Genomic DNA, 228,446 nt, shown 5'->3' on the forward strand with positions numbered 1-228,446 from the left:
TATGGCGTCATGTGGGCGAACACTTTGCTGATGTCAATGTTGTAAACGGATTTCCCCGTGGCGGTGGGGTAATGGAATGGGCAAACATAAGCTACTGACAATGAACACAATTGCATTTTATCGATGTCAATTTGTGTACATTTTTATCGATGTCAACATGTTTCAGTTCCCGAAAATATCCAGCTACTTTACACACAGCCATTGAAGAGGAGTGGGACAATGTTCCACAGGCCACAACAACAGCCCATGAGTAAGCATTTCACTCTTGGTGAACACCTGTTTTTTTAAGAAGCATGTGATAAATAAAATTTGATTTGATTTAAATATGATGAGGAAATTTGTACTTGCGCATTCAGCTATTTTTCTTGGAAATAAATTACATATTCTTGAGAACATATTTTTTACTATTTGCTTTCCCCTCCATTCTCTTTCATGCTTGGCTGAGTTTAGCAAGCACCTCAGCCACAAGCGACCCCACTGGCGGACTTACCATTAGGCAGAAAAGGCAATTGCCTTAGTCCTCACATCATCAACGGCCCTCATGAGCTGGGCATATAAAAACATGTTTATTTTTTTATGTGAAATAATTTCTCTACTTTAAGCCCCCCATGTTTCACTCAACAAAAAAATCCCAATCAAAACCCTCTTTTAAAGAGAGAGTTCGAGATTTTGGCTATGATGCCCTTTATCTACTTTCCCAGAGTCAGATGAATTAGTGGATACCATTCTTATGCCTCTGTGTCCAGTATTAAGGAAGTTAGAGTTAGTTAGAGCCAATGCTAATTAGCGTTAGCGCAATGACTAGAAATCTATGGGTAGCAGATATCCATTGACTTCCAGTCAAGCAATTGCGCTTCAAACTGAACACAGACATACAAATGAAGTAGATACAGTGAATTCGGACCCCTTCACTTTTTCCACATTTTGTTACTTTACAGCCTTATTCTAAAATTGATTAAATTGTTTGTTTTTCTCATCAATCAACACAAAATACACTATAATGACAAAGCAAAAACTGTTTTTTAGAAATGATTGCAAATGTATTAAAAATAGAAAACGTTATAACATTTACATAAGTATTCAAACCCTTTAGTACTTTGTTGAAGTACTTTTGGCAGAGATTACAGCCTTGAGTCTTTTTTGGGTATGACGCTACAATCTTGACAGACCTGTATTTGGGAGTTTCTTCCATTCTTCTCTGCAGATCTTCTCAAGCTCTGTCAGGTTGGATGGGGAGTGTCGCTACACAGCTATTTTCTCCAGAGATCAGGTTCAAGTCCAGGCTCTGGCTGGGCCACTCAAGAACAATCAGAGGTATGTCCCAAAGTCACTCCTGTGTTGTCTTGGCTGTGTGCTTAGGGTCATTGTCCTGTTTTTAAGATGAACCTTCAACCCAATCTGAGGTCCTGAGTGCTCTGGAGGAGATTTTCATGGAACATTGCCTGGTCACTTTTACCCCTACCAACATGTACATATTACCTCAACTACCTCACATTGACTCGGTTCCGGTACTTCTTGTATATTGTTATTTATTGTTCTACTATTTTTATTTGCAAATGTTCTTACTTTTTAACTCTGCATTGTTGGATTTGGCTTGTAAGTAAGCATTTCACGGTAAACTCTACACCTGTTGTATTTGGCGCATGTGACAAATAAAATGTGATATGATAGGAAATGCTTTCTTGATTGTTGTTTATATCATCACAGAAAAAGGGGGTATTGAGAAGATTACCTAATCTGTGGGTTTTCTCTAATCAATTCCAACATTGGAGTAAGGACAATAAAACAATGTTCATTACAATTCCGTTCTGTGCAAATTACCATTTATGGGAAAATCAATAAGGAATTATTATTTCTCATCCTCAGGAGAGGTGAGAGGTGGGCGGAATGTAAAGCTAGCTCGGGTCGATGGTCGTTGGCTGTAATAGACGCATTCAATGTCACCTGAACTAACAGAGAAGGAGTGAACTTCATTATCTTGTATCGAGGTGTATGTGCACACAATTTTAACACACCAAGCCATCATGGTAAAAAATTGATTGCAGAGCGCACAACCAATTCTCACAAAAGGTTATGTAAAGGAATCAACATTTGTATGCCATGTGAATGTCTAATGGATGTCTTGGCATTTAAATAACGAAAGTCCCTATATGGTAATGCTTCTGTGCATTACTTATGCAGAACATAACAAAATTACCATTCTTGCCACCTAACTAAAGCAGAAGAGAAAAGGATGAAAAAAGTTAATAAATTGAATAGGAAGAGAGAGAAAGAGAGAGACTGCTGAGGGGCTCCAATATAGGGATCTGCCACTCTTCTTCAAAGCTCAAATTCTTAATTGAAACAATAGCAAAGCAGTCACCCTGCCTGTGTTGTTGTAAAACGATGAGGGATGGGCCTGGAGAAATGTAATCACCCTCAAATTCATAGACAGCTATGGATGCAAGGACTGACCATCCATGATATGACAGTTTTAACCATGTTTTGAAGCTATACAATGTTTGTTTACATTTACATGGTTTAGAAACATAGTTAAACCAGCTTATATTTATGTGACAGTTGAACTAATGTAGTGGGGCATATTTATAAGTTATATTCTTCAAGAATCGATGGGTATATACAGTATATAATTAATTTATACGTCCAAAAATTGATGTAGCAACTAAGGATTCCAGCTGTAACCTTGTTTAATCTCCACATTTCTGCCGAAGAGCAGCGGTAACGAGAGAACTTTTATCTGTGCCAATGGAGGATCCCAGTGAGATGCCGCCATGAAAAAAAACGCGGGCATAAAATTAAACACAACAGATCCAGGTGCCTTGAGGATAGCCACCCTTCGACGCAACACAGAGAGCCTCAATAGTGGACCGTCAGGCATATTCCCAGTTTCCTCTTACTTTTAAGGATTATCCTCTAGGGGATTTGTGACACAAGCAGAAAGGTACAGAAACATCAACGGCACGATAAGTGGGTATTGGCATATCGCAATGATATTTAGCCCATTTTGTGGTGAATCACAACAGATCAAATAAAATTGCCTGACTGAAACAACATCTTTGCAACTGTTTATCTTCTGCAGACTTCAGCAATTAAAGCCCTCCTGTTTTGCGAAGGCTGCTCACCAAAACCCCAGCTGGTAGCACTTTGAATGCTACGGAGATATACAAACAAACAAGAGAAAATAGAATCTGTTTCCAGAGATGAAATCAAGATTCATTTGCCAGATGCTATAGAGACGGTTTTTCATCACATTTTAAGTGGGACAACCTTCTGTGTGTCTCGCTGTTTTAAACAAGCCTTTCTTCTGGGACTGTTGAGCATGTGCTCACTGCAACACAAGACGCGTCTTGCGTTACACTTGGTTAAACAAACTGTTCATAGCGAGGCCGTTTGTGCTGTTTCACATAATTGAGGGGTAATTCCTCCCTAGTGGGAGGCCTTGTTAACACATCTCTCTAGGGAAAGGAAACACTTGTTTTTCCCAGCTTTGTCAACTGTCTTCCTACTGTAGTTGAGCACAGGTTCATATGTTAGGGTTGTGAGATGTTAATCACTTTTACCGTAAAGGAACACATTCATGACGTCAAAGTAGTTTGACGAGGTATAATGGTTGCCTGTCCGAAGGTTCATAGAAAGGCTAAGCGGTTCTAGTGGCACTCATGAGAGAAATTTTTGTTTTCAGATGAGGCACTACTTTGAAGAACAATGCTGTGTACACGTGTAGTATGGTATACAGTGCATTCGGAAAGTATTCAGACCCCTTCTCTGGTCTGATGAAACCAAGACCGACCTTAATGCCAAGCATCACATCTGGAGGAAACCATCACCATCCCTACGGTGAAGCATGGTGGTGGCAGCATCATGCTGTGGGAATGTTTTTTGGTGGCAGGGATTAGGAGACTAGTCAGGATCGAGGGAAAGATGAACGGAGCAAAGTACAGAAAAATCCTTGATTAAAACCTGCTGCAGAGTGTTCCAGACCTCAGACTGGGACAAATGTTCACCTTCCAACAGGACAACGACCCTAAGCACATAGTCAAGACAATGCAGGAGTGGCTTCAGGACAAGTCTCTGAATGTAATTGATCGGCCCAGCCAAAGCCCGGACTTGAACCCGATCAAACATCTCTGGAGAGACCTGAAAATAGATGTGCAGCGATGCTCCCCATACAACCTGACAGAGCTTGAGAGGATCTGCAGTGAAGAGTGGGAGAATCTCCCCAAAAACAGGTGTGCCAAGCTTGTAGTGTCATACCCAAGAAGACTCGAGGCTGTAATCGCTGCCAAAGGTGCTTCAACAAAGTGCTGAGTAAAAGGTCTGAATAGTTAAGTAAATGTGATATTTCATTATTTTTTTTCGAAAAAGGCTGTAACGTAACAAATACTTTCTGAATGCACTATAAATGATTAATAAGAAAAGAGATGCCACTACCATGACATTGTATGGATAACTTTTTGACAATGTACTGATTATTCTAACTTTTAGACATCTTGTTTTGATGATGAATCACAACAAATTCAACCAAACATGGCTTTAGAGAAAGAAAATAACCCCATATTCGGATTTATTTAATGGCAGCATTTAAGTTATTCCCCAGCTCCAAGTGTATCCACTGCATGCCTCTGCTGCACCCTCCCCCTGCGAGGTCCATATGTAATGAGGCAGAAAACCAGGAGTGAAAGCGTCTGTGGAGGATCCGCGTCCGTGAATCCACAGCCTTGAGCTCTGGCAGCTCCAGTCCATGGGAAGCAAGCACTGAAAACTTAATTGGTGATGGAGGAGCGGAAGGAAGGCAGGAGGGGGGATGATGGGAGGGGATGGGTTAAGCAGGGGTGCGAAAAGACAGGACTGCTTTTTTTATAGGGAAAAACCTGAAAAGTCTTGATGTCTGCTAGTTTTAGAGGGTGTCAAAACCCACTGTGTGCATTGTGCAGCGGAGAGAGAAGACAATACATTGAGCGATACTGTACGCTCATGTTACATCTAAAACAAGAGATTACCATGAACTGAACTCTGGGTGAATGACTGAAGGCTTACCCAGTGGCAGTCTGAAGGAAGAGATGAATTTCCAGGCGAGAGGTTTCTCATGAGTTGAAGGAGATGTATTCTGTATGATCCCTTCTACCTCCGCCTCCCTTCCGCCCCCTTTCATCCTTCGGACATGCACTCCTGCATTCTGACACTTCACCTGTTCTCGGAACGCCAGTTCCAGTAGAAAAGGGATGCCTAGCCATGGAGTCTTCAGTGCCGTATAGGCAGGACTTGCTTCCAAGCCTCCCAGCACCCTCAAACTGTCACTTCTAAAAAATAAAAAAAAGGTCAAATAGGGGGTGCTTATATTTGTCCTGTTTCACACGTGTGCATGTGTGTAACTTGTAGTATTTTTTTGTATTATATCTTTAGTAGTAATGTACAGTACCAGTGAAAATTTTGGATACACCTACTCATTCAAGGGTTTTTATTTATTTTCACTCTTTTCTACATTGTAGAATAATAGTGATGACATCAACTATGAAATAACATATATGGAATCATGTAGTTAGTTGAGATTCTTCAAAGTAGCCACCCTTTGCCTTAAGACAGATTTGCACATTCTTGGCATTCTCTCAACCAGCTTAACCTGGAATGCTTTTCCTGCGGTCTTGGAGTTCGCACATGTTCTGAGCACTTGTTGGCTGCTTTTCCTTTACTCTGCAGGTCCAACTCCTGCGGTCCAACTTAAATAATGATAGACTGTTTCTCTTTGCTTATTTGATCTGTTCTTGCCATAATATGGACTTGGTCTTTTACCAAATAGGGCTGTCTTCTGTATACCACCCCTACCTTGTCACAACATAACTTATTGGCTCAAATGCATTAAGAAGGAAAGAAATTCCACAAATTAACTTTTGACAAGGCACACCTGTTAATTGAAATGCATTCCAGGTGGTTGAGTGAATGACAAGAGAGTGCAAAGCTGTCATCGAGGCAAAGGGTGGCTACTTTGAAGAATCTCAAATATAAAAGATATTTTGAGTTGTTTAACACTTTTTTGGTTATTACATGATTCCATATGTGTTATTTCATAGTTTTGAGGTCTTCACTATTATTCTACAATGTAGAAAATAGTAAAAAATATTTTTTTAACTTGAGTAGGTGTGTCCAAACTTTTGACTGGTACTGTATGTGTCAGTGGGGAAGTGTGAGAGTCAGAGCACAGATATAAACATGCAGCAGCAATGGCGGCATAGGGGATGGCTGCCGTTTTATAGGCTCCTTTCCAACTGTGCTATTTTGTTTGTTTGTTTTTTCGCATTTTGTAACTTATTTTGTACATAATGTTGCTGCTACTGTCTCTTATGACTGAAAATATCTTCTGGACATCAGAACAGCGATTACTCACCTTGGCCTAGATGAAGATTTTTTATTTCGCGAGTCTGATGCAAAGGATATACTGCCTTCTCGAGACCAGAACCAAATCCCTGTCATTTGCGTGAAGAAAATATGGAGAAAACGGGGGCGGAGGTCGGGGTGCCTTGTGAGAATTCGAAGGTGGGTGAGTAAACCTCCACTACCATCCGTACTATTGGCCAACTTCAATCTTTGGAAAATAAAGTGGACAATCTTCAATTGAGACTATCCTACCAACGGGACATTAAAAACTGTAAAACCTTATGTTTCACTGAGTCGTGGCTGAACGATGACACGGATAATATAGAGCTGGCTGGGTTTTCCGTGTATCAGCTACCGCTGGTAATACAAGGGGTGGTGGTCTGTGTCTATTGGTCAATAACAGCTGGAGTGTGACGTCTAATATTAAAGAAGTCTCGAGGTATTGCTCGACTGAGGTAGAGTGCCTCGTGATAAGCTGTAGACCACACAATCTACCAAGAGAGTTCTCATAGTATTTGTAGCCATCTATTTAACACCACAAACCGATGCTGGCACTAAGACCACACTCAACGAGCTGTATAAAGCCATAAGCAAACAAGAAAATGCTCATCCAGAAGCGGCACTCCTAGTGGCACGGGGACTTTAATGCAGGCGAACTGAAATCCGTTTGACCTCATTTCTACCAGCATGTAACATGTGCAACCAGAGGAAAATAAAACACCTTTACTCTACACACAGAGACGCATAAAAAGCTCTCCCTCGCCCTCCATCTGGCAAATCTGACCATAATTCTATACTCTTGATTCCTGCTTACAAACAAAAACTAAAGCAGGAAGTACCAGTGACTCGTTCAATACAGAAGTGGTCAGATGACACGGATACTACACTACAGGACTGCTTTGCTAGCACAGACTGGAATACGCTCCAGGATTCATCCAATGGCATTAAGGCTGATACCACCTCAGTCACTGGCTTCATCAATAAGTGCATCGACGACGTCATCCTCACAGTGACCATACGTACATATCCCAACCAGAAGCCATGGATTACAGACAACAACTGCACCGAGCTAAAGGCTAGAACTGCCGCTTTCAAGGAGTGGGACACGCCCTCAGACAAACCATCAAACAGGCAAAGCGTCAATACAGGACTAAGATTGAATCCTACTACACCAGCTCTGATGCTCGTCGGATGTGGCAGGGCCTGCAAACTATTACATAGTACAAAGAGAAACCCCCAAGCTGTCCAGTGACGAGAGCCTACCAGACGAGCTAAATGCCTTTTATGCTCGCTTCGAGGCAAGCAACACCTGAAGCATGCATGAAAGCACCAGCTGTTCCGGACGACTGTGTGATCACGCTCTCTGTAGTCGACGTGAGCAAGACCTTTAAACAGGTCAGCATTCACAAATCCATGAGGCCAGACAGATTACCAGGAAGTGTACTCAAAGCATGCGCTGACCAACTGGCAAGTGTCTTCACTGACATTTTCAACCTCTCCCTGACTGAGTCTGTAATACCTACATGTTTCAAGCAGACCACTGTGCCCACGATAGCGAAGGTAACCTGATTAAATGATTACTGCCCCATAGCACTCACGTTGGTAACCATGAAGTGCTTTGAAAGGCTGGTCATGGCTCGCATCAACACCATCATCCCAGAAACCCTAGACCCACTCGAATTTGCATACCACCCCAACAGATCCACAGATGAAGTAATCTCAATCGTACTCCACACTGCCCTTTTCCACCTGGACAAAAGGAACACCTATGTAAGAATGCTGTTCATTGACTTCAACTAAGCGTTCCTCACCATAGTGCCCACAAATCTAATCACTAAGCTGAGTACATTTACATTTACATTTAAGTCATTTAGCAGACGCTCTTATCCAGAGCGACTTACAAATTGGTGAATTCACCTTCTGACATCCATGGAACAGCCACTTTACAATAGTGCATCTAAGTCATTAAGGGGGGGGGTGGTGAGAAGGATTACTTATCTTATCCTAGGTATTCCTTGAAGAGGTGGGGTTTCAGGTGTCTCCGGAAGGTGGTGATTGACTCCGCTGTCCTGGCGTCGTGAGGGAGTTTGTTCCACCATTGGGGGGCCAGAGCAGCGAACAGTTTTGACTGGGCTGAGCGGGAACTGTACTTCCTCAATGGTAGGGAGGCGAGCAGGCCAGAGGTGGATGAACGCAGTGCCCTTGCTTGGGTGTAGGGCCTGATCAGAGCCTGGAGGTACTGCGGTGCCGTTCCCCTCACAGCTCCGTAGGCAAGCACCATGGTCTTGTAGCGGATGCGAGCTTCAACTGGAAGCCAGTGGAGAGAGCGGAGGAGCGGGGTGACGTGAGAGAACTTGGGAAGGTTGAACACCAGACGGGCTGCGGCGTTCTGGATGAGTTGTAGGGGTTTAATGGCACAGGCAGGGAGCCCAGCCAACAGCGAGTTGCAGTAATCCAGACGGGAGATGACAAGTGCCTGGATTAGGACCTGCGCCGCTTCCTGTGTGAGGCAGGGTCGTACTCTGCGGATGTTGTAGAGCATGAACCTACAGGAACGGGCCACCGCCATGATGTTGGTTGAGAACGACAGGGTGTTGTCCAGGATCACGCCAAGGTTCTTAGCGCTCTGGGAGGAGGACACAATGGAGTTGTCAACCGTGATGGCGAGATCATGGAACGGGCAGTCCTTGGAACGGGCAGTCCTTCCCTGGGACTAAACACATCCCTCTGCAACTGGATCCTGGATTCCTGATGGGCCACCCCCAGGTGGCAAGGGTAGGCAACACATCTGCCATGCTGATCCTCAACACTGGGGCCCCTCAGGGGTGCGTGCTTAGACCCCTCCTGTACTCCCTGTTCACCCACGACTGTGTGGCCAAACACGACTCCAACACCATCATTATGTTTGCTGACGACACAACCGTAATAGGCCTGATCACTGACAACAAAGAGACAGCCTATAGCAGGGGTGTCAAAGTCAAATGGACGGAGGGCCAAATAAAAAATTTAGCTACAAGCCGAGGGCCGGACTGTTCGAATGTTCATTGAAACATTTTTAAATGACGCATATAGTCTAGTGAACCTAATTGAACCTACTGAAAACCTAACAAATATATTCCAATATGATCAGATAAATAAAGCAATATTTTCTTATGGCTCTGTCAGTAATCTTTAATTTTCAACAGACACAAAAGACAAATTTCCTTTATATAAAAATCCCCATAACATGAACATTAAATAAAAGAAACCGGTATTCAAGGCACCATCAGTAGCCTATATTTTCTATTTTAGCAAAAGTGGGCTAAATTTACTTCAAAGAAAAAAACAATAATAGCAATTTTCTATCATCCACTCAACTGAAATATTTTTAAAATATAATTGGATTGAAATACAATAAAATAAAGTGCAAAAATCTATTAATCAAAAACAACACTTTGTTTAAGGAGAAGTAACATGCAGTGAAAACAAATAACAAAAACTCCTCTGTCACGCTTAGGCTGGAGTCCACTCCGCGGATGAAAATTGACAACTGGGCAATGTCAGAAATGTCGGTGCTCTCATCCACAGCCAAGGAATATGCAATGAAATCTTTTCCCTTTTTCACAAGCTGCTCTTTTAGATTGATGGACAACTGGTCTACTCTCTCGGCAATGGTGTTTCTGCTCAGACTCACATTTAAAAAGAGTTGCCTTTTTTCTGGGCAAACTTCGTCACAAACTTTAATCATGCAGTTTTTGATGAAATCCCCCTCCGTAAATGGCCGGGCTGATTTAGCGATCTCTTCTGCCAAAATAAAACTGGCCTTGACAGCAGCCTGGCCTTGTGATTTGGCTTTTTTGAACAGAGCCTGTCGAGATTTGAGGCCTCGTTTTAATTCCTCTGCCTTTTGTAGCCTTTGTTCCATGTCCATATTCTTGTTTTTGTCCGCGTGTTTCGTTTCATAATGTCGTCTCAGATTATACTCTTTCAGTACCGCCACACTTTCTCCACACAGAAGACACACAGGTTTTCCAGCTACCTCCGTGAACATATACTCCGACTCCCACCTTGTTTGAAACCCCGGTTCTCAGTGTCCACCTTCCGTTTTGCCATTTTTGATGGGTATCTGAAAGTTAATTTTACTGTGATGCTGACGACTGCTGTGCCAATAAATATTGAAATGAAGCAGCCTACTGCTCGGTGCGTCACCGTTGCATTGTGGGAAATGTAGTATTGGTGCGTGTAAAAGATCTGCGGGCTGCCGGCTTGCTGCGGTCTGCGGGCCGGTTCTAATAATAAATCAAGATCATCCCAGGGGCCGTAAAAAACCTTCTCGCGGGCCGGATGTGGCCCGCGGGCCTTGACTCTGACATATGTGGCCTATAGGGATGAGGTCAGAAACCTGGCAGTGTGGTGCCAGGACAACAACCTCTCCCTCAATGTGAGGAAGACAAAGGAGCTGACCGTGTACTACAGGAAAAAGGTGGGCCGAACAGGATCCCATTAACATCGACAGGGCTGTAGTAGAGCGGGTTGAGAGTTTCAAGTTTCTTGGTGTCTACATCACCAACAAACTATCATGGTCCAAGCACACTAAAACAGAGAAGAGGGCACGACAACACCTTTTCCCCCTCAGGAGACTGAAAAGATTTAGCATGGGTTTCCAACATCCTCAAAAATTTCTGCAGCTGCACCATTGAGAGCATCCTGACCGGTTGCATCACCACCTGGTATGGCAACTGCTCGGCATCTGACTGTAAGGCGCTACAGAGGGTAGTGCGTACGGCCTAGTACATCACTGGCCAAGCTTCCTGCCATCGATGACCTATATACCATATAGCCTCGTTATTTTTTTGTTACTTTTTTAAAATTGATTTTTTTACTTAAGTTTATTTTATAAATAATTTCTTGAACAGCATTGTTGGTTAAAGGCTTGTTATTAAGCATTTCACGGTAAGGTCTACAGTACACGTTGTACTCGGCGCATGTGATAAATAAAATTTGAGGAATCAATTTTCCAGTTGTCGTTTTGTAGATGGTGCTCTATTGCCATATGCTTGCGCTTATCCCTTGTAGAAAAACAAACATTGCCCATAATTATTCTAACCAAGGGGGCTGGAACCAGGGGGAAAGAAGTGGCTTACGCAGTTGGAGGATTTACTTTTGTTTGTCTTAGTGTGGATTTAATGTTTCAGAGGTAGTTTCTGGGAATGGAAAATAACTTGGATTAACTTTATATGGGAACTGAGGTAATACTTCCCTTAAGGGTTTTCTTTGCCTCATGACTCCAGGCAAAGCCAGTTAGCCCTCCCGTACACAGATTTTTACCTGTGATACCTGTCCCATTGGTAATAAGCATTTGCTTACACCGTGGCTGCATTGTGAGAAGCATTCCCAGCTCATTTGATGCTGAGGGCGTATCAGCCCAGCTTGCACATAATGGAATATTCACGACTTGCTTTCTGTTCTCCCAAGCTCCTTAAATACCTACGGTGATCCCGTCATCTGACAGATGTTTTTTTAGGAATGCAGGGGAAAACAAAATAATATCTCCATCTCAAAATGAAGGGAAATCGTCGGTGTGTAGAACTCGTTTAACCCCTGTGACCATGCAAAATATGTGTTTCTCTGCGCTGTAGTGACTGCTAGTGTCCTGTTACTGTGTGACTGTTTTAAATGAAATAACATTTTCATTCTCAATGTAAAGCAGTATGATATCTCAATAGCGGTGCACTTGAAAATGACCAAAGAGTTCAGGAAAAGCTCAATTAACTTTCACATTTTCATCCTATAATCTCCTTATTTAGATGTCACTAGTCACTCTGGAAGCTGTGGCATTATAAAAAAAAATCCCTTTTCTGTGAAGAGGGTGTGTGTGTGTGCATGTGTGTTCACGTGCTTGTGTGTGGGTCTGCATGTCCAAAAAGAGCTCCATTTTTTTCTGGAGTCAGAGTTCCGATATATACCTGGCTGGAGGGGAATCTCAAGCGGCTCCTTCCCCACCTTCTCCCCTCAACCGTCGTTTTACATTTCACGCACATGTGGTACTGGGGATGTTCATGGAATGTTAAAACAGCTCTGACATTCAAAAGCAAGGAATTGTGTATCACCTTCCCACACTGAAAAAAAGTGGTACTAGGTTGTACTGACTCAGTAATGCGAACACAATTGAGAATTATCCCTTTACCTAACAAAAATGGCCACCAATCCTCATAAACCAATTACCCTTTCACTAAGCCTAGAGTTATGAGCATAGCATGGCACTCATTGTGGGGTATTTCTAAGAAAATATTTCTGGGTTGAAGCATTCAGTGTGCTAGAAAAGTCATGCAGGCACACAGTTTCACAATTCGACTCTATGGCAGTCGGACATCAAGAGTATTTTTAGAGGTCAAGTACCAGGATATTTTATGTTTTAGTGTGTTCTCTCCACTAGTATTTGGGACACTTTCCCACTATGGGAACAAGCGTGGAGGAGCACATTTAATGGTGATGTGCCAGGGGAGGGCTGACTGATTTTTTTACTAAAGCCTAGACATAGGCCAACAAAGAAAATCGGAATATAACTGTTATAGAGCAGTATGAAGATCAAAACCATTTTCAGGTGGATTAGCAGTTGAGAAAATACAGTGTTTTTGCACTTAGCATAATCCTGAAAACAAAATCCAATTAAGATTACATTTACCTACCACCTCAACCTGGCAATCCTCATAGCATTCCTGTTGCATTCCTAATGTTCAGGTAACTACTGTATTAGCATAGAGTAGAAAGGAATGTGCACAGGTCTTTTTTAATTTAATGTTTTGTCAGCATGAGTACCTACTACTTATAATCAACATGGCAATTGTTAGCTAAAAGGATCTGATGATATGGTGACAAACACATTATTCAAAGTTTATTTTGAGGAGATTACCGCCACCTCACTCTTTTAAAACTTAAATGCATGGTACAAATGTGCAAGGCAGAGAATGGGCTGAGGAAAGTACCTATACACCAGTGGAGGCTGGTGGAAGGGCCTATAGGAGGAAGTGCTCATTGTATTGGCGGAAATTGAATAAATGGAATGGAGTCAAACGTGGTTTCCATATGTTTGGTACCATACCATTTATTCAATTTCAACCATTACTATGAGCCTGTCCTCCTATAGTTTCTCCCACCAGCCTCCACTGCTATAGACTCTTTCTCTAAAGCCCCTTCCAGATATGCCATTATATGGTTAGTTATTCAAAGCTCTCTCCCTTAGTGTTCATCCAGTGAGTACTGGGAGGTTTTTGTGTTGTACAATGCACCATAAAATATCACCTTAGCAACCATTTACAATTTTCAGACACCTTCTAGTTATCATTTAAAGAATGAGCAAAACATTTTTTTTCTGAGATTAACTTGGATGTAATCACAATGCACTTGATATTGGGTGCTTATCAATAGTACGTACAGGAGAATTGGCCATAGGTAGTTATATGGGGTGTAGGAGGGTGGGTGGGTGTGTGTTTGTGTTGGGTGGGGGTGCTTCGCTGACAGAGGTACCAGCAGTAACTAATGGGTCTGAGCATTGTCTGCCTTTCCCATTGCTTGGGTGGGGATCGCAGTTGAAGTGAAAGATTCCATAGTGATGCATTATTCCCATGTAGGATTGATTGGGCAAACCAGATTTAACAGCTGTGTGGTTGTGCAGTCTGAGGGAATTAGCCATGTTTCTAGCAGATTGATGAGGTTTTGCCTGCTGGTTCTCAAGCAGGAAATGTGTTGGGCTTCCAGTGCTGTGGAATTTATGTCCAATTTCTGCAGTCAATCTCACAGAGACTTGTGTAATTGGAGAAATTAAATCAGAATGCAAGTTTAAGGGAAGGGGTAATGCTTGGTTAATGCAAGAGATAAGTACTTAACGAGCTGAATGTCTAATTCTCTTCTCCGAAGTTGTATATAGTCTACCTTATTTTACTACATTTTAGTTCAGAATTCTCTTCAATGCAAAGGACGTGGATTGGCTTTAATCAGTGCTTGATTTAATTCCAGGTCATTGTGGTCTGGGTTAGGTAGATTAAGTAGGTTTCTTTCGTTTTGGGTAATATCTAGAGGCCCAATTTCTCTCTTGGATTTGTAGAGTTGACTTTCTTCTCAGAAAATTAGTTACAGGGCTCAAACTGGATTGTGTGAAACATCCTCTAAATGTCTCACAAATACCACTGATACCCAAATTAAGGTCTTCATTGTTGTTGGCATACAATACCCACACTGTAAATGTTAACGTCATACTAAAGTATCACCGTTCCTGATCTCGCCATATGTTACCATTGAGTATTCAGCCAGTACTTTAGCAATTGAGAGATTGTAATGATACGCTCTCCAGTGTTGCACATTTACAGGTAGATTGAACAATCGGCCTAGTGGATTCGCTGTTTTTCTTCAGGGTTAACACACAAGTAAATAGACCGCCTCATATTGCCTGAGGAGGTGACCTGTTTCAACATACCCCCCACCCCTCTCTCACTAAACCATGTAAACCAGGGGTGCGTTTAATTTGTTGTCAAAAACTACATTTCACACTCCAGCTCCTTTTTAATTTAACACTGTAGAGGGAGTTCCAGGTAGACAGATTGATGTCTAGAGACACTTCAAGCTATTATCTGTGCCTCACAAATGCCCACCTCAACAGACGGCTTGGGGCTTCGTGCTGTAAATGAAAGGCAGAAAACTGACTGCTGGGAAAGAGGGACACACAAGTTTACCCGTGCGGAGCAGAGGGAAGCCTCACCAGTCGTTCCTCTTAGCAAGCTTTTCAACATATTCCCCAGCAGTGTTTGAATTAAAAAGCCAATTAATATGCTACTTGCGTAAATTAAGCATTAAGTAATGGGAAAAAAAGGTTGAAACCCTGAGTAACAGATGTATTCTAGGGAGAAACAATTAGTTGCAAACCCTCCAAAATTCTATTGAAATGTTTGAATGCCACTAGCTAGGTTTCCATCCAATTTGCGACAGATTTTCAGGACAATATTCTCAAATCTGCATAAAACAATATGCTCATTTTCCTACCAGAGACGTTTCCATCAAACTGGCTTTTTGCAAATAAAAGGTTGTGCGCGATGACGTGGTGCACAGAAAAAGTACTTTGCGGTTAAATTCTCTTGTGCAGAATGAAAACTACAAGTTAGATGGGTTTCCACCATATTTTCAGCTCTACTGATGGTTTTGTCATAAAAACTGTTGCGTTAAATAGTGAATGTGCCCACTCTAGTCTTGGCACGTGCGCTCTCGCCAACAGCTGGCAGATACATGATGAGGTAAGAGCGATATTATTTGTATTTCTCAAACGGCAGCCAAGCATGTCACCAGAATATGACCCTCAGTATTGATTGGAAAGGAGCATCAAGCTCATCACCTTGCATGTTCGCCAGCATATTCACCACCCTGTAAAGGTCATCATAATTTATTTCATCTGTAGCCTAATAAACTGCTTCTCGAGTGGTAGTGGGAGGACCACTATGGAGCCAGATACCAAAAGATTGAACGTACGTATCGTTAGGATCGTAAGAAAAGACATGAATGAAACATAACTGTTAAATTAGATCTGTAAACATACAGATGTTGTTATGACTATGACATGTTCAATTCTTACTTTATGTCTCCCTTTAGTCGTTAGATATCTATTTTGTATGTACAAAGTTTTGTCAGGAATGTGGCATCTGCAAAGAACATGAACTGAGCATAGCTAGTTGAAGTTGGCTCGTCAATCAAGCAACTCTTGATGTTAGCGTTTCTTTGCAGCTTCCGGTTTCATTTCCAAAATAAAAGTCTAGAGTCTGTTTTAGAACGGCAATTGATAACGACTTTATAGCAGTAGATGGCGTATTATAGACTTGGGCCTTCAGCAACTGACTTGTGTGAGAATGATACTATAAAGACACAGAGGAGCCTTGTCTAGAATAAATGCAGAGCTGCAAAATAGAAAGTAATATGATTTAGGCTAGGCCTATACCACCATCTAAATATGTGATGCTGTTGTGTGTTATTTAATGGCCATATAATCACATTTATTTTTATGGCTGCGTGGGACTACTGTGGTGATCATGTAACCTAATAAATCACACTTTTTGCAGTATTTTTGAGCACGGACTGTAGGCCTTATATTAGGCCTTTTGACTGTTGTATTAGTGAATTCCACTCTGTATGTAGGCTTGCTATAGCCATTTGCATTGCACAACCACATCACGCAGAGGCTATATCCATATTAATAAATGAGACAAAACAAAATATGGATTCAGTCTTGGCTATAACCTGTCCTGAGCGAAATAGACAAGGAGTCCCAAATGGTCAATACTATCTACAGCCTATTCTTATTGACAGATCTGTTTTCCCTATCAGCCACTGCATGTGCTTCTTCAACTAGTTTGTTTAACATGCATTTAGAGGCCTGTGAGCTAGGGTCTCTTTTTTAAGGGGCCTTTAATAAAAACAGTTCTAAAACACAAATAGAGTTTTAAAATTATTCCGCAAGACACCAGTACCCAAAATGATAGCCTAAATTGCAATGCCTACAAGTTGAGGGACTATTTTTTTATTTGTATAGGCCTAAATTAAACACTGAATTATTAAAATGATTGGCTGAAGAACTTTGGAGAATTTAGATCATTTTGAATACACACATGGATTTAAATACACACTTGAGAGCATACTGACTGGTTGCATCACTGCCTGGTATGGCAACAGCTCGGCCTCCATCCACAAGGCACTACAGAGGGCAGTGCGTACGTCCCAGTAAATCACTGGGGTCAAGCTTCCTGCCATGCAGGACTTCTATATCAGACGGTGTCAGAGGAAGACCTTAAAAATTGTCAGACTCCAGCCCCTCTAGTCATAGACTGTTTTCTCTGCTATTGCACAGCAAGCAGTACCGTAGCACCAAGTCTAGGTCCAAAAGACTTCTTAACAGCTTCTACCCCCAAGCCATAAGACTCCTGAACAGCGTAATCAAATTGCTACCCAGAGTATTTGCATTGACAAATACTCCCCTCTTTTACCCTCCCCTCCCCACTTTTACTCTGCTGCTACTCTGTTTATATCTTTTTATTTATTACATATTACCTCAATTACCTCGACTAACCACATTGACTCTGTACCGGTACCCCTGTATATAGACTCACTATTGTTATTTTACTGCTGCTCTTTAATTATTTGTTTGTTTTATTTTTTTACTTTTTTACTTATCTATTTTTTACTTAACACTTATTTTTCTTAAAACTGGTATTGTTGGTTCAGGGCTTGTAAGTAAGCATTTCACTGAATTTGATTTGATGCTGTAGAGATACACTTAGCGGACTGAAACTTCACTGTTGAAGGCATAATACAGCTAGTGCTATCTTGACTTACGCTGGCAAACAAATCCATTCATTATATTAGCTTCCTAAATGTGAAGTAAACTCAACTGAGTAATAGAGAAATTAAATCAAATCCAATTTTTATTGGTCACATACACATATTTAGCAGATGTTATTGCAGGTGTAGCAAAAATGCTTGTGTTTCTAGCTCCAACATTGCAGTGGTATCTAACAGTTCACAACAATGCATACTAACTAAAAGTAAAAGAATAGAATTAAGAAATATATCAATATTAGATTGAGCAATGTCAGAGTGGCATTGACTAAAATACAGTAGAATAGAAATATATACATATGAGATGGGTAAAGCAGTATGCAAACATTATTTAAACATTATTAAAGTGACTAGTGTTCCATGATTTAAGTGGCCAGTGATTCCAAGTCAATGTATATAGGGCAGCAGCCACTGAGGTGCAGGGTTACGTAACCGGGTGGAAGCAAGTGATGGCTATTTAACAGTCTGATGGCCTTGAGATGGAAGCTCCTTTTTAGTCTCTTGGTCCCAGCTTTGATGCACCGGTACTGACCTCGCCTTCTGGATGATAGTGGGGTGAACAGGACGTAGCTCGGGTGGTTTATGTCCTTGATCTTTTTGACCTTCCAGTGACATCGGGTGCTGTAGGTGTCTTGGATGGCAGGTAGTTTGCCCCCGGTGATATCTTGGGCAGACCGCACCACCCTCTGGAGAGCCCTGCGGTTGCGGTTGGTGCAGTTGCCGTACCAGGCGGTGATATAGCCCGACAGGATGCTCTCAACTGTGCATCTGTAAAAGTTTGTGAGGGTTTTAGGGGCCAAGCCAAATTTCTTCACCCTCCTAATGTTTTATTTATCCGTTATTTTACCAGGTAAGTTGACTGAGAACACGTTCTCATTTGCAGCAACGACCTGGGGAATAGGTACAGGGGAGAGGAGGGGGATGAATGAGCCAATTGTAAACTGGGGATTATTAGGTGACCATGATGGTTTGAGGGTCAGATTGGGAATTTAGCCAGGACACCGGGGTTAACACCCTTACTCTTACGATAAGTGCCATAGGATCTTTAATGACCTCAGAGAGTCAGGACATCCCATCCGAAAGACGGCACCCTACACAGGGCAATGTCCCCAATCACTGCCCTGGGGCATTGGGATATATTTTTTTTAGACCAGAGGAAAGAGTGCATCCTACTGGCCCCCCAACACCACTTTCAGCAGCATCTGGTCTCCCTCTCCCATCCAGGGACAGACCAGGACCAACCCTGCTTAGCTTCAGAAGCAAGCCAGCAGTGGTATGCAGGGTGGTATGCTGCTAAAGCGCTGTTAAGCCTTCTTCAACACACTGTCTGTGTGAGTGGACCATTTCAGATCGTTAATGATGTGTACGCCGAGGAACTTGAAGCTTTCCACTAGTGATGCAGCGATATGACATTTTTGGCCAATACTGATATCCAATATTTTCTTTGCCATAAAAAACGATATTGATAACTGATATTTAACATTTTTGCGGCCTTTTAAGCATTCTAGTACAGTTAAATAGTTAACACACACACATGGACACAGAGGTCTAAGGCACTGCATCTCAGTACAAGAGGTGTCACTACAGTCCCTAGTTCGAATCCAGGCTGTATCACATCCGGCCGTGATTGGGAGTCTCATAGGGCGGCGCACAATTGGCCCAGTGTCGTTCGGGTTTGACAGGGGTAGGCCGTCATTGTAAATAATAATTTGTTCTTAAACTGACTTGCCTAGTTAAATAAAGGTTACACACACACATACACACTGACCAAAAAGTATTTTTTGGGGCATTTACGTATGTAACCATACCAGTGAAACATCATCAAAACCTATTTCTTTCACTTACTTGCTGTGCTGTTTCGTTGTTCATTTGTTCAGTCGTTTCATTCTCAACCAGGATTTCATCAGGCATGTCAAGCAGTGAAGTTTTAGCTCTCTGTCCGTGGCCTCTCTTCCTCGGTGTGCACTGTCCCTGTGTCCGTTTCCATCTTGTCCAGCTGTGTATGTATCATTTCACGTAAACCCTGTTTCTTGTCTGCATCGAAGTAGCGGTCCTTGTACATAGCATTGAGCATGGTAAAGAGATAATGCCACCAAATCGCTTGTTCACAGCCTGTGTCGACAGTTTTGTTGAGCAGGCATTTCCATGCCATGAGAGGGTATCATGTCTGCTGCAGGCACAGTAGAGCTTATTTCTTGAGTCAGTTGTTTGATTGGAGCTATCTCGTGTGTTCATGTTTCCAAGTTTCAAACATGTTCGCAAATGCCATTGAAATGGCAGCAGCGGTATGACAACCAGCATATTCATGAGCATGCAATACGACTTACGAAATCCTCGACGACCCACTGTGCTGTCAGACTCAGCATGCTCATGGGGCTGATATCGCTGGTCCAAATGTCAGTTGTGAAGCTAATAGCAGTGACGTGTGTAACTCAGGTAGGGCAACATCTGTAAAATAGCACACTTGGTAGTGTGTACCGGTGCCTGACCAGTCGGCGAAAGCCAACATCACCTATGGCAGAGAATGGTTGATTGTCAAGAGCAATGAATTCCATTATCTTGGTGTTAATGAATTTTGCCTTTGAGTTGTCTTGCTCTTTCAAATGTCTGCTAGACTTGTTGACTGCTCGATCCACACAGCAGACATTGTGGGCTTGGTTAAGAATGCTGTGTTGCACGTGTAAAATCTTACAAAATCTTACATGGCGTCATTATGTCATGTACCTACGTTATATAGGTATGCACGTCAGCTTTGACATGGGTTTTGCACATTGGCGTTAAACTAGACATCGGGACGATAACGATGTTTTCATTTTTAGCTAATATCGTCTGATTCTGATATGTTCACCGATATATTGTGCAACCCTACTTTCCACCTTCTCCACTGCGGTCCTGTCGATGTGGATAGGGGCGTGCTTCCTCTGATGTACCCTGAAGTCTGCAAACTTGACGATTGAGTTGGAGGCGTGCGTGGCCACGCAGTCATGGGCGAACATGAAGTACAGGAGGGGGCTGAGCACGCACCCTTGTGGGGCCCTGGTGTTGAGGATCAGCAAAGTGGAGGTGTTGTTTCATACCTTCACCACCTGGGGGCGGACCGTCCGGAAGTCCAGGACCCAGTTGCACAGGGCGGGATTCAAACTCAGGGCCCCAAGCTTAATGATGAGCTTGGAGGGTACTATGGTGGTAAATGCTGAGCTATAGTCAATTAACAGCATTCTTACATAGGTATTCCTCTTGTCCAGATGGGATCGGCAGTGTGCAGTGCCATGATAATTGCATCGTCTGTGGATCTATTGAGGCGGTAAGCTAATTGAAGTGGGTCTAGGGTGTCAGGTAAGATAGAGGTGATATGATCCTTAACTAGCCTCTCAAAGCACTTCATGATGACAGAAGTGAGTGCTACGAGGCGGTAGTCATTTAATTCAGTTATCTTTGCTTTCTTGGGTACAGGAACAATGGTTGACATCTTGAAGCAAGTGGGGACCACAGACTGGGATAGGGAGATAACACTCCAGCCAGCTGGTCTACGCATGCTCTGAGGACACGGCTAGGGATGCCGTCTGGGCTGGCAGCCTTGCGAGGGTTAACAGGCTTAAAATGTCTTACTCACAACGGCCACTGTGTTATCTTCAAAGCGGATGAAGAAGGTGTTTAGCTTGTCCAGAAGCAAGATGTTGGTGTCCATAACTGGAAGTCCAGTACCCAGTTGCACAGGGCGGGGTCGAGACCCAGGGTCTCGAGCTTGATGAGGAGCTTGGAGGGTACTATGGTGTTAATCATTAAACATACACCCCAGCCTTTCTTCTTCCCGGAGAGTTCTTTATTCCCGTCGGCGTGGTGTACTGAGAACCCAGCTGGCTGTATGGATGGGGACTGTATATCCCGAGAGAGCCATGTTTATGTGAAACAGAGTATGTTACAATCCCTGATGTCTCTCTGAAAGGAAATCCTCGGCCTGAGCTTGTCTACTTTATTATCCAGAGACTGAACATTAGTGAGTAATATACTCTGAAGTGGTGGATGGTGTGCACTCCTCCTGAGTTGGACTAGAAGTCCACTCTGAATACCTCTTCTCCACCGGCGGTGTTTTGGAGCAGCCTCTGGAAAAGTTAAATTGCCCTGGGGATACGAACAAAGGATCCAATTCGGGAAAGTCGTATTCCTGGTTGTAATGCTGGCTAGTTACAGCTACTCTGATATCCAAAAGTTCTTTCGGGCTGTATGTAATAACACAAAAAACAATTGTGGGCTAATAATGTAAGAAATAATACACACAAAAACAAAATACTGCAACAATTCTTAGGAGCTAGAAGCAGAGCTGCCATATCTGTTGATGCCATCTTTTAACTTGAAAACTTGAAAACGTGCAGGATACCTATTTCCAGTTTCCCTGACTTCCGATTTTTTTTATACTGTGTTATGCTTGTTAGTGTTTCACTCGTCACAGGCCGTTTGGTGTATGTTTTTTGTTTGTTGGTGAGATGAAACTGCTAAAACTCTGAAAGGTATTATTGTACGTCAGAATTGCAACAACAAGATTGGTTCAAGCCTAAAATGTTAGTCTGTAATCGTAACATGGTGTTTGTATGTTTACAGATCAAATTTCACGTTTACATTTCATGTTTTATGCAGGGATTTTCTTACAATCCTAAGGATATGTACATTAAACCTTTTGGCAGCTATCTGGCTCCATATACCACGCATCATATAATCACGTGACTCCACGTTTACTTTGATATGATGGTTATTAGGCTAGATCAATATTTGCACATAAAGGCGTTTCCACCGTAATTTCTCGCATAATTAATTTAACTTCCATAAAAATATCTCACTATGTCAAACAAGCAAATTGTCTATCAGCATTTATACAATTCTACCGGGATTTAATGTTTCCATCAGCCAGGAAAATAATTCATCTGCATGAAATGACTGGATGGAAACGTGGTTAGTGACAGAACTTTTTAACACTTCTTGGTTGATTGTGTTTGGAAATTATAAAGCTGAAAAATAAACACTTGTAAAAATAAGTGTTTGAAGGTTTTTGTTAAATGTATTTTATTCCCAGTAATCCCACAGGAGGCCTATATAAACCAAACAACCCTCTTCTCTAGCCTCTGACAATGTTACGGTAGTATCAGTAAGCTATTCTGGTTAATGACATTGGTTAAAAAATGTTTTTGAAATCATGCCAATTGGTGGGCCAATATTCTTCTAGTGAAATGTCAAGAGTTCATTCAGTAAGCCTATCTGTTTTATCTACACAGGGTTTTTAATTGGTGCTGGTATTGACTGGTAGTAATTAACATAGTCTGAATATTTGATTTTCTGGAATGTTTGTTTACAGCGCCTTGTCTTTGCATTCATTCAGTACCATAAATCCTTGTTTTGAGCACCATGATATTAACAGTTCAAGAACGCCTCACAAAGCAATCCACATAAATATGTGTTGCTTCTCATAACCAAATTACAGTCACATAGATGATAGTGCTGCTAGATATTTTTCACCATTTCCATAAAATGGAGGCCTTTAAAATATTAAAATATGTGCATCAAGTCTATTGCTGATATACAATGACTATGTCTATTTCATAATGTATTTCAACATAAACTTTGACTATAAAGGTCCAACTTCAAATCGTAATTGAAATTACATTGTAAGTGCACCTGTTATAGCCTACCTGGTGTGTTATATGTAATTATACACACATTGACACGCATGTATAGCTATATCAAAATCAGTTCCATAGGATGCGTTTAGATTGTGCTTTTATTTCAAGACACTCATAGCCCATGGACTCCAATTTGTGACTTGGCGGTAACAAATAAAAACAACTCAAAGGAACTGTTCAGGTTGATTCAGTGCAGTTTCCCAAAGTTAGTTTGGCCTCTCTCCAGCTGAGACTGTATTTTATCCTGGGTTTAAAAGCCGATTTACCATGGAGATTTATTTACCCATGTCCTCTGCGCGTGCCAAGTCATCCGACGCCTGCGCAATTCTGCTTTTTGGTCCAATCACTTGCTCACTCTCAGGAGTGTCACACCTCTTTTTGGACATTCATTAAAAAAATAGATCCTGAGCACGAGCTTTGATGCCGGGAGGCATTTGTGTAAATACATTTGGAATTGAGAGCAACAGTTTCAGGTTGATGTATTAAATGAATGCCACCCCAAATCTTTTTCACATAGGCTGTTTATTATACATCTGGTTAATGAGAGTTATTTAATGAGGTGGTTTCACTTTTTACTAAAGCTAGTAAGTAAAAAGGTGCAAGTTCGAAATAAACAAATGTTAGCATTGTTTTCATGTTGGCAACACGTAGGTGTCTTCATTTGCCAATAACCCTTCCAATACTCCCGCATCGCAACTGCTGTTCCGCTAGTGTTCTCCGAGGATGACAGTCCAGTGGTATCTCCGCCTTTCCATCGTGCACCCCCTCCCCTTCTCGTAGTCACACATTCTCAATGTAACTCCATCTGTAGATCACTGGTCATATAATCGTCAACAAAAGGAATAAAGGACCATACAGCAAAGAAAAAGGAAGAAGGAAATAAGGCAAGCGATGCTATCTTCTGACAATACCTCATTCTGTTTGAGAGCGCAGCAGGATGAATTTAATCTTCTCAAGATTATTGGCATACTTTTACTTTGGATTCCAAGTCATTCTACAGTTCTACATCGACCCTTGTCACCTCCATCCCCAGCCGTGTCACATTCTGGCGCAGATAGGAAACACCGTGCGCCTTGGTGCCCTTCTGCCCACCCGCCAGACGGCCAGGGTGCAGGCTGCCCTGAACCGCGCCCTCGCCGGTCTCGCTCAAACTGGGGACAACTTTCTACCTTTCAACCTGAGCCTGGAAGTGGTTCCCCAAGAGCCAGCAAAAGGAGACCCCGAGTCCCTTTTCAGGTGTGTTTGTCAGGCTATCGTTGTTCAGGGGGTCTCCGCTGTGCTCGCCTTCCCCCAGACCCAGGAAGAGATCGTACAAGTGGAATTTATGGCTTCATTTTTGGAAATACCTTTTATAAGCATCATTGAATACGGAGAGCCTCTGAAAACACAGGTAACGCATTTACATGCAGTTATGTCACAGATTAAGTTGTCTATACAGTGTTTGTTGTCAGGTAACTTTGGCAATTCATATGTCTATCTGTGCGTTATGTTGTGCCAGTGTGCGCAAAAAGTGTCACGCAGCATTCACCCCCCCCCAATCGAAAACTAGGGTAGTATGTGCAGTTAACATGGTTTTCTGGAGATCTAGCTTTATATAATACATGTGTGGATATATATATATATTATGAAAAGAGCACGTGAATACAGTTGCAGTAGTCTTATGCCGAGTAGCCACTATTTTGTCTCTCCAACTTGCCTTTTTCGATTTCTACCCCCAGTGTCATAGGTTTTGGTCCTTATAATATGACATTTTCCCTCTGAATCTGACATTTCGTTGTCAAGGGAGATTTTATTCAAAAGTATGTGCACTTGTTGAACTGATCACATACAAGGTCTGTCGCGGAAGAGCACTGTGCGAGAGGGCACTGGTTGTAATCCAAAAAGTATTTCCATCATAGGCTATACTTTCCATTCCGTCCTGAAGCCATTCGTTTCTCATTTATAAGTGAGCAGAATACATTGCCAATGTATATGTTTGCATTTGGGCCATAATGTGATTATGTGCTCATTGTGCTGTGTGAAATGCTGTTGTCCACCGCAGACTCACTAGTAATGGTTATTGATTCGCCCTATATGAATCTTCTTGGTGACATGGAATGAGCTACAGCTAATCAGCAACAGAAGAGGCGTCATCCGAAGGCAGAGTATTTGTTTGTTTTCTTCTAAAACCTAGATTATCCTTCTACATTTTTACATATGACAATTCATTTTTTATTTTAGCTTTATTTAACTAGGCAAGCCAGTTAAGAACACATTCTTATTTTCACAATGACTTGACAATGACTTTTTTTTACCTACCTACACACACTGCCATCTGCATATTATAGAACGTCTGAGACTTCGGAGCAATGTGAAGCAACGTGACTGTCATGGTAAAAAGGCTCCGCAATGATTTCCCTCAAAATGTTGCATATCGGTAACTTCTAGAGAGACCATGACATTGTTCATTCGCCTTGTTGATAAGGGACAAGGCCGTGTACTTGAGAGAATTTCACCATCTTTCATTCAAAATGTCTCTGAAAATATGTATGATTTCACAGTGTAAGTGGAGTTGGTATTGCTATTCCCCTTGGCATGCAAGGGAGAGGATTCGCACATACATCTTGCAAATGATACGATTCCTTTTGATCACTGCAAGCTCGGGAATTCTTGGGGAGAGCTTACCCTCAAATCTGAGAGAGAAAGCAGGGCAGGAGTTAGAGTTTGAGACACAAAACTGTGAAGTGCAGTTACAGTATGCCTACACGGATTGAAAGCTTGCACTCTTGTCTCATTTTGTATTCATTTTGCCATCAAAATCAAGATCACACCACAACAATGGCTAATGTTGCATCCTGCCCTGTCTTTCAGAGAGTTTGATCAGCACCGCATGAGATGACAGGGGGTTTGGCTGGGCTCTGGCAGTCTCTGTCTGACCCTGCAGGCCTGTCATGCTGTATCTAATGCACCTGTCCCAGGTTTAAGATACTCCTGAATAATGGTGACAGTTCCACACCACCAGCTGAGCCACCCCAGTCAGTCAGCCAGTCAGTCAGTCAGGCAGCCTGCCATAGCATGATTTCTCAGAGAGCTCACTCTGGCAGTTCCAGCAGGAGTCTCTAGCTGTGGCTCTCTTATGGTTGTTCTCTGTCTCTTTCTGTCTGTCGGGCCTGTCACCCTCTCATTGTCTCTCTCTGTCTCTCGGTTTCTCTCTCGTCAATGGGTGCTTCCCTTTTTTCCTTATCGGCACTAACATGAAAGAACTGGACAGCTGTCTACGCAAATGGGCAGTAAGTGTCCTCCATGTTGCTTCCACCTATCCTGCTTTTTCATATCAGTGTAGATAAAGGAGAGGAGGGAAAGCAACTTTATGAAACCCGCCTCTGTTTAACCTGCCTCTGTTTAGGTAAAAAGCTGAGGGATGGGCCTGTACCCTGTAACCACTCTCAAATTCATAGACAGCTATGGATGCAAGGACTGACCATCATTGATATCAACATTATAGTTTTAACCCTGTTTTGAGGCTAGATATTATTTGTTTACATTTATATTATTTGCAAACATTGGAGTAAAACAAGCTTTTATTTTGGGTTCTGATGGGGTACGACAGTTGAACTAAGCTCATGAGACATTTATATGAAGTTATATTCTTCAAGATGCAATGGGTATTTGCTTAATTTTAAGTCCCAAAGTGGATGTAGCAAATAAGGATTCTAGATAAAAGCACACCTTTAGCTGTATGTCTGTGCCTCCACCCTCCACTAGTCATAGACTGTTCTCTCTGCTACCGCATGGCAAGCGGTACTGGAGAGCCAAGTCTAGGTCCAAAGGGCTTCTTAACAGCTTCTACCTCCAAGCCATAAGACTCTTGAACAGCTAATTAAAGGGCTACACAGACCGCTCTTTTACCCTGCTGCTACTCGCTGTTTATTATCTATGCATAGTCACTTTAACTCTACCTACATGTACACTACCGTTCAAAAGTGTGGGGTCACTTAGAAATGTCCTTGTTTTTTAAAAGGAAAATCAAGTTTTTTGTCTGTTAAAATCGCATCAAATTGATCAGAAATACAGTGTAGACATTATTAATGTTGTAAATGACTACTGTAGCTGTAAAAGGTTGATTTTTTTAATGGAATATCTACATAAGCGTACAGAGGCCCATTATCAGCAACCATCACTCCTGTGATCCAATGGCACATTGTGTTAGCTAATCCAAGTTTATAATTTTAAAAGGATAATTGATCATTAGAAAACCCTTTTGCAATTATGTTAGCACAGCTGACAACTGTTGTTCTGATTAAAGAAGCAATAAAACTGGCCTTCTTTAGACTAGATGAGTATCTGGGGCATCAGCATTTGTGGGTTCGATTGCAGGCTCAAAATGGCCAGAAACAAAGACCTTTCTTCTGAAGCTCGTCAGTCTATAGTTGTTCTGAGAAATGAAGGCTAATTCCATGAGAGAAATTGCCAAGAAACTGAAGATCTCGTACAACGCTGTGTACTACTCCCTTCACAGAACAGCACAAACCGTCTCTAACCGGAATAGAAAGAGTGGGAGGCCCCGGTGCACAATTGAGCAAGAGGACAAGTACATTAGAGTGTCTAGTTTGAGAAACAGACGGCTCACAAGTCCTCAACTAGCAGCTTCATTAAATAGTACCCTCAAAACACCAGTCTCAATGTCAACAGTGAAGAGGCGACTCCGGGATGCTAGCCTTCTAGGCAGAGTTGCAAAGAAAAGGCCATATTTCAGACTGGCCAATAAAAAAAAAGATTGAGATGGGCAAAAGAACACAGACACTGGACAGAGGTCATTTACAACATTAACAATGTCTGCACTGTATTTCTGATCAATTTGATGCTATTTTATTGGACCAAAAAAATAGTTTTTCTTTTAAAAACAAGGACATTTCTAAGTGACCCCAAACTTTTGAACGTTAGTATACATATTACCTCAATTACCTCGACTAATCGGTACCCCCGCACCCTGTCACGTTCTGACCTTTATTTCCTTTGTTTTGTCTTTATTTAGTACGGTCAGGGTGTGAGTTGGGGTGGGCAGTCTATGTGTGTTTTTCTATGTTGAGGTTTTGAGTTCAACCTAGTATGGTTCTCAATCAGAGGCAGGTGTCGTTAGTTGTCTCTGATTGAGAATCATACTTAGGTAGCCTGGGTTTCACTTTTGAGTTGTGGGTGTTTGTTTCCGTGTGAGTGTTTGTTGCCACACGGTACTGTGCTTGTCTTTCAACTGTTGATGCTCCTATCCTGACATGTGCGTAGTTGCTCCGTCAGTGTGTCTTCATGTGCTGTACAGGCCTTACCAGTTTCAGACGGCTTAAATCACAAGGAAGGTACTCTAACATATTTAAAGGAAAAAAATCACACTAAATCTTAGAGTAGGGAGGGAAAAGAGCACACATTTGTCTTGTTTAATGTCTGCCCATTAAAATCGCTTTGGAGGGTTCCTTAACAGACTTTTAAATTATCACTTGACTGAATGGGGAAAGAGATGGAAGGTGGAACTCACACACAGTCCACCCACCTGGAGTGTTTAATACCAATTCACTAGATTCTGCCTCATAATGCTATGATCAGCAGGACATGAAACGTGTCAGAATCATTCATGACAACAATTTTACAATGTCATGACACACAGCAGTGGGCATTAATGGCCGCACCTTCATGGTTAGCCAACAAGTCAACTGCCCAGTAAATCCCTCTGTGTCATGACACACAGCAGTGGGCATTAATGGCCACACCTTCATGGTTAGCCAACAAGTCAACTGCCCAGTAAATCCCTCTGTGTCATGACACACAGCAGTGGGCATTAATGGCCACACCTTCATGGTTAGCCAACAAGTCAACTGCCCAGTAAATCCCTCTGTGTCATGACACACAGCAGTGAGCATTAATGGCCACACCTTCATGGTTAGCCAACAAGTCAACTGCCCAGTAAATCCCTCTGTGTCATGACAGTGTTCAGAAATGTGCCATGAAATTACATGAGTAGTATTGCAGGAGTCATGTCTAGAGCCCGACCAATATGTTTTTGGGGGTCCAATTCCGATTTTTTGGGGGGGGACAAAACTTACCAACACCGATATCTGCTAATGTACTGTTTTACGCATGGGAAATTAATACGTTACATTTTTCCACTCTGAATTCTAGTAAATTGCTATCCAAAAGAGCAATTGTCGAAGAAATACTGTATGCTTCAAGTGTTGATTTCTTACATCGTGAAATTAATGACATATCATGAGAATGGCTGCAAGTGTACAGATAAGTATGAGGTTCTCTTTTTTCATTCTATTGAATATCGATTACCGGTGGAATTATCATCCGATACCGATATGTAGAGTTTATCTAAGGCCCTGATGAGTCCATTAGCTCCACTCGGAGAGATATTTATAACTTCTCAGAAATGTACAGATCAACTAGCCCATGTCAGCTAACGTTGTTTAGCCAGGTTGTTTTGCCCATACATTTTGTTGTAATGCATGTTGGGAAGTGCAATAAAAGAAAATGTGTTGTCGCCCCGGACAAAGACACTTAGACACAAATAGAATCACATGTGCTTGTCCAGGGCTACAGCAACAAAAATGTGCTTTTGGGGGTACTGGAGGAGTTGGGAAACACTGATGGGTTAATGACATAGCCTTTGATGTCTTACTCTGCATCTAAAATGACTGAAAAAAAGGATGATCCCTGTGCCAAGATATAATTTATTCAATGTCTACATGTCATAGTTGTATGTAGGTCATATGCTATGTTCAGTATTGTATACATTGTGTTTCACACAATATAAAGGCGACACAAAGAGCCTTTCAATCCTGTAAAAAGTGTGATGCTGGTATGGGAATGGCATTACATGCATGGGGAAGAGCAGAGATGGGGATCTTAGACACAATAAAGTTCCTCTCCCTTGCCTTCTTCAGTCTGCCAATCAGTCTAAAAGCTCTCATTGGTCTGCACTGTGGCGCATGTTGTGTAACAAAAAATTGATGACAGTGAGTAATATAGAGGGCTTGTAGAACACAATGCCTTATTAGAAAGGGGGGATTGGCTGGCTTCCAGCTCCTTTGAGATGCATATTAGTGCCTAGAGCCGAGTCTACTTTAGATCAGACACTGAGATAGAACTATGGGCTCTGTGAGTGGATTAAGCTGAAAGATGGTCCCTGCTGTTCTGGTGAAATGTTTGCTTTAACAAGCATGGTGAGGTCTTGCAAACTGAGGTTGTCATACTTTGCTTTCCCCGGGGAGTTTGCCGACTGCACTTGTAATGCAAGCGTGCTTATAAATGAACCGATCATCACTTGAGATGTGAGGCGCAGCATGTTTCCAAGCTTTAAAAGTGAATCGCTATCAAAACCCTGTAATCTGTTTGAAGATTTGCTGTTGTTTGTGGCAAGCAGACATGATTGTGGCTGCTCTTAACTGTAGAGCTAAACCCCTAATTATTTGCTCAATGGAAATGGTCATAGTGAGAGTGACAGGCAATTAACGTTGCCAGTTTTATGTGTTGGTTATAAATGGTTTGTTAATATTGCACAATGATTAAGCTAATATCACAGTAGGTACCAAGTCCTTTTATTTTTTAAATTTAGCTTTTATTTAACTAGGCAAGTCAGTTAAGCACAAATTCTTATTTACAATGACCGCCTACCCCAGCCAAACCCGGACGACGCTGGGCCAATTGTGCGCTGCCCTATGGGACTCCCAATCACAGCCGGTTGTGATACCAAGCTGTGATGTACCTCTAATGCAAACAGCATTAACAGTAATCATGCCATGTTCTCATTTGAGAACTCCTGAGACATTAACTGTCATGGTGCCTTTTTCTGCTGCGGTTGGGCCAAGTGGATTGATTCTCAAAAATATTCAGCAATTTGCCCCCCTTTGCTTCATAATTCTAGAATCTCATTTAATCTTATTTCTCAGTGGTTCAGCACTAGGCATTTTCTCAGTAGGTCGTTACGCTTAATGAATCGTCTGCCCCAGAGAAATATTTACAGATGAGTTTGCAGAGAAACACATATTGGAGAGAAATGGATTTTGCCTGAGGGTTCAAATAAATATCTTGCTCCATCCCAATGATAGAGGGCAAAGGCACAACTTTCAGAGAGGTTAACTTTCCTCCTTATGCAACTTACTTGAGTGTAACATTTAATTGGGATTATCTTTAGTGAGATTCTTGACTGCTTTGTTAAATAAGGGGTAAAGCTCTGGTGTGAAAGCTCTTTTGTGTCAATGTGTTTCTTTACCGCCCAATCCGGGCTTTGCTGTCAACAGCAGAAGTTGGGCTTGCAGTGGTGGAAGTCAAGGCAGGCCAGTGCATTAGAGGAAAAAGGTCTGAGTCAGTAGACTCCTGAGCACCACAGATAGAGGCCTTCCTTTCATACCGCGGGTCCAGTTTCCGCTCAAGGGACAAAGGGCAGGGAGCAAGACGATTAAAACTCCCCCTTCCCCAAGACTTTGCCACAGCAGAACTAGAGGAGATGAGTCATCAAAGGGGATTTGGTTCACAAATGTCTAGCAAAGGTGATTAAAGAGAGCGGACCTGGTTTGACACCCCTGATTCTTCTATTCGTTTCAGAGGCGCATTCCTATTTGGGCAGCATCTGAACTTTGACCTATTTCTGTTTGCTATTTCCCCCACCAATAAGAGGCGTTGCTGTTCACACTAAGAGGCTTTAGCAGACCTCAGGGATGGGTGTTAGAAAACATGAGAAATGGGATTCAGAATATGCTGACATATATAGTAGCTCCATTTCCCTTTCCTCCAGGCAGAGTATGTGAGTGGAGTGGAGCTGGAATGGAGCTGGCGTGAGGAACGGAGCTGGAGCGAGGAGCGGAGCGTTCCCAATTTGGCTGGAGCGCAGAGTAAGATTCCTAAAAGCTGGAGCGGCCTTCTCGTCTGTACCAATTTGCTCCAGTGGCACTCACTCCACGAGCTCAGGACATGCCCGGCCCAGCATGCATTTGTATCCTACTTGTGTGCTGCTTTAGCCCCTTGCTTTAGCTACTGTCATGGAGTTCGCTGAATATTTTCATAAAGAAACTGATAAAACACACAGGTGCTATATCAAGGTGACTTACAAAGATGAGGACCAAGAGAGGGAGTGTGGTGATGTAGTGTCCACAACTAAATAATCATTGTTGAATCTGAAAAGACACATATCCCGAAAACATGTTAAAAGAAAGGAACGAGGTGGATAGATAACTAAATGCGTCATTGTAGCAAAGTATTCATAAACTAAAAATCTGATCTCTTAAACCTTTCATTCATTTTTGTTATATTATCTACACAATAGGCCTTAATTGATTTTGGCACAATAGGCCTGGTATATTCCCACGTTCAAGGAGCGTTCCGCTTTGATTAGGTTGTTTTGCCTAAAAACCTTTAGGCCTACCGTACCGATAGAAAAATAAATAAAAACTCTGCATCTCTGCCCAGTCTTGCAAGAGTGATCAAAAGGGTGTTTAGCATCCTCAGTGGCTATGCATGTGTGTAGAGGGTATTCTCCGCTGCTGTCCCGCGCTCCAGGCACCATCAAGCTTTAAAAAAACATTACAAATTCTTATTTACAATGACGGCCTACCACTAAGAAAAAGGCCTCCTGCGGGGACGGGGGCTGTGATTAAAAAGAAAAAGAAATGAAATACTAAATATAGGACAAAACACATCACTACAAGAGAGACAACACAACACTACACAAAGAGAGACCTAAGACAACAACACAGCATGGTAGCAACACAACATGACAACAACACGGTACTGTAGCAACACAACATGGCAGCAGCACAACATGGTAGCAGCACAAAACATGGTACAAACATTATTGGGCACAGCCAACAGCACAAAGGGCAAGAAGGTAGAGACAACAATACATCACTCAAAGCAGCCACAACTGTCAGTAAGAGTGTCCATGATTAAGTCTTTGAATGAAGAAATTGAGATAAAACTGTCCAGTTTGAGTGTTTCCAGTCGCTAGCTGCAGCGAACTGAAAAGACGAGCGACCCAGGTATATATGTGCTTTGGGGACCTTTAACAGAATGTGACTGGCAGAACGGGTGTTGTATGTGGAGGATGAGGGCTGCAGTAGGTATCTCAAATAGGGAGGAGTGAGGCCTAAGAGGGTTTTATAAATAAGCATCAACCAGTGGGTCTGGCGACGGGTATACAGAGATGACCAGTTTGCAGAAGTGATGTGATATGTCCTATAAGGAGCATTGGTGGAAAATATGATGGCCTAATGGAAAAGAACATCTAGCCGCTCGAGAGCACCCTTACCTATCTATCTATAAATTATGTCTCCGTAATCTAGCATGGGTAGGATGGTCATCTGAATCAGCGTTAGTTTGGCAGCTGGGGTGAAAGAGGAGCAATTACGACAGAGGAAACCAAGTCTAGATTTAACCTTAGCCTGCAGCTTTGATATGTGCTGAGAGAAAATCAGTGTTCAGTCTAGCCATACTCCCATGTACTTGTATGAGGTGACTACCTCAAGCTCTAAACCATCAGAGGTAGTAATCACACCTGTGGGGAGAGGGGCATTCTTCTTACCAAACCACATGACCTTTGTTTTGGAGGTGTTCCGAACAAGGTTAACCTCTTGAAACTCTGGGGGCGCTATTTCATTTTTGGATGAAAAATGTTCCCATTTTAAACAAGATATTTTGTCACAAAAAGATGCTCGACTATGCATATAATTGATAGCTTTGGAAAGAAAACACTCTGAATTTTCCAGAACTGCAAAGATATTGTCTGTGGGTGCCCTAGAACAGGAGCTACAGGCAAAACCAAGATGAAACTGCAACCAGGAAATGAGCAGGATTTTTGAGGCTCTGTTTTCCATTGTCTCCTTATATGGCTGTGAATGCGAGAGGAATGAGCCTGCCCTATCTATCGTTTCCCCAAGGTGTCTGCAGCATTGTGACGTATTTGTAGGCATATCATTGGAAGATTGACCATAAGAGACTACATTTACCAGGTGTCCACCCGGTGTCCTCCGTCAAAATTGGTGCGTCATTTTCAGCTGCTGGTATTTTTCCATGGGATTCTGAGACGAAAGCAGGCTTCCACGAACGGCATATCAATGAAGAGATATGTGAAAAAACACCTTGAGGATTGATTCTAAACAACGTTTGCCATGTTTCGGTCGATATTATGGAGTTAAACCTCTTGATACTACCCATCCCGGATCCGGGATCGTGAATACAGCCTCATGCTCATTAGCATAACGCAACGTTAACGATTTCTGAAAATCGCAAATGAAATGAAAATAATATGCCTGCTCTCAAGCTTAGCCTTTTCTTAACAACACTGTCATCTCAGATTTTCAAAATATGCTTTTGAACCATAGCAAATCAAGCATTTGTGTAAGAGTATTGCAAGCTAGCTTAGCATTTTGCGTAGCATTTAGCACGCAACATTGCCAAATGCAATTTTTGAGGTGGAATAACTCTGTAAGATCACGGTCGAACCAGGGGCTGAACCTGTTTTTTTCATTCTCATTTTCTTTATGGGGGCGTGTTTGTTAACAATACTACTGAAGATATAAAAAAAAGAAGGTCCAAGAGTCTTCGACAGAGGGGATCAAGCTGATTCTATACCAATTTACAGAGGCCAGGTCATGAAGGAAGGCTTGCTCATGAATGTTTATTAGCAAGTGTCTATGACAAATCAGGACAGGTCTTTCACTGAGTAGCCATTACGAACACCTGCTGTAAAACAGTGATCACTAAGGTCATTACAGAAAACACCAGACTGATATCTATCAGGTTTATTTTTGAGGATAACATCGAGGAGAGTAGCTTTTTCTGGGTGTTTTGAGTCATGCCTTGTGGGATTTGTAATAATCTGAGAAAGATTTAGGACTTGGTCAGGTGGATAAAGCATGTCCCAGTTTAGGTCACCTAGCAGGACGAATTCAGACTTAGTTTAAGGGACCAGGAAAAAGCTTAGGGCAGGTAGGGTACAGGCCGGTGCTGGTGGAGGATGATAGTGCCCAGCAACAGTCAACAAAGAGCTATTTGAAAGTTTAATGCTTAAAACCAGCAAATCAAATTGTTTGGGGACAGACTTGGTGAATTGGAGCTGTGAACCCACACTTCCAATTGATCGATTTAGGTAATAAACTTCTAGTGTTAACGTGCAGAAAACCCAGGCTTTTACGAGAGCAGATTTCAGTGAAACAGATATCAGAGCACAAATCAGAATTGAGGCAAGCAACATTAGCTGGGCCAGAGTGTACATGCACATTTCCAGATAAAAGCCTGAAGCCACAGACTGTCCAAACTCATGTTTCTAAAAATGAATTTTAAAAATGAATTCAAAGGCACTATTAAGTAATTTTTTGTTTAATTTGAATTTCATTCTAAGTTAGTCACAGCCTATGTGCTCAATTTATTGACTGCCGATTTAATACGATGAAATGTTGTTTAAATGCTGAGCTCTTTATGTCCCAACCAGCCTATTGTGTCGCACTCACAAATGCTTGTTTTTCTTTGTAGGCCATAGCCTTGAAATAATTGAAATTAAATAGCCTAAATCATTAATTTTAGGCTCCCTGTCTAGCTCCTGACTATTTAATGTTTACATGCTGTTTAATATGACTTGTAACCTATTGAGAGTGTTTATATACTGTTTAATATGACATGTAACCTATTTATAGTGTTTATATGCTGTTTAATATGACATGTAACCTATTTAGAGTGTTTATATGCTGTTTAATATGACATGTAACCTATTTATAGTGTTTATATGCTGTTTAATATGACATGTAACCTATTTATAGTGTTTATATGCTGTTTAATATGACATGTAACCTATTTATAGTGTTTATATGCTGTTTAATATGACATGTAACCTATTTATAGTGTTTACATGCTGTTTAATATGACATGTAGCCTATTTATAGTGTTTATATGCTGTTTAATATGACATGTAACCTATTTATAGTGTTTATATGCTGTTTAATATGACATGTAACCTATTTATAGTGTTTATATGCTGTTTAATATGACATGTGGCCTATTTAGAGTGTTTATATGCTGTTTAATATGACATGTAGCCTATTTATAGTGTTTATATGCTGTTTAATATGACATGTAGCCTATTTATAGTGTTTATATGCTGTTTAATATGACATGTAGCCTATTTATAGTGTTTATATGCTGTTTAATATGACATGTGGCCTATTTACAGTGTTTATATGCTGTTTAATATGACATGTAACCTATTGAGAGTGTTTACATGCTGTTTAATATGACATGTAACCTATTTAGAGTGTTTACATGCTGTTTAATATGACATGTGACCTATTTAGAGTGTTTACATGCTGTTTAATATGACATGTAACCTATTTAGAGTGTTTGCATGCTGTTTAATATGACATGTAACCTATTTATAGTGTTTATATGCTGTTTAATATGACATGTGGCCTATTTGAAATTGTGCGCTTCTTACATTCACATTTTCATGTTTATGCAAATACTTTTCATTCAAATCCATATGGTTTGGTTTCAATACTTCAAAACTAAATGGTAGGTCCAAGTCATCACAAAAATAGATGGGTGTTGGTTAATTAGAGATTTTAGTGAATGGAGCGATTTTATATTTCTTTCTGTGATATGCACACAAGCTGTGAGCACAGAGCAATTTTTAGCAGGGCGGTTGTAAAGGATGGAGCACCAGAGCAATACACAAGTTCTAATCGCTCAACTCTGCTCACATGCTGCTCACACTGGGGTGGCAGGGTAGCCTAGTGGTTAGAGCGTTGGACTTGTAACCGGAATGTTGCGAGTTCAAACTCCCGAGCTGACAAGGTACAAATCTGTTGTTCTGCCCCTGAACAGGCAGTTAACCCACTGTTCCCAGGCTGTCATTGAAAATAAGAATTTGTTCTTAACTGACTTGCCTGGTTAAATAAATTTAAAATTAAAAAAAAAAATGCTCTGCCTCCAGGAGAAAGCACATACATACACGTACTGTTCACCATATAAATCTTAGAAGTCACTTTCCTGTCTCTTCATTATGCAAACGCATATTCACCATAATGGCTGTCTGTTAGGGCTCAAACACACCAATTGCCATTGATGGCCAAGAGTACTTAGCACCAGTGTAATTTACGATGAGGGAGGATAATTTTGAGCATTCTTATTTCTTGAGCATGGCCTTATTTCTTTTACAGCAGCATATTTTATGACTGTCATTCATATTCCATTAAACCAGCTCAATGTAACATCGATAGGTTTAGGCTACGACTTGATACTCAAATGTTCCCTATAACCATCATGAGGTTGCTTCAACCTAGCCTACGAATGAAAGTTTACAGGTCAAGAGAAAATAATGGAGTAATCAAGGTGACAGACAGTGACACATTCATTACCGCCTTGCACACGCTAACACGTTGTAGTCAATATAGCTAGCTACTGGAAGGCTACTGTAGACCTTCATTGCAAAACAGTGTGTTTTAATCAATTATTTGGTGACGTGAATATATTTAGTGTAGTTTTATCTAAAAAAGGATAACCTTTTTATTGTTTCAATATTTTTTATTTCTTCTGAAATTCACTGAGGAGGATGGTCCGCCCAGGTTAGGGCGAGAAGAGGGACAGAAGCAACACTTACATTGACGCTGTTGACCCAGATCACTCAGTTGAGCTCTGCCCAGCTGCTGGGATTGCTGGGGTTGCTGCGGAGAAGGAAGAGGTCAAAGGGAGGTGAGTGGAACCAGTGTAAAGTGGCTAGCTAGTTTTCAATGCGCACGAGTAGTGTTTCAATCGGTGACATCACTCACTCTGAGACCTTGAAGTAGTTGGTTCCCATATGGCTTTTGTGGAGCGATAGGTATTTTTTTTTTTAAACAAGGCAAGTCAGTTAAGAACAAATTATTATTTACAAAGACAGCTTAGGAACAGTGGGTTAACTGCCTGGTTCAGGGGCAGAACGACAGATTTTTACCTTGTCAACTCAGGGATTCGATTCATCAACCTTTCAGTTACTGGCCCAACGCTCTAACCACTAGGCTGCCGGCCCAGGTAATGATGGTAATGATGCTTCGTGGAAGCAGTTGTTGATGTTTTCATAGGGTCTCTGATTCAAGCCCAGGTTGGGGCAGGGAGAGGTACAGAGGCAACACTGTTACACAAGCTGGAGGTGCAGACTGGACTAGGGGACCGTGTTGGTGACAAAAAGGTGTGTTTATTTTAAGATAATCTTGTAATGATACTGCTGTAAACCTAGGGTTGTTAATCATTGTTTGCCTTCCCCTCAACAGTCTGCCAGCAGTAGAGCTAACTGGATCTGTCCCGTCTTGGCATCAGGCTAGTGGCTCCATTTAACAATGACAGTGACGCATGAGTCCAGTAAGCAATGGACTGCCACTCTGATTTGGACCTGAAAAAACAAACACCCTTGGTCCAACATACAGTAACAGGCAAAAATTTGGGCACCTACTCATATGTGTCATTTCATAGTTTTGATGTCTTCACTATTATTGACGAAAGTACCAGTCAAAAGTTTGGACACACCTACTAATTCAACTTTTGACTGGTCCACTATTATTCCCTATTATTCTACAATATACACTACCAGTCAAAAGTTGGAGACCTACTCATATGTGTTATTTCATAGTTTTGATGTCTTCACTATTATTCTACAATGTAGAAAATTATCAAAATAAAGAAAAACCCTTGAATGAGTAGGTGTGTCCAAACTTTTGACTGGTACTGTTCGTCATCTGGGCGTTTCTGTGAATTGCTTTTTAAACCAACAAATTAACTGAGAGGGATAAGCGTACCTATATCAAATGATGTACTGTACACAATGCAATGTATGTCAGTGCTGAAAATGTATGTGTAGTAAGTAACTGGGATGGCTGAGAGACGTATTACATTTGATACACTGTAGTAGGAATATGAAAATACTGCACATAAAAGTTATGTTTGGCTTGTAAAAGCATATGTTGACACTGTGGCAAAACTTGAATTCATTTGAAATAACATGTCAGAGGAAGGGAAAATTCATTTTTCTATTGGAATCAGGGCTTTGAAATCAAGCCGAGTTGTGTAGTTTTGATACTGATCTAGATGGTATCAGCTGTTTCCAAAAAATCAATACTCCCATTTGTTGTTCTTAACGCTGCATTGATCTCAGATCTAACTAAAAAGAGATTCATATCAGTGGCTTAGCATGTAATTCATAGAATTTTCCAGGGACATTCTGGCACAACTACTGTTTGTTTTGGTTATTGCTCGAATTGCAGATATTATTTTTGTTGAGTGATTTATGATTATTTTTTACATTAGAGGCAGACTGTACTCAATCACGGTATTGTTTGGCTACTGTTGTTGCACATTTGCCAAGATAAACAACCTTAGATTATAACGCAGTCCCCAAAAAGTATTTCATTTGCCCATATTCCAATGTTCCCTCGGTGAATTTTTTTTCCATCACAGAGTATATCTGTATATATATATATCTGTATTTTCTATTAATTTCACAACTTTTTCGCAAGAACCCCTCAGTACCATTTCCACGACGACATAGATCACAAAGACGCTATTCGATTACAACCATATAAACAAGTGCAGGAAATAAAGGTGTCAGGTCAGACTGTGAAATGACCCCCAATATGGCTCAGTGAGTGAATATAATCAATACGATGTCACGCTGTCAGACCCCTCTGTGTTATTTCTGATTCACAGAGCATGGCTATAGATCTATCATTACTCTTAGAAGCCCTCCACTCTGCATCATTGCATATGAATTCAGCTGACTGTTTTTTTGTTGGATGAAGCAGCACAGCGAGAACGAGAGACCAGTCTAGCACCAGGGCTAGATGGAGTGTGCTGGCATCTCACTTCAGAGCTAATCCATTGTCTTCCCCTCTGACTGCAAACAGCGTTTTGGCAGGCACCGTCGCTCCCTGAATTCTGCATTCGGCTCGTTCGCCTGCCAAAGACTCTCCTGCAGCCTTGCCGCTGCGCCCTTGTTATTGTCCAACCTGTAGTTGTGTTAAGCTCTTCTTGTTAAGGTCGTGACCACAATTTTTTGGACTCAACCTCATTTGCCCTCCTCTATAATCTAAATAATCCCTCTTTGGTGAGTTTATTGCAGAATTTGCTCTGCAACAACCATCCATGCCAACCCTTGAATTAAACGTTGTCCAGACATTGCGAGGTCCAGAGGTCCAATTTTCCCCATCAATGCTAAAGTGGGGGTCTTTAAATAGACTAGGTACTTCAGCCAGGACCCTCTCCCCCTCAGAAATGTAAAATCTTTTGAAATAAATAGCTTCTACTTTTCAGTTTAATGAGAAGTCAATATTGATTATTGAATTGTAATTTTAGTTTACTTCCTGAATTGACTGCATTCAATTCGAATTGAGCCCAACCCGTTCTGCCCTTGAGCAAGGCAGTTAACCTCCTACAACAACTGCTCCCTGGGCGCTGATGACGATTACGGCAGCCCCCCGCACCTCTCTGATTCAGAGGGGTTGGGTTAAATGCGGAAGACACATTTTGGTTGAATCCAATCAGTTGTGCAACTGACTAGGTATCCCTTTTCCCTGGTGTTTATCCAGTCAATTGAGCTGATAGTTAAACAGATCTAAGAACAATCAAAGCCTACGGTATGGGGATATTAGCAGACCGCTTTCGTTTTCTGTCAATTCTAATCCTATGTAAACATTTTCGGCAATTGAAGCTATTGAAGCAATTGAAGCTATTATCCAGCTATTGAAGGGTGTACTACTACTGTAACTACCTGTGTCAGTCATCACCTTGTTCACGCTACGATTTAGCAATGGAGGAAACTATATTCTTATACAATACTTTCCTTTCACCAATCTGATTAATTATCTGATAAACCTAAAGTTCATCCAGCCATTTTGTGCCAGACAGTTCCCAATCTTGAGTGGCAATATAATTGAATGATATTTGACAGTCAGCGTATTAGGATACTCTTCTAATAGATTTCTGAAACATTTAATTTAGCAGATAAGGTATGATATAATCTTAAAAGAAGTTATTCCTAACATTAAGCTAACATTAAGAGTCTGCAAATGGTTTATAATTATTTCTTAACAATTAACTATACAGTAGGTTCATGCGAAATTGAATATTCAAAATTCTGATATAATCTGTTTTATTAATAATGCATGCTCTTACACAATGTTTAATTTAGTAATATATAGATCAAGCATGAGATTAAAAGGACTAATCATACCCTTAACGTTAACATTGTCACCTCTATGCTTCTGTTAATCAGTTGTACAAAACGTATTTTTTGTTTATTACCTCAATAATGATTGATGTTGACTTTGTCCTTCACTCCCCAAATAGTTTGAAATGGGAATGAGCTGAGTGAAGGTAATTCTCTCCACTGAAGGAACTGTAATATATTGTTAATGAAAGCATGCTACTGTACTATGCATATTTAAGCAACAAGGCATAAGGAGGTGTGGTGTATGGCCAATATACCACGGCTAAGGGCTGTTCTTAAGTATGACACAATGCGGAGTGCCTGGACACAGCCCTTAGCCATAATATATTGGCCATATACCACAAACCACAATAAGGTGCCTTATTACTATTATAAACTGGTTAATTATAGTCAAAGTAAATGTTTTGTCATACCCGTGGTATACGGTCTGATATACCACGGCTGTCAGCCAATCAGCATTCAGGGCTTGAACCACCCAGTTTATAATGTTAATGAAAGCTTGCTAATGCACTCTGCATATTAAGCCATAATAACTGGGTTGATGTGGAGGCGGGAGATGAGGAAGAGAAAAAAAGAAAGAAAAGCTCTGTACAATTGAACTAATCTCTTTGTAAGACTTTCAATTTCAGTCCCAATTTTCTTTTGAGCCCCTTATCATTGAAATGCATCTTACTCCTGCATGCCCATCGAAATAGAAGGGCTGGCCGACTGCAGAGAATGAAAGAAACAAAAAATAAACTTGAGAATAACAGGAACGTGTAAATTAGCAACAATCTTGTCTGTAATCCTGACATTGAATTGCATTCTACGTCGGGCAGAAATGAGCGTTTAAATCAGGAACATTTCCTGCCTATGCTGCTCATCCATATTTCATTTTACCTTTATTTTACTAGGCAAGTCAGTTAAGAACAAATTCTTATTTTCAATGATGGCCTAGGAACATTGGGTTAACTGCCTGTTCGGGGGCAGAACGACACCTTGTCAGCTCGGGGATTTGAACTTGCAACCTTCCGGTTGCTAGTCCAATGCTCTAACCACTAGGCTACCCTGCCGCCCCACAATTTATATTTATATATTTATATGTACATAATCTTATTCCTCCCTATAGATTTGTGTGTATTAGGTAGGTAGTTGTTGGGGAATTGTTAGATTACTTGTTAGATATTACTGCACTGTCGGAACTAGAAGCACAAGAATTTCGCTACACTCGTATTAACATCGGCTAACCCTGTGTATGTGACCATTAACATTTTTTTTAAATTAAAGGTTCCTGGAGTATCCTTTAGTGGTTGTTCAAATTGAAAATGTGGGGTAACCCCTATAAATTCTTCAAATAACCCCTTTTAATGGATCCTCAAATAACTTTTTGAAGAACCTTTTGGGGTTTATTTTTGAACTACCCCCTCCCCCACTATTGCTATTAATAATAATAATAATAATCATCATAACAATAACGAAAACAACACTATATTTTAGCTGTCAGTGTTTATTATGACTTTATTAGGAAATGGAAGACATACAAGACCACTGATAATCTCCCTCGATCTGGGGCTCCACGCAAGATCTCACCCCATGGGGTCAAAATGATCACAAGAACGGTGAGCAAAAATCCCAGAACCACACGGGGGGACCTAGTGAATGTCCTGCAGAGAGCTGGGACCAAAGTAACAAAGCCTACCAACAGTAACACACAACGCCGCCAGGGACTCAAATCCTGCAGTGCCAGACGTGTCCCCCTGCTTAAGCCAGTACATGTCCAGGCCCGTCTGAAGTTTGCTAGAGAGCATTTGGATGATCCAGAAGAAGATTGGGAGAATGTCATATGGTCAGATCAAACCAAAATAGAACTTTTTGTTAAAAACTCAACTCGTCGTGTTTGGAGGACAAAGAATGCTGAGTTGCATCCAAAGAACACCATGCGTACTGTGAAGCATGGGGGTGGAAACATTATGCTTTGGGGCTGTTATTCTGCAAAGGGACCAGGACGACTGATCCGTGGAAAAAGGAAAGAATGAATGGGGCCATGTATCGTGAGATTTTGAGTGAAAACCTCCTTCCATCAGCAAGGGCATTGAAGATGAAACGTGGCTGGGTCTTTCAGCATGGCAATGATCCTAAACACACCACCCGGGCCAACGAAGGAGTGGCTTCGTAAGAAGCATTTCAAGGTCCAGGAGTGGCCTAGCCAGTCTCCAGATTTCAACCCCATAGAAAATCTTTGGAGGGAGTTGAAAGTCCGTGTTGCCCAGCAACAGCCCCAAAACATCACTGCTCGAGAGGAGATCTGCATGGAGGAATGGGAAAAAATAGCAGCAACAGTGTGTGAAAACCTTGTGAAGACTTACAGAAAACGTTTGACCTCTGTCATTGCCAACAAAGAGTATATAACAAAGTATTGAGATAAACTTTTGTTATTAACCAAATACTTATTTTCCACCATAATTTGCAAATAAATTAAATTAAATTAAAAATCCTACAATGTGATTTTCTGGATTGCTTTTGTCTGTCATAGTTGAAGTGTACCTATGATGAAAATTACAGGCCTCTCTCATCTTTTTAAGTGGGAGAACTTGCACAATTGGTGGCTGACTAAATATTTTTTGCCCCACTGTATGAAATAGTATTCACTAAGTTGATGGGTTATATTTAGGATGCTTTATAGCTTTGTCACTCTGTTTTTCGTATTTAAATATCTCATTTTATGAATTTAGATGTTTTACATGTTCTGAAATGACCTAACATCCTTGAAGTTTTCCAAAATTCCGGTAGTGTACTGGTAAATTTAGAAAGTTACCGGTAACATTCCCCCCCTTTGCAACCCTAAACAAACCTGATCATTCCATCAGCAGCGACTTTTTTTTTTACACACTATCCAAAGAGAGTGGGTGACAAATGACTCACCTTAGAGTGGGTAAGGGACATGATGTATGGCATCTGATCTTGGTGCTGGGGTTTCAGTGTGGCAGGCCAGGCTAGATGCGATGGGTGTCAGGGAGGGGGAAAAAGCGATTGAATACCTGCACATAAATATCTTCATGAGGTCATAAATATCCTTGGCGCGACAGGGAACATTCTGCATCACCAAAGGCACAAACTCATTTGTTTTGACTTGAGCAGTTATATGCTGTTCTGCACTTTCAATGCTTCCAGCTACAGATATCCACTGTACTGTGTTCCATGTTAAAGAATGCATGATGAGGACACTTCAAGCAGACTTGCTGAGTCAGGTCCAAGTATCAAGAAGTTAATACTTTATCATGATACACGAACACAACTATAATTGGTTTTCAGATGCACTACATTACCAAAAGTATGTGGACACCCGTTTGTCGAACATCTCATTCCAAAATCATGGGCATTAATGTTGAGTTGGTCAACCCCTTTGCTGCTATAACAGCCTCCACTCTTTTGGGAAGGCTTTCCACTAGATGTTGGAACATTGTTGCGGGGACTTGCTTCCATTCAGTCTCAAGAGCATTAGTGAGGTCGGGAACTTATGTTGGGTGATTAGGCCTGGCTCACAGTCGGCGTTCCAATTCATCCCAAAGGTGTTCGATGGGGTTGAGGTCAGAGTTCTGTGCAGGCCAGTCCTTCCACACCAATCTTGACAAACCATTTCTGTTTGGGCCTCCCTTAAGTTAAATAGTCTTCCCCAAACTCTTGCCACGAAGTTGGAAGCACAGAATCATCTATTTCTCTTCACTGGAACTAAGGAGCCTAGCCCAAACCATGAAAAACAGCCCCAGACCATTACTCCTCCACCAAACGTTACAGTTGGCACTATACATTAGGGCAGGTGGCCAAATCCAGATTCGTCCGTCGGACTGCCAGAGGGTGACGTGTGATTCATCACTCCAGAGAACGCATTTCCACTGCTCCAGAGTCCAATCGCGGCAAGCTTTACACCACTCCAGCCCACATTTTGCATTGCGCATGGAGATATTAGGCTTGTGTATGGCTGCTCGGCAATGGAATCCCATTTCCTGAAGCTCCCGATGAACAGTTGTGAGTTGCTTCCAGAGATAGTTTGGAACTCGGTAGTGAGTGTTGTAACCAATGACAGATGATTTTTACGCGTTATGTGCTTCAACACTCGCCGGTCGTGTTCTGTGAGCTTGATTGGCCTACTACTTCATGGCTGAGCTGTTGTTGCTCCTAGATGTTTCCACTTCACAATAACAGCACTTACAGTTGACCGGGGCAGCTCTAGCAGTTCAGAAATTTGACAAACTGACTTCTTGGAAAGGTGGCATCCTATGATGGTGCCACGTTGAAAGTCACTGAGCTCCTCAGTAAGGCCATTCTACTGCCAATGTTTGTCTATGGAGATTACATGGCCATGTGCTCGGTTTTATACACCTGTCAGCAACGGGTGTGGCTGAAATAGCCAAATCCACAAATTTGAAGGGGTGGTCACATACGTTTGTCTATGTATTGAATGTTTCCCAAGCCTTTTATTTGGTTATGTTTAAAAGGACTTTAGCAAAGTGTTTTCTTAGTTACTACAGTAGATAGCTCAGCGTTTTCCTGTTTTCAGGGTTGGGGAGTAACAGTTTGTCAATATGTGTTTGATTGGAGGTTAATGAGTGTCATTCCCCACACCTACTCCACTCAGCCTCTATCATGCCTTCACTCCCCCATGCTCATCTAGCCTGTTGTAACAGTTGGCCAAAGTGTTATTCAAGGGAAACAATCAGCGTTTCCCTAAGAATGTGAAGTAAGTGCCGGGGGTTTCCCCCTTTGACTGGTAAAGATCTACAGTAGGGACTAGCTTAGAAGAATTCCAATGCAAGTTAGAATGTTGTAGATTTGATTATGAAGTTGGATATTTCACTAACATCTGTCGATCTGACTCATGTTGAGTTTCCTGTTTCCGGTGTTTTCTGTGATCAAAGAGTTGTGTTTTATCATGTTTAATTGTCTATGTGTCTTTTTACATTGCATTTTACCTTCGTAAATACCCATTTATTTCAGTAATAGATTTGACGGCCATGTGGGATAAATAAATTAAAGTAGTAAGTAGAATTCACAAAGGTTATACTTTTCTTTGCTTTTGGTGTCGTTTGTTTTTGTTTTGCCGGCCTGCCGGAACTACAGTGATGTAGGGATCTGTGGCAGTAGAGTGATTAAGACGAGGTCATTCAGGCGCAGGACCTTTAATGCCTGGTATTGAGCGCTTGTTGTTGTGTTTCATCGAGCATGGCAGCTGATTTATTCCTTTCTCACTCAGAGCAACCACTTGTTTAAAAGGACATGGAGGTAATTTACATGATTGAGCTTGACTGATAAGGATCAGGAGTGATTTGGAAGGAGCAGATTGAGAGAAAAAGGAACATCATCCGATTAAAGTTTGAGCTATTCAAAATGTATCAAATTTGACATGTTCTTATTTACTATTCAAACCCAATCCTGACTTTTTTAAAGGGGGGATTGAAGTTTTTTGTCTCGCTATATTTAATCTCATCCACAACATAATACTTGAAATATGTTTGTCTTCTATTCGTCAGCCCTTTTTTCTTCTGCAATGTTCTGATTTTCCACCTGCTACAGTTGGAAGCTGATACTGTTGTTTCTGAATCTGAAACAGATTGCACATTATATGGGTTGCAGCCTTGGTTCTATAAAATGGAGAAATAGCAAAGTGAGTCATGGCATAAATACCTGGACTAAGGGCTGGATTCAATCCGTATCACGGAAGTATCGTTGAAGACCCGTATTAAAATGTAAAGTTAATTTCCGATTAAGCTGACACATGCAGTGTTTACTTTGAATTTGCCTTGCGCTGTGGTTAATTAGCTAAGCAGAATGGATATTAGCTGGTTTACAGTCTGCATTGATTTATTCCAGATGAATCATATATCTTATACTATAATAGGTCATTTGGATGTCATTGGTATGCAGCAGAGGCATGAAAGAACTGGTCAAAGTCAGCTCAATGATGACATCAATTTTTTATCCATATACAGTAACATGTTCTCAGCCATCTCGTGATGTATTATTCTGTGGTTTTAGATCAGAGGTCTTAGTGCAGAATGAATTGCAGTTGACAGCTCCACACATTCTTGTTACTTATCAACCTCTTGAATGTCTCCCACCTGTTAGCCTTGCATTTGGATTGAAAGTGATTGCAGTCATTTTGGACCATAAATCAAATCAAATCTCATCCAAGTGCATTTAAACATCTCAATACACTTTACAGTAAAACCAACAATAAAAATATGGTCCATTTCCAGCCTTTTTGTCTACTCCTTTATTATCCAAAAATCATCTTCACTCTACAGATTTAAAAGCTTTGATGAAGACAAGTGTCAAAAGCATTATTAATCTGTCCTGGTTTCTCCCAAACGTAACGCATGGCATGATTTATGAGGAGCTGTGTCCTCTCTTATGGATGATCCATTTCCTCTTCAACACTAACACTGCTGGGAGGAAGTGTGCATCTCTCCATTCATCAAGCCCCTAGCACTGTCAATGTGGTGACACGAACGACCAACATGGTGACACCCAAACAATGAGCTTGCTAACTGCCTTCCAACACTAGAGTACTTTGTCATAGATTAATCGTTATGAAATATTGATAAACGTATCTGAGAACGTTCCTCTTCTTGGACCTGATGGCATATTGTTTACGGAGCCAGTCATCTTGTTCCAAAATGACCATTACCTCCTACCCACATTTGGGTTTGAAGAATATAACATTTCACCTAGCCTGTCGAAGGGCTGGGCAAGGTGGAGCTATTTCCATATTGCTACTGCCTATCTAATCCAATCAGATCTAAAACAAGGGGCTAGTGGTCATTTTTGTATTAAGCGATCTTGTATTTTGAGATGAGGTTTTTTCTGTACAAGATACCAAGGTCTTCTCTGGAAAAACTATTGCAAAGCAGTATCAGTTCCTGCTAAGATGCAAAGATATTTCAATCTCAGGCTCGTTGGTGAGCAGGACATGCATAGTGCAATCATGAGAGGGACAGGCTAATCGGAGAGAGCCCCAGAAAGTGTCATTTGTCTGATTGTAGCATCCCTCGAGTGCAACAACCCTCATTAAGTCTCTCAGAATTTGGACTGCATTTGTGCCCATCCTCCATTAAGGGCTTATGCCAGGGTTTCTTTGTGTATTTTTTTTACGCTGAAGCTCCGGATAACTACGAGATTAAATGGACACTGTTTCCACACAGAGCATTTTAGTATTATCTAGATTAAGCACCAAACTACAATGTTTAGTGCCCAGTATCCACTTACTTGTTTGCTACAGAATGTTCCTTTGGAATAAAGAATAGGCTACTTGTGGGAATTGTTAGCATAAATCTGAAATAGGTTTTTAGCATGAGATATTTATATTTTATATTTTACCTTTATTTAACGAGGCAAGTCAGTTAAGAACAAATTCTTATGTTCAATGACGGCCTAGGATATGATTTCAGTCTGAATGAAAATGTATTGGGCGGGTGGGGGAACATGCAAAGTAGTAAAAGGGACAATGCCAATGGGGCGGCATGTAGCCGAGTGGTTAGAGTTTTGTGCCAGTAAACGAAAGGTTGCTAGATCAAATCCCCTAGCTGACAAGGTAAAAATCGTTCTGCCCCTGAACAAGGCACTGTTCCTAGGCTGTCATTGTAAATATAAATTTGTTCTTAACTGACTTGCCTAGTTAAATAAATGCCTTTTGATGTGTTTAAGATCAGTTTAAATGCTTTTTCATTCGGCTGGCATCCTGTAGGACAGCGTACGGGCTAAGTCCTGCCTTTCCTTTCACAATTGCATTAGTAACTACTGCACATGGTTGCAGGTAGCGTAGTGATTAGAGAGACAAGCCAGCAATTGGATGGTTGCCCGTTCGAAACATGGGTTTGACTGGAAAAATCTGTCAGGAAGTGAACTGGCAATCATATGTTTTCTGGTATCAAATCCTAGATGCCTTTGTGCCCTTGAGAACGGCACTTAACCCCCCACAACAACAGCTTCCAGTGTGGCAGCCGTGAAAAAGGATTTGCTCCATTACAGATTTTCTCTATTTTTACGTATTTTTGATACCGAATGTTACCAGGTCTTCAACCAAAACCTGATATTATATAAAGGGAATCTGAGTTTACAAATAACATAATATGTTTTTTTGTAATAAATGTAATGAACAAAGTTATGCAACTCCCAATTTCCCAGTGTGAAAAGGTAATTGCCCCCTTACACTCAATAACTGGTTGTGCCACCTTAAGCTGCAATGACTGCAACCAAATGCTTCCTGTAGTTGTTGATCAGTCTCTCACGTCGCTGCCCACTCTTGCATGCAGAACTGCTTTAACTCAGCGACATTTGTGTGTTTTCAAGCATGTATTGCTTGTTTCAAGTCCTGCCGCAACATCTCAATTGGGATTAGGTCTGGACTTTGACTAGGTCATTTCAAAACTTCAAATGTGTTGCTTTTTAACCATTTTTGTGGACTTGATTGTGTGTTTTGGGTCATTGTCTTGCAGCTGCGCATAAGCTTCAGCTCAGATGGATGGCCTGACATTGTCCTGTATAATTCTGTGATACAAAGCAGAATTTATGGTTCCTTCTATTAAGGCAAGTCATCCAGGTTCTGAGGCAGCGAAGCATCCCCTAACCATCACACTACCACCATCATGCTTGACCGTTGGTATGAGGTTCTTACTGTGGTATGCAGTGTTTGATTTTCGCCAGACATAATGGAACCCATCTCATCCCAAAAGTTGAGTAAAGTTTGCCTAAATGCACCTGGAAGCACCTGGATGATCATCAAGACACTTGGAAGAATGTTCTATGGACAGATGAGTCAAAAGCATAACTTTTTGGATGACATCGGTCCCCATAAACTCAGGTTCCCTTTATCTAATATTAGGTTTTGGTTGAAGATCTGGTAACAATCAGTATCAAAAATCTGCAAAAATAAAGAACAACAGAAAGCGGGCAAGTACTTTTTCACGGCACATGAATGTATGTGTGTCTTTCAGAGGGGTTGGGTTAAATCAAATGTATTTATATAGCTCTTCTTACATCAGCTGATATATCAAAGTGCTGTACAGAAACCCAGACTAAAACCCCAAACAGCAAGCAATGCAGGTGTAGCAGCACGGTGGCTAGGAAAAACTCCCTAAAAAGGCTATGATGGGTGGCCAGTCCTCTTCTGGCTGTGCCGGGTGGAGATTATAATAGAACATGGCCAAGATGTTCAAATGTTCATAAATGACCAGTATTGTCAAATAATAATAATCACAGTAGTTGTTGAGGGTGCAACAAGGCACATCCAGTGAACAGGTCAGGGTTCCATAGCCGCAGGCAGAACAGTTGAAACTGGAGCAGCAGCATGGCCAGGTGGACTGGGGACAGCAAGGAAAAATCATTCCAGGTAGTCCTGAGGCATGGTCCTAGGGCTCAGGGCCTCTGAGAGAGAGAAAAAAAGAGAACGAGAGAATTAGAGAGAGCATACTTAAATTCACACAGGACACCGGATAAGACAGGAGAAATACTCCAGATTTAACAGACTGACCCTAGCCCCCCGACACATAAACTACTGCAGCATAAATACTGGAGGCTGAGACAGGAGTGGTCAGGAGACACTGTGGTCCCATCCGATGATACCCCTGGACAGGGCCAAACAGGCAGGATATAACCCCACCCACTTTGCCAAAGCACAGCCCCCACACCACTAGAGGGATATCTTCAACCACCAACTTACCATCCTGAGCCAAGGCCGAGTATAGCCCACAAAGATCTCTGCCACGGCACAACCCAAGGAAGGGCGCGAACCCAGACAGGAAGACCATGTCAGCAACTCAACCCACTCAAGTGACGCACCCTTCCTAGGGACGGCATGGAAGAGCACCAGTAAGCCAGTGACTCAGCCCCTGTAAACCTAAGGATGTGTAATGGCACTCGGAACAAGATCTAAATTGTGGTTTAATGGATTTAAATATAAAACTTAGTTATCAAGAAGCATTATATAATGCGAAACCATCATGTCCATGACACATTTAATGGGATACCCTTAAGTCATTCAAATTCAATGCCACACATGCAATAGTATTGTTGAATGATTTGATCCATCACAGTGCAGATTAACATTGTCAGCTCCTCCATGTCATATGGCGCATACAATCAATGTATATCTATGGTTAATCAACATGTCAGAAATAAGCTAATTTAGTGCAGCGAATCATTGTCGATTAGGAAGCATGTCTATCAATTTAGAAAACTGACCATATTGCCTTTCGTTTCTAAAGGAGTGTAGAATTTACGAGCAACGCACATGCACCGCCCACCTGAGGATCTGACTTTTTCAGCCATCTACAGTAGTTCCTGTGTTTGAGGGGTGCAACATCCACTTAAATCTCACTGGATTGATTGCTTTCCCTTTATATTCCAGCGACTCGTTCATACTCTTGCATGTGCCTGTCGTTTCTTCCCGTTAACGTTATGACTGCAGAAGTTTTTAAACTAATCTCTCAAACATACCCCGGTAATGGCTGAAATGGGCTCATTGGAATACATTATTTTACCGTTGAATCTATAAGAACGCTAAAGCTTTGTCAGGGATTTAATGCACCGTATTACATCACAAGAAAGAAACAAAGATAACTTTATTTTCATGGGCATTCAATTTTTGTGGAATGAAAAATCATTCCACAAAAAGTAATAATTTAATACATTTAATGTTTACAAATTCGATGAGCTGAAATGAAATCAACTTCCGAAAATAGACATTCTGATTATTGTGATATTATGTCTGATCGTACGAACAATGTAAAGTATGTTTAGATGAGTATAATCTTGAGCCAAGCATGTTGATTGTTTTGTCCGAGGGTATCCTGCTATTGACACACTTGTTGAATTATGCAACAGAACGTGACAACAACAGTAATAAATGAGGCAGTCCAGACAGCGCAGGTGAGTAGACAGAGCAAGTGTTTGGTGGTTCCAGTCCTTTATGGTAATGTGTTGATATATGCAAATACAGCCTGTGTGTTTATGCAAATTAGGCACATACAATTGTCTTTATTTTAACACAAAACTTTTTTAAATATCCGATACGGTAATAAAATGTATACTGGGCCTTCGGAAATATTCAGACCCCTTGACTTTTCCCACATTTTGTTTCGTTACAGCCTTATTCTACAATGGATTAAATAAATACAAATCCTCATCAATCTACACACAATACCCCATATTGACAAAGCAAAAACAGGTTTTTAGATATTTTAGAAAATTATTAAATTTAAAAAACGAAATACCTTATTTACATACAGTGGGGCAAAAAAGTATTTAGTCAGCCACCAAGTGTGCAAGTTCTCCTACTTAAAAATATGAGAGAGGCCTGTAATTTTCATCATAGGTACACTTCAACTATGACAGACAAAACTTGAAAAAAAAATACAGAAAATCACTGGATTTTTAATGAATTTATTTGCAAATTATGGTGGAATATAAGTATTTGGTCACCTACAAACAAGCAAGATTTTTGGCTCTCACAGACCTGTCCACAGGCTCCTCTGTCCTCCACTCATTACCTGTATTAATGGCACCTGTTTGAACTTGTTATCAGTATAAAAGACACCTGTCCACAACCTCAAACAGTCACACTCCAAACTCCACTATGGCCAAGACCAATGAGCTGTCAAAGGACACCAGAAACAAAATTGTAGACCTGCACCAAGCTGGGAAGACTGAATCTGCAATAGGTAAGCAGCTTGGTTTGAAGAAATCAACTGTGGGAGCAAAAATGGAAGTGGAAGACATACAAAACCACTGATAATCTCCCTCGATCTGGGGCTCCACACAAGATCTCACCCCGTGGGGTCAAAATGATCACAAGAACGGTGAGCAAAAATCCCAGAACCACACGGGGAGACCTAGTGAATGTCCTGCAGAGAGCTGGGACCAAAGTAACAAAGCCTACCATCAGTAACGCACTACGCCGCCAGGGACTCAAATCCTGCAGTGCCAGACGTGTCCCCCTGCTTAAGCCAGTACATGTCCAGGCCCGTCTGAAGTTTGCTAGAGAGCATTTGGATGATCCAGAAGAAGATTGGGAGAATGTCATAGGGTCAGATTAAACCAAAATATCACTTTTTTGTTAAAAATTCAATTCGTCGTGTTTGGAGGACAAAGAATGCTGAGTTGCATCCAAAGAACACCATACTTACTGTGAAGCATGGGGGTGGAAACATCATGCTTTGGGGCTGTTTTTCTGCAAAGGGACCAGGACGGCTGATCCGTGTAAAGGAAAGAATGAATGGGGCCATGTATCGTGAGATTGAGTGAAATCCTCCTTCCATCAGCAAGGGCATTGAAGATGAAACGTGGCTGGGTCTTTCAGCATGACAATGATCCCAAACACACCGCCCGGGCAACGAAGGAGTGGCTTCGTAAGAAGCATTTCAAGGTCCTGGAGTGGCCTAGCCAGTCTCCAGATCTCAACCCCATAGAAAATCTTTGGAGGGAGTTGAAAGTCCGTGTTGCCCAGCAAAAGCCCCAAAACATCACTGCTCTAGAGGAGATATGCACGGAGGAATGGGCCAAAATACCAGCAACAGTGTGTGAAAACCTTGTGAAGACTTACAGAAAATGTTTGACGTCTGTCATTGCCAACAAAGGGTATATAACAAAGTATTGAGATAAACTTTTGTTATTAACCAAATACTTATTTTCCACCATAATTTGCAAATAAATTCATTAATAATCCTACAATGTGATTTTCTGGATTTTTTTTCTCCTTTTGTCTGTCATAGTTGAAGTGTACCTATGATGAAAATTACAGGCCTCTCATCTTTTTAAGTGGGAGAACTTGCACAATTGGTGGCTGACTAAATACTTTTTTGCCCCACTGTAAGTATTCAGACCCTTTGCTACGATACTCGAAATTTAGCTCACGTGCATCCTGTTTCCATTGGTCGTCCTTGAGATGTTTCTACAACTTGATTGGAGTCCACCTGTGGTAAATTCAATTGACTGCACATGAATTGGAAAGGCACACACCTGTCTATGTAAGTTCCCATAGTTGACAGTGCATGTCAGACCCAAAACCAAGCCACGAGGTCGGAGGATTTGTCCATAGAGCTCTGAGACAGAGTTGTGTCGAGGCGCAGATCTGGGGAAGGGTACCAAAAATGTCTGCATCATTGGTCCCCAAGATCACAGTGGCCTCCATCATTCTTAAATTAAAGAAGTTTGGAACCACCAAGACTCTTCATAGAGCTGGTTGCCCGGCCAAACTGAGCAATCAGGGGAGAAGAGCCTTGGTCAGGGAGGTGACCAAGAACCTGATGGTCACTCTGAGAGAGCTCCTTAGTTCCTCTGTGGAGATGGGAGAACATTCCAGATGGACAACCATGTCTGCAGCACACAATCAGGCCTTTTTGGTAGAGTGGCCAGGCAGAAGCCATTCCTCAGTAAAAGGCACATGACAGCCCGCTTGGAGTTTTCCAAAAGGCACCTAAAGACTCTCAGACCATGAGAAATAGGATTCTCTGGTCTGATAATACCAGGATTGAACTCTTTGGCCTGAATGACTAGCGTCTCGTCTGGAGAAAACCGGGCACCATCCCTACGGTAAAGCATAGTGGTGGCAGCATCATGCTGTGGGGATGTTTTTGAGCGGCAGGGACTGGGAGACTCGTCAGGAACAATAGAATGATTAACGGAGCAATGTACAGAGAGATTCTTGATGAAAACCTGCTCCAGAGCACTCAGGACCTCAGACTGGGGCAAACGTTCACATTCCAAAAGGACAACAACCCTAAGCACACAGCCAAGACAACACAGGACTGGCTACGGGACAAGTCTCTGAATGTCCTTGAGTGTCCCTGCCAGAGCCTGGACTTGAACCTGATCAAACATCTCTGGAGAGACCTGAAAATAGCTGTGCAGCAACGCTCACAATCCAACCTGACAGAGCTTGGTGAGGATCTGCAGAGAAGAATGGGAGAAACTCCCAAATACAGGTGTGCCAAGCTTGTGGTGTCATACCCAAGAAGAAGGCTGTAATCGCTGCCAAAGTTGCTTCAGCAAAGTGCTGAGGAAAGGGTCTGAATACCTATGTAAATGTGTTATTTCCATAAAAAATTGTAATACATTTGAAACAAATTCTAAAAACCTGTTTTTACTTTGTCATTATAGGATTTTGTGTGTAGATTGATGAGAAAAAATATATTTAATCAATTATTAAATAAGGATGTAACGTAACAAAATTTGGAAAACGTCAAGGGGTCTGAATACTTTCCAAATGCATTGAGTTCATTCTAAGTTTTAAAAATATATATATACAAAAAAATGAAATTGTACAATAAACGGAATTCCTGAATTCCCACAAAAACCTCTGAACTCATTATTTGTCCACGCTAATAATTTATTTCTTGTGATAAAATTAAGTCAAAATCTGATGGATCCTAAAAATTCGGAGTATCTTCATCCATGTTCCAACTGCTGCATTTAGTAGAATTGTTTTAAAACCCCTTTTTTGGGGGGGGGAATTTTTACCCTGATTTCTCCACAATTTTTGTGGTATCCAATTGTTTAGTAGCTACTATCTTGTCTTATCGCTACAACTCCCGTACGGGCTCGGGAGAGATGAAGGTTGAAAGTCATGCATCCTCCTAAAACCCTTTTGACAATTTCAATGACCGTAGCTAAATGTACAGACTGGTAGCCATGTGCAATTGTAGCTAAGATAACATGACAAAAGCCTGCCTTTCTGATACCTTATCTGACCAATTTTAAACTGCACGGCAGCTCAGATGTGCGTATCATACTTTACTCACATAATCCAAACAAATAGTTGAGCTCTAGTAGGTCCATGGACACCCACACTTGACTAATAAACATGTAGTAGACCCACTCAGTGAGTAGTGAGGTAATGCTGGCAACCTTCTCAGTGTCCTTCCCCACTCCCTCAATCAAATGACGTTTGTGTGTGCACACGATAATTCCACTTGAAACAAATTAAAGATGAAGTGTCCCACTCACAGTTTTGGGATTTAATTGGTGGCATAAGTGGGATGGACTAGAGAGCATATGTTTGGGAGATGTGTCATCACCTCCAATACATAATATACAACCTGAGAGATATAAGCCTTGCAATGAGTTCCCTAACATATGCAGTTTTGGAAGTCTGAGACTGATTTATTAAGGTCATGTTGCCATTGTTTTTAGACCTTTCATTTCAAATAGCCTCAGACCGGTAGAGACACCATTTGCAGCAAGTTGAATTTGATACTATTGACAAATGACTTGGCCGTGCTAGTTGGTACATTGGGGTAAACAGAATCTCTTGTCAGTCCCCATTCCCACCTCCCCTTTCACTTCTTTGTTGCAAGAAGTTCTCCCTCTGTTCTGTGTGGACCAGACCCACCAAGACTGCCAGAGGAATAGTGTCGTCCTCACTGTCCACCAACCTCCTTCCCTCAAATCAAACATAGAGGGAACTTCAGGGCCATTCAACGGCTTTCTGGGAACATGGGGTGACAGAGTGAGTGTCTGAATGAGTGAGCACCAGATGACATTTGTCAGGAGTGTCTGTCGTGAGCCTGATAGACTGCCCTGGGTATCTTGCCTTTCACATCACACTCAGAGATGCCTCCGCTACCAATGATTCACTCACACCGTCCTAGGTGAACAGATAGAAGGAAGAGTTCTGCAGTCTGGAGAGAGACAATAGATTGTTTTTTATTCTATGCAGGGATCTGACTAAAGATTTTTGCTTGATTCATTTTGCATTGTGTTTGGCTTTGAGTTTGAGAACTAGCATTTGGAATCAAGCTTTTCTTAATCATTGGCAAGGCAGGTTTTTTCCACCTAATGTCCTTGACTTATTTTGGGGAAAGCAGAAAGAATATCAAAGGATATCTAAAGTATGTGCTTAGAAAAGTTGAACAAAGGGTGTGAAAGCTTTCACTAAATCTCTTTTATCTCTGAACGTTTCATTTTACAATCTTATGATGATAATGCTAAATCCCCTGCAACAGTACATCAGCTCTTTTATCTGTTAATGTTAAGGAATTTATTTACTAAATGTAATCTTTATTTTACCTCAAGTTTGACCTTTATGTATAGTTTGTAGTAGAGGTATTCCGATTAATCGGTTGACCTCTAGTTTGTAGTTCTGTTCATACTTTGATGCAATACAAGGGGCCAAATGAGATTAAAACTGCTGTCCAGATGTTCACAGAATGAGACAAAACAAGTTTATTGCCATGCTGCAAGAATGTATGTTTGAAAAGCCAATTAAGTCATTGAACATAATTTTGTTCTCATCTTTTCTTTTTTTTGCCAGGATACCAGTCAGTCAGTGTTTTAAGTAGAGCTCAGGTTTTGCTCATTTTAAAACATCAATCTAACGACTACAAAGGCTCTCAATCTGACACCTCTTTGAGAATACACTCTTAGAAAAAAAGGGTTCCAAAAGGATCCTTCGGCTGTCTCATAGAGGTCTTGCTCTCTGCCCAACAGTGGCCTGTCAGTGGAGAAAAGGAAAGCATGTCATTAGCCTGTCATTTAGAATGTGTGTCATTTAGAATGTATCCTTCAAGATAATAATAATGGTGTCAGAGGGGATGGCTGCCGTTTTACATGCTCCTAACCAACTGTGCTATTTTGTTTGTTTTTTCGCATGTAACTTATATTGTACATAACGTTGCTGCTACTGTCTCTTATGACTGAAAAGAGCGTTTGGACATCAGAGCAACGATTACTCACCTCGAACTGGACAATTATTTTTTCTTTAATGAGTCCGATGCAAAGGATATACAAGGTCGGAGTACCTTATGAGGATTCGTAGGCGAGTGAGTTAATCAGCACCACCATCGGTTTTATTGGCCAATGTGCAATCACTGGAAAACAAACTGGATCTACGGTCGAGACTATCCTACCATATCTTATTTTTCACCGAGTCGTGGCTGAATGACAACATGGCTAATATAGAGCTGGCTGGATTTTCCGTGCATCGGCAGGACAGACTAGCTACGTCTGGTAAGACGAGGAGCAGGGGTGTGTGTCTATTTGTCAATAACACCTTGTGTGTGATTTCTAATACAGTATTAAAGAAGTCTCGATGTATTGCTCTCCTGAGGTAGAGTATCTTATGATAAGCTGTAGACCACACGTTTTACCAAGTTCTTATCTATATTATTCGTAGCCATCTATTTACCTCTACAAAACAAAGCTGGCCCTAAGACCGCACTCATCAAGCTGTATGAGGCCATAAGCAAACAAGAAAATGCTCATCCAGCAGCGGCGCTCCTAGTGGCCGGGGCCTTTAATGCAGGCAAACTTAAATTCGGTTTACCTAATTTCTACCAGCATGTCACGTGCAACCAGAGGGAAAAAACTCTAGACAACCTTAACTTCACTCACAGAGACACATTAAAAGCTCTTTCCCACCCTCCATTTGGAAAATCTGACCACAATTCTATCCTCTTGATTCCTGCTTACAAGCAAAAACTAAAGCAAGAAGTACCAGTGACTCACTCAATATGGAAGTGGTCAGATGACACGGATGCTACGCAACAGGACAGTTTTGCTGTACTGGAATATGTTCTGTGATTCATCCAATGGTATTGAGGAGTATACTACCTCAGTCACCGGCGTCATCAATAAGTGCATCGATACGTACATATCCCAACCAGAAGCCATGGATTACAGGCAACATCCGCACCGAGCGAAAGGCTAGATCTGCCGCTTTCATGGAGCGGAACACTAATCCTGACGTTTATAAGAAATCCTGCTATGCCCTCAGATGAACCATTAAACAGGCAAAGCGTCTATACAGGACTAATAATTGTATCCTACCACACTGACTCTGATGTTTGTCGGATGTGGCAGGGCTTGCAAACTATTATGGACTGCAAAGGGAAACCCAGCCCCGAGCTGCTCAGGGATGCAAGCCTACCAGATGAGTGAAATACCTTTTATGCTCACTTCAAGGCAGCAACACTGAAGCATGCATGAGTTCACCAGATGTTCCGGACGACTGTGTGATCACGCTTTCCTTATCCGATGTGAGTAAGACCTTCACAAGACCATGGGGCACGACAAATGACCAGGGTGTGTACTCAGAGCATTCGCTGACCAACGGCAAGTGTCTTCACTGACATTTTCAATCTCTCCCTGGCCGAGTCTGCAATACCTACATGTTTCAAGCAGACCATCATAATCCCTGTGCCCAAGAATGCGAAGGGTAACCTGCATAAATGACTTACACCCCGTAGCACTCACATCGCTAGCAATGAAGTGCTTTGAAAGGCTGGTCATGGCTCACATCAACACCATCATCCCGGAAACCCTAGACCCACTCGAATTTGCATACCGCCCCAACAGATCCTCAGATGATGCAATCCACACTGCCCTTTCCCACCAAAACAAAAGGAACACCTATGTGAGAATGCTGTTCATTAGCTACAGCTCAGCGTTCAACACCATAGTGCCCACAAAGCTCATCACTAAGCTAAGGACACTGGGACTAAACACATCCTTCTGCAACTGGATCCTGGACTTCCTGACAGGCCACCCCAAGGTGGTAAAGGGTAGGCAACAACAGATCTGCCATGCTGATCATCAACACAGGGGCCCCTCGGATGCGTGCTTAGTCCCCTCCTGTACTTCCTGTTCACCCACGACTGCATGGCCAAGCATAACTCCAACACCATCATTTGGTTTGCTGACTACACAACAGTGGTAGGCCTGATCACCGACAACGATGAGACAGCCTATAGGGAGGAAGTCAGAGACCTGACAGTGTGGTGTTTAGACTGTTTAGAAATTTGTGGAGGGGTTGAAAATGACTCCAACCTAAGTGTATGTAAACTTCCGACTTCAACTGTATATACTAGGCATTGTCAGAGGAAGGCCCAAAAAATGGTCAACGACGCAAGTCACCCAAGGCTTAGACTGTTCTCACTGCTTCCGCACGGCAAGCGGTACCAGAGCGCCAAGTCTAGGTCCAAAAGTCTCCTTAACAGCTTCTACCCCCAAGCCATGATACTGCTGAACAATTAATTAACTGGCCAGCTGGAGTATTTACATTGAACTCCCCCCCCCCTTTGTGTTTACACAGCTGCTACTTGCTGTTTATTATGTATGCATAGTCACTTTACCCCTACCTACAGTGGGGAGAACAAGTATTTGATACACTGCCGATTTTATATCCAGAAAATCACATTGTATGATTTTTAAGTAATTAATTTGCATTTTATTGCATGACATAAGTATTTGAATAATCAGAAAAGCAGAACTTAATATTTAGTACAGAAACCTTTGTTTGCAATTACAGAGATCATACATTTCCTGTAGTTCTTGACCATGTTTCCACATACTGCAGCAGTGATTTTGGCCCACTCCCCCATACAGACCTTCTCCAGATCCTTCAGGTTTCCGGGCTGCCGCTCTCTCCAAAAACTTTCTATTGGGTTCAGGTCTGAAGACTGGCTAGGCCACTCCAGGACCTTGAGATGCTTCTTATGGAGCCACTCCTTAGTTGCCATGGCTGTGTGTTTCGGGTCGTTGTCATGCTGGAAGAGCCAGCCACGACCCATCTTCAATGGTCTTACTGAGGGAAGGAGGTTGTTGGCCAAGATCTCGTGATACATGGCCCCATCCATCCTCCCTTCAATACGGTGCAGTCGTCCTGTCCCCTTTGCAGAAAAGCATCCCCAAAGAATGATGTTTCCACCTCCATGCTTCACGGTTGGGCTGGTGTTCTTGGGGTTGTACTCATCCTTCTTCTTCCTCCAAACACGGCGAGTGGAGTTTAGACCAAAAAGCTCTATTTTTGTCTCATCAGACCACATGACCTTCTCCCATTCCTCCTCTGGATCATCCAGATGGTCATTGGCAAACTTCAGATGGGCCTGGACATGCGCTTGCTTGAGCAGGGGGACCTTGCGTGCGCTTCAGGTTTTTAATCTATGACGGCGTAGTGTGTTACTAATGGTTTTCTTTGAGACTGTGGTCACAGCTCTCTTCAGGTCATTGACCAGGTCCTGCCGTGTAGTTCTGGGCTGATCCCTCACCTTCCTCATGATCATTGATGCCCCACGAGGTGAGATCTTGCATGGAGCCCCAGACCGAGGGTAATTGACCGTCATCTTGAACTTCTTCCATTTTCTAATAATTGTGCCAACAGTTGCCTTCTCACCAAGCTGCTTGACTATTGTCCTGTAGCCCATCCCAGCCTTGTGCAGGTCTACAATTTTATCCCTGATGTCCTTACACAGCTCTCTGGTCTTGGCCATTGTGGAGAGGTTGGAGTCTGTTTGATTGAGTGTGTGGACCGGTGTCTTTTATACAGGTAACGAGTTCAAACAGGTGCAGTTAATACAGGAAATGATTGGAGAACAGGAGCGTTTCTTAAAGAAAAACTAACAGGTCTGTGAGAGCTGGAATTCTTACTGGTTGGTAGGTGATCAAATACTTATGTCATGCAATAAAATTCTAATGAATTACTTAAAAATCATACAATGTGATTTTCTGGATGTTTGTTTTAGATTCCGTCTCTCACAGTAGAAGTGTACCTATGATAAAAAACTTACAGACCTCTACATGCTTTGTAAGTAGGAAAACCTTCAAAATCGGCAGTGTATCAAATACTTGTTCTCCCCACTGTACATGTACAAATTACCTCGACTAACATGTAACCCCGCACATTGACTCAGTACCAGTGCACCCTGTATATAGCCTCATTATTGTTATGTAATCTTATTGTGTTACTTTAAAAAAAATACTTTAGTTTATTTAGGTAATATTTAGTTAATTATATTTCTTGAACTGCATTGTTGGTTATGGGCTTGTTAGTAAGCATGTAGCAACATTTGAAATTGGGTTTTTTACATTCTTAAAAAGTAGAGATTCAGAGCTAAAAAATGGTATATCATACACTGCATTTGTGAGGAACAAATGGAACGTATTTCTGCTTTGAAAGGTGATAAACTTCTAAACTCACTTTGAATATTTTGGTACCTACTGAAGAGCTCTCCTTTGTCTACACCTATTCAGCATTGTTCACACCCTCTTAAGCCAGCCCCACCCATCTCTTTAAGGATTCACATGTGAGGTTATGTGCTCAGCAGTGAATAGTGTATTAAAGATTAAGACTAAAAGTGGTAGTTGGCTACAATAAGGAAAAATTCCAGGTAAACTGAGCATGTCCAAATAAAAAATATTTGATAAATATAAGATGACGCTTACCCAGACACACTTGTCTAAATTGATGGGTCATGTGAACTAAATGCTATAATCCCCAGCCACATCCAGTGGTGGAAAAGTACTTCATTGTCATACTTGAGGAAATGTAAAGATACCTTAATAGAAAATGACTGAAGTAAAAGTCACCAAATATATTTTTATTTGATGTCTTTCCCAGTAAAGGCCCTATCTATGCGTTGCCTGTGTAGAGTGCTTAAGCATGGCTTCTCCGTTGAGGGACTGAATGTGATCTCCCATAAGGGTTGCTACAAGATGCACAAGTAATGCAAATGCAGTCACCCAGCTAATGCTTTTCAAATGACCAGACCAAGGTTAAGGGGGACCAATTAAAGGCTGACGATTGTGATGTAAGACCATGACTTCTTTCCCCCATGCTGGAGGGTTAATGGGAAACACAATGGAGGGAGAGAGATAGAGGCCTCTATTCTACCAGGGCTTTCTTTCACCCAGTGGTAATATTATCCCTGACTCTAACTCCACCGTGATTAGGAACCCTCCTCTCTTTTATATTCTACTCATCGCTCAGCGGTGATGGGCCGTCTTGATTTCGTGAGCTTTTGAAGTGTAGCAGTGTCTAATAGTCACAGGGGAATGATCTCACAGTGCAGTGGGACTGGTGTATGCCCCATGTTTGGGCACAGATCTGCCAGTATTAAGTCTATCTTTATAGAACAAGCGCTAATTCTAAGTAGGCATCCTTCCACCTCCTGATTTGAGATACACTGTAGATGGGAGTGTTTTCACCTCCCAGGTAATTGGTGCATGGTGCACATCAGCCACAGCAACCCACGATAACCTGGGGTCTCCTCGAAGATGAATTAATTTTAAGTTAGTTAATTATTAATTGGTAATTTATCATACTGCTGCAATAAATCCTCTGATAAATGACCTGCTATGAGTTATTAATAACAAATGACATCTATTTTTGGCCTGGCCCTAGAATTTCAGTGCTAGCAAATAAAGAAATAAACAGTGTAGCCTGTCATTGCAATCAACCAATCATTCAATAAAGTTAATGAACAATCAACCAATCAGTCAATTACGTTAATGAGCAATCAACCAATCAGTTAATAAAGTTAATGAGCAATCAACCAATCAGTCAATAACGCTAATGATCAATCAACCAATGATTACTTTTTTTTATCAAGATGTTAATAGTATATGAGATGCTGGGGATGGTTCTGGTTTGAGCCACCCGGTCTTGGCCCAAATGAACACCTGAAATGGAGTCAAATATTCAATATCTTCTATGCCTCCCGTTGTCCTTGCCGTGGATAGTTAAATGGATCAAATTACCCCCCTATCCCCTTAATGGTCCTTTTATTTCTATGTATTTACTTTTACAGACTCTGTCTGAATGGTGTGCATCAGCTTTTGCTGGAGGGGTGAATACATTTCCCTCAAATTGCTTTTTCACAGCAACTGGCTTTAACGGAAGTGAACGGGGCCCCTGGCAGTGTCTTCAAAGACTTGTTAAAGACATCGGTAAAAGTGTCATTTTATTATCGTGCCTCTTCAGCGTCGTGAAAGGAAGGGGGACTGACAGAGGGGTACAGCCTGGTACAGCCCGCCATTGTTTTGGCGAGCTGAGGAGGACCAGACTTATCGGGGGCCCAATTCCTGTCGTGTCAGGAGTTTCCACTCTGTCTCGAATGCAGATAGGATCCACAGCTGATACTCTTTGGTGACAAGAAAAGTGCTAATGATGCTAGCTACCTAGATTATGATTCCAACACACCTTCCTCTCTCTCTGTCTGTTTGACTACACTGAGGACTAGCAGAGCATCCTTTTCAAAAATACACAGTATTCTGTCCTAGGACCATCATAAGACATTGCTTATTTTTTATTACAATTCTAAGCAGGTATAAAACCCCTGAATTGAGAATGAGGACACACAATGGCTTGAAGTGCACAGGAACACCTAGCTAGCTGTGCTAATGCTAGTAAGCATTGGCTCGCAAAACTACCTCTAACTTCCTTCATACTGGACACAGGGCTTCATTGACAAAATGTTGAACTATCCCTTTAACACGTCTGGAGGTTTCTTGTCATAAAGGCTTCTCCCAGTTGCACACATGTCTGCTTCGATCTGAAGTGTATGATGGAACGAACATGTCAAGCCACTCAGAGAGAGAGACAGGCTGTAATGGCCTATGTGAAGAAACCAGAGAGGCCCTAAGTACATCGCCTGTCAGCAACAAATCAGCCACACTCCCTCCCCTGTTCCCAGGTCTCTTCCTTTGAGCTCCCTGTCTTCCCAGATAACCCCCCCCCCCACTGATGTATGGTCTTGGCAGTCCCCTACCCTCTGTTTCCAAATCCCAATAATCCATGTGTACTGGGATTTGGGCTTCGTGCAAAGCCAGCCTCCATTGGATCCCATGTGTGAAGTGTCACCATGGATAGGAGAGAGGGATATCTTATTTTCTCAAGACTTACCATGCCCATGGGCTTCATACGTACAGTTTTATAGCTACCTCCATTTTCCACCATTAAAGTTGTGGGCTTGGTAGCCTAGTGTTCAGTGCGAGTTAAGAACAGTGTTCATCTTGATACAGTAATTAACAGTTGATTCTGTGATCTCCCTGCTCTGTCGGGTGCCGGTATCAATTGAAATCCCACAACACCTCACAGTCGGTGGTGACAAAGGCTGTAAACACAGTTAAGTAGAAGGAGGTTATCTGGAGTGTGGGTCTTGAGTTGGGTTTACTCACCGCCTGTGTATCATATCTTTGATTCTATTCAAGTGAAAGAATTTAATATTTTCTTTTATTTTGGGAGGGATATAGGAGGGTCATTCCACCAACACATTTACCCATCTCAAGAGGTTAAATAAAACAATACTATAGTAAGTGCCTGTTAAGTGACAAATAAAGGGACAGGATTGACCGAAATAGGGTTGAGGATTTCCTCTTAAATCAGCCATGAATCTCCTTGTGACAGTGGGAATGGAAGCTTGTTGTGTGCTACAGGGAATGGAAGCTTGTTGTGTGTTACAGGGAATGGAAGCTTGTTGTGTGCTACAGGGAATGGAAGCTTGTTGTGTGCTACAGGGAATGGAAGCTTGTTGTGTGCTACAGGGAATGGAAGCTTGTTGTGTGCTACAGGGAATGGGAGCTTGTTGTGTGTTACAGGGAATGGAAGCTTGTTCTGTGTTACAGGGAATCGAAGCTTGTTGTGTGCTACCGGGAATGGAAGCTTGTTGTGTGCTACAGGGAATGGAAGCTTGTTGTGTGCTACAGGGAATGGAAGCTTGTTGTGTGCTACAGGGAATGGAAGCTTGTGTGCTACAGGGAGTGGCAATTGAATGCAAGCTTCACAAGTAATGAATCACTAATCAAATTAAATAAATAATTTTCAGAAATGTCTTTGTCAAAGTAACAAAATAACTAGGGCTTTACAATGATGGTAACTTTTGGAGAAATTTTGGAGTTAAGTGGGTTAAAATATTACTAGAATTCACTGAGGGTGCATTTTGGAACTTTGCCAAGTCTTTATTCATATAAAAAAATCTGATTTATAAAATGTTCCTTGTAGTCTATACTAAAGGCCCAGCGCATTCAACATTCTGTTTTTTTTATCATATTGTACAACAGCTGACTAACACTGTGAAAGTGTGAAAATGTGTGTTATTTCCTGATAGTTGATGGTTGAAAATACAATCTACACAGGACCTTCAAATCAGCAGGTAAGCATGGGCGAGAGTTTGAGCTTTCCATGGTCACATCACCTTGCAGTAAATTGGTTGATAGACCAATCAAAGAGAATTCCAAACCTCTCTGCCAATAACAGTGTCGTCATATGGAGGAGACCAAGGCGCAGCGTCGTAAGCGTACATACTTCTTTAATTAATAAAGAAAGAACACTGAACAAACTATACAAAACTAACCATGACGCTAATATGAGAAGTGTAGAACAGGCAACTAAACATAGAAAAGGAACCCACAAAATACCCAAGGAATATGGCTAGCTAAATATGGTCCCCAATCAGAGACAACGATAAACAGCTGCCTCTGATTGAGAACCAATCTAGGCAACCATAGACATATAAACACCTAGACTTACAAAAACCCATGACATACAAAAACCCCTAGACAATACAAAACTAAACAAACCACCCTCGTCACACCCTGACCTAACCAAAATAATAAAGAAAACAAAGATAACTAAGGTCAGGGCGTGACAAACAGCTAGTTTTTTTCAGTTTTCCCCGTCCCTCTCAGTAGGATATAATATCTATAGAAAAGACAGGAATGTCTACGGGGGAGGTGTTGCTGTATAAATTCAGAGCCATATTCCTGTAAAGCTCAGAGTAGATCTCATGACAAATGAAGTAGAACTGCTGTTGTTGCAGGTTCACCTGCCACATCTGAAGCCTCTTATTTTAGGGTGCAGCTATAAGCCACCAAGTGCAAACTGTCAGTATCTGGAAAATATGTGTGTGATGTTAGATAAGAGACAGGTATTTTCTTGGTGACCTGAACATTGACTGGTTGTCATGTAGTTGTCCTCTCAGGATGGCAGGTAGCCTATCCGTTAAGAGCATTGGGCCAGTTTTGAATCCCTGAGTGGGCAAGGTGGAAAAATCTGCTGTTGAGCATGGCAGTTAACCCCCAACAACAACTACTCCCTGGGCGCCGATGACATCGCTTAAGGCAGCTCCTGCACCCCTCAGATTCAGAAATGTACAAGAATGCATTCAGTTGTGCAACGGACTAGTTATCCCCCTTTCAAGAGGAAGCTTCTTACTGTGACGAATACCTGTAACATGACCCAGGTTATCCAACTATAGTGTAAACCAATAGTGTTGGATCTGTGACATCCACTTGTATTGATCATTTATTCACTAATGCTGCAGAGCTTTGCTCCAAAGCAATATCAGTTCCCATTGGCTTTCGTGACCATAATATTGTGGCAATAACAAGGAAAGCCAAAGTACCAAGGCAGGGCTTAAAGTTATCTATAAGAGATTGTACAAAATGTAATCTCAGGACAATTTTGTTGAATATTTAAAACATTTATGTTGGTCTGATATGTATAAGGAGGAAAATCCAGATGCAGCACTTTGTTGACATACATGCACCTGTTAAGAAACTAATTTAATAACTGCGTGGTTCAAAGAAATTATGCAAAAAAAGGTGGCAAACAAGTCAGGCTGTTCAGCTGATTGGTTGACATACTGTCAATTGAGACATTTGTGATTAAACCTAACAGAAAAAGAAGACATTATATTACCAAAACAAGATAAATGACAATATAAACAAGTGGAAAAGACTCTGGAGACCATAAATCATACTGTGGCAGAAAAGCCCATTCATCTCCTTTGTTCACTGAAGTTGATGGGTAATTTATAACAAAATCTTTTAATATAGCCAATCATTTCAATTACTATTTCAGTTGTAAATTGGACAAACTGAGAAATGAGATAACAGCATTAAACAGTGAACCATCATTTTTGTGTATTGAAGATCTAATAATGACAGTGAAGTATTGCTGTTTTGAATTTGGTCAAATTTGTATGAAAGAACAATTGTTATCCATCAATAATGATAAGCCAACAAGAATAGATAACCTAAAACCAAAGCCTAAAGGAGTGTGTCCACAGGTGTGTAAGGAAGCTAAAGTAATTCCTCTACCTAAAATTTTTAAAACACACTTTGCTGGCTCTAACAGCCAATCAATCAGTTTGCTGCAGTTCTTAGTAAACTGATGGAGAAAACTGTGTACGTATTTTTCAAAGAACAAGTTAACTACTGACTTTCAGCATGCATATAGAGAAGGGCACTCAACCTGTACTGCACTGACTCAGATGACTGATGATTGGCTAAAATAAATGGATAAGATTATATTTGGAGCTGCATTGTTAGATTTCAGTGCAGCCTTTGATGTTATTGATCATAATTTGTTATTGTTATGGCTTTACATCACCTGTTTGCACAGATATGTACAGTGTCATATCCGTCAGGACTGTGGCCTTGGGCCGTTATCATTGGCTTCTGGTTGGGATATGTACATATGGTCACTGTGGGGACGACGTCATCGATTATCAATGAAGTGACTGGTAATCTCGCCAATGCCGTCGGATGAAGACCCGGAGGACAGAGTTATGGTCAGATTTACCAAATGGAGGGCGAGGGAGAGTCTTTGTATGCGTCTCTGTGTGTGGAGCAAAGGTGGTCTAGAGTTTTCTCACCTCCAGTTGTACAGGTGACATGCTGGTAGAAATGAGGTAAAAAGGATTTAAGTTTTCCTGCATTAAAATCACCAGCCACTAGGAGCACCGGCTCTGGATGAGCATTTTCTTGTTTGCTTATGGCCCTATACAGCTCGTTGAGTGTGGTCTTAGTGCCAGCATCAGTTTGTGGTGGTACAGTTGAAGTCGGAAGTTTACATACACCTTAGCCAAATACATTTAAACTCAGTTTTTCACAATTCCTGACATTTAATCTGAGTAAAAAGTCCCTGTCTTAGGTCAGTTAGGATCACCACTTTATTTTAAGAATGTCAAATGTCAGAATAATAGTAGAGAGAAGGATTTATTTCAGCTTTTACTTCTTTCATCACATTCCCAGTGGGTCAGAAGTTTGCATACTCTCAATGAGTATGCACCTGTTCCCTCCAGCATCTTCACAAGGTCCTTTGCTGTTGTTCTGGGATTGATTTGCACTTTTCGCACCAAAGTACGTTAATCTCTCGGAGACGGCTGCGTGGTCCCATGGTGTTTATACTTACGTACTATTGTTTGACCAAATGAACGTGGTTCCTTCAGGCATTTGGAAATTTCTCCCAAGGATGAACCAGACTTGTGGAGGTCTATCATTTTTTTTCTGAGGTTTTGGGTGATTTCTTTAGGTTTTCCCATGATGTTGAGCAAAGAGGCACTGAGTTTGAAGGTAGGCCTTTAAATACATCAACAGGTACACCTCCAATTGACTCAAATTATGTCAATTGGCCTATCAGAAGCTTCTTAAGCCATTACATAATTTTCTGGAATTTTCCAAGCTGTTTAAAGGCACAGTCAACTTAGTGTATGTAAACTTCTGACCCACTGGAATTGGGATACAGTGAATTATAAGTGAAATAATCTGTCTGTAAACAATTGTTAGAAAAATTGTGTCAAACACAAGGTAGATGTCCTAACCGACTTGCCAAAACTATAGTTTGTTAACAAGACATTTGTTTAGTGGTTGAAAAACGAGTGTATGTAAACTTCCTACTTCAACTGTATGTACATGTAAGTAGAGTTAAAGTGACTATGCATGGATAATAAACAGAGAGTAGCAGCAGCATAAAAATGAGGGGTTGGGACAATGCAAATAGTCCAGGTAGCCATTTGATTAACTGTTCAAGAGTCTTATGGCTTGGGGGTAGAAGCTGTCTAGAACAGTCTTGGAGGTCTTGGATGGCAGGAAGCTTGGCCCCAGTGATGTACTTGGCGGTATGCACTACCATCTGTAGTGCCTTGCTGGTAAAAGGCCGAGCAGTTGCCATACCAGGCTGTGATGCAACGAATCAGGATGCTTTCAATGGTGCAGCTGTGGAACTTTTTGAGGATCTGAGGACCCATGCCAAATCTTTTCAGTCTCCCGAGGAGGAATAGGCATTGTTGTGCCACTACTGTCTTGATGTGTATGGGCCATGATAGTATGTTTGTGTGGACACCAAAGAACTTGAAGCTCTCAACCTGCTCTACTACAGCCCTGCCGATGAGAAAGGGGGCGTGCTCGGTCCTCCTTTTCCTGTAGGCCACAATCATCTCCTTTGTCTTGATCATGTTGAGGGAGAGGTTGTTATCCTGGCTCCACACTGCCAGGTCTCTGACCTCTTCCTTATAGGCTGTCTCATTGTTGTCAGTGATCAGGCCTACCATTGTTGTGTCTTTGGCAAACGTAATGATGGTGTTGGAGGCGTGCGTGGCCATGCAGTCATGGGTGAACAGGGAGTACAGGAGGGGACTAACTACACACCCCCGAGGGGCCCCTGTGTTGAGGATCAGTGTGGCAGATGTGTTGTTGCCTACCCTTACCACCTGGGGGCGGCCTGTCAGGAGGTCCAGGATCCAGTTGCAGAGGGAGGTGTTTAGTCCCAGGGTTCTTAGCTTAGCGATGAGCTTTGAGGGCACTATGGTGTTGAACGCTGAGCTGTAGTCAATGAATAGCACTCTCACGTAGGTGTTCCTTTTGTCCAGGTGGGAAAGGGCAGTGTGGAGTGCAATAGAGTTTGCATCATCTGTGAATCTGTTGGGGCGGTATGCAAATTGGAGTGGGTCTATGGTTTCTGGGATAATGGTGTTGATGTGAGCCATGACCATCCTTTCAAAGCACTTTATGGCTACCGACGTGTTTGCTACGGGTCGTTAGTCATTTAGGCAGGTTACCTTGGTGTTCTTGGGCACAGGGACTATGGTGGTCAGCTTGAAACATGTTGGTATTACAGACTTAGTCAGCAACAGGTTGAAAATGTCAGTGAAGATACTTGCCAGTTGGTCAGCGCATGCTCAGAGTAATGTCCTGTTAATCTGTTTGGCCCTGCGGCCTTGTAAATGTTGACCTGTTTAAAGGTCTTCCTCACATCGGCTACGGAGAGTGTGATCACACAGCCTTTTGGAACAGCTGATGTTCTCATACATGCTTCCGTGTTGCTTGCCTCGAGGTGAGCATATAAGTTATTTAGCTCGGTAGAGTGTTTTCTATCCAAAGCTGTCAATTATATGCATATTCCCGTTTAAAACAGGAACGTTTTTTTCAAAAATGAAAATACTGCCCCTAGAGTCGCAACAGTTTAATGTGCCGTTGGTAGGATATCCTTGATCGGAGCTCATCCATTTTGTTATCCAATGATTGCAATTTGGCTAATAGGACTGATGGTAGAGGGTGTTTACTCACTCTACTTCGAATTCTCAGTAGGCAGCATGACCTCCGCCCCGTCTTTCTCTGTCTTTTCTTCATGCAAATGATGGGGATTTGGGCCTGTTCCCCGAGAAAGCAGCGTCGGACTCGTTAAAGAAAAAATCTTTGTCCCGTTCAAGGTGAGTAATCGCTGTTCTAATGTCGAGAAGTTATTTTCAGTCATAAGTGACAGTAGCAGCAACATTATGTACAAAATAAGTGGAATTTTTTTTTTAACCCTAAAACAGTGAGCACTTGTTGCCCTCCCTAAAGGCTTGTGTCTATATTAGGTATTTTGCCCTCTTAAGTAGCCAAATTTAGTGTAGATTTAAGTGTATTTGGTCTCCATCATCAATAACATTTGGAATTCACCCCACAGTATGGACAGCTTTTTGTTAGCCCGTTTCTCTGACTAAAGAGCTTTCTCCCTCCTAGCTACTACGGTAATATATAAGGCAAATATCCTTAACTTCAGTTAAACATATTATTACCTTTGCCTTCCAGCTTGAACATTTCCATCACATATCTTACCAGCAGAACTGTAATGTGTGCAGTGTTGTGTGCTCTGAAGACACCATACAGCGACTGCAGTGAGGGGACAGGTTATTTACCAAAATGGATCAGTAATTGTGCATCCCTAAATAGCCTTCATATTCAAGCTTTATTTAATTAGCCCTTTGGGGCCATGGGAGTCTTTAATATTCATATAGCAGCCATATGTGAAGGCTCATTTTCCATATGAGTATTAGAGCAAATCGTTCACTCTCTCGAAGCTCCAGACAGCCATTATGGCTGTGTTATTGTAATGGATGCTGCTGCAGCGCTTTGCTAACCGCTTTTAACAGATCAACTCGGCTGCCTCGACTCCGCTGCTGTGTTGCTCTACTGATTGACTTGGGCCTTTTCCTGACTCATCCCCCACGGGACCCACCCATTAAACGTCTGGGGTCTCATTGTCCCACGCACTGAACATCAAGAGCAGCAAGCCGACGCTTTCCTTTAATTTGTATGGATCATCGCAAGTCTGATGGTGACAGGTCATTTCCACTGCAGCAGTCTTTTGAGATGAATTTTAGAGTCGGTGAGATTGGTTGGGGCATATTCAATGCTTCACACATTTGACACCCACATCTGTTATGTGTATACTCATGTTTTTTTTCTTTGGTTGTGATGCAAAGGTTTGTAAATGTGAGGTGACGCTAGAACAAGCGGTGACCCCAGAAGCACGGTCTCCCTGTCTGAACCCTGAGGCTGGGTATTTTCTTAATGTGGTGGAATAGAATCGAGTCTGGTCATGCTTCAGTGGTTCCAATCCTGGCCTGACTCAGCTAGCAAACTTACATTGAAACCACTAACAGTGGTCCATTGTCGGATTGCCCTCAGCTAGCCGTCGCATAGCTAGACCAGAACTTCCTGTTCTCATACACCAGGTCAAGGTAGCCCTGAGGCTTTTCTTTCAGTTCATTTTTTAAAATGTCACCTTTATTTAACCAGGTAGGCTAGTTGAGAACAAGTTCTCATTTACAACTGCGACCTGGCCAAGATAAAGCATAGCAGTGTGAACAGACAACAACACAGAGTTACACATGGAGTAAACAATTAACAAGTCAATAACACAGTAGAAAAAAAAGAGTCTATATACATTGTGTGCAAAAGGCATGAGGAGGTAGGCGAATAATTACAATTTAGCAGATTAACACTGGAGTGATGAATGATCAGATGGTCATGTACAGGTAGAGATACTGGTGTGCAAAAGAGCAGAAAAGTAAATAAATATAAATAGTCTGGGGATGAGGTAGGTAAATTGGATGGGCTATTTACCGATAGACTATGTACAGCTGCAGCGATCGGTTAGCTGCTCAGATAGCAGATGTTTGAAGTTGGTGAGGGAGATAAAAGTCTCCAACTTCAGCGATTTTTGCAATTCGTTCCAGTCACAGGCGGCAGAGAACTGGAACAAAAGGCGGCCAAATGAGGTGTTGGCTTTAGGGATGATCAGTGAGATACACCTGCTGGAGCGTGTGCTACGGGTGGGTGCTGCCATCGTGACCTGTGAACTGAGATAAGGCGGAGCTTTACCTAGCATGGACTTGTAGATGACCTGGAGCCAGTGAGTCTGGCGACGAATATGTAGCGAGGGCCAGCCGACTAGAGCATACAGGTCGCAGTGCTGGGTGGTATAAGTTGTTTTTGTAACAAAACGGATGGCACTGTGATAAACTGCATCCAGTTTGCTGAGTAGAGTATTGGAAGCTATTTTGTAGATGACATCGCCGAAGTCGAGGATCGGTAGGATAGTCAGTTTTACTAGGGTAAGTTTGGCGGTGTGAGTGAAGGAGGCTTTGTTGCAGAATAGAAAGCCGACTCTAGATTTGATTTTAGATTGGAGAAGTTTGATATGAGTCTGGAAGGAGAGTTAACAGTCTCACCAGACACCTAGGTACTTCTAGATGTCCACATATTCTATGTCGGAACCATCCAGGATGGTGATGCTAGTCGGGCGTGCGGGTGCAAGCAGCGAATGGTTGAAGAGCATGCATTTGGTTTTACTAGCGTTTAAGAGCAGTTGGAGGCCACGAAAGGAGTGTTGTATGGCATTGAAGCTCATTTGGAGGTTAGATAGCACAGTGTCCAAGGAAGGGCCAGAAGTATACAGAATGGTGTCGTCTGCGTAGAGGTGGATCAGGGAATCGCCCGCAGCAAGAGCAACATCATTGATATATACAGAGAAAAGAGTCGGCCCGAGAATTGAACCCTGTGGCACCCCCATAGAGACTGCCAGAGGACTGGACAACATGCCCTCCGTTTTGACACACTGAACTCTGTCTGCAAAGTAGTTGGTGAACCAGGCGAGGCAGTCATTAGAAAAACCGAGGCTACTGAGTCTGCCGATAAGAATATGGTGATTGACAGAGTCGAAAGCCTTGGCCAGGTCGATGAAGACGGCTGCACAGTACTGTCTTTTATCGATGGTGGTTATGATATCATTTAGTACCTTGAGCGTGGCTGAGGTGCACCCGTGACCGGCTCGGAAACCAGATTGCACAGCAGAGAAAGTACGGTGGGGTGGTCAGAGATGGTCAGTGATCTATTTGTTGACTTGGCTTTCGAAGACCTTAGATTGGCAGGGCAGGATGGATATAGGTCTATAACATCACTAAAGCACCTGAATGAACAAATGGGTTCAGTACAAATTGGTTCAGTGAAGACTGAATAATGTGATTTGGTGCAGGGGTGGAACCTGAAATCCTGTAACGCCACCTAATCATGTCACACATGTAAGTATCTATCTGCATCATCCAAATGCATATTCTATGTCCTGTGCATGATGGATGTGTATAACATTGGCTCTTTGATTTAGAAATTGCCTGTGATAAGTAGATTTCAATGGGATAGTGTTTTGAAGTATGTTGGCTCTTTTTGATGCCACTAAAAGCCATTCGGGGTCGTTCTTTGATGGCTGTATCATCTAGGCGTGAGAAGATTTGTTGGAACATATTTTACGTGTCAGCTCTGGGGATGACATGGATACTCCACTATCCCATTACTTTTCTCTGTGTTAAATGACTCGAGAAATTATGATCCTGCGACTATGACTGAATGAAATTTTACACAGCACTCAAGAGAAGTGATAAGCTGTTTCCACTTTGTTGAGAAAGAGGACATATTCAAATGTCTTACTTTTTTGCTAGTTTTTGAATACTTCCAATTATGAACTTGTTCACAACCTTACAGGGTGATTTGTGATATTTGCGTTGTACTGGCTTTGTGCTACTCTCTCTGCTGGAATGGCCTATTTCAGATATGATTAATAAATCTATTGTTTATACTTTATATTATATTGAGTGAGGTCGATATGGGAAATGCATGTGGAGCATAACACAGATTCAGTGAACCATGCTCGCGTGATGAGTAACCTTGGCTTGAGCTCAGAGGGCTAACAGTCTTGTGGCATCACTGGCACGTAGGAGACCAGAGTTCAAATCCAGTGGGTCACACATACATACCACTTCTGTATGAAAATGAATACGTTGAATAGCAATGTGACCCAGCAGGACCTGAATCCATAGACATTTAATATGAATCTGTACTACAGAGTGGAAGATTATCTACCACGGCCATGTTGGAATGTGTACCTTACAGGGGAGCATACCTCATGAATCATATAACATCGATGGCATTTAAATGGATATAGAGCTCCATTTTGCACACTGTGTCTGTACATGCTTGATGGGAACTGCCAGGGCTGGTTTTGAACTCCCGACTGCCGGTGTACTCTGCCGATCGGCCTGCCCTTTAAACTGGCAGTGACTGAGAGGAGGCGTCCCGGTGTCTCTGCTCCTTCCACTACATTAAATATGTACACAGACTAATGTCTTTTAAATCTGGCCTCGTCCACTCATCTGTCGTGTGTGATTACATTTAATGACAAAATACGAGTAGATGATGGTTATAATGTATTTTAATTTCTAATGATCGATGCGGGTTATAAATGTAGCCTTATTACATGCATAGGGACAACAGGAAACTAGAAATCTAGATTGATCTCTTTGTCATTTTTTGAACGTTGCAAAGCAGGAGGTTGTTATTATTGCCTGGTGGAATGAAAGTTGGGCTACAATTACTAGGCTTCGAAAGGTTGTGAGCAAAACTAAGCTTGTTTCGAGTTCAAAACAAAGGTACTGTGTTTTAGGGTGTATAAGTCACATATTACACTTTCCGGAGTTGACGTTTTAGCCTACCTACAGAGAGGAGCTGAACATCATAGACGTCAAAGATGAAGAGCTCGTGGACTGGCATTTCTGCCCCGGCTGTACAATCTATGCTCCCCGCACTCAAGCGACTGCCTATCCAAAACTGACTCAGCGTCCTATCATCTGAAGTTGTGGAAGCCAAGTGCCCAAGAATCTGCCAGATCCTTACATTTGTTTTTATGTTGTTGTTTTTTAAGTGACTAAGAGATTCTATTTGCAAGGAAAGCGCTATATAAAATAAAACAAATATTTTTATTAAGTCGGATTTGTGCGAGGTGCAAAGGCTGATTCAATGCTGTATAGAGTTGTTTAGAATGGAAATGCCACTTTAGCTATTACATGGATATACAGTACCTGATGAATGTAGAATTTTTAAAAGTCCCCCCCTATACTATACTTAAACCCCTAGAGAGAATAAAACACCCACCATTCACTATGATTCAGGTATTACATGTTGTGGTGTGAGTACAATACAAAGAAAGCCATTTGTTCTCTCTCTGAGGCACTCAGATACGCAAACACCCGTTTACCATTTGTGTTTGTGTGGGTCCCCGTTACATGCGGAAACTCACTGCTTGAAACACAGCAGATGTCGTTTGTCACATTAAGTCCTCTTCTTGTCTGGCCGTTTTCCTCTTTCTGCCATGTTTCATAACAACCGGCTCTACCCGTCACCCATTCTAAAATTGCTTGAGTAGCGGTTGAAAAGAAAGCATCAACTCTCACTTTCACAGAAATTCAAGCATGGTTGAACAAAGAGAGAATATACAGACCCTGATCAATATTTCATTCTGTGTGTCCTGAACAAGAGCAGAATTCCTTCATTCTGGGAGTTTATGACCTCAGGAGGACACAGGCAGGGCTGAGTTATCAGAGTGATTGAATCAGAGCTAAAAAGACTATAGCAGCCCCCCTTGGTCTGCGGGGCAATCAGCCTCAGACCACTCCTGGGAGAGGGTATCTCCCATCCCTGTCAGTCACCAACTATCACCAGTCCCTCCCACTGTCTCGCTCCCCTACCTCTTTCTCTCCCATGGTGCTCCCCTTACCTCTATGTTTGGGGTGGAAGCTAACATTACAGGTTTGAAACTTTAAACCTGAAGGCATGAACCTGAAATGGGTCAAACGTGCATTTTGAACAGAGAGTAGGAAGTAAGCATAGACAGTTGTGCCTCTATTGGTGGTTATGTATTGTATATTAGAAAGCCAGGACATTTGTTTAGCTTTGGGCTTCGATGTATGAGCTGTCTTAACAGTTACAAATGTTACAGTGACAATTGCTGAATGGATTGATGGAATAGCCTGTTGTTCCCATTTTCAATGTTCCTATTTACGGAGGCACATGTCTGTTTGGCTGGGACAGAGGTCACCCCATGCCAAAAGCATTATATCTATGATCCTCCGTGGGCGGATTGGGCTTGTGTATGATTCAATACCTGAATTCATCTCCCTATACAGGTGGGCTACTAGACCTTATCACAGTGTGCCAAGTGGTGTGCCAAGTGACAAATAGTAATTTGGCATAAGTAAGTTCCTCCATCGATCTTCCAGCTGCCAAGGCAAAAAACAACACAAATCAGACAGCCAGAGGCCTTCACTGCAGGCCTGATGCCATGCAGACGCTATAGCAGCATTCTATTATGAATTCTAACACAGTAGAGAGTGATAGCCTCATTATTGTTATTTTATTGTGTTACTTTTTATTTTATTTTTTACTTTAGTTTATTCAGTAAATATTTTCTTAACTCTATTTCTTGAACTGCATTGTTGTTGAGTGCTTCTAAGTAAGCATTTCACGGTATGGTCTAAGCCTGTTGTATTCGGCGAATGAGACAAATAAAATGTGATTTCATGTTTTAAATTGTGGTATTCATTGTGTGTTTGGCTTAGTCTCCGTCCATTTGGTGATGACAGGCAGAAGTCACACAAGCAAACATCAGGCCTTGAATGGCATTCCAACTTAAAGATGTTGTTCAGAATTTGACCTTAAACGGGTAATCAGCAAGTTGCTACATACATTTTTTGAAATTATACATTAATGATATGTACCCATTGATTGTTGAAGAATATAACTTATAAATGCCTTAAAGTTCCAAGATGGCGTAGCAGTAAGTCGTCCTGTCGTATCGTCTCTCTGTAAATATCGTCTCTTTTTCGTTTTAGATATTTTTTTTAGATATTTTTCTTCGCATATCTTTAAAAACATTTTTGCTCGCTTCCAAATACTCTCCTGCAACCCGCCTCACCCAATGTAGCTACTTTTCCTAAAGTATTTATATTTACTTCAGAACCGGAACCCCTCAACTGAAGCTAGCCAGCTAACCACCTAATATGCTAGCGGCCTTCAGCTAACCGGTCATCAGCTAACCCTTAGCTCGGAAAGCTCTCGCCAGTTCGAACAACGCGACGCTAACCAGAGCATAACGGACCTATTTATTTTTTTTAACCCCGGATTCCCACCGCAAACGGAACATCTTTCAGCTGGATCTTCACAACTAGCTATCGAGCTAAACCGCAACCCTGGTTGATTACTCCTGGCCAGCGTTTCCACCCACGTAGCTTGAAGCTAGCCCGGCCAGAGCTCCTGTGCTCATAGCATACTCCTGGGCTACTATACCCGGACCCACGACCGGTCTATCGATGTCACTGCATGAAGAGGAATAAACAGACACACCTCATCGCGACGTCCTCCAAAGGCTAACTCTCTAGCCCCCGCTATCTCCTTGCTTGCTAATTCGGCATGCTAACTGCTAGCTTGTTTAGCCCAGGTCCGCTAACTACTACCTTGTTTACCCCGGCCTGCTAATCTGTTAGCTTGTTAGCACAGGCCTGCTAATCTGTTAGCTTGTTAGCACAGGCCTGCTAACCGTCTGCATCTCCGCGTCCCAAACACGCAGTGGCCCATATGTACTTTCTATCTCTTCCCGATTTTTAAAAATGTGTTTATACCTTCCGGAAACCTGCCTCACCCAATGTGATACGGAATCGCTATTATTTTTAATTTTTAGAACACACTCAAGAACCTCCAGAAGCAAACCAGCTAACTAGCTACAAGCTATTTAGTCATTGTTAGTTTTTTAACCCGGATAACACTCGCCAGTCCAGCCCCCCTGCCCCCTGGACTCTGATCACTTGGCTACATAGCTGATGCACGCTAGACTGTCCATTAATAACGGTACTCCATTCTGCTTGTTTGTTTTATCTGTCGGCCCTGTTGCCTAGTCAATGCCATTATACCTGCTGTTGTTATGCTAGCTGATTAGCTGTTGTCTCACCCACTGTTTTAGCTAGCTTTCCCAGTTCAACACCTGTGATTACTGTATGCCTCGCTGTATGTCTCTCTCAATTGTCAATATGCCTTGTATACTGTTGCTCAGGTTAGTTATCATTGTTTTAGTTCACAATGGAGCCCCTTGTCCCACTCCTCATACCCCTGATACCTCCTTTGTCCCACCCCCCACATATGCGTTGACCTCACCCATTACAACCAGCATGTCCAGAGATAAAACCTCTCTCATCATCACCCAGTGCCTGGGCTTACCTCTGCCGTACCCGCACCCCACCATACCCCTGTCTGCGCATTATGCCCTGAATATATTCTACCATGCCCAGATACCTGCTCCTCTTATTCTCTGTCCCCAACGCTCTAGGCGACCAGTTTTGATAGCCTTTAGCCGCACCCTCATACTACTCCTTCTCTGTCCCCAGGCACCCTCATTTGTTGACTTCTGTGATCGAAAAAGCCTTGGTTTCATGCATGTCAACATCAGAAGCCTTCTCCCTAAGTTTGTTTTACTCACTGCTTTAGCACACTCTGCTAACCCTGATGTCCTTGCCTTGTCTGAATCCTGGCTCAGGAAGGCCACCAAAAATTCAGAGATTTCCATACCCAACTATAACATCTTCCGTCAAGATAGAACTGCCAAAGGGGGAGGAGTTGCAGTCTACTGCAGAGATAGCCTGCAAAGTAATGTCATACTTTCCAGGTCCATACCCAAACAGTTCGAACTACTAATTCTGAAAATTACTCTCTCCAGAAATAAGTCGCTCACTGTTGCCGCCTGCTACCGACCCCCCTCAGCTCCCAGCTGTGCCCTGGACACCATTTGTGAATTGATTGCCCCCCATCTAGCTTCAGAGTTTGTTCTGTTAGGTGATCTAAACTGGGATATGCTTAACACCCCGGCAGTCCTACAATCTAAGCTAGATGCCCTCAATCTCACACAAATCATCAAGGAACCCACCAGGTACAACCCTAACTCTGTAAGCAAGGGCACCCTCATAGACGTCATCCTGACCAACTGGCCCTCCAAATACACCTCCGCTGTCTTCAATCAGGATCTCAGCGACCACTGCCTCATTGCCTGCATCCGCTACGGTGCCGCAGTCAAACGACCACCCCTCATCACTGTCAAACGCTCCCTAAAACACTTCTGTGAGCAGGCCTTTCTAATCGACCTGGCCCGGGTACCCTGGAAGGACATTGACCTCATCCCGTCAGTTGAGGATGCCTGGTCATTCTTTAAGAGTAACTTCCTCAACATTTTAGATAAGCATGCTCCGTTCAAAAAATGCAGAACTAAGAACAGATACAGCCCTTGGTTCACTCCAGACCTGACTGCCCTCGACCAGCACAAAAACATCCTGTGGCGGACTGCAATAGCATCGAACAGTCCCCGCGATATGCAACTGTTCAGGGAAGTCAGGAACCAATACACGCAGTCAGTCAGGAAAGCTAAGGCCAGCTTCTTCAGGCAGAAGTTTGCATCCTGTAGCTCCAACTCCAAAAAATTCTGGGACACTGTGAAGTCCATGGAGAACAAGAGCACCTCCTCCCAGCTGCCCACTGCACTGAGGCTAGGGAACACGGTCACCACAAATCCATGATTATTGAAAACTTCAACAAGCATTTCTCAACAGCTGGCCATGCCTTCCGCCTGGCTACTCCAACCTCGGCCAACAGCTCCGGCCCCCCCGCAGCTCCTCGCCCAAGCCTCTCCAGGTTCTCCTTTACCCAAATCCAGATAGCAGATGTTCTGAAAGAGCTGCAAAACCTGGACCCATATAAATCAGCTGGGCTTGACAATCTGGACCCTCTATTTCTGAAACTATCCGCCGCCATTGTCGCAACCCCTATTACCAGCCTGTTCAACCTCTCTTTCATATCGTCTGAGATCCCCAAGGATTGGAAAGCTGCCGCAGTCATCCCCCTCTTCAAAGGGGGAGACACCCTGGACCCAAACTGTTACAGACCTATATCCATTCTGCCTTGCCTATCTAAGGTCTTCGAAAGCCAAGTCAACAAACAGGTCACTGACCATATCAAATCCCACCGTACCTTCTCCGCTATGCAATCTGGTTTCCGAGCCGGTCACGGGTGCACCTCAGCTACACTCAAGGTACTAAACGACATCATAACCGCCATCGATAAAAGACAGTACTGTGCAGCCGTCTTCATCGACCTTGCCAAGGCTTTCGACTCTGTCAATCACCATATTCTTATCGGCAGACTCAGTAGCCTCGGTTTTTCGGATGACTGCCTTGCCTGGTTCACCAATTACTTTGCAGACAGAGTTCAGTGTGTCAAATCGGAGGGCATGCTGTCCGGTCCTCTGGCAGTCTCTATGGGGGTGCCACAGGGTTCAATTCTCGGGCCGACTCTTTTCTCTGTATATATCAATGATGTTGCTCTTGCTGCGGGCGATTCCCTGATCCACCTCTATGCAGACGACACCATTCTATATACTTTCGGCCCGACATTGGACACTGTGCTATCTAACCTCCAAACGAGCTTCAATGCCATACAACACTCCTTCCGTGGCCTCCAACTGCTCTTAAAGTCTAGTAAAACCAAATGCCTGCTTTTCAACCGATCGCTGCCTGCACCCGCATGCCCGACTAGCATCACCACACTGGATGGTTCCGACCTTGAATATGTGGACACCTATAAGTACCTAGGTGTCTGGCTAGACTGCAAACTCTCCTTCCAGACCCATATCAAACATCTCCAATCGAAAATCAAATCAAGAGTCGGCTTTCTATTCCGTAACAAAGCCTCCTTCACTCACGCTGCCAAGCTTACCCTAGTAAAACTGACTATCCTACCGATCCTCGACTTCGGCGATGTCATCTACAAAATTGCTTCCAACACTCTTCTCAGCAAACTGGATGCAGTTTATCACAGTGCCATCCGTTTTGTCACTAAAGCACCTTATACTACCCACCACTGCGACTTGTATGCTCTAGTCGGCTGGCCCTCGCTACATATTCGTCGCAAGACCCACTGGCTCCAGGTCATCTACAAGGCCATGCTAGGTAAAGCTCCGCCTTATCTCAGTTCACTGGTCACGATGGCAACACCCATCCGTAGCACGCGCTCCAGCAGGTGTATCTCACTGATCATCCCTAAAGCCAACACCTCATTCGGCCGCCTTTCGTTCCAGTACTCTGCTGCCTGTGACTGGAACGAATTGCAAAAATCGCTGAAGTTGGAGACCTTTATCTCCCTCACCAACTTCAAACATCAGCTATCTGAGCAGCTAACCGATTGCTGCAGCTGTACATAATCTATTGGTAAATAGCCCACCCATTTTCACCTACCTCATCCCCACAGTTTTTATTTATTTACTTTTCTGCTCTTTTGCACACCAATATCTATACCTGTACATGATCATCTGATCATTTATCACTCCAGTGTTAATCTGCAATATTGTAATTATTCGCCTACCTCCTCATGCCTTTTGCACACATTGTATATAGACTCCCCTTTTTTTGTCTACTGTGTTATTGACTTGTTAATTGTTTACTCCATGTGTAACTCTGTGTTGTCTGTTCACACTGCTATGCTTTATCTTGGCCAGGTCGCAGTTGTAAATGAGAACTTGTTCTCAACTAGCCTACCTGGTTAAATAAAGGTGAAAAAAATAAATAAAAAAAAATAAATAAAAAAACTGTCGTACTCCATCAGAGTTGAAAATATTAACTTGTTTTACTCCAATGTTTCTAAACAATGTAACTGTAAACAATCACTGTACAGCCTAAAAACATGGTTAAAACGATTTAGTGTAGTTGTGTGGAATGTTTTAAATAAAATAGTGACTAAACATATCCAATATCCCCACAGTTACTTAAGATGGTTAACTAGATAGCTAAGGTTGTTTACAGTTTACAGGTTGTTTACTCTTTGACACACTTTGCTAGCAACCATAGAGCTCTCCTGTCAAACACCAGTCTCCAAAAATGACGAGGTCTCTCCAGTTGTGTTTATAGCAATTGTGACGCACCCTCTATGCTTATTTGTCTCTGATTGAGAACCATACTTAGGCAGCCTGATTTCCCACTATGGGTAGTTGTTTTCTGTTTTGTGTTGCTGCACCTGACAGGACTGTTTGGTTTTCGTTCATTCTCTTGTTATTTTGTTTTGTGTTCAGTTTAAATAAAAATAACATGAACAACTAACACGCTGCGCTTTGGTCCACACCTTCTTCATACGACGACCGTTACACTTACCCCCATCCTATTCCAGCCGTACTCCCATGCTAGTACCTCATTTATTAGCAGCATTCTGGGGCCAAGTGAAAAGCGTGTTTGAATTAAGTGTTTGCCCAGACTGTGCTGATAGGTTTGTTTAGCCATTGTGATTAGACTAACGTTGTTGAGTATTGACTATCTCTCCCAGTATGACCTCAGCCCTGCTTAGCACAATGAGATGGCCATGAGGTGTAAACATCAGGCTGATTGTGTTTGGGGTTTGGCCGTAAATAAGAAAGTGTTTACTGAAGACAGAAAAACCGCGCCAAGGATCAATTTTGGGGATCTTGTTTTACTCACAAGGGCCCATGAAGGAAAATATGCACCTTTAAGAATTAAAATTGACCAAACTCTGTAAAGACTGCAGGCATATTTTACTTTCTTTGCAAATGCTCAGTGCTTATGGCGTCACGTGTCCAGAGCTTCTTGTATTTTGCAGTGTAATGATTTTACGGATTCAAGTGTGACTGCTCTGCATGGGCTTCCAAGACCTTTGTAAAGTACCCCCATAACCTCAGGATTACCTGTTCATTACCTCGTCTCTGAACAGAGCATCTCGCTTAATATGGAGGCTGGATGGACATCCCTCTCCTGTTAATGTCCCAGTCTTCACTAATCCCCTATGGCAACCCATTTAAAATACACTGCCTTGATATTGCCTATGACTGTCTGTACCGGACAGATAAACACAGTCATTTACATGGACAACCATGGGCTCGCAGCTCCGTTCCATACCAGCTGCCAGACAGCTCTCTCAGTAAGCCCACAGTTCTCTGGAACTGCCAGATAATTGGAACTTATTTAATTTCGGGGGGGAAAATATGTAATTTTTGAAGAGAAACGTGTGCATGTGGCCAAAGCAGCATTTATTGTGGAAGTTATTTTACTGTCATGTTTGGGTATAACGGCAGTACAAGAAAAAACTGCTGAGTTTCTTTGCTCTTCCCTGACTAATCAAAACAAATCAAATGTATTTATAAAGCCCTTTTTACATCAGCTGATGTCACAAAGTGCTGTACAGAAACCCAGCCTAAAACCCCAAACAGCAAGCAATGCAGGTGTAGAAGCACGGTGGCTTGGAAAAACTCCCTAGAAAGGCCAGAACCTAGGAGGAAACCTAGAGAGGAACCAGGCTATGAGGGGTGGCCAGTCCTCTTCTGACTAGAAGAAATTCGGCTTGTCACCAAAAGCACTCACAAACTTCTACAGATGCACAATCGAGAGCATCCTGGCGGGCTGTATCACCGCCTGGTACGGCAACTGCTCCGCCCTCAACTGTAAGGCTCTCCAGAGGGTAGTGAGGTCTGCACAACGCATCACCGGGGGCAAACTACCTGCCCTCCAGGACACCTACACCACCCGATGTTACAGGAAGGCCATAAAGATCATCAAGGACATCAACCACCCGAGCCACTGCCTGTTCACCCCGCTATCATCCAGAAGGCGAGGTCAGTACAGGTGCATCAAAGCTGGGACCGAGAGACTGAAAAACAGCTTCTATCTCAAGGCCATCAGACTGTTAAACAGCCACCACTAACATTGAGTGGCTGCTGCCAACACACTGACACTGACTCAACTCCAGCCACTTTAATAATGGGAATTGATGGGAAATGATGTAAATATATCACTAGCCACTTCAAACAATGCTACCTTATATAATGTTACTTACCCTACATATTCATCTCATATGCATACGTATATACTGTACTCTATATCATCGACTGCATCCTTATGTAATACATGTATCACTAGCCACTTTAACTATGCCACTTTGTTTACATACTCATCTCATATGTATATACTGTACTTGATACCATCTACTGTATCTTGCCTATGCTGCTCTGTACCATCACTCATTCATATATCCTTATGTACATATTCTTATCCCCTTACACTGTGTATAAGACAGTAGTTTAGGAATTGTTAGTTAGATTACTTGTTGGTTATTACTGCATTGTCGGAACTAGAAGCACAAGCATTTCGCTACACTCGCATTAACATCTGCTAACCATGTGTATGTGACTGTTACGAATCCCTTTTGGCCCGACAGTCTAGGGGAGATGGTAATGAGACTCGTAACATAACTCATGCAAATTATTATTGTGACAAAGGAAAAGTGTGAACGAAATAAGCACGACAACTGAAATCTACCGTCAAACTCTAGGTTTATTTATAAACACACGGTAATGGGGGGAGCAGGAAAAGGGGCTGGGCTGGACCCAAGGAAAGAAACAATAAGTATTCAAAAACACCCCTAAGCTAGACTAGCCTACTTTAACAACAGCTAACTAACTAACCAAAAATACAGTGGGTGGTCCGCCCAGTTCTAACTAGTGTATTTAACAAAGTTCACCTACGGGTAGTGTATGCCCATGGGCGACTTGTCTTGGTTTCCCCCTTTTCCACCAGCAATCAAACACAAACACCATAACCAAAAACAATACTCACAGGTGATGACAAAGTGCTATGAGGTGCTTAAACAAAAGAGAGGTTACGACACAAAGCGAGAGTGAAACACAGAGACCTACAGACATGGCATTTACAGAGAGATTGAGCTGAGCTGGGCTGAGCTGAGCTGGGCTCCAGAACAAACAAATGATGGGGTTTTTAAACCATGGGGAAGGAACTGTGATAGGTCAGGAAATATGAGGAGGTGTGTCTTCTGATTGATGATTGATTGTTGACTGATTGGGGAGTGATGATTTTCACCTGTGAGGGGAGAAGGAGAGAAAAGAAACACACACACAGGATACACACACACACACAGGATAACTGTATCCGTAACACTCCCACCCTTAAAAGAGCAACCCTAGGGGTTGCGACTACAGTATTTCAATGAATACTCCCAACAAAGCAACAACCTTGCAAAACATGCAGAAATCATATTCACACACGAGACAAAGCATCTGCCAACACATTATCAGAACCCTTTTTGTGCCGGATCTCCAAGTTATAATTTTGTACAATCAGCGCCCAACGCATAAGGCGCTGGTTCTGGTTGTACATTCGGTGGAGAAAACTAAGGGGTTATGGTCAGTATATACAATCACGGGTAGGGCACTGGAACCAATATATACTTCAAAGTATTGCAGAGCCAACAACAAAGCAAGAGCTTCTTGTTCTATTGTCGCATAGTTTGTTTGACATTTATTAAATTTACGTGAAAAATAACAAACGGGATGGTCCACTCCACTCTTGTCCTGCTGCAGTAGAACAGCACCAGCACCTCTGGCACTAGCATCTACCTCAAGTTTGAACGGTTGTTCAAAATCAGGAGCAGCAAGTACAGGTGTACTACATAAGAGTGCTTTCGCTGATTCAAAAGCTCTCTTACAATCAGGGGACCACTCAAATGATCTAGCCGGACTAAGCAAATCGGTCAATGGAGCAACTACCGCAGAGAAATTTTTACAGAAGCTACGGTAGTAGCCAACCATCCCTAAAAAGCGGCGTAGCTCTCGTCTGGTGGTAGGTGCAGGGAATGCAGTTATAGCCAAGACCTTGGCATTAACAGGGCGCACCTGTCCATGGCCAACCTCTTTACCGAGATAGGTAACAGTAGCCTTCCCAAACTCGCACTTTGCCAAGTTCACGGTTAGAGAAGCAGCTGCCAACCGTTCACATACTACCCTTATCGAGTCAACATGATCTGACCACTCAGACGAATAAATCACTAGGTCATCAAGGTATGCACTACAATTAGGAACGCCAGCTAATACGGAGTTAACCAGTCGTTGGAAGGTGGCTGGTGCATTTCGCATCCCAAAAGCCATGACTGAGTACTGTAGGAAGTTGTCTGGGGTCACAAAGGCAGAAATCTCAGAAGCACGTGAAGTTAACGGAACCTGCCAGTAACCTTTTAAGAGGTCTAACTTAGTTACATACTTAGCAGCACCAATAGTGTCGATACAGTCGTCCAGTCGGGGTAACGGGAACGAATCTGGCATAGTGACAGAATTTACCTTTCGATAATCCGTACATAACCTGGACGTACCATCAGGTTTAGGAACCAAAATGCAAGGAGAACTCCAAGGGCTTGAACTTGGCTTAGCCAGGTCATTCTCCAACAAATATCTCACCTCATCCCTCATTATCTTCCTCTTGGAAGCGTTGATACGATATGGGTGTTGCTTGATAGGTGTAGCATTTCCAACATTAATGTCATGTTCCAACACATTTGTGCGAGTAGGAACGTCATTAAAGAGACATGGAAAACTGTGTAGTAGCCTCACAATATCATTGGCCTGTCCATCCGTTAAATGAACCAGACCGGATTGGATAGACAGCAGCATTTCTGAGTTGGGCAATCTAACACACTGCTGCTGAGTATTGCGCAACTCCAAGCCATCAACATCATCAATATGACAGTCCACTATCATAGCAGTAGTAGCAGAGGAGACAGCAGTACCTTCCTCTGTTTTTGAACTCTCTAACTGTGTGATGGGTCGGGTGTGGTAAGCTTTCAACATGTTAATGTGACACACACGAGATTGGCGTTGTCTATCAGGAGTTTGAAGCACATAGTCAGTTTCACTTATTTTCTTTTCAATTAAATAAGGACCCGAGAAACGAGCTGACAGTGAAGATCCTGGAACAGGTAATAACACCAGTACTTGGTCACCTGGCTGTAGTGGACGAGAAACAGCCTCTTTATCATATTGTCTTTTCATGCTCCTCTGTGAGGAAGACAGAGCTTCCTTTGCGAGAGCACAAGCTTGGTGTAGGCGCTCACGAAAGCGACTAACGTAGTCCAACACATTCTCATCTCTGGTACACAACTCTTGGGACAAGAACTGTTCTTTAAGGACTTTCATTGGTCCTCTCATTGTGTGACCAAACACCAGTTCAGCCGGGCTGAAACCTAGGGACTCCTGCACAGTTTCACGAGCAGCAAACAAAACTAGAGGAACTCCCTCATCCCAATCTTTCTCAGATTCCAAACAATATTTACGTAGCATAGACTTCAGTGTCTGATGCCATCTTTCAAGTGCACCCTGAGACTCTGGGTGATAGGCGCTTGACACACGGTGCGTAATTGACAAGGATTTTAACACCTGCCTGAAGAGCTTGGATAGGAAATTGGTACCTTGATCGCTTTGTACCACCCTAGGTAACCCGAATGTCGTGAAGAATTTTATTAAGGCTTTACTCACTACCGGGGCTGTAATCCTTCTCAGAGGAATGGCCTCGGGGTATCTTGTAGCCATACACATTATCGTTAACAAAAACTGGTTACCCGATTTTGTCTTCGGTAACGGTCCGACACAATCAACCACCACATGCTCGAATGGTTCACCTATGACAGGTATGGGACAAAGAGGAGCGGGAGGAATAACCTGATTTGGTTTTCCTATTATCTGACATGTGTGGCATGTCCGACAGAACTGAGCCACATCTTGTTTTAAACCCGGCCAAAAGAAATGTCGAAGGATCCGATCATAAGTTTTTGTGATTCCTAAATGACCAGACCACTGGTGATCATGAGCAAGGGATAACACATTTTGTCGAAAGGCTGTAGGAATTACTATTTGGTAAACAGCATTCCAATCTCCATCCGCGTCAACATGGGATTTCCATTTACGCATGAGGAGATTACCATCAATGAAGTAAGCCACGTTCTTCTTCTTTACATCTTCCAATGAGACAACACTAGAAAAACATTTAGCAAGCTTGTTGTCAACCTTTTGGTTAGCAATCAGCTGCTCACGAGTGACTGGTAACTGTATTGCATCAGCAATAAGTTCAACGTTCTTTGATTCTTTCCTAGGCTGTTTGTCAGAGGTGATCAGCTTCTCAGAGGTATCACACAATCCATCCTCTTGATCAACCTCTTTGAACAGAACAGTGTTCGACAAATCTATCTCATCACCCTCTTGTCGTGCCTGAGCACGAGTGACGGCACAAGCGGGGAACACATGTGGATAATTCTGTGCCAGCTCATTCGAGAGAGAGTGGTCACTTTTATCCAATACTTCCAATACGGGTACTACCTTTCCTCCGGCAATATCGTTACCCATTATGAAGGTCACACCTTTCACTGGCAACATAGGGCGTACCCCCACTCTGAATATTCCACTGATTAACTCAGAGTGTACTTTCACAAAGTGCAATGGCACTGGGACAAAACCCATTTCAATACCCTGCACTAACAGACTGGAACCACAGTATGTATCGTCAGATAAGGGCAACACATCAGACAATATAAACGACTGCGCCGCACCAGTATCTCTAAGGATTATAACCGGACGCTGAGACGCTTCGTCATTCGTTAGGGACACAAACCCCTCGAAAATGAATGGTTCATAACTGCGGTCGGGGACTGAGACTTTCAAACTACAGTTACCCTGAGGCACCTGTTTTGTTGCAGACCTCACAACCGTACGAATTAGAGCAACACCTGTTGGTGGCTTGACACGAAGAGGCATCCCTTGTTTGCGTTTAAGCAGGAAGCAATCATTAATCATATGTCCTACTTTATGACAATAGAAACATCGACGCTCATTCTTCTGGCGTGCTTGACATAATACCGCTGGACGACTAGGGCTAAAGGTAGGAAACTCAGTGGCTCTACTCTCAGTTTGAGCCGAAAACACACTCTTGTGCGTCAACACAAACTCGTCTGCCAACACAGACGCTTCTGCCAGGGAGGATACTTTCTGTTCGTTTAGGTAAACTACAATGCGTTCGGGTAAGCAATTTTTAAACTCTTCCAACAAGATTAACTCCCGGAGAGAGTTGAAATCAGTTACCTTACTAGCAGCATGCCATTTATCAAACAGATTTCCCTTGTCTCTAGCAAATTCCACATAAGTCTTACTAGAAGACTTTCTATGAGACCTAAATCTCTGTCGGTATGCCTCAGGCACAAGCTCATAGGCACGAAGAACAGTAGCTTTGACCACTTCATAATTCAAACTGTCCTCCAGAGGTAGCGCTGACAAAACCTCTTGGGCTTTACCAGTTAATTTACACTGAAGTAATAGGCACCAAACCTCTTCAGGCCATTTCAATGCTACGGCTATACGCTCAAATACACAAAAATAGGAGTCAACCTCTGACTCTCTGAACAAAGGTACTAAGGCAATCTGCCTACTAATGTCAAACGTGTTTGAGGACACAGCAGGTGAGGACGGCTCACAAACAGGCACAGTAGGACCGGAGGCTAGCCTCGCTGTCTCAAGTTCCATCTGGCGCATTTTGAACTCCAACTGCCTTTGTTCTCTGTCTGCCTCAATTTTACACATCTCCAAATGCCGTTGTTCTCGTTCTTTTTCTGCCTCTATTTTACACATCTCCAACTGGAGAGTCTCTCGCCTAATTTGGGCTCTCTCTTCCACCTCCAGTTGGAACTGTGCTAAACAGACATCCCTCCTGGCATCACCATTTGACAGTGGGGAGAGTGGATCAAAATGGGACAATGTGGCTGGTGTTTTAGCCTCTCCCTCATTATCAGACACCAATGGTCTTACAGGAGCAGCAACATCCGCTACAGGGGTAGTAGGCTCAGGCAGCGGTAACACAAGCACCTGCTCTTCCAACAATACATTTAATACTATCCGTTTCACCTCCGCCTTAACTAAACTCTGCGGAATCGATACTGAATAATGGTCAGCCAAGGTCATTAAATCAACTCTACGACATTTGTCAAAAACCTCCCACGAAGGGTTATCCAAAAAAAAATTCAAATCAAAAGTAGTCATTTTTACACTACTTCACAAGTGCCAAAGGAAATAGCAAACACTAATGCTACTTCAGCTATGACGCTCAACACTGAACTATACCACTACAACAATCTACATGAGCGGCATGGGTGTCAGTTATGACATATCCCGGATGAGGCTCCACTTATGTTACGAATCCCTTTTGGCCCGACAGTCTAGGGGAGATGGTAATGAGACTCGTAACATAACTCATGCAAATTATTATTGTGACAAAGGAAAAGTGTGAACGAAATAAGCACGACAACTGAAATCTACCGTCAAACTCTAGGTTTATTTATAAACACACGGTAATGGGGGGAGCAGGAAAAGGGGCTGGGCTGGACCCAAGGAAAGAAACAATAAGTATTCAAAAACACCCCTAAGCTAGACTAGCCTACTTTAACAACAGCTAACTAACTAACCAAAAATACAGTGGGTGGTCCGCCCAGTTCTAACTAGTGTATTTAACAAAGTTCACCTACGGGTAGTGTATGCCCATGGGCGACTTGTCTTGGTTTCCCCCTTTTCCACCAGCAATCAAACACAAACACCATAACCAAAAACAATACTCACAGGTGATGACAAAGTGCTATGAGGTGCTTAAACAAAAGAGAGGTTACGACACAAAGCGAGAGTGAAACACAGAGACCTACAGACATGGCATTTACAGAGAGATTGGGCTGAGCTGGGCTGAGCTGAGCTGGGCTCCAGAACAAACAAATGATGGGGTTTTTAAACCATGGGGAAGGAACTGTGATAGGTCAGGAAATATGAGGAGGTGTGTCTTCTGATTGATGATTGATTGTTGACTGATTGGGGAGTGATGATTTTCACCTGTGAGGGGAGAAGGAGAGAAAAGAAACACACACACAGGATACACACACACACACAGGATAACTGTATCCGCAACAGTGACAAATAAAATTTGATTTGATTTGATTAGAAATTACTCCTTCACCATCTCATATCAGATTCAAAAAAGATACTGTAATGCTGATTATAATCCCCGCTCAAATTTTCTCCCTCAGAATTAAGAAAATACAGTTGCCATGTCCCAGACTATGATTATTTTATTATTTTGATTGGCTTAATTCCAAGCGAATTGGTACACTACATGACCAGAAGTATGTGAACACCTTCTCGTTGATCATCTCATTCCAAAATCATGGGCATTAATGTCGAGATTGTCAGACCTTTGTCGCTATAACAGCCTCCACTCTTCTGGGAAGGCTTTCCACTAGATGTTGGAACATTACTGTGGGGACTTGTTTCCATTCAGCCACAAGAGCATTAGTGAAGTCGGGTACAGATGTTTGGCGATTAGGCCAGGCTCACAGCCGGCGTTCCAATTCATCCTAAAGGTGTTCGATGGGGTTGAGGTCAGGGCTCTGTGCAGGCCAGTCATGTTCTTCCACACCAATCTTGACAAACCATTTCTGTATGGACCTCGCTTTGTGCACATTGTCATGCTGAAAAAGTAAATGGCGTTCCCCAAATTGTTGCCACGAAGTTGGGAGCACAGAATCGTCTAGAATATTATTATTATTATATTAGAATGTCATTGTATGCAGTAGTGTTAAGATTTCCCTTTCTGGAGCTAAAGGGCCTAGCCAGAACCATGAAAAACAGCCCCAGACCATTATTCCTCCTCCACCAAACTTTACAGTTGACACTGCAGGTGTTCACACAGCTCAAGACACCAGCCGTTGGAGCTTAGTGCTTTACTGCTACATTAACACAAAAGCAGGTAGCGTTCTCCTGGCATCCGCCAAACCCAGATTCGTCCATAGGACTGCCAGATGGTGAAGCGTGATTCATCACTCCAGAGAACACATTTCCATTGCTCCAGTCCAATGGTGGCGAGCTTTACACCAATCCAGCCAAAGATTGGCATTGCACATGGTGATCTTACGCTTGTCTGATGCTGCTCGGCCATGAAAACCCATTTCGTGAAGCTCCCGACGAACAGTTATTGTGCTGATGTTGATCCTGAGGCAGTTTGGAACTCGGTAGTGAGTGTTGCAACCGAGGACAGACGATTTTTACACAAGATGCGCTTCAGCACTCTGGGATCCCGTTCTGTGAGCTTGTGTGGCCTACCACTTCGCGGCTGATCTGTTGTTGCTCCTAGACATCTCCACTTCAAAATTAATGCACTTACAGGAGCAGCTTTAGCAGGGCAAAAATGTTACGAACTGACTTGTTGGAAAGGTTGCATCCTATGACGCTGCCATGTTGAAAGTCACTGAGCTCTTCAGTAAGGCCATTCTACTACCAATGTTTGTCAATAGAGATTGCATGGTTGTGTGCTCTGTTTTATACACCTGAAAGCAACGGGTGTGGTTGAAATAGCCGAATCCACTAATTTCAAGTCCACATACTTTTGTATATATAGTGTATGTATTTGTTAAGATTTGGCTGCACATCATGCATGTTTGGAAATGAGTTGCATAAGCAAAGACAAAGGCAAAAAAGGATTGGAAAGACATTTCTCTCATATTGCATTGTATTTCTCACGCTATGGCCAGAAGGCTGAGCCAATGCAAGTTTCTGAGTCTGGCTCGAAAGGCTAGTGCATTCTCTGGACTTCCAATAGCGAGTAGGCTTGTTCCAATTATTTTTGTCAGTATATGAATCCAGTTCTCCGTCTGCTGTAAAAGGCTTACTGCAGTTTTCTTCCACTGTTCCACACAAGGTTTTCTCCTCTTATCATTATTGTCAATTTTTGTTTCCTGTCAGAGACATCAAAGTCCATCAGTTCTGCCTGTCTCCTCATTTGCCTACTCTCCAGTCAAGGTTGAACCTTCCCCCTGTCTCTCTGCTATTTCTCATTCACAGAAGACTACTGTACTGTTGCATGTAAAAGCAGTGATCTTTGAGAAGGTACCTTTGCTTTTTCTCACCACCTGTTGTTCATAAGGTTTGGCCTTAAAGTCACAGTACTCAGTCTAGCTCCACCCACATTGAGCCAATAACACTTTGTGAACAGAGGGGTGGTTCTTGGCGAATGTAACTGACACTGTTTGTTGAATTCTGTGGTAACCAATTGATTGATTGATTTGCTTATTCATTAATGGGTAAATGCCACCTCATCTGGGGGTGTGGCTTCTACAAGGTTTTACACAGATTTGCTAATCTTTTCAAAATAAGAATCTGGTTAAGCTCAGTAGTATTTCCAGTAAAGGTGATTTGTAGATCAAGAGTTTCTATGCAGCACCTGTATCAGGCCAACCCTTATTACCAGCACCTTCTACAGTTCTACAATTATTAGCTATCGACTTGTTTAAGAAATGCTCATCAATCTGCTAGTCTGTATGCCCGGGAGCAGTGGTATAAACGACTGAAGTAAAAATAATTGAAAGTACTACTTAAGTAGTTTTTGGGGTATCTGTACTTTACTATTTATATGTTTGACAACTTTTACTTTTACTTCACTACATTCCTAAAGAAAACGTTTTACTCCACATATTTTCCCTGACACCCAAAAGTACTTGAATGCTTAGCAAGACAGGACAATTGTCAAATTCACACACTTATCAAGAGAACATCCCTGGTCATCCCTACTGCCTCTGATCTGGCGGACTCACTAAACACATGCTTCATTTGTAAATGATGTCAAAGTTTTGGTGCGTGCCCCTGGCTATCTGTAAATAAATAAAAAACTACAAAATGGTGCCGTCTGGTTTGCTTAATATAAGGAATTTGAAATGATTTACACTTTTACTTTTGATACTTATGGATATTTTAACAATTACATTTACTTTTGATACTTAAGTATATTTAAAACCAAATACTTTTAGACTTTTACTCAAGTAGGATTTTACTGGGTGACTTTCACTTTTACTCGAGTCCTTTTAAAGGTATCTTTACTTTTACTGAAGTATGACAATTGCATCCTTTTCCCACCACTGTCCGGGAGTCTAACCTAGTCTGCACAATGCATTTCATACCAGAGAGATTACTTAAGAGTTTTCTCCACATTACACATGACTGGTTTTAAATCCCTGTTATGGATTTCTCCATTGATCAGAAAATCGTCAGATCAAGCTTTCTGGAATATCATTTTGACTGTGTCATTATTGTGTTATTACTACTCTAACACAATGAAACGCTGTATTTCTGATGATAAGCAATCTCTTCAGAAATAGCTTTTATAGTAACGATAACTTGATTGGCTGTAGTTTCAGAAAATTATTGTATGGAGTGGATTGATATTCTTATGCTATGGTAGCTGGCTAGATACCACACAAACGTGAAATTATAGGCCCACGTAGGCGCATTCCAACAGAGACATTACTCCAGTCTGAAAAAGGTTTTCCAGTGAACATTCACAAAGAAACCAATGAATATAGCCTAAACTGAGATGAGAACCAAAGAAATGAATAGATTCTAACACATTATGTCTCATCTCTACTGTTGCAAATTCCCAGTTTTTCATATTCAGGTCATGCTCACTTGGGTTTGAGTGATCTGTGGAGTACTGAGAAAGTTCTTAGCTAGCTATGGGCCTTAACTTCACAATGCACTTGACTATTGTAAGGCAGATAAACACTGTCACTTGAAATGTAGAATAAATTAAGATTTGTGCCGAGTAGAAGAGTCTGCATTAGACACAAAGCCTGCTGTCTATCAGAGCCTCTGTATGGGAGAAGATAAACGTAACAATTCAGAGATCAAACCGCCAGAGGAAGAATACGCAGCAGTCCCAATTTGTTTTGTTTACGTATGAATTCAAGTGCATAGGCAATGTTGATGTATAAATCTGTCACTTAGAGTTTGAGGTTTAGCACACGCCACTGTTTTGTTGCGTCTCAGTGGGTTTTTCAATCCCCGATTGTTTCTACCCCTGCAGAGTTTCAGCTTGCAAACCTTTCTGCTGTGCCGCGCCACAGCTAACTGCAGTCTACAGAGTCGTGTCTCTTGAGTTTTAGAAGTCAAACCTATTTGAAGGCAAACTCTAAACCATGGACAGAGTTCCAGAACGGGTCATTTGCTGCTTGCTCATTGGCTACATAATGTAGGCCTATGTCTTGCGTGTGAGTGCAGAGCGATCGGCATGAGGGATATGACATTGGTCAGATAGGCTCCAGGCAGAAAAACATACCGTAACACACAACTTGTCCTCTTGTGTAACAGGGCTGTGGGATCACCACAGAGCCGGGTGCAGGCAAACAGTCACGACTCCTTGCTCTGACAGCCAGCCTCTTGTAGCGAGCTCTTCCATTCAGTCTGTAATTGATAAGATCCTTGTCTTGCTCAGGAGGGACCTACTGTAGTCCTTCTGACATAGCGTTTTGCTTTCTTCCTCAACTCTCAACGAACTCCGCTTGTAACATTCCATCAAACATGAATAAATAAAAAATAAAAAAGGGATGGTATAAAAAAGGAAAGGGAGAGAGAATAAATAGGAAACCTTGGGTGTTCCACCTCACTCACCTCTATTCCATATCTGTCTGAACTCTGTCCTTCCCCTGGGGCTGGATTTACTCACTCTACACCAGTCCACAGTGACTGCCTGCAAGATTCCCAGTCCACAGTGACTGCCTGCTAGATTCCCAGTCCACAGTGACTGCCTGCTAGATTCCTAGTCCACAGTGACTGCCTGCTAGATTCCTAGTCCACAGTGACTGCCTGCTAGATTCCTAGTCCACAGTGACTGCCTGCTAGATTCCTAGTCCACAGTGACCTCTTGCTAGATTCCTAGTTTACAGTAGCTGCCTGCTAGATTCCAAGTCTACAGTAGCTGCCTGCTAGATTCCAAGTCTACAGTAGCTGCCTGCTAGATTCCAAGTCTACAGTAGCTGCCTGCTAGATTCCTAGTCTACAGTGACTGCCTGCTAGATTCCTAGTCTACAGTGACTGCCTGCTAGATTCCTAGTCTACAGTGACTGCCTGCTAGATTCCTAGTCTACAGTGACTGCCTGCTAGATTCCTAGTCTACAGTGACTGCCTGCTAGATTCCAAGTCTACAGTAGCTGCCTGCTAGATTCCAAGTTTACAGTAGCTGCCTGCTAGATTCCAAGTCTACAGTAGCTGCCTGCTAGATTCCAAGTCTACAGTAGCTGCCTGCTAGATTCCAAGTCTACAGTAGCTGCCTGCTAGATTCCTAGTCTACAGTGACTGCCTGCTAGATTCCTAGTCTACAGTGACTGCCTGCTAGATTCCTAGTCTACAGTGACTGCCTGCTAGGTTCCTAGTATTTAGTGACTGCCTGCAAGATTCGTGGTCCACAGTTGCTGCTTGCTAGATTGCTAGTCCACAGTAGCTGCCTGCTAGATTCCATATCCACAGTTGCTGTCTGCTAGATTCTATTCCAAAGGCTATAAAATATAAATAGAACCAAAGGTAAAATGAGGATTGGGAGACAGATAATATCTGAATGTAAAGTGTGAACAAAAGCAGGTTCATGGTTCTGTATATATTTGGAGGGTATAGAACAGAAGTGTTTCAACCAAAGGTATAACAAGGATTTTGGGAGAGGGATAAGATCTGAGGGGAAAGGGTAAATAAAGACAGTTTCATGGTTTTATCTTTTCCTTTTATTCCCGTCTGAAAAGAAGGGGAGCAAACTTTACATATGCGCAACGCTCACCAGTGTCCCCAAGTCCACCTCCATTCCCCAGATTCTCCCTCTGTCATCATCAGTATTATAATTAATTACACACAGAGTCATGGGGGGTGCTTTAGAAATGGAATGTGTATCTCTTATGGGGGTGCACACCTTTATATGCTTAAACTGACTGCCCGCTGTCTGTAAGTAAAGTGTTGGAGAAATCATTTTGGCTGCTGCTGTGTGGTAAAGGATTTGGGACGGAGACTTACATTTTCATTCCCTCAATTTTCCTTTTCTATTTATTTCTATTTCCAGGAGTAAGAAAGATTGGATTCTAAATGGAGCTGTCATTCTGTGGTTGCCCACTATATCCCTCTTCTCTTTTCTTCTCTCTCTCTCTTTTGTTCCAGGTTCCAATCAAACAGACTATCAGATAATGTCCTTGTCCCTTTGTCCTCCCTCAGGTTACTGGAGTCATTAGTTACAGTGCCTATAGAAAGTTTACACCCCCTTGACATTTTTTCACATTGTGGCGTTACAAAGTGGGATTGAAATTGTCACGACTTCTACCGAAGTCGTTGCCTCTCCTTGTTCGGGCGGTGCTCGGCGTTCGACGTCAACGGTCTTCTAGCCATCATTGATCCAGTTTTCATTTTCCATTGGTTTTGTCTTGTCTTCCCACACACCTGTTTTCAATCCCATTCATTACCTGTTGTGTATTTAACCCTCTGTTTCCCCTCATGTCTTTGTCAGAGATTGTTTAATTGTCAGTGTTGTTATTTTGTTGTGTTGGTGCGCGACGGGTCCTCGTACCCATGTTTTTCATGTCTGTACATTTTAGTGTTATGGAGCATGTTTCGTGGACATTTATTAAAAGACTCCATTTACACTTCATTTTGACTCTCCTGCGCCTGACTTCCCTGCCACCTATACACACGACGCTGACAGAAATAGATGTAATTGTATATTGTTTGCCATTGATCTACACAAAATAGTGCATAATGTCAAAGTGAAAAGGAAATTCTACACATTTTTACAAATTAATACAAATTACATAACTAAAATATAGTAGTTGCATAAGTATTCACCCCTTTGTTTAATTAAGCAAGCCTAAATTAGTTCAGATGTAAAATGTGGCTTAATACATCACATAATAACTTATATGGACTCACTCTGTGGGACAAAATAGTGCTTGACATGATTTCTGAATGACTAATCCTTCCTCTGTCCCCCATACATAAAACATCTGTAAGGTCCTTCAGTCAAGTATTCAATTTCAAGCACAGATTCAACTACAAAGACCAGAGAGCTTTTCGAAAGCTTCGTATAGTAGGGCAGTGATTGGTAGATGAGTAACTATAACTAATCAGACATTGAATATATTTTTAGTCCTTAAGAGTCTATTGATGCACCCATGCGTCAATCTATTGAACATAATGAAAAAATCCCCATCAAAATCTGTCAGTTTAAGCTTGAGATATCTTTTTTTGCATGGGCTGTGTCTCAATCCACCACATCCACCTATGTCACCCTTACACATCTGTGGTGGGTGGTGGCCGAGTCTCAATCCACCACATCCACCTATGTCACCCTTACACATCTGTGGTGGGAGGTGGCCGAGTCTCAATCCACCACATCCACCTATGTCACCCTTACACATCTGTGGTGGGAGGTGGCCGAGTCTCAATCCACCACATCCACCTATGTCACCCTTACACATCTGTGGTGGGTGGTGGCCGAGTCTCAATCCACCACATCCACCTATGTCACCCTTACACATCTGTGGTGGGTGGTGGCCGAGTCTCAATCCACCACATCCACCTATGTCACCCTTACACATCTGTGGTGGGTGGTGGCCGAGTCTCAATCCACCACATCCACCTATGTCACCCTTACACATCTGTGGTGGGAGGTGGCCGAGTCTCAATCCACCACATCCACCTATGTCACCCTTACACATCTGCGATGGAACGTGACAGAGCTACAGCTCTGTTTGTCAGAGCACAAGACATCCTGAAAATTGGTATTCTCACAAACACGTCTGTAGTGTTCGAATGGTTTGGCCTTCTAATATGACCACTCTATGGAAAGACGAGACTCACGAACACGATGGTGTTCCCTGTTTCGCACAAGCCCCACGGGACTCATCTGAAGGTAACCCACACAAATTAATAGAAGTATGGAGATAGTTTTATGCCAACAAAAATATGGGGTTAAATATATGTCCAAAAAACAAAAACAAAATCCTGAGCTTTCTTATATCTCCTTGACACTTTAAAACCTTATTCCTGATGATACATATTTTTATAACCTACATCACAAAGCCAAATCTACCCAGGGGTTGCTTACCACAGTGAATGTTCCTCAGTGGCCAAGATACAGTTTTGACTTAAATCTGTGCTGTGTAGCCATGATCCCCAACACCTTGACAGAGCTTGACTAATTTTGAAAAGAATATTGGGCAAATATTGCACAATACAGGTGTGCAAAGCACTGAGACTTACCCAAGAAGACACAGCTTTAATAGCTGCCAAAGGTATTTCTAACATGTACTGACTCAGGGGGGTGAATACTTATGTAATCAAGGTATATTTTTTATTTAAAAAAATATTTTTAAATGTTACAAATTTTCTTCCACTTTGACATTAACAGAGTATTTTGTGTAGACAAAAAAAATACAACTAAATCATTTTCAATTCCATTTTGTAACGTAACAAAATGTGGGGTGTAGACCTTCTATAGGCACTTATTGACCTCTAAGAATATGTAGGATCTTAATTTGAGCCATTGTTCTATAGCAGGAAAATAATATTGCAGGAATAGGAAATGTGAATTATTATGTGGATTATAGTTAATGGATTTTCTTGTAGGGGTTGATTGATTTATCGTATGAAAAAATCAAGTTGAAAATTCAAAGTGTAAAATAAACAATTTGAGAAGCCTTTTGAAACAGCAAATACACTAACAATACACTACAAGTTTTACAATTCCTGCATTGCATGAAAGTTCTTGTCACGCCTTGGTCTTAGTATTTTGTGTTTTCGTTAATTGGTTGGTCGGGCCAGGGTGTGACATGGGTTTATGTTGTTGTATTTCATAGTGGGGTTTTGTAGTATTTGGGATTGCGGCTGAGTAGGGGTGTTGTATAGGCTTCGCTGCCTGAGGCGGTTCTCAATCAGAGTCAGGTGATTCTCGTTGTCTCTGATTGGAAACCGTATTTAGGTAGCCAGGGTTTCACTTTGTATTTCGTGGGTGATTGTTCCTGTCTCTGTGTTAGTGTTCACCAGACAGGCTGTATAGGTTTTTCACGTTCCGTTTGTTGTTTTTGTATTTATAAGTTATTTAATGTATCGTCATTTGTTTCATTAAAGACATGAGTAACCAACACGCTGCATTTCGGTCCGACTTTCTTGCGACAAACGAAGAACGCCGTTACAGTTCTCCTGCAACAAAGTGATCAAATTAAGATCCTACATACAGTTGAAGTCGGAAGTTTACATACACCTTAGCCAAATACATTTAACCTCAGTTTTTCACAATTCCTGACATTTAAACCTAGTAAAAATTCCCTGTTTTAGGTCAGTTCGGATCACCACTTTATTTTAAGAATGTGAAATGTCAGAATAATAGTAGAGAGAACGATTTATTTCAGCTTTTCTTTCTTTCATCACATTCCCAGTGGGTCAGAAGTTTACATACACTCAATAAGTATTTGGTAGCATTGCCTTTAAATTGTTTTATTTGTGTCAAACATTTTGGGTAGCCTTCCACAAACTTCCCACAATAAGTTGGGTGAATTTTGACCCATTCCTCCTGACAGAGCTGGTGTAACTGAGGCAGGTTTGTAGGCCTCCTTGCTCGAAAACACCTTTTCAGTTCTGCCCACAAATTTTCTATAGGTTTGAGGTCAGGGCTTTGTGAAGGCTACTCCAATATCTTGACTTTGTTATCCTTAAGCCATTTTTCCACAACTTTGGAAGTATGCTTGGGGTCATTGTCCATTTGGAAGACCCATTTGCGACCAAGCTTAAACTTCCAGACTGATATCTTGAGATGTTGCTTCAATATATCCACATAATTTTCCATCCTCATGATGCCCTCTATTTTGTGAAGTGCACCAGTCCCTCCTGCAGCAAATCACCCCCATAACATGATGCTGCCACCCCGTGCTTCATGGTTGGGATGGTGGTCTTCGGCTAGCAAGCCTCCCCCTTTTTCCTCCAAACATAACGATGGTCATTATGGCCAAACAGTTCTATTTTTGTTTCATCAGACCAGAGGACATTTCTCCAAAAAGTATGATCTTTGTCCCCATGTGCAGTTGCAAACCATAGTCTGTTTTTTTTTATGGCAGTTTTGGAGTAGTGGCCTCTTCCTTGCTGAGCGGCCATTCAGGTTATGTCGATATAGGACTCGTTTTACTCTGGATATAAATACTTTTGTACCTATTTCCTCCAGCATCTTCACAAGGTCCTTTGCTGTTGTTATGGGATTGATTTGCACCTTTCACATCAAAGTATGTTCATCTCTAGGAGACAGAACGTGTCTGCGTGGTCCCATGGTGTTTATACTTGCATACTATTGTTTGTACAGATGAACGTGGTTCCTTCAGGCATTTGGAAATTGCTCCCAAGGATGAACCAGACTTGTGGAGGTCTATAATTATTTTTCTGTGGTTTTGGGTGATTTCTTTTGATTTTCCCATGATGTCAAGCAAAGAGGCACTGAGTTTGAAGGTAGGCCTTTAAATACATCAACAGGTACACCTCCAATTGACTCAAATTATGTCAATTGGTCTATCAGAAGCTTCTAAAGCCATTACATAATTTTCTGGAATTTTCCAAGCTGTTTAAAGGCACATTCAACTTAGTGTATGTAAACTTCTGACCCACTGGAATTGTGATACAGTGAATTATAAATGAAATAATCTGTCTGTAAACAATTGTTGGAAAAATTACTTTTGTCAAACACAAGGTAGATGTCCTAACCGACTTGCCAAAACTATAGTTTGTTAACAAGAAATTTGTGGAGTGGTTGAAAAACGAGTTTTAATGACTCCAACCTAAGTGTATGGTAACTTCTGACTTCGAATGTATGTTCCTCTATGATGTGAACTGTTGAATTCTATTTTGATACTGCTTTGCGAGACAGGAGTAACTCACACACAATATACTCCTGTGGTCTCAATGAGATGTTGTTGAAGGTTTTCTTTGAACTGATTTATGAGGGGTCAAATAAAATTGTATTTGTCACATGTGCCTAATACAACTGGTGTAGACTTTACCATGAAATGCTTACGAGCCCTTTCCAACGATGCAGAGTTAAACAATTATTATAAAAAGAAAAATAGTTACACAAGGAATAGAATACACAAGAATGGAGCTATATACATGGAGTACCAGATCAATGTGCAGGGTCACAAAGTATTTGAAGTAGATACTGTATGTACACATCGCCTGGAGTCAAAATCAGACTTTACCGAAAACTGGCACAAAAGCTACTTACAGTATGAGTATTCATACGAAGTAAGATACTTTGATGACAGGACTTTTGCTTATGTGCCATGTGTAAGTCATTGTCAAGCCCGACTCACTGACACCATGCCATCTGTTTATAGTAAGCAGTTATTGTGAGCTTCAGTACATTACAAAAGGGTCACAGTACACTTTGAAGTGAACTATAAACGCATTATGCCTTTTTGTTAATTTTGCTCAGTCTAGGGGGTTTCCAACCTCTGGTCTAGGCGGCAACATCAGTCTATTCTTCCTCTATGCCCAGGGAGGAGTTGACTCACTGGGTGCCACACTACAAAGCTCATTCTCCCTCAGTCCCAGGAGAAACCAAGCTTTGATCTCTTTATCTGGAGCAGAAGAATACTGCAACTTTTGATGAGCGTCATTGAAATGATTAATGGTTGCTGCCTGCAAACACACGTATCAAACATTCACCTTTCAACTTATCCTCTGATGCACCTGTCCCAGCAGCTGTTTGAGGTTGCAGGAGTCAGAGAGAGGCAAACACCAACACACATTGAGATACACACACACACACACACACACACACACACACACACACACACACACACACACACACACACACACACACACACACACACACACACACACACACACACACACACACACACACACACACACAAGGGGGAACCCAACATAGAGCATGAATTGCAATTTGTGCTTCCATCTCTCCTGTCTGTTTTCTGCAGCGAAGCGAATTAGCAACGTGTCAGGGAGGGTTACGGAAACGGGCACCCCAATTTTGAATGGGTATGTAGTGGTAATCAAACCAAGGCCTTTGAAACAGGCGGTTTGAAATCGTCCCTCTTATCCGGTGATATTGCTTTTTGAGTCAAAGAGTGGCTAGGGAGAGCATAAGCTTGAAGCTCACCACAGTTTTTGTTTCATGAAAAAAAAGGGATTTAAAAGATAACCACTTTTCTCCATCCTTTAACATACAGAGGGTGTTTGAATTTCAATCCGTGATTAGAGTTGCATTCTCCAGTGTTTCAAAAAGAAAAGCCTTCAGGGTGTCCATATGTCACTCGGTCATTTGTTTTGGTTCTGACTTTTTCTTTGTAATTATTTCGGAAATTAATGATTCATAATGCCTTTATAGGCCCTACATGCTTCACAACTTAATAACCACATTACATACTGTTCTAATTCTCAGAGTAAAAAGTCAACGGACATTATGGAAGCTTAAACAAGTTTATTCTACCCAGAGGGTCAATACAGCTGCATTCAGACAAAACATGTTTCCACCACCACAAGTACATGTATATATACTCCAATTTAGGCACTCCTCCTCCTCTCCAATCCTTACATCTATTATGGTTCGACAGGAAGAGGGTAAGAGGGTAATAAACCATCATTTCTCCCTTAAGAGGATCTGACCTGACCTCAAACCCTCATTTGCCTAACCCAGAGATGTCCATCCGTATCCCCTATAACAATCCTGTGACTTCCTCCCGTCCACCCAACACATTCCAAAGCCATCTAGCTCCTACAGATACGTAACCATTAACTTCTGATGTAAAAACTAGTCTCTTTCACTTCTCAGATACTATACTTCGGAGTATAACAATGTTCCAAATTTAACCCAGAATCTAACCATACTGAAGAGATTGTGAAGACCATATGTAGATTGCTTTGCCAAATGTAACCACTATGTCATATTCCAACAAAGTTGTGCTTTACAAAGGGTGAGCAATGCTATGTTTGATTACAGCAATTGTGAGACTCATGCTCCAGTTCTTTTCTTTGGATCTGACACGGTTTCTGATTCTTTCTCTCTCTCTCCTCCCAGAACCGCTTCCACCTACAGATGGTTACTCGGATCCCCCCGTCGGGCCTGTCGGAGCTGCTGCTGGCCGTCCTCCAGCGGAGCGGCCTGCAGGAGGGCATGGCCGTGCTGTGCCAGGGTTGGGAGGAGGATGGCCTGCTGGAACTACTGGACCTCCAGAGCCACCTGGGCTGTGGTGCAAACCGTTGGCAACTCCGCGCCCTCCTCAACCTCACCCGTACTGGCCCAGCAGAATCCCAAATCCAGGACTTCCTTTCAGAACACTTCCGGGGGCAGGGCCCAAGTCAGATCCCACCACCGGCCGCGGTGCTGCTGTTTGGGGGCGACCCAGAGTGTGCCGCGGCGGTGCTGCGGAGCGCCCAGGACTTGGGGCTGACGCTGCCCATGGTGCACTGGGTGCTGGGCTACCCACTGAGCCCCGATGCCCTGCACTCCATCGGCCTACCCCTGGGTCTGCTGGCCTACGGTGAAGTGGAGCGCAAGCCGCTGGACTTTTACATCCGCGACGCTCTCCAGCTGGTAGGCCGGGCAGTGTCAGCGGCCACAGTGGTGCGCCCAGACCTGGCGCTCATCCAGAACATGGTCAACTGCTACGACAAACCCAACAAGCACGAGGTGCCCTCCTCCGGACAGTACCTTGCCAGGTAAGGCTCTTTTACTTTGAACCTTTAACTCACAAAGTCTCTGGAGGTTTAAAAGAACAGTTTACATACATACACACAGTCAGGTCCAACATTATTGGCACCCTTGATAAAGATGAGCAAAAATCTTTACACCCCTTCATCTTTTCCATATTTTGGTGTGTTACATCCTGAATTTAAATGGACAAAATGTTGAGTTTGTGTTACTGTCCTACACACAATATCCCATAATGTCAAAGTGGAATTATGTTTTTAGAATGTTTTACAAATCAATTACAAATGAAAAGCTGAAATATCTTGAGTCAGTAAGTATTCAACCCCTTTGTTATGGCAAGCCTAAATAAGTTCAGGAGTAAAACTTTGCTTAACAAGTCACATACAATGGACTCTGTGTGCAATGGACTCTGTGTGCAATAATAGTGTTTAACATTATTTTGGAAAGACTACCTCATCTCTGTACCCCACACATACAATTATCTGTGAGGTCCCTCAGTAGAGCAGTGAATTTCAAACACAGATTTAACCACAAACACCAGGGAGGTTTTTCAATGTCTCGTAAAGAAGGACACCTCTTGGTAGACAGGTAAAAAAAACACCCAGTCACTACAAAGATACAGACATCCTTCCTCACTTAGTTGCCGGAGAGGAAGGAAACCGCTCAGGGATTTCACCATGAAGCCAATGTTGACTTTAAAGCAGTTAGAGTTTAATGGCTGTGATAGGAGAAAACTGAGTATGATTCAACAACATTGTAGTTACTCCACAATACTAACCTACATGACATTGTGAAAAGAAGGAAGCCTGTACAGAATACAAATATTTCAAAACATGCTTCCTGTTTGAAATAAAGTACTAAAGTAAAACTCCAAAAAATGTGGGAAAGAAATGCACTATTTGTCTTGAGTTAAAAGTGTTACGTTTGGAGCAAATCCAATACAACACATTACTGAGTACCACTCTTCGAAATTTCAAGCATGGTGATGCTGCATCATGTAATGGGTATGTTGTCATCAGCAAGGACTAGGCAGTTTTCTAGGATAAAAAGAAACAGAATACAGCTAAGCACAGACAAAATCCTAGAGGAAAAACTTTGTTCAGTCTGCTTTCCAACAGGCACTGGGAGACAAATTCACCTTTCAGCAGGACAATAACCTAACACAAGGCCAAATATACACTGGAGTTGCTTACCAAGACAACAGGGAATGTTGCCGAATTACAGTTTTGACATAAATCTGCTTACAAATGTTTGTGGAAATTCTTTCAAATGAGTGGATTTGGCTATTTTAGCAACACCCGTTGCTGACAGGTGTATAAAATTGAGTCCACAGCCATGCAATCTCCATAGACTAACATTGTCAGCAGAATGGCCCATACTGAAGAGCTCAGTGACTTTCAACGTGGCACTGATGCCACCTTTCCAACAAGTCATTTCGTCAAATGTCTGCCCTGCTAGTGCTGCCCTGGTCAACTGTAAGTGCTGTTACATTAGGAGCACCTTCCTAATATTGGGTTGACTCCAACACTTCCTTCAGTTGTGTCAAGTTGGTTGGATGTCCTTTGTGTGTTGGACCATTCTTGTTACACACAGGAAACTGTTGAGCTTGAAAAACCCAACAGTGTTGCAGTTCTTAACACAAACCGGTGCGTCTGGCACCTACTACCATACTCTGTTCAAAGGCACTTAAATATTTTGTCTTTCCCATTTACCCTCTGAATGGCACACACACATCCATGTCTTAATTATTTTTTGGCTTAAAAATCCCCTTAATTTACACTGATTGAAGTGGATTTTTAACAAGTGACATCAGTAAGGGATCATAGCTTTCAACTGGTTTCATCTGGTCAGTCTGTCATGGAAAGAGCAAGTGTTCTCAATGTTTTATATACTCAGTGTACATACACCCACACGCACGCACACGCACACACACACGCACGCATGCACGCACGCACGCACGCACGCACGCACGCACGCACACACACACACACACACACACACACACACACACACACACACACACACACACACACACACACACACACACACACACACACACACACACACACACACACATATACATCCTTACTGTTGTATTGCATCCTGTTGCATCTCCTTTTAGCCAAGTTGTGTCTGAATAGTGTTTTCAGGTCCATGTTATTATAACGAATTGGTTCGGTAAGTGCTGTAGACAGTTAAGTAGTGATTCTCTCCCAGTGTCAGTGTTCGCAGGAGACTGCAAATAGGCCTATCTCTTGCTGAGGTCAGACTTTTCGTCACCCCCAACCACAGAGCAGCTCTTCTAAACACAATGATAGATGCAGCCTCCAGTGTTTGGAGAGAGGCTGGAGTGTGTTTGTACACATACGTACACAGACTCTCTCTCACACACACACGCATGCATGAACACACACATGCACACACACACACGTGCACACACACACACACACACACACACACACACACACACACACAGACAGACAGACAGACAGACAGACAGACAGACAGACAGACAGACAGACAGACAGACAGACAGACAGACAGACAGACAGACAGACAGACAGACAGACAGACAGACAGACAGACAGACAGACAGACAGACAGACTCTTTCAAACACACACATATGCACACGCATGCACTCATCCAGCTGGAATACAAACATGAAGTGGAGGAGGGTAGAATTTTAAGCTTTATTCATGAGTTCCAGTCAGTTGCCTCCCCAACAGGGCAGCCAGGCTCCCTTATCAAAAGAGCCCACAGTCCTTTCTGTCTCTGCGTGGCTCAGAGCAGTGCAGAGCAACAGCAGCACACAGCTTTACAACTGCTGTATCTGCCACAGACCAGAGTAACAACAGCTGCGCAACCTAGCCATGCAGCCAGCGTCTCAGCACAAAAACACAGTAGAATGAGCTTCAATTGGACCAATTGTAACTAGGCTCAGCTATATCATGTTGGGAAAAACGATACACCAGAAATTAATAGCTTGTGGGTCTGGAATGCTAGAGCACCATGTTGTATTTATTAATTGGCTGAAAGAGGCAAGTCATTTTGAGCAGTAAGCAGTTAGCACTTCATTTCAGGAGTAGTGTTTGTTGCCTGGGGCGTCAAAGCAGAGGAGAATGATTACAAAATTTTGGAAAGCACCCCTTTATAACTATAATAAAACTATATTCAGTTCGACCAAGTCATTTAGGAGGGCCATCTAACTAATGGGATTGACTGGGTGCCTAGTGCAGAGTAAAGATCAACGATGTCGAGATAACAGCGATTTGCTCAAGAACAACCTCATGATAATCATAATGTCACCTAGACACATAATTACAGCTACATAACATAGCAACTATTAGAGAGAGAAGAGGGCTTCAGGGGAGGAAGGAATGGATCATGAGAGAAATGCATGAGGGTTGATGAGAGCGGTAGATAGAAACCCAAAGAGGTTGAGGTGGGGGAGGTGGATGCTTTTAAGTAATTGCAACCTGTGCCTACTGTTAAAGAGGAACACATAGCCTTTCAATGTAATGATATAATAGCATCCAGCTCCTTTTACCTTGTGTGGGGTTAAGAAGAAAGAGGGGAGGAGGGGGGATGTAGGCTGAGACAGAGAGAAATTAATGACCTAAAGGTTTGGAGACAAATTACCTTTTAATTTTCGATGAAAGAAGTTCAGCGGCGATCACATGGTGTCATCTCAGTTATTGATGGCTGCACACATTCATCCTGACACAACATGACTGTCACAGCTACCCTCAGCCAATGGGGCTGGATCTGTATTTCCTGAAGTGACCCCTTCGCTAAGCTAACCGCTAGCGCTAAGCTAAACCACCATGCCGTAATTCATTGAAGGGCTAACCGCTAGGGGCTAGCATTTCACCATGGATCCGAGGCAGAAATGTATGAACTGGGGCAGGTTTTCACATGGAAATTAACTACTCACTCGCTCAACTAAACAGAGCCTGGCTTTCAGAGTCTGGGGTGAGGCCAAAAAGGTGTCAGCCAGAAAGATAGCCAATCCTAGCCATGGGGAAATGACTAGCTGTCAATCAGGTGATGGTATACACTGTTGGCCTTGCTGCAGGTGCAGGATGGATTAGTTTGGCTTCAATAGATGCCAAACCTGCTTTTGACATGTTGTGCTACAGTAGCTAAGGTGCCTGTCTGGACTGTGCTGCAGGTCAGGTGTGGAGAGAAGAGGTGTAGGTGGTTACAATCAGATCACAGTTTGGAGTTCACTGTGCATTTCCTGAAGTGAGTTTGATACTGTACAGTTTGACTCACTATCCCTGTAGCCAGAAGTCCATGTTCCCCTCCCCCCGCCACCACACCAAAGAAATCATCTATAGGAAATGCAATATCTTGGGACTCAAATGCATGCACTAAATAGCCTGAAGGGTAATGAAGTACTGTAATCTAAGGTGATCTCCTCTGGCCTATAGGTTCCTGTCCAACACGTCGTTCTCAGGGCTGACGGGGCCGGTGTCGGTGCAGAGGAACCTATCCCGAGTTCTCACCTCTCAGCGATTCCACATCTGGAGCCTGCAGCGGGACGCGGTGGGCCAGCCCACCTGGGTGACAGTGGGCAGCTGGGAGGGGGGCCGCCTGGAGGTGGAGGACCAGGGCCTGTGGCAAGGGCACAATGGCAAGGGCCATGGCCGGGGAGAGGGCCAGGGGAGGCGGGGCGGGGGCCGGTGGCGAGCCGGCAGTCCTGTGGCAGGCAGCCGGGTGCGGGTAGTCACCCTAGTGGAGCATCCCTTCGTATTCACGCGGGAGGTGGATGAGGACGGGAACTGTCCGGCAGGACAGTATTGCCTGGACGCGGGGACAAACAGCTCGGACATGCTGGAGCGCTACTTCAGTGAGCGTGCCATGGGAAACTCTACCTTCCTGCCCACGGACTACGGCAAGTGTTGTTACGGATACTGCATAGACCTGCTGGAGAAAATGTCAGAGGACATGCGCTTCGAGTACGACCTGTACATCGTGGGCGACGGGAAGTACGGTGCATCGAAAAGCGGCCGCTGGACTGGGCTGGTGGGTGACCTGCTCAATGGCGTGGCCGACATGGCCGTCACCTCATTCAGCATTAACTCAGTACGTAGCCGTGTCATCGACTTCACCTCGCCCTTCTTCTCCACCTCGCTGGGCATCCTGGTGCGCAGCAAGGACACTGCGGCGCCCATCGGCGCCTTCATGTGGCCCCTGCACTGGTCTATGTGGGTGGGCATCTTTGTGGCGCTGCATATCACCGCCCTCTTCCTCACCCTCTATGAGTGGAAGAGCCCGTTTGGCATGACGCCACATGGACGCAACCGTCTGCGCGTCTTCTCCTACTCGTCTGCGCTCAACCTCTGCTACGCCATCTTGTTTGGCCGCACGGTCTCCAGCAAGACGCCCAAGTGCTGGACGGGTCGGTTTCTGATGAACCTGTGGGCCATCTTCTGCCTGCTGGTGCTGTCTAGCTACACAGCCAACCTGGCCGCCGTCATGGTCGGCGAGAAGACCTTCGAGGAGCTATCGGGGATCCACGACGCCAAGGTGAGTATTTGTTTACTCTTCTCTCCCGCCACAATCTCGTTCTCCCTCACCCTCTATCTCTCTAATCTTCCCTCTCTCTCCCTCCCTTCCACCTCTCCCTTCACCCCTTTCCCCTCTACCTTCTTCCCTTCCACCCCAGCTCCATCACCCATCCCATGGTTTCAGGTTTGGCACGGTGAGGGAGAGCAGCGCTGAGGAGTACATGAAGAAGAGTTTCCCAGAGATGCACGAGTACATGAGGCGCTACAATGAGCCCACTACACCCGATGGAGTGTCCACCCTCAAGTAAGAGATCACAACCCTACTTCTGGAGCGCTACAGGGTGTGTAAGCTTTTGTTCCAGCCCTACACTCACATACCCGATTCAGCTAATCAAGGTCCTAATGAGCAGCTGCTTAGTAGAATCAGGTGTGTTCGAGTGGGGCTAGGACAAAAAACCTGCACCTGCAGTATCACTCCTAGAGTAAGATGGCACCTCTGAGCTACATCCATAGAAATACTATTTAAAGGCACTTTAACCTACGTTTGATTGTATCCATGGGTGTTTATAAGTATTATTTAAGTTTTTTGGCCAGAGGTGGATCAAGTCAAGCACAGAGTAGATAGATACTTTCTCTGTCTGCTCTGTCTTCCTCTGGGAGAACTGTTTGTTGTGTTCCTCAAAGAAAGGTCTGTCATCAAGGAAGGCAGAAGAGAAAGGCAATGGAGAGGAGAGGCCAGTCGTATTGCTTCAAAACAAGATCAAATGGGACAGGGAGCACACACAAAAAAAACTGTCTCTCTACGCGTGTTGTCTGACTCTCTAGAGACACAAGGCTGCAAAGTTGATCCTCAGGTGGAAGGTTATAGTTCAATTTAGACCAAGAAAGAGAAGACAACTGTCATTTGAACTTGTGATTGTGTAGACTGTGGATCCTCCTATTTTATCTTAGTTTTGTAAAGATCTTTTGACAAGGTTAGCCAGTAGCCACATAGATATGTTTGAATATTATGTTACAAAATAACTTAGAAGGGTGTCGTGGGAGGCGGCTTCAGCCTGGCCTGAAGAGGGAGACATGAAAAGAGAGTGAGATTCGGTAGTTCGTGGGGAGCTGTAATCTATATGTCACCTTGTTGACCCTCTGGAGAACCTTGAACGGCCCCATAAACCAGGGGCTTCTTACAGGGCAGGCGAAGTGGGAGGTTCCTGGTGGAGATCCAGATGCAATCACTAGGGTGGAACACGGGAGCCTCACCTCACTTCTTCTGGTGGCGGATGGCACGCTGGAGCCTCACGTAGGCATCGTTCCAAACTTGTTCTGCCTGAACTACTCTTCCACCGCAGGAGCTTTAGTCTGGTTCGGGGTCCACGGAGCCAGGGCCGGCTGATAACCCAGAACACACTGGAAGGGAGTCAGCCCGGTGGAGGAGTGACGCAATGAATTCTTGGTGTAATCCGCCCAGTGAAGGAATCGGGCCCACTCCCCCTGACGGTCCTGGCAGTGACTCCTCAGGAAGCTCCCTAGCTCCTGGTTCATCATCTCCACCTGCCCATTAGACTGAGGCCGGTATCCGGAAGTATCCTCCAGCTTTTCCATTATGGTTTTCCATACCCGTGATGTGAATTTGGGGCCACGGTCAGAGACGACCTGGATATCCAGTGGCGAGGGATGTGTGTGCCCAGGTCAACAGCTGATCTCTCACCTCCGCAGGGACGTAGATGCGCTCTGGAGGGCAGGTGGTAGGAGCGGGTTCCCTCTCTAGAGCTAGGCAGATGTCCATATCTACGTCCCACAACACGGGGCCAACAATACGGGAGCAACGATTGATGGGCTAAAGGGCACTCAAGGAATCGACCTTGAACCACAGGGTGTGGGAAAGGAATCGACCTTGAACCACAGGGTGTGGGAAAGCAGTTCCTCCGACATCCTGGTCCTCAGGCAATGATTCTCATCTTAGACCAGGAGATGGTGGGTTTATGAAGTTGAAGCCATGGGAGGCCAAGGATGACTTTGTGCACAGGTGCAGAGGTGATGAGAAAGGGTAAGCTTTGAGGGTTCTGTGACGTGCGTAATAGTGCCGGGTTCCCACTGTCATTTATCCAGGGCTCGGACCAAACAAGAAGAGGAGAGCAGGTGCACGGCGATGTTGAGGGAGGAGACAAGGGCCTAGTGGATGAAAATCCCTGCAGCACCGGAGTCCACTAGAGCCTTAGAGACAACACCTGAGCGACAGCCAGCCAACGAAATAGAAACCAGGAAGGGTTTGGCGGAAGATGATGAAGGAATACGGATGATCACAGGGCTGTCCCTCTGCCCCAGTGGACTTCTGGTTAGGATGCACTGGACACAGCTGTAGCCGGTGCCCCTCCTGGCCACAATAGGGACACAACCCCAGCCGTCTCCGGTGACGTAGCTCTGCCGTGGAGAGATGTGATTCCTATCTCCATGGGTGTTCAGGCTCTGCCTCAGGAAGGCCGAAGGAGAAAGGCGAGGGAGGAGGGGACCACCGATGCTCCCGAAGAAGGTTTTCCAGACGATTTGCTATCGCGATGAGCACGTCCAGGGAAACGTTGTCGCCCCGACAAGCCAACTCCGTTTGGACATCCTTGCGCAGTCCTCTTCAGAATAGGGTGTGGAGTGCCGGCTCATTCCATCCACTGGGGGCTGCCACAGTCTGGAAGGTGAGGGCGTACTCCGCAACAGTCTGGGCACCCTTCCAGAGTTGGAGTAGTCACCCACCTCTCTCTTTGCCACCCGGTGGATGGTCAAAGACTGCCCCGAACAGAGCTATGAACCCCTCATAGGAACCCAGCTCCTCCTCTCCTCTCTCCCAGATGGCCGTAGCAAACTCCAACACCCACCCGGTCAGCAGGGAAATGACCGTGGCAACATTGGACCTCTCCTGGTGGGGGCTCCCGTCTGATGAGGAAATAGAAGGAGCACTGGAGTAGGAAGCCTCGGCATTTGGATGGAGTCCCGTCATATCTTCCCGGGAGGGGCAGTTGGGCATCGGTGACCTGGGCAGATTGCTGGGTAGGCTGGGAGACTGGTCCGCTGGGTTGACTCATGATAGAGGGCTCTGCTATTTGAAAGTAAATCCTCTCGTGTGGTGTCGAGGTGGTGGAGGATGCGAAGGACCTCAATCCGTAGTCGCATGCAGTTGGGCCAGCTGATCGTGGTGTTGGTGGAGTAGGTGTCTCTCATTTTTTCAGTTTTTGATTTGTTAAAAAAGTTTGAAATATCCAATAAATGTCATTCCACTTCATGATTGTGTCCCACTTGTTGTTGATTCTTCACAAAAAAATACAGTTTTATATCTTTATGTTTGAAGCCTGAAATGTGGCAAAATGTCGCAAAGTTCAAGGGGGCCGAATACTTTCGTAAGGCACTGTATATACAGTGGGGAGAACAAGTATTTGATATACAGGTAAAATATATATATTTTGATATACAGGTAACAAGTTCAAACAGGTGCAGTTAATACAGGTAATGAGTGGAGAACAGGAGGGCTTCTTACTGGTTGGTAGGTGATCAAATACTTATGTCATGCAATAAAATCCAAATTAATTACTTAAAAATCATACAATGTGATTTTCTGGATTTTTGTTTTAGATTCCGCCTCTCACAGTTGAAGTGTACGATGATTAAAAAAAATACAGACCTCTACATGCTTTGTAAGTAGGAAAACCTGCAAAATCAACAGTGTATCAAATACTTGTCCTCCCCACTGTAATTATCTATATATATATATTCTGCTGCTTCCATATTTTCGAGGTAGTATTCTGTAACGTAGACCCAGGGAGTCTGGAAGCAAGTGTAGTGTGATTTTAATGAAAACAACCATGGAACGAATACAAAACAAGAGCAGCATGTAACAAGGAAAACATAAACAATACTACCTGAAGCGGTGTGTGTAATGAGGGTTGCCAGGTGAGCATAATGATGGGTTGCCAGGACAGCATAATGATGGGTTGCCAGGACCAGTGGCTAGTAAACCGGCGACATTGAGCGCCAGGGAGGGGGAGCGGGAGTAGACGTGACAAGTTTATCCCTTCTGGAATAAGAGTCCACTCTGCTAAGTGGGTGGTTTGATGGATGGCTTGATTAAACAGCCAAAGTGCCAGAAAATTGCTGGTGATATCCACTGTTGATTTCTTACCCAAGAGGTCATCCCCTCCTTACAATTGAAGCTGAAGTTAGAGGACTCCAAAGCTGACACATTTGATAATGTGCAGTTTTGACATCTTGAACCTCAATTATGATAGTTCCCATGACCCATAATCCTCTCTGGTTCAGCTGATGTGCCTAGTCAGGAGTCAGCATCATAATGGAAGTTGAGTGCGTGATTTGGGCACTGTACTCTGTCTGCATTCATTCCGGTTTTGTTTAGTCAGACAGGCGATTAATATGTGACAATAAAACATATATCTAATGGCTTTGCTTTACCCTTCTCCTTCTGTCCAATTTCCCTGGAGGACTGATTCTGAGCCCCCCATTTACACTGAGACATGAAGTATAAACATGATGGTGACGAGGGCCATGTGCTGAATCTGGAATGACGGAGGACATAGCTTTTTGATGTGTGGTGCGTAGGATTGAGACATGGTCAATTTCAAACTTGGCCTTTCTGGTTTGTGGTTTACAACGATTAGGACGTGGCCTAGTTGGTGTGTTGTGATTGGGACGTGACCTAGTTGGTGTGTTGGGATTGGGACGTGGCCTAGTTGGTGTGTTGTGATTGGGACGTGTCCTATTTGTTGTGTTGTGATTGGGACGTGGCCTATTTGGTGTGTTGTGATTGGGACGTGGCCTAGTTGGTGTGTTGTGATTGGGACGTGGCCTATTTGTTGTGTTGTGATTGGGACGTGGCCTATTTGTTGTATTGTGATTGGGACGTGGCCTATTTGTTGTATTGTGATTGGGACGTGGCCTGTTTGTGGTGTTGTGATTGGGACGTGGCCTATTTGTTGTATTGTGATTGGGACGTGTCCTGTTTGTTGTGTTGTGATTGGGACGTGGCCTATTTGTTGTATTGTGATTGGGACGTGGCCTGTTTGTGGTGTTGTGATTGGGACGTGGCCTATTTGTTGTATTGTGATTGGGACGTGTCCTGTTTGTTGTGTTGTGATTGGGACGTGGCCTATTTGTTGTATTGTGATTGGGACGTGGCCTATTTGTTGTGTTGTGATTGGGACGTGACCTATTTGGTGTTTTATGATTGAGATTTGGCCTGTATGGTGTGTGGTGATTGGGATGTGTATAACCCCTTCTCCCTGTGTGTTGAAGGGTAGATCCCCCTCAGCTTGATGCCTTCATCATGGACAAGGCCCTGCTGGACTACGAGGTGTCCATCGACGCAGACTGCAAGCTGCTCACTGTGGGCAAGCCCTTCGCCATCGAAGGTAAGAAACCGCCCGTCCACCCTGACACTGTATTGTTTTGACAGCCCTCAGACTTGACGGCTCTAGAGTCATTGCCTGTCTGTCTGTGTCTATGCGTGTCTCTCTGTTTATGTGTATGTGTATGTGTGCGTCTGTGTGTGTGCGTGTGCGTGTGCGTGTGTGTGTGTGTGCGTGCGTGCGTGCGTGTGTGTGCTTTCTTAAGTGCCCTGGTATGTAGGTAGGCATGCACTTGCTTGAATGTGTGTTTGGATTCCCTGTCCTCTCCCTGTTTTCTAGTTAATCTCAAATTCACATTCTTTTCATTTGAATATGTATTATTCAAATATATTCATTGCTATTTTGTCTGAACCAACATCACACCCATGTTTCTGAGAGCCTGTGCAGGATTATGGGGAGTAAGTGGAAACAGCCTCCCGCGGTTTGCCTTTCTGTGTTTGTCTTTCTGCATTGCTGCTCCCACATTGTCAACGCATTAAGGTTCACTTTTCACTGTCAATCTTTTTTAGAGCAGTTACAGTAGGTGTTATGGGTTCTGGTGACCCACAGGGTGTGCAGGGAACAGTATGAAACAGGGACGTACTATCTAAACTTGTCCAATAAGAAACATGTTTTTATTTTCTGTTGCAAAACATCATGTGTTTGCCATAATAACACAACCCTAATTCAGTTCACCAAGAACATGATGAGTACTTGATAGCAGATGTATTGTGCAGGATAGAAGGACATGATGAGTACTTGATAGCAGAAGTATTGTGCAGGATAGAAGGACATGATGAGTACTTGATAGCAGAAGTATTGTGCAGGATAGAAGGACATGATGAGTACTTGATAGCAGATGTATTGTGCAGGATAGAAGGACACGATGAGTACTTGATAGCAGAAGTATTGTGCAGGATAGAAGAACATGATGAGTACTTGATAGCAGATGTATTGTGCAGGATAGAAGGACATGATGAGTACTTGATAGCAGAAGTATTGTGCAGGATAGAAGGACATGATGAGTACTTGATAGCAGAAGTATTGTGCAGGATAGAAGGACATGATGAGTACTTGATAGCAGATGTATTGTGCAGGATAGAAGGACACGATGAGTACTTGATAGCAGAAGTATTGTGCAGGATAGAAGAACATGATGAGTACTTGATAGCAGATGTATTGTGCAGGATAGAAGGACATGATGAGTACTTGATAGCAGATGTATTGTGCAGGATAGAAGGACATGATGAGTACTTGATAGCAGAAGTATTGTGCAGGATAGAAGGACATGATGAGTACTTGATAGCAGATGTATTGTGCAGGATAGAAGGACATGATTAGTACTTGATAGCAGATGTATTGTGCAGGATAGAAGGACATGATGAGTACTTGATAGCAGATGTATTGTGCAGGAATAGAAGGACTTGATGATTACTTGATAGCAAATGTATTGTGCAGGATAGAAGGACATGATGAGTACTCGATAACAGATGTATTCTCATCATGTTCTTCTATTCCTGCACAATACATCTGCTATCAAGTACTCATCATGTCCTTCTATCCTGCACAATACATCTGCTATCAAGTACTCATCATGTTCTTCTATTCCTGCACAATACATCTGCTATCAAGTACTCATCATGTTCTTCTATCCTGCAGGATAGAATTGTGCAGGATAGAAGGACAGACAGCACACCCTGTGGGTTTCTTGAACCAGGATTGAAAATAATTGTTTCAGAGAAGTATCCCTCCAGGCTAAAGTGGGGGCTGTTGAAATCAGTGAGGAGGCACAATTTTGGGGGGTTCTTACGTTGGAATTCTGCTTATATCACGCTATACCACAATAAACATAAAGTTCAAATTCAGAGACTCCAAGACCATTGAGTGCTTTTGAAGTGACAGGTTGCCACTAAAGCAAGGCCATTTGACAATTAATATAGGCTACAAGATAGATAGAGTAATTCACCTATTACAAACAGCCTATGTGAATGCAGCCGTACACACAGCGTCTTACCAAAATAATGCAAATTAAATGCTGAAACTAGTAGCCTAGTTACTCATGCAAAACAAAAATACTAAATAGCAATTTGGGTTAGAATATCGAGACAACTGCGAATGCAAATGAATGAATGTGAACAGAACAAATTAGCGGTAGGTGCACTATAGGCCTACAATCTAAATATCAGATCGATAAAGGCATGACACAATCTATATTTAGCCTATTTACGCTTCAAACATGGAAAATCATGCAGCTCATTAATTCAGCAACACGTTGCGATATGGCACAATAAACTTCTGTCGATCGAATTCAACCCACCCACGTAATCATTTAATCAATGCCGGCCTACTGTAAACATGTTTCCAATACGTACAGTTCCATTTACAACCAAGCAATGGACTACCATAAAAACACAATATAGACTATCTATTGCTATGATGAAACATACGAATATGTAGCTACACCCAGGGGCGTCATTTGGGTTATTGCATTGGAATTATATTGAATTCTGCTTATATCACACTATACTACTATAAACATAAGTTCAAATGCAGAGACCATTAAGTGCTTTTGACACATCTACTGGGTATTCCAGCCAATCTCTTCCTATGAACCAGTTGCTATTAAATTAAGGATTTTGGACAGAAAACCTGCAGCAAGGGTAGGATTCAATAGGCTAATCTGGGCTGGCTACTCTGTTCCAAAAATTGTCAGGGACAGTCGGAGGTGGAAGTGGCTGTGGAGCCATTATCCTGGCGGTGCTTGTGGAAGGGCTCTGCACTTGGTGCTAGCTGGAGTTCGGCAGCATCATCGCTGCTGGGCTTGGTGGTGGCCTCGGTGGTTTGATTTCTGATATCCATTGTGGCAGATTAGCTGGTTAGAGCTAAATAGGCTAATAACTAAGACCTTTTACAGCTAGTTAAGAAGCTAACTAAACTCTGTAGTGGTGGGGTGCTTTAACTGTGACCCCCTCCAGGCGGAGGTGTATCACATTATTCACGTAGCCTACCACAGATGAGCAGGGTTTTTCATGATTTTTATGGAAACCCAAAGGAGTCATACATAACCGCCCAGTGGCTTTCCCCTTATCACTCTGGCAGGCTCTCGGTCCATGGTGCTGATAAAGCGCAGCAAAGTGCATTTGGAAAGTATTCAGACCCCTTCACTTTTTCCACATTTTGTTACGTTACAACCTTATTCTAAATTGTATTAAATCTTTTTTACCCCCTCATCAATCTACACACAATACCCTATAATGATGAAGCAAAAACAAGTTTTTAGAAAATGTTGCAAATGTATTAAAAATAAAAAACTGAAATATCACATTTCCATAAGTATTCAGACCTTTTACTCAGTACTTTGTTGAAACACATTTGGCAGTGATTACAGTCTCAAGTCTTCTTGGATATGACCCTATGAGCTTGGCACACCTGTATTTGGGGAGTTTCTCCCATTCTTCTCTGCAGATCCTCCCAAGTTTGATCAGGTTAGATGAGGAGTGTCGCTGCACAGTTATTTTCAGGTCTCTCCAGAGATGTAAGACCGTGTTCAAGTCCGGGCTCTGACTGGGCCACTCAAGGACATTCAGAGACTTGACCAAAACCCACTCCTGCGTTGTCTTGGCTGTGTGTTTGGCTGTGGGGGAGAGGGGGAACGGTAATAGGAGGGATGAAGGAGAGGGGGAATGGTAATAGGAGGGATGAAGGAGAGGGGGAACGGTAATAGGAGGGATGAAGGAGAGGGGGAACGGTAATAGGAGGGATGAAGGAGAGGGGGAATGGTAATAGGAGGGATAACAGAGACAGGGAACGGTAATAGGAGGGATGAAGGAGACAGGGAACGGTAATAGGAGGGATGAAGGAGAGAGGGAACGGTAATAGGAGCGATAAAGGAGACAGGGAACGGTAATAGGAGGGATGAAGGAGACAAGGAACGGTAATAGGAGGGATGAAGGAGAGGGGGAACGGTAATAGGAGGGATGAAGGAGAGAGGGAATGGTAATAGGAGGGATGAAGGAGACAGGGAACGGTAATAGGAGGGATGAAGGAGACAGGGAACGGTAATAGGAGCGATAAAGGAGACAGGGAACGGTAATAGGAGGGATGAAGGAGAGGGGGAAGGGTAATAGGAGGGATGAAGGAGAGGGGGAACGGTAATAGGAGGGATGAAGGAGAGAGGGAATGGTAATAGGAGTGATAAAGGAGACAGGGAACGGTAATAGGAGGGATGAAGGAGAGGGGGAATGGTAATATGAGGGATAACGGAGACAGGGAACGGTAATAGGAGGGATGAAGGAGAGAGAGAACGGTAATAGGAGGGATGAAGGAGACAGGGAACGGTAATAGGAGCGATAAAGGAGACAGGGAACGGTAATAGGAGGGATGAAGGAGAGAGAACGGTAATAGGAGGGATGAAGGAGAGGGGGAATGGTAATAGGAGGGATAACGGAGACAGGGAACGGTAATAGGAGGGATGAAGGAGAGGGGGAACGGTAATAGGAGGGATGAAGGAGAGAGAGAACGGTAATAGGAGGGATGAAGGAGAGAGGGAACGGTAATAGGAGGGATGAAGGAGAGGGGGAACGGTAATAGGAGGGATGAAGGAGAGGGGGAACGGTAATAGGGGAGCGATAAAGGAGACAGGGAACGGTAATAGGAGGGATGAAGGAGAGAGGGAACGGTAATAGGAGGGATGAAGGAGAGGGGGAACGGTAATAGGAGGGATGAAGGAGAGGGGGAACGGTAATAGGAGCGATAAAGGAGACAGGGAACGGTAATAGGAGGGATGAAGGAGAGGGGGAACGGTAATAGGAGGGATGAAGGAGAGAGGGAATGGTAATAGGAGTTATAAAGGAGACAGGGAACGGTAATAGGAGCGATAAAGGAGAGAGGGAACGGTAATAGGCGGGATGAAGGAGAGAGAGAACGGTAATAGGAGGGATGAAGGAGACAGGGAACGGTAATAGGAGGGATGAAGGAGAGGGGGAATGGTAATAGGAGGGATAACGGAGACAGGGAACGGTAATAGGAGGGATGAAGGAGAGAGAGAACGGTAATAGGAGGGATGAAGGAGAGAGGGAACGGTAATAGGAGGGATGAAGGAGAGAGAGAACGGTAATAGGAGGGATGAAGGAGAGAGGGAACGGTAATAGGAGGGATGAAGGAGAGAGAGAACGGTAATAGGAGGGATGAAGGAGAGAGGGAACGGTGAAGGAGAGGAGAACGGTAATAGGAGGATGAAGGAGAGAGGGAAATAGGAGGGATGAAGGAGAGAGAGAACGGTAATAGGAGGGATAAAGGAGACAGGGAACGGTAATAGGAGCGATAAAGGAGACAGGGAACGGTAATAGGAGGGATGAAGGAGAGAGAGAACGGTAATAGGAGGGATGAAGGAGAGGGGGAATGGTAATAGGAGGGATAACGGAGACAGGGAACGGTAATAGGAGCGATAAAGGAGACAGGGAACGGTAATAGGAGGGATGAAGGAGAGAGAGAACGGTAATAGGAGGGATGAAGGAGAGAGAGAACGGTAATAGGAGGGATGAAGGAGAGGGGGAACGGTAATAGGAGGGATGAAGGAGAGGGGGAACGGTAATAGGAGGGATGAAGGAGAGAGGGAACGGTAATAGGAGGATTGAAGGAGAGAGGGAACGGTAATAGGAGGGATGAAAGAGAGAGAGAACGGTAATAGGAGGGATGAAGGAGAGGGGGAACGGTAATAGGAGGATGGGGGAGAGAGGGAACGGTAATAGGAGGGATGAAGGAGAGAGGGAACGGTAATAGGAGGATGGGGGAGAGAGGGAACGGTAATAGGAGGGATGAAGGAGAGGGGGAACGGTAAGAGGAGGGATGAAGGAGAGAGGGAACGGTAATAGGAGGGATAAAGGAGACAGGGAACGGTAATAGGAGGGATAAAGGAGACAGGGAATGGTAATAGGAGGATGGGGGAGAGAGGGAACGGTAATAGGAGGGATGAAGGAGAGAGGGAACGGTAATAGGAGGGATGAAGGAGAGAGGGAACGGTAATAGGAGGGATGAAGGAGAGAGGGAACGGTAATAGGAGGGATGAAGGAGAGAGGGAACGGTAATAGGAGGGATAAAGGAGACAGGGAACGGTAATAGGAGGGATGAAGGAGAGAGGGAACGGTAATAGGCGGGATGAAGGAGAGAGGGAACGGTAATAGGAGGGATAAAGGAGACAGGGAACGGTAATAGGAGGATGGGGGAGAGAGGGAACGGTAATAGGAGGGATGAAGGAGAGAGGGAAAGGAGAGGGTAATAGGAGGATGGGGGAGAGAGGGAACGGTAATAGGAGGGATGAAGGAGAGAGGGAACGGTAATAGGAGGATGGGGGAGAGAGGGAACGGTAATAGGAGGGATGAAGGAGAGAGGGAACGGTAATAGGAGGGATGAAGGAGAGAGGGAACGGTAATAGGAGGGATAAAGGAGAGAGGGAACGGTAATAGGAGGGATGAAGGAGAGAGGGAACGGTAATAGGAGGGATAAAGGAGACAGGGAACGGTAATAGGAGGGATGAAGGAGAGGGGGAACGGTAATAGGAGGGATGAAGGAGAGAGGGAACGGTAATAGGAGGGATGAAGGAGAGAGGGAACGGTAATAGGAGGGATGAAGGAGAGAGGGAACGGTAATAGGAGGGATAAAGGAGACAGGGAACGGTAATAGGAGGATGGGGGAGAGAGGGAACGGTAATAGGAGGGATGAAGGAGAGAGGGAACGGTAATAGGAGGATGGGGGAGAGAGGGAACGGTAATAGGAGGGATGAAGGAGAGAGGGAACGGTAATAGGAGGAATGAAGGAGAGAGGGAACGGTAATAGGAGGGATGAAAGAGAGAGAGAACGGTAATAGGAGGGATGGAGGAGAGAGGGAACGGTAATAGGAGTGATGAAGGAGAGAGGGAACGGTAATAGGAGGGATGAAGGAGAGAGGGAACGGTAATGAAAGAGTCTGTCATCTGGCTGCTGTTTCTATTAGCCTGAAAGGGCAGGCCTGCTGTGTTGGATGTGTAGAATGTCAGCTGACGCTGTGTTTTCAGATTCATCACTGGGCAGGACACACACATACAGTACACACACACCCATATGCAAACACACACACACACTCCCGTTTTTCCCTTTTCGTCCGGAAATTCTACAACTGTGGGATAGCTCGCACATACTATTTTCCTATTTTTGGTGGCATGAAAGTGTGTGTGTGTGTGTGTGTGTGTGTGTGTGTGTGTGTGTGTGTGTGTGTGTGTGTGTGTGTGTGTGTGTGTGTGTGTGTGTGTGTGTGTGTGTGTGTTGTGTGTGTGTGTGTGCCCTCTCATCTCATTTGCATATTTTATACTTGTGAACTTCATAGCTCACCAGCTTTGAAACGGCAACATTTTGTCTGCCAGATATCTTTCATGAGACTAAGTCACGCGCTCTGGACGGGCGATTGGGGGAGCAAATTCTATTTGAGTCAAGCTTTTTCACTTTTTTCCTGAAAATAATCCCCCCCTACTCTTCCTTTACATCACAATATTTCATGAAACAGACTTGTGAGAACTGCATTACTCAATCAACTGGTTGCTCCAGAGAGCTGATTTAGTGAGCAATTTCACCAGGGAAGAGGGATCTTTGTTTGAGTTTTTCTGAGTTTGGGGAGACAACTAAACCATGTGTGGAACAGGATCTACAGCTTCTCTTTTCACAGTAACTCCTGGAATATTATATTGCTCTTTTTTTGCCTGTGTTTTGAAGTGAGAAATGTTCCTCCGTTTTGGGCCCTGACCTCTAGACAGTCATTCATAATAAAGCAGTAATTGGGGTTTTGCTCAATTAGACCTCTCCTATCTCATCTCTCCTCTCCGTTAATTGCATTTTCTAGCCTTTCCCTCGCCTTCCCTTTCATTTCCATTGCTTTTCACTTCCCTCGCTATTCCCTCGCTCTTCCCTTTCACTTCCGTCGCTTTTCACTTCCCTCGCTCTTCCCTTTCACTTCCATTGCTTTTCACTTCCCTCGCTCTTCCCTCGCTCTTCCCTCGCTCTTCCCTTTCACTTCCGTTGCTTTTCACTTCCCTCGCTCTTCCCTTTCACTTCCGTTGCTTTTCACTTCCCTCGCTCTTCCCTTTCACTTCCGTTGCTTTTCACTTCCCTCGCTATTCCCTCGCTCTTCCCTTTCACTTCTGTTGCTTTTCACTTCCCTCGCTATTCCCTCGCCCTTCCCTTTCACTTCCGTTGCTTTTCACTTCCCTCGCTCTTCCCTTTCACTTCCATCGCTTTTCACTTCCCTCGCTATTCCCTCGCTCTTCCCTCGCTCTTCCCTTGCTCTTCCCATTTACTTCCCTCGCTCTTCCCTCGCTCTTCCCTTGCTCTTCCTTGCTCTTCCTTCCCTTCCTTCGCTTTTCCTTCGCTCTTCCCTCGCTCTTCCCTCACTCTGTCCTCGCTCTTCCCTCGCGCTTTCGCCGCTCTTCCTTCGCTCTTCCTTTGCTCTTCCCTCAAATCTTCCCTCGCTCTTCCCTCGCTCTTCCCTCGCTCTTCCTTCGCTCTTCCCTCACTCTGTCCTCGCTCTTCCCTCGCTCTCCGTCGCGCTTTCGCCGCTCTTCCTTCGCTCTTCCTTTGCTCTTCCCTCAAATCTACCCTTGCTCTTCCCTCGCTATTCCCTCGCTCTTCCTTCGCGCTTCCCTCGCTATTTCCTCCCTCTTCCCTCGCTCTTCTCTTGCTCTTCCCTCGCTATTCCCTCGCTCTTCCTTCGCGCTTCCCTCGCTCTTTCCTCGCTCTTCCTTCGTTCTTCCCTCGCTCTTCCCTCGCTCTTCTCTTGCTCTTCCTTCGCACTTCCCTCACCCTTCCCTTGTTCTTCCTCGCTCTTCCTCGCTCTTCCCTCGCTCTTCCCTCGAATCTTCCAATCGCCTCTTCCCTCGCTCTTCCTTCGCTCTTCCCTCACCCTTCCCTCGCTCTTCTCTTGCTCTTCCTTCGCTCTTCCCTCACCCTTCCCTTGTTCTTCCCTCGCTCTTCCCTCGCTCTTCCCTTGAATCTTCCCATCGCCTCTTCCCTCGCTCTTCCTTCGCTCTTCCCTCACTCTTCCTTCGCTCTTCCCTTGCTCTTCCCTTGCCCTTCCCTCTTTCTACCCTCGAATCTTCCCTCGCTCTTCCCTCACTCGTCGCTCGTTTTTCCCTCGAATCTTCTCTCGCTCTTCTCTTGCTCTTCCTTCGCTCTTCCCTTGCTCTTCCCTCGCTCTCCCCTCGAATCTTCCCTCGCCCTTCTCATCGCTCTTCCCTCGCTCTTCCTTCGCTCTTCCCTCACTCTTCCTTCGCTCTTCCCTCGCTCTTCCCTTGCTCTTCGCTCGTTCTTCCCTTGCACTTCCCTCACTCTTCCCTCACTCTTCCCTCACTCTAACCTCACTCTGCCATCGCAATTTCTATGTGTTTCTTTTCACTATTCATCACTCCATCCAGTTTTGTATCTCATACACACACTCATATGTACACACACACACACACACACACACACACACACACACACACACACACACACACACACACACACACACACACACACACACACACACACACACACACACACACACACACACACACACTCCTTGGTTGGCAGCTAGTCCTCTACTTACTAATTTACTAAAACAATCAAGCAACTCAAATACAGCTGTTGAACAGCTGTCTTTCCCTTAACACAGAGTCCCTTCTTTCCGAATGTCTGTCCCTGCCGCTTTAGGATTTCATTTGTCACTATCTTTTGGACTGAGTTGTAGTGGGCTACAGACAGTGTAACTGGAAGGTGCCAGGACTGTCAATTTGGTGATTAAAGCCAACCAGTATTTAATGATTGTGACTCAAAGCTACGAGCCCACGCTTTATTAAGAATAACATCCTCATCAACACTTGGCTACAGGGACATCTGTGCCAGTCTGTGCCAGTCTGTGCCAGTCTGTGCCAGTCTGTGCCAGTCTGTGCCAGCGCAGAGGGCCAACCCTGTTGGCTTTAAGTGAAACAAAGGGAACTTAATGGGATCTGAGATGCACTCCATTAAGAATGATAGACTGAAGCACACGCTTTACACTCCATAAGAGTTCAGCTGTTTCTGCATGAGCACACAGGCGACTGACCGACGGACAACAGTCACCCACGAAGCACCGTTACCCTTCGCTCCACAAAAGCCACGGGGCCAAGGGGAACCACTACTTCAAGGTCTCAGAGCAAGTGACGTCACCGATTGAAACGCTATTAGCGCGCACCACCACTAACTAGCTAGCCGTTTCACATCCGTTACACTCACCCCCCTTTTGGCCTCCTCCTTTTCTGCAGAAACCAGTGATCCGGGACAACAGCATCAATGTAACAGTACAACTTTAGACTGTCCCCTCGCCCATACCCGGGCGCGAACCAGGGACCCTCTGCACACATCAACAACAGCCACCCACGAAGCACCGTTACCCATCGCTCCACAAAAGCCACAGCCTTGCAGAGCAAGGGGAACCACTACTTCAAGGTCTCAGAGCAAGTGATGTCACCAATTGAAACACTATTAGCGCGTACCACCGCTAACTAGCTAGCCATTTCACATCCGTTACATGTGCTTGACTGTGTGTGTGTGTGTGTGCATGCTTAGGCATGTCTCGCTCTGATGAAACGTGTTAATGTCGTAGCTTGTCTATTATCTGTCATCTTGACTGGCCCGGGGGGGGGGGGGGGGATGATTGACATACATTAGCCATGAGACACAGAGAGATAGGTAGAGGTAAAACCCTTTCAGTGATTAAATAACATTTCTGCCAGTCCTCTTTTGAGATGGAGGGATACCAGAAGGGAGAAGAGGAGGAGGGGAGGAGAGAGTTGGGGTGAGGGAGAGATGGAGGGAGGAGAGAGTTGAGGTGAGGGAGAGATGGAGGGAGAGTTGGGAGAGATGTGTCTAAAGGATACAGGCTCTCATCCTCTGTTATCCCCAGCCCACCACAACTCATTATCTGCTGTCAGAGCCCACACCCACACACACACACGCACGCACGCACACACACACACACACACACACACACTTACACCACACACTCTCCTTGTCATTGTATAATGGATGCTCGGAACGTTCTTCACTTTTTCCTGTTTTTCCCATGTATTCCTCCATCCATCTTTCCTCCAGTTGCCACTGAAGACTACGAGATGGGGATTTGCCCTCTCCATCCTTCCACACACCACAGGAATCAGATATCACAAATCTCATTTACTAAATGTAATTTAAACATCAAAGGAGTTTAAAGTACAAGATCAGCAGTACAGGTAGAAGAGGAATTTGTTGAGGCTGAACTCTTTGGTTCATCTATAATATCCATAGCCTCATGTTCCCCTTCTGGAAGGGATGAAGGTAAGGTCATCTGATTTGGTTTAGTATTGATCCACTTCATCTCCTTGGGCGGACAGGATCCAGACACAGTCTGCCAGTTAACTCACTCTGCGTGAAGTTTGGAATGATACGCCTATAGACCCCTGTTCTCCACCAAACAATTTAGGACAATCTTTAAAGCATTTTGGGCATTTTATGTGGAACAGAGAAAAACAATGATTTTGTAAAAATGCCTTCTGTTTATTTTGCAGATATGAGACATCTGTGTCACTGTTTGTATCCAGGTTAATGATAGCACAGCCATGTGACTGGTGATATAGAAGGGGACGCACCACAATTATTTCCATGAATTTCTACCAACTACTATATCCATTGTGCTATGCTGACGGTAATAGTTTCTCTATCCCCCAGGCTATGGAATAGGCCTCCCACAGAACTCCCCTCTAACCAGCAACGTGTCAGAGTTCATCAGTCGCTACAAGTCAGACGGCTACATGGACATGCTGCATGACAAGTGGTACAAGGTGGTGCCTTGTGGGAAGAGGGTGTTCGCCGTCACCGAGGTGAGTTTTCCGTCCGTCTGTCTGTGTGTCCCGGTCCCAGACCGGTTTGGACTATGTTGTCAACTACTTCTACGGTGGTGTTTGACCATCGACGTCAGCTTGGGCCCAGATCCGTTTGTGCAGATAGGGACCAGGTTAGTGTGGCTGTGGTGGAGTGGCCGCCCTGTAGGCACACCACGTGGGTTGCAGACAGTTGATGGACATTGGGTTTGGCCATCCTAACACATCTGGACATATCAAACTGGATGTTTGGCTCTATTCCAATATCCACACTCGCATACCACTTGAATGAAGCAATGTATTGAGCATTCTAAGAGATATTTAAGTGTGGTTTGCAGACACTCCTCAGACAGTCTGGACTCCATCAGTGTCAGATGTTAAGGGAAAAATATTTATTCCTAGATTCAACCTCTGTGTGTCTATGATATCCTCTTAGGATTCTGTGTCATCCTGAGGTTATCCTTTAACACCAGGCACCCAGTTGGTCGAACTTCCTGCCCCAATGGACTGCTATCATAGACATACACTGAGTGGACAAAACATTAAGAACACCTTCCTAATATTGCGTTTTACCCCTCCTCTTTGGCTATCAAAGCGTTCCACAGGGATGCTGGCACATGTTGATTCCAATGCTTCCCACAGTTGTGTCAAGTTGGCTGGATGTCCTTTGAGTGGTGGACCATTCTTGATACAAACAGGAAACTGTTGAGCGAGAACCCAGCAGCGTTGCAGTTTTTTACACAAACCAGTGCACCTGGCACCTACTACAATACCCTGTTCAAAAGCACTTCAATATTTTGTCTTTCCCATTCACCCTCTGAATGGCACACAGACACAGACACAGTCTCAATTGTCTCAAGGCTTATCATAGCTTTCAACTGGATTCACCTGGTCAGTCTATGTCATGGAAAGATCAATTGTTATGTTTTGTATACTCATTACTAATTCATTAACTGGTTGTTATAATCATATTAAATAGTGTTATTATTGTTGATACCCTGTTACTGGGGCAATCATCTGGTCCCATCAGCATAACGATATGGGCTGTTTATCTTTTGGCTCCTAGTCCACCCAGACAGACAGACAGACAGACAGACAGACAGACAGACAGACAGACAGACAGACAGACACAGACAGACAGACAGACAGACAGACAGACAGACAGACAGACAGACAGACAGACAGACAGACAGACAGACAGACAGACAGACAGACAGACAGACACAGACAGACACAGACAGACAGACAGACAGACAGACAGACAGACAGGGCCTAGCAGCCGAGGACTCTGGGATTGCTTTTCTAATACCAACACCACATCAGCCTGCGCTGATTTGTGATCTTCACAGACCCAGCAAAGACAGAGTGTGTGTGTGTGTGTGTGTGTGTGTGCGTGCGTGCGTGTGCGTGTGCGCATGCCTGCTGGTATGCATTTTCCCGGATGGGGAAAATGGTGCGAGAGAGACAAGCAGTGATCCCAGCCATCTGTGCAGAAACATCAAAGTCATTCCCAGTCTTGTTATTACCTAATCATCAAATGATCACCTGATTGACGATGGTAGGACACTGATGCTTCCCACATGACAACATCTCTCGTTCACCTCGACGACACGACTAACAATAACATCTCTTCTTTCAGGTACGTCAAGGGAACAATTTTAGTTTGTTTTATTGATTTACTCCGGCTGCCACTCCTTTGAACTATGATGTCGTCATGTACCTGTCCACGACGACTCCTCAAAAGATCCTCAAATTCATATTTGGAAATGTAAAATAATATATGTTTTTGACAGAATCACATTCCAGCCTGTCATTTTCAAGCTGCCTTGGATCAATGTTAGAAACTCCAAGGAGTGTACATGCAGCGCATCTATCATCTATCAATCCAAAACTACCACATCCTACAAACCATATGTTTTTCACATTTGAATCTTTCCCAGTTTCCTCTATATGTTTCACACAGGAGCACCCGGATGACATTTCTACTTTACTCTAATTTGAAGGGCAGAATTACCTTGGCTTGCATTGAACAGATTATTCCTCATTTTCATTCCACATCCTTCTGCTCACATGGATTCGGAGGGGAAAGGCTGAGGGACAGGGGAAGGGAGGGGAACGGGGGGAGACGAGCTACCCCTCCCAGAAACAATATGGCGGAGGACGGGTCCACTCTTAAACACAGTCGACAGGCTAACATCATCCATACTGGGGGCCCTAAGTGCTAATAGGATGAGTTATTCCCCCTGCATACTGATCACTACTTGGTCATGGAGAGAGGGAGAGGGAGGGAGGGAGGGAGGGAGGGAGGGAGGGAGGGAGGGAGGGAGGGAGGGAGGGGTGAGAGTATGGAGGGAGAAGTTAGGATGGAGAGGAGGAGGGAGAGAGTAGGGTGGGGGAGAACAGGGGAAAGAAGGACAGATGGGGGGTGAAGTGGGTAAGAGGGAGAAGGGGAGAGGGAGGGAAGGTGTAGAGGAGAGGAGAAGGGAGAGAGATATAATGGTGAAGTGGAGGGAGGGAGGGAGGGAGGGAGGGAGGGAGGGAGGGAGGGAGGGAGGGAGGGAGGGAGGGAGGGAGGGAGGGAGGGAGGGAGAGGGAGGGAGGGAGGGAGGGAGGGAGGGAGGGAGGGAGGGAGGGAGGGAGGGAGGGAGGGAGGGAACAGAGTGGCAGAGTGAGGGAGAGAGCAGAGGCTGGCAGCTCCCTCTCTTGGCCGAGTCCCAGAATTAAATGGGAGGAGGGACTGGGTCTAGGATGGGAGGGTGGCAGGAGAGATGGGGAGGGCCTGTACTGCACCCCTGGGGTTCACTGTGTCAGCACTTCGGAAACAAGCCCGCCGTCCTCCACCACTCCCTCTCTCAAGTTTTTCTTCTCTCCCTCTTTCACATCTACGTCCAAACCTCTACAGATAAGATCAGAGGCGGCTTTCGGTTTAGAACATTTCCTCTGAAAAGTTCTCTCTCCTTTGCTGCAAAGTGTCAAACAGCTTTGAACAATGTGGCTGCCTATATATACAGCACATCTCCAACAACTCATGTTGTTAGACCTTGATAGGCTAGATTCCTATTTTATTGGAGGTGTACAGCACTATACAACTACTGTACTATACAACTACTGTACTATACAACTACTGTGCTGTATTGCTGGCAGACACTCAGACAGAGTTCTCACTGCTCGCACTGTGCTTCTCAAACACACTGTCGTTCTGACTTAGGCTAAATGTCCTCTAAGCACTGCTGGAATTCAAAAGGACATCTGTAGCAGCCCACAGGGTAGACACTAATCATACTGGTGTAGGCTGCTGTGGGGGGACAGCTCATAATAATGTCTGGAATGGAGTGAATGGAATGGTATTAAACGCATGTTTTTTATGTGTTTGATACCATTCCATTCACTCCATTCACTCCATTCCAGACATTATTATGAGCCGTCCTCCCCTCAGCAGCCTCCACTGAATCATATAGGCTAGAATAGAGTAGAGTAGAATAGAAGGGTAGGCTCAAAGGAATAGAATGAGAACTCATATCTCTGGGTAGAATAATCTAGAACCAAATAGAATACAACGCAACAAAATCAATAAAGCAGCCAATGGCAATGAGATCAGGATTGTGTTGGTTATTAGTCACAATGCTCAGGTCTCTAAAGCCCTGTTTATGCCTGACATGCGTCCTTTATCCTGATTTTGTCCACGTTCTGATTGTGCCCACATTTTTAGACAGGTGTAGATAATTAAAATATGCATGGTGATCTGATTATGATCATATCTTCCTAACTACCTCTGGAGGTAGTCAGGGATGCATTGTGTCTCTGGTGTAACGGATCTGAACAGTGAAACCATTTAAATCATCATTCTTCTGCCCTCTAAAATCATTGTGAGGTACCACTATTGACTTATGGCACCAATGTCTCTTAAAATAAATGAATAAATATTATTTAGAAAAATATCTGTCAAATAATTTACATTCATGTAAATCTGGTCACAATGCGGACACAGTGGACAGAAAACAGACACATTTGAATACCCTGTATAGATGCAATGGCTAATATGTGGGCACAATCAGAATGTGAACAAGATCAGGACAAAGGACACATGTTTTCACCAGGTATAAACAGGGCTTAATAGGAAACATTCTAAATAGTTCTCTTTGGCAGGACAGACAGATGCCTCCTGATGTCAAACTGTAACGGCCCGATTCAGACTTGGGAAATCCATTTATTTTCAACACTTTTTGGTAGTTTTGACTCTATACTGTCATTTGCACATGGCTACATAAATCTATAGCTTGGGCCTCCACATTTCATATCTGCAAGTTATAAGGCCAGCATTTCATAAATTTTACTGTGGAAAAGTTGATATGCTTCAGTTTGCTTTCATGTGACTGGTTTCTCATTTGTCTTCAGCAGTCATAAGGGAAAATAGATATAAAACAATTGTCACTTATATTCACAGTCCCCGTATCCAAATAGCTTACTCATTTACTCATTCTATGGACATATGTTGATCTCTGTCTGAATAGAAATTAGTAGAGACTGCCCCCTAGAGGTGAAAAGAGGGAGCGTCAGAAAAGATGAGAGACCTGAAATGATGCTCAGTATCCATTGGATAGAGATCTAATGACAAGGTTCTCAGGGACCAATCACCATCATCCCAAGGACTGATGTCGGTACATGGACCAGAGGTTGACAATTTACTACATTGTTAAACCCTTTGTTACAGGTGTTAACCCTACTCAAGTAACCCAACTGTCCCCTCCCTTTCCCTCCCCCTCCTCATACAGACTCTCCAGATGGGCATCCGTCACTTCTCAGGGCTGTTTGTGCTGCTGTGTGTGGGTGTGGCCACGTCACTGCTCACCCTGGCTGGGGAGCACGCCTTCTATCACATGGTGCTGCCACACATCCGACGACGACAGAAGTACAAGTACTGGCTCCACACCAGCCAGGTGAGATGGAGGGAGTGACTGTGTGAGTGAACCAAAGGAAAATGTAAGTGTGAGAGTGTGTATGTGTGTGCACATGTGTGTGTACAAGAAAGAACGAGAAAACAGAGAAAGTGTGATTGAACCAACCATTGTGTGTGTGTCAGAGAGAAAGAGAGAGGAGAATGTGTGAGAGAAAGAAACAGACAGATGCTGTGTGTGTGTGTGTGTGAGCGTTTGTGTGTCAATAAACTAACCTTCATAGTGAGCCTTTCTGCCTCAGGCTTCAGACTTTTTCATAGCTTCTTTCATTGGCCTTTTTAAAGTGCTCTTTTTTACTTGTAGACATTTGTGCCTTTCCCTGTCATGTTTTACGAACTCTATATCTAAAAGCAGTTACGCTTCACAAATCCTCCGGGTTTTAAATATGAACAAATATTGATTGCTTGTAAAAGGTTGTTTATGGTGTAGGTTTTTTACTCTCTTGGATAAACAGTCTTTAAAAAAAAATAGGACTGTTTATCACCTTGGCTGTCATTTGATAACATAAAGGCAACATTGCCATCTGCTGTTGACTTAGAGAACCACCATTTGGGGACCGTAGTTAAAGTGAAGTATTAAAAGCACTGAAAATTCAAATCTGCCTGGCTTAAGTCCCCAGAGGTCCTCTAAGCTCCTTCCCCAGTTGGAGGATTATTAACGTGAGGGGGAAAGTAATTACAATTTCTAAGATGGTGTTGATTCTGTTTTGAATAAATCAGTGTGGAGCTTTTCTCCCCCTCCCACCTCTTCCCCTGGCTCAGTGTAACTATGGCCCCATTTGTTATGTAGAAAATCCACCGAGCCCTGAACCAGACCTATGAGGATGTGAAGAAGAAGCAGGGCGCCAACACAGAAAAAAGGTGACAAAATGGCTGCTATTATGGAGACCTGTTTTAAATATGTGTTTACTGTCCTTGTCCTTTCCTCCATAAACACTGATCTGACAGGACCTGAGTAGAATCTCGAAGAAACAATATATAGTTGAAACCTTTCCAGTCCCTTTTACCAGTGGTAATGTCTCCAGGAGAAAGGAGACAAGGAGATGAAGCATTAGGGTTGGATTCAACCCTTATCGTGGAAGTATCCCCGTTAAAATGTAAAGGTACTTTCCAATTGAGTCGACATATGCAGTGTTTACCATGACTGCAGTGTTTACCATGACTGCAGTGTTTACCATGAATGCAGTGTTTACCCCGAACATGGGAACATTGCCTTTATATTTCAATCGAGCGTTAAACGCAGATTTTCCACGATACTATTCAGATATGGATTGAATCTAACCCTAATACTGAGATACAGATTGAAAGCAATCAAACATACTAGTAGTGGTTGTTTAAGCACCAGACCTGTGTCTTTCTTTCTTTACTGACACAAGCCTTTTATCTCCATGTAGCTGCAACAATCAGAAGAACCAGCACCCCCAGCCTCCCCCAGACCCCCCTTCCCCCGGCGCCTCGGCCAAGTGGAACGAGAGCAGCAGGGACTCCACTGCTGCAGCCGCTAAAGACAAGCGAGTCCACTTTAACCTGGAGACCCTCAACAGCCGCCGCCTTCTAGCCCGGGCCGTGGCCGAGTCTGAAGGGGGGAGGGGGGGATCGGCTGGATGTGACACTAACCCTAGGACCAACCCGGCCACACGGGTCTGTGCGAATGGGGGCTTCGGGACTTCCTTTGCCAGTCTGGTGCTATCCCTCCCCTCCTCTTCTTCATCCATCCCTTCTTCCTCCTCAGGCGTTCCTTTGAGGCCAGGAGAGCTGCAGGAGCTGCAGGAGAGGATCGACCTGATCCGGGATCAGCTGAGGACGGCTCTGGCCAGGAGGGCTGAGCTGCAGACTTCCCTGGCCAAGGAAAAGGCTGCCTGCTCCGCCCCCATAGTGACAGGAATGACCTCCGTGGTTGTAGCTACTGCAGCCCTCCCCTCCTCCCGCTGTGCCACCACCATGACAGACCCTGTCCTCAAGTCTTTGCCCACAGTCCACACCATCCCTCCCATACACACCAATGAGAAGAGCTGATGCCCCCTGGTGTTTGGAAAAGCCAATGGTGTATTAGGGTTTATTGAAAGAAGTTGGATTACCTTGGATTGGATTTATCCAATTGCTGTGAGCCCGATGCCATAGCATGGCAGCTCTTTCCTTGGACACCCTTTTGCTATTGGGTGAGATGAAAGAGCTTTTCAGGGCACTGGGAATCCCTTGTGATCTACATGTGCCCAATTGGTCCTCCCACGATTGGTAAAATGTGTGTTTGTGTTTGGGCTACCTCAGGCCTACTTGGATCTACCATGCCAATGGAGTGGGGCTAGAAGTACCAGCATGCCCCCATGACGAGCCCCGCTGGCACTGCACCCATTCTGGGAACTTAACCACTGACTTTCCAGTGGTCTCTCTTCTGCCACAGGAGCCAAAATGGCTGCCACCTACAACCTTCTGTTTCCAGTCTCTTGTTGATTTTAGTGGTGGGGCAATAACTGAATTTTATCAACAATGCAATGGCAACCTGAAACAACAATCAGTAATACGTGGAGTTCAGACTGTATTCAAATCAGTAGTGGTGCTTTTATGGTGTTTCTGTTTTCTTCCTTTGAGTTCCGAGTCGATATTGTTCAAGAATAAAGACTGATGGAAGTGTTGGTTGAAATGGGAATCCTTGTGTACTTTGTGTCATCTGTATTTTTACCGCTAGGTCCACAGAGGGAAAGTAGGGATGTTTTCCTCATGGAAATGCTGGAATATTTCAGTGATAGAATAACAGGTGGTACCTGAACCATGAAGTCTGTAATACATATGAACTCTTTCCAAACATTTATACAAAAAAACAGGGTGTCACTTTTCCTTTGACATGGAATCCTTTTGTTAATCAGGCGTGAAAATATGGACTTTATTTGGAATAGCCTGTCAGCGTTTCCCTGGGGACCCCAAATGGTGCACGTTGTGGTTATTGGCTCAGCATTACATAGGCCTACCTAGCTGATTCAAATAATCGACTCAACTTTTTATTTGAATCAGCTTTGCAGTGCTCGGGCCAAAACCAAAACATGTACCCCAGGTTCGAGTTTGGGAAATGCTGGCCTATTTCAACATACAATAACTAGTGGCGCACGTAACCCTACCTACTGAAGGATAGGATTTACATGACCAATACTAGGACACGCAAACAACCACACCAACGACAATTGTTTGTGCAAAGAATGCTTCTTCTGCACTTAGTTTACTGAACAGTTAAATACATTTGAATGAGAGAAGGAATCTAGTCCATCACAGATTGAAGGATTCATTTACATTGCCTAAAATGAGCTACAAATGGACAGCAACTGTTGCATTGCTACAATCATCCTGTTTTTTCTTACAGAACGGCATATAGGCACAGAAAGAAACTGATCATAAAACGTCATTGATAAGAGCATATTTGTCACATCTGTAAAAGTATCCTCTTCTACAATGAAGACTTTTCTCTTTAAACTGACTTCCTGTCATATTGCACAATTTGGACCTTTCAAACCAGAACCACGTCCTTGGTTCTGCCCACTGCATAGCCATGACTACACCTCCACCCACTCCCATCTTCATAGAACTAATGGAAAAGTCTAACCCATTTTGCTAAATGTCCCTTGGTTATCGTGATTCCGTTGAAATATAAACCATTTTCCTCATATCAGAGGCCACTATATGCCAAAAACCTGCTTAAATTCAACTGCTAAGGAAGTCTCAACATGCACTTCCAATAATATCTCATTTGGAATCATAAGGCATCAAAATAAAGCTCACTGGGCAGGAAGTTGTTCTGTTTCAACAGATGAGGATGTAGACATTGGAACACATTTGTCATTATTCCCTGTTTATTCTGCCCTGCCAGTTTCTACTTGGAGTTATAATTTTTAATTCTCTGGACTTTTGTTACACCCTGTCCATCTTAGAACGGCGTTCAGCAGGTTCCAGAAAGGGGAAGCAGGATGCATGTCAGGTCCATCTGATGACCGGTAGTTTGTCTCACAGTCGCATCTTACTAGGCAAGTCCAGTTTAGTCTCGTGAGCTAACGAACAAAAAGTGGGCACACAAGTCTGGTAAAGTTTCCAAGGTAGTCTTCAGCAGCTTCATCATCAGGAGGTTTTAAAACAAGAAACATAAAAAAAGACGCTCTTTACCAAATTAAATTGGAGCGTCCAAGGCATGCAATTTCATCACAACTTGCCATTTTGGCAGCTGAATGGTAGATCAATGACACATGTAATGGAGATTGGTTGGCATGGTTACAATAGCTTTACCCTGAAGCTATTTAACATAGCCTGCTATCGTCTTGTGCTAGTCTGAAGCAAAGAGCTGTGTGTTACCAGGTCACATGCTCCTCTTTTGGAATACAGGATGTAAGGCAAGGTTTCACAAACTGCTTCCTGGCGCCCCCGGGGGCATGTTCTGTTTTTTGCCCTAGCGCCACAGAGCTGATTCAAATAACCAACTCCTTATCAAGCTTTGATTATTTGAACAAAACATGCACCCAGGGAGGTTAGTATAGTGACTTAACATTACAGAACATGAAACAGGTGCCTGGTCAAGCCTTCCAGTTGATCATGTATCTGCACGGTGAAGCAATTGCAATTTGAAACCTGATAATGAGTTATGGGTGAGAAAATGGGCCTAGTGTCCTGACGGTACACAGAAAAGTTCCCAGAGGGAAGTAATGATGCAGGTTCACTCAAAAAAAAAGGAGGTTAAGACAAAAGAAACTGCAGTCATGACAGCTCTTCTGCGGCTCAAGCAGTACGGAAGCAACTGCCAAGCATTGTAAGAGCAGTGGATTGGCAAAATATCCGAACAAGGTCGTCTACTCAACACTCAAAAACAGTGGATATCAACTCAATTTCCCACGATGCTCCAGTCAGGGATAGAGCTAGCTTGCGGAGCCAGTTGCCAGTTGGAGAAAAAGTTGAGAGCTTGTGAGAAGTGGGGTTTGACCAAGTATCATGACAACCCACAGCAACTTTATTAGCCTGTTTAACAGTTCTGAAAGAAAAATGAGTAACTCAAAACACGGGGTTGTCTTTTTTCTGGGTTTGAGGACCAGATGGAATGAATGGATGGACAAGAGGTCATGTGTTGCAGCCCTGTATAGTCCACTGTGCTCTCAAAAGGAAACATACACCGCCATTTCCAAAGCCCGTCGAGACACCCCCTAACCAACAGAATCATCAAGGAAATGTATATCACCAACGCAATAGGATTGATTATTTTACAAATACATTTTCCAAAAAAAAAAAAAATGTATGTCCGGGTAGCCATTTCCAAACAATTCCACACCTTTGAAGAGAAGTTGAGGGGCGGGGCTTTTCCTCAGCTTTCCATCCCCCTCTTCTCCTGGTTGTCGTAAGAATGACATTACAGGAATAAAGCCATGTCGGCATCTTGCGGTGTTGGAAGAAGAATTAAGGGGGAGAAGATATGTTTCCTCTGCGTATGGGAGCATGTGTGTGTGTGTGTGTGTGTGGGGGCTCAGGATGGAGTGGGGCTGGGGGCTTCCTCTGTCTTGGAGTCCCAATCTGTGGGGCTTTGCCTGGGGCATTCTGGCTCCCCAACCACTGCCCTACTGCAGTCTGTGTGTGGAGAAGGTGGTTGAGGAAGGGACGGCCTGACACTAGAGAGGCAAGTCTCTGCTTCCTGGAGTCCTCCCATTGGAGGAGAGGGAGGAGGCAGGCCTGATCCTGCTGCACTGCCTCTACAGGCCACTAAGGTTTTGATTTCCACTGCCATCAAGCTGGGACCGGTGCCACTTGTGCTCTCTCCTCCACCATCACTCCCCCCCATTCGAATCTCCGCCACCACGCTGAGGCCTGCCCCAGGAACACCAACCCTCCCCACCCCTCTGGCCTCCCCCAGCAATCCCCCTGCTGTGCTCTCCATCAAAGACCCCCCAGGTTGGGGGGCTGAGGAGGACAAGGCCTCCGTGATGATGGCTGTCGTCTCCGCCATCCAGTCCAGCTCCGTTGTCAACTCTCCTACGGCCCCTTCTAACGTGGCACTCCCAGCCAGGCCGTTTGACTGGGAAGCCAGGGTCGCTGAACCTTGGGCCTGTGCCACCGAAGAAGCCAGGGGCTCATCTGGCGGTCGGACCTGGCCGTTGGCTTCCCCTCCCCGAGCTAGGGCTGCTGCAGCGGTGGTGGTGTTGTTGTTGTTGAGGTTGTCCTGCAGGGCCGTCTGGTTGCCCCCCTGGCTCTGCAGTAGCATCTCCTGGATGCGGATCTGTTGAAGGATGGCCGGAAGCTCGTAGTGGTGGAAGAAGTAGATCATTGAGTGCTAGGGATGGAGAAGAGATGTAGGCGCTTAAAGTAAGTCTGTTTAAGTCATGGCGTTAGACACAGGGTCGGGGGAGGCTATAACCTAGAACTAGAGGTGGCTGGCATTGGCTAAACTCTAGCCTAGGTTGCTAATCTCTTTGGTCCAGCCACTAGCATTTGGGCTAAACCATTAGAATCAATCACTTCTATATAGAGAGAGATATATATATATATATATAGAGGACATTCATTTAAAATCATTTTGAAGAGACACCAACCCGATATGACCTTCAGCGATTCGCTAAAATAAAATGTTATTCTATGTTTTGTTTGTTTACCATAACATCTAATGAATAATAAGCAAGTAGAAGGCCACAATAACATGTCCACTTGCCTAAAGATGAAGCACTTTCCAGCTCAGTGTTTTGACTTGGTGCTCATATTCACAATGCTGGAGTGTGTGGGTTACTAACTAAATACACACACACTTTGAAATCACACTACAGTTTGAGTGAGTTTATTTTCTTTCCTCCAACCCTTCTCACCTGTATGAAGAGCCAGGAGGTGACCAGAGCCAGGCTGCTGTACTGGCCGTTGAAGCGGTAGTGGTAGGCGTAGAACGCAAAGTGATACAGATAGAAGAACCTGCAGGAGACAGAGACAGCCTCCTTAAAGAGTAGCCAAAAATAACTGGACTGACAAACAGAGGAATGGATAGACTGTCTGGAACTGGAGAGACAAAGTGATCGGTTGCATGTAGTGGAAAGAATAAGCAAATTAGTTCCGACTACATAGAAACAAAGCAAATAGTCTTCATGTTCCAAGGGCCCTTTCTCTTCATGTTCCAAGGGCCCTTTCTCTTCATGTTCCAAGGGCCCTTTCTCTTCATGTTCCAAGGGCCCTTTCTCTTCATGTTCCAAGGGCCCTTTCTCTTCATGTTCCAAGGGCCCTTTCTCTCTGCCCATCCCCATTTGATGCAAGATAGTAGGGTATGAATGGTTTATATCAGCTATTGGCATTTGCTGGTGTTGGTGTGTGGAACTCACCTCAGCCAATGACGTTTGCTGGTGTTTGTGTGGCAGCAGATGGCGTCGTACTGGTCGGCCAGCCACACGATGAGGATGATGTAGAAGGCGGTGGTGGTGTCGTTGAAGAACTCAGACATGATGGCCTCCATGCCTGGGAGAGAGAGAGAGATTTGTAGCACCTGTTCAATCTAGAAACAGTCTCAAGACCCAGCTTGTTGTCGTTACATATGTAGTCGAATATGTTGGCACCCGTAGCACTTTACAATGGAGCGCAATAGACAGAATGTTCCGTTTTCTCTTCTTAAAACTTGTTGAATTACTTTTTTACCATGTAGGCACCTACAACAGGTGAGAAATTTCACAGTAAATGAGAATCATTGCATTCAAACAAAATGTATTAGAATTTTAAATAATTTAGTCTGGGCCAGTAAAGAAAGTACTTTCAATTTCATCTCATTCTAGAAGAAACGGTGAATCACGCAAAGGTGCCAATATATTTGACCACATCTGTAACTGTAGAGATGTCGCCTCAATGATATGACACTCTTACCCACGAGAGCCAGGATCACGGTAAGCAGAGGCGCTGCTGGGAAAGCGATGGTCATGTTCATCTCCAACATCTGCAGAAGGTCCACTAGAGAAACAGAGGTGTAAGGTCAGAGATTAAGCATCTGGCATGTAGAGATGTATTCTTCCAGGAATACTAGAGTTGATAGGGGTGTGAGTGTGACTCACCAATGAAGACAAAGATCTGGTGGTGGGAGTAGCGTAGCAGCATAGACACGGACAGGGTCTGTAGACAGGGAAGGAAACAGACAACTTATCTTTCACGAATAACCCAGGGAGTTAGTTAAGCACCAGCTCATTTATCATACCAAATATGTTGTATTGTTTGTGAAACTTCAGAGTAAAGAACCTGAATGAAGGTTTCTCATGGGCTACATTTACCACTTTGGATCTGATGCAAGTTTAACAAAAAGGTGTGTGGAGATTGCTACTTACGAATATTACCATGATGACAAAGGCAGCCAGGTAGGAGGTGCGAGCCATCCACATGCTGACAAATCGGTAGTGTTCCCCGGACACCACATTCCTGAGGAAGCCTGTTCTCACACAGAGCACCGGTCAGAAACACACACAGAGGCCTTTGCACACCACCAAGAAAAGAAACGTATGGGAGAATCCCTGACACACACACACACACCCATCTCTAAGCACCATGTACCTTTGTCCTCCTCATTCTCTGCCAGGGCCTTGACACTAGACATCAGGATGTCATCGTAGCCCAGGAACTCATCCAGGAGGAGGCGACTGAAGCTGTCCCCAAAGCACTGATCCTTCATGGGGTCTGCACACACACACACAGAGCCCCTCCTACCCTCTAACACTTGTTTGTGGTACCTGTAACAGACTTGTTAGAGTGTTACGATGACTACTTATCTTGGTGTTTCTACAACACCTGCACCCTTTAAGCTCTGAATAAGAGCATCTGCTAAAAGACAAACGCTCATGTGAAAGTTACCTGCAGACGCTCAACAAAAGGCTGGTCTGAGAGCCTTCAGCTTCAACTTCCATTAATATATGAGTGCAGCATTGTGTTGGCCATTATGACCTACGACCCAAATGAATTTATATTTCAAAATAAAAAAGTCTGTAGCTAGCTACAGTCCACCTTTGCCTTGGGTGGCTAAGGGAGGTTTTGTACTAGGCACACCAGCAGGTAACTACTGATCAAACCAAATGCTGCACATTGGCAAGCAAGTCAGTGGCCATACTTCCTATCCCTTTATTAACTTCAGTCCCCATGACCGCACCCGCCGTAGTCCCCATGACCGCGCCCGCCGTAGTCCCCATGACCGCGCCCGCCGTAGTCCCCATGACCGCGCCCGCCGTAGTCCCCATGACCGCGCCCGCCGTAGTCCCCATGACCGCGCCCGCCGTAGTCCCCATGACCGCACCCGCCGTAGTCCCCATGACCGCACCCGCCGTAGTCCCCATGACCGTACCCACTGTAGTCCCCATGACCGTACCCGCCGTAGTCCCCATGACCACTCCCGCCATAGTCCCCATGACCGTACCCACTGTAGTCCCCTTGACCGTACCCACTGTAGTCCCCATGACTGTGGTTACATGTAGACTAGAAAATTACATGTCCACGAGCAGCACCGCAGATATTGAGATGAGAGAAATGAAAGACTTCGCTCTGTCACTGCGCACGTGCACAGGTCGGTATCACACCGTTACAGTGTGGTAACCACGGGAGCAAAACAGAGGAGCGCTTCAACGCTCTTAGGTGTTGCGGAAATTGGCCCAGTATGCCATTTGCTTTGTGCATTTATGTCATTTCGATGAGTCTACCTTTAAGTAGGTTTAAGTTAATAACACAGCTTATCCAGGTACTGAATGACTGTTAATGACACCTGCTATGTCATGGTTAAGATGGTGTTAAGTAGGCTTAACACACCTCACCAGCTCTGACTGTTCATGGCGCCTGCCATCATGTGCTATGTCAATGTTAAGTAGGCTTTATAACAGCTTACCCAGCGTGACGACCATGACAGGGATGTTGAGGCGTTGCCGGGTGGTCTGGGACAAGCGGAGGAAGCCGTACTCCAGAGAGTACTCCACTATGTAATCCTCCTGAGGCCAGACTGAAGGCACAGAGACACACACTCACAGGTAAGCATCGCAGCTTACCACATCCCGTAGCTCACCAACCCCACTGCACACACACACACGATTGCATTGGCCCCAGTGATGTGCTGGGCAGTACGCACTACCCTTTGTAGAGCCTTACGGTCAGATGCTGAACAGTTGCCACACCAGGCGATGATACAACCGGTCAGGATGCTCTAAGCTGCAGCTGTATAAAACATTTGAGGATCTGGGGACCCATGCCAAATCTTTTCAGTCTCCTGAGAGGGAAAAGGGTTTGTCTTGCCCTCTTCACGACTGTCTTGGTGTGTTTGGACTATGATAGTTTGTTAGTGATGTGGACGCCAAGGAACTTAAAGCTCTTGACCCGCTCCACTTCAACCCCGTCGATGTTAATGGGGATCAGTTCGGCCTTCCTTTTCCTGTAGTCCACGGTCAGCTCCTTTATCTTGCCCACATTGAGAGAGGTTGTTGTCCTGGCACCACACTGCCAGGTCTCTGACCTCCTCCATATAGGCTGTCTCATCGTTGTCTGTGATCAGGCCTAGCACCGTTGTGTCGTCAGCAAACTTAGTGATGGTGTTGGAGTCGTGGGTGAACAGGGAGTACAGGAGGGGACTAAGCACGTACCCCAGTGTTGAGGATCAGCGTGGCAGATGTGTTGTTACCTACCCTTACCACCTGGGGGCAGCCCATCAGGAAGTTCAGGATCCAGTTGCAAAGGGAGGTGTTTAGTCCCAGGGTCATTAGCTTAGTGATGAGCTTTTTTAATTTTACCTTTATTTAACTAGGCAAGTCAGTTAAGAACACATTCTTATTTACAATGACAGCCTAGGAACAGTGGGTTAACTGCCTTGTTCAGGGGCAGAATGACAGGTTACCACCTTGTCAGATTGGGGATTCGATCTAGCAACATTTCGGTTACTGGTCTAATGTCTAACCACTAGGCTACCTGCCGCCCCATAGTGATGAGCTTTGAGGGCACTATGGTGTTGAACGCTGAGCTGTAGTCAATAAATAGCATTCTCACATAGGTGTTCATTTTGTCCAGGTGGGAAAGGGCAGTGTGGAGTTCAATCGAGATTGCTTTCAAGTCAGACACCATTTTAATCATGAGAATCTCATCTTTCTAAGTCTGGGCAGCGAGCTTGGTTGTCATCAAATGCTAGCCCCAAAATAATTATTGCCCTTGGAACGCTTGAACTCCCTCCATTACTTTCCTATGGAGAGACATGCCGGTCTATTTCGCCAAATATCACACAATGTGTATATTCAAGTCGGGCACCATTTTACAATCAGGAGAATCTCCTCTTTGTAATTATGTAAGCCTGGGCAGCGAGCTTGTTTGTCATCGATCACTAGAAATAGAAGTTCATTTTTTCCCTACTTTCTCATTGCGCAGACATAAGCACAGTTAACACCACCGAGGTGCGGAAGTTACTTTCTATACGATTAGTTTTTTCCCCAATTCTGTCCGATTTTTTATTTATTTTACCTTTATTTAACCAGGCAAGTCAGTTAAGAACACATTCTTATTTTCAATGACGGCCTAGAAACAGTGGGTTAACTGCCTTGTTCAGGGGCAGAACGACAGATTTGTACCTTGTCAGCACTGGGGTTTGAACTTGCAACCTTCCGGTTACTAGTCCAACGCTCTAACCACTAGGCTACCCTGCCGCCCCGATGAACAGATTGTAGCGGTAAAATAAAAAAGGAAACATTTGTTGTTGCCATTTAGGCAAAATTTTATTCTAAACATCACCCCAGTCAAAACAGGAATTATGGTCAGATTTCCCAAATGGAGGGCGAGCTTTGTATGCGTCTCTGTGTGTGGAGTAAAGGTGGTCTAGAGTTTCTCTCCTCTGGTTGCACTTGACATGCTGGTAGAAATGAGGTAAAGCAGATTTAAGTTCGTCTGCATTAAAGTCCCAGGCCACTAAAAGCGCAGCTTCTGAATGAGCATTTTCTTGATTGTTTATGGCCTTACACAGCTCATTGAGTGCGGTCTTAGTGCCAGCATTGGTTTATGGTGGTAAATAGACAGCTACGAATAATATAAATGTGAACTCTCTTGGTAGATAGTGTGGTCTATAGCTTATCATGAGGTATTCTACCCCAGGCAAGCAATTCCTCAAGACTTCTTTAAATATTAGACATAGCATACCAGTAGTTATTGACAAAAAGACACACCCACCCCTCGTCTTACCAGACGTAGCTGCTCTGTCCTGCCGAAAAACAGGGAAGCCAGCCAGCTCTATACAATCTGTGTAGTCGTTCAGCCATGTCTCAGTGAACACAAGATATTACAGTTTAATGTCCAGTTGGTAGGACATTCTTAAATCGTAGATCATCCAGTTTGTTTTCCAGTGATTGCACGTTGGCCAATAATATCGAGGGTCGTGGTGGTTTACTCACTCGCTGACGAATTCTCATAAGGCACCCCCTGTATTTTCATATTTTCTTCACGCGAATGACGGGGATGAGGGCCTGGTTTCCGGGAAGCAGTATATCCTTTGCATCAGACTCGTTAAAGAAAAAAGATTTGTCCAGTTCGAGGCGAGTAATCACTGTATTGATGTCCAGAAGCTCTTTTTGGTCATAAGAGAAAGTGGCAGCAACATTATGTACAAAATGAGTTACAAAAAGATGCGGTTAGGAGCCAGTAAAACGGCAGCCATCCCCTCCGGCACCACTGTGACCATCTAAAAGCAAATTACGGAAAGGAGGACTCAGGTTTACACAGACCATGCATAGCACAGAAAAACACTTGTGCAAAGGCAATTTAGAATGGTTAAAACCAATGCAAGGATAGACTGGGTCAAAGGCACACAACACAAACTGGGCCTAAACTAAAGTCTGGCTCTCAACTGCTACTGCTGGCCCGATTGACAGAGGGTCAAGCTCCAAGCCCACACACAGTCTATGTCTGGGCACAGCCAGGGCCCACTGGGGAGGTGAGATGGCATCGCGACATGGCCACACAGTCTGATTCAAACAATGATCCTTGACAACAGCTACAGAAAGTATTTGAGGGGCAGAAGACAAGGGAACACATTTATGAAATAGAATCATGGGGGTGACTAACGACAAAAAGATGGAAGATCAGGGAGCTAACTAGCAGGAAGAGGAAGAAAGGAATGGATTGAGGATTTCTCACTCACTGGGGGGGGTGGTTGGGTTTACCTGCTCGAGATAGCATCTCAATCTGGGAGACTGTCTCCCTCAGCGGCTGCATACCTTTAGTGGGCGCCTGGCTGAAGGAGAGGTCCTGGCTGTCGTTGAGGCCCCGTCCCCCACCACTCAGCGAGGGCTTCAGCCGCGGCTCGATGTCAAGCTCAAACTGACAAAGGAAAGAGAAAGACTTATTGAGTTAATGTATAAATGATGCATGATTATTGGGTCTCTCTCAGCCCCTCCCTCCACACCAGCAGCAGTGTCTCACCCTTACAGAACTGTTGTCAAACATCTCCAGGGTCATCTCCTCCTCATCCTCCTCCTCCTCCTCGTGGTGGAGCGCGGCCAGGCCCAGCCCTCCTCCCTCCCCCTCAGGCTCCTTGACCAGGCCCTGGAGACCGTCTGAGTCGTAGAACTGCAGGAAGATGGGCGCACGCGACGAGTTGCGCTGGATCTCCACTCGCAGGATGCCGTCACGCGGCCACTTCTCCCGAACATGCTCCAGGCAGTTGATAGGCGAGCGTGAGAAAGCGATGTGGATATAGGCCAAGATGAAGAGAATAAAGAGTGCCTGGTGGAAATAGAGGGTGGAAGGCAACTTATGGCAGATGGAGTATAGAGCAGTATTGAGATGTAAAGGCCAATCCCCAAATTGACTTCCATATGTTTAATGGTGCCAAAGGGGACACATTTACTAGGATACATGTTTTTGTACGTTCCCCCTCCTGCAGCATTGTTAATGTTGATGGCAAACACATTGAAGGAAAAAGGATATAATATACAGTGCCTTGCGAAAGTATTCGGCCCCCTTGAACTTTGCGACCTTTTGCCACATTTCAGGCTTCAAACATAAAGATATAAAACTGTATTTTTTGCGAAGAATCAACAACAAGTGGGACACAATCATGAAGTGGAACAACATTTATTGGATATTTCAAACTTTTTTAACAAATCACCACCACTAATGCGCTGTGGAGCTTCTCAAGTAGAGGTCGACCGATTAATCGGAATGGCCGATTATTTAGGGCCGATTTCAAGTTTTCATAACAATCGGAAATTTGTATTTTTGGGCGCCGATTTCCGGATTTTTTTTTAAATATACATTTATTTAACTATACAAGTCAAGTAAGAACACATTCTTATTTTCAATGACGGCCTAGGAACGGCCTTGTTCAGGGGCAGAACTACAGATTTGAACCTTGTCAGCTCAGGAGATCCAATCTTGCAACCATACAGTTAACTAGTCCAACGCTCTAACCATTGCACTCCACCAGTAGCCTTCCTGTTACGCGAATGCAGTAGAAGCCAAGGTAAATTGATAGCTAGCATTAAACTTATCATAATCACTAGTTATAACTACTAATCCAGTTTAGCAGGCAATATTAACCAGGTGAAATTGTGTCATTTCTCTTGCGTTCATTGCACGCAGAGTCAGGGTATATGCAACAGTTCGGGCTGCCTGGCTCATTGCAAACTAATTTGCCAGAATTTTACGTAATTATGACATAACATTGAAGGTTGTGCAATGCAACAAGAATATTTAGACTTCGGGATGCCACTCGTTAGATAAAATACAGAACGGTTCCGTATTTCACTGAAATAATAAACGTTGTGTTTTCGAAATGGCAGTTTCCGGATTCGACCATATTAAGGACCAAAGGCTCGTATTTCTGTGTGTCATTATGTTATAATTAAGTCAGATTTGATAGAGCAGTCTGAGCAGCCTCGCAAAAACAGCGCCGTTTATGACTTCAAGCCTATCAGCCTAATGGCTGGTGTAACCAATGTGAAATGGCTAGCTAGTTAGCTGGGTGTGCGCTAATACTGTTTCAAACGTCACTCGCTTTTAGATTTGGAGTAGTTATTCCCCTTGCGCTGCAGGCCTGTAATCATTCATTCAAACAGCACTTTTGTGCATTTTGCCAGCAGCTCTTCGCAAAAACAGCGCCGTTTATGACTTCAAGCCTATCAGCCTAATGGCTGGTGTAACCAATGTGAAATGGCTAGCTAGTTAGCTGGGTGTGCGCTAATACTGTTTCAAACGTCGCTTTTAGATTTGGAGTAGTTATTCCCCTTGCGCTGCAGGCCTGTAATCATTCATTCAAACAGCACTTTTGTGCATTTTGCCAGCAGCTCTTCGCAAAAACAGCGCCGTTTATGACTTCAAGCCTATCAGCCTAATGGCTGGTGTAACCAATGTGAAATGGCTAGCTAGTTAGCTGGGTGTGCGCTAATACTGTTTCAAACGTCACTCGCTTTTAGATTTGGAGTAGTTATTCCCCTTGCGCTGCAAGGGTCGCGGTTTTTGTGTAGCGATGGGTAACGATGCTTCGAGTGTAGCTGTTGTCGATGTGTTCCTGGTTCGAGCCCACGTAGGGGCGAGGAAGGGGACGGAAGCTATACTGTTACACTGGCAATACTAAAGTGCCTATAAGTACATCCAATAGTCAAAGGTATATGAAATACAAATGGTATAGAGAGAAATAGTCCTATAAATACTATAATAACTACAACCTAAAACCTCTTCACTTGGAATATTGAAGTCTCATATTAATAGGAACCACCAACTTTCATATGTTCTCATGTTCTGAGCAAGGAACTTAAACGTTAGCTTTTTTACATGGCACATATGACTTTCTTCTCCAACAATTTGTTTTTGCATTATTTAAACCAAATTGAACATGTTTCATTATTTATTTGAGGCTAAATTGATTTTATTGATGTGCTTTTTTGGTCCTCCTATAATCGGTATCGGTCGACCTCTATTCTCAAGTAAATGTTTTCACATCAAAAAAGCAAGTAAACAAAGTCTGTTTTTACAGCCATTGAGAATGACAATAGTTCCTCAGCGTAGCCCATTTGAAAAATTGTTCCAGCTCTCTCCCTTTCGATTACCAATGTCATGAAAGGGGAAAAGAGGTCATGCTCTGATCCGGTGGAAACGTCGTAAAATAGGCCTACCTGGTTATCAAATCAAAGTTTGTCACGTGAGCCGAATACAACAGGTTACAGTGAAATGCTTACTTACAGGGGCTAACCAATAGTGCATACAAAAGGTGTGTGTGCAGGTAAGTAAAGAAATAAAACAGTAAAAAGACATTTGAAAATAACAGTAGCAAGGCTATATACAGACACTGGTTAGTCAGGCTGATTGAGGTAGTATGTACATGTAGGTATGGTTAAAGTGACTATGCATATATGATGAACAGAGAGTAGCAGTAGCGTAAAAAGAGGGGTTGGTGGGTGGTGGGACAATGCAGATAGCCCGGTTAGCCAATGTGCGGGAACACTGATTGGTCGGCCCAATTGAGGTAGTATGTACATGAATGTATAGTTAAAGTGAATGTATAGTTCAAGTATGCATATGATAAACAGAGAGTAGCAGCAGCGTAAAGGAGGGGTTGGGGGGGGCACACAATGCAAATAGTCCGGGTAACCATTTGGTTACCTGTTCAGGAGTCTTATGGCTTGGGGGTAAAAACTGTTGAGAAGCCTTTTTGTCCTAGACTTGGCACCCCGGTACCGCTTGCCATGCGGTAGTAGAGAGAACAGTCTATGACTGGGGTGGCTGGGGTCTTTGACAATTTTTAGGGCCTTCCTCTTCGACTGGATAGGTTGTTATTCTGGCACCACCAGACCAGGTCTCTGACGACCTCCCTATAGGCTGTCTCGTCGTTGTCGGTGATCAGGCCTACCGCTGCTGTGTCATCTGCGAACTTAATGATGGTGTTGGAGTCATGCCTGGCCATGCAGTCGTAGGTGAACAGGGAGAACAGGGGGTGACTGAGCACGCATCCCTGGGGAGCTCCAGTGTTGAGGATCAGCGTGGCAGATGTGTTGCTACCTACCCTCACCACCTGGGGGTGGCCCGTCAGGAAGTCTAGGATCCAGTTGCAGAGGGAGGTGTTTAGTCACAGGATCCTTAGCTTAGTGCTGAGCTTTGAGGGTACTATGGTGTTGAACGCCGAGCTGTAGTCAATGAATAGCATTCACATAAGTGTTCCTTTTGTCCAGGTGGGAAAGGGCAGTGGGGAGTGCAATAGAGATTGCATCATCTGTGGATCTGTTTGGACGGTATGCAAATTGGAGTGGGTCTAGAGTTTCTGGGATAATGGTGTTGATGTGAGCCATTACCAACCTTTCAGAGCACTTCATGGTTACGAACCTGAGTGCTACAGGTCTGTAGTCATTTAGGCAGGTTGCTTCGTGTGCTTGGGCACAGGGACCATGGTTGTCTGCTTGAAACATGTTGGTATTACAGACTCAAACATGGACAAGTTGAAAATGTCAGTGAAGACACCTGCCAGTTGGTCAGCACATGCCTGGAGCACACGTCCTGGTAATCCGTCTGGTGAATGTTGACCTGTTTAAAGGTCTTACTCACGTTGGCTACGGAGAGCGTGCTCACACAGTCGTCCGGAACAGCTGATGCTCTCATGCATGCCTCAGTGTTGCTTGCCTCGAAGCAAGTATAGAAGTTATTTAGCTCGTCTGATAGGCTCGTGTCACTGGGCAGCTTGCGGCTGTGCTTCCCTTTGTAGTCTGTAATAGTTTGCAAGCCCTGCCACATCCGACGAGCGTCGGAGCCGGTGTAGTATGATTCAATCTTAGCCCTGTATTGACGCTTTGCCTGCTTGATGGTTTGTCGCAGGGCATAGCGGGATTTTTTGTAAGCTTCTGGGTTAGAGTCCCGCACCTTGAAAGCGGCAGCTCTAGCCTTTAGCTCAGTGGGGATGCTGCCTGTAATCCATGGCTTCTGGTTGGGGTATGTACGTACAGTCACTGTGGGGACGTGGGGGCGACGTCCTCGATGCACTTATTGATAAAGCCAGTGACTGATGTGGTGTGCTCCTCAATGCCATTGGATGATAGCAAAACAGTACAGATCTAGATTTTTTTCCCTCTGGTTGCACATTTAACATTTAACTTCAAACAGGAAATGAGCAGAATTTTTGAAGCGCTGTTTTCCAATGTCTCCTTATATGGCTGTGAATGTGCCAGGAATGAGCCCACAATTTCTGCCATTTCCCCAAGGTGTCTGCAGCATTGTGACGTATTTGTAGGCATATCATTGGAAGATTGACCATAAGAGACCACATTTAACCAGGTGTCCGCCCGGTGTCCTGCGTCGAAATTGGTGCGTAAACCTCAGCTGCAAGTATTTTTCCTTGTAATTCAGAGAAGAAAGCAGTCTTCCACGAACGATATATCAATGAAGAGATATGTGAAAAACACCTTGAGGATTGATTCTAAACAATGTTTGCCATGTTTCAGTTGATATTATGGAGTTAATTTGGAAAAAAAATTGGCGTTTTGGTGACTGAATTTTCGTTGTTTTTTTGTAGCCAAAAGTGATGTACAAAACGGAGCGATTTCTCCTACACAAAGAATCTTTCAGGAAAAACTGAACATTTGCTATGTAACTGAGAGTCTCCTCATTGAAAACATCTGAAGTTCTTCAAAGGTAAATGATTTTATTTGAATGCTTTTCTTGTTTTTGTGAAAATGTTGCTGGCTGAATTCTAGGCTTATAGCTATGCTAGATATCAATACTCTTACACAAATGCTTGTTTAGCTATGGTTGAAAAGCATATTTTGAAAATCTGAGATGACAGTGTTGTTAACAAAAGTCTAAGTTTGAGAGCAAATATATTTATTTCATTTCATTTGCGATTTTCATGAATAGTTAACGTTGCATTATGCTAATGAGCTTGAGGCTATAAATAGGATCCCGGATTGCTCGTCGCATGAAGTTAAAGTCTCCGGCCACTAGGAGCGCCGCCTCTGGGTGAGTGGTTTCCTGTTTGCTTATATAGCTGGTCTTAATGCCAGCATCTGGGGGGCAGCAGGGTAGCCTAGTGGTTAGAGCGTTGGACTACGAACCGGAAGGTTGCAAGTTCAAACCCCCAAGCTGACAAGGTACAAATCTGTCGTTCTGCCCCTGAACAGGCAGTTAACCCACAGTTCCTAGGCCGTCATTGAAAATAAGAATTTGTTCTTAACAGACTTGTCTAAAGAAAAAAGAAAAAAATCTGTTTGTGGTGGTAAATAAACAGCCACGAAGTAGTGGCAAGTAGTGTGGCCTGCAATTTATCACATTATACTTTACTTCAGGCAAGCAAAATCTAGAGACTTCCTTAGATTTCGTGCACCAGCTGTTGTTTACAAATATGCACAGACCGCCCCCCTGAATATCCATGTCATCATTCAGCCACGGTTACTTTAGCAAATAGCCTAAATTGGCTCGGCATGGACTGTCTGCAAGGAACTGGAAACACTATCAACTATTGTATTCGCTTGTGATAGCAAACTTACAACATTGTAGAAAATATTCTATATTCAGGAGCAAGAAACTCTGAGCTCCCAGAATATTTTCTACAATGTTGTATGTTTGCTATCACGAGCACCCCCTGGACCAAGCGAATACAATAGTTGATAGTGTTTCCAGTTCCCTGCAGACAGGCCATGCCGAGCCAATTTATTTATCAGGATATTTGACCTGTGGGCTCAAATCAAATGTATTTATAAAGCCATTCTTACATCAGCTAATATCTCAAAGTGCTGTACATAAACCCAGCCTAAAACCACAAACAACAAGCAATGTAGGTGTAGAAGCACGGTGGCTAGGAAAAACTCCCTAGAAAGGCTAGAACTTAGCCTGGTTCCTCTCTAGGTTTCTTCCTATGAGGGTTGGCCAGTTCTCTTCTGGCTGTGCCGGGTGGAGATAACAGAACATGGCCAAGATATTCAAATGTTCATAGATGACCAGCAGGGTCAAATAACACTCAGGCTGCAATGTTTTTATTTGTTGTCTTTATGTAGGCTATTTTTACACATTGGCAATGTGTAAAATTGGCAATACTTTTAGATTTGTATCATTTAGATAAAATTTTGATTTAACACGACATTGGGATATGAAGACTTTATAAATTAAATTAAACTGTTCCACAAAAATGTGCAGCAGAACATCATACCTGACATGCAGATCAGTAGAAATGGTACGATAACTCGGCACTCCAATTGGAAAAGGTTGCCGACCGCTGGTGTAGGCCAGCAGCAGCGGGAGGAGGATTGAGAACAGACGATTCTCGTCGACTAAGACTTTATTTTAGTTGGGGACAGGCCTTGTTCACATACAGAAAGTGCAGGGTTTGAGGAGAAGCCGGGGGAAATTATATCAGGGTTAGGGTCAATTCCTTTTCAATTCAGTCAATAAACCAAAATTCCAATTCTAAATCCAATGCTCCTCAATGCTTTTCACCAACCCTGGATCCTATATTTCAATGGGGGAGATAGCCTAAATGACATCACAGAGGCTGCTTAGTGAATGTACACACTCCAAAGACACAGAAGGATAGATTCCTACAGAGAGCAGTCAGCTGAGGAAAAAAGTGTGTGGTGCTAGAGAACTTGCCTATTTATAATGCTCCTCTTCAATAGGAAGCCAACACACTCAGAACATCTAAAAGATGCTTGTATCCTTGTCGGTCCAAAGTGTCTGACAGAGGGAGAACACGCCATTTTGTTTCACATCCAATCAGTAACGGACAGCAGGGCCTCTTATCGCCGGACTGTCTAATAACACACTCAGGCAGTCAGATTTCGACTGTCAGTGTTTTTCATTGTCACATACACCGAATATGTGCAGTGAAATGTGTTTTACATGGTCAACCATAGTCGTACAGCGACCCTGGAGCAAATTAGTGTTGCTTCCTCAAGGGCACGTCAACAGATTTTTCACCTTGTCAGCTCAGGTATTCAAACTAGTGACCTTCCAGTCACTGGCTCTAACCACTAGGCTACCTGCCACCCTAGCTAACAGGTAGGCCTGGTGCACCTGTCACTGTTGACCCAACTGCTACTCGTTCAGTGTGTTTACATGCACACACGCACATATGCATACACCTTGACTGCATAAAGCCCTTTTCAACATTCTCAATCTCTGATAGAATTCTGAAACTAGCTCCAATTGGAATTCCAAGTAGGAAACTCTGGCATCTTCCTAAAGCTCCGACTTAATGACCAGAAGATCACGGACATCATGATTTTATCAAGTTTTTTTTCTCCCCAGAGTTCCCAGTTGTCTTGAAAGCACAATTACAGGCAGCAACTAGCCACGTCCCTATTTGTGTTGTGGTATGCAGGGCCTATTGCAGTGTTCCCAAAAGGTACGAGTTTTGAGTTCTTGAGTTAGCCTAAAGTGGGCCTATACCGAGTGATAGCTAAATACAAATGATGTCAGAAGTTTACATCCACCTTAACCAAATACACTGCTCAAAAAAACAAAGGGAATACTAAAATAACACATCCTAGACCTGAATGAATGAAATATTCTTATTAAATACTTTTTTCTTTACATAGTTCAAATCACACAAAAATTATCAATGGAAATCAAATTTATCAACTCATGGAGGTCTGGATTTGGAGTCACACCCAAAATTAAAGTGGAAAACCACACTACAGGTTGATCCAACTGTGATGTAATGTCCTTAAAACAAGTCAAAATGAGGCTCAGTAGTGTGTGTGGCCTCCACGTGCCTGTATGACCTCCCTACAATGCCTGGGCATGCTCCTGATGAGGTGGCGGATGGTCTCCTGAGGGATCTCCTGGACTAAAGCATCCGCCAACTCCTGGACAGTCTGTGGTGCAACGTGGCGTTGGTGGATGGAGCGAGACATGATGTCCCGGGTGGGCCAGTCCATAGCATCAATGCCTTCCTCTTGCAGGAACTGCTAACACACTCCAGCCACATGAGGTCTAGCATTGTCTTGCATTAGGAGGAACCCAGGGCCAACCGCACCAGCATATGGTCTCAAAAGGGGTTTGAGGATCTCATCTCGGTACCTAATGGCAGTCAGGCTACCTCTGGCGAGCACATGGAGGGCTATGTGGCCCCCCAAAGAAATGCCACCCCACACCATGACTGACCCACCGCCAAAATGTTCATACTGGAGGATGTTGCAGGCAGCAGAACATTCTCCACTGCGTCTCCAGACTGTCATGCCTGTCACATGTGCTCAGTGTGAATCTTGGTGTTCTCTGGCCAATGCCAAACTGGCTGTAAGCACAACCCCCACCTGTGGACGTCAGGCCCTCATACCACCCTCATGGAGTCTGTTTCTGAACGTTTGAGCAGACATGCACGTGGCCTGCTGGAGGTCATTTCGCAGGGCTCTGGCAGTGCTCCTCCTGCTCCTCCTTGCACAAATGCAGAGGTAGCGGTCCTGCTGCTGGGTTGTTGCCCTCATACACGTCTCCTGATGTACTGGCCTGTCTATGGTAGTGCCTCCATGCTCTGGAACTACGCTGACAGACACAGCAAACCTTTCCACAGCTCGCATTGATGTTCCATCCTGGATGGGCTGCACTACCTCAGCCACTTTTGTGGGTTGTAGATTCCGTCTCATGCTACCACTAGAGTGAAAGCACAGCCAGCATTCAAAAGTGACCAAAACATCAGCCAGGAAACATAGGAACTGAGAAGTGGTCTGTGGTCACCACAAGCAGAACCACTCCTTTATTGGGGGTGTCTTGCTAATTGCCTATAATTTCCACCTGTTGTCTATTCCATTTGCACAACAGCATGTGAAATTTATTGTCAATCAGTGTTGCTTCCTAAGTGGACAGTTTGATTTCACAGAAGTGTGATTGACTTGGAGTTACATTGTGTTGTTTAAGTGTTCCCTTTATTTTTTGAGCAGTGTACATTTAAATTCAGTTTCACAATTCCTGACATTTAATCCTAGTAAAAATTCCATGTCTTAGGTCAGTTAGGATCACCACTTTAATTTTAGAATGTAAAAATTCAGAATAATAGTAGCAGGAATGATTTATTTCAGCTTTTCTTTCTTTCATCACATTCCCAGTGGGTCAGAAGTTTACATGCACTCAATTAGTATTTGGTAGCATTGCCTTTAAATTGTTGTACTTGGGTCAAACGTTTGGGTAGCCTTCCACAAGCTTCCCACAATAACTTGGGTGAATTGTGGCCCATTCCTCCTGACAGAGCTGGTGTAACCGAGTCAGGTTTGTAGGGCTCCTTACTCGCACACGCTTTTTCAGTTCTGCCCACAAATTCTCTATAGAATTTAGGTCAAAGCTTTGATGGCCACTCCAATACCTTGACTTTGTTGTCCTTAAGCCATTTTGCCACAACTTTGGAAGTACGCTTGGGGTCGTTGTCCATTTCAAAGACCCATTTGCAACCAAGCTTTAACTTCCTGACTGATGTCTTGAGATGTTGCTTCAATATATCCACACATTTTCCAGCCTCATGATGCCATCTATTTTGTGAAATACATCAGTCCCTCCTGCAGCAAAGCACCCCCACAACATGATGCTGCCACCCCCGTGCTTCACGGTTGGGATGGTGTTCTTCGGCTTGCAAGCCTCCATCTTTTTCCTCCAAACATAACGATGGTCATTACTGCCAAACAGTTCTATTTCTGTTTCATCAGACCAGAGGACATTTCTCCAAAAAGTGCAATCTTTGTCCATGTGCAGTGTCAAACCGTAGCCTGGCTTTGTTATGGCGGTTTTGGAGCAGTGGCTTCTTCCTTGCTGAGTAGTTATGTCAATATAGGACTTATTTTACTGTGGATATAGATACTTTTGTACCCATATCCTCCAGCATTTTCATAAGGTCATTTGCTGCTGTTCTGGGATTGATTTGCACTTTTTGCACCAATGTACGTTCATCTCCAGGAGACATAACACGTCTCCTTCTTGAGCGTTATGACGGCTGCGTGGTCCCATGATGTTTATACTTGCATACTATTGTTTGTACAGATGAACGTGGCACCTTCAGGCGTTTGGAAATTGCTTCCAAGGATGAACCAGACTTATGGAGGTCTACAATTTTTTGGTTGATTTCTTTTGATTGTCCCATGATGTCAAGCAAAGAGGCACGGAGTTTGAAGCATAGGCCTTGATACATTCACAGGTACACCTCCAATTGACTCAAATGATGTCAATTAGCCTATCAGAAGCTTCTAAAGCCATGACATTTTCTGGAATTTTCCTAGCTGTTTAAAGGCAGTCAACTTAGTGTGTGTACACTTCTGACCCACTAGAATTGTGATACAGTGAATAAGTGAAATCTGTCTGTAAACAATTGTTGGAAAAATTACTTTTGTCATGCACAAAGTAGATGTCCTAACCGACTTGCCAAAACTATAGTTTGCTTGCCTTGAAGCGAGCATAGAAGTGATTTAGCTCATCTGGTAGGCTCGACTTCAACTGTATGTACATAGATTTGTTTATTTGGGCGGAATAGTTGTTACCACAGATCTGATGCATTCAAGTGGATTTTTTAAAACTTCTGTTCTACCAGATTAAGATCTAAGATCCAAACGAATCCACATATCAAAACAAAGGCTGGACTTTGCAAATGAAAAGTTTGTTAACAGAATGGACACAACATCACAAACCATAATTGTGTTACCAAACTTTGCATCTGCACTGTTCAAGTAAATGTTTTTGTAAAATGTTCAGTGGAAATGGTCAAAAGTAGTCCTTGTGCATAGTTGTATGGCTCGTTTTTTAATTTCGCAATCATTGTTTTGTTTGACATACATTTTATAGTGAAAAATCTGAGTCAGCATCATTCTGTGGAATTGCCCCTTTCCTTTGATAATTGAAAGTTATAAAATAAATATACAAAACTAATTAGCCGAGCGTCATTGGTGAGTGTACTTGATATCATATCCTTGACAAAGGATATCCTAGCCTACATGAAGGTAAAATCATGTGAGGGGAAGTCTTACCTTTAGTAGGATAAAGAACTCGAAGATTCTTCTGAAAGACGGTGGAAACAATCTGGCATAGGTAACTGCCATCTTGAAGAATAGGGCATGGAAAAGTCTGTCTCGAACATTGATGAGTGGGTTTTGGTTGATATTAGGGTTTCGTATCCTGTTCGCCCCGCCATTGTTATTTTGCGGGACGTTGTTATTCGCGTTGCCCTGGTTTTCTGACATTTTATCTCTGGCAGGACGATTGATAGTGGCTAGTTAGTTATCTCAATCCAGGTCAAACGTAACTCCAACTGTAGAATGGTGCAAAACTGCAGTTAACACAATGCAATAAAGCAGCTGTCAGTTTACACAGAACAGTCCATTTCTAGAGGTGACCAATTTCATGTCTTAATGGGCTGTGCTGCACTACGACCATGTCGTAGAAATAGATGTAACTATCCGGCTACAAACTCGTTCCACTAAAGTTAGCAAATGAGTTTCAATACAATTTAGCTAGCACGTAAACTGTTTGTATTAATCTAATTAGCAATGGCACTTGAAGGATTGTCAAAATCGTCTTTACAGTAAGCAATGTTCTATTAAGTTGTAGGCCTTATAACTAAGCGTCAGTCAGTCATTCACACCCAGGATAGCAATCAAGTTACCTGCAACATAGCTATCATGCTAGCTACCACGCAACCTTCCGAAGAAACATTGACGATTATGGTGATGTTATCGAGGTATATTCTTAGTATATTATGTTCAATTCGCTATTATGCAGTTGTCTCATTAAAAATCACCAGAAATGTCCCAACAAAATAGTTATTAATACCCTACTCACGCTACAATACGCTACTAGCTAGTGTCGCTGATGACGTTCAAGCTCTACGATATGAACCGCCTTGTTACTTTTTAGTCGAGACTGTCGATCATATATCTCAGATGGAAATGATAACTATGATTCCAGTTTGTGCTTGATTCTTGAAAAAAAATCATCCCTTGCTAGTTAGTTGCAATACTCTCAACGATTCCTGGGAAGCAACAACAATAAGGCAAGACAAAATGTACGGAAGAAAGCTTGACAAGAAGAGTCGATTCCCCCGCGAGCGCCCTCTGTAGATGGACGGGCAATACATACACATTTTTATAAAGAGATCATAGAAAAATTAATATCCAAATAGTAAACATAATATGCTAGATGAAACGTGTTATTCATTTTCGATGAAATTGTACTCTACCAAATACATTTCTAACGTTTTTACAAAAGAATAAGGCTGCAGGCAACTGAACATACGCCTAAATTCGCTTGTCAGGGGTCCTACCACACCATCTTTGTATGTAACATTTTGTAGGATGAATGGTAAAGAGTAAATGTATTTATTTAACGTTAGAGATTTAAAATCTAACCTACTACCTCTATAAATAAGGCATTTAGCTATATTATTAGAAGTTCGTTTGATGTAGTTGTTTCATGATTTGGTTCTAACGTACTACATTATCATATTGCTAGCTAACGTTAGCTCTATAAACCAGCTAATGGAAGTAGCAGCTAATGCGTTTTAGCTAGCTGTATACATATAACTACGTTGACTAACACAGTAGCTAACCTAACTAACATAAGTGACAGTGTTAGCTCGAAGAAGACTGATGCAAGTAACGTAAATTTGACATCGAATTCTGTGTCTTGTTTGTGATATAGCTGCAAAGTGCAATCAAGTACATGAAGGTGACTGAACATTTCTCTGATTGGACAAGGACACTTGCACAACCAGTGGAAAAGCATATGGTTGAATGATGGAGGTTGCCTATGTTTGTGAGTGGGAGAAGAGACCCAAGAGCAACCACTATCCTTCCATCCCACTGGTGTGTGCCTGGTCCTGCAGGAACCTCGTTGCCTTTACCACAGACCTAAAAAATGAGGAAGACGAGAAAGGTACACAAATGTGCTTGGTACTGATCTTGTGACCATTTTGTTGTCTGTAGCAAGAGCACAGTAGGAATGTGAAATGGAACAAATTGCATTGCCAGTATCAGGTTTGATCCCATATATCTGTATCTAATTTTTCATATGTAACTCAATGCCTCGTAACTTTATTAGCAGAACATGCACTGCAGTGATCACAGTGATTTGCTTTATTTCAGAAGTCAGTCATATGGTCCACATCATTGACACAGAACACCCATGGGATGTGTACTCCATTAACTCTGGACATGGCGAGGTCATATCCTGTCTGGAGTGGGACCAATCAGGTGGGTCAACATAGTAACAACACCAAAACTACTCTTAAAGGTGCAACTGCCCTATCAGTCCAAGTAGACTGATGTGGAACTCAGTACAATGCCAAGAAGTGTCCCTAGTGTATTGAGTTAAAATGTGTGTGAACCTATGACTACGTTCATTCATAGGTTCCAGGTTGCTGTCTGCTGATGGAGATGGGCAGATCAAGTGCTGGGCGATGGCAGATCACCTGGTGAACAGCTGGGAGAGTTCACTAGGGAGTGCAGAGGACGGAGACCCCATCATAGCTCTGTCCTGGCTGCACAATGGAGTTAAGCTGGCTCTGCATGTGGAGATGGTAATGGACCACCAGCTTGTTCTCATGTTCACACGGTCTACCAGCTCTTCTTAACTGTCTGTGTGGACCTTACGATTTATTACCATGTCAGTATTTTATAGACCAGTTTAAAGCTCTTTTTTTATTTTACATTTTAGTCATCCAGAGCGACTTACATGAGCAACTAGGGTTAAGTGCCGTGCTCAAGTGCACATCAACAGAATTTTCATCTAGTCGGCTTAGGGATTCCAACCAGCAACCTTTCAGTTACTGGCCCAACGCTCTTAATCTCTAGTCTAAGCTACCTCTTGAGATAAGACAATACTGTATATGCCATTATTTGTCAGGGGGTGCTGTACACCGGCTGTGGAGCACTGCACATAACAGCATTTAACAAGCATATAACAATATATACTAGGACATATACCTGTAATTTGCCACTTCGTTTGTTGAAATGTGCCACACCCCACTCTTGCTCTACCTCTCCCCCAATCTTCCGCCCCCAGTCGGGCTCCACCAATTTCGGTGAGAAATTTTCACGGGTCAAGTTCTCACCGTCACTCACGCTGTTTGGGGGAAAGCCCATGGAGGGCTGGCTGGCAGTGACAGTGAGCGGCCTGGTCACCGTGTCCCTGCTGAAGCCCAACGGTCAGCTGCTCACAGCCAGCGAGAGCCTGTGTCGCTTGAGGGGCCGCGTAGCCCTGGCCGACATCGCCTTCACCGGCGGGGGTAACATTGTGGTGGCGGCCACGGATGGCAGCAGCTCATCACCTGTGCAGTTCTACAAGGTAGGTATTAGCTAGCAATGATATTACACAATTATTTTTGTTATTCTTATTCATTACTGGCTACCACAAGAAGTGCTAGCCAGTCGCCTTGTCTCAGAAAAGTCTGGCAAATAATACTGTTCAAATGCTAACGCTTTTTATTTTCTTGTAAAGAACGTTTACCATCCAATAATATGAAGTTTTACTCCAACATACGTTATTAAGTAGTGCTGGTATTGCAATAATATCACTTGACTTTTCGTGATTTTAAATTTCCATTGTCGTCCCAACTCTACATCAAGGTGTGCGTGAGCGTGGTCAACGAAAAGTGTCGCATCGACACTGAGCTGCTGCCCTCGCTCTTCATGCGCTGCACCACGGACCCGGTCAGGAGAGACAAGTACCCGGCTGTCACACACCTCAAGTTCCTCACCAGGGAGAACTCGGAGCAGGTGAGAGAGACACTGTGAACACGTTGCTTTCCAAGTGTCCTTTATTTTGAATTCTTTCCAGCTTTATCACTTACCAGTATGCCAAATGTGCATTCAAACAGTGTAGTGTTGTGTGTGTGTGTGTGTGGACTAAACCGCAATATGAATACTCTTTTAGGTGCTGCTGTGTGCCTCCAGTCAGATGGGCAGCATCGTGGAGTGCTGGTCATTGCGGAAGGAAGGCCTCCCTGTCAATAACATATTCCAACATCGTTCACCAGTAGGTAAGGCAGAGAACGATAAACCAAGGAAGAGCACACTCAACCCAATTATAAGTATTACTGTAGGTCACTTGTAGGGGCCATCTCAATATTTTGAAGTTGTTTCCAATTGTTGTCCACTTTAAAGAACTGAACAGGTGACAGTAAATTCCCTTTTAGGCATCCTCCATTTTGTTTTCAGATCAATGCAGTTAAAGGAAAGGAGACGATACATTATTCTACAATTGAGATGCCCCCATAAAGAGACACCCCTTACTCACCCTTTCCTCTCTCCATCCCCACAGTGGGCGAGAAACAGCCGACGATCCTGAAATGGCGCATCCTCTCAGCCACCAATGATCTGGACCGCGTGTCGGCCGTGGCTCTGCCAAAGCTGCCAATCTCCATCTCCAACACTGACCTAAAGGTGGCGTCAGACACCAAGTTCTGCCCAGGCCTCGGTATGTGCTGATGCCAAATAACCCGTCATTCCCCTTCCAGATCTACTATTGAGCACTCCAGGTGGCAGCATACACCTTTACCGAATGGTAGTTTGTAGCTCTATTAAACCTACCAAAGAAAGTGGTTCTATGCTCAAGAAACAGGGGAAGTGGTACCTACATGGATGCGTCCCACACAATATAGTGGTAACATGACACATTGATGCATAATGGCAGAGAAAGTGATGAGTGGAATGTTATACACTTACTGTGTTGCCCCTGTCTGTGCTGCTGGGGTCATTCTCAATGCCCTCCTCTGGAGATCAATAAAGTGAATTCATTTGTCTGTGATTCTGTGTGGTGGTCCCTCCCAGGCCTGGCCCTAGCCTTCCACGACGGTAGTATCCAGATCCTCCACCGGCTGTCCCTTCACACCATGGGCGTGTTCTATGGATCCTCCTCGGGCTCCTCCCAGCGGCCCGGTGATGAGCCGGCCATAAAGCGGCAGCGCCCCGGCGGCCCAACCGTCCACTTCAAGGCCCTGCAGTTCTCCTGGACCTCACTGGCCCTGGCCGGAGTGGACAACCACGGCAAGGTGAGAGTGCAGCAATGCGTTGAGATCCGTTGACTGTGATCTTACATGTCTCACAGTACGATATCAGCACCTCTTCCCCCTTTTATAAAGACGAGAAGGCTACTCCGGATTTGAGGTTGTAAAGCTTAGATGGCTTAAGTTTTTGAATGGGGAAAAATTGATAATTTTTTATCATCAATGTCCCTTGAATACACACCCCAGCCATTAGTGTTAAATCTTACAGGAGTTTATGGTCTCCAGGCAATAATGTATGAAACAAATACAATAAATGTATCCTCTCTTACAACAACAAGCTATCCATGTCCTTATTCATGACTTGTGTCCGTCCCCGATCATCCCTCAGATATGAACAATATTTGTATCCATATTTTTCATATCTCTCTTTTGGCTCTTCTTCCATCCTCAGCTGCACATGATTCGCGTATCTCCATCCATGGGCCAGATGCTGGATATGAACACACTTCTGCGCCACCTGCTGTTCCTGCTGGAGTACTGCATGGTGACAGGCTATGATTGGTGGGACGTGCTGCTCCACGTGCAGCCTGGCATGGTCCATAACCTGGTGGAGAAGCTGCATGAGGAGTACATGAGACAGAACCAAGCCCTGCAGCAGGTAGGTGGACCGTGATGAGCCAGAACCAAGCTCTGCAGTAGGTAGGTGGACAGGGATGAGCCAGAACCAAGCTCTGCAGCAGGTAGGTGGCCCGGGATGAGCCAGAACCAAGCTTTCAGTCAGACAGACTGAAATCTGTTGTAAACTAATTTGTGACAATAGATGGAAGTGTTTTTGTTTGTTTGTTTTTCTAATATCCAGTATCTGTGTGTGGAAGGTGCTCTCGACACGTATCGTGGCGGTTAAGGCCTCCCTCTGTAAGCTGTCATCGGCCACAGCTGCGCGAGCCTGCGACTTCCACGCCAAGCTCCTCCTCATCGCCATTAGCTCCACCCTCAAGTCCTTGCTGAGACCCCATGTCCTCAACACTCCAGACAAGAGCCCCGGGGACAGGCTGGCCGAGATATGTTCCAAAAACACTGACACTGGTAGGAGGACTAGCATCACTACCATTATACCTGTATCATCAATGAATAGACGGATCCCACTTCTGATATCAATTTCACTTAACGTGAGGCTGGAAAAATGAATTATTGTCTGTTTTAACTGAACAGGACTTTTGTTATTGTTGAACAGACTAAAGGCTGAGGCTGCGTTGTTTGCCGTCCTATTAGCTTGCTAGTATCTACAGTGCGTGTCGTTTTTATTTGAAGACTTCAGTGATTCTGGTGAAGATTGACCTCCCACCCCCTCCATAGATATCGATAAGGTGATGATCAACCTGAAGACGGAGGAATTTGTGCTGGACGGCCCCCCACTCCAGTCTCTGCAGCAGCTCATCCAATGGGTGGGAGACTTTGTGCTGTACCTGATGGCCAACCTACCCAATCAGGTGTTTTTTTTATTTTTATGAATTGAGCTACCGATGTAGGCCTTTCACAGAGCTGCCGATGTAGGCCTTTCACAGAGCTGCCGATGTAGGCCTTTCACAGAGCTGCCGATGTAGGCCTTTCACAGAGCTGCCGATGTAGGCCTTTCACAGAGCTGCCGATGTAGGCCTTTCACAGAGCTGCCGATGTAGGCCTTTCACAGAGCTGCCGATGTAGGCCTTTCACAGAGCTGCCGATGTAGGCCTTTCACAGAGCTGCCGATGTAGGCCTTTCACAGAGCTGCCGATGTAGGCCTTTCACAGAGCTGCCGATGTAGGCCTTTCACAGAGCTGCCGATGTAGGCCTTTCACAGAGCTGCCGATGTAGGCCTTTCACAGAGCTGCCGATGTAGGCCTTTCACAGAGCTGCCGATGTAGGCCTTTCACAGAGCTGCCGATGTAGGCCTTTCACAGAGCTGCCGATGTAGGCCTTTCACAGAGCTGCCGATGTAGGCCTTTCACAGAGCTGCCGATGTAGGCCTTTCACAGAGCTGCCGATGTAGGCCTTTCACAGAGCTGCCGATGTAGGCCTTTCAAAACATGTTGAAAAAGGGTGCATTGTTACTCCAGAAACACTTTAATAAGATATGATATTGAAACAATGTAGTGTTCAATCAAATGTAGAGCTGGTGCTAGTAAAGTGTTCTTCTGTCTGTCTCTGTCCTTCTGTCTGTAGAGCTGGTGCTAAAATAGAGTGTTACTGTCTCTGTCTGTCTTTCTGTGCTATCTACCTCTTGTTTTAACCCTTGTCCTGTCTCAGGGCTCCGTCGTGCGTCCCGGCTTTGGGTTTCTGCGGGACGGCTGGTCCCTGGGTATGCTGCGGGAGATGATGGTGATGATCCGCATCTGGGGCCTTCTGAAGCCTGGCTGCTTACCCATCTACACGGCCACCTCGGACAATCAGGACAGCATGTCGCTGCTCTTCCGCCTGCTCACCAAGCTCTGGCTCTGCTGTAAGAATGGGGAGAACATGTGTATCTGTGGACTATATATTATGTGGATGTAGCTATGTGGGATTAAATGTGCCAGAGATGCCTTAAGTTATAACAGTGTCATCGGTCTGTGTCTGTCTGTGAGTCTACAGACAGACACAGAGTCTCCTCTGTCCATTCTTTTGTCAATGTGTCTATGCATATGTTTAGACCTTACGGCCATCAATCTGTCTCTGTGTCTGTATGTGAACCTGGCCTTCACCCATGTATCCCCCTTCCAGCTCGGGACGAGGGCCACCCCCAGGAGCCAGATGAGCCGCTGATAGACGAATGCTGCCTGCTGCCCAGCCAGCTGCTGGTGCCCAGCATGGACTGGCTGCCCGTCAACGACGGCATCATCTGCAAGCTGCAGGGCAAGCACCCGCTGCGGCTTCAGTTTGGCAAGCCCTACAGCCTGCCGGGTCTCAACTCCACACCCCAGGTGGAGGTCTTCTCCAGGTAAGAGTGAGGCCTCAGGAGAGGGCTAGATAGTATTCAGGGGAAAATGTGTCTCTGCTACATGGTAGGCTCTTTAGGGTTAGAAGTAGGTGTAGTGCTCTTGGCATTTAGCCCACTCTTGGCATTTGGCCCACATGGCACTCAGTTGTCCTTTTGACATCTGTTTGTAGTAAATGTGCTTCTGCTTAATATTGCTAATATTTCAGTCAAAGCTCAGGTGAAGCATTCCTGACAGATGCCATTGGTCAATATATTCACTGTGTGTGTATCTAGGAGCCCGGGGGTCCAGAGGATGGATCATCTACGTTGTCTCTACATGGGAGTCTGCCCCACAGAGGACAGCAAAGCCTGTACCAGGTCAGACACCACACCACTTCCTCTATGACCCACTCCCCAGCACTTCCTGCTTTTCCTTTATTTTTTATATCACTCTACCGCTTTATGTTTTCATTATTTTTAAGAACCTTTTTTTTTTTTGTCCAAGTAACAATTTTCCTGGTCTTGCTTTTTCAGTCTGACCATGCCTGTGTTGACATTCACTCTCTCTCTCTGCCTACCTTTCTTTTGGTGGCTTTCCACCTTTTTATTTCGCTCTCTCTTTCTCTCCCTCATCTCAGGTGTGGCTGTGTGACTATGCTCCGCTCGCCTAACAAGACCAACGCCATGAAGCAGTGGGAGCAGCGCTGGATCAAGAACTGCCTTTGCGGAGGTCTTTGGAGAAGGATCCCCTCCACACTGTCCTGAGACCATTATCACCGCAAACCCTGACCTCAGGTCAGCCTTTGGACACTAGCCTGCATGACACTGCTGCCTCTTAGCAGATCTCTTTGGGGGACAGATGAAGTACTGGATATCCATAGGGTTGTATTTCAAAGATCGCTGTTTGGAGAGGCAGTGATCATGCCGTCATTGGGGTTAAATGTGCCAGAGATACCTGTAAATAGGAACCACATGTTTTTTTATGTCTCTTTATATTCAAACCTGTGTCAAAAAAATAAACCGTATTTGGTGACCTTATGGTTGAGCAGTGTGGCTTTTCTCTTCAAATCCTATTTGAGATCTGGACACGTTTGCTCCTATTTTCATGTAAATATTGCATTTATGTCAATGGGAGATGATAATTAGGATTGGCCCTTGGTGGATTATTGTTTGTTTCGATGTAGTTAGAATGTGGCGACTAGACGTCTATTGTGCATAGAGCCTAACCTGGCTTTAGTCTTGTCATGTGCACCAGGGATTAGACGAAGGAACTAGTAACAATCAGCAATACTATTCACGATAAAAAGTGAAATATGGGTGATATTTGATAAGAAATGCATCTCAAGGCTAGAAGCATCAGAACCCCTAGAAAGGTAGTTGTAACCTTGGATATGACTGGGCAAAGAGTTAAGATTAGGAGAGATCTATTTTATAATACACAAGAAAAAAGCAAGAATGTCTGATTGTGTAAGGGTCTTGTCTAAAGGACTGTCCTTTGCCCCGACATACTCAACTAATTAATTCATTACAAAGATTGACCTATTTTGTTTCTACAGCAATCTACATCTGAAGGCCTGGTACAAACAAAACATCTCCAACTACAGAAACCAGTGTCAGGCAGTTTGTGTCCTCAAAAACAACTTCCACCTTTTGTCACATTGTCCAGAATGCCACACTAAATACATTTACAAAGAAGGTGAATTTTGATGTGGAGAATCTGTTTAAGGGTCAAATGGACTCCAACCAAACACGACGTAACCTTTCTAAGGCAGAGAGGCATACATTTGAATCATTGTCCAAAAATGGACGGATTGTGGTTTAGCGAAGCAGACCAAGGTGGCACAAAACTGAATTGAAAGGGATCCTCACAGAAGCTAAGGAGAATAACTACATTTCAGACAATGAGTTCAAATAGATTTTCAATGGCAGTATGGCTTCTTTTTATCTTCCAGAAGTCCACAAGAATCCTGAAAACCACCTTGGCAGACCGGTCATTAGTGGTAATGAAAGTTTGACAGAACCCATCTCCAAGTACATTGATGACTTTATTAGGCTGGGAGTGACGGGGGGAAAGGCTTATCTTCAAGATACCACAGATGTGTTGAACAAAATCATTCCTTTTTAGTCCCCATGGACGTGGAGTCTCTACACCACCATTGAACATGAACAAGGATTGGCAGTGATGCACCATTTCTTGAGTACCCGGCCTGAGACTGAGGTGCCTCCCACGTAATTCATTGTCTCATTGACTGAATTGTCTCATTGACGCCTTCCAAGACCACTTAGCAGAACACAAGTATGCCATACGGGTAGGCAATGAAGACTACCCCATGGCAAGGCAATACATGTCCTACACCATGGCAACCCTGCCTCCCTGCAAACTATGGGTATTGATCATGTTTCGGCCTCAATTAGAAAAGGAGACAGTCTTAAACAGCTAAACTAAAGAGAACGTTTTGGGATTTACAAACTACAGACCAATAAGTACCCTGGTTAAAATTAAGATATGGATTTCTCACCTTTCCTGTAGGGTGGTGAGAGGGCCCTTTGTCATCTAGTGGATATTTTGCTCTATTGTCCTCAGCTAGGTTTAGACAGTTGCGGGCCATATTTGCTGTGTTCTAGTGTACTGAACTATAAAATAGATGGTTCTCCGATTCTTAACACTTTGCCCAGTCATATTCAAGGTTAGAACTACCATTCAATGTGTTCTGATGCTTCTAGACTTGAGATGCATGTTTTATAACATATCTACAGTAATTCACTTTTTACTGTGTATAGTATTGCTTACTAGGCGTTGTCCAATGAATTCTCTAACCACGCCCTCTTCAAATCAGGGTTGATTAGAAAAAGCTGTTCAAAAGAGGACATTGTATTATCATATATTTGTACTCCCTGACGAAGGCCATGCAGCCGAAACTTTGTTTCCATGTGCCATATAAAGGCATTTTAATTAATTATACGAGAAGTGCCTTGGTCCTCCTTTCTTTTTGATGACCAATTTACCAAAGAACACCTTCTGTTAACCAAAATCTACTATTGTGTACGTGAGCACTTTATTTGAAGTCATCAAATCAAAGTTTATTTGTCATGTGCGCTGAATACAACAGGTGTAGACCTTACAGTGAAATGCTTACTTACAGGCTCTAACCAATAGTGCAAAAAAGGTATTAGGTGAAAAATAGATCGGTAAAGAAATAAAACAACAGTAAAAAGACAGGCTATATACAGTAGCGAGGCTATAAAAGTAGCGAGGCTACATACAGACACTGGTTAGTCAGGCTGATTGAGGTAGTATGTACATGTAGATATGGTTAAAGTGACTATGCATATATGATGAACAGAGAGTAGCAGTAGAGTAAAATAGGGGTTGACGGGTGATGGGTGGGACACAATACACATAGCCCGGTTAGCCAATGTGCGGGAGCACTGGTTGGTTGGCCCAATTGAGGTAGTATGTAGATGAATGTATAGTTAAAGTGACTATGCATATATGATAAACAGAGAGTAGCAGCAGCGTAAAAAGAGAGGTTGTGAGGGGGGGCACACAATGCAAATAGTCCGGGTAGCCATTTGATTATCTTTTCAGGAGTCTTATGGCTTGGGGGTAAAAACTGTTGCCATGCGGTAGTAGAGAGAACAGTCTGACTGGGGTGGCTGGGGTCTTTGACAACTTTTAGGGCCTTCCTCTGACACTGCCTGGTGTAGAGATCCTGGATGGCAGGCAGCTTAGCCCCAGTGATGTACTGGGCCGTACGCACAACCCTCTGTAGTGCCTTGCGGTCAGAGGCCGAGCAGTTGCCTTTCCAGTACCAAGAATCACTGCCGTACCAGGCAGTGATGCTCTCGATGTTGCAGCTGTACAACCTTTTGAGGATATCAGGACCCATGACAAATCTTTTTAGTTACCTGAGGGGGAATAGGCTTTGTCGTGCCCTCTTCACGACTGTCTTGCTGTGTTTGGACCATTCTAGTTTGTTGTTGATGTGGACACCAAGGAACTTGAAGCTCTCAACCTGCTCCACCACAGCCCTGTCGATGAGAATGGGGGGTGCTCGGTCCTCCTTTTCCTGTAGTCCACAATAATCTCCTTAGTCTTGGTTACGTTGAGGGATAAGTTGTTATTCTGTCATCACCTGGCCAGATCTCTGACTTCCTCCCCATATGGCTGTCTCGTTGTTGTTGGTGGCCTACCACTGTTGTTGTCTGCAAACTTAATGATGGTGTTGGAGTCGTGCCTGGCCATGCAATCGTGGGTGAACAGGGAGTACTGGAGGGGACTGAGCACGCACCCCTGGGGAGCTCCAGTGTTGAGGATCAGAGTGGCAGATGTGTTTGCTACCTACCCTCACCACCTGGGCGCGGCCCGTCAGGAAGTCCAGGATCCAGTTGCAGAGTGAGGTGTTTAGTCCCAGGGTCCTTAGCTTAGTGATGAGCTTTTTTCATTTGACCTTTATTTAACTAGGCAAGTCAGTTAAGAACAAATTCTTAACTTAGCTTAGTGATGATCCTTAGCTTAGTGATGAGCTTTGAGGGTACTATGGTGTTGAATGCTGAGCTGTAGTCAATGAATAGCATTCTCACGTAAGTGTTCCTTTTGTCCAGGTGTGAAGGGGCAGTGTTGAATGCAATAGAGATTGTATCATCTGTGGATCTGTTGGGGCGGTATGCAAATTGGAGGTGGTCTAGGGTTTCTGGGATAATGATGTTGATGTGAGCCATGACCAACATTTCAAAGCACTTCATGGCTAGAAACGTGAGTGCTATGGATCTGTAGTCATTTAGGCAGGTTGCTTTAGTGTTCTTGGGCACAGGGACTATGGTGGTCTGCATGAAACATGTTGGTATTACAGACTCAGACTGGGAGCGGTTGAAAATGTCAGTAAAGACACTTGCCAGTTGGTCAGCACATGTTCGGAGTACACGTCCTGGTAATCCGTCTGTTGAAAGGTCTTACTCACATCAGCGGCGGAGAGCTTGATCACACAGTTGTCCGGAACAACTGATGCTCTCATGCATGTTTCAGTGTTACTTGCCTCGAAGCAAGCATAGAAGTAATTTAGTTTGTCTGGTAGGCTTGTGTCACTAGGCAGCTCTCGGCTGTGCTTCACTTTGTAATCTGTAATAGTTTGCAAGCCCTGCCAAGTCCGACGAGTGTAAAATCTCTGAGACAGGACAGTGTTGAGGCACAGATCTGGGGAAGGGTACCAAAAAAAGAACACAATGGCCTCCATCATTCTTCAGTGGAAGACGTTTGGAACCCCCAAGACTCTTCCTAGAGCTAGCCACCAGGCCAAACTGAGCAATCGGTAGGGGGAGGTGACCAAGAACCTGATGGTCACTCTGACAGAGCTCTTGAGTTCCTCTTTGGAGATGGAAGAACCATCCAGAAGGACAACCATCTCTGCAGTACTCCACCAATCAGGCCTTTATGGTAGAGTGGTCAGACGGAAGCCACTTCTCAGTAAAAGGCACATTACAGCCTGCTCAGAGTTTACTAAAAGGCAAATTAATGACTCTCAGACCATGAGAAACAAGATTCTCTAGTCTGATGAAACCAAGATTGAACTCTTTGGCCTGAATGCCAAGCATCACATCTGGAGTCAACCTGGCACCATCCCTACAGTGAAGCACGGTGGTAGCAGCATCATGCTGTGGGGGTGGTGGCAGCATCATGCTGTGGGGATGCTGTTCAGTTGCAGGGACTGGGAGACTAGTCAGGAACAGTGGAAACCCATTCAGAGCCCCAGTTTTTTATTTTTCATAAATTAGTTCTGTTTTTGCTTTGTCATTATGGGGTAGATTGAGGGAAAAAATATATTTAATACATTTTAGAATAAGGCTGTAATAAAATGTTGAAAAAAGTTTACATACACTCGATTAGTATTTGGTAGCATTTAAATTGTTTAACTTGGGACAAACATTTTGGGTAGCCTTCCACAATCTTCCCACAATAAGTTAGGTGAATTTTGGCCCATTCCCCCTGACAGAGCTGATGTAACTGAGTCAGGTTTGTAGGGCTCCTTGCTCGCACACACTGTTCAGTTCTGCCCACAAATGTTCTATAGGATTGAGGTCAGTTTTCAGTTCTGCCCACAAATGTTCTATAGGATTGAGGTCAGAGCTTTGGGATGGCCACTCCAATACCTTGACTTTGTTGTCCTTAAGCCATTTTTCCACAACTTTGTAAGTATGCTTGGGGTCATTGTCCATTTGGAAGACCCATTTGCGACCAATCTTTAACTGATGTCTTGAGATGTTGCTTCAATATATCCACATAATTTTCCATCCTCATGATGCCATCTATTTTGTGAATTACATCAGTCCCTCCTGCAGCAAAGCACCCCCACAACATGATGCTGCCACCCCCGTGCTTCACGTTTGGGATGGTGTTCTTTGGCTTGCAAGCCTCCCCCTTTTTCCTCCAAACATAATGATGGTAATCATGGCCAAACAGTTCTATTTTTTTCATCAGACCAGAGGGCATTTCTCCAAAAAGTATGATCTTTGTCCCCATCTGTAGTTGCAAACTGTAATCTGGCTTTTTTATGGTGGTTTTGGAGCAGTGCACTTTTCGCACCAAAGTACGTTCATCTCTAGGAGACAGAAGGCGTCTCCTTCTTGAGTGGTATGACAGCTGCGTCGTCCCAGGGTGTTTATACTTGCGTACTATTGTTTGTACAGATGAACGTGGTACCTTCAGGCGTTTGGAAATTTGGATGAACCAGGCTTGTGGAGGTGTACAATTCTTTTTCTGAGGTCTTGGCTGATTTCTTTTGATTTTCCCATGATGTCAAGCAAAGAGGCACTGAGTTTGAAGGTAGGCCTTGAAATACATGCACAGGTACACCTCCAATTGACTCAAATCATGTCAATTAGCCTATCAGAAGCTTCTAAAGCCATGACATAATTTTCTGGAATTTTCCTAGCTGTTTAAAGGCACAGTCAAATTAGTGTATGTAATCTTCTGACCCAATGGAATTGTGATACAGTGAATTATAAGTGAAATAATCTGTCTGTAAACAATTGTTGGAAAAATTACGTGTCATGCACAAAGTAGATGTCCTAACCGACTTTCCAAAACTATAGTTTGTTAACAAGAAATTTGTGGAGTTGTTGAAAAACAAGTTTTAATGACTCCAACCTAAGTGTATGTAAACTTCCGACTTCAACTGTATGTAAGGTTCCCTCAGTCGAGCAGTGAATTTCAAACCCAGATTCAACCAGAAAGACCAGGGAGGTTTTCCAATATCCCACAAAGACGGAGACCTATTGGTAGATGGGTAAAAAACAACTGACATTGAATATCCCTTTGAGTATGGTGAAGTTATTAAATACACTTTGGAAGTTGTATCAATACACCCAGTCACTACAAAGATAGTTGTAGTTGCTGGACTTAGTGGACCCCACTCCACCATAGTCTTTGTCCATAGTCTTTGTCCACCTCCTCAACCGCCTCCGTGGCCTCTTTCGAGCGGCGGCCCTCGCCTCCGACCTCGGACAGGAGGCCCTAGCAATGGGTGAAGGAAGACTCCGGCAGCACCGGAGTGACGGGCGACGGCTCTGGCAGCTCCTGGATGACGGATGGCTCTGGAAGCTCCTGGTTGACGGACGGCTCAGGTAAGCTCCTGGCTGACGAGCAGCTCTGGCAGCTCCTGGCTGACGGTTGGCTCTGGCAGCTCCTGGTTGACGGACGGCTCAGGTAAGCTCCTGGCTGACGAGCAGCTCTGGCAGCTCCTGGCTGACGGGCGGCTCTGGCAGCTCCTGACTGACGGGCGGCTCTGGCAGCTCCGGACAGACGGGCGACTCTGGCAGCTCAGGACAGACGGGCGACTCTGGCAGCTCCGGACAGACGGACGACTCTGGCAGCTCCGGACAGACGGGCGACTCTGGCAGCTCCGGACAGGAGGGAGACTCTGGAAGCTCCGGACAGGCGTGAGACTCAGGAGGGAGGAGACGGAGAGAGCCTGGTCCTTGGAGGAGGCACAGGATAGACCGGGCCGTGGAGGTGCACTAGAGATCTCGAACTAAGGGCCTGCACAACTCGTCCTGGCTGGATGGTGATTTTACCCCGGCACGTGCGGGGCGCCGGCACAGAACGCACTGGGCAGTGAAGATGCACTGGAGACACAGTGCGCAGGGCTGGCGCAGGATATCATGGCCCGAGGAGACGCGCTGGAGGTCTGGAGAGCAGGGCTGGCACCATCCGTCCTGGCTGGATCCTCACCCTAGCCCGGCAGATGCGGGGAGCTGGGATGTAGCGCACCGGGCTAAGAACATGTACTGGAGACACTGTGCGCTCCACCGCATAACACGGTGCCTGACCAGTCCGATGCCTGCCATGGTAAGCACGTCTTGGAGATCTGTAGCGCCGAGCTGGCACAGGACGTGCAGGGCTAGGGAGGCGCACAGGAGGCCTGGTGCGTGGGGCTTGCACAGTCTTCACCAGACGGCTAGCACGCACCTCAGGACGAGTATGGAGAGCTGACTCAGGTGACATCAAATCCCAGACACGCTCCATCGGGCGGATGTCGTGCCTCATGCACCAACACAGCAACTCCCTCATTACTCTCTCCTCCAATCCATTAACTCCTTCACTGTCTCTGCTTCGCTCCCTTCGCTCACCTCCAATTTCGTCCTGACCGGCTCTGGTTCCATCCTTGGCCCCTTACGGTAAGCATGTGGAGTTGGCTCAGGTCTGACTCTTGACTCTGCCACACTCCCCGTGTGCCCCCCCCAAATACATTTTTGGGGCTGCTTCCCGGGCTTCCTTGCCAGCTGTGCCAACTCCTCGTAGTGTCTCCGCTCAGCCTTAGCTGCCTCCAGTTCCTCCTGTGGATGGTGATACTCCCCAGCCTCCAGTTCCTCCTGTGGACGGTGATACTCCCCAGCCTCCAGTTTTTCCTGTGGACGGCGATACTCCCCAGCCTGCCTCCAGTTCCTCCTGTGGACGGTGATACTCCCCAGCCTCCAGTTCCTCCTGTGGACGGCGATACTCCCCAGCCTCCAGTTCCTCCTGTGGACGGCGATACTCCCCAGCCTCCAGTTCCTCCTGTGGACGGTGATACTCCCCAGCCTCCAGTTCCTCCTGTGGATGGCGATACTCCCCAGCCTCCAGTTCCTCCTGTGGACGCCGATACTCCCCAGCCTCCAGTTCCTCCTGTGGACGGTGATACTCCCCAGCCTCCAGTTCCTCCTGTGGACGGCGATACTCCCCAGCCTCCAGTTCCTCCTGTGGATGGCGATACTCCCCAGCCTCCAGTTCCTCCCGTGGACGGTGATACTCCCCAGCCTCCAGTTCCTCCTGTGGATGGCGATACTCCCCAGCCTCCAGTTCCTCCCGTGGACGGTGATACTCCCCAGCCTCCAGTTCCTCCTGTGGACGGTGATACTCCCCAGCCTCCAGTTCCTCCTGTGGACGGTGATACTCCCCAGCCTCCAGTTCCTCCTGTGGACGGTGATACTCCCCAGCCTCCAGTTCCTCCTGTGGACGGCGATACTCCCCAGCCTCCAGTTCCTCCTGTGGACGGCGATACTCCCCAGCCTGTGCCCAGGGTCCCTTACTGTCCAGTATCTCCTCCCATGTCCATTTCTCCAGATAGCTCTGCTGCTCCTGGTTACCACGCTGCTTGGTCCTTTTGTGGTGGGTAGTTCTGTAACGGTTCTCCTCGTCATCTGAGGAAGAGTAGTCAAGATCGGACCAATGCGCAGTGTGGTATGTGTCCATGTTAATATTTAATAAATCAACTGAACACTGAATGACAAAACAACAAAGAGAGTGAATGAAACAGTCCTGTAAGGTGCAAACACACAAAACAAAAAACAGGAAATAACTACCCACAACTCAAGTGGGAAAAACAGGTTGCCTAAGTATTTTTCTCGTTGTCTCTGTTTGAGAACCATACTTAGGCAGCCTGTTTTTCCCACTTGAGTTGTGGGTAGTTATTTCCTGATGGGTGAAAGAAAAACATATATATAATCAATTTTGAATTCAGGAATATGAATATCAAGGGGTATGAATACTTTCTGAAGGCTTTGGATGTCTCTTAGAGAAAATAATGACCGGAGTGATCTAGTAGAGATAATATTAGGGATAATTGGGTGTCTGGTATTAGGCGTAGGTGGTATAAAGACGAGAGAAATTAGTATCTAGGGTAGATAGTAGCCATCTGATTTTCAGGGTTAAATTGGTATTATGGGCCCTACAGCAGGGTGCAACATTACAGAATGTTCGGTGAGATACTGTATGTACTCGGTAGAACAGACTTGAAGCTTTCCTGTTGTAGAGTTGGAAATTGGGTCAACTCAATTCATGTTATTTTTATCTGCAGCATTCTGAACGTTGGAATATCAATCTCTTGTATAGAGCTTTTTTCAGGGTTACATGGAAGTTTGGAATTCATCTGGGGATGAGCCTCTCCATACAGTTGTGCCTCAGCTGAGCCTTTCGCCAAATACAATTATTGAGGTGGAGTAGCTCTGCAAGATCACAGTCGAACCAGGGGCTGAACTTGTTTTTAATTCTCATTTTCTTTATGGGGGTGTGTTTGTCAACAATACTACTGAAAATATTAAAAAAATAAGGTCCAAGCGTCTTCGACAGAGGGGATCAAACTGATTCTATATCATTTTACAGAGGCCAGTTCATGAAGGAAGGCTTGCTCATTAAAGTTTTTTAGCAAGCGTCTATGACAAATCAGGACAGGTCGTTTCACTGAGCAGCCATTACGAACACAGGCTGTTAAACAGTGATCACTAAGGTCATTACTGAAAACACCAGACTGATACCTCCCAGGATTATTTGTGAGGATAACATTGAGCAGAATAGCCTTTTCTGGGTGTTTGGAGTCATACCTTGTGGGATTTGTAATAATCTGAGAAAGATTTAGGGAGTCCCATTGCTTTAGGACTTGGTCAGGTGGTTTAAGCATGTCCCAGTTTAGGTCACCTAGCAGGACAAATTCAGACTTAGTGTAACCAGAAAGGTTAACATCAGTATTCAAAACACTCTTCCTTAACCACGTCTTAGTAATGACCAACACATCTGGATTGGAGCTGTGAACCTAGTGATAACGTGCAGAAAACCCAGGCTTTTATGAGAGCAGTATGGGGTTGTGTGGGCAAGCAGTTTGCTGATGTCAAATTTGTGAACAGAGCGCCGCATGGTGGTGTTGGTGTTATGTTATGGGCAGGCATGAGCTACAGACAACGAACACAATTGCATTTTATCAATGGAAATTTGAATACACAGAGATACTGGGACGAGATCCTGAGGTCCATTGTTATGCCATTCATTCGCCTCAATCACCTCATGTTTCAGCATGATAATGCACGGCCCCATGTCGCAAGGATGGCTGTCCCTCACTACATATCTGTCACCAAACTCACTGGCTCCAGGTAATCTATAAGTCTTTGCTAGTTAAAGCCCTGCCTTATCTCAGCTCACTGGTCACTATAGCAACACCCACCCTAGCACGCGCTCCAGCAGGTACTGTATATTGCACTGGTCATCCCCAAATCCAACACTTCCTTTGGCCGCTTTTCCTTACAGTTCGCAAGGATGGCTGTCCCTCACTACATATCTGTCACCAAACTCACTGGCTCCAGGTAATCTATAAGTCTTTGCTAGTTAAAGCCCTGCCTTATCTCAGCTCACTGGTCACTATAGCAACACCCACCCTAGCACGCGCTCCAGCAGGTACTGTATATTGCACTGGTCATCCCCAAATCCAACACTTCCTTTGGCCGCTTTTCCTTACAGTTCTCTGCTGCCAATGACTGGAACTAATTGCAAAAAGCTCTGAAGCTGGAGACTTATATCTTCTTCTCTAACTTTAAGGATCAGCTGTCAGAGCAGCTTACCGATCACTGTATCACTGTATCTGTACACAGCCAATCTGTAAATAGCACACCCAACAACCTCATCCCTATCCCTATTACTTACCCTTGGGGTGGCAGGGTAGCCTAGTGGTTAGAGCGTTGGACTAGTAACCGGAAGGTTGCGAGTTCAAACCCCCGAGCTGACAAGGTACAAATCTGTCGTTCTGCCCCTGAACAGGCAGTTAACCCACTGTTCCCAGGCCGTCATTGAAAATAAGAATTTGTTCTTAACTGACTTGCCTGGTTAAATAAAGGTAAAATTAAAAAAAAAAAATACAAATTACTTACCCTCTTGCTCTTTTGCACTCCAGTATCTCTACTTGCACATCTTCATCTGCACATCTATCACTCCAGTATTAATGCTAAATTGTAATTATTTTCACCTATATGGCCTATTTATTGCCTACCTCCTTACTCTTCTACGTTTGCACACACTGTACATGAATTTTGCAATTTTTCTTTTCTTTTGTGTTATTGACTGTACATTTGTTAATGTGTAACTCTGTTGTTGTTTTTGTCGCACTGCTTTGACTTATCTTGGTCATGTCGCAGTTGTAAATGAGAACTTGTTCTCAACTGCCCAACCTGGTTAAATAAAGGTAAAATAAAATAAATAAAAATGATTTGTACATAATTCCTGGAAGCTCAAAATGTCCCACTTCTTCCATGGCCTGCATACTCACCAAACACCCTGTTTGGGATGCTCTGGTTGATGTGTCTGACAGAGTGTTCCAGTTCCCACCAATAGCCAGCAATTTCTTACCGCCATTGAAAAGGAGTGGGACAACATTCCACAGGCCACAATCAACAGCCTGATCAGCTCTATGCAAAGGAGATCTGTCGTGCTGCATGAGTCAAATGGTGGTCACACCAAATATTGACTGTTTTTCTGATCCACGCCCCTACCTTTTTTTAAGGTATCTGTGACCAACAGATGCGTATCTGTATTCCCAGTCATGTGAAATCCAAAGATTAGGGTCTAATGACTGATTTCGTTATATGAACTGTAACTCAGTAAAATAATAGAAATTGTTGCATGTTGTGTTTATATTTTTGTTCAGTGTAGTAAATACATAATTTGTCCAGATCAATGTGTCTTATGTGGTGAGTAAGGAGGCTAGCCTGACCTGGCTGCTAGCTGCACTAATGACCCAGCAGGCCCTGATGCTGTGTGTGTGTGTGTGTGTGTGTGTGTGTGTGTGTGTGTGTGTGTGTGTGTGTGTGTGTGTGTGTGTGTGTGTGTGTGTGTGTGTGTGTGTGTGTGTGTGTGTGTGTGTGTGTGTGTGTGTGTGTGTGTGTGTGTGTGTGTGTGTGTGTGTGTGTGTGTGTGTGTGTGTGTGTGTGTCCGACTGCGAGGAGGTTCCCTTCAGGGTCCACTGCTACCAACTAAAGACGAAAGGACCTCGAACGTGGCCTGACCAGGACCTCAAACATCGAGAGAGATAGATAGAGAGTGAGAGACTGTACTGAATCCCCTTTGTAAATTGCAAAGCCTCTTCATTAAGTGAACAGAGGTCCTCTGGCTCGGAATGATGACACTTAAACACCATCTCCATTCCCCACTGCACTGTGACGCATTTCCCTGTGTCTGCATTGAGCGTGGGTGTCAGTGCAGATATGAGGCTTTTCACGCTGGCAGGCAGACAGAGTGATGCAGTGGATGACACACCACCAGACATGACATTTGGATCGGTTTCTGGGTCCTGCTCACACAGGCACAGGTACAATGTGCCGCCATTGCTCCTGTGTCTAAACCCGTGTAGGAGAGCCAGTGTTGTGTGAATGATAGAGTGCTGTGTTATGCTGAGTTTCTGACACATGTATTATTAGTCATTTATGGCCGTGAGACTCCATCTGCTCGCTCCTGTTGAAACACTTAGCTTGCCAGGGACAAATTTGCACAGAAGTTACAGGAGAGATCGGTAGGTGTTCTCAAAAGGTATAGCCTACTATTAATTTCCGTAGCAAGTTTAGGAGAACTTGCACAGCAAGGAGAATTAACGTAGCAGGTTAGGAGAACTAGGTTAAGGTTAGGAAAAGTGTTAGGGTTAGGGTTGATGCCAAATTTGACAAAAACGTTATCTCATCTAGACATCATCATGAAGAACCCTCTGGGGAAAGTGTTCTACATGGATCCATAACGGGTTTTTCAAAGGGTTCTCCTAGCCAAAGAACCCTTTAATGCTCTAGATAGAACCTTTTTTCAAAGAGTGTAGGCCTATATCATATTCTTCCAAGCAAGAACTCTAGGCTAAGGCAAGCACAGCTTCAGTGGACAATGCTTTGCAACATGCTGTGAACCATGCGGTGCTATCACTACCCTCCTGGGTAGTGATAGGAGGGTAGTTTTCATTGAAAGGCAGTGAGTGTCTCTGGCAATTACCTGATTAGTGAGAGAAGCTTTAAAATTGGAAGTGCTGCACATATGCCTGTTTGTGGTCCCAAACAAAGTTCTTTGAGTGTAAGGCTTTTTAAAATTTAACTAGGCAAGTCAGTTAAGGACAAATTCTTATTTACAATGACGGCCTACTGGGCTTACAATGGGTTAACTGCCTTGTTCAAGGGCAGAACGATTACTGGCCCAATGCTCTAACCAGCTCTAACCACTAGGCTACCTGCCACTACTCATTTTGCTTACTGTGTATATGTGTATATTTAGGTGCAGGAGCTCCACTATACTTTTTACTAGCATTCTATAAGGGGAACAGGAGCTCAACAGTAGAACATTTGAGGTGCCAGTACTCTGCTCAGGTGAGCTCTTGCCCAAGTCATGCACTGAGAAAGAGAGAAGGGAGAGTGAGAGAGAGCATGCATGAAGGCAGACAGACACCATGTGTCCTTTTAAATTATGCTGGGGGAAGAAACCGTATTTTTCTCACACCCACTCACATGCTGCAACATACACACATGCACTAAACAAAAGGCTACATACACCCCTCCCCTGCACGTTTCTGCTTTCACGTATTTGTGCAGTAGACGCATCATTGACAGCCCCGAGTTCTTTATGATGAAATACCATTGTTGTCAATAGACAGGTTATCAATTCTTAATGTTATCTGTCATCTATCTAGCCAAGGCGAGACGCAAGACCACAATATCCGAGGCAACCCTTTGAACCGGCGTTTCTCGCTAAATCATCAGCTTTGCCCAAGTCAAAAGCCCCCCGAGGTCGGGGAAATCGTGCGTTTTCACTCCACACCAAAGCTGCACCAGCGCTACTAAACAATTTCTTCGGGATCGCTCGGTGAGAAACGTGAGCAGAAAGAAGAATGTGAAATGGACTGAGTTGCTGTGAGAAACATTGAAGGTCGGGGGAAAGAGAAGATATTGGATTTTATTAGGAATTTTCCCATTTATCAAATTAAGGTGAGAAAACTCTGTGTACTATTTATTCCATGAAACGTGCATTGTCAGTGTTTTTTATAGTCGCGATGCAGTCGATTTGACAGTAAATGACTGAGGGAGCTACTGTGCGCAATTCGAGTACAGTAATAGTTTTATTATATGAACAGTTTTACAATCACACCTATTCCTCGTGCTACTTGTCATCAATCGACTTTTGCTGATTTTCTATTTGTTATTTGCATGTATACATTAGGCTAATATATATAGCCTAGGTGAGTTTTTGACTTTATTATTCTCTTAAACGGATGTTATGCTTTACGTTTCTTCACGGATTTAAAAAAAATAATATTGTGATATGCATAGCCTAAGCTTTAATTGTTGCTCTCTCTGAGTGTATGTGAATCAATCATCATCCATGATCATGCTATTTTCAACCATGTGTAGTTATAGTCCTAACTAGTGATTCATATATAATGCGATTCCCGTATTGATTTGAGGTTTCCTAGGCTATTGCCTATATTCATATATCAGGCAGCACGTTTTGTCGTTGTGCCATAAACCGCCCGTTATGTTTTGGATGGCTGACAATTTGCATACATTAAAAGATTTAAAAAAAATCAATGCCGCAGTTTTATCTCTGAATTTTCTCAATTGATAGCTTGCACCACCGGTTCTATGACACGCATAGGATCTAATGTCTGCACACATACATTTGGAACCATTTTTATTGTTGCACCAACTATATGTTAATGTTTTCCTGTGTTTTCCTGTCTGTCTGTCTACCTACTGATCTAGGAAGTTAATAATCAGTTAGGCAGTATTACTGTAGTACTTAATTAGTGTATTTTGGACCATTGAGCTGGCTTAATCCTCTTTATCAGTCTAATCCTGCCTCTTATTAAACCAAGTGTCAAATTGCAGAGGCACAGTGTACCTCAACACACTGTTATGTTGTAGGTGCACTCTTAGAAAAAAGGGTTACAAACAGGTTCTTTGGCTGTCCCCATAGGATAACACAGGTAGACACATTTCTTGGTTCCAGGTAGAACCCTTTTGGGTTCCATGTAGAACCATCTGGGGAAAGTTTCTACATGGAACCCGAAAGGGTTCTATCTGGAACCAAACAGGGTTATTCTAAGGGTTCTCCTTTGGGGACAGCCAAAGAACCCTTTCAGGTTCTAGATAGCACCTTTTTTTCTAAGAGTGTGGTGGAACATCACAGGGGCCAAGCTCCTACCCCACAAGCATTTCGCTACACCCGCAATAACATCTGCTAAACACGTGTATGTGACAAATAAAATTAGATTTGCTTCCAGTTCGAGCTATAAGACTGCTAAATAGTTTGTTAAATAGTTAACCAATAGCTACCCGGAATATCTGCATTGACCCTTTTTGGACTAATCTCTTTTGACCCATCACATATGCAGCTGTTATCTATCCCGTTGCCTAGTCACTTTATCCCTACCTATATGTACATATCTACCTCAATTACCTTGTGCCCCTGCACATCGACTCGGTACTGGTACTTTGTGTATATAGCCAGGTTATTGTTACTCATCGAGAATTTATTCCTTGTGTTATTCGTTTTTATTTTTTTCCCTCGTGATATTATTAGTATATCTATTTTTACTTTTCTTTTAAACAATTTTTATTTTATTTTCTCTCTGCATTGTTAGGAAGAGCCCGTAAATAAGCATTTCACTGTTGGTCTACACCTGTTGTTACGAAGCATGTGTCAAATAAAAGTTGATTTGAACTGTCCCCAAAACATATGTTTAACAATACTTTAAAATCAAACAAAATTTACATTCTTTCCTTTCTGCCTAATAAGGTGTTGGAAACCCTGATTTCAGCCTCCAAAAGGCGTCCCCACCTTTGTGTAGAAAGTGATGTTTTTCTCTTGAACAAGGCCAGCATTGCCCACAGCACTCCACACAAACATTGTGGAGGACGTGTGAAAATGACTCGCTTTCTGTCCTAGACTGAGGGACCATCTTCACTCCCACTTGAGTGCAACAATAGACCCAGTGATGATGGCCATTTTCTAATCCACCCTGTTTAATTAAAAAGACTCCCCATTCAAACCCTCTCGCTGGCTGTCAAGCTGGTTCTCTGACCACAGACATAGACAGACCTCAGCTTGTTTAAGACACTCCCTCCCTTTCCATTCTCCCCAACACTTTCAACACATTCAACCATTTTTATTGCTGCACTAACTACACTATATAAACAAAAGTACAGCTCCTTCGGAAAGGATTCAGACCCCTGGACCTTTTCCACATGTTGTTACATTACAACCGTATTCTAAACAGGATTAAATTGTTATTTTTTCTCATCAATCTAGACAAAATAGCCAATAATGCCAAAGCAAAAAAAGGTTTTTAGAAATTCTTGCTAATTTGTTGAAAATAAAAACTTTGATAATAAATTTACATAACTATTCAGACCCTTTACTCAGTACTTTGTTGAAGCACCTCTGGCAGCAATTACAGCATCGAGTCTTCTTGGGTATGACGCTACAAGCTTGGCACACCTGTGTTTGGGGAGTTTCTCCCATTCTTCTCTGCAGATTCTCTCAAGCTGTGTCAGGTTGGATGGGGAGCGTTGCTGCACAGCTATTTTCAGGTCTCTCCAGAGATGTTCGATCAGGTTCAAGTCCGGGCTCTGACTGGGCCACTCAAGGACATTCAGAGACTTGTCCCAAAGCCACTCCTGTGTTGTCTTGGTTGTGTGCTTAGGGTCGTTGTCCTGTTGGAAGGTGAACCTTCGCCCCAGTCTGAGCGTTCTGGAGCAGGTTTTCATCAAGGATCGCTCTGTAATTTTCTCTGTTCATCTTTGCCTCGATCCTGACTTGTCTCCCAGTCCCTGCCCCTGCAAAACATCCCCACAGCATGATGCTGCCACCACCATGTTTCACCGTAGGGATGGTGCCAGGTTTCATCCAGACGTGATGCTTGGAATTTAGGACAAACAGTTCCATCTTGGTTTCATTAGACCAGAAATCTTGTTTCTCATGATCTGAGAGTCTTTAGGTGCCTTTTGGCAAACTCCAAGCAGTTTGTGATGTGCCTTTTACCAAAGAGTGGCTTCCGTCTGGCCACTCTACCATAAAAACCTGATTGGTGGAGTGCTGCAGAGATTGTTGTCATTCTGAAAGGTTCTCCCATTTCCACAGAGAAACTCTAAAGCTCTCGGGGTCTTGGTCACCTCCCTGACCAAGGCCCTTCTTTCCCCTGATTGGTCATTTTGGCCAGCTCTAGGAAAAGTCTTGGTGGTTCCAAACTTCTTCCATTTAAAAATGATGGAAGCCACTGTGTTCTTGGGGACCTTCAATGCTGCAGAATATTTTTGGTACCCTTCCCTAAATCAATGCCTCGACACAATCCTGTCTTGGAGCTCTACGGACAATTCCTTCAACTTCATGGCTTGGTTTTTGCACTGACATGAACTGCCAACTGTGGGACCTTATATAGACAGGTGTGTGCCTTTCCAAATCATGTCCAATCAATTGAATTTACCACCGGACTCCAATCAAGTTGTAGAAACATCTCAAGGTATTTCTGTTTTGTATTTTTAATGCATTTGCAAAGATTTCTAAACTTATTTTCACTTTGTCGTCATGGGGTATTGTGTGTAGATGACTGAGGATTTTAAAAAACGGAATCCATGTTTGAATAAGGCTGTAACGTAACAAAATGTGGAAAAAGTCAAATGGTCTGAATATTTTCCAAGGGCATTGTATATAGACACCCCTTCAAATTGAGTGGATTCAGCTATTTCAGCCACACCCATTGCCCTGTATAAAAAAGTGAGCACACATGCAATCTCCATAAACAAACACTGGCAGTAGATTGGCTTTACTGAAGAGCTTAGTGACTTAACGTGGCACCATCATAGGATGCCACCTTTCCAACAAGTCAGTTAGTCAAATCTCTGCTCTGCTAGAGCTGCCCCTGTCAACTGTAAGTGCTGTTATTGTGACATGGAAACGTCTAGGAGCAACAACAGCTCAGCCGCGAAGTGGTAGGCCACACAAGCTCACTGAACGGGACCACTGAGTGCTGAAGTGCGTAGTGCGTAAAAATAATCTGTTCTCGGTTGCAACCCTAACTACCGAGTTCCAAACTGCCTCTGGAAGCAACATCAGTACAATAACTATTAGTCGGGAGCTTCATGAAATGGGTTTCCATGGCCGAGCAGCCGCACACAAGCCTAAGATCACCATGTGCACTGCCAAGTGTTGGCCGGAGTGGTGTAAAGCTCACCGCCATTGGACTCCGGAGCAGTGGAAATGTGTTTTCTGGAGTGATGAATCACGATTCACAATCTGGCAGTCCGACGGACAAATCTGGGCTTGGCGGATGCCAGGAGAACACTACCTACCCCAATGCGCAGTGCCAACTTTAAAGTTTGGTGGAGGACGAATAATGGTCTGGGGCGGTGTTTCATTGTTCGAGTTAGGCCCGTTAGTTCCAGTTAAAGGAAATCTTAACGCTACAGCACACAATGACATTCTAGATGATTCAAATCAAATCAAACTTTATTTGTCTCATGTGCAGAATACAACAGGTGTAGGTGTCACCTTACCGTGAAATGCTTACTTATAAGCACTTAACCAACAGTGCAGTTCAAGAAGGAGTTAAGAAAATATTTACCAAATAAACTAAAGTAAAAAATTGTAAAATGTAACACAATAAAATATCAATAATGAGGCTATATACAGGGGGGTACTGGTACCGAGTCAATGTGCAGGGATACAGGTTAGTCGAGGTACGAGGTAATTGACTATGCATAGATAATACACAGTGAGTAGGAGCAGTGTAAAAAACAAATAGGTGGGTGGTAGAAGCTGTTAAGGAGCCTTTTGGTCCTAGACTTGGTGCTCCGGTACCGCTTGCCATGCGGTAGCAGAGAGAACAGTCTGTGACTTGGGTGACTGGAGTCTGACAATTTTTGGGTCTTTCCTCTGACACCGCCTAGTACATAGGTCCTGGATGGCAGAAAGCTTGGCCCCAGTGATGTACTGGGCTGTACGCACTACCCTCTGTAGTGCCTTACGGTCAGATGCCGAGCAGTTGCCATACCAGATAGTGATGAAACCTGTCAGGATGCTCTCTAAGGTGCAGCTGTATAACTTTTTGAGGATCTGGGGACTCATGCCATATCTTTTCAGTCTCCTGAGGGGGAAAAGTTGTTGTCATGCCCTCTTCACGACTGCTTTGGTGTGTTTGGACCATGATAGTTCGTTGGTGATGTAGACCCCAAGGAACTCGAAACTCTCGACACTGATGAAGCCGATGAGTGAGGGCATTGGATGAATCCCGGAACAAATTCCAGTCTGTTCTAGCATAACAGTCCTGTAGCATAGCATCCAAATAATCTGACCACTTCCGTATTGAGATAAGTCACTGGTACTTCCTGCTTTTGATTGTAAGCAGGAATCAGGAGGATAGAATTATGGTCAGATGTGCCAAATGGAGGGCTGGGGAGAGCTTTGTATGTATCTCTGTGTGTGGAGTAAAGATAAAGTCTCAAGTTTTTTTCCCTCTGGTTGCACATGTGACATGCTGGTTGAAATGAGGAAAAACAGATTTACGTTTGCCTGCATTAAAGATGAGAACTCTCTTGGTAGATAGTGTGGTCTACAGCTTATTATAAGGTACTCTACCTAAGGCGAGCAATACCTCAAGACTTCTTTAATATTAGACATTACACACCAGTTGTCATTGACAAATAGACACACACCCCCTCCCCTCGTTTTAGCATAGCTTCTCTGTCCTGCCGATGCATGGAAAATCCTTCCAGCTCAATGTTATCCATGTCGTCGTTTATCCACAACTATGTGAAACATAAGATATTACAGTTTTTAATGTCCCGTTGGTAGGATATTCTTAATCGTAGATCATCCATTTTTATTTTCCAATGATTGCACTTTGGCCAATAGAACGGATGGCACTCGTCTACGAATTCTCAGAAAGCAGCCCGACCACTGCCCCATTTTTCTCAGTCTTTTATTCACGCACATGACAGGGACTTGGGACTGGTCTCGAGAAAGCAGTATATCCTTTGCGTCGGACTCATTAAAGAAAAAATCTTCCAGTTCGAGGTGAGTAATTGCTGTCCTGATATCCATAAGTTATATTTGATCACAAGAGATGGTAGCAGCAACATTATGTACAAAATAAGTAGAAATATAAGTTACAAACAACGTGAAAGAACGAACAAAAAAGCACAGTTGGTCAGGAGCCCGTAAAATGGCAGCCATCCCCTCCAGCGCCATTCTGAACATTCTGAACAATTCTGTGCTTCCAACATTGTGGAAACAGTTGGCAACAGTTTAGGGAAGGCCCTTCCTGTTTCAGCATGACAATGCCCCGTGCACAAAGCGAGTTCCATGCAGAAATGGTTTGTCGAGATCGGTGTGTAAGAACTTGACTGGCCTGCACAGAGCCCTGACCTCAACCCCATCGAACACCTTTGGGATGAATTGGAACGCCGACTGCGAGCCAGGCCTAATCACCCAGGCCTAGTTTCCAACCTCTCTCATGCTCTTGTGGCTGAATGTAAGAAAGTCCCTGCTGAAATGTTCCTACATCTAGTGGAAAGCCTTCCCAGAAGAGTGGATGCTGTTATAGCAGCAAAGGTGTGAACAACTCCATATTAATGCCCATGATTTTGGAATTAAATGTTCGATGAGCAGGTGTCCACATACTTTTGGTCATGTATTTTTATGTCTGTCTGTCTGTCTGTCTGTCTGTCTGTCTGTCTCTACCTAATGATCTATGAAGTTAATAAGTAGTAGTATTAAGTAGTATTACTAGTGATGCATCGAAATGACATTTTTGGCCGATACCGATATCCAATATTTTCTTTGCCAAAATAAAATGATACCGATAACCGATATTTAACATTTTAGCACCCTTTTAAGCATGGATGCAGCGGTCTAAGGCACTGCATCTCAGTGCAAGAGGCGTCACTACAGTCCCTGGTGCAAATCCAGGCTGTATCACATCCGGCCGTGATTGGGAGTCCCATAGGGCAGCGCACAATTGGCCCAGAGTCTTTGGATTGGTTTGGTTTGGCTTGGGTAGGCCGTCATTGTAAATAAGAATATGTTCTTAACTGACACACACACACACACACACACACACACACACACACACACACACACACACACACACACACACACACACACACACACACACACACACACACACACACACACACACACACACACACACACACACCACTGACCAGCAAAGGACTTGCATTTTTCTTACACCAGCAAGGACTTGCATTTTTCTACACAAGCAAACAACTTGTGTTTTTTGCACAAACAAAGGACTTGCATTTTCCCTACACAAACAAGGACTTGTATTTTCCCTACACAAACAAGGACTTGCATTTTCCCTACACAAACAAGGACTTGCATTTTCCCTACACAAACAAAGGACTTGCATTTTCCCTACACAAACAAGGACTTGTATTTTCCCTACACAAACAAAGGACTTGCATTTTCCCTACACAAAGGACTTGCATTTTCCCTACACAAACAAAGGACTTGCATTTCCCCTACACAAACAAGGACTTGTATTTTCCCTACACAAGCAAAGGACTTGCATTTTCCCTACACAAACAAAGGACTTGCATTTTCCCTACACAAGCAAAGGACTTGCATTTTCCCTACACAAACAAGGACTTGCATTTTCCCTACACAAACAAGGACTTGCATTTTCCCTACACAAACAAAGGACTTGCATTTTCCCTACACAAACAAAGGACTTGCATTTTCCCTACACAAACAAAGGACTTGCATTTTCCCTACACAAACAAGGACTTGTATTTTCCCTACACAAACAAAGGACTTGCATTTTCCCTACACAAAGGACTTGCATTTTCCCTACACAAACAAAGGACTTGCATTTCCCCTACACAAACAAGGACTTGTATTTTCCCTACACAAGCAAAGGACTTGCATTTTCCCTACACAAACAAAGGACTTGCATTTTCCCTACACAAGCAAAGGACTTGCATTTTCCCTACACAAACAAGGACTTGCATTTTCCCTACACAAACAAGGACTTGCATTTTCCCTACACAAACAAGGACTTGCATTTTCCATGCAAAAGCGAAGGAGCATCTACCCATTTTCAAGGAAGCACTTTCTTTGGGACTACATAACATATTCATACACCATTCATAATTGATGTCTACACTGTACATAATGCTACATTCTGTCAATTGCAAGTTTGTATGTCACTGCATACCCAATTCAATCCGTAGATTAGCGTTTGTGAATGTGCAGTGCTTATTTAAACAATAAAGCACGAGGGGTATACCACGGGTATGACACAAAATAACTTTTTACTGTTCTAATTACGTTGGTATCCAGTTTATAATGGCCTTGGGTGTTTTTGATATTTGGCCAATATACCACAGCTAAAGGCTGTATCCAGGCACTCCGTGTTGCGTCGTGCATAAGAACAGCCCTTAGCCATGGTATATTGGTCATATACCACTTATTATACCACTGCTTATACCACTGCTTTCAGCCAATCAGCATCCAGAGCTCGAACCACCCGGTTTATTTTAGTGTTATAAATTACTCATAAATGTATTATATAGCCCTTATTCAGTGGCTTAAAAAAATACCATTGCCCAGGAGCTGTAATTCACAATAAAACCATCATATTTCCATATTCCATTTAGATAAATTGATGGGGTTATATGTAAAAAATATTTCGTATTTGGTTTTCCAATTTTGATCCTTAAATATCAACGTCAGTCAGACCTTTTCAGGCCTCAAAGTGGTCTTATGTCAAGAAGACTCTATGTCCCAGGCCATGTACTGGGGGCTCCCGAGTGGCGCAGCAGTCTAAGGCACTGCATCTCAGTGCTAGAGGCATCACTACAGACCCTGGTTTGATTCCAGGCTGTATCACAACCGGCCGTGAGTTAGTGTCCGATAGGGCGGCGAATAATTGGCCCAGCGTTGTCCGGGTTAGGGTTTGGCAGGGGTAGGCCGTCATTGTAAATAAGAATTTGTGCCTATCTGACTTGCCTAGTTAAATAAAGGCTAAGAAAAACAAAATAAGAAGATATGTCTCAATATTCCACAAAATATGGTGGAATAACTACAACTACTTCCACAACTACATTACACTACTGTTGAGGTTTGAAAACTTTGTGTTATCACTTTATTGAATCAATACACTCTCTATGGCCTTATGTTTTGTGAATATTCCCATACTAGATGAGAAAATGAGAATATCACTATAATTATTTTGCTATTCATCAGTACCCACATCGAGATGGGTATTAGCAACAATGCGTTTCCAAAAAGATGTAGCACCTGAAGTTATCTCCTGCTGGTTAGCATGAATAGCAGCTAGCAGAGAAGCTTAACAGTTTGAGCTACAGTACCAGTAGAGAGAGCTTGTTCCAGGCATGGCTTCTCACCTGTATGCTCGGGGTGCCAGGGAGGCTGGCTGTGTGTGTGGTTGGGCCAAAGTCAGCACTAGTTACTTTGGCATTATCCTCTCCATAGGTATGGGTCAGTCCCATAATAGCCCTATCAATGTATGTGTGGGCTATAATAATGAATCAACCACTTTCAATGTGTGTCCACTCACTGGCAAATTTGGTTTATACAAGTAGGCTCCCGAATGGCACAGCTGTCTAAGGCACTGCATCTCAGTGCAAGAGGCGTCACTACAGTCCCTGGTTTGAATCCGTGATTGGGAGTCCCATAGGTCGGCACACAATTGGCCCAGTGTCGTCCGGGTTTGGCCGGGGTAGGCCTTCATTGTAAATAAGAATTTGTTCTTAATTGACTTGCCTAGTTAAATAAAGGTTCAATTTAATAATAATAATTACCTGTAAGCCATATGCTCAAGAAATTAATATAGATTATTGTCTGATCCTTGAAGGCTGCTGATTATCCTGTTGGTTTTGGGCTTTTAACCAGTGACTGATTTATATCTGGAACAAGGTGTGTGCACTCTCCAGCTGACCAGTAAGATTAATTGATCCATAAATACCAGACAGAAACAAAACCCAGCGATACTCGGGAACTTACAGGCTTGAGTTGTGCACCCCAGGAGTTTTGTCATGTCATCCATTATCACGAACATGAACATGTTTTACCATTGCATCAGGACCATCTGTTTTCCATTTTAACGGAATAAATACATACATACATGAATAAATAAATAAATGTAAACAAAATGTTAATATTAAAATAGAAAAGAGATGTCCCTGAGCTCATTCAGTACTATTATATTATCAGAACTTCAACTATGTGTTCTTTCAGGTTTGTCCACAGACGTCACAATGATGACTACAAGAGACCCAAAGCCCAAGAAGACACAACCCAAAGACAGCTTGACGTTGTTGCCTTGCTTCTATTTTGTAGAGGTGGGTAGATATATAAACATTATGATAATTGCATATTTTGAGGAACTGTGACATTTAACATGTTACGGTGATAATCTTTGGTTGTATCTGAATGAATGAGTGTCTGAATGAATGAATGAACTCGCAAACACCAGATATTTGTCTTGTGCTTTGCCTTTCTCTTGGGTGGATGATTATGAATCAATATGCTGCAGCTGAAGTGAGAGAAAACAAATCTGGATGACCTGTAGCTGAGGATGAGCAGCTTTCGTATCATTTCAGCTCACGTCTTTTAAACAGTCTGACCCTCATTCATAGACATTGAATTAGTAACTATCTATATGCAACCATTGTAGATGCGTCCCAGTGGTCTTAAATGACCTTGTTTTCTATCCTTCATTACCTCTGATCTGATAGGACTTCATAGGGAAGGTTGTGGCCACATAGAGACTATGTAAACAGATGAAAACTAATACGCATTCATGATGGTCCGTGTTTGTTTGTCAATTGTTCAACTCATCTCAACTACTGTCAGACAAGTTGCATACGCAAAGAGCGAGAGGCAGAAGTTCTGTATAGTATATTCACGGTTAGGGTTAATAGTAGATAATAAAGTGACAAGTCTGACAACAACCTTTAACATACACTTCAATGTCCTGTTTCCCAGCTGCCCATTGTGGCTTCTTTTATGGTGTCGCTCTACTTCTTGGAGCTGACGGACCTGCTCCACCCGGCCCAGGTGGGTTTCCGTTGCCATGACCGGACGCTGAGCATGCCCTACGTGGACGGTGGAGACGAGCTCATCCCTCTACTCATGCTGCTCAGCCTGGCTTTTGCTGGGCCGGCCGCCTCGGTGAGGACACCCCTCTAAACACACATGCACGAGTGCAGGCACACACACACACACGCACGTGTGAGAAGGCCTATAAACATACCCACGTTTGGCCTATGTCAGTGTTTCCATCAACTACCCCCAACAGCACACATTTTTGTTGTAGCCCTGGACTAAAAAACCTGATTTAACTTGTCAAGGGTTTGATGATTAGTTGACAAGTACAATTTAATGTGCTTGTCTGGGGCCACAACAACAATATGTACCATTGGGGTTACTGGAGGACTGGAGTTAGGAAACAATGGCCTATGTGATACACTCTATGTATAATGAAGCCATTATACACTCAAACTGCATGTACTCATGCCATAAAAACTCAATAGTGTAGAATGTATGAAGGCATTGAAACCAGCGGTAGAAAGCCTAGTGGTTAAGAGCGTTGGGTCAGTAACCGACAGGTTGCTGGTTCGAATCACTGAGCTGACTAGGTGCAAAATCTGTCAATGTGCCCTTTAGCAAGGCACTTAACCCTAATTACTCATGTAAGTTGCTCTAGAGTGTCTGCTAAATGGCTGAAATGTAAACCATTCAAACTACACCATAATATAGTTGTGAATATGCATATATGCCTACATTCAAATCAGACCACAGAAGATGAGACAAACATTTCTCAAAACCACAAACCAAAAATTGTTTTCTCAAATAGCCCATTCTCTCCAGGGTTGAGCATGATTGTCAAGTAGAAATGTGTCGACTAGTACGTGGTCATTAAATCTGTCTTTATCTCTAACTGTGTGTTGTCATCTGGTCAGATAATGATAGGGGAGGGCCTGGTCTACTGCATGCAGTCACACCTTAAGATCCGCCCTGGGGTGGAGGGCAGCATCAACGCCGGCGGGTGCAACTTTAACTCCTTCCTACGGCGAACGGTGCGCTTCGTAGGTATGGTTCCACTCAGTGTCAAATGAATGTGGCCTGTTCCTGGATTTCTCCAGTGTGACAATGACTCACTCTTTCTTTATTTCCTCCTCTTGTTTTCTCATCTTCACTGTTCTCCCTCTCCCCATGTCACTGCTCTCCCTTTCTACCATGTCACTGCTCTCCCTTTCTCCCATATCACTGCTCTCCATTTCTCCCATGTCACTGCTCTCCCTCTCCCCATGTCACTGTTCTCCCTCTCCCCATGTCACTGCTCTCCCTTTCTCCCATGTCACTGTTCTCCCTCTCCCCATGTCACTGCTCTCCCTTTCTCCCATGTCACTGCTCTCCATTTCTCCCATGTCACTGCTCTCCCTCTCCCCATGTCACTGTTCTCCCTCTCCCCATGTCACTGCTCTCCCTTTCTCCCATGTCACTGTTCTCCCTCTCCCCATGTCACTGCTCTCCCTTTCTCCCATGTCACTGTTCTCCCTTTCTCCCATGTCACTGCTCTCCATTTCTCCCATGTCACTGCTCTCCCTCTCCCCATGTCACTGTTCTCCCTCTCCCCATGTCACTGCTCTCCCTTTCTCCCATGTCACTGTTCTCCCTCTCCCCATGTCACTGCTCTCCCTTTCTCCCATGTCACTGCTCTCCCTCTCCCCATGTCACTGCTCTCCCTTTCTCCCATGTCACTGCTCTCCCTCTCCCCATGTCACTGTTCTCCCTTTGTCCCATGTCACTGTTCTCCCTCTCCCCATGTCACTGCTCTCCCTTTCTCCCATGTCACTGTTCTCCCTCTCCCCATGTCACTGCTCTCCCTTTCTCCCATGTCACTGCTCTCCCTTTCTCTCATGTCACTGCTCTCCCTTTCTCCCATGTCACTGTTCTCCCTCTCCCCATGTCACTGCTCTCCCTCTCCCCATGTCACTGCTCTCCCTTTCTCTCATGTCACTGTTCTCCCTCTCCCCATGTCACTGCTCTCCATTTCTCCCATGTCACTGCTCTCCCTCTCCCCATGTCACTGCTCTCCCTTTCTCTCATGTCACTGCTCTCCCTTTCTCCCATGTCACTGTTCTCCCTCTCCCCATGTCACTGCTCTCCCTCTCCCCATGTCACTGTTCTCCCTCTCCCCATGTCACTGCTCTCCCTCTCCCCATGTCACTGCTCTCCCTTTCTCTCATGTCACTGCTCTCCCTTTCTCTCATGTCACTGCTCTCCCTCTCCCCATGTCACTGCTCTCCCTTTCTCTCATGTCACTGCTCTCCCTCTCCCCATGTCACTGCTCTCCCTTTCTCTCATGTCACTGCTCTCCCTTTGTCCCATGTCACTGCTCTCCCTCTCCCCATGTCACTGCTCTCCCTTCCTCCCATATCACTGCTCTCCCTTTCTCCCATGTCACTACTCTCCCTTTCTTCCATGTCACTGCTCTCCCTCTCCCCATGTCACTGCTCTCCCTCTCCCCATGTCACTGCTCTCCCTTTGTCCCATGTCACTGTTTTCCCTCTCTCCCCATGTCACTGCTCTCCCTCTCCCCATGTCACTGCTCTCCCTTTCTCCCATGTCACTGCTCTCCCTCTCCACCCACATCACTGCTCTCCCTCTCTCCCCACATCACTGCTCTCCATTTCCCTACGTCACTGCTCTCCCTCTCTCCCCACATCACTGCTCTCCCCCCACGTCACTGCTCTCCCTCTCCCCCCACATCACTACTCTCCCTCTCCCCCCACATCACTGCTTTCCCTCTCCCCCCACATCACTGCTCTCCCTCTCCCCCCACATCACTGCTCTCCCTCTCCCCCCACATCACTACTCTCCCTCTCCCCCACATCACTGCTTTCCCTCTCCCCCACATCACTGCTTTCCCTCTCCCCCCACATCACTGCTCTCCCTCTCCCCCACATCACTGCTCTCCCTCTCCCCCACGTCACTGCTCTCCCTCTCCCCCACATCACTGCTTTCCCTCTCCCCCACATCACTGCTCTCCCTCTCCCCCACGTCACTGCTCTCCCTCTCCCCCACGTCACTGCTCTCCCTCTCCCCCACATCACTGCTCTCCCTCTCCCCCACATCACTGCTTTCCCTCTCCCCCCACATCACTGCTTTCCCTCTCCCCCCACATCACTGCTCTCCCTCTCCCCCACATCACTGCTCTCCCTCTCCCCCACGTCACTGCTCTCCCTCTCCCCCACATCACTGCTCTCCCTCTCCCCCACGTCACTGCTCTCCCTCTCCCCCCACGTCACTGCTCTCCCTCTCCCCCACATCACTGCTCTCCCTCTCCCCCACATCACTGCTTTCCCTCTCCCCCCACATCACTGCTCTCCCTCTCCCCCCACATCACTGCTCTCCCTCTCCCCCACGTCACTGCTCTCCCTCTCCCCCACATCACTGCTCTCCCTCTCTCCCCACATCACTGCTCTCCCTCTCCCCCACATCACTGCTCTCCCTCTCTCCCCACATCACTGCTTTCCCTCTCCCCCACATCACTGCTCTCCCTCTCCCCCACATCACTGCTCTCCCTCTCCCCCACGTCACTGCTCTCCCTCTCCCCCCACATCACTGCTCTCCCTCTCCCCCCACGTCACTGCTCTCCCTCTCCCCCCACGTCACTGCTCTCCCTCTCCCCCCACATCACTGCTCTCCCTCTCCCCCCACGTCACTGCTCTCCCTCTCCCCCCACGTCACTGCTCTCCCTCTCCCCCGTCACTGCTCTCCCTCTCCCCACCTTTCTATCTCTCTCTCTCTCTCTCTCTCTCTCTCCCTCTCTTTCTATCTCTGTATTTCTCCCTCCCTCTTCCCCATCCTCCGTCTCTCTCCCTCTCATTCACCCTCCTCTCCTTTTCAGTCCCTTACTCTCTCTCCCCTTCTCCCTCTCTCTCTAGGCGTCCATGTGTTTGGGCTGTGTGCCACGGCTCTAGTAACTGATGTGATCCAGTTGGCCACAGGCTATCACTCCCCCTTCTTTCTGACCGTATGTAAGCCCAACTACACTCAGCCAGGTGTGGCATGTGACAAAAACCCCTACATCACCAAGGACATCTGCTCCAGCCACGACCAGCACGCCATCCTCTCTGCCAGGTAGCTGCATTACATAACATGACATACACTGTAAAGGGGCTGTATTGAATTTGACAGTAATTTACAGGCAGTAAGTTGTTGTATTTCATAACGCAGTACACCTACTCTAATCCATACAGTATCAAAGCAAGTGGTGTGTAATAACACACAGTACAATACTGTAGAATTGACAGTATCATAACAAGCATTTCGCTACACTCGCATTAACATCCGCTAACCATGTGTATGTGACAAATAAAATTTGATTTGATTTGATTTATTATACTGTAACAAAGTAAATGCTACCGTAATCGTAATGAATGGATGGATGATTGGGGTTTGTATTTCACAGTATTTTGCTGTAATTACATGGGATTGGTGCAAGCAGGTCGGCTGCTATGTAATGTGTTTGCACATTACAGCGTATCAATAAATATGTGGTGTTCCACTTAACAAATGCTTCTAAACTGGCAGCGACTACATGGCAAAACCATTGGCAACCATTACAGGTTTAATCTGTCCCCTATACATTTTACTTTGAAGGAACACAACTACCACACACCGGTTAACTTTGTACAGCACTCTTACTAACAGGTGCAACAAATATAGCCTCATACAAGACAAGCCTCAAAATATGTTAATGAGCCAGAAACAACAATACCATGCACCCACTAGTGGTCAAAACGTTTTTAGCCATCTAAAAATACAGTACAGCACAGATTGTGTAGGATGAAATTACAGTACCATTCAAAAAACGGCAATTATTCCCTTGGCCACAATCACCAGAACCAGGAAGAAGCTCTTGTGTGTCCACATCTCATGAGGCAAACTAAACACAGCAAGGGAAAAAGAGAAGCTAAAAAAATGAAGGGTGAATATCAATTTAATGGGTTTTCAAGGACATTGTTTACTTAAGATCAACTACTTGTACATTCAGTTACACTTACAGAGCAAAACATGAACCTTAAAGGAATACTGATTCATTGGTTCAGTGGAGATGAGGACAGGAAATGATTTCAAAGTATTGGAATGCAGCCCTGGACAGACCATCTTATTTTCTCTGGTGGGGGAGGTGTCCTAATACTCCTGAAAAAACACATGTTCATGTTTTCTTCCTCTCTGGACCACTGATCTAAACTGACTGGGTAGGTGAAAGCCAAAGCATGATTGTCCTTTCCTCCACGTTGCTTTCAAGTATCCATTCTTATTCAGTCTTAGGTAGGCTAAGGGATTATAAAGGTGGCATTAGTAAGGACACCATTTTGGCCAGTCATAGACAGATAAACAGGGAGGGACAGATATAGCACACAACACCCCAACACTATGTGGGTTAGGGTGTGCAGGTGTGATCTTTATTCCTTACGCCACACTGGCGCTCTTCTCTCCCCTTTCAAGTTATGATCAAAGCTGTGTGACATACGGTGTCTGTCTTTCTGCTTTTCTAGCATTTCGTCTCAAGGCTAACACGTTTTCTGATTCTTGACAGGAAAACCTTTCCCTCCCAGCATGCAACCCTGTCTGCATTTGCTGCTGTGTACATATCAGTAAGTACACCTCCTGGGATGAATACACAGTATGGAAGCTAGTAATCAGTGGCATCGGTAACACTTTATTTGGATAGTCCATCTGTAAATGCTCTACAGACTATCTACAGACTATCAGTAACCTGTCCTCTAACATTTTCAGTTCAGAGCATGGTTATTGCCTAGACTGTATTGCTAGGGCCAGGTAAAATTTGCTGAGGCAGTGTTTCCCTATTGGCCACCAGGACTCAACTGGAGAAAAAAAAAGTCTGTCGCTTTAAGTCAACTGAAAACCCAAACTGCGACAGAACATGATAATCTAGTTTATTGATTAAATGTGCAGAGAACACTGTTGAAGTATTGATAAGAAAACGTTCCCCCAGATATTGTCTTATTGTCTTTTTAATGCTTTGTTCAGTGGCAGGTCAAGTACAATAGAATTTGATAAGCCACAAATTAGGACATTGGGCTAATATTGCTTGTGAATATAAATGGTATCGTAGCCAAAGTAGTCGCACCAGATTCTCAATTGCACAAGTCCTTGGGGCAAATCTGTCCCCACTGTTTATTTTAAGGAAGAGCTTAGCATACTGTGCCAAACACACTGGGGTTTCCCACATATATATTTGGTAACTCTTAAATAGAAAGGTTTGCTTATAAACCACTTAAAATATTATCACAGAGCTTAAATTATGTGGATTGAATTAAGTGAAAACGTGTAGAAGCCTGTTCAGTTTATTAATAGTTAACAAGGCATGTCATAATGCAGTTTATAAGCAGAAATCAAATAACTGTACATCATCTTCATAGATGAATGGAATGAATTTGAGTTTTTCTTTTATAATATCTCACCATTTATTTTCTCCATTTCTCTCTTCTTGCAGATGTACTTCAACTCAACCATCTCAGACAGCACCAAGCTGCTGAAGCCAGTGTTGGTGTTTGCGTTTGCCATCGCTGCGGCACTAACCGGACTGACCCAGATCACCCAGTACCGCAGCCACCCCATCGACGTCTACGTGGGCTTCCTCATAGGGGCCGGCATCGCTGCCTACCTGGTATGACCTGACTTCCATTGAAATCTATCTTGACTTCTATAATGTATAGAACATTTCTATGTTTGATACTGATGATGCAAATTAATATTTATTTCTGTAAATGTTTGTTTTTTTATCTGCAGGGCAGGATTGACAGGTGATTAAAACATTTAGGAATACGGAATATAAGGATTCTACCAAAGTTGATATACAAAGGGCTATTCATGTGCGCATATATTTCTGAAAGGCATATGTGAGGGAAGTCTACCTACTACTTCTATAGTAGCCATTCTGTGATTTCATTTGAGGCGAGCACAGGAGAGGAAAGTGTTATTTGCCAGACACTGGTGTAGGATTTTAGCCAATCAAACTGTAAATGGCATACCTGCCATTTAGCGCTAGGCTCTTTGATATCTCTAGATTACTGCTCTCATTAAAGTTTCTGACTCCTCCTGCTCTCATTTAAGTTTCTGACTCCTCCCACTCTCATTAAAGTTTCTGACTCCTCCTGCTCTCATTTAAGTTTCTGACTCCTCCTACTCTCATTTAAGTTTCTGACTCCTCCCACTCTCATTCAAGTTTCTGACTCCTCCTGCTCTCATTAAAGTTTCTGACTCCTCCCACTCTCATTCAAGTTTCTGACTCCTCCTGCTCTCATTTAAGTTTCTGACTCCTCCTACTCTCATTTAAGTTTCTGACTCCTCCCACTCTCATTCAAGTTTCTGACTCCTCCTGCTCTCATTTAAGTTTCTGACTCCTCCTACTCTCATTTAAGTTTCTGACTCCTCCCACTCTCATTCAAGTTTCTGACTCCTCCTGCTCTCGTTAAAGTTTCTGACTCCTCCCGCCCTCATTTGCTTTCTGCTATCATTAGACTGTCCTCAGGACGGGATGGAGTTCACTTTCATACCCATCATATCTCTCTCTCTCTCTCTCTCTCTCTGCCTCTCTCTCTCTCGGCCTCTCTCTGCCTCTGTCTCTCCATTTTAGATACGGTCTTTCCATCCTTCAACTGAATGGTGATTATTTGAACAGATTCTGGAGGTGTTGTTCCATGACGTTCTGTCTTTCTATGGGAGGGCCTACTCTACATACCCATTTGCCTTATCATGCTCTTTCACTCGTATGTCCTTCTTTCTCATAGCTCTTTTCTGTCTTGTATCTCTTTCCCTCTCTCATTTCCTCCTTGTCCCTGTGTTCTCTCACTCTTATCAGAGATATAGAGAGTGGTGGTTAGAGCGAGCTCATCAGTTCTGTTGAAGTATACCCAGGCAGACGAATGAGAGTGGTGGTTAGAGCTAGCTCATCAGTTCTGTTGAAGTATACCCAGGCAGACGAATGAGAGTGGTGGTTAGAGCTAGCTCATCAGTTCTGTTGAAGTATACCCAGGCAGACGAATGAGAGTGGTGGTTAGAGCTAGCTCATCAGTTCTGTTGAAGTATACCCAGGCAGACGAATGAGAGTGGTGGTTAGAGCGAGCTCATCAGTTCTGTTGAAGTATACCCAGGCAGACGAATGAGAGTGGTGGTTAGAGCTAGCTCATCAGTTCTGTTGAAGTATACCCAGGCAGACGAATGAGAGTGGTGGTTAGAGCTAGCTCATCAGTTCTGTTGAAGTATACCCAGGCAGACGAATGAGAGTGGTGGTTAGAGCGAGCTCATCAGTTCTTTTGAAGTATACCCAGGCAGACGAATGAGAGTGGTGGTTAGAGCTAGCTCATCAGTTCTGTTGAAGTATACCCAGGCAGACGAATGAGAGTGGTGGTTAGAGCTAGCTCATCAGTTCTGTTGAAGTATACCCAGGCAGACGAATGAGAGTGGTGGTTAGAACGAGCTCATCAGTTCTGTTGAAGTATACCCAGTCAGACGAATGAGAGTGGTGGTTAGAGCTAGCTCATCAGTTCTGTTGAAGTATACCCAGGCAGACGAATGAGAGTGGTGGTTAGAGCTAGCTCATCAGTTCTGTTGAAGTATACCCAGGCAGACGAATGAGAGTGGTGGTTAGAGCTAGCTCATCAGTTCTGTTGAAGTATACCCAGGCAGACGAATGAGAGTGGTGGTTAGAGCTAGCTCATCAGTTCTGTTGAAGTATACCCAGGCAGACGAATGAGAGTGGTGGTTAGAGCTAGCTCATCAGTTCTGTTGAAGTATACCCAGGCAGACGAATGAGAGTGGTGGTTAGAGCTAGCTCATCAGTTCTGTTGAAGTATACCCAGGCAGACGAATGAGAGTGGTGGTTAGAGCTAGCTCATCAGTTCTGTTGAAGTATACCCAGGCAGACGAATGAGAGTGGTGGTTAGAGCTAGCTCATCAGTTCTGTTGAAGTATACCCAGGCAGACGAATGAGAGTGGTGGTTAGAACGAGCTCATCAGTTCTGTTGAAGTATACCCAGGCAGACGAATGAGAGTGGTGGTTAGAGCTAGCTCATCAGTTCTGTTGAAGTATACCCAGGCAGACGAATGAGAGTGGTGGTTAGAGCTAGCTCATCAGTTCTGTTGAAGTATACCCAGGCAGACGAATGAGAGTGGTGGTTAGAGCTAGCTCATCAGTTCTGTTGAAGTATACCCAGGCAGACGAATGAGAGTGGTGGTTAGAGCGAGCTCATCAGTTCTGTTGAAGTATACCCAGGCAGACGAATGAGAATGGTGGTTAGAGCGAGCTCATCAGTTCTGTTGAAGTATACCCAGGCAGACGAATGAGAATGGTGGTTAGAGCGAGCTCATCAGTTCTGTTGAAGTATACCCAGGCAGACGAATGAGAATGGTGGTTAGAGCGAGCTCATCAGTTCTGTTGAAGTATACCCAGGCAGACGAATGAGAATGGTGGTTAGAGCGAGCTCATCAGTTCTGTTGAAGTATACCCAGTCAGACGAATGAGAGTGGTGGTTAGAGCTAGCTCATCAGTTCTGTTGAAGTATACCCAGGCAGACGAATGAGAGTGGTGGTTAGAGCGAGCTCATCAGTTCTGTTGAAGTATACCCAGGCAGACGAATGAGAGTGGTGGTTAGAGCTAGCTCATCAGTTCTGTTGAAGTATACCCAGGCAGACGAATGAGAGTGGTGGTTAGAGCGAGCTCATCAGTTCTGTTGAAGTATACCCAGGCAGACGAATGAGAGTGGTGGTTAGAGCTAGCTCATCAGTTCTGTCGAAGTATACCCAGGCAGACGAATGAGAGTGAATGATATTGCCTTTCCACAGGACTATTATACTGAGTACCCATAGAGGAGTTTCAGGCGACCAAGAATTCTCTTCTTCTCTTCCAGGCTTTCCACGCCGTTGGCAACTTCAGGTCCTCCGACGACATCATCATCAAGCCAGCTCCGCCCCCCCAGAAGGAGGACGCCCTACGAGCTCTGACCCAGCGGGGCCACGATTCAGTCTACAACAAAGGTGTAGCTTCAGCGTCGGAGAGCGCTGACGAGATCGCTGCGCCCCCCTCCCTGGACCGGCTGGAAGGCATGGGGCGTCCGCTGCAGCGCGAGAAAGCCTCCATGGGCAGCCTGAAGAGGGCCAGCGTGGACGTGGAGCTCCTGGCACCCCGCAGCCCCATGGGTCAGCAGACCATGGTGACCTTCAGCAACACGCTGCCCAGAGCTAGCATGAATGCGAACGGGGGCATGGGCACTAATGGGGCCGACGATTCCATGATGCAGCCCACCCAGCCTGTAAAGAGGAGGCTCAAGGCTGTGCAGGTGCCCATGGACCCCATGCGCTCACAGCAGCTGGTGACAGAGTGGAAGCAGAAGTCCATGGAGATGCGGGGTCTGAGCCTCAGAGATGAGGCAGAGCGGGAGGCCAGTGAGGAGGGCTCCGAAGGGGAAGAGGAAGTGTCTGAGGACGGGGGGCCACAGGCCTCGTTATACCCATCTACGGTGCAGTCCAACAGTGGAGCTTCCACTGGCCAAATCCCCATAAGTGTGGGGCCTCCGGGGGGTGTGAGGGTGGTGGCAACCCCCAGACCCCCCCACATCCCAGAGACAGGTCCGCCGCCGGTGTCGCCCAAAAGCGCATTGACCCGTGCCAAATGGCTGTCCATCACAGAGAAGAGCAGTGGCAGCGGGTCGCTTCGGGGGGCTCCCAACCAGCCACGCATCATGCAGGTGATCGCAATGTCCAAACAGCAGGGCCTCCTCCAGTCCTCCTCCTCGGGGGACACACCCAAGTCCTCCGAGACCACCTCCACCTCCTCCTGCACCTCCTCTACGGCCAGCGCCGACTCGCCCCACTACCGCCCGCCCTTGGAGGCCCAGCGCAATTCGGCCATCATTACGGTAGACGCCCACGCCCCCCACCACCCTGTGGTGCACACTGCCCCCCAGCACTCCTCTGGCAATGGGAATCCCTGGAAGTGGAGAGATGAGTCTGATGGCAGCGACCCTCGCGACGCCTACGAGCTAAACAACCTGAACCGCAGCGCTGCTCGAGGCAGCTTCCGGCCGCACCAGACCATCTCGCCCTGCTCCTCCACTGGTGACGGCGACCACGAGGTGCTCCCCCCTCCGCCTCTTCCTCACACCGAGGTCCTCCATGACGGGCGAAGCCGAGAGTCCACTTTACAACGCAAGACCGCCCTAGTTCAATTTCAAAACAAGACTGGACAGGAGAACTACTATAAAAAACTACAGGGTGCTCGGAGGAATAAGGAGTAGTTCCTAACTAACTCTCTTACTAACTAAATAACTAACTAACTAACTAACTAGTTAGTCTTACAGTCAAACCACAAAACCTTGACTGACAAGCTGGGGTCTGCTGCTATGCAGCTCTCAGACTTTGTATGATGTTATCAAATGAGTTCTGCAATACGGTGGTAGTCTACATGTGTATGATGTATGCTAGCTGGAGGAATACATCTCGAGTGGATGTGGAACTGGTGAGTGTCATAGCAGGTCTGTGCAAAAAGTGATGCTGAGGTATTTCATTTCAGGAGCACAAAGAAGCTTTTCAAAGATTAAAATGGGAAGAACACCACCACGCAACACAAACCAAAAAACACATTTGAAGGATAACGTATTAAAGCTCCATCTACTGAGCTGAACCAGGAAGTTTTGAAACATTTACAACATCTTCATTGACTCCATCTTCCTTTCAGTGATTCCTGTTACTCAATGGGCTGATTGTCTAGTGTTGGTATGGCATTGACTCTATGTTGTGGACTTTTTGTTGTTAATACTTAATTGCTAATGTGTAGATTCTGAGCATGTATGTCTGTATTTGGGAAAGTGGGTCAGGTGCTTGTGTGTATGGGTGTGTGTTTGTGTTGAAGAAGCACAGTATGTTTAAAAATATATATATTCTGCCGTATTCAGCAGAATGTGTAGGGGCCAATGATGGTGCCAATTCCCAACAAAGTTCAGACCTTGATCTTAATAATTCTAAAGCTGAAGAACAACAACAATTTTAACCTGAACTTCTTATGGTGTAGAATACTGACAGGACTGAATGAAAGTAAGTTGTGTAAAGGAGTGCTTTTCAATTTCAACTTCTCCATATGGATCTTTCTTTTGAGAGTGCTACTAGAGTGCCTCATAAACTGACTTAAAGCATAAACCGTGTGTATTTTTTACTGGACATGTTATACGAGAACAAAAGTACAATAAGGAAAGTTCCATCAGGGGAACAGTCATTCTATCAAAGCAATAGCGGCAGTACGAGGCAGAATGTGTAAAATAGGATGGGTAATATTGACGGTTTCCTTTTTGCTGATCGTTGAAAGCTTCGAAGTGAACATGCACACAAATCAATACACTCCTGTGGATGGACTACTGCACGTTATGTACATGATTGTCAGGTTGGAAGTACTACTTTGTCAGTAAACAACAAAAAAAATACATTAAAAGTTGTCATTAGTAACTGAACTGTGAAGCACTAGTGTGGCAAATGTTGTATATCTGAGGCATGTTTGGTTCTTAATGTCCACCAAAGCACTCCAACTGACAATCACAAGTTGGTTCATCAATTCCTCACAAAAACTTCAGTACAGTATGCGCTATATTTGGGCTTCATTCAAAGTGTTCTAGTGCTGTGCACTGAAATACCAACAATGCGCCAGCGAGAATCCTTAGTTGCTACATACATTTTTTGACTTATAATTTATGATATTTACCCATTGATTCTTGAAGAATATAACTTGTAAATGTCTCATGGACTTAGTTCAACTGTCATACCCCATCAGAACCCAAAATTTAAGCTTGTTTTCCCCAATGTTTGTATACAACATAAATGTAAACAAACACTGTATATCAAAACATTTGATATCATGAATTGTCAGTCATTGCATCCATATCTATGTCTATGAATGTAAGAGTGGGTACATTTCTCCAACCCCCGCCCGTAGCTTTTTAGAGAACAGGGGTGGGGAGAATGCTTTGCTATTGTTTAAATGAAAGATTCTAGCTTTAAAGGGAACTTTCCCACTGTTAACGGAGATCATATTCATGGTAAATGCTGAGAGTGTTGACTGTGTGGGGGTATAAAGCTCTTCAAAGAGCATCTATTTTTCTCATTCTAAAACTCTCATCTACCATGATACACATCAGTGCTCATTATCCTAGTCACTTCTATAGGCTACAATAACAACATGAAAGAGCAAATAGACCAGTATTTTGTCTAGAATGTAGACACCTTGTTTTGTCTGGGAACAGCAACATGTGCGTTCCCCCATTTGTTTTATTACAGTCCTTTATCCTAAACACACTTACATGTGCAGCAGACTAGACAACAGCAGCACAGCAACTGCACCTTGGAAAGATGGTTATTTGCTGGGTTATCATGTGAGTTGTGGTTGGCTAGCTGGGCTATTATAGTGGGTGGGAGAGAGAGAGAGAGGCCCCAGGCACATAACAGATTGCTGTGGATGGTCACTGGGAGTCTAAATGAGCACCACAACACCTAAGGGAATACACTGACTATGATTTATTACTGAGGATTATGCTAAACAGGCACACAGGCATGTGCGCTCACGCACACACACATGCAGGCACACTCGCACGTCACACACATACTCATGCATTCAAATGAATGTATCCACTCACAAAGGAACACATACACTGAATATACAAAACATTAAGAACACTTGCTCTTTCCATGACATAGACTGACCAGGTGAATCCAGGTGAAAACTATGATCCCTTATTGATGTCACTTGTTAAATCCACTTCAATCAGTGTAGATGAAGGGAAGGAGACAGGTTAAAGAAGGATGTTTAAGCCTTGAGACATGGATTGTGTATGTGTGCATTGAGAGGGTGAATGGGTAAGACAAAATATTTAAGTGCCTTTGAACGGGGTATGTTAATAGCTGCCAGGTGGACCGGTTTGTGTCAAGAACTGCAACGCTGCTGGGCTTTTCACGCTCAACAGTTTCCTGTGTGTTAGTATGGTCAGGGCGTGAGTTGAGTGGGCAGTCTATGAGTGAGTGGGTTGTTATTTTGTTTACTGTTTTTGTGTGTTCATGTTGAATGTTTTAATTAAAGAAAGAACTGAACATCGAAACACTATACAAAAAACAGTAAACAAAATAACAACCGTGAAGCTAATGCGAGCTGCGCTGAAACAAGCCATCAACATAGACATCCCAAATCATAGAAAGTCAAACATAGACTGCCCACCCAACTCACGCCCTGACCATACAAAATAAATACAAAACAAAGGAAATAAAGGTCAGAACGTGACAGTACCCCCCCCCCCAAAGGTGCGGACTCCGGCCGCAAAACCTTAACCTATAGGGGAGGGTCTGGGTGGGCGTCTGTCCGCGGTGGCGGCTCTGGCGCGGGACGCGGACCCCACTTCACCATTGTCTTAGTCCGCCTCCGTGGCTTCCTAACCATGGCAACTCTTCTCAATGGACAGAGGGGCAGCTCGGGACAGAGGGGCGGGAGCTCGGGACAGAGGGGCGGGAGCTCGGGGCAGAGGGGCGGGAGCTCGGGACAGAGGGGCGGAAGCTCGGGACAGAGGGACAGGGGCTCTGGCGCCTCTGGGCTGAGGGGTTCTGGCGCTTCTGGGCTGAGGGGCTCTGGCGCCTCTGGGCTGAGGGGCTCCGGCAGCAGCGCCGGACAGGCGGGGGGCTCCGGCAGCAGCGCAGGACAGGCGGGGGGCTCCGGCAGCAGCGCCGGACAGGCGGGGGGCTCCGGCAGCAGCGCCGGACAGGCGGGAGGCTCCGGCAGCAGCGCCGGACAGACAGGACCACCTGCAGGGAGGAGACAGAGAGACAGCCTGGTGCGTGGGGCTGCCACAAGAACCACCAGGCTGAGGAGACCTTCAGGAGGCTTGGTGTTAGGAGGAGACACCTGAAGGACCAGGCTGTGGGGAGCACTGGAGCTCTGGTGCGCAACCTTGGCACCACTTCCCCAGGCTGGACAACTACTGTGCGGCTGCACAGTACTACTCTAACAAGTTCTCATTTGCAACTGCGACCTGGCCAAGATAAAGCATAGCAGTGTAAACAGACAACACAGAGTTACACATGGAGTAAACCATTAACAAGTCAATAACACAGTAGAAAAAAGGGAGTCTATATACATTGTGTGCAAAAGGCATGAGGAGGTAGGCGAATAATTACAATTTTGCAGATTAACACTGGAGTGATAAATGATCAGATGGTCATGTACAGGTATAGATATTGGTGTGCAAAAGAGCAGAAAAGTAAATAAATAAAAACAGTATGGGGATGAGGTAGGTAAAATTGGGTGGGCTATTTACCGATAGACTATGTACAGCTGCAGCGATCAGTTAGCTGCTCAGATAGCAGATGTTTGAAGTTGGTGAGGGAGATAAAAGTCTCCAACTTCAGCGATTTTTGCAATTTGTTCCATTCACAAGCAGCAGAGAACTGGAACGAAAGGCGGCCAAATGAGGTATTGGCTTTAGGGATGATCAGTGGGATACACCTGCTGGAGCGCGTGCTACGGGTGGGTGTTGCCATCGTGACCAATGAACTGAGATAAGGCGGAGCTTTACCTAGCATGGACTTGTAGAAGACCTGGAGCCAGTGGGTCTGGCGACGAATATGTAGCGAGGGCCAGCCGACTAGAGCATACAGGTCGCAGTGGTGGGTGGTATAAGGTGCTTTAGTGACAAAACGAATGGCACTGTGATAAACTGCATCCAGTTTGCTGAGTAGAGTGTTGGAAGCAATTTTGTAGATGATATCGCCGAAGTTGAGGATCGGTAGGATAGTCAGTTTTACTAGGGTAAGTTTGGCGGCGTGAGTGAAGGAGGCTTTGTTGCGGAATAGAAAGCCGACTCTAGATTGGATTTTCGATTGGAGATGTTTGATATGAGTCTGGAAGGAGAGTTTACAGTCTAGCCAGACACCTAGGTACTTATAGATGTCCACATATTCAAGGTCGGAACCATCCAGGGTGGTGATGCTAGTCAGGCGTGCGGGTGCAGGCAGTGAACGGTTGAAAAGCATGCATTTGGTTTTACTAGCATTTAAGAGCAGTTGGAGGCCACGGAAGGAGTGTTGTATGGCATTGAAGCTTGTTTGGAGGTTAGATAGCACAGTGTCCAAGGACGGGCCGGAAGTATATAGAATGGTGTCGTCTGCATAGAGGTGGATCAGGGAATCGCCCGCAGCAAGAGCAACATCATTGATATATACAGAGAAAAGAGTCGGCCCGAGAATTGAACCCTGTGGCACCCCCATAGAGACTGCCAGAGGAAAGGACAGCATGCCCTCCGATTTGACACACTGAACTCTGTCTGCAAAGTAATTGGTGAACCAGGCAATGCAGTCATCAGAAAAACTGAGGCTACTGTGTCTGCCGATAAGAATATGGTGATTGACAGAGTCGAAAGCCTTGGCAAGGTCGATGAAGACGGCTGCACAGTACTGTCTTTTATCAATGGCGGTTCTGATATCGTTCAGTACCTTGAGCGTGGCTGAGGTGCACCCGTGACCGGCTCGTAAACCAGATTGCACAGCGGAGAAGGTACGGTGGGATTCGAGATGGTCAGTGACCTGTTTGTTGACTTGGCTTTCAAAGACCTTAGATAGGCAGGGCAGGATGGATATAGGTCTGTAGCAGTTTGGGTCCAGGGTGTCTCCCCCTTTGAAGAGGGGGATGACTGCGGCAGCTTTCCAATCCTCTGGGATCTCACGATATGAAAGAGAGGTTGAACAGGCTGGTAATAGGGGTTGCGACAATGGCGGCGGATAGTTTCAGAAATAGAGGGTCCAGATTGTCACGCCCAGCTGATTTGTACGGGTCCAGGTTTTGCAGCTCTTTCAGAACATCTGCTATCTGGATTTGGGTAAAGGAGAACCTGGAGAGGCTTGTGCGAGTAGCTGCGGTGTGGGGGGGGGGGGGGGGGCGTAGCTGTTGGCCGAGATTGGAGTAGCCAGTTGAGAAATGCTTGTTGAAGTTTTCGATAATCATGGATTTATCGGTGGTGACCGTGTTACCTAGCCTCAGTGCAGTGGGCAGCTGGGAGGAGGTGCACTTGTTCTCCATGGACTTCACAGTGTCCCACAACTTTTTGGAGTTGGAGCTACAGGATGCAAATTTCTGCCTGAAGAAGCTGGCCTTAGCTTTCCTGACTGACTGCGTGTATTGGTTCCTGACTTCCCTGAACAGTTGCATATCGCGGGGACTATTCGATGCTATTGCAGTCCGCCACAGGATGTTTTTGTGCTGGTCGAGGGCAGTCAGGTCTGGAGTGAACCAAGGGCTATATATGTTCTTAGTTCTACATTTTTTGAACGGAGCATGCTTATCTAAAATGGTGAGGAAGTTACTTTTAAAGAATGACCAGGCATCCTCAACTGACGGGATGAGGTCAATGTCCTTCCAGGATATCCGGGCCAGGTCGATCAGAAAGGCCTGCGCACACTTAGATTCACACAGGACACCGAATTGGACAGGAAAAGTACTCCAGATATAACAAACTGACCCCAGCCCCCTGACACATAAACTACTGCAGCATAAATACTGGAGGCTGAGACAGGAGGGGTTAGGAGACAAGTGAAATTAAGTGTTTTAGGGAGCGTTTGACAGTGATGAGGGGTGGTCGTTTGACTGCGGCTCCGTAGCGGATACAGGCAATGAGGCAGTGATCGCTGAGATCCTGGTTGAAGACAGCGGAGGTGTATTTGGAGGGCTAGTTGGTCAGGATGACGTCTATGAGGGTGCCCTTGTTTACAGATTTAGGGTTGTACCTGGTGGGTTCCTTGATGATTTGTGTGAGATTGAGGGCATCTAGCTTAGATTGTAGGACTGCCGGGGTGTTAATCATATCCCAGTTTAGGTCACCTAACAGAACAAACTCTGAAGCTAGATGGGGTGCGATCAGTTCACAAATGGTGTCCAGGGCACAGCTGGGAGCTGAGGGGGGTCGGTAGCAGGCGGCAACAGTGAGAGACTTATTTCTGGAGAGAGTAATTTTCAAAATTAGTAGTTCGAACTGTTTGGGTATGGACCTGGAAAGTATGACATTACTTTGCAGGCTATCTCTGCAGTAGACTGCAACTCCTCCCCCTTTGGCAGTTCTATCTTGACGGAAAATGTTATAGTTGGGTATGGAAATCTCCAAATTTTTGGTGGCCTTCCTGAGCCAGGATTCAGACATGGCAAGGACATCAGGGTTAGCAGAATGTGCTAAAGCAGTGAGTAAAACAAACTTGGGGAGGAGGCTTCTGAGCAGATGATGATGTGCAAGTACAGATCTTGGTGTGCAAAAGAGCAGCAAAGTAAATAAAATAAAAACAGTATGGATGGGGATGAGGTAGGTAGATTGGGTGGGCTATTTACAGATGGACTATGTACAGCTGCAGCGATCAGTTAGCTGCTCAGATAGTTGATGTTTAAAGTTGGTGAGGGAAATAAAAGTCTCCAAATGGGCCAGCATCCCTATGGAACACTTTCGACACCTTGTAGAGTCCATGCTCTGATGAATTGAGGCTGTTCTGAGGGCAAAAGGGAAGCAACTCAATATTAGTAAGATGTTCCTAATGTTTGGTGTACTCAGTGTAGCTACATACAGTAGAACTGGAATTTAAACTCCATGCCCTTTGAGGTGACTGGTTAAACTCCATGCCCCTTGAGGTGACTGGTTAAACTCCGTGCCCGTTGAGGTGACTGGTTCAACTCCATACCCGATGATGTGACTGGTTAAACTCCGTGCCCCTTGAGGTGACTGGTTAAACTCCGTGCCCCTTGAGGTGACTGGTTAAACTCCATAACCGATGAGGTGACTGGTTAAACTCCTTGCCCCATGGGGTGATATGAAAAGACATTAACAAACATGAACTGCAGAATCCTAGATAGTCTCCAGGGTGTAACATAGTCTGCTATCCACATCTGAACTTGTGTCAATCCACTGGGAGATTTTAAAATCAACCCGCAGAGGCCATTTAATTAACCTTGTAAATCATACATGCTCAGTGATTGAGAATGGGAGTTGGCTGTTTTTTGTTGTTGTTACTTATAGTGAGTTGCCTTGGCAAGGAAATTAATAATGCTAGTCTAGATCTGGACAGGAGAGCTGCCCTATCAGATGGTTGCATCCATGGCCGATGATATCCTTGAAGATGCAAACAGAACATTGTGTCCCACACCTGAGGCCTCACTATGCAGTTACCAGGGCAACAGTCTAGATGCTTGATGTTGGAGATGGGAGCCCAGTGTTGGAGAAACACACTTCCCCCTCTCTCCTTCCCTCCTTCTCTCCCCTATCCTTGTTTTTCTTCATACACACACGCACACTCACACAGGAGATGGGAGACAGGCCAAATACCAGTCAATTTCAGATAATTCTGCGTTAGTAAACACCTGGGGTCAGCATCCACTTGGCGACGCCCGCCTGATTTGATTTTGTTGCCAGACAGGTGGCTACTTGCAGTGTAAAGTATATTGTGTGTACACTACATTGTATCCTAAATTCAGGCTTGCGTTTATATTTTTTTTAATAGATAAATTCCAGCTTTAAGTGTGCATGTCTTCACTGTCAACTCATACCCTGAGAGCTTGAACTTTTCAGATCATCTGATACAAAAACACTTATCTCTAATGATTTCATCCAACAATATTTTATGGAAACAGAGGCTTACTATGCCATCTGATTAAAATCCTGAGTAGATAGACACCCACTATTAAAATACGTAATTGCAAAAGCATTGTGTTTACATGAATGTCGAATAGACCTGGTACATTGTAATTTAATCCAAGTCATTAAATGAACAAAGTAGCAGGTAATGATGATTTATTCAATGTAGGAGTCACCAGCTGAAGCCTGACGATGATGAAAAACGTATGCAATATCAGACTTGTGAGAAGTTTTGGTTTCAGTATCTCTTTAATAAACAACCAGACACAAAAAGGGACTTGAGTTCAGCCCCTGCCTACATACAGTAGCTAATGGTCCCTTTTTCTCATCTGCTTTGCACAACATCTCAATAACCCACCCACCTACACACACCCACCCACCCACCCACCCACCTACACACACACACACACACACACACACACACACACACACACGCACACACACACCCACCCACCCACCCACCCACACACACACACACACACACACACACACACACACGCACACACACACACACAACACACACACACACACACACACACACACACACACACACACACACCTGAATAAATGCTCACAAGATCCGCAAGGGCACAGGTGGCGGACAGCACCCCATAACATATGTTTATTTCTTTATAGCCCGGGATGTTGCTATGGCAACAGGGGCTAGGCAGTGTGCATCTGGAGTGTGAAGCAATTTATCACTTAAATAAGAAGTGTGTGTGTGTGCGTGCGTGTGTGTGTGTGTGTGTGCGTGTGTGTGTGTGTGTGCGTGTGCGTGTGCGTGTGCGTGTGTGTGTGAGAGAGAGAGAGAGACAGAGACAGAGAGAGAGAGAGTGAGAGAGAGTGAGAGAGACAGAGAGAGAGAGTGAGAGAGAGACAGAGAGAGAGACAGAGAGAGAGTGAGGGGCCAACAGAGGAGTGGTCAAAATTGATTTTTCTGACATTTTATGAAAGACTGCATTTGAATGAATCTCTTACCGTACCTTGTCTGTGGTTCTGAATACACTGAAAGGCCTTAATAAACTAAATCTAAATTCAAGCATAACATTACACACTTCGAGTGGTTTGCCCATCAAACAGGTGACTATTAATGTGACCTGAGCTGAGAGTCAAATATCTGTGACGTGGTACCTTGCAGTAATGTGCTTGGTAAAAATTTTAACAAACAGAGCAAGACAGGACTGGAGGCAGGGAAGGACGCAAGGCAGGGTAGGAGAGAGGGAAGGAAGGAAGGCAGGGTAGGAGGCAGGGAAGGAAGGAAGCAAGGCAGGGTTGTAAGCAGAGTAGTTGGCAGGGTAGGAGGCAGGGAAGGAGGCAGGGAAGGAAACAAGGCAGGGAATGAGGCAGTGAAGAAGTTAGGGAAGGAAGTATGGAAGGGTAGTAGCAGGGTAGTTGGCAGGGTAGGAGATGGCGTAGGAGGCAGGGTAGGAGGCAGGGAAGGAGGCAGGGAAGGAAGCAAGGCAGGGTATGAGGCAGTGAAGAAGTCAGGGAAGGAAGTATGGAAGGGTAGTAGCAGGGTAGTTGGCAGGGTAGGAGATGGCGTAGGAGGCAGGGTAGGAGGCAGGGAAGGAGGCAGGGAAGGAAGCAAGGCAGGGTATGAGGCAGTGAAGAAGTCAGGGAAGGAAGTATGGAAGGGTAGTAGCAGGGTAGTTGGCAGGGTAGGAGATGGCGTAGGAGGCAGGGTAGGAGGCAGGGAAGGAGGCAGGGAAGGAAGCAAGGCAGGGTATGAGGCAGGGAAGGAGACAGGGAAGGAGGCAGGGGGTGAAGCAGGGTAGGAGGCAGGGCATTTCTTTACCACATATTCTTTACCAAGGATATTCTAATGGTTTCAATCTTCTCTATATCCCATTGATCATAAGGCTGATGTGTGGATAAGAGGAGGTACAGCGTACCCAATGAAAATAACTCTCCTTCCAGAATGTAATATTGTTCTTCCCCTTTGACTTTCAGTGTGAAGAAAGTGTGAAGCAATGGAATGTGAATAGCTAATTTAAAAACAAACTATTAATAATTGAACATATAGAACAACAAACTAGAGTGTAAGCAAATGTTTTCCAAGTCAATGATAATATGGAGTTGTTTGGAGATTCTGTGTGGTAGTTTATTGTCTATTTTGGTCTTGTCTATTATTTCCTTCATTACCTCTCACTATTTTCTTGTGTGGGAATATCTCAATACCCACCGGAGTACAGTGAGTACAGTTTTGCATGGATTCTCTGTCGTCTTTTGGTTATAACCATCCATTTCCTTTCCTACCTCCTAATCAGATCTCATCACGTTTAGCTTCAAAAAGCTTTAGTGTGCCTGTCTGCCTGTTGGCATAAGTTAGGCTACTCTATGAGAACAAGACAGCTCTCCTATACCGAACAAAAATATAAACGCAAAATGCAACAATTTTAATGATTTTACTGAGTTACAGTTCATATGAGGAAATCAGTAAATTGAAATCAATTCATTAGGCACTAAACTATGGATTTCACATGACTGGGCAGGGGCACAGCCATGGGTGTACCTGGAGGGTATAGGACCAGCCACTGGGGAGACAGGCCCAGCTAATCAGAATTAATTTCTCCTCATAAAAGGTCTTAATTACAAACAGAAATACTCCTCAGTTTCATCAGCAGTCCAGGTCGCTGGTCTCAGACAATCCCGCAGGTGAAGAAGTCGAATGTGGAGGTCCTGGGCTGGTGTATTTACATGTGGTTCTTGGTTGTGAGGCTGGTTGGGAGTACTGCCAAATTCTCTAAAACGTAATTGGAGGCGGCTCATGGTAGAGAAATTAACATTAACAGGGATATAAACCAATTTGTGCACAAAATTTGAAAGAAATAAGCTTTTTGTGCGTATGGAACATTTTTGGGATCTTTTTTTTCAGCTCATGAAACCAACACGTTGCGTTTAATTTTCTGTTCAGTATAGATTTGTCACTCAGAAGAGTGGATGTCAGCTTTAATCATACACAGCACAAGCCCTTCGGAGACAGAGGGCAGCCCTGACAAGTACCATGCTTTAGCCCACTCACACCAGCTAGTTTTCCATTGTAAATGCTGTTCATGATCTGTGCTGTGGGAGTCCTCTTACACCAGCATAGTTCTGAAGAAGGCATGGCAGACCCAACAAAGGCTGGTACAGACAGCTGACATTTACTCCTGAGGTGCTGACTTGTTTCACCCTCTACAACCACTGTGATTATTATTATTTGACCCTGCTGGTCATCTATGAACATTTGAACATCTTGGCCATGTTCTGTTACAATCTCCACCCGGCACAGCCAGAAGAGGACTGGCCACCCCTCAGAGCCTGGTTCCTCTCTAGGTTTCTTCCTAGGTTCGTGCCTTTCTAGAGAGTTTTTCCTAGCGACCGTGCTTCTACATCTGCATTGCTTGCTGTTTGGGGTTTTAGGCTGGGTTTCTGTAAAGCACTTTGTGACATCAGCTGATGTAAAAAGGCCTTCATTAATACATTTGATTGATTGATCACTCCCAGTCCAGCCATCCAGTATGTGCATGCCAGGCGGTGTCTAAAAAAGGCCCCAAAAAATGTCCAAAGGCTCCAGCCACCTGAGACATGGACTGTTCTCAATGCTCCCGTTCAGCAGGCAGTACCAGTGCATCAAAGCTCAGACCCACAGACTCCTTAACAGATTCTATCCCTTGGCCATAAGGCTAAATTAATATTGTTCGATGTATTACCATTATTATTAGTATATATCTATTTATCCTGCCTCTGGTCATTATTACTCCTGTTTACATATATATATCACCATTAGTATATTACCATAAGTATTTATATATTCCTGCTACCAGTCACTTTTTAGTCCTGTTTACATGTATATACAGTGCCTTGCGAAAGTATTCGGCCCCCTTGAACTTTGCGACCTTTTGCCACATTTCAGGCTTCAAACATAAAGATATAAAACTGTATTTTTTTGTGAAGAATCAACAACAAGTGGGACACAATCATGAAGTGGAACGACATTTATTGGATATTTCAAACTTTTTTAACAAATCAAAACCTGAAAAATTGGGCGTGCAAAATTATTCAGCCCCTTTACTTTCAGTGCAGCAAACTCTCTCCAGAAGTTCAGTGAGGATCTCTGAATGATCCAATGTTGACCTAAATGACTAATGATGATAAATACAATCCACCTGTGTGTAATCAAGTCTCCGTATAAATGCACCTGCACTGTGATAGTCTCAGAGGTCTGTTAAAAGCGCAGAGAGCATCAAGAAGAACAAGGAACACACCAGGCAGGTCCGAGATACTGTTGTGAAGAAGTTTAAAGCCGGATTTGGATACAAAAAGATTTCCCAAGCTTTAAACATCCCAAGGAGCACTGTGCAAGCGATAATATTGAAATGGAAGGAGTATCAGACCACTGCAAATCTACCAAGACCTGGCCGTCCCTCTAAACTTTCAGCTCATACAAGGAGAAGACTGATCAGAGATGCAGCCAAGAGGCCCATGATCACTCTGGATGAACTGCAGAGATCTACAGCTGAGGTGGGAGACTCTGTGCATAGGACAACAATCAGTCGTATATTGCACAAATCTGGCCTTTATGGAAGAGTGGCAAGAAGAAAGCCATTTCTTAAAGATATCCATAAAAAGTGTTGTTTAAGTTTGCCACAAGCCACCTGGGAGACACACCAAACATGTGGAAGAAGGTGCTCTGGTCAGATGAAACCAAAATTGAACTTTTTGGCAACAATGCAAAACATTATGTTTGGCGTAAAAGCAACACAGCTCATCACACTGACCACACCATCCCTACTGTCAAACATGATGGTGGCAGCATCATGGTTTGGGCCTGCTTTTCTTCAGCAGGGACAGGGAAGATGGTTCAAATTGATGGGAAGATGGATGGAGCCAAATACAGGACATTTCTAGAAGAAAACCTGATGGAGTCTGCAAAAGACCTGAGACTGGGACGGAGATTTGTCTTCCAACAAGACAATGATCCAAAACATAAAGCAAAATCTACAATGGAATGGTTCAAAAATAAACATATCCAGGTGTTAGGATGGCCAAGTCAAAGTCCAGACCTGAATCCAATAGAGAATCTGTGGAAAGAACTGAAAACTGCTGTTCACAAATGCTCTCCATCCAACCTCGCTGAGCTTGAGCTGTTTTGCAAGGAGGAATGGGAAAAGAATTCAGTCTCTTGATGTGCAAAACTGATAGAGACATACCCCAAGCGACTTACAGCTGTCATCGCAGCAAAAGGTGGCGCTACAAAGTATTAACTTAAGGGGGCTGAATAATTTTGCACGCCCAATTTTTCAGTTTTTGATTTGTTAAAAAAGTTTGAAATATCTAATAAATGTCGTTCCACTTCATGATTGTGTCCCACTTGTTGTTGATTCTTCACAAAAAAATACAGTTTTATATCTTTATGTTTGAAGCCTGAAATGTGGCAAAAGGTCGCAAAGTTCAAGTGGGCCGAATACTTTCGCAAGGCACTGTATTTGCATAAATATTTATATATTTGTCACACCCTCATCTATTTCACCTGTCTTTGGGATTGTCTCCACCCCCTCCAGGTGTTGCCCATCTTCCCCATTATCCCCGGTGTATTTATACTTGTGTTCTCCGTTTGTCTGTTTCCAGTTCGTCTGGTTTGTCAAGTCAACCAGTGTTTTGTTCTCAACGCCTGCTTTTCCCAGTCTTTCTTTTTCTTGCCCTCCTGGTTTTGACCCTTGCCTATCCTGACTCTGAGTCCGCCTGCCTGACCACTCTGCCTGACCTCTGGATTATTGACCTCAGCCTACACTGACCATGAGCCTGCCTGCCATCCGGTACCGTTGCCCCACCTCTGGTTTACTGACCCCTGCCTGCCTTGACCTGTCTATTACCTGCACTTGTTGGATTATTAAACTATTGTTAATTCGACAATGTCTGCGTCTGGGTCTTACCTTCATACCTGATAGTACGAACTGGCTGTGACTGACCCAGCAGACCCGGCCGGGCCAGTTGCACAATGCCACCTCCTCCCAAGGAGCCTCCATTGGTAGGCACGAGGAATTGCTTCGTGGTCTTATGGAAGGGGACCAAACGTTGGCTGAGCGCCATGACTGGGCGTTGGACATGCTGCTGGAACTCTGTAATTCCACAGGTTGTCTGGGGGGCAGCCTTTCATGATGGTAACCCCACCGCCCATCAGTAACTCGGCGGTTAGCAGCGCAGCCCCACCGGCCACTCCACCTTCCCTGGAGCCTCTTTGATCTCTCCCAGAATGCTTTAATGGGGAGCTGAGCACAGCTCGGGTGTTTTTAGCTCAGTGTGCCCTCATTATCGAGCTTCAGCCCTCCTTCATCCCCTTGGATTGCTCCAAGATAGCCTACCTCATCACGCTGATCTCTGAGAGGGCTCTCACCTGGGCTACCGCCATATGGGAAAAACAGCCAGCCATGTACGTGAGTCTGGAGGGGTTCGTGAGAGAGGTGAGGAAGTCTTTTGATTCCCCGGAAGCTAATCCAGCTCCGGCAGGATGCCCGCAGACTATGCGGTGCATTTCCTCACGTTGGCAGTGGAGAGTGAGTGGAACTAGAAAGCACTGTTCGACATGTTCCTGCACGGCTTCTCGGAGGAGGTTATGGACGAGCTTGCTGCTTGGGAGTTACCCACAGATCTTGACTCCCTCATCGTTTTGACCATCCGCATCGATGAGCGATTGCGGGAATGACGGATGGAGAGGAAATTCGATTTCACTCGCACGTCCAGCGATTCCACCTCGCCTCAAGAGTCATCCCGGAAGTCCCCGATGGTCCCTTTGCCGAGAGCACTCGAGGTTTCCCGACCTTCCTCGAGAGTCACCAAAGACGGCCGAGGCACTGTTTCCCAAGCCTATGCAACTAAGCAGAGCTGGGCTGTCGCCAGCGGAACGGAAACACAGAATCAACACAAGGAGCAGTCTATATTGCGGGACTTTTGGTCATTTTGTGTCCTCTTACCTGGTAAAACACCAGGCTCACCACGGCGCCCCATGGATGTCTGTATTCTCTGTCGGGACCAGAGACCAAGGCTATGGAGACCTACATTGGGGACTCCCTAGCTACCGGATTTTTCCATCCCTCTTCCTCTTCCTCTAGCACAGGGTTCTTCTTCGTGGAGAAAAAGGACAAGACACTGCGCCTGTGCATTGACTCCTGGGGAGTCAATGACATTACTGTCAAGAACCGTTATCCGTTACCACTCATTTCCTCTGCCTTCGAGCCGCTCCAGGGGGCTGTTTTCTCCAAGCTGGATCTATGAAAAGCCTACCACCTGGTGCGGATACGAGAGGGGGACGAGTGGAAGACTGCGTTCAACACGACCAGCGACCACTACGAATATCTGGGCATGCCCTTTGGCCTCAACACCTACCTTGCCGTGTTCCAGGCTCTGGTGAATGATGTTCTCCGCAACATGTTGAACAGATTCGTCTACGTTGATGACATCCTCGTCTTCTCCCGCTCCCCCCAAGAACACGTGTTCCACGTCCAACAGAATCTCCAGCACCTTCTGGAGAACCAGTTGTTTGTTAAGGCAGAAAAGTGTGAGTTCCATCGCTCCACCACTCCTTTCTGGGCTACATCATCTCTGCTGGGAGGGTCCAGATGGATCCCGAGAAGGTGAGAGCGGTGGTGGATTGGCCTCAGCCAACGTCCAGGGTGCAGCTGCAACGCTTCCTGGGGTTCGCTAACTTTTATCGCCACTTTATCCGGGGTTACAGCACCCTGGCCTCCCCCTGTCTGCACTCACCCCTACAAAGGTTCCTTTTGCCTGGTCCTTTACCGCTGACCAGGATTCCGGAACCTTCAACACCACTTCACCACTGCTCCTACCCTGGTTCATCCTGACACTTCTCGTCAGTTCATGGTGGAGGCCGATGCTTCGGATGTCGGAGTGGGGGCTGTCCTGTCCCAACATTCTGCCCTGGACCTTCTCCCACCACCTTAATGCCATGGAGTGGAACTACGATGTGGGGAATCAGGAGCTTCTCGCGGTGAAGATGGCGTTGGAGGAATGGAGGCACTGGCTAGAAGGGGAGGAACATCTGTTCATTGTGTGGACCAACCACAAAAACCTGGAGTATCCCCGCATCGCCAAGTGCCTCAACTCCAGGCAAGCGAGATGGGCCCTGCTGGTTAACCGGATCAACTTTTCTCTCTCCTACAGGCCGGGATCCAAGAACGTCAAGCCGCTATAACCCCACAGTTACAACCCCGGAGCCTGAAACCATCCTTCCCACCTCGTGCCTTGCGACTGCACCCAGCCGGGGTATAGGGAAACAGGTCCAGGAGGTGCAGTGGTCCCAGCCAAACCCTGGGGGGGGGGGCAAATAACCAGATGTTCGTGCCTGATGCTATCCGCTCCACGGTCCAGTAGTGGACCCATTCCTCCAGGCTTGCCTGTCACCCGGGCTCTCGTTGGACCCTGGCCTTCGTGCAACAACGCTTTTGGTGGCCAACTATGGATGTTGCCGTGTTTGTTTCCGCTTGCAAGGTCTGCACACAGAGCAAGACTCCTCGGCAAGCTCCGGCTGGTCTTCTCCAACCATGTTGTTTGTCATGGTCTGAGTCTTTAGGTGCCTTTTGGCAAACTCCAAGCAGGCTGTCATGCGCCTTTTACTGAGGTGCGGCTTCTGTCTGGCCACTCTTCCATAAAGGCCTGATTGGTGGAGTGCTTCAGATATGGTTCTCCTTCTGGAAGGTTCTCCCATCTCCACAGAGGAACTCCGGAGCTCTGTCAGAGTGACCATCGGGTTCTTGGCCACTTCCCTGACCAAGGCCCTTCTCCCTCAATTGCTCAGTTTGGCCGGGCAGTCAGCTCTGGGAAGAGTTGATGGTTGCAAACTTCTTCCATTTAAGAATGATTGAGGCCACTGTGTTCTTGGGGACCTTCAATGCTGCAGAAATGTTTTGGTACCCTTCCACAGATCTGTGTCCGTCGACACAATCCTGTCTTGGAGGTCTACGTACAATTCCTGGCTTGGTTTTTGCTCTGACATGCACTGTCAACTGTGGGATCTTATATAGACAGGGTTGTGCCTTTCCAAATCATGCCCAATTAATTGAATTTACCACAGGTGGACTCCGATCAAGTTGTAGAAACATCTCAAGGATGATTCATGAAAACAGGACGCACCTGAGCTCAATTTGGAGTCTCATAGCCAAGGGTCTGAATATTTACTGTATGTAAATAAGGCATTTCTGTTTGAGGTTTTATACATTTCCACCATTTTCGAAAAACCTGTTTTGGCTTTGTCATTATGGGGTATTGTGTGTAAATTGCTGGGAATTATTGTATTTTTAATTCGTTTTAGTATAAATCTAACGTAAAAAATGTGGAAAAAGTCAAGTGGACTAAATACTTTCCGAAGGCACTGTATATTCACCTACACTGACACTCTTGCACTCAGTGCTGTAAAGTACTTAATTTAAAATACTTAAGTTGTTTTTTGGGGTATCTGTACTTTACTTTACTATTTACATTTTTGGCTTTTACTTTTACTTCACTCCATTCCTAAAGAAAACAATGTACTTTTACTCCATACATTTTCCCTGACACCCAAAAGTACTTGTTACATTTTGACAGGAAAATGGTCCAATTCACACACTTATCAAGAGAATCCCTGGTCATCCCTACTGCATCTGATCTGGCAGACTCACTAAACACACATGCTTCATTTGTAAATTCATTTAAAAAAAGAAGAAAATGGTCCTGTCTGGTTTGCTTAATATAAGGAATTTGAAATGATTCATTCTTTTGATACTTTAATAGGTTTTAGCAATTCCATTTACTGTTGACACTTAAGTATTTTTTCAAACAAATACTTTTAGACTTTTACTCAAGTAGTATTTCACTGGCTGACTTTCACTTTTACTTGAGTCATTTTCTGTTGAGGTATCTTTACTTTTACTCAAGTATGACAATTTAGTACTTTTTCCACCACTGCTTGCGCTCACCCACACACTCACACTTACGCAGACACTCTCCCCACCACACAGGCACCCACTCACCACTTACGCTGCTGCTATGCTGTTTACTATTGTTATTATTATTAATGCTGTTACCAGTCACTTTCTCCTAATGGCTGCCTACATATTTACATCTACCTCAATACTCCAGTATCCCTGCACATTGTAAATGTGCTACTGGCTCTGACTCTGTATATATCTTCCTCTCTAATTTCTTATTTCTATGTGTTATTTATTTATTTATTTTCCGCTCAGTGTTCTGCCCTACTGTTGCTCTGCTCAGTGTTCTGTCCTACTGTTGCTCTGATCAGTGTTCTGTCCTTCTGTTGCTCTGATCAGTGTTCTGCCCTACTGTTACTCTGCTCAGTGTTCTGTCCTACTGTTGCTCTGATCAGTGTTCTGCCCTACTGTTGCTCTGCTCAGTGTTCTGTCCTACTGTTGCTCTGATCAGTGTTCTGCCCTACTGTTGCTCTGATCAGTGTTCTGCCCTACTGTTGCTCTGATCAGTGTTCTGCCCTACTGTTGCTCTGCCCAGTGTTCTGCCCTACTGTTGCTCTACTCAGTGTTCTGCCCTACTGTTGCTCTGATCAGTGTTCTGCCCTACTGTTGCTCTGCTCAGTGTTCTGCCCTACTGTTACTCTGCTCAGTGTTCTGCCCTATTGTTGCTCTGATCAGTGTTCTGTCCTACTGTTGCTCTGATCAGTGTTCTGTCCTACTGTTGCTCTGATCAGTGTTCTGTCCTACTGTTACTGTGTTCTGTGTTCTGTCCTACTGTTGCTCTGATCAGTGTTCTGTCCTACTGTTGCTCTGATCAGTGTTCTGTCCTACTGTTGCTCTGATCAGTGTTCTGTCCTACTGTTGCTCTGATCAGTGTTCTGTCCTACTGTTGCTCTGATCAGTGTTCTGTCCTACTGTTTCTCTGATCAGTGTTCTGTCCTACTGTTACTGTGTTCAGTGTTCTGTCCTACTGTTGCTCTGATCAGTGTTCTGTCCTACTGTTGCTCTGATCAGTGTTCTGTCCTACTGTTACTGTGTTCAGTGTTCTGGACATTTGTGCTGCAATAGGCTTTTCTCCCTCTGGTCCTTTCCTTTCGTTTCCCCCACCAATCCCCATCTCCCTGTCTCTGCGCCAGGCGAGATAACAGCACCTGCTGTGTGTGTGTGTGTGTGTGTGTGTGTGTGTGTGTGTGTGTGTGTGTGTGTGTGTGTGTGTGTGTGTGTGTGTGTGTGTGTGTGTGTGTGTGTGTGTGTGTGTGTGTGTGTGTGTGTGTGTGTGTGTGTGTGTGTGTGTGTGAGAGAGAGAGAGCGAGTCAGGTAAAGAGAGGGACCGTAGGAGTGCTTGCATGTCTGCCTGTGTCTGTGTGTCATTGCAGCCTACATAAGGCATCTGTGTGCTTGCAAGTCAGTGTGTCTGCCCCCAATGGTGCAATACAATGTGATGGTCATGACTATCCCTCAGATCTAATGCCACTAGTTAGAATTCAATACAAATGGCTATATGACACAAAAGAGTATTTGTTTTCATTAATTGCAACAACAACAAACAAAAAACATTATTTGTAAATGCGTCTATATACAGAGCATTCAGAAAGTACTCAGACACCTTGACTTTTTCCACATTTTGTTACGTTACAGCCTTATTCTAAAATGGTGACAGCGTCATGCTGTGAGGGTTGTTTTCAGCAGCAGGGACTGGGAGACTAGACAGAATTGAGAGAAAGCTGAACGGAGCAAAGTACAGAGAGATCCTTGATGAAAACCTGCCCCAGAGCACTCAGGACCTCAGACTGGGGCAAAGGTTCACCTATCAACAGGACAATGACCAGAGCTCGGACTTGAACCTGATGAAACATCTATGGAGAGACCTGAAAATAGCCGTGCAGCGACACTCCCCATCCAACCAGACAGATCTTGAGAGGATCTGCAAAACATGGGAGAAACTCACCAAATACAGGTGTGCAAAACTTGTAGCGTCATACCCAAGAAGACTTGAGGCTGTAGCCACTGGGTGGCAGGGTAGCCTAGTGGTTAGAGCGTTGGGCTCATAACCACAAGGTTGCAAGTTCAAACCCCTGAGCTGACAAGGTACAAATCTGTCATTCTGCCCCTGAACAGGCAGTTAACCCACTGTTCCTAGGCCATCATTGAAAATAAGAATTTGTTCTAGTCTAGTAAAATAAATAAAAACTGCCAAAGGTGCTTCAACAAGGCACTGAGTAAAGGGTCTGAAAACTTATGTAAATGTGATATTTCAGTTATATATTTTTTTGTGTACTCCCAATACATCCCATGGTCTTCCCAATACACCCATGGTCTTCCCAATACATCCCATGGTCTTCCCAATACTTCCCATGGCCTTCCCAATACATCCCATGGTCCTCCCAATACATCCAATTGTCCTCCCAATACTTCCCATGGTCCTCCCATTACATCCCATGGTCCTCCCAATACTTCCCATGGTCCTCCCAATACTTCCCATGGCCTTCCCAATACTTCCCATGGTCTTCCCAATACTTCCCATGGTCCTCCCATTACATCCCATGGTCCTCCCAATACTTCCCATGGTCCTCCCAATACTTCCCATGGCCTTCCCAATACTTCCCATGGCCTTCCCAATACTTCCCATGGTCTTCCCAATACTTGCCAATTTGTATTTGAATAATCTTCCCTGATGGATTCTCCCCATCTTAAACCTCTCCTTCCCACATACTATTTTCCTCCTCTCTAAGTCAGATAAGAGGACAAGAGCTATCTGTCTGATACCTCATGTGGTAGAAGCCAGTTTGACACGGCAGACTTCCCAACTTCCGCTCTCTTGTTTATTTAAATGTTAATGTAGGTTATTCATCCTTCTGTTAACCAGCTGAGTTCCAACATGTAAAGTAACATCCTATACAATATAATAAAATGTCATGGAAGCCTGCAAGCCCTACCTTCTGTGTTGAGAATTGTTTCATATTGCATCTTGCAGTGGATTGTGGTGCCCGTTGATGCTCAACCCATCAAATAGCAATTACCGATAGTTATTGATTGCACTGGGCAACAATGAAATCCCTCATTGATTCCCATGCGCAACAATAAAATCCCTTCCTTGCACAAAAACCTTTTCATTGATCAGAGCAAATGGAGATGTGTCGAGTTACCACGGCAACTGCCATGCCGACTCGGGTGCTGCGCTCAAGCTGTTGGAAAATCTGTGTGTTGGGAAGATTGGTGGGGGTTTGGGGGTGGGTGGGGAGGGGGTGGAGCCCCATAGACAGCCCAACAGACGAGCAGCCCAAGAGGAGCGTCACCCCCCAGCACTGCTCCTCCATTGATATGAGGTATACATTCACCCAGCTGGAGATCGATTCAACACATTCCAGACAGAACAGGCCCTAACAGACCGACACAACAACACCCCCTCAACCATCCCTGGAGAGCTGAAGAGGGAGAGAAACGTGTCTGCACTCTGGACTGTGGTGACAAAACTCTAACAGAAGGGAGAGGAAATACAGCCCAGCTGGAGAAGGAGGGGAGAGTGCTGAAGGAGGAGGCATGGGCCCTCAGATCCTCAAAAGGTTGTACAGCTGAGCAATTGAGAGCATCTTGACTGGCTGCATCACTGCTTGGTATGGCAATAGCACAGCCCTCGATCGCATGACGATACAGAGGGTAGTGCGGACAGCCGGTACATCACTGGGGCCTAGCTCCCTGCCACACAGGACCTCTATAGCGGACGGTGTGAAAGGAAGGCCTAGAAAATCGTTAAAGGCTTCTGCCACCCAAGCCATAGATTGTTCTTTCTCCATCCACATGGTAAGCAGTACCAGTGAATCATGTCTGACTCCAACAGGCTCCTGAACAGCTTCCATCCCTGAACCATAAGACTGCTAAATAGCCAACAAAATGGGTTGGCCCTTGTATTTTATTTTTGCACTGTTTTTATGCACATGCACAGGCCCCTACACACTCATGCACACTGACATTCCCAGCCAGGTCTCCCGTGATACAAGTCAGTATTCGATGTCCATGCATGTCTGAGGCTTTTGGGAGATTATGTGGAAACCGGCCACTAGGGGGCAACAGTGAGCGCTCTTACCTTCAAGTGGGTTTTGGTTTTGCTAGGGTGTTATGGACGGGGATTTCAAAGGTTGCAAATTCAATCCAGTGATAGAAAGTTGTTTTTGAGATTTTTGTTTTAAGCCTATCCCAAACCTTAACCCTAACCTTAACCATTCAGAGTTAATGCCTAAACTTAACCCTAACCTTAACCATTCAGAGTTAATGTCTAAACTTAACCCTAACCTTAACCATTCAGAGTTAATGTCTAAACTTAACCCTAACCTTAACCATTCAGAGTTAATGTCTAAACTTAACCCTAACCTTAACCATTCAGAGTTAATGCCAAAACGTAAGCCTAACCTTAACCATTCAGAGTTAATGTCTAAACTTAACCCTAACCTTAACCATTCAGAGTTAATGTCTAAACTTAACCCTAACCTTAACCATTCAGAGTTAATGTCTAAACTTAACCCTAACCTTAACCATTCAGAGTTAATGCCTAAACTCAAGATTTCTGAGTTAATGTTTAAACTTAACCCTAACCTTAACCATTCAGAGTTAATGTCTAAACTCTAACCCTAACCCAAACCTTAACCCTAACCTTAACCATTCAGAGTTAATGCCAAAACGTAAGCCTAACCTTAACCATTCAGAGTTAATGTCTAAACTCTAACCCTAACCCAAACCTTAACCCTAACCTTAACCATTCAGAGTTAATGTCTAAACTCTAACCCTAACCCAAACCTTAACCCTAACCATTCAGAGTTAATGTCTAAACTTAACCCTAACCTTAACCATTCAGAGTTAATGCCTTAACTTATGATTTCTGAGTTAATGTCTAAACGTAACCCTAACCTTCAACATTCAGTGTTAAAGTCTAAACTTAACGTAAACACTTTGAAATTTGACATTTGCAACAACTTTGAAATTTTACCTTTGAGAAACATCGATGAACATCTAATTCTGACGGGAGACTGTGAGAAACATGGATGAACAAATCAAATGTTATTTTTCATATGCGCCGAATGCAACAGGCCCTTACAGTGAAATGCTTACTTACAAGCCCTTAACCAACAATGCCTAAGAAAAAAAAATGTTTAGTAAAAATTTGAGACGTAAAAAAAATAGAATATAGAAAATAAAAGTAGCAAATAATTAAACAGCAGCAGTAAAATAACAAGCAGGGTTGTATACAGGGGGTACCGGTACAGAGTCAATGTGCGGGAGCACCGGTTAGTTGAGGTAATTGAGGTAATACAGTTAAAAACGGAAGTTTACATACACTTAGGTTGTTAATTAAAACTAGTTTTTCAACTACTTCACAAATTTCTTGTTAACAAACTATAGTTTTGGCAAGTCGGTTAGGACGTCTACCTTGTGCATTTTTCCAACAATTGTTTACAGACAGATTATTTCACTTATAATTCACTGTTTCACAATTCCATTGGGTCAGATGTTTACATACACTAAGTTGACTGTGCCTTTAAACAGTTAGGAAAATTCCAGAAAATGATGGCATGGCTTTAGAAGCTTCTGATAGGCTAATTGGCATCATTTGAGTCAATTGGAGGTATACCTGTGGATGTATTTCAAGGCCTACCTTCAAACTCAGTGCCTCTTTGCTTGACATCATGGGAAAATCAAAAGAAATAAGCCAAGACCTCA

General features: G+C 44.2%; 4 protein-coding genes across 10 annotated transcripts; 3 read left to right on the forward strand and 1 right to left on the reverse strand.

The window, feature by feature from the left end:
• Positions 1-24,333: 24,333 nt before the first annotated feature.
• Positions 24,334-136,589, forward strand: LOC135524670 (glutamate receptor ionotropic, NMDA 3B-like). Its single transcript, XM_064952405.1, has 9 exons — positions 24,334-24,786; positions 105,567-106,207; positions 110,634-111,732; positions 111,872-112,017; positions 117,000-117,115; positions 128,837-128,988; positions 133,761-133,925; positions 134,733-134,803; positions 135,337-136,589. Exons 1-9 carry the CDS (start codon positions 24,334-24,336, stop codon positions 135,956-135,958), a joined length of 3,465 nt encoding a protein of 1,154 aa, XP_064808477.1. The 3' UTR covers positions 135,959-136,589.
• A 524-nt stretch (positions 136,590-137,113) lies between these two features.
• Positions 137,114-159,876, reverse strand: LOC135524671 (membralin-like). 4 transcript variants are annotated; one of them, XM_064952406.1, is made up of 12 exons: positions 159,471-159,875; positions 158,836-159,116; positions 147,338-147,640; positions 147,079-147,235; positions 143,781-143,891; positions 142,466-142,588; positions 142,243-142,343; positions 141,976-142,033; positions 141,791-141,874; positions 141,259-141,391; positions 140,758-140,857; positions 137,114-140,231 (listed from the first exon to the last, which is right to left on the reverse strand). In XM_064952406.1, the coding sequence occupies exons 2-12, from the start codon at positions 159,046-159,048 to the stop codon at positions 139,431-139,433; spliced, it is 2,184 nt and encodes a 727-aa protein (XP_064808478.1). In that variant the 5' UTR covers positions 159,049-159,116; positions 159,471-159,875; the 3' UTR covers positions 137,114-139,430. The 4 variants fall into 4 exon arrangements, with proteins under 4 accessions (XP_064808478.1, XP_064808479.1, XP_064808480.1 ...); XM_064952407.1 differs by having other exon boundaries at positions 147,344-147,640; positions 158,836-159,876; XM_064952408.1 differs by having other exon boundaries at positions 147,133-147,235; positions 158,836-159,874.
• A 207-nt stretch (positions 159,877-160,083) lies between these two features.
• med16 (mediator complex subunit 16) lies at positions 160,084-167,781 on the forward strand. Of its 4 annotated transcripts, none has more exons than XM_064952411.1 (16): positions 160,084-160,165; positions 160,505-160,738; positions 160,948-161,055; positions 161,212-161,381; positions 161,867-162,148; positions 162,430-162,579; positions 162,737-162,842; positions 163,124-163,279; positions 163,633-163,853; positions 164,260-164,466; positions 164,684-164,894; positions 165,165-165,298; positions 166,095-166,287; positions 166,548-166,764; positions 167,038-167,121; positions 167,382-167,781. In XM_064952411.1, exons 2-16 carry the CDS (start codon positions 160,597-160,599, stop codon positions 167,506-167,508), a joined length of 2,508 nt encoding a protein of 835 aa, XP_064808483.1. In that variant the 5' UTR covers positions 160,084-160,165; positions 160,505-160,596; the 3' UTR covers positions 167,509-167,781. The 4 variants fall into 4 exon arrangements, with proteins under 4 accessions (XP_064808483.1, XP_064808486.1, XP_064808484.1 ...); XM_064952414.1 differs by having other exon boundaries at positions 160,951-161,055; XM_064952412.1 differs by having other exon boundaries at positions 160,117-160,139.
• A 14,154-nt stretch (positions 167,782-181,935) lies between these two features.
• Positions 181,936-205,918, forward strand: LOC135525322 (phospholipid phosphatase-related protein type 3-like). Its single transcript, XM_064953027.1, has 8 exons — positions 181,936-181,989; positions 192,281-192,384; positions 193,031-193,216; positions 194,008-194,137; positions 196,999-197,194; positions 198,660-198,717; positions 199,581-199,754; positions 202,996-205,918. The coding sequence occupies exons 2-8, from the start codon at positions 192,301-192,303 to the stop codon at positions 204,379-204,381; spliced, it is 2,214 nt and encodes a 737-aa protein (XP_064809099.1). The 5' UTR covers positions 181,936-181,989; positions 192,281-192,300; the 3' UTR covers positions 204,382-205,918.
• Positions 205,919-228,446: the final 22,528 nt, after the last annotated feature.

The sequence above is a fragment of the Oncorhynchus masou genome, chromosome 31, assembly GCF_036934945.1.
Source record: "Oncorhynchus masou masou isolate Uvic2021 chromosome 31, UVic_Omas_1.1, whole genome shotgun sequence".
NCBI classification, from domain to species: Eukaryota; Metazoa; Chordata; class Actinopteri; order Salmoniformes; family Salmonidae; genus Oncorhynchus; species Oncorhynchus masou.

Excerpts from the sequence above, each read along its gene's own strand:
- med16 (XM_064952411.1), top strand. The coding sequence starts at position 160,597 with ATGATGGAGGTTGCCTATGTTTGTGAGTGGGAGAAGAGACCCAAGAGC. Across the intron at positions 162,843-163,123 it reads CCAACATCGTTCACCAGTAG|TGGGCGAGAAACAGCCGACG; the intron begins GTAAGGCAGAGA and ends CCATCCCCACAG. Across the intron at positions 166,288-166,547 it reads CACCAAGCTCTGGCTCTGCT|CTCGGGACGAGGGCCACCCC; the intron begins GTAAGAATGGGG and ends TCCCCCTTCCAG.
- LOC135524670 (XM_064952405.1), top strand. The coding sequence starts at position 24,334 with ATGAATTTAATCTTCTCAAGATTATTGGCATACTTTTACTTTGGATTC. Across the intron at positions 106,208-110,633 it reads TCCGGACAGTACCTTGCCAG|GTTCCTGTCCAACACGTCGT; the intron begins GTAAGGCTCTTT and ends TCTGGCCTATAG. Across the intron at positions 134,804-135,336 it reads GGCGCCAACACAGAAAAAAG|CTGCAACAATCAGAAGAACC; the intron begins GTGACAAAATGG and ends ATCTCCATGTAG.
- LOC135524671 (XM_064952406.1), bottom strand. The coding sequence starts at position 159,048 with ATGTCAGAAAACCAGGGCAACGCGAATAACAACGTCCCGCAAAATAAC. Across the intron at positions 143,892-147,078 it reads TGAGATGCTATCTCGAGCAG|TCTGGCCTCAGGAGGATTAC; the intron begins GTAAACCCAACC and ends CTGTGCCTTCAG. Across the intron at positions 140,858-141,258 it reads AGCAAACGTCATTGGCTGAG|GTTCTTCTATCTGTATCACT; the intron begins GTGAGTTCCACA and ends TGTCTCCTGCAG.
- LOC135525322 (XM_064953027.1), top strand. The coding sequence starts at position 192,301 with ATGATGACTACAAGAGACCCAAAGCCCAAGAAGACACAACCCAAAGAC. Across the intron at positions 197,195-198,659 it reads CACGCCATCCTCTCTGCCAG|GAAAACCTTTCCCTCCCAGC; the intron begins GTAGCTGCATTA and ends GATTCTTGACAG. Across the intron at positions 199,755-202,995 it reads CCGGCATCGCTGCCTACCTG|GCTTTCCACGCCGTTGGCAA; the intron begins GTATGACCTGAC and ends CTTCTCTTCCAG.